We start from the raw sequence: 288,358 nt of genomic DNA on the forward strand, positions 1-288,358 counted from the left end.
GAAATTTGAAATTTTATGGTACATTTGATCTTTAATAATGGCAGTGATTTAATGTTCTACTAAAAGGCCATTATTGAGGTGGAGTGTCTATATACCTAGAGGAACAGTCTGGGTTTTTGTTACTGAGCAATACTACTATTTTTAGGTAAGAAAAGTTGCCTTTAGCAGCTTCCCAGTCTAGAGTTTCTTGATGGAGATGCTAATTTCCTAGAGAGAGAGCTCCAGGAACACAGCCTTTAAATATTGATGAAAACCAGGAGCTGTACCATCTCTGAAAAGAGACAGGCAAAGATGAAATTCAACATAAAAATACACTTAGCATCTTAGAACTCCAGGCTGCTCTGGGTCTGTGTGGGGTCAGGGCAGCTCACTGCCCATGTTCAGCTGTAAATACTGAGCACGCCAACACGTCGGTGCCATGCAAGGGCTGCAGGTGGACTAACACAGGTGACCCTCCAGCTCCTCATGCCTTCAGCCCCACCGCCAGGATGTTGTGATGAGAGAAGCTGCTCTGGCTCCCAGGCAAGAGGTGAAGAGTTTCTGAATGCCTCGGACACTTACGACCAGAACCTTCCCCGTGCAGGGTAGGTGCCTTTCCCCTAGGCAGCCACACAGACCGATGGGTTGGCAGCAGCATCGCTCCTGCCGTGGCTGTTGGAGGAGCGGGAGGCACGGCCGTGCTCCCGCGGCCACACACAGACCTCACTCACACGTGCCCGTCCCCGCTCAGCCCGGCCGCCGGGTCCGCCCCGCCGGCGCTGGGAGCTCCCAGGGGCGGGGGAGCTGCTCCCCAGCGCGCCCGCCCCCGCTGCCGCCGCCGCCCGGGGCTGGACGCCGAGGCATGAAGAGGAACCTCCCCAGCGGGCGGGCTGAGGCGGGTTCGGGCCCTCTGCGGCTGCGGACCGGCCGCCCCATGCGGACTCTGTCCCCCGCGGTCGCTCGCCGCCGCTGCCGCCCGCGCCGGGATGGAGGCGCAGGGCAGCCGCCGGCGGCACCTCCCCGTCCTGCTGCTCTGGGGTAAGTGGCTGGCGGGGCTGGCCGGGGGCGTCCCGGCAGCATGCGGTGGGGCTCGCCGCTACCGCCCCGGGACTGCTGCAGCGGGACCGGCTGGGCATCCTCGCGTGTGCGCGGTCCTCGAGGGCAGTGCTTCAAGCCGGGGCGTGGGGCTGAAGTTCGGGGAAGGTGGGAGCGCCCCCGCTGTGGCTAGAGCATCGCTTTGGGAGGGGGTCTCCGGGCGTCCCTTGCCGGCGTGTCGGGACGCAGCGGGGATCGCTTTCCCTCCGGGGCTCTCCATTCCGAGCACAGCGGCGGCTTCGCAGTGGGAGCATTCCGGGCGCGCAGCGGGGCCGGGCGCAGCGTCAGGGCCGCTGGTCCCCTTCAGCATCGCGCCGACATCGCCGAGGGGAGTCCTCGAACAGGGCGTCCAGGCCCCAGGGAAAACGATCTCAAACTTCTCGCCTTAGTCAGGCTTTTCGTCTTGGATCCCACTTGGGTTTTGGGGAGGTGTGTTTGGTTGTTGGAGAAGGTTTTTTTCTGCAGACTGAAGGACTCGTTCTGTTAGAGTAGTTGAGTTCCAAGCATGTAGTTATCAAGTGCAGGTATCCTTCAGATATTTCTCTTAGAGTGCCTCGGCTGCTAGAAAAACTATTTTATTGCTCCTTGTCAGGTAGATTGTTTTGGGGCTCTCAGATCTAATGTCTTGCAGTCATCTAAAGTTGCCAGAAGTCGGCTCTGATCATCTTCACTCAACACTAAACTAAGAGATACAGTTGATTCCCTGTGAGTCACACTAAAGGAACAAAAATTCAGGCCTGGTACCTTTAGAAGATGTATTTGAGGACTTCAGGACTTTGTGTGCTATTTTAGACCCCTTCCAAAGTACAAAGCTGGTAAACACTGCATGTATTTCTATGAAAAAACCCACAAACAAATAGACAGTATTGACAGTGTTCACTAGCATCATCCTTAGCTGGTCTGTCAAAAGAATGACATGTCACATGCACAAGTTTCTGATTCTCTGTGGCTTGAGGACTTCTAAAATCTTACCTTAGTTGCTCAGATTTCTGTTACTCCTCAGCTGAAAAGGAATAAAGAGATGGCCAACACTTGTCTTGATATGTGAAAAATGTATGCAATCTTGAACTTAGGGAACTAGGCAATAATCTTTTTGTATGGGGAGACTTTTTGATGTTATGGTGTTTTTTGCAAAGCAGAATTACCCACTGGAGATATATTTTCAGAGATTTACTAGAGTGAAGGACAGTGTCCCTGTGGCTCAGGAAGCTACAGAAGGACATTTTTCACCCGAGAGGCACAGATAAATCAATTGTGCTAGATATTTTTAACTGTGCTAGTTCCATTCCTAATAGAATAACACACACACAAAATATTTTAAGAATATCTGTTAACTGATAATACATTACTTTTGCTTGGAATTGGAAGGGTAGATATAATCAAGGACTAATGAAATGAGACTGATTTCCTAGTGGAAAAACCTTAAGAGTTCTAGGATGTGAAATCAAGGGTTTTTAATAAGAACAGCCTAAAGTGGTAGAAAACTAAATTTCTTTTTTGGGAATACAAATACAGTTTTAAGACTAGTTATTTAGAAAGAATTTTTACTTTAATTGAATGATCATTCATAATGGCTTCTCTTGATTAAGGAGAGAGCTGTGACCTCTGCCATTTAGGTGAAACCACCATTCCTCAGTGTTGAGCTCACTGAAGGCAGTGGAAAGCCTGTCTGGGTGGGGTGTTGGACTGTTCTGTAACCTCAGGCAACTACTTTCTGTATCTTTCTGCCTAGGATTCTTGACACATTATCTCTATGCATAACTACTTGTGGTGTTGTCCATCCTTAGTGAGGATGGCAAAAAATGCAGTGATTGTAGGAGAAGTTGGATTTGCTGAGTGTGGAGGGGAAACAATGCATCAGCTGAGGTACTTGGTACACAGGCATGCCATCAGTTCTATGAAGTGCAATGGCATCCAGAATGGGGCAGAGCTGGAAACACCAGCTGTCAGGTGAAATCTCTGATTTGCTCAGCAGAGCTGTAGATACTTAGAAGACACCTACTAACCTAAGAAATAATCTAAGAAATAGTGTTGTATTTACCATCATAACCAAACTCTCTTACTATACTTCTATGTATGGAAACTAGGTAAGAAGAAACGTAAGGGCTTGACCAGGACTTTTAGCAAAGTGTTTTTTTTACACAGGTCATTGTTTTGGAATCCCTGCCCAAACGTTTCTCCTTCATTCTTTATGTAAAACCTGCATTTCAGTAGTACTATTTGTATTTTGTTGCCGCAGGCCTCCAGCCGGGTAATAATTAGCATTGACTCCATGATTCGAGAAGGCTGATCAATCACTTTATTCTACTATATCATACTATATCATCTTATACTATACTAATTAAGAAACTCGTAACCCTTGCAGACAGTCTGGTACAGCTTTGACCTACTTGGTCTATCCATCCAAACATCATCTCCAGTGGCTGATTAAGAAATCACCCTTCTGTAAACAATCTCCATAACACATTCCACGCGTGCACAACAGGTGCAGCACATGGCGGTACGAATTGTTTCTCATTCTTTTCTCTGATCTTCTCACAGCCTTCCCCAGGAAAATGCCCGGGGCAGTATGTTGCTCACTGAGGTCAGAGAGCTGCTGTCACAGTATTTGAGTTAAAAGATGCTACCAGAGTAAAGCTGGGTATTTTTTGAATTCTATAGTAATCTTTCTCAATATATTTGTATAAACCCATATCAAGAGAGATGGTGTGACCCTTATCTAGAGCAGTTCTTGTATGCAGATTTCAAAGATAGTAGGTTTTTGCATTTCATAATGCTGTTTTCACAGAGGTTAGCCAAGTTTAGTGCTTTGGTCACAGGTGAGCAGCTGGACAGTTGGAAACAGCCTGGTCCCAATTACATTTTTACTTTCTGTTTTAAAGACTATACCTCATCTGCAAACAATAATGAAAAAGCTGTGTATAAAAGTCCAAATTCTCTAAGGTCCTGAGCTCCCCTTGTGTGAAACACGGCATATGTAAGTCCTAAAGAGTTTGGATTCCAATGATGGAAAAAAAAATCCAACAGGAAACAATTTTAGCAGGTTAAAGTTTGAAAACCAAATCAAGGGTTTTTTTCCCATTATTTTCTTATGGATATCATGCTGTTCTGCAGCTGCAAAGGGTGGAACAAAGAAACGGAATACCATTGTAGGAGTTCTGAATTTAATAGACTGAGGCAAGTGTGTGTGGGTAAAACAAATAAACCTTTGCAAAACGGAACGTCTTATTCTGAGACCAACCACAGAGTTCTAACTAAAACACTTCTCTACCAAAATGATGCTTCATATTCTAAAGATGTGATTTTCCACACTAGGCAAGCAGGAAGACAGGCAGCAGACCCCACCAACATCCATCCTGAAAGCCAAGCATCTGGTGCAAATGCAGCCTGTGTTTCAATTTGCTGTTGGATCCAGGCATTCTTCCCACCACCCTTCACCCTGTTTGTGTCTCCTAATTCTTTTATTTGGGCAGGTGTTGATCCTTTCCTAAGATCTACATGTGCAACAAGGGACAGGTTCACACCAGTTCCTTTGAGAGGGTGAATGGCAGGACTGTCCCTGTAATGTCAAATGGACTGCAGGTGGTAGCACAGAGCATTGAATGCTATCTCCAGCTCCAGCTTGGTCCCAGGCCTCAGGAGGAATGGCACTCCATTTTTGAAGGTAACTCCAGGCTTTTAAACCCTGATTTACTGCAATGAGATCCAATCCTGGAGACCATTTAGCTAATGTAAACTCTTGCTCCTAAATTAGTAAGATCTTGCTATCTACATCCTCATTAAGGTTTTAAATACCTTTGGCGTCTCAGGACTTTGCCTGTAGGTTTGTTTTGCCTATGAGGCAAATCACAAGAGACTATGAAGTGGAGATTGACTTCTACACTGAGATAGGCAGGTACTGCTATAGGTGCAGATATACACAAACTGCATGATTTGAAGGAAAGGGTCTTGAGCTGAGCTCAACAGGAGCTATGGGAGGTTTTGCCAGTTGAGTTGTGTTTAAGCATTGCACCACCAGTAGTTTTTTGTACCATTTGTGTTTCAGTTTCTCCCACCTGTCTACTGGTCACTGAGATGATTCATGGCTTGAGTTGCAGATGAATCAGTTTCCAGTTTGCCTTACCAAGGAAAAAAATGCAATGAGTTGTCTCTTACAAAACACCATTTGCTCCCATCTGTGTCTTGGCTATTGAAATTACTACTTGAGAGACGCTTGAAGAAAGCAAACTGTGCTTTCATTTGGGGCTCAGAGAGATTAATTTTCACAAGTATAATGAAACCTGTTTTAATTCACACCCTTTTAGTTTAGTAAAAGCTGTTACATGAACCATTTTATTTTGGAACAGAAATTTAGAAGTGTATTATTTTGTGTTTTATGGAAACAGCCTGTATTTTTTCTAAAATAAGAATCTCTTCACAGCCAGGCTTTCATTGAAATAAACTGGAAAATATAAATGGAAAAAAATCACATTATTTTAATGTGAATATATATGTAGAGCAACCTGAAAGCTGCTTGAAGGACTCTTATGTGAAAATGTGCAAGTAGTAGGAAAGAAAGGGGTAGCAAAATGGAATAGGAAAAAGGTGCCCTTTCAGAAGTTTTTAGTCTTAATCTCCCTTCATATGTTGGCTTCCTTGAAACCAGTCTGAAAAGAGGAGACAGCTTTTTTCCTTGCTAAAAACCTCAAAAGAAAATGCAGTGGCACTGTTAGAAATGGTTCAAAGGGTGGAGGGGATTCCTTGTTCTCTTCAAAGCAGCTTCACATGATCTACCATATTGTCTTGGATGAGTGGCATGCCTGCATAACAGCCCTTGGCCTCAGTTTTGTCTCCAGGAATTCAGAATTTTGCCTGTATGGAGACAGATTGATGGCCTTCTGCAGATGGGGTGTCACTTGCTCCCCTATGATCTGAGCCAGAGGGACTCACCTGAACAGGAAGATGTGGTTGGTGCTGCTGAGACCATAGCAGAGCACCAGGCTGATGAAAGCACATCTTGTTTGCATCTAACCAGGTTAAGCTGGGTGAGCAAAGGACTGTACTGAAGCACTTGGCCCTACAATAAAGCATCTGTCTTAAGATTTTCACACTCTAATAAATGTGACTAATTTGCCTTTATTTTGCAGAGCATTATCTGTGGTCAGTGTCAGAATAAGTAGTGTAATTAACATTACCCTGTAATGACTGTCACTTACTGTGTGAAATAATTTTGTTTCCAAAAGTCACAAGTGACAGATCACTTTTGCATCCTTTTGTGTCCAGAGAGATTCATCCTAGAGACTCTAATAGTTATAAAATATTATTTCATTGTTGTTATTGTGTCAAAATACATAGTTTGAGGTTTGACAGGGTGTGCAGCCTTTCTTCGGGTGGGCCTCCTGCCTTCAGCAGAAAGGGGAAGAAATTTCACAGCTGTAAAATGTTGTGAAGAGATGGGGCGATACTGGAACAGGAAATGGAGCCATATAGAACTCATTCAAGTGGTCATCAATAGGACACAAAGTTCAGGTTTCTTCTGAGACTTCAGCACTTGGACTTAAGCTTTGATCTGTAAGCTTCTCTCTTGTTCACGCTCTGTGACTGGAGAGTGTCCTCAGGGCTGTTTACCTGATGTGGCCAGGTAAAGGCCACGCGGCCGCTTGCAGTCGGTGTTGTCTGAGGAGCTGTGGCTGTCTCTGGGCTACCCAGGCACACATTCTGCAGCTTTGGGGTGGAGGTGGCCTTTGCTTGAAGGGGATCTCAGCCTTCACACCAGGGTTTTGCTGTCTGGTAGCCACAGGGAGGTGTGGAACAGATTTTCTCTTTATGCTTGTTTTTGGCAAGCGACTGCAAGCGTAATGCTGTCTCTCCACATCTCTTGAGTTTGTGAGCTGTTCCAGCTTTACTCCTTAAGGATCTCCATCTACCAAGAACATAACTAGTCCAATTTAATATTAAAAGAGGTTTCTTTAAATGTATTTAGCCATGTGTATTGTAAACTAACACTGATACACTGTGTTAGTTAGTAAACTAACGCTGATAAAGCATTAAGCTTATGTTTTCAAGAGAAACAGGAAAAATGAATTTTTCTTTTTCAGGGAAGAGATGCTTAAAACCTTTATTTCCATGGGGTTGTCAATTGTCATTCATTATGTGTGAAATTGCCTCTATTCCTCTTTCATTTTAGCTAGCGCATCAATATTTAGTTTTATTATAAGCTATGTCTGTATTTCACACAAAGTCAGAGTTTACTGTATCATGTTAAAAAATAATGTAAATCTCTTACTTTTGACAGTGGACCTAGGTAAATTTGCATTCAGGAATGGTAACCTTTGCAATTAGTAAATGTGGCTGCTGAACATAATTGCAGGGCTATGTTTGGGGTGGGAATTTTTTACCATGAAACACTTAGTGATGCACGATGAAGTAGAGATAATATTGCTGGAATAGCCATCGGTCCAGTTTCTATTTAACTGGCTCCAGTATAAACCAGAAACAGCAAAAAAGTCTGAGCATTGCAAAGTAAAAAAAGAAAATTAAGCTCCTCAAAATACTTGTTTTCTTTCTGTACTTCAAGATTTTTTTGGAAAGAAATGTTAGTGCGTTTTTCTTGGATTTAAATATTTTTAAAAATTGGGAGAGGAATCTCTCTCTGTGAAGTAATGTGACATCATAGACTTCTTATTTTTAGTGAGTTTTAGTTAAGGTGGGTTCTAACTCTTCTTTGTCTTACCTTCCTAATGGAGCAGTACAAAACGAGTGGAATGTGTACTGCAAGACCATGCTTGTTGCTATATGGCTCATGCTGTTCCATGCCAAATATGCCTGTGCAATATTTAGGTTTTATTTTCCTCCCAGCTACTTCATACTTTATCATGCAGTGATTCAGAAAACAAAAATTTATCAAAGCACTAAAAAGTGTCAGTAGGAACAATGTAAAATAAACATTTCTTGTAGGAAATGGGGGATTCTTGCAGTCTTTAAATGTACACTGGAAATCTTTATGAAGAGTATCTGTCTTGAAGTAGATGTTCTAGGCTTAGTCTATAAATTATTGTAAGACCTTCTTCACCTTGTTCTACAAAAGATCTGGAAGATGTGAGGGATTCCGTCTGGTGTCAGATCGTACCACTCCACAGCTGTATAAATAAATTAAGCTCTTTGTAACTTCATGAGTAAAAGTATTGTTGACACATTTGCAAAACTAGAGGGAAGGGAGTACTCATGTATTCTCCTTTCTAGTTATTTCTTGCATGATTTCAAAATCCTTAGGAGGATTTCCCTGAGGCTTTAGGTGAAAAAGTTTGTCTGTCATATGGGAGCAAAGCGAAAGAAAATCTCAACCTTAGAACATCTCTAAGACTGTGAAGGTAGGCAGATTTAGGTAAACTGTTTCAGGGGCCCACTGATAGTGTTGGAGCTAAGCAAACCCTGATCTATAGGTGAATATAGAGAATAACCAATATTGTGTAGTTGAATATGCTGTTGGCCAAGGCCGAGCCCATCAGTGGCAGTGGGAACACTTCTGGGATTACAAAGTTATGATTGGGAAAAAAACTGCTGCAGAACAGCAGATAAAAGCGTGGAGTGAGAACATGTGAGGGAAGCAACTCTGGGGAGTGCAAAAGGAGGGGGAGGAGGTATTGCAGGAGCCAGAGCTGAAGTTCCCCTGCAGCCTGTGCTGAAGACCAGGGTCAGGCAGCTGTGCCCCTGCAGCCCATGGAGGATCACACGGTAGCAGACATCCACCTACAACCCCTGGAGGCCCCATTCCCAAAGGAGGCTGTGACCTTGTGGGAAGTTTGCAGGCTCCTGGCAGGACCTGAGACCCAGCAGAAGGACCCACCCTGGAGCAGCTCATGAAGAACTGCAGCCTGTTGGGACGACTCATGTTGGAGAAGTTTGTGGAGGATTGTCTCCTGTGGAAGGGATACAGCACTGGGGAAGGGAAAGAGTATGAGGAGTTGTCCTGAGGAGGGAGGAGTGACAGAGACAATGCGTGATGAACTGGCTGCTGCCCTCATTTCCCATCCCCCTGCACTGCTCCAGGAGGAGGTAGAGAAATTAGAAGTGAAATTATGCTTGGGAAAAAGAGAGAGGTAGGGGGAAGGTATTTCAAGAATTGATTTTTATTTCTCATTAACATACTCTGATTTTAATTGGCAGTAATTAAATTTATTTTACCCTGTTGGGTCTCTTGCCCATGATGGTAGCTGTTAAATGATTTCTTCCTGTCCTTGACCCATGAGCATTTAATTATATTTTGTCTCCTCCTGTCCAGCTGAGGAGGGCTGTAATAGAGTGGCTTGATAGGCACCCGGTGGAATGATTTACTCCAGTAGATTGGCCTAAGTAATTTCCTATGTCAGAATCTGCTGCTTTGCAGTTTCCTATATACCTGTATACACCTATGAAAAATTACGATGTAGAGGGATCATGCTGCCATGCAAGGATCTCTTTTCAGTGTTTATTCCTTGGAGCGAGGGTTTTGTTGTGAAAAGCCACTCATACCTACTATGAGCAGGTACATGTACAGCAGTATAAGTAGACATGGGAAGCTCAGAAATTTTGTTAGTGTTTCATTGTTCTTAGGAGTTCTTCATGGCAGCATGTAATTTAAAAGATTCTGTGATCATGTAGGTGAGTATCCAGAGCTCTGGAACCCTGGTAGTCAAGCTAGACTGCTGAAGAGAAATAGCCTACATTTGGATGGTTAGGCCAACTTAATTTTTCATAGTTGGCATAGAATTGAAAGAAAACATGACTTCACTGGAATCATGTTGGATGTAATGCCTCAACATGGTAACATGTAACAGCATTAGGAATCTGTGAGAGGAGTACATGCAGCATCAAGAGAAGGGGGATGTGCAGGGTGGGAATTTTTGTCATCTGGTCAGAAAAGGAAAAAATAATTTTCCCAGGCCTTCTATGATTGTAGTATGTTGATTTAAATATTCTGCCTGTCAAGGGAAGAAGGAACTTAAAATGTCTTCAAGTATCCCATGGTTTTAAACACTTCCTCAGGAGGGAGTGTGCAGTGACCCTTGTCTGTGAAATCTTCATGGGTCATTTCCCCTTCCCAAAGTTATTAAAAAAAAAAAAAAAGGTTGCTTCTTTCTTTAAATAACTTTCTTCCCAAAGTTATTAAAAAAAAAAAAAAAAAGTGGACTTCTCTTTCAGGCTACCTCACTGGAGCAAACTGAAGTCTATTGGCCTTGAGGGACTGGTGTTTCACACTCTTTCACAGGTGGTTAGGTATGGAATAAAGTCTATATTGTGCTGACTTTTTTTCCTTATTATAGGGAAACCTTAAATCACATCACATTTTCTTCTTTGTTTTCCTGCCTTTTTGACTAATGATAGGCATCTGGATTGCAATAATGAGCAGCCATTAGATCAAATATGTGCATCCAGGTGATCACGTGATACAATGTCAAACTGTGTTCCTGGATGCAGATGACTAACTTCAGGGGCTGTCACAGAGAGATGACGTTCTTCAGTTGCTTTGGTCACATTTTCTGAGAGGAGATAGTGGTGAAATGGGTACTGGCACCAGACTGCTGCTGGCTCACACTGTAGTTATGACTGATGGCTGATTTCTGCTTGTGACCTTAGACAGACTTCTTACTAGCTCTGTCATTATTTCCACAGCTCATGTAAAATGGAGACCTCAGTACCTCACAAGGCTGTAGTTATAACACCTGAAGAAGTAGAGATGTTTAGGGGGTGAAAAAAGATTTTCCACTTCCATTTGTGAGAAGTGTATTTACCTGTAGTCATAAATCATGAAGAGCTATGGTCTCATTGTTCTAGATGTTACACACTTACGTGGCAACTACTGTATGCTGAGACTTACAAGACCAGGTCTTGCCAGCAGAGGTTTGATGAAACCAGGAGCACAAAGCCTTTGGCAGGCCCATAGATACATGGTGAATAACAGTCTTTGCCTTATGTCCTAGGTGACACACACAGAAGTTAATTCAGTGGATTTGGGTTTGTTGGGAATGTTGTGCTTGCCTCTGCTGGCTGTAGGCACCTCCTGATGTGTGTAATCATGTGGAGCTCTCTTCCTTCCACCTTATATCATAGAATAACCTGAATTGGAAGGGACTCGCAAGAATCATTGAAGCCAAACTCCTGGCCTTCCACACGACAGCCCCAAGAATCACACCATGTGCCTGAAGGTATTGTCCAAATGCTTTTTGAACTCCTTTAGGCTTGGTGCTGTGACCACTCCCTGGAGGAGCCTGTTTCAGTGCACATCCTCTAGGTAAAGAACCTTTTCCTAATAACCAGCCTAAACCTTCCCTAACACAGCTTCAGGTCATTCTCTCAAGTCCTGTCACTGGGCACCTCAGAAAAGACATCAGTGCCAGGCCTTCTGCTTCCACTTATGAGGAAGTTGTAGACCACAATGAGGTCTCTCCTCAGTCTCCTCCTCGCTGAACAAGCCAAGTGACCTAAGCAGCTCCTTGTATGGCTTCCCCCTTTCACCATCTGGACTTCAGTGAAGCCTTTGACACTGATTCCTATAACATGCTCCTGGAGAAGCTGGCACCCCACAGCTTGGACAGGTGCAGTCTTTGCTGGGTTAAGAACTGGCTGGATGTCTGGGCCAAGAGAGATGTGGTGAACGGTGTTGCAGCCAGTTGGTGTCTGGCTCTAGTGGGATTCCCCAGGGATCAGTGTTTCACCCAGTTTAATAGATTTATTGATGATCTGGATGAGGGGATCAACTCTACACTTAGTGAATTTATGGATGCCGCTGAGTTGGATGCAAATGTCAATCTGCTGGAGGATAGAAAGCCCTTGCAGAGGGATCTGGACAGGCTGGATCAATAGGTCTGAGGTTCAACAAGGCCAAGTGCCAGGTCCTACACTTTGGCCACAACAATCTCATGCAGAGCTGCAGGGTGGGGGCAGAGAGGTTGGAAACCTGTCTGGTGGAAAAGGACCTGGGGATGCTGGTCAGCAGCTGGACATGAGCCAGGCCATTCCATGGCCGAGAAGGCCAATGGAATCCTGGCCTATATTGGAAGTAGTGTGGCCAGCAGGAGTGAGTTTTGGGCCTCTCACTTCAAGAAGGACATTGAAGTGCTAGAATGAGTCCAGGGGACGGCAGGACTCATTCTAGCACTGAGCAGGAGCTGATGAAGGGTATAGAGGACTCCTGTGAGGAGTGGCTGAAGGAGCTGGAGTGTTTAGCCTGGAGAAGGGGAGGCTCAGGGGAGCCCTTATCACTCTCCACAACTGTCTGAAAGGAGGGTGTAGCCAGAGGGGGTTGGTCCCTTCTCCCAGGCAACTAGTGACAGGATGAGAGGACAGAGTCTTCAGCTGTGCCAGGGAGGTTTAGGTTAGAATTTCTGGATGTTAGGAAGAATTTTTTCACAGAAAGTGTGATTTGATATTGGAATGGGCTGCTCAGGGTGCCACTGTCCCTGGAAGAGTTTAGGGAAAGATTGGATGTGGCACTTACTGCTCTGGTGTAGTTGACAAGGTCACAGGTTGGACACAATAATCTCTGAGATCTTTTCCAATCTAGCTGATTCTGTGATCTTTTCAGCCCTCCTTTGGATGCTTTCTAATAGCTTAATGTATTGTTTATGTTGCGGTGCCCAAAGCTACACACAGGACTTGAGGTGAGGTCACAGCAGCACAGAGTAGAGTGGGACAGTCACCCCCAGGACCGGCTGATGATGCTGTGCTTGTTGCTAAATGTCATCTTTAAACTGTTTCTAATGCCACAGATTTCTTTTTAGTCTAAAAAAAATGTACTCCTCTTACCCTTTCTCAGTTTTGCTTTCTGGAAGGATGGATCTCGAGTTAAGGATCACATTTGTGTATTCTGCTTCTGTAAAAGTGTGAAAGAAGTTTACTTCAAGCAATTGCTTCTGCTCTTGGAGTATTTAGTGTATTCACTGTCTGAAGGTCAGTGGCTATAAAAAAAGTATTTTACATTTCAGTTACATACTGTTTCATTAAAAACGTAATGGGACAGAAAAGGCTTGAAGAAAACATTGTTACATTTCAGGTTGAGTCATGCAATTTCCAGCACAAATCAGATCTTAGTGTACAGCTGAGAAATCCCTTCACAAGTTAGTTATTGAACTGGTATGTTTAATTATTTATTTGATAAATTATTAATTATTAATAAAGAAAAAAAATTTATTAAAATACTCGTTATATATTTATTTAAATAGACCACACCAGTTTCAAAGTAGTAGAAAACCCATCCAACACTTCTGGAAGTAGACAGACTGTTCAGAAATTGTGCCTCATTCTTAATATACTGCCAGCAGTGATTTAAGAACTTCAAAAAACAATGTAAAGGACATTAATTTGTGTTGCTACGCTGAAAGATTTTCAGTTGAAGCATGAGTTCAGAATAATGGTCGCATTGCCTTGCAGTCACAGGAAACCTGGGGAACTCTGTACCAGCATGGATCGGAACAGTTGATACTCTCTGATGCATTCCCTGTTGATTTCTAGTGATGAAAAGGCTTCATTTGCTTCCTCTCATGCTTTTCTTGCTCTGCAGGATGAAGACTCTAATGTTCCAAATAGTTAACAGTCTGAAATTACCTTCGCAATTTAAAAACAATAATGTAGTGCCTCAAACTGTGATAAAGTAAGGATTGAGCTGCCCTTTTAGTTTTGTATATTACATTTCTATGGCTATTTATGCATCTTCCGTACCATTGACACAAGGGGATAAAATGAGCATTAAAAAGAGCTTCAGCATCAAAGCTGGAGATATTGCAAAGCTGAGTTCCATGTTATGCTAGCTCTCAAGAAAACTACTTGAACATGGAGACAGATCAGTGCAACTGATTTACCTTGCTCCTGCCGCTCCATATACTGAGACACATTTTTTTCTGGGCCAATTTTGAATGCAAGTGTAACACTTCTTTCGAGTACTATATTTATTGCAAGCTTCTGTTTATTCCTGGCATCCTTCCTTTGTGTTGAGTTCCTGTCATTGCCTGTCTCTGTGAACTTCAGTTGCCTCACTTCCTTGGTTGCTTTCACACTATGTGATGTTGTTCTTGTGTCCTGTTCCTCTCTCGCCATCCCATTCCTCTTATGAAGTGTCAAAAGGACAGTTGGTAGCTGAGAACAAAAGATGACCTTCTGAGCCTTGTATATTGTGCAGAGGGTTATTTAAAGAGTGACAGGTGATTTAGTTTTTGTACCAATACCATTATTTTTCCTTTCCTTCCACTTTTGTAGTGGCCTCTGGGGTTTCCCATCAAGTTGTAGGATTTCTTAGCCTTTGCAGAGTGTGTCGTGTTTTGTCTATGTACATTTGACTTGACCCCAATAGACGAGTTTTAGAAAAAGCTTTGGAAAGCAACCATGTGATGCTTGTGCTAGCTCATCTTATCCTTCTTCATTCAGACAGACTCTAGTGAAATGAATCTCTTAAAATTATGAATATCCAGGAAACAGATAATAAAGAAAACCTATGCCAGTTGTAACCAATTTTTTTAATGTAGTAGAATGCCTCTTGACATTGTGTGAGAGCACAGGAGAAGTAATTTCCATGGGTAATTTCTTTTGCATTAGATACCTTGAAGTGTCTGCATTCCTGCTAGAACACCTGTAATGGTATGGCTTGGGATTTGCATAAAAGATTGTTGAATTTAACATGATCTTTGGTCATACCTGTGCAACAGGTAGCTTTATTCAACATTAAAACACCTGGAGAAACATTAGGCTGCTGTAAGATTGACTTATTCAGTATTTCAAATCAGGTTTATAAGAAAATGTGAGTATTAAGATTTTATCAGTATGACATTGAGATTTTATCAGTATGACAAATATATATATATAAATATATATAAAATATTAATAATAGAATAATCATCTCTCACTTATGTTTCCAACAGATCATATGTGCATGATTGCAGAGCAGCAATTCCTGTCTCAAACTCTGGTTTTACTTGCTTTTGTGAACTGTATGTCAGGGCAGTTCTTGCACAGTTATGTGCTGCTATCAGTGAAACTTCAAGTTCTGCAGGGAGGCAGCTGTTTGGTTAGTACATAACTTCCAATAGAGATCTATCCTGATGTAGATAAATATTAGATGATGGTAATTGGCAGGATTGTCTTTAAAAAGAGATACAGAGGTAAGCTCTTGACATGAGGTATACTTTATAATAATAATGTATAATAATAATATAAAAATAATAATAATGTATAATAAGGACTTAAAGTCCTTATACTTTTTTTTTTGCTTATGAAAATTATGATTGAGAAAAATGAGGTTTTGAATAAACATCACAAATTTTGAAAAATATGCACTGTATTACACTGTTGTAATTGCTGGTTAAAAGGCATATAGAGTAGTTTTATCTGTTAAAATAAGAATTATTCTGAGAAAGTATGGGAGCCACTCAAAATATCTTACTATATGCTGTCAGTAACAGCTTCTTGAAGAAACATTCAGACAAGGGAAAATTGTAACATTTCACTCATATATTTACACAAGATTATCAGATTTGTTCTTAAAACATGTTTGAAGAAAGGTGGGGTAGGGAGAACACATAGCAATTCATATGCTGCTTCAGATTTATTGAAGTAGTTACAAGACAGACATTCAGTGCTTCTTTTAAGCCTCTGGGAAAAACACCAATGAATAGTAACAGTATAAAAGAAAAATAAACATTGAGCAATATTTTTCCGTTTCACAGAAAAAGCTTATATACTTGACAAAATTACAGGACAGTTACCCTCTCATGTATCCCAGTTGTGAATTTATGTATGGCTATGAATCTCATTTGAACTCCTTTTTTAGTGTGAGAATGACAAAAAAGGAGAAAAATCTCATCCTAGCCCTTCACTAGAACCTCTTATTATCTGCTCTCTACTCTCCTTTTACAAAAAGGAGAGCTGTAAAAAGAGAGTAGAGTAGATAATAAGAGGTTCTAGTGAAGGGCTAGGATGAGATTTTTCAAATACAATATGTTGAGGAAGGTTGTGTTTAAAAAAATAGGGTTTTTTTTCTCAGTTTTCTTATTTTCCATTACTCTCTCCTACTTTGTTTATCTTCTCATGTTCTTTCCAAAAGCCTTTCAAACATACTTTTCCTCATCCTTCATCTGATTATACTTGCTTCACCTTTTGCTCTGGCTCTAACCTGGTTGTTCCCTTCCCATCTGATTCAGCTGATGCTAAGGATGATCACACATGCTGCTACCACCTATGGAGAAAAAAATAAGCACTGCTTCAGGCAGCTACTACAGTTAAACTGAACCTCCTTTTATCTTCCTACGTGTTAGTTTTGGTGGGAGTGTATGCCAACTGTTTTATTTTGGGGTCTTGGTAACACCTTTCAACACTGACCCATTTTGCTCCTTCTATGAATCTTCTAATGAGAGACGTCATGACATCAGCCTTTCAAGAAAAAAGCTGAGCTTGCCCCATCTTAAAAGAGCTACTGGAAAGTTTCTGTGCAAACTATCAAGGTCAGCATGCTGTAGTCTCCTGATTAAATCTTTGTTGAGTATCTCAGAGCAAAGAAAATAGAGAAGTGGTGTGTGGTAATCTGAATGGCTGTTTTACCCTTCTCTGAAGGTATCTGGAATCTTTTGGTTGAGAATAGGTGAAAAACATCCTGTGTTATTTTGTTATGACCAGATCAAAAAATGCAAAAAGCACATTTTCTTGGGGGCAGGAGGATTTGTGAGCCCTGACGTGTAAGTCTTTATTCAGTATTTGGTTTTTCACAGCTTTCCTCACTGATGCTTGGGGCAGTCTGGTTCTTTCTAGTTGTAAACCCTCTCTTGTATTGCTGTGGTCTTGTGAGGATTACTGCAGCCATAACCATAAAAGATCTAGAGCACAGTGATACGAATTGATAGAATAAGAATTGGGGGTGCAGTCTGTGATCTGCCAGGGCGTACCTGGGATATCTATGCGTGCCCTACACTGTTTACCTAGAATGGGTGGGTTCGAATTCATTGTAAAGCACGTACTTTTAATGTGATCTTCACTCTTATGCGGTCAATAAGGCACATTTTGAAATCAAGATTCAATAAAAACAGGGAATCAAGTCTATTTATTAGTCCATCTGCTAATAGCCTGGAAAGAAAGTGTTCTATTTGTGAAAGAGATATAGTCATTAGGGTGTATTATGGAGTTTCATCCCTGTGTGTTTGGACGCATGACAATTTTCCGATGTGTGGATTCCTGCTCTTCACAGTACATTCTGGCTCATTAGTAACTAAGACAGAGATTAATGCTTTTCTGGAAGAAAAATATGTTCCTTAGAAGGATCTAAATTCTTCTGTTATGCATGTACAAAATAATTTTCAGTTAACTCAGTTGACAGCTTGGCACATCCCAGTGACCATGGTCCAGATTAATGATTGGTACTGATACTCTGCTTACGTATATCTTGATTTGTTTTACTGGGGTGCCATGTATTGTATAAACAGGGAGGCACCCATCTGTGTGAAATAATTAATTTAATTTCTGATGTGAGGTTAACACTATAAAGATTTGTCAGCAATTTTATTTTTCAGTGGGACATCAAAAGTAATTGAAGCCATGTTCCTCTTTGCTATTACAAAATCCTGGGTGTGGCTGGAACTCTGCAAACACAGTGGGCTTCTGTTAATTTAATCCATCTGGATATACTGAAAATCACTAATCAGAATGCTTCTTCTGTTGGTATAGTCTGTTTCCATTTTGTTTCTCTTCCAGTATACCTATTTTAGTCTAACTACTGCATGAGAAGCTTATAGGTTTTGATTGTAATGTTTTTCAAAATGTGTGACTTCACTGTGCAAAAGCTGGAGACTTAAACACATCAACATGCTTTTAAGGAGAAGAGTACACACTTAATTATGGTTGTGTTTGCTTAACAATGAAAGGATTTGTTTTTCTCTACATGTTAGAATGTGCAGTACACCTATGTTTTGAGTGTGTGTCTTATCTTGAACTTTTTCACCCAAGCTTCTTAAGAAGCTTGAAGTAAAAACTGCCCTGTCCCTAATCCTTAATATTAGAAACTAGAGGAAGGACTGGTATATACAGACCCATAACAAGTCTAACTCAGCCATTTAAAGGATAGATAAAAGAAATTTAAAAACATAATGTTCTCTAAATGTTCATTATTTCTTTCAGACATATTCTTTAAGAAAACAAACTAACATTTGAATAGGCATTTTGAATATTCTATTATAATGTAGTTATCCTCTACTTGGCTTTAATTACACTAATCCTTTTATAGAAGAGTGTGGAGGTATCTAACTCATCTATTTTTTTTTTCCCCTTCCTAGTTAATGGTCTAATGACGCTGGGATTTGCAGGTGAGTCTTACCTCAAAAATTCAAGCTTTTGTTTCTGTTTTGCTAATGGTTGACATTTGAGAAACACTTCCATCCCATCTCATCTCAATTAGTCAATTGTCATGCATTTTTTTACAACTGGTCTTATCCATTGGTTGTATGCAAGAGGGTGTTGTAGTGTTTTATAAAGGTCATTCTCAATATATTTACACAAGATTTTCAGAATTGTTCTTAAAACATGTTTGTTTTAAGGTGCAGCCTTATAGTGATGATTAATTTGCAGAATATCCATGATTTTGACCCCTTTTGGTCATGGATTTAGACAGAAACTCTTGTGTCATCAGATTGGGCTCAAATGCCTCTGATGGAGGTTTTTTTTTTCTATGACCCTGCAAAATATTGAAATTTTAAATACAGACAAGCAGAAATACCAATGGCATGGAAAATCCATTTAAACATCCTTCTGGAGTAAATTGTCAGCACACGTGACATAGTGGAAGAAAAAATTGAGCTGTGTTGGATTTGGTTATAAATCATATGATAGCTGGCTGTTTAGAATACCCTGCCAGAAAAAGCAGCTTTGCGTAATGTTTGTCAAAGCATCAGTGCAGGATTTAAGTTGTGAGCTGTGCAATTTTCGTATATGGTTTTGAATTCTGCACAGCTTTAGCATTCACCTGCAAGTCTGTCTGTGGAAAGTGTAACAGGTAACTGCTGCAGCTGCCCGATGAATCGACATGAACACTTAAGTAGGCAGGATCCATGTTATCATGTTAACTTCTCATGGATAAAATTATGCTGCCTTTGTGTGGTAATTTTCACCATTTTTATCACTGGTGAGTAATTGTAGTTCTGACTTTTTGCCAACATTGATAAAGGCTTCATGGCAGCTTTAAGAGCACTGACCAATATGATGAAGGAGCAAGAATTAGGTCCCAATGAGTGAGCCGTACACCTGGAGAGGTGTGCGGAAGTTGTGGACTTATGGTTTCAGATGCAGCACAGGCTGTCCTGTTGTGGGCCAGCTGCTCTTGGCGAGTATGTGAAAGCAAGGTGTTTATTTGGCCAGATGAGATTTGTCATACAGCATCATGGAGAGAGTGACCACCACCTAAGGAGTCAACTGTGATACCTGGAGTGAAATTGCAAGGTGCTCCTGCCCAGGCTCCAAAGGAGCCAGCTCCTTCCTGTGTGAAATGATGTTCACTCAAGCCTGTTTCACAATCACATGCCTCATTTCTAATGGAGATACTCAAGCTTCTGAGTGTCTGATGGCTGGGTTATGATGTGAAGCTTGAGGCCAGTCATCTTGCCTTAGAGTTTGCTGTTTTCTTTACTAGATGGTAACGAATGGGGCCATGAGGACTTCTCTTCTTACCAAGCAAAGTCCTGCCTGATTTTGACCTCAGTTGTCTTCAGGCAATGTGTTTGGCTGTTACCACACAAAATTAGAACCACCGGCTCTTTTCAGCAGTGATAGGATCCTACTTTCAAAGTAACTAATAGAAGCAAAAGAAATACCTCTTCTCCCTGGTGTACACATGTTCTCAGTGAAAATTTTTTTTAGGAGTAAATGGTCTGTTCTCCTTGGCTGTATTCTTAAAAAAAGCTGTTCCTCCAGAATTCTCAGGAGGATTCCCTGATATACCAGTTTGTTTTAGGGTTGCAGTTTTGTTCAGGTAAACACATTTCTAGAATTCGAGCTGCTGTGAAGGGAAAAAAAAAAATTCTGACTAATTTAATTTAGGCATTTGTATTAAAGATGTCAATATACATATATTTACAGGTAATTTTCAATGTTAATGCATTTTTTTATACATGGTCAAAATGGTGGCATCTATAGAGGTAAAGCAAGACGTTTAATGGCTTGATCAAAACAAAATGTTTCAGCCTTATCAAAATCAAACACGTTAGTCTGAAGAGAATTTTTTGAAAATTTCAATTTTATAACAAATATTAAAATATTATCTTTGTACTCCAGGCACGTGCTGGGTGAGAAAAACATTTGACTGATTAAATATACTGGAGTTGCCATTATAGGTTGAAAAAGGCTTGCTCAAGTCAAGGTTAACTCTTTCTTTGCAAGTAGCTATATGCTGCAATTTTAGCACTTGATAATTGCAGATTATTCATAGAATTATAGAATTGTTTATGTTGGACAAGACCTCTATGGTCATTGAGTCCAGCTGTTACTCCAACACTCTCAACTCCACCACTAAAATTTGTCCCTAAGTTCTGCATCTACACATCCTTTAAATACCTCCACAGGTGTGGCTCAACCACCTCCCTGGGTAGCCTAATCCACCCCTTTTGGTGAAGAAATTTTTCGTAATATCTAATCTAAACCTCCATTGGCACTTCAAGCTGATCTAATGCTTGTTACCTGGGAGTAGAGACCAAACCCTGCCTGGCTACAGCCTCCTTTCAGGAAGTTGTAGAGAGCAATCAGGTCTCCCCTGACCTCCTCTTCTCCGCACTTAACAATCCCAAGGTCCCCCAGCTGCTCCTCACAGAACTTGATCTCTAGACAATTCCTTTAGTGGCTATACTAAAGAAAAAGCTTTGATTGTGGAAATTTACACCCTTTAGCTGGTAAGACATACAAATATTTCCAATGTTAAAGTAATTTCACAGTAATATAGGTAGTTGAATGTGATGCATGTGTGTAAGCTTGAAAAGTGCTTTCTACACTGAAATGTGGGATTGGGACATCCAGTTAGCTTTTAACTAAAAATGCAAATGGATGGTAATGAGTTAATATGAGTAGTAGCTAAGTAAGATTAGAAAACTGATTAGGTAGGTTCCTCTATGCTAGATTTAAAAGGCAGTACTATATATGGTAACCTTTACTTTTTTATACAAAGTTATGTTTTTAACATATTTATGTAAATACGTGTTTTGTTTATTTTCTAAAAGTGCTTAGAAAATTAAATGTTAAGCCTATGAGAATGTAAGTGGCATATTGGACTGTGTGAACAAATTTGAGTGATGTGCTTGTGCTTCTATTTCAGTGTTTGTGGTTAAAGGTGCATCTGATGTTTCCTAGGTGCACGTCAACAGAGTGAGCTCTGCAATGAATCTCTCATGTTAGAAAAGTTGCCTGCCTGTGGAAAATCCTTTGAAGAGATGATGAAGAAAGTGGACTCAAAAAAGTGGTGCAACCTTACAGAATTTATCATGTAAGAGTTAGTTTTGGTATTAATATTTCTCCCCTAATGCATATAAAATATTTATGTTCCAGAATATAGAAAACCTTCTGTATTTTGTTGCCCCTTGCAGAGGGCTAAGCTGTCACTCTTAAGCCCTGCAGTGAGGCCATGTGCAGACAGAGACACCTGGCTCTTAACTCAAACAGTGTGCAAAATAGTCTACTTTAATGAAAGCTAACCAATGGGCTATTTAATACTAGCTGCTATTGCATTACCTCAGACAGTTGTGTTTACATTTAATCTATATTTCTGTGCCTTTTAAGCAAATGTTCTGTAACTAATCTCTTTTCTGTGAAACCACCAAAGCAATAATGCTTTTAGAATCATGCTGTTCTCTTTACAGGAATGCAGTTCCCTCTTCTGATTTCCTTTTCTTCAGTAAGATGACATTGTTTCAGTAATTCACCTCATGTGAAATTATCCAATTTTAAAGTGATTTGTCCTATTGAACCTGCTGTCATATACTTCTTTGCCTGCCAGCTAGCATGGAGAGAGCGAGCACCACCCATTCTGTTTGGATGTCTAAAATACTGCAAGACTGACAGTAGTGAGGGTGGCATTATTATTCTCTAATCTTTTTTTCTTGTTCCATAGTTATGGGAGGTATTTAAACATCTCTCTATAAAGCTGCACACTTAAAATTCTGATCTGGAAAAAGCTCACAGGGTTTGTGAAATTGGTGGCATTTTTGGCTTTGTGGAGCATCTGCTTCTTAAGACCATGTCCGCTCATGCATAATGCCTGATTATCGGAAGTGCTGAGTACCCTCTATACCAACTGAAATTAGAAGAAGCTGCAGGTGTTCAGCACTTCAGAAAACAAGCCTCAAGTGAACTAGACCTGGTATGGTATGAGCCAGCCTGAAGCAGAACACTTCCTGCATTTGAAGCTGTGCTGGTGTTGTTTCTGGAGTCGACTGTGGAGGCAGAGTAGCCCCAAGCCAGCTGTCACCACACCTGTTACAATGTCATTGAGCCCCAGATGTGTTCTGGTAGGATCATTGGTCTTGTGTCCTGTTTAGTGTTGTGTCATGTGATGCAGACTATAACTAGCTGATCACCAACAGACTGGACGGATAATGAAATGTTGGACTGCAGTGCTGTGTTGCATTAGTTCCCCATGACTCCCTTAGCACCAACACCTGTGTTGAAATGCCCCACCTGTTAATAATGTTTCATAATCTGGCATCATATTATCAATTTAGATGCTATTCCTTCTTAGAACATTTATTCACACACCTTGCTGACTTTAAAATCTTGCAATCTGTTAAAAGGTAGATTCTTAAATCTTATGGCACTGGAGTGAAAGATGCACTTCTGCAGCTCTCTCCAGCTGTGGGGAAGAGTAAGAGAAGGTTAGGTCTTCTAAACCAGCTTGCAGAAATTGCAGTCAAATCTGACAGAGAAGTGTATGTATACAAGATGTTTTATTTATTTATTTTTATTTATATTTATTTTCTATTTATAATTTTGCTCCATTTTATCTTCATTATAATTGTTTTAGAAAAACAAGATTTCTTTTATGATATGTTACTTGAATCAATAAGTGACCTCAACTAATGGGATTACTTGCAGCAGTGAAAAGTACCTATAGGAGCCAAAATACTAGACTGTACCTGTATTAATGCAGGTGAAAAAACGGGCAGCTTTTTGAGAGACTTCTGCTAAAATTTATTCAAGATTTTACATATTATGTGCAAGAATTTTTCAAGGTTCATAGGTGACTGAAGTCTCTGAGTTTTCCTGACTTTTAATTAGAGTTAAGAATCCACCTTGATTTTATCCTTTCCAGTTGTGCTCACTTTTTGGTGTCGTTTTCATTCCCTGTACAAGAAAATTTTTCTGAAGAAGTTGGTCAGTCTGAGGCTTTGCTCATTTTTCCTCAAAAGCAGTACCAGAAGAATTCAAGGCTCTTAAAGAAGAAAAATCTTTTACATTTTTAACATAATATATATTCTCTAAAAAACCTTTTTTTAGATGTTTCAAGTTCTACTTTAGAAGAGAGTAGCAGGAGGAATTTGTTTTCAAATTTATCTCTTGAATCAAGCATTAATCAAGCATTAGAAGTCTGATTACTAACTTATCATAAGGGTTCATTGCACTGAAGAGGCAGGAAATGTGCATCTACCTTTAAGATTTTTACTCTTTTGAGAATAGACCTTGTTGTTTGGTGTCATACATTCTATAAGAAACATATATAATCACAGAATGGCCTGGGTTTGAAGTGACTGTAAAGATCCTCTTGTTCCAACACCTCTGCTGTGAGCAGGGACACATAGAGGTTAATTTATTCCAGCTCACTGGAAGAACCCTGAGAGATGGGACAGAAATACTTTCTTTGGAGTAATCTGACAAATTAATAAAAAACTTATATATCTATCCATGGGCACTTAAAATTCAGATATTTAAACATGGTAATATTAGTTTGTGCTGATTTTACATGTAGCCTCCAGCAGTAACAGTCTGGATCAGATAGTGGATTAAAACTGTGAGTATTATGTAAAAGAAACTGTTTCTTCATGCAGTAATTTCTATATGGCACTTTTCACTTTGAAATAAATCTTTGTAACTTATATTAAAATGTAACAGTTAATGGAAATCTGCTAATTTTCTAAATTCCTTGTTTTGTGGAGGAGTTTTAGCTCTTCAGTGTAAATGGCTGTCCTTTGGTTATGGGATTGTAAATAGCAATTATCTGTAGTGCTTCACCATTTGGCTAAACATTTGTGAGAGAATTTGCAGTGACTCCAGTTTGCTGTTAACATAATTAACCTGTAAGATTTTCTGACATCTCTGACATTCTTAACAAACGTGTGTTCTTTAAAAAACAGCCTTTTCAATGATTTTGAACAGACAAGGCTTCTGTGTGTGGCAGCTGGTACTGCAAACCAATATGAGAGTTTTAGCCTCCACAGCTGATATTGATCTTGCTGGAAATGTAAGATGATCACATATAGACAGTAAATTCTCAGGTAAAGTTTTACAGAAGCACTGTTAGATTAAAGTTTTCCTATTAATTTTTGCATATTTCTGTGAGGATTCACAGTTAGTTAGGATACAAGTACTCTGGGTCAAATTGTCCAAAAGTATTTGAAAACCTAAATACAATGAGGGATTACAGTGAGATTTTAACATATTTTAAGTCATTTAGACATGGTGGATTTCAGTGGTTCTAGCTTGGACATCAGAATATGAAGGCTAACTACAAACAGCTTACAAAAAAGGTAAAACCTTCAATACACAGCCAGAGGTGTTCATTGATAGAAGAGAAGGAGTTTGCCTATTGCAGTTTTGCTGAGGCCTTTAGATTATTGAGAGAGAGCTCTGAAGATGAAAATACAACAAGGTTGTTTAAAAGACTCAAAATTATGGTACATGGGAGGTGAATAAGCAGAGACTAAAGTGTGGGTGAAAGCTATATGAGGAATTAACAAAAGCAAATATACTTTTCATTTGCCAGAAGACTGGAAATTGCAGGAAGGTTTTTATTTTTCATGTGTAGTATTTCTGTTATGCCTACTTATAGTAACATCTATGTTAATAGTGCTGCATTACATATAATAAGTATGTATTGTATTTCCTTATTGTCTTCTTAATATTTAGCAATTACAGCTGAATATGTAAAATCAACTACTGTCCACATGCCAAAATTCATTAACAGTCATACTTTTTTTTTGTGTGCTGTGATAAATCCTGGTGTAGGACTAGAGTTGAGAGGCCAGATATGACTAATTTCTGAAGCAAGTGGCCAGATGAAGACGGAAGTGCCCAGAGCTGTCTTACATGAACCTGAAAAAATGTTCCTTATTGTAATTGCTTAGATTACTTTCTATTCTTAACTCATGGAACAGTTTTTCAAATGCTTCTGACTGGATCCTGGAAACAATTTACCTAGAACAAACAGTCTCTAAACAAATCTGTATGTGTCTCTTAGGCCTAACCCCTATGGAAATGTGAGACCAAAATGTACTAAAGAAGATTTTCAGTGGCTTGTTAAGCTTTTGGCCTGCTCCCAAGTACGAGTTTTCTCTCTTCTGCATCACCATTTTCCAAGTACTTATGAGTGTAGTTACCAGCATTTCAGTAATTTTGAGGCCAGAGAGATGGCTGTGGCCATGTCTGCACTGTTGCATAATAGAGGCCACATAATCTGCCCAATAATCATTATTCTAAGCTCTGTAAGAGTGACTACACTATGGAAAGGCATCAACTCTTCATTTAAAAGATTACTACTGATCCATTACATCTATAAACAGATTGTGTCATCTGTTACAAGTGAGGCATTCTCTTATTTCAAGCCAATACTATTATTGCAGCTCTCATCCCACAGGTTGCTAGGGTTGCATACCTGCTACTTTGGGAGCTCCCAGTCAGTCATTCTGTGTTTACCAGCCACTGGGTTTAGAGTCCAAGGGTGAAATAGCAATTTGTGTTTTGGAAGAGAGTTCTATCAAAGTAGTGCATGTAACACAGGTCAGATCTGGATGTTGTGTTTGAGAAAAAGAATGGATTGTAACAAACTTCTTCCTCCAATCTCTGCATTTCTTTTCACAGCTATAGAAGTTCCTGATTTGCTGTGAGACAGTGGCTCTGTGACATTGCTTTACAGTACCTGGAAGATGTTAAAAGTCTCATTTTTCTGATGTTTTAAATTTCAGTTCATAGCAGAATAGAAGAGGGCAAATTTTTTCTTTAACTGTATGTCTGAAGCAGATTTGTTGCAGGTATGTGTGTACGTTATGAAATTCTCTGCTTTACTCTGTGCATGGTCCAAGGTCTGTGCCTACTGTAAATAACTATTCTTTTTTCTGTACAGCCTTAGTGTAGTTTTCCCACAACACTTCACATGAAATGTTAATTCTATAAACAGTTTCAGTCCCATTGAAGACGATGAGGGAGTCCACCCATGACCTATACAGATGCCAAGGATTTGAAAAAAGAATTAAGGAAAAAAATCTGTATGACTACATTTGATGTAATTTGGAAAACTAATTCTGTTGCGCAATTTTTAAGTCAGTGAGAGTTTTGCCTGTTACAATTTGGCCAAACTAAGCTAGCTGTAAAAGTGCCTGGTTTTCAAAGAAACTTAGTAGAATATTACATGAAAGAAAGCCAGATCACATTAAGATCAATGGGAAGGCAAACCCTGTAAGAAACATGTGCAGCCCAAAATGAAATGACAGGCCCACACTTCCTAAAGCTCGGAGCTAAGAACCTCTGCTGTGTATGTAAGAACCCTCCAAACTGAGTAATTTTCTTGGTTGGTTATCTAAGTTTTTTCATCTTCCCCACTGACTGCTGCACGAAGCCTGATCTAGACACCAATCAGCGATTGGATCCAGCTGCTAATGACAAAACTTCTACAGAAGAGGAATGTACTGTGAAAACCATAGAATTGCTGAATAGTTTGGGTTGGAAGGGACCTTAAAGATCATTTTGTTTCAAGCTGTGGACAGGGACATCTTCCACTACACCAGATTGCTCAAAGCGTCATCCAGCCTGTCCCTGAACACTTCCAGAGATGGAGTATTGTCCTGGTTCAGGGGAAATTTTAGAGAGAACCCCCAAAGAAGCTCCTTCTAGGAAAGCAGATTCAATTTGCCCCTCCCCCCCAACCAGTCCAGGAGAAAACAAATCCTTAGAGAAAAGTGGAAAAAAGCTGTTTATTAAACAATAAAACCTAAACAGTATTAAACAATAAAACCCCTCGCTGCTCCAAAAGAGATGACAAACTCAGAAAGTCCCCTCCCTGGGTTGCAGCTCAGCTCACTCAGTCTCTTATCAGTCCCTCTGGCACTGGAAATGCCACGGCCCAGGCCTGGCCCGGTGGGCCACAGGTGTGAGCTGCTGGTGCTCTTCTGGGTGTTCAGTCCATGCTGTAATCACAGAGCAGGTTTAAGCAGGTCCAAAGAAAAGGGAAAAAACAGAAAAATGCCCACAGTCCAAGGAACTTCTTTGCCTCAGCTAGCTAAAACTAGCTAAAACAAAGGAGAGCTCCATCCCACTGTCTTGTCCATCCACAGACAACACAGTCCAGGAGCAGGAATGTGGAGGAGTGAGTGCAGTGTCTGAAAACAAACTGCACGCTTCTTCTCTCCCCCCTTCACTCTCAGAACCAGTCTTAAAGGTGCAAAACTTATTATTCAGCATAAACAGATCAAGACGATTGGGGATAAAAGCATCATATAATCAACCTAGGACAAGCATCCACAGCTTTTCTGGGCAAGCTGTTTTAGACGATAATGAGTTTCTTTGTAATATCTAATCCAAACCTACTCTCTTTCTGTTTAAAGCTATTGCCCTTGTTTTGTCACTACTGTCCCTCTCGCCTCTCTTTAGTCCCCTTTACGTACTGCAAGGTGCTGTAAGGTCTTCACAAAGCCTCTTCTACAGACTTAGCAACCCTAAATATCTTAGCCTGTCTTCAGAGGAGAGGTGCTCCTTTTAATTTTCCTTTTTAAAAATGAGGGTTGTTTCGTCTTTTCCAATTGGAACTTCACCAAACTGCTGTGACTTCTCAAATGTGATGGATAATGACTTAGCCGCCTCCTCTGCCAGTTCATTCAGGACCTTCAAATGCCTCTCATCAGCTCCTGTGGACCTTCAGGTTCCTTACATATTTTTGAATCTGATCTTCTCCTACTGTGGGTAGTTCTTCATTCTCCAAATTCCTGCCTTGCCTTCTGCAAGTGACTGCAGCATTTGCCAGTGAAGACCAAGGCAAAAGAGTCATTAGAATACCTCAGCCTTCTCATTTCCTGGGTAACTACCTCTTCTGTTTCCTTCCAGGTAGGCTTGGCATATTTCCTTATATGAAATCTCAGTACAAATCCCTAGTGAAAATCTCAGACAAGCCACTGGGTTTGCTTTGCAGCTGAGGTGAGCCAGTGATTCGTGTGAACTAATATGTTCCCATGGTATTGGTCTCACAATTAGAAAGCCAACACCTTCGGTTCATTCTTATAAATATTATCAGAAAAGTCTTGAATCTGGATTTTTGCATGTGATTTTCTCACATGAAAGGCAACCTGGGGCTGCTGCAAACTGGATGTTTGAGTGACCAGCACATATAATTTTAGATCCAGAACAGTACTGATTAAAGGAAGTCCCACTTCCTCATTTGTGTCATGTTAGGAGGGGGTGCTCTGTATTTGTGTTGGGATTCATATGCCTGTAGACAGACAAGTACATTGGTTATGGTTCACCTTGAGCAAAGTCATGATGAAAATGCTGCAAATAACAAATGTGCTTGCACAACAAAAAGCCATTGTATTGCCTGGTTTCTGGATAATTTTCTGCAATTTTGTTGTCTAAAGTTCTGTATGTATCTGAAGAGTAATGTCTTCTTTTCCCCTGAAAATCTAACTGAGAAGGGGGACCGAAATCCCTTATTTAGCCAGCTGCAAGTCCTCCCAGATTTGTTAGTCCAGATTTTGTAGAAGAAAATACTGTTTGTCATCTCAGTGTTTCTGTGATGGAGTAAAAATTATGTTTCTGTTCTGAAGGTTGAGGAAACCTGCACTTTGTGTGGCCTCATGTCAGTGTAGCTGATTAAGCATTCAGTTGGGTATAGGAAAAGTACTGGTGTGGTAGATGCCAGCATTTGGTCTTCTTTGGTAGGATTGTCTTCCTTTGAGCTTCTCATACAGATACAGTTGCTGCTTTTTTTAAGCTATTGGTGAAATGAAGATGATACTGATATTTAATATTTTTTACCTGTGTATTTCTTTCACCTCTTTACCTATCAAAACTTACAGTAGTTTTGTACTAAAAAAGCCATCTAAAAACTCATGGCAGCAATGGCAAAACCAGGCTGGTAATTGTTATCTCAAGAACATATTATTTTTTTTCTGTGACTCATGCTTTTCTTTTCAAAACAAAAGCAAAGCAGCTAATAAATCAGGTGTGAGGAAGTAAAACAATGGAGAAGAACATCGTATTTGAGCACTTGTGTTGCCATCATGCTGGTAGGTGACAATAGCAATTTCTCATTGCAGAAATAATAATGCTTACCATCTATTATTTAAAACATTGGGAATGAAAGAAACCTAAAGTTTATAAAATCTCAGGTACAGGGCTGTGCTGAGAATGTGTACAATCAAGTGCTGTTTTGGGATCAGCCATCCTAGTTGCTGTGAGGTTAATGCAAAGACACGGTGGGTCCCCTAATGAGGCTATAAAAGAATATCTTCCATAGGATCTCGATTTCAGATCATACTTTCATGTGAAATGTATTTGCTTTATTTTGTATTGTATAGATAAGAATATGTCCTGATGAATAGAAATAAAGTGGTTAGTTTGAATTCAGACATCAGGGCTCGACATGAGACAGGAATACATCATTCCCATATAACTGCTTTTGTCCTGATAGATGCAGGGGCTGAAATATGGTTCTTTAGTGCATTATAGTTTTCGCCTTTGCTATAAAGGAGAGGCACAGTCGTTTTATATTATACATGGCTGTGAAAATAAAGTCTGTATTTGATAATTCCAGGTAAGGTATTGGAAAGGCTTTGAATACTCATTTCTAATACTTTTTCTCTCTTTAGTGGAGAATTACAGCAATGCTTTTCTAACACTGTTTTCTGTGGCTGTCTTACATGATGTAGAAGGGTGGTGAAAAACATTAATGAATGTTGAATGTTTTAGTGAATTACTCTGACTTCTGAATTTTAATGCTATATTAAGAACACTGACATTTCTAAATTCTGTGATGACCTGCAGACCACTTTGCTTATAAATTCCAAGTCATGATTTTGTTCTGCAGCACGTTATAGACATAGCTATGCTACAAACTAGCAAAGCCTTATCAGTTTTTATCTGATGAGATTTCTTGGGTTTTCATTTTAGACACTGAAAAATCTTGCTTTTTGCAAACAAAACCTTGCTTTGCAGAGCTCACTTGAAACCAGTAAATGGATTTATTGTAGAGGATAAAGAGAAATTTGCCAATATTTTGGGAGGCTGCTGAATTAAATACACTCACTACCAAGAACTCAGATTTGGTGAAGTAAAACTATATTATTGTTATTTATACCACAATGCATGTTGTAATCACAGTCTACAAAAGCCACCATTCAAGGATACCAGTGGAGTGGAATGGGGAGGAGAGAAAACAACTGGAATTTCTTATTCATCAGGGATAACTGTTTCTTTCTTTGTTAAACCACGGGAGACATTGGGTCTTCCATTAAAAAACATATAATGACTGTATCATGCCAGAATAATGTGACTTTTCAGCCCATTATCCATATTTTCAAGGTTTTTAAGGGCTCAAATCTTTCTGTTCTTCAATTTATCAATAATTTTGCAAATCTTTGTGGATGTTCCATTGGTATGAAAAAAACAGAAGGATCGTCTGAGCCTGCTGCTAAGTAGGAAGCATTATCAAGAGTTTTTAATGTCAGATTTCAGTTTTTCAAGAGCTTTTTTTCAGCAACTTTTAACACCTGTTACATTTATTTGTCCTGATTATTTTTTTTTTCAACAAGGGAGTAAAATCTAGCATTTTCCAAGAGGTCAGTGATATAAATGTCAGTATTTTCTTGAAGTTCTGAAAGAGTTTTCAATATTGAAGTCAATGTCACCTGAAGACCCCAGTAACAATATTTTAGCAAGGGTGCTGTGGGTCAAATTGATGTGTACTTCAGCAGATGCCTTGGACTAATGGTAGTGGCTTACACTCATAAGGTGACATCAGTATGTCAGTGCTGGTATTTCCAAGTCAACTAACAAATATTCAAGATATAAGAATATAATAATTCTAAGTCACTTGGAAAAAATAATGTAAGTAACTTAGAGGTGATGTTAGAAAGCAGTTCTGCTGTTAAATCTCAGGACTGTCAGCTGATATATCTTTCAATACCTTTCATGACCTTTTGAATTTTGTTGTGGTAAGATCAGTAATTTTTAGAGAAAATATACCGGACAGTAAATTTTTAGAGGCAGTTAAAATGAATATATAAATACATTATGAAAAGGAAAGTTAATACAAACTTTTCTGTTACTTCTGGTTTGCAAAACAATTTCTACATTCTTGTTTTCTAAATGCATCTAGCACGAAAATACAATAATGGAGATTAACTCAGCAGAGACAAAGAGACAAAAAAAAATAGATTTTCTTGCTCCAGGCTACATGTGGTATTAGTCATGTGGTTAACTGTTGACAACACAATAGGTATGAATTAATACTACTATGTTTTGTATTCAGTCTTGTTTCAATTACAGAAGTTTATTATGTAACAATACTTTAAAAAATGTATTTTACATGGTTAATTGCCAACTCTCTGGCATTTCTATTTATCTTTACAGAATAGTAGTAATTATGTATTGGAAAGTAGTTTCAAGACATGAAGTGCAGTCTTCTGCACTCTTAAGAAGATAAGTCACTTTCTTCAGCCTGTAGTGTAATCTACAAAAGGCAGACATATGTTGCTGGCTGCAGTGACGAACTTGAAGGCAATGTATGAGATGCCTGTAGTGCTTATAAAAATAATAGATATGGCAGCTTTGTAAAATTAAAAATTTTCTCTAAGTGCTGAGTATAGAAGGAGTGGAAATCAAAAGTTGTCAAGGCAATAGTGCATTGATGAACAACTATGAGCACAGCTCTTTGCAGCTCTCAAAAATTTATGTTTTGCATTTCTCTCAGATATACAAATATCTTTCATATATTTCACTGCTAAAATGTACCATTTCATATTAAGGTGTCATTATAAAATAAACATAGAAATATTCAAATGAGAATTCTGGCATCTAGAAGTGGGACTGGGAGTTATCTGCCTGTGGGACTGGGAGTTATCAGTGAGGTCCTGAGTCCAATTTTTATCTGCAGGAAGGTGGCTTAAGAAGCACAGTGATCTTAAGTTGGTTCTATGTTATGTATAACCATGTTGCACTGTAATCTATAATGGATTTTTGCTTCCTGTTACTGGGGAGCAACAGGAAGCAAAATATATGTCTAGGCTGATTCATAGTATGCAGGGGTAAGGTATTGGTATTACTACGTATAAAAAGTAGGTGCAAAAATGTAAGGTTCTTTCTGGTGTTGCCTGTTTCTGTGCAGGGAAACAGACTGTTTTTTAACCATTACTATGAAAATAAGTCATTGTTTTCATCAGCCAAAGAGGAATTGGATAAAGCCTCAGAAAATACCCTACTACTTGGTTACTCACAGTGCTTAAATAGTTTCAGACCCCATAACTGCTTTCTTACCACAAGGGTTTGTGACATTTCACTGGTGATGTGTGCCATGTTATATTGTTCTTCCTCAAACTGAGGTAGAGTTTAGCTGGTCCCAAGATAAAGTTAAATAAATTTAGCAGATCCAGGAGCTACGAAACTGCTACCTTTCCCAGGTGACAGTCTCAAGATGCTAGGTCCCTCTGCTTCTAATCTACCAGCAGTCTGGGTGAACATTATCCAAAATCCTCTGACATAATGTTTTCTGCAGCTGTTTAGGAGGTTGCTGGCTTACCCTTAAGCAACTCCAGGGAATGTTGCAACACTCAAATCTTTCATACCCAGTTGTGGATAAGGAGTAAGGCCCTTTGGGTCCACCATTTGCTTCTGTTGTGTGTATGAGATGTTGGAACAGTCTTGGGAAGCCACAAGGCACAAGAAGTAGTTACATAAGGAGAGGGAATGTCTTTTCCACCACAAGTAAGAGGGGAGGACATAAGAAAGGAAGAAACCCACATTCAATGGGAACATGCTGTGCTGTCAGAGTCATGCTAAATCATAATGATGTATTTGAATAGTAGATAAGCAGAACTTTCTATATTAGGCTTCTTCCCTAACAGTCTTTATGCCTAATTTTAAATCAATTTCTAATGTTCTTACCATTCCTCTGATTTTATGGTTACTTTTACATCAGTTTTGGTCTTGTTTGTGAGCTGTCCATGCCTAGATTGCGATTTCACATAATTCATTTATTATGCCAGACTGCAAAAAGGATTTATTCTTTAACTAGTCCAGTAGCTGACATAATCTGAAGCTTAAGATCTGTAATTAGTCAACTGATTTTTAACTCCCATTATTTGTGCTCTGCTTGAAGCAGAACACAACAGCCACTCTCCTCCCAAAGCAAGTGGCTTTTTTAATTACAGGAATTTTTAAAAGTTTATATAAAACCCATTTTCCATAAATAATCAGGAGAAGTGTACATTCTTTACATGCTCATAAAAATTATGTAAGGCTAGCTATGAAAAGTTCAACTTAGTTACAGATTATTTGTTGATTTTTTTTTTAATTAAAAAGAAAATTGTCATCTGTGGAGATCCTACAGTGGGTCTTCCTCAAAATGTAAGCCTGATTGACTGATGATTTCTGTTTCACAGCTGCATATTACCAGATATTTCTCTCCCCTCTTTCCACTTGAAAAAATAGTGCTGTGGTATTATAAAAGGCTTGTGCTACTTTGGACTAAGTGGAATCTAATAACAGCTTCCACTCAGCAGGTGACACTTTAATACTTTTTAATATCCTCATAAAAATGGAATATGAAGCAGTTATTTGTAGATGTAAGCTGGCATGAAAAAGAAGGGTCCTTCTGTTATTTCTTTCTCTCTGAGGTTTGTCAGTTGGTCAGAAAAATTATTATCTTCATGATTGCTTGTTTTGAGTGGACGCTCAACTGTGGAGCACAAGTCTGAATTCAAGCCACATTTTCTCTGCTCACCTGTCAGCTTGGTTCATCTAGATGGAAAGAAAAGCCTTGAGCTCTTGAAATGTGGCATGAGCTCAGAGCAATTCTGGACTAGCAACTTCCCTCCTGACTCTGGCTTCTCCCCAGGTGTTGGATGACTGGATTGAAGCTGGCTGAGCATTTAATTTTGGAAGCAGTGCTGGAATGATGGTTTTATCATGCAGTTGGAACATTCTGAGAAGAGTGGAGACAAATAAGCTGTTAATTGCAGCAAACTTTCCAAGGTGAATGAACAAAGTGACTGATGTATTTGGGAGAAAGCAGAAGCACCTCAGGAGGTGGCTGTCAGTGACTGACCCAAACACCTACTTGCACCGGGAGCACTTGTATTCACACTGACTGGAGTGAGGATTGTGCCAATCTGTGGTGACTCAGGTGGAAATGCTTTTGGGAAGGAGTTGAGCGAGATAGATACAAGGATAACATGCTTCTTGCATGTCTCTCCATCACTACAGTGGCAGATTTGAGTGTAATTCTCTAGTAGCTTGCTTTTTTTTAATGAGGCTTTTTTTTGCTAGGCACAACAGGTGTGGAACTCATCTGTCCAAAGTACTGGTTGTCATGGGCTCCCTTCCTTGGCAGGGGAAGCTTCAAAGAAGTTGTATTGTGCATCATGCCCTACAATTATTCCAGTCTTTGACCGACTGTAAAGGCAACATAGTTTTGAAGTATGCAGAAGTTTGATTTGAAATTGTACATGACATTCCTACTATTGTACATGTACAATATGTAATGTGCCTTCAAATTGTGTTATTGGCTTTTCATGGCTCTCATCTCTGTCATGCTTGGCCTTTGAAAGAGGATATGTGCCAGAAAATGCTAATGGTTTTCTTAATGACACTGAGGGGAGATGCATAGCTGCTAGGAAAGAAAAAAATCCCGACCTTAGTCAGGTATTGCCTTTGCCCTGTCATTCTGAAGTAATTTGAATTAAATAGAGAAAAAACTGACTATAATAGAGAGAAAGCAAATGAGGTAGCAGAGATTGTGCATCTGCCATTTTCAGCGCTGAGAAGTGTTTACTGGAGATCAGAAGATGGTCTTATAATTTGGAGCTGAATTTTGGAATGCTTCCTGCTTCCATTCACATGTTCTAGTACAAGGTTTAAAATTTTAACTGTAAAATTTCAAATATTGATGTACACAAAAACAGTGCTTGCCCCCAGAAACATGCTGTCTCCTTTGGTGAGAAGCCCAAAAAAAATGAAGGCTTTCACTAGTTGACCAACTTAACAAGAACTTTGAAACTTGATCCATAAAGAAGAGGTTTTAAAATTTGCATTTCTCTGACAGAATCACAAGCCTGATGTGTTTGACTGTAAGGACTAGATATGTAATGATTATATTCAGGCTATTAAGGGCATCTTCCACATATCATCAGTGATGGCTAGTTATGAGATACTGTGCTTATAAGAAGTTGGATATGTATGCCTAAGTGTTTGTGGGACTAGGATTTGCCTTCACTTACTCTTTTGACTTTTGTCTCTAACTCAAGGGAGTTATGGGATTGGCTTCTGAAGACATGATAAAGTAATGGCTTCAGAGACTACTTCTCCTCTTACTGGGTGTTCTCCAAAAATGGGCTGAGTGTACAATTAAGTAATCATTAAAATCTAGTCAGGAGTGGTGGAAAGTAAAGCCTGCTTGCCAGTTGAAGTTTTTGGCTTGGTAAAATTCTGGTGCTACTAAATATTTGATCTGAATAATGCAGTACCAAATGTCAGGCCACATTTACCTCCTTGTTCTACATTTGCTTAATGTAGTAGATTCTGCTTGTCCTAGGTTGACTATATGATGCTTTTATCCTCAATCGTCTTGTTCTGTTTATATTGAATAATAAGTTTTGCACCTTTAAGACTGGTTCTGAGAGTGAAGGGGGGAGAGAAGAAGCATGCAGTTTGTTTTCAGACACTGCACTCACTCCTCCACATTCCTGCTCCTGACTGTGTTGTCTGCGGATGGACAGACAGCGGGACAGAGCTCTCCTTTGCTTTTAGTTAGTTTAGCTATCTGAGGCAAAGAAGTTCCTTGGACTGTGGTTTTTCTTTTTCTTTGGACCTGCTTAAACCTGCTCTGGACTGAACACCCAAAGGAGCACCAGCAGCTCACACCTGTGGCCCACCAGGCCAGGCCTGGGCCGTGGCATTTCCAGTGCCAGAGGGACTGATAAGAGACTGAGTGAGCTGAGCTGCAACCCAGGGAGGGGACTTTCTGAGTTTGTCATCTCTTTTGGAGCAGCGAGGGGTTTTATTGTTTAATACTGTTTAGGTTTTATTGTTTAATAAACAGCTTTTTTCCACTTTTCTCCAAGGAAGTATTTTCTCCTGGACCAATCGGGGGAGGGGCCAATTGAATCTGTTTTCCTAGAGGAGCCTCTTTGGGGGTTCTCTCCCAAATTTGCTCTGAACCAGGACACTGCTGCTCATTAGAAATGGCTTTTAGGTGTATAAAGTAACTGCTTACATCTGTAGTTGCTCTTTATATTTAAATTTTCTGGCTTTATCTTTAGGGAATTAACAACAATTCAGTAATAGTTGTGCATTTCTGGGGTTTTAGTTCGGTTTATTTTGAACTTTCCAGACAGCTGTTGATGTGAAACTAAGGGTGGAGATCTTTAATTACTTCAAAGAATACCAGAATCTGTTTATTATTTCCAACCCAAGTGAGTAAATCTGTGACAATGTCTGTTATTTTGTGGCATGAGAGTAAACTTAAATTACTTTATAATTTTTTCATTAAACCCGTTTTTCCCCACCCCCATTAATTTCCTTCCTTGTGTTTTTGTAGCACATCATTTTCTTGAGGCTGAATTCTGTATTGGAACTGCACAACAGTAGATCTGATCTGATTAGGGAGGTAAAAATGTGACTGTGAGGATACTCATCTTGGCAGAAGATATATGATTAAAGGAATGGTGAGACACAGACACAAATTGTTTGGAGAGATGTTGATTGAGAAAATCTTGGAAATATTCCACCGTATTTACAGGCTCCTAACTCTCTATAAAATTAAAGATGTCCTTTTAACATGGTGGTGAAACCTCGGGAAATTATCATCTTAAGGTTTGGACCCTTATTTGAAGTTCATCCAGGCTGCTATGCCCTGAAGTTCTGTACAGTCTGGCTGCATCTCATGTCTATTCTCTATAAGAATAGACTTTTTATTTTTGTGAGGTTTTTTGCTACTTCCTGCCTCCCCTTCATCTGGAAATGCTGCAAGAAAAGCCTTTCTCATCATATGGTATTTCTTGTTAATATTTTTACATTTCAGAGTTTTGTATTCCAGTCTGGGTGGAGGTTACAAGGATGATAATTCAATTTAATATGTGATTGTGTATAAAGAAATTTTTGGCTTAATAATCTAGGAGAGCGCAAATAGTTTTAAAGCATCTTTATTAAAATACACCACATGACTTGTAGTGTCCTGGAACAGTGCCTCTAGATTGCTGTCTGGGATTGTAGAATAGCAGGAGTGAGTGTCCCTGGTGTATCTGTTACCTAGTTTGCATCAAGACTCAGTTATGGCTGAGAGATTTTTCGCTGTATTCTGAGTACTTAGTGGACTCAAAAGAACAAAAAATTACTCACAATGTATTATATATATCTTGTACTACCCTTCTATAATCATGTCAGGAAGCATGAAATGAAGTTATTTAAAATGGGGTAGTAGAGGTGTGGTGTTTTGCTTTTTAATCCTTGGCCTTCCTCATTAAGCAACTGCAATGCATTCCTGACTGCTCATGTGCTGAATGTCTCTGTGGTGGTCTGTCCATAAATGCTGGAGAGGTGGAAAGATTCTTCTATTGGAACTGACAGTGGTCTACTGGCTGCAGTCAGAAAATGCCCTCAAATGTTTAAGTAATATATATATTGTATCAACTTTTTGATAATTGTTTGTGATTCTTTGAAATAACAGTTTTGTATTGGAAAATGCTTATTTGTTAAAACTCTTAGTTAAACAATCTTTTTGTTTTCTTAGTCTCACAAAAATGTGGAGGGGGGGATTGTGGGACTTGTGTTTTTGTAAACCATTCATCTCTGCAGTTTTCCTGTGAAGGGATATTGAGGAAGAAAGAGCAAGAATTTACCACGTTCCTCCCTGGAAATGAGGGAAACCACAGATGAGAGTCAAGCCCCACTTAGACTGAGAAGTGCCCTGAGTGAGAGGCAACTGTGTACCCTAAGATAGATGAGATGTAATAAACCTAGCTCTCTGTTTAAATAGTTTCAGTGGACACTCCATGAAACACTGTCCCATTAAGGCAAATGTGTCCACTACCATTCCTCATAATAACTTCCTGTCCAGGTTCTTAGTTATAGGTAATATGTAAAAATATATTTTCTCATGGATAAAGTAAAAAATAAAGTACAGCCAGGTTTAAACAAAAAAACCTCAGTGACACAGTTGTTATTATCTGGTTTAGTGAAAACGTAAGGAACAGGAGAACGTTTGTGTGCTCTGAAAATGAGGCATTGTTCTAGAATATTGAAAATTATTTTTCATGACAAATGTGTTATAGTTCAGAGATTGCTCTGAAAGGAATTATTTTTTGTGTTCTCTGAAAGTATTTTCAATAATGTGCAGATTGATGAAGGAGTTGGTTCCTCAATAGAACCAACAGTTGTCCTGAGCATATCAGGGCAAAGCACATCTGTGAATTTTGCTGCTCAGACTGTGCTTAGATTTTGGGGTTTTTGTATTGGACTACTTAGTTGAAACTCTTATAATTTTTTGGCTCATTTGTCACAAAGCTTGTGACCTGGCTCCCTGTGAATATCCCTTTCCTGAGTACTACCTAGGTCCCTTGTAGCTAGCCTGAAAGAGATGAAAATGTGTCTCAGCACAAAGAATGTTCCCACACCCTCTTATAGTCTGAAAAGTGAAGGAGCTTGAGCTCCAGTGTGCTCTCCAGTTATTTCTTTGGGGAATAAGTAGAAACTATAATTTCTTGTTCCTTCCTTTCACAAGTTATGGAACTTGAATGCACTTCTCCTTGAAGTATCTCCAGAGGCCAGGACATCTTTTGTCATAGCCATTTTAATATACAGAATGGAAAGGTTTCCTATTCCTGCCTTTACAATTTGAATGCAGAGAATTACATAAGACATGAAAGGATTAGGCATAGGAGAGTTGAACTGAAATTAAGTATCTATTAACCCCCATCTCCCTCTTAAAAAATCCCAACTTGCAAACCAATTGATCAACTATGAAAACATCCATGCTGTAGTAATGAGGATGCAGGTGCTCCCTTCTGAGGCAGCTGTTCCACAGTGCTATGCAGAGAGGATCTTTATTTTTTTTGTATGAACTTTCTGTTGCAGTGCATAAACTCTAAATTACAAAACTACATAAATATTCAAGTGATTTCAGCTTTGCTGGCAGACATGCAATTTCCAAGTAGCTGAGATTTTCCTTTATCTACCTTCTCACAGTTGTGTGAACTAAGAGTTATAATGCAGGTAGTTTTCTTCCCCCCCTTTTTTATTCATGAGAGAAGGTTTTAAGGAAAAATTATAAGGTATTCCAACTATTACAATAACATTTTATTCTACTTTGGCCCTTAGGGATTCAGTATTTCAAATACAATTCATCTCCCAATTTATTTTTATCTGGCCTTTTGGCAACACTTAACCAACTTTTTCTAGCTATGTTGTATTTACAATCAAAAATCAGTGGAAGTATTTTTGTTTACACCATCTAACATTTAAAAAAAAAATCTACAGAATTCTTTGTAGAACACTGAATTTTCTATAGAATTTTAAACACAGAGGAAAAAAAAACATTACATCAACATCTTTGAGCTTAGGGTACTTCTATGCTGAAATCACCTGGATTTATTGTTGATTTTCTTATTGAGGCAGCTGTATCAGCAGCCATTGATGTCACAAAGGTGCCCATGAGAGCATGGCCCAGAGCAGGCTGGAGCAGAGTCCAGCATTCTGGAGTGTCTGTGCCAGGTGGAGCACTGACCTGTCTGGGCAGATGGATGCTCCTCCATCTCTGCATTGTAGCCTGCTGAACCTTGTAGCCTTGCCTTCAGACCTGTTGCTCTTCAGGTCCTCTGGGACTGCATCTCCCACATTCAACTAGACATCTCCAGCTCCTAATTTAGTCCAAGGACGTAAAGAATGGATGCCACCAGGTCACACAGAAAAATTACACTATTAAAATAGCAAACAGCTGATATTTGTATTTTATTTTTAGCTTATTTCCTGTTGTTTTCCTGTGGTTGCTGATGTCACAAAAGCTTCCTTTCTAGTCACTTTGCTTAAAATACACGTACATTGTGTGTATATGCATCTTCATGCTGGAGCTTAGTGTTAGATTGTCCAATGTGTTTGCTTATGATTGAAGCAATATTGGCTCAAACTCCATGAGAATGAGAACTACAAGGAACTTGCAGAAGGCTCTTTCTGTGATTCTTTTTCTTCTTCTGTGAACACAGCCCTGAGAATTTAGATGTTCAGCAGACTGTGCTCCCAATCTGTGTGGCTGTAGCGCAGCAGGCAGACATTTTCTCTGACAGACATACACTAGACAGTAGACTTCAGTCTTGGCCCAAACGCTGAATATCTCTTCTCCTTTAGTTTACAGCAAAGCATTGAGTCAACATTAGTCTCCTATAGGACTTAATGTCAGAACAAGTCAATCATCAGGAGTCCATATTGATATGGACTGTAAGGGAGAGTAGGGTCTTCAGATGCTATAATAGGATCTTGTCCCTGGAGGTGTCATGTGGGTTTTTGCTCTCTCCTTTCTATTTTTACTTCCCCTTTGAAATGAGTTTATTGAGTCACGCAGGACTAAAATAAATGCAACAGACAATAATTCGGCTTCCTTCTTTCTTGCCCTATTCATGCACTGACCAGACACTGTTCATAATTTCTGATCTCCTCCCCCATATCCATTCACTTCCTGAATTTCTTTGGCCTATAATAACACCACAAAACTCATTTAGGCTTATTTTTGCCTTTTTTTTCCCAAGGGGTAGCCAATTCTCATAAATATGTTATTCCTGGACAGGTAAATTTTAGCACATGCAGCATTGAAATCACATGTTAGATATTACAAGGAATTCCTAGCCTTTCATAAGCAAACATGTAATTAGAATTTATTTCTTTATTTATTCCCTGCTGGGCATTTGCTGGAGTTGGAAAGAAGAGGAATTTTGTCAAAAGCTAACTTTCTGTGTGTTTATTTTCCTATTATTTTCTTACATCAGAGTGCAACAGAACCAAAATTTTTACACCACTGCATGTTGTGGTTCAGTCCTAGTGCCACATCGTAATTTTCACAACAACATCATGTCTAGTGGCAGTTGAGGCATGAAATATCCGTACTTTGTTCAACATGTCCTATTCTTGGCACATTTGTGTGCATGTTTTTTAAAGAATTTGTAGATATCTCTAGTGAGGAAGTTCTGTTTGTACTTAAGTAGCATTAGGAGGTCCTGGCTGCAGTCGGGGTTTGATTATTGTTCATCTGGGATCTCAGAACTTCACATGAAATCTCTCAGTTGCATTAGTACATGTGAGTCAGTTCTCCTTCTGCCTCGCTGTGCCACAGCTTCCATTGGAGGTCCTAGAAAATCTACATGATAGACACACTCTTAGAGATTTCTTATGGCGCCCTCCGTACCTTTCTCCAAGTGTAATATGCATATACATTCTATTTCAACTTCTCTTATTTTTCTTCTACTCCCAGGTATTATGACAACTTTACCCAGTGCACAGAACGTGAAGCCAACAATGCAAGTTGCTTTTGGCCAAACCCCCTTGCAGAAGGCTTTATCACTGGAATTCATAAACAATTCTTTTCAAACTGTACTTCAGAAAAGGTTCACTGGGAAGATCCACCAGATGAAATTCTCATAACACTGATCTTGATCCCGGTCTTGTTGACATGTGCCATGATAACACTGGTAGTATGGTGCAGCAAAAGAAGTGATATCTTAGTGTAAGTTCTTCTTCTGGGCTTTCTTTTTCTTCATTTCTTTCTTCCCTAAACACTAAGAAAGGAAGACGAAGAGAGGAACATGGCATAAAGATTTCAGATCTGCTGAAACAGAACCAGTGAGATACTGAGATGCTCCTGTGAATGAAGAGCTGCCTGCTGCTGCTGTGTCACTGCTTCTGTCTTGACCATGAGTATTTGCTGGTGGAAAGCTCTACTTCCATCAAGCCTCATCAGCATGGAATTCACAGGCAGCTCCCAGAAACAGGAGGGTTTCCAGACAAATGGACCCCTTGTCTGCAAAAGGAGTAAAATTACTTTCCTGTGGGCAAAGGTGGCTGGTAAAATTTGCAAAGCTGTATGTGTGTAATACTTACTGCAGGGGAAGTGATATCTCTTGAAGTTTTGTGCAGGACACTCAAGGTTTTCATCTGTGAACTCTGTGACTTGGAGAGATCCCTGGCACAGGAACTGATTATGGATATAACCAGGTGGCAGCTTTTCTTAGAAGCTAGTCAAAATCATCATTATCAAAACTGGGAAGTATTGTTCTGGCAAAGAAATAACTTCTGTGTCCAGTGACTATCTGCACAGGGAAATTATCCTGCCACATTATAAAATAGTTCAGAAAATTCCTTTAAGCATGGCTGCTTGGAATCGTATGTCTTACAAACAAACTTTGGGAGGATATGTAAGTCCTACTTTACAGAGCCAGAAAATGTGAAAGGAAATTGGTTGATTATAAATACATTAAGGAGTAATGAAGAAACACCAGACTTTTCATACACCAGACTCTTTATTTTTCCTCTTTTATAATTATTATTCTTGATGACTTGTGTTCACTGTATACTCCCCACTCTCACTCCAATTTGTGCAAGTGATATACTACAAATAAAGGTGGCATGTTGATTGAGGTGCCTTTCAGAGTATTGTACATAAATAATTCTTTGTCCTGTGAAGAGTGTGGGAACTAAAGTATGAACATCAAAACTTGGAATAGTAGTAGGAGGAAAGAGAAAAATTCAACTCAGAAATCTTATTCTATAAAGTTATGTAACAGTTGAAATAAAGACCATATGCTCAAAACAAAAGAACTTCTCTGTGTTGCAAACCTTCTTTTCACATGCCTTTCAGTTCAATGCTCTTCTATGACTGTGCAATGTCTGTTACAAGTGACTTTTCATTTTTCCATACCTTATGCACACAAATAAAATACAGTTGAATGGCTGAGTAATTGTGTTTTACATATTTTATAGTTAGATTTTTTTCCTGTAAGGTTCTGACTCCATATTTGAGACTTAGGTCTATGATTATGAAAAGCATTTCCATGCTTGAATCAAATTAGAGGTGCTCAATTTACTAGATTATTAATCTACATACATTGTACAGATAAATAAATAACCCTTATAAGCTGTACTGGTTTGTTTTCACATCTGTTCACAAGGGTTGAAGGCACCAACTTGTTTATTCATTACTCTGATATTGGAATGATTCAATTTTGAAAGTGTTTCCTGCGTGTTTTTCCAAAGACTCTTCGTCATTCTCTAGGTGCTAGCAGAAGCTGCTCTTTGTAAAATAGAAGAATGAAATAATGTATTAAGCAATTCTGTTTAATTTTCTATTGAATTTTTATTTTCTGTATTAAAATGCATTGGACCACCAAAACTAGTGGTCAGTTAAGACACCCAACCCATTCATTTCATCCAAAATATTGTTTGGTTAAGCATTTTGTGTGGCCAAACCAAGCAATTTTATATTCTGCATGGAGTTTCATTTTAATTCTCATTTACTTAAACTTCAGCAAGCTTCAAGGCAAGTTTCAAAACTTTGTTTTGGAAACCACACAGTAAAAATTTTGGCTTTTAAAAAACCGCATTCATTTCAACCTAATTGTCATGTTTGGGGCAAATTCTGGACAGTTTCTGACTCATTTGGAATCATGTTCACCTAATGAACAGGTCGGCTGAGAGATATCAGTCAGCTTAATTCATAAGCCTAATTTATAAAATGGATTGGCCTGGGTACTAAGTGAGGAAGAAAGCATGATGAATTCTTACCACCAGATGTGTACTGTGGTCTTTAAAAGAATGCCATGTTTAAAATCTCTAGTTCAAAGAGTCTTTTAAAATATAAGATTCAAAGGAACAGAAATAGTAGATTTTGATTCATCTGCTGTAGAGTAGGGGTAGAGGATGCTGAAACTAGTCTGTGCTTTGGAGGTGAAAATTTAATCACTGTTGTGTGTCTTCCTCATCCAAGTGTGATCTTCTATTACTTTTTATATGGCTGCAGAAGGGCAGGGAAGTTGAAACAGTGCATGGGAAACAACACAGATTATTCAGTGTAGTCTCAGTGTTTTAAATCTGAGAAATGTTTATAGTGTTTTTAAGAAAAATGCAGCTGCAGTAGTTAGTTCTTAACAGTTGTGTCCATTAATAGAGACCCAGAATGATAATTGTTGAATCTTTTGACATAGGTTGTACTATGTGTTGATGAGAATTAGTGCATTTTAGGACCTTTTTATGTCTCCCCCAAGCCTATTTCCATTGGCAAGAAAATCACATCTGGTACCAAGAATCTGGCTCATTTATTAATTGCAAATTAATTTGATAGCACAACAGAGTCTCAGGAATAACAATATTTAAAAAGAAATAACTTGTTCAGAATCCTTCCTAGAACTGGAACTGTGGTTGATCCCCAGCAATATTAGGCCAAAAGAGAAGTGCCAGCTAGCTGACATTGCTAATTGCTGTGAGTTATGGGATTTTTTGCATTTAGTAGCAACTGTGGAAGTGCGTATTACCATGGGGTATAAGAGCTTCAGCAAAGAGTTAGCAGAAGAAGATGATGACTAGCAGGACCAAGGCAAAGGCAGAGGGGGCTGTCATCTCTTTCAAGAAAAATAGCAGGAGGCCAAAGGAGGAAGAGTTCCTTCAGGGCAAGGACAAAAATGGTCAAGTCCACAAAAAAATGTGGTACCTTCTTCCAGGATATGATCTCACCATAAGCAGGTTAGTAGCAAATGTCTCTTGGGGCATTGGTAGGGAATGGTGAGGAAATCCTGCATGCTGTCTGCATCTGTCCAGTGTTCATGCAGAGGGAATCAACAGCCTCTCATTTCTGGCATCCCCACAATTAAATGAATGTATGTGGTGTAAATTCCCTTCTACAGGGACTGAGATTCCAGATGAATTTACAGGAATGCTCAGCAGGTGTGCCCCTTTTTTGACTGGTGTAGGTGGTGTCTCTTCCTGCCTAAATGTCATTTGTGCATCCTGGCAGCAGATGTCCACCTGTTCCAATACATTGGCTGTTTTGGAAGCTGAAGCAAAGTATGAATTTTGCAAGGCAGCAAGATGTAATGCAGCAGTGCTGGACATTATTTTGCTTAAGCCTTGATCATCAAAACTATGAGGGTATTTCAGAAAATGAAAGGTCCTGAGCTGTATTTCCAAAGTCTGAGTTCCATGGGAGGAAAAGAAAACTTTGTATTTTTTTAACTCATGGGTCTGGAAGGATAAGGACAATTAGAGACTGTCATTGCTTCTGAATACAAGAATTATGGAGCTCCCTATGTGCTTTGACGGAAATACATGCAGTGGTGTCTTAATACTCAGAAGTGGACATAGAAAAAGCTATTGAATTTTAGTTAGAGTCTATGTTTCTGCTATTCTAACAGAATTTTGAATTAAGAAACTGAGATCCTCAAATAGCTCTGTGGATTTGATAAGAAAAGGAAATTTTCTGCACAGTAGGAAATCTGGGGAGCATTGAGGCTAGTACCTTGTCTTTGAACTCTCAGCAGAACATTTTGAAAGGATACAAATAGTAATGGTGAATAATAGGCATAATCTGTCACCACCAACTGTGCCAAAGCACTCAGGCAGTGGAGGCAGAGCCAGGTGGTCACAGGTGGTATAGAGATGCCGCCCTGCTTAGACCTGGCTGTGAGAGCCGACTCTGCTCGGAATTGTCTGGAGACACATCAACGCGGTGCCATACTCGGCTTTGAGAGATGTGCCTTCTTTGCCTTACGCAGAAACCATCCCTAACGTGATGGCCTGGCTGCTGGAGTGGAGACAGCTTCAAATGAGTTTGTAGAAGATGTGCCTTTGTAGAGTTTCCTGTGAGTGTGCATATACAGACAAGACTTCCAGGGTACTAGGGGTTTTTTTGGAACTTGCAGGGATGGCAGCAGCATAGTTGGAATTACTCCTTAAGGTTTGTCATTCTGATATAAGTTGAGTTCTGTCTAAATCCTTCATGGTGGGGTATTTTTTTCTTTACTAGTTTTCATATCTAGGGTGTAGATATCTGCATGAGAACAGGGTCTCATACTTTGTTTTCATCACGCTCTAAGGGAGACTCTTGGTTTTCATGAGATTCATGGTCAGAAATGCTCTCAAAGAACCATTAAATGGATCCTAGTGACAGTTTCACTGTAGCTTCAGCTACAATGTGGTAGACATCTAAATTATAGAGGATGTTAATCAGGCTCCCAGGTACCTTAGACCTCTGTTCTTCAGTGCCCCATCTGAGTAGGGAATAATTTCAGAAGGATGCTATGAGCATAAGAAGGTGAATGATCACAAGTTGCTCAAAGATTATTGAGTTGTAGAACCTACTTACAACAATCTAATGATTCAAAATGACAGCAATTAGAAAACCAATAGGAAATACAGGCAGGGAGAATTTTCGTGATTCAGTCAATTTGGCTAATTGTTTTTCTTGGTTATAATTTTTTATTTGCAGTTTTTCTTTTTTTAAATTAATGGGCTAGAAGGGGGAAATAAGGAGCCTGTGCCTGTTAAAGCAGAGCCCTAAGTTTCTGAAAAATGCCATTGTATTTCTCATCTATGATTAACATTAACATGGCTCTTCTGTCATCTTCATTCTCCTGCTGCTCAGAACAGCAGGAGAATGCAATTTTTGCCTGACAGTTTCAATACCGTTAAAGATTCAGAATGACAACAGTGGAAGCTTTTTAGCACATAGCTGCTTAAAAGTGAAATATGTTGAGTGACTTGGAAACTAACTGAACTATTCTTGGAGAGCACACCAGGGAGCTGCATAGGTGCAGAGAGAGTGAGTGGGAACACAGATAATTCCACTAACAAAAATCACTTTAAATCCTAGGAAATTATGGTACATTTAATTGCTCACCTCATAAAAACAACCTTAGTTTGTAATTCAAAAACAACTGGGGAAAACCTAATTATGTATGTAAATATGTACCTTATTTCTCCATACTCTTCAACAGGACTGTAACATAACTGCAAGAGAAATGTGCTCCTATTTTCCAGCTATATTTATACACAGCATGCAGATGGAGAGGATCCAGTGATCAGTCACCATATTGTTGACATTATGGAGACTGAGTGTGAGTGGTGTATCTGCTCAACATTTGATGCATAAAGTTCTCTATAAACCAGAAAATGTTATGTGGGTGCCTGTCACTGCAAAGAGGAGATTCCACTGGTTTATGTTCGTGAGAAACTGTTGGAGGCACATATAAGCACAGTGCCAAGCTTCATTAGAACCAAGACACTTGGGGAGACCAACTGATATCAGCCTTGGAGCATACCTGTGTCTGATCAGACTCCTGTAACACCAAAATATTCAGATTTTGATAGACAATAGTGGCCAATTGTTGTAAAAGCAAAGATGCATATTTTATGAGAATTGAACAAACAGGTTGTTTTGTTAGGAACTTGGATAGGAACTAAATTTGAAAGCAATTGCACATTCAGTCATTCTTATTTCAAATTACTGTAATGAGGCATGGATTTGAGTGAGCCTTAATGTTTAGCTAATTAAACTAAATATTCACTTATAGATAAAATAATGCATGCAAAGTTGCACTTTGATTTTTAAGTTGGTCTCTGTCCTTGGCATTAATTTTAACCTGAATGAAGAGAGAAGAGTAAGTAAAAAAAAATATATTTCTGAGATATAAAGAATTTTGCTAATTTATTAAAACAAATAAATTATTTGTTTTTATTGCTCTGGTTTAGTTTGCAATTTTGACTTTGTATAAAAGTACATTACTTTCTTTAAGGTCAGCATGGATACTTTTTCAAAGACATGAAGGTATTAATACAGACCACTGTTGCCTTGCTTTCTGTTTTATTTTTGATGAAAATACTGTCAGGGTCATATCTTAGCCAGCAGACCTGAAGGAATAGCCAAGCCAGATTATAAAGGAAACCTTCTTAACCCTAGTGGGGCACTGTAGTAGAGTGCTCCTTGGGGCTGTCTGGAGACACTCTGCAGACTGAAAAGCCTCACTTGGAAAGACTTGAGTTTGCTGTCTTTCGATAAAGGGAATAATTTTTAAGGACAACTATTAGTAATTGAGGTTACAGTTTATAGAAACTTTATAGGATCAGCATCTTAGAGACCTGTGCACTGGGATCCCCATGCTGGGATTTTGAATAAGTGCATTCCCATGAGTTTCAGTCTCTAAGGAGAGATATTTGCTTAGAGTATAACATTTTTGGGGTGGTTGCAATGAATTTTCCTGTCAGCAGGGAGTGAATCCCAGTTCTCTTGGACGCCTAATTTGTCCCAGTTTATTTTAAAGTGAAGAGCTCTGCCAGTAAATTTTACCCTTTTTAGGAATTATTCTAGGCATTAAAACTACGTTTTAAAACATTTGGAGAAACACCAGTATTTGACAATCACATTGGCAGAATATCTGCAGGCTACCTGTTTTTTTTCTGTCTTTCAAGGATTTGGATTTGCTAGCAAAAATGACATGATTTAGGAGAACTTTCTTTAGCAGATTAGCAGAACTAGTAGTCCTTTCTAATAACTAAAGCCTTAATACTCAACACAAAATACTCTCATAAATCTACTACATACGCTTTGATTTTCTTATGCTCTTTCCAAGAAAAGAAACCATTAAGCATAATTTCAGGACTTAAGATGTGGTAATTGATCACTGGATCCTCTCCATCTGCATGCTGTATATAATCTGAAATAATTATGAAATTATTTTATTTAAACATGAAGGAAAATGCTTCTGACTCTGTCTGCATACTTTGGTAGATTATAAGACTTAAAGACATGGTGTTTTGTGTAATATGCAGTATTGTCAATGTATACTCTAGGGTAACACTTTAGGAATACAAATCAAGGGCAGCAATAGGTCACAAATATTTCTAATACTGCAAAAGTGTACTAATTAAGCAGGAGGATTTTACTGAGGAAAAATCAACATTATGGTATTTGCTTACATGAAGGGTCCGATATGATAGTTTATGATGTTAGTTGAGGCTTTCATTAAAAAATGAAATCCAAACCCTAGTAATGAGCAGGAATACAGTTATATGAATGCTTGGAAAAGCAAAGACCTAGATCTGCATCAGCTACTGAAGTTTCCCAAATGTAAACAGTGTTTAATTTGAGTCTGTCAAATGCTTTTGCCCTGCTATGGATTGCTATGCTTAGTTGTTCTGGGTTCCAGAAGTTTTAAGAACATTAAGTTTAAGAGAAGAAACAATGCTAATCAATAAAATTTAAAAAACAGTGCAACTTTAGTAATGTGTGTATTCCAGAGACCAAAATGCATTCAATTCTACATTGAAAAACCCATATTGCTCATCAGTTTTTCTTTTTTCATCACTTTAGGCTCGCAAATATGAAAGTTTTGATTTCACTTGCTTAGAGATGGGTTAATTTTATGGGTCCAAACTCTATTTTACATTCTCTAATTGTATGGTATTTATAGAGTGTTATGAACATGCTAATTTTCTGCCAATGAACTTTATGGTAAATCAGAGTTGGATTCCCTTGCTCTCAGAGGAGTAACAAAAAAGGGTCAGCTCTCTTTTGGAGACACTAGATGTCCTTTGCAATTAGTATCACTCCAATTGCCACGATGAGAAGTTTCAGGGAGAAGTGTGGTAAGAAGTATAGCACTGCATCCTTTCTCTTAGGCTCAAATTCCTTTGAAGAGAAGAGAATTCAAAGAACAAGAACTTTCCTTTTGGACCACAGCATGTGCCTGTCTTAACAGTCTCCTTTAATAAGGTTAACCTTCACTTTAGCTCCATGGCTTTAAACAAATGTCAGTCAAGCATTATCTCCACCAGTGCGTGTCTTAATTCTCTTTCATTCTTAGTGCAGTCTCCAGAGTCTTAAAATTTTTTGCCCTTCAGAAATACACCAAGCAGTGTTCAAGTTTCCTTTAAAATCTTGCTGATATTTATAAATGTTATCAAATGGAAAATATTACCTATTCCCCTTTATCTTGACTTCTAGATAGGTTAGAAAGATGTATAGAAGGAGAAGTAAAAGGCAACAGACATATTGTCTTGAGTGAAAAATGACGAAGTTTCCAGATGATGTAAAACTTGACACATATTTTACAGTTCCTGTAACAAATGTGGTGTCAAAAATCATATAATCAATGTAAGTATTCATTTAAATTTTTATTGTATTTGTAAAATTAATTTATGCAGAAGTTACAGACAGTTTTCCCTTCTTTCTAAATTTCCCTAGTATATTAAAATACATTGTATATTGTACAGAGGTTTTGTAACAAGTCAGGACACGTAGGATGAATTTGTCGTACTCATATTCTGTTGTGCCCAAAGCTATTATTAAAATCAAAGTGTGCATAGAAGAAAGGCTAATGCACTAACCAATTGGACCACCCAGCTCATAGACAAAAATAGAGCATAATTCTCTGTTTTGAATATATGCTATTCGTGCTCATGGGAATACATAGTTGAAAGGAAAAATGTGGCTGTTGTTCTTCCTAATGTTTGTTATAAATGGAATGCACCATTTATTACCCTTCAGTAAAGTACTGTCCAAAGTAAAAGTCTTTGAATAAAGAAAAGAAAAATACAGTTCATGGAGTATTATTTTTGAAGCATTATTTCAGTGTTCAAGGATATAGGCAAGGGAATTGATGCCTGTCTGGTGGAATTTGAAAATGGCCAGACAATACAGTGTGATGAGCAACCAACAAAAGTTGGCTATGTTTTGCTCTTGTGCAGTGCACTTTATGGAGAATGAATCTGCTTCTTAGAGTAGATGGTTATGATTTGTAACTCATGCACTAGGTTTTCCAAGTTGTTTTATAAAGTATGACTTCTGGGAAGTATCACATTTCACTGTGATAGCTAGGCTAGAGAATATATATCCTTGATGAAAACCAAGTATGACATTAAGAGCAAAGTTTTCTCTAGAAGATTTTTCCTGACACCATAGCTTGCCAGCCAGGTCACATTCCAGGCATGTCCCTGCAGCCTGGTGAGTCCCTGCCATCACGTCCTGTTATGTGCCACAGGGATGAGGGTGCACTGCCTTGCCCTTGCTCCCTGACATCTGGACACCAGGGAAACACTGATTAACTTATTGTACACACTTTCATGCCCCAAAAGGACATGACATCATTCTTACAAGCTTGTGATAACCAACAACAGTGAGATGCTTCTGTCCCCTTCCATTCCATGAAATAAACCCCTACAAATCTGAGTGAAAGAATGCATTAGCAGCATGTAACATAAGAGCAGTCTCCAGGGCAAATGTCACAATGTTAATGGTAATAAGAGCGGTAGACCTAAATTGCCTGGTTAACCTGGGAGTGTTTTAATTGAACAGAAGCCAGAAGGCAAACTTGCGTGAAAGAGCAATATATTACATGCAATCCACCAGTCAGTACTCCTAAGGTAGACTATAATCCCTGATCTAGGAAGCTGTTTATTTTTGCTCAAATTTTAGTGTCTTTGATGGATTCAATTGCTTGTAAGCTTGTACATTTCCATGGTTTTTTCCTGACTTGTTCTTAAATGACTTCAGAATCTACTCATGCACCAGTGAAGTCATTGAGTTGGTCCGCTGACCTGCCTTTGGCTGGATCATGCCAGAACTATGACATGTATAGAGCAAAATTTGGATCCAGCTCTGAAACTGAAGAAAGAGTAATGCCAAAATAAGGTTTGACTTCGACTGATGTTGAATTTTTGATTTAAAATAACCCCAACTTGGTCTTTTGAGTGCCATCACAAATTCAGCCCCAGATATTGGGAGGAAATTTTGCCCTTTTTGGTGACTGAAGGGAATTAAAAGGCAAGGGAACATTTCCAGCTACAGAAGAACTTTCAACCAGATATCTTCTTCTTGCATTAGTCATCAGTTGTTGTGGAAATTATTAGTCTGTGTGTTGGTAGTCACTATGTAGACATTAGTCTGTTAAAAAGTTTTGGTTTTGAAGGAAAAAAATACATGAGATTTAAAAGTAATAGTAAAAAAAGGGCTGAAAAAATTAACTGAAACTGTATTGTCCCTTACAATATCTTGTCTTACAGCTTTACAGAATGTTACAGAAAATACACCTGTAATCTGTGTCAAACGTTTCCCATTTTCTTGAAAACTGAATACAAGTTCTTGTTAAATTCTCCCACTAAACATGATGCTTCTGAGACAACCACAGGCCTCACAAAATTGAAGATTGCTTGTCATGGTAAACCATATATTAGACCAGCAGCAGTAAATATGAGGCATGCTGCAAGCCACAGATTTCCTGGGGCCGATGATCAAGACAAAAAGTTAATGACTGCTGATAATGTCACCAGTGCATACTGTTCCTTAGGATCCTACCAAAGACTCTTCATATCAGAGCAATCATATCAGTTCTCCCAGGGTCATATGATCAGCTTCCTCAATTTTATTTCCACTCTCTGGGTGAAAAGAGTGCCTGAGAAAAAAAGAAAATAGAAATATTTATAGCTTTGTGTTGTGTGTTTCTCTCTTAAGAAACTGCAGGGTTCCTGGCTGCTGCAGTGGATTGGAAGTGTGCAGTAACTGCTCTCTATTTATAGTCCTTCTTTGAGACTGGGGTTAGATTGACAAGAAGTCAAGCATTTAACAAGGACAATGCAGTTCATAAGAAGCCTACATGATGGCATAGGGTCACTTTTACTGCAGCTACTTTATAATGTAATTCAGAAGAAAATTGAAAACTTTATTTCAATTGGCTTGTATTTTGGGGGAGGTTCCAAAGAAGAAGAAGAATCCCAGGCAAGTTCACTCTGACCGTATCATGCATAAGAGACTCCACTAATACTTAATGTGTCTTTCCTTGGTGTGGATTGTTTGCAATTATGTTTGAGTGCAAACCAGGCACTCTCCAGATTTCCCATGCATCAGTTTGTCCATGTGGACCCAGACAGAAGATTAGCTCGGTGGATATGCTTGACCCTTTATTCACTGTGGTGCCTGAAAACCAGTTTCCTTTAAGGTGTGTAATATAACTATTGAGTTCAGGGGAGTGATTTGATCCTTTCTCTATAAAGTACCATGCTTTGGATCTCTGTCAATGCAGTCAGTATCAAGGACATGAGGGGTGTGAGGGGTGGCACACAGGTTATAAACCCATTGCAAATGATTACAGTAGAGGAGCCTACCTCTTTCTATTGGCTTTATAGGTCTGGGCAGTGGGAGTCCTGCATCTGTACATATCTTATTAGAGCCACACAAATTTCTCTTGGATGCTCTGGGAAGATAACTGGTTATATACTGTATATATAACCAGTTATATATATATATATATATACTGTATATATCCCTGGTTATATACTCTTCCAAAATTATTACTTACATAAGGGAAAGAAAAGTGGCCACAGAACATTGATCATGCTTACCTGCTTTCACATCGTGTGTATAAACTGGCATGGCTACTGCAAAGCATGAACTACTATTATTTAGCTGAATACCATGGCCAAAAATTAGAGTAGTAGAGTCCTGCTGTGCTATATGTGTGTGTGTGCAACAATCTCATAGTTATGAATACTGGAGAATTTTGAGATGAACTAAGAAAATACGTTAATGAAACACAGCTCTAAGGGGATGAAAATTTGCATCAAAACCTCCTAAAATAATAAATTTATTATTTGTGTGCCTATGATAATTATTTTAAAATAAAGCAGAAGTAACTTACCACTTACCAAATACATAAGCAATATTACCAGACATGGTACAGTACAATGACACAGAAACATTTTTTTCTTTTGTTTTTGCTTTTGTTTTTGGTTGTTTTTTTTTTTTTTTTTCCTGGGGAATGTTAATTGGTGATCAAAAGATGAGAATTACATAGTCACAGTCTTTGGGAATTAGCCTTTATGAGTTATGAGGATGTCACAGATCAGTAAGCTTAGCTGAATGGATCAAAAGCACACAGTTGATTTGGCAGTAATTAGTCATAATTTGCTTGATTTTGTTCAAAACAAAGTTATTTTCAGTTAGAAGGAAGTATATTCATATTGTTGGTAGAAAAAAAATCTCCATTCATGTTCCTGCCCAAGTTTTTTTAAACCACTGATGACAGAGTGGTGCCAAAGAATACAGCATAGATTTTGAATGAAATGCGGTAGATACTGCAAAGAGTCTTCAGTTTTCCGATTAGCTTTTTCTATTAACTACATTTTCCCTGGTACGTAACATAGGCTCTGGAAATATTAAATAGGTTTAATAGGTACAAAATTCAAATATAGTGGGCTTCTTCACACAAAATATGATTAAACTGTAGAACTTATTGGCCCAGGAATTTGTTGAGATAGATAGCAGCAGCAAAAACCAAATTGTCTGACTGTATGGAAATCAGGAATATTAATGTTACCAAAGCATACAGGAGTCATTGGCAATTTTGGAGTCCAAGTAGGTTTCTGCCACAAAATCAAAATAAAAAAAAAAAAATGCAGAGAGTGACTTTGAAGTCAAAGCAAATGTGTGAATGCTTCTTGTAATTCATGTATAAATTTCAACTATCATTTGGTCTCTTTAATACGCAATATATTTGGGTTCTTTTTTCATTTGGTCTCTTTAATACACAATATATTTGGGTTCTTCAATAAATATATTGACTGCTGGAGATTGAGAAGGTATTTAAGAAGGAGAAGTACTAGCTTTCCTGAGTGTGACCTTGGAGAAGAGAGTAATAAACTGTCATTAAGTCTAGAGAAAAGTATCTGAAACTGATGTGAAATTTTCCCCTAAAGGAGCTCTTTTAGCTCATTGGCCATAGCAGATTTCTGTGAGGGTGAAAGGAAGGATTAGAAAAGGGGAAAAGAGTTCTTAACAAATACATCCTAAAACATTCCCCTGCTTTTCCCAAAGAAAAGCTACTGACAGTAAAAAAAAAAAAAAAAAATCTGGACACTCCAAGCCTCGTCTGGCTTGTGACTGTGAAGTAGCTTGCTGAGGTATTTTAGTGTAACTCTGCTTTGCCAGACATTTAATGTTTATTTTTACAGAACAAGCTAAATTCAAGAAACTTGTTTATTTTTACAAGTGAGCTAAATTCAAGAAACATTTTACATGCTTGCAGTGTATGTGGTGTGCCAGCAACCTTAGAATGGGAATGGGATGGCTCTGGTGACCAGTAGCTATTGCTCACTTAGATCTGTAAATCTGAAGTACTTTCTTCATTAAACAATATCCTTCATTCTCTGCAAACAAAATGTGTTTTTGTCTTTGAGAGGACTTGAAATTATATGTAAGGCAAGTTGGTTTAGATTGAATATAAGGAAGAGATTTTTTTGTGGTGAGGGTGGTGGAATCCTGGAACAGGTTGCCCAGAGGAATTGTGCATGCCCCATCATTGGAAGTTTTCAATGTCTAGTTGGATGGGGCTTATAGCAACTGGATTTAGTATGAGATAGTCCTTCACCTGGCAGGGGAATGAGACTAGATGATCTTTGATGGCCCCTTCCAACCCAAACCATCCTGTGTTTCTATGTTTCTATGTATTTTCTGGCTTAATTTTTTTTTTTTTTTTTTTTTTTTTTTTTTTTTTTTTTTTTTTGAATCAAGTAGTTTGATGATTTTGTATTTATGTTCCTGGACTGCAATGGTTTAAACAGACTCCCAGATTCCCCAAGATATTTATGCTGATACTCTGTTATGTGAGACAGTGTTTACAAAAGTAACATAGGACTTTAGAAGAGTGCAAACCCTGTAGGACTGTGGATCAGGTATTGAGTTTCCTTTTAAGCTTTTTACTTACCATTTTCAAAACTTTTCAGTAAGGCAACTGATTTTTTTTTTTTTTGGTCGTGAATTGTGAGGATTGTTTCTTTGCTGCCTGGTCACAGGCTTGCTTACGTAACCTAATCTACATGATCCTCATTTCCCATTAGATTAATACCTGCCTAAATTTCCTTGTGATTTTTCTTCTAAATCATGATGCAAATTATAGGGAAAACCAAGGTCAAAAATTGATTGCTACAGTGATTTTGTAAGCAGTTGCCATTTCATTGGCAACAAATAACCTGAAATTATCAAAGGCTAAGAGTTTGATTCATCACAATATGCCAGTTTTATTCTGCAGTAAATCCACTGATTTGACTGAGCAACTCCAAAATAAAGATTAGTGGTGATGAATTATGTTTGGGTTTTTAAAAAATTTTCAGAATATAAAAATTATATAGTAAATAAAGTTTGCTCTTCACAGAGTTGTTATGTGGAGAAACATGCTTTCTGTGAATGTAAATGTGCAAACCTGGCAGCAGTTAAAACATTAGAGTGTAGAGGGTTGGATTGAATGGCTCAGTTAATGATTTCTTTGCAGTACTGCTTTTGACGTTCCTGCATCTTTCAGGATCCCTTGGGAAAGAGGTGCATGGAGCAGAGCTAAGGGAAGGCATTATACTTTAATAAATTCAGAACTATATCTTGGGTATTCTTTGTTCTCATAAGCAAAGAGGGAACTTCCAGAATCAACTGATGTGATTTCTGATATCCTATTACCTTAAACTGGCCAACCTCTCAGAGTCTGGACACTCAGTACTTCCTAAAACCAGTATCCTTTAAGGCTAATGGTAGAAGAAAGCCCTCTGAACTTAGTTCTAGTGCCCTGTCCCCTGGGACATCTCCCCTTGGCTGTTCATTGTGTATGGTAATTAATTTTTCAACTCTGCAAATTTTTACCCTGTTGTACTACTTCCAATGCTTTCGTTCCCTCTTGGATGCAGATGTTCTTTATGTTCTAATTCAGCTTCCTCTTGTGAATTAGTTTTCAACTGGAAAACTAATTTTATTTTGCAAATAAACTTAGGACAATTGACTCTAACTGACTTTATGTGTCTAATAACTGAAACACTCTTTTGGCTTCTGCTTTGCTTACCCAAAGAACACACTGTCATTTTGTAGGCCTCTCTACTGAGGTGGTCCCCCAAATGAGGACAGCTGTGCTTTACTAGTTGGCTGTATGGATTCAGTTATTTAAGGAACATAAAAATTCCCTTGGAGTGTTAACAAACAGTGCTACATTATTAAAAGAAAAAAAAGTAATATGCTCATGGTTTTAACAAAACATTGTCTTCTTTGCCATAGGCATATATGAGGAAGAACGCTGTGATATGTCTTACCTCACCAATGTAGTCTTCTGACTTAAGTCAAGCTAATAGTGCCAGATAATTAATGACAAGTGGTGTGTACAGATAACAACAGTTATGATGACTTGGATGGACTATTCAATGGATATTTTCCATTGCTATACATAGAACTGCTAATAGCCACTTTCATGTTGCAAACTGTACAAGGAAAAATATTAGTATCTTGTGTCAAAAATTAAAAATGTAAGTCTGACAGGGCATACATCCCGTTCTTGTATTAATCTTTAGGCTACAATATGCCCCCTTCTGTTGCACACTGAAGATTTTTATAGGTTTGTTCATGTTCCAGTTCTTTCCAGTATTTTAGTTACCTGTTGAGAAACCCATACTTTGGCATTTTATACTTGTGTGTGGTGCATAATCCTGATATTCACAGTTTGCAGTCTGCAGCAGAACTGAATTTTGTCTTCCCTGGGAGGAGAGTTTAGGGTTGCAAGCCTTTTCCTGACAAGGACACAGACATCATCTGCTTCTACATCACTAAAGACATATAATCCAAAATTTATTTGGACTTTGGAAAAATCTATTTGGCTTGATGCAAACTGTGACTTTTTCTTGCATCAGATAAACCCTGGTAATGGGACTGAGACTATAGTATTCTGTGTACTGATGGGTTACTCTGTGTTACAGAATTGCTTGTTCTTGCACCAAAGCAAGGCAGTAGACTTTCTATAATAAGGGCATGTCATGTCTAACACTTTCTGAGATTAATTCTTTATCTGTATCTGCCTGATCTATTTTTTTTTCCCTTGGAAAGCTCATGAATGTATCTTTGTTACATAACTAGGATGGTGCTTGAATTATAACCATGAGTAATTGCATGGAAAAACATGCACTTGCTCTATGCCCCCCAAAGTAGGGGGGGCACAGAGCCCTACTGTCCTGTGCATAGTTAGTTTGCAAGAAATTGCAGACTAACTCTCCTGTGCATAGTTAGTCTGCAAGAAATTGCTTCAATAATCAAGAAAAGCTAATTGATGAACAAAGACAGGGCAGTGATATATACATTTCTTGAAATGTTGATTTAGGAGAGAAGAGCCCTTGTGTGGAAATTTTGGAGATATATTACAACAATTTCTTATTGAAGGTGAGCTTATGGTTTGAGAAATTATGAAGTTGAAGAGAATAGTGAAGAAAAGTGAAGATGTTATTGCCATTCTTATCACTGGTGGTACTAAACTGAAGTAAGTTTGGATATTCATGAGCAAAAGCATTTAAAGGACTTTGAATAAAGCAGATCTTTGCAGGGATCTGAGGTCTTCCACTTAAAATAATCCTGATATATTTTTGATGTAAGTGCTTGACAACGTAATTGGGATTTTAGCACATGACCTGGCTGACTACTGTAACTGGTGCAATGAATTCTCCAACAACAAAATACGATTTTTCTGAATCTGTGAAGTCAACAGTAGAGCAATCTTTGAAAAATATTCATCCCACATCTGGATTTTGGTTTATTAAATTAAACATTATTTGGTATGTCTGAAGGATATCACATTAATAAAAAAATACTGTATTTCTTTTGTAAAATAGTAATTAAAACATCCCTGGAAAGTAATGATTTTTTTGTGAATTAGAGTAAGATTTTGAATGAGTGTGAGAGAGAAACAAGAATGAAGAGAAAATCAATAATAACTTTGTTTGTTTTTTTTTTAGTTGTTCTTTTCATAAAATACCCCTCTGTGGACCACTTAGATCACATCTCATTGAAACATTTAGTTTCCATCTGCAAACTATAGTTTCCTATGGAATTTGTAATGGAAAAGCTGAATCCAAATGTAATTTGACTATATCACACTGTTCTCAGGGAGTTTACAGTATCTTTGCTTTGGAAACCATTCTCTTTTAGAAAATGCTACAGAACAGCTGTTTTATTTTTTCAGTTCATAGCTGGGCAGAAGTAGCTGTAAAATAAGCTTTAAATCCTGTACTTAAACTGCTGCATGGGGATAGCAAAACTGCTGTATAGATCAACTTTAATTTTGTCATTGAGTCTGCAAGCAACAACATTACATTCTGGAAAGGTTTTCAGTGGCTTGCTGAGTATATGGATCCGAGCATGATGTTTGGCTTTGGATTCTGTTCATTTTATGTGAAACTGGAGAGCCCAAGTGCAGTTCTTAGCCATCACATGGGGAGTGGAAATGCTGCACTTTTGTTGTTTGTGAATCACATCCCGGTTTTCCAGAAACAGGAAAATATTTCATTTTTTAAATTCACAGTCAAAAGCTGAATATAGGAATCATAAGTTTAGGGTAAGATCTGGCTTAAAGATTAGTTCTGTGAACAAATGAGTTATCTCAACTTCATCTGACTTTAGAAAAACATTCTACTACCTGGCATCTACTAAAGCACAGCATTTTACAGGGTAAAGTTGGGAAAAAGATCTAAAGCATTAGTATCAAGCAATTGCAGGATTAAAATGTATCTAAATGGATCAGTCAATAAAAATCATTGAGTTTTTTTACTTGAGTGATACTTAGGTGTTCTAGAATAATGTCTTTTTGCTTTCTCATTGTATTACTACATGACTATTAATCTTTCAGCAGGTCAGTCTAGAACTGATTACCTCTGTGGTTCCCTGAGGAGTAGATATTAAGTCAGAACAGATGAAGAGGCCACAGACATATGTACCTATATGTATATACCATGAATTCCTGTCTCTCTGCTTTAGAATAATTTTTTCTAATCAAAATCAAACAATTCAGCAACATAAAAGGAATGGGTAAAGTTTGGTTACATTGCAAATATATAGGTATAAGTGATGAAATTATCATAGTTAATACACATTCAAAGAATACTGCCATATTAGAGGAGCAGTGGAAACAGCCCAAGTTAAAAACAGCTACAGAAATCAAAATAAAACCCATTGGATTATAGAGGTAGTAAAGAACACAGTACATGCCATCACATTATGAAGTATAAGACCATATGGCAACAATGTAAAAGCAATGGAACAATATAGTAAAGAAGAAAGGTGAAGTATTGCAATTTACAGAAGCTTACAATGTCAATAAAATTAGAATTGGCTTAGTAGGTTGCAGGAAGATTATACAATAGTCTCACAATGATCCCGAATAGGACAGTTTCTACTTCAGATTTCCCTTATCTAAGGGACAAAAGTGTTTTTAAATAACTGAAGAACTTGATTGTATGAAAATACTTTATATTTACTGCATGATAAAGATGTTAATCTGGTTATGTAAATACAGAGTGGTGATCTCTGATCCCTCTGAACCTGAGTCTACTTGAGTTGTTTAGTTTTGTTCCCAAAAGGAGACATGCTCATACATTTGCCCATTGTCAACCTTCCAGACTTTCTGAATGCACTGAACTCCAGCACACAAACAGACAGTATTCTATAGTTATTTAGCCACTTTAGGGACTGCGGGGGTTGAACAACAAATGTTTATAACTGACCTATTAATCCCAGAGGTGCAGAACACTAGCACAGGAAAATTCTTATCTTTAGTGGTACAACAGCATTGCCGGAGTAACATTTCCAATGGGTTTTATTAAAATGGAAAGGACAGCTTAATGGTTGTAAGGAAACTTTTCAAAAACAGAAGAAAATTAATATTTCTTAGGTGAGTAACAAACTTAGGTGTTTTCTTTTAGCACTAAATTAGAAAAGAAATAAGGTCCCTATGTCAGTATGAAACTAATTCCAAAGGGATTAAGCCTTCAGCAAAATTGAATCATTTTAGTATCTTTAGTTCTACAGATAAGGATAGCAACACCCTGTTTGATTGAATCCCTGTTTGAAATACTCAGTTCTTCTGTACATCTGATAACCTGGTATCTTCAAAAAGCCAGACTTGCTGTTGGCACTGGAGCCTATGCTAGTTTATTACTAGGGAAGGTTTACATTCTAATTGAATTAGCAGGGAAGCAAAGAAACAAAAGAAACATTATATCAATATGTTATCTCCTTCATCAGACTCAAACAACTACTTTCTTCTTTAGTGCTCCCTCCAGTACAACCAATTTAGATAGAGCGTGCAGTACCTCCAAGACCATTGTTCTTTTGAACAAATGTTGCAAAGATAAACAATTGTCATGCTGTTGTTCTGTTTAAACAAGCATGCAAACAAGAACAAATTCTTCTCAACTAAATCAATATTTATATCATAGAGTGTATAAAATCATTCTTTATCAGACATCACTGGATATGGAATAATGTAATGATGTAATGACTACACTCCTGTTGCAATATGTTAGAGAGAATTATGGTTATTGCTTTTACTGCTGGAAGCAAAGCAATGCCACACACATATGTATTCTGTGTCTCTCTTTTTCTTTAAATACACAATCTCCTTGCAAAACAGGAGGTGAAATGTGAATGGGAGAACTAGTGAAAGAAACTACTTGTAGGCGAGAGGGTGTTTCCTTTTTACTGAAGGAAAAGTGCTGATCACTTTATTTACAGGAGGTGATCAGCAAAGAACAGTATACAAAAGACCAAATTTCATTTTGATAATTTGGTCCAGACCCTCAGAACAAGCTGACTTATTCTGAGTTAGGTGAAGAGCAGGCTGTATAAGAAGATTCAATTCACTTTCTTACAGTACAAACCCCTACACATCCAGCTACATCTCTAGAGGTTCCCATCCTGTTTCTTCCTAAGTAGCATGATTTAATATGGCTGCACTTGCAGTCCTTTTTGGTTTTTTTTCCTTTTTCCGATAGAACTGTGACAGCATAAAATTATTTTGCTGTAGGTGAAAACAGATTTTACAGGAAATGTGGAGGTTCCAGAATATCATTAGACTCTGTAGTGGCTCCAACCTGATAGAACTTTTGTGCTGTGCTGGAAATCAGATTAGCCTTCTTTTAGCAGTATATGGTGTCAGCTCCTTGTATCAAAACATATAGCACATTCAAAACAAGGCTATTTTGAGGCCTTATTATTTAGAATCTACATACATTGCTCACTGGAGAGAATGGAAGATTGTGATCTGATCTTAGATGGCTGTTATTACTTAAGATTAGTACAGAAATAAATTGGAATAGGATGACTCCTCTTTTCCTGAGTAGCAACTGATCCAAGTGTATGTTCTGTCTAAATTACATAGTCTCTCCTAATCAAAGAGTTGGCTAGATATGTTGCATTTATTGTTTATAGCTCCAAATTTCATCTTTAAAATTAGAAACAGTCTTCCTGCTCCTCCATGGCTGTATTCAACCGCTGCTGTAAATAATGCTTACTCTTTCAGTAGTGCATGAAGAGTGCTTCTTGGCAGCTCTGTGCACAAGTACAGCACTCCTGCTATTGCCATAGCCTGGGTATATGTGCTACAAAACACAATAAAATGTGTTGTTTTTCTTTTTGACATAGAAAATGTGTATAAATGACACATTTTTTTGACATTTCTTTTGACATAGAAAATGTGTATAAATGCGATCCAATTAAAGAAGAGCAATATGTTGTGGATTAATAGATTGATTTAGCCTATGGATGCCTTAATTTAGCCTTAATTTAGCCTTAATTCTCTGTGGTGAGTATTACCTGTTACTATGATTGTCAGCAAATATACGGGCATTAGTATAATCTGGCAATGAAAATAAATATAGATTCTCTCCTGTTTGCAGCTTGAAGCTTGGCTCGTGTGTTTGGTAAAATAAAATCATAGCCACATTAAAAGCTGTTTTTAATATGGAAACATAATTTTAAAATGCAAGGAATCTCGACTATTTACTTTGTGCTTTCCAGTTAGTACTTCTTGAACATTCATGTATTCCATTTAAGAACTGTGGTGACTATTAAAAGTAAAACAAATTCCTATTTTCAGTATCCATGTTTTAATTTCAGGATTTTACTTTTTAAAAAAGCTCAGCTTTATAACTGTAAATTCTGTTCTATTGTTAACTAAGACTTTCAAGTAACTACAACTGAACAGTTATCAAACAATCTGATTATGTACTTGGTCCTCAGTAACATGCTGATCAAGTTTTGAACCAAAAGTTTAGACCAGAGAGTATCCAGAGGTACCTTCCAACCAGGATGATGCACTGATTCTTTGCTTCTACTCATTTTAACTGTAAGCTTTCACTTAAATTCAGATATATGAAAATGGTGTAATTAGATTTTTTTAGGAAAAATCTGGAATTAAATTAATTGGTTAATTTTATCTTTCTTCAGGCTTTGTTTATAGTGCTATAAAAAAGAAAGATCATCAACAATGTAGGAAGGAAGGATTATTTAGGAAAAGAAAACTTAAACTTCTTAAATATAATTGAAGAAATTTGTGTTGGTACAAAATACCTATGAAACTAGTTCATGTGTAGTACGGTCACATTATACCTTTACCTACCTCTAAAATAGGTATTTTGTACATCTGAGAATTTTTGCAGATGCTTGACTCTTCTGTTACTTTGTAGAAATCACCTCCTTTCCTCTAGTAAGAAGACCTTTCACTAATATCTTCCTCCTTAGTCACATCTATGTATGTTATTCAAGGAACAATTTAATAAAGGCCAGAATTTCTGTAATTTTCTCTTATCTAGGAAGTGTTAGAATTGCATAAAATATGCCTTGCAATTGCTCACAAACCCAGAATCAGTCTTGTTAGATCAGTCTTGTTAGAAGAATGGAATTGAATCATTGACATAATTACAAAGTCTGTCTGAGAATTAGAGCACCATTTGCATCTGTACTGCATATTTCATGTTTGAAGTTCAGCTTTAACTCCCTCTTTATGGTCTTGGTCCAGTAAAATGTTTTCTCTCAGAAAATCCAGATCCAAAGGTAATGTGGTTATTTCCCTTTGAGAATATTTAACATCTGGCTTGGTTCAAATACTTAAACTGCCAAAAGTTAAAACTTCAAAACATAAAAGGGAAAGGTTATTTTAATTTTAATGTTTTCAGGACGTATTCACAGTTAGAGTCCTCAAAAATCATGTTCACTCATGGTCAACAAATCCTCAAGGATGGGGAGACGTATTTCAAAGGCACCTGACAGTCCCTGCAGGTGTGCTGGTGTAAGTCATTGCATCTATGGGTGTGGAGATATAACAGCAAATGTGGAAGAAAACTAAGGAGTTGCAAGGCTGGCTAAAATTCGTCTGCAGTGCTAGCAAAGACAAATATTTCAGAGCGAAGGCTGTTGGACTGCTATGAGACTGGGGCATGGGTGCTGTGATACACGTAAGGGAAAGGCCAGAGCTGAAATGGAAACCTGTCCAAACGTCCTGAAGAGCTGAATGCAGTGTTCTCACTACTATGGGGAGAAAAATTTAGTGTGGAGAAGTAACCACTGGTCTTGGAGTAGGAAGCGCTTAAGTCCAAAGTACCTTTTCTTTTAAATATGCACATTCTTTTGGAGCTTTGTAAACGGCAAAATGAGCAGAAAAGCCACATTGCAATTTTTCCCACCATATATAGAAGCTACCTGTCTCTCTAGCTGTACTTAATAGCAATTTACCTGAATACGAGCCCTGAGACAAATGTGAGTTATACTCATCAGATAAAATTTGCTTTACAATTACAGATTAATGCAAAATATTTTGTTTCTGTATCCATGATTGAGACCAGCAAGTATTTTATATTAGCTGAAAAATAATCCTTGCATCTATTTTAAACAGAAACTACTTGGAGAATTATTCTTGACATCATAGAATATCTGTAACTTTGAGATTCTAGGTAGCTGTTAGGACCACAGAGTATTAAGCTATGATGCTGCAGAATGTTAAGTACTGGTTCCTGTCTTAAAGATGTTACAATCTTAAGTAGGCAAAACCAGTGAGAGACAAAGACAGTTAAAGGACACAAAGAGCCTCAGAAGGAAAGTTCATAGTAATGATGAAGATAGAAAGAGCTTTTATTCTTTTGCAAAATATTGCAGTCTTATCACCTCAAATTGTTCTACCAACATTAAGCAACTTATGAAGAGGATATTTTTTCAGAAAGTGCAATTTATTTCTAAGTCTACAACTATGTCCAAATGAAACTTTCAACATGCATCTTTTTTGCAAATTCACAGCTTTCTGCCCATAGACTGTGTACCTTTCATTCCTAGTAGTCCTGAGCATTGGAATTGTGACTGACAAATGAGAGGATATGTTTCATATGAACACATCCTGCGCTTTATTTCTGGATGAAAACTAATGGAAGCCATTGATATCAGTAGCTGATAATGTGAAGAACAGGTACTTTGCTGATCATAATTTTGCTTTGCTGCTTAGTTTGTGCTTTGCTTCATAACCCAAGGACAGAGGGAAAGGTTTTAAACATGAACTGAACAATGTTTCCAATGCAGATCTTAGCTGATTCAAATTATTTACAAGGATTTACACCTGCTGATGACCTGTCCCAAATTGTGATGCTGAGTTTTCAACACCTGTTGTTTTGGCTAGTGCTTTGTCTGAGCGTGCTGGATTGCCTACAGTAGATTATAGTGGCTTTTCCACCTAACAGTGAAAGTCTTAGATTTTTTTACCTTGATAGATAAAAAGCTAAAAAATATTCTTATGAAATTTTTGTTAATTAGGTGTATAAGAGATTGCAGTCATAACAAGAGAGACCAAACTGGAGAACATCTTTGTAATCTTCAGGTTATACTAGAATTGTGTATTTACATATTTGGTTTTATGTAACTCAAAACACTTGCAATCCATGCTTCCTTCCAAGCAATTCACAGACAATAATACAAATAAAAGCTCAAAAATATGAAGCCTAGCAAATCCCAAAGCAAAGCATGATGTTTTACCTCATATCTACTGCTCCTTATAGAGATGTCTTTTTCAGAATTGTTTTGGAGTACACTGAGGAGGAAACATTATATTAGTTAAGAAGTAAGACTTTCCCTCACCAATGTCGGACTCCCTTTCCAAAAAAGTTTTCAATGTTCATTATTCTTATTATAAAAAGAATAGCAGTTTAACGTGGGACCTTATATACTTACAAAGTGAATAATGGATGTATTAAAAAATATGCTAAGGAAATAGCAGTGCATTACAGTATCAGCGCTGAACTGATTAACAAATTAATAACCTGGGGGTTTTGTGCTGTCTGTTGCTTACATATATGGGAACTCTTCTTTCTTCTCTGTAATGTAGTCTCAGGAAGGTTTGCAATGTTCATAAGGAGTAATTTGCTAATGATTAGGGATTGAGGGTGTTGGTGGGTCTCAAGTGTCTTGTACCTTTCCAATGTTACACCTTTCCTATTTCATCTGTTTCCATTTTGTTGCCTGCTTGGAATTTGAAGGATTCTCTTTGTTCAGTTGACTGTGTTTACATGATATTGACTCAAAGTTATGCATATAGTAAACTGACTTTGAAATAGCAAAAGAGGGAAATTATCTCGCTCTCTGTCCCTTTTCCACTGAACAGAATTTGAAAAACTAGATCCTCTGATCCAGACTTGCAATGTGATGGGACTTTCCATATCTGATAAAATCAAGTTGCTAGAGGCTTACAGAAAGGAACAAGTTCCACAGCTGGTGACTTAGCTAGTATATTTGCATGTACCTCTTTATTGCTTATGCAAAGTACATCAGTTCATCCCTTTACCAGGAGTTATAATTTCTCATAGTTTTTTTTTCTTCTTGTCTGCAGTACATAATATTTTAATCACTGAAGTGAATACACGGAGACCAAATATATCCATTATGTAACTCTTCAGAACAGTTTGTACTCTGTGCTGCTCTCTGATTCACTGAGCTACTAGGTAACCTCTGACATTTAGTACTTTTAGAAAAGAAAGGACAGAAATGATAAACAATCTGTGAGTTTCCAGTACCTAAAGGGAGCCAACAAGAAAGATGTAGAAAGACTACGAGACTATGCAGTAGACAGGACAAAAAGGTATGGCTTGAAGCTAAAAGAGAATAGGTTTAGATCAGATATTAAGAAAAAACTGTAAGTGGGAGGATGGTGAGGCACAGGTTGCCCAGAGAAGTTGCAGGTGACCCATCCCAGGCCAGGTTGGATGGGACTCTGAGCAGCCTTGTCTAGTGCATGGTATCCCTGCCCATGGCAGGGAGGTTGGAATGAAATGATTTTTAAGTCCCTTCCAACCCAAATCATTCTGTGATTCTATGGCTCCTCTATCTGGGCTTCAGATTTTTCTAAGACACAATTCTATATGCCATCTTGTCTGTGGAAGAATGTGCTCCATGTTTTTGAAATTACTTTCATGTGGCACTCATGTAAGTGGCCCCTTAAAATGTGCTAGAACTCTTATAAGTAAATTAAGTTGTGGGTGTTGCAGTTTTGTAACAATTTTCTTGAAACATAATCTTCTACCCCTTTGGTCATTTCTTTTAAGTTTCATTTTCTGCAAGCCTGTGCAGCAACTGACAAAACCAGCATATGTATATAGTACCCTTTCTTTGTTACCATTAGCATTTTCTCATTTGCAGTTTCTCATAGCATTCTCTATTTACATGCACAACTATTTATTGGTGATACACTGGTCTGGACAATCTGTGTTTCGGGACTTCATTATTTGGTACAATTCTTCTGCTTCTTTGACACTTTGTAACCTTCAGATATGTAGTTTTCCTAATATTTGTGTTACTTTTTTAGTGGATGGAGAGGGTTGGCATTCGGCATGAACAAGTTATTAATACACTTGCATTTGTATTTAATTTATCTTTAATTTTTTTATTTATGTAACTAGGTAAAGACTTCTGCAGTTTAGACTTGCTGATAACCATGGTTATTGATTGTCAGCATAGGTTCAGTGTGGGATTAGCTTATTTTTTAATTCCTTAGTATAAAAATCTGATGACTACTTTTTTTTTTGATAAGTACTAACAGTAGAGTTATTAAATGGTTAATGACTAAATTAAGACATTATAAATCCTGAAAAATTATAGCTATGCCACATACATGAGTAGCTGATGGTTACAAAAGAGTTTTCCTGTGTTTTTCTTGTGGGGAAGAATAAAACCTTACTGATGATATATTCCTCAATGCCAAGAGATAATGAATTTTTTTTCATACAGTTGAGCAGTTTTGTGTCAGTTATTCTGCTCCACAACTTCTCTTTTATAAAAAAAGTCTACTACATATGATGGTTTAGTTCATTGTTTGCTGTTGCATATAGGTAAAACCTTACAAAAGAAAGGCCTTGTAAAACCACGGCTGAGGCCTGTTACTTTGTCTAAGTAGAAAAGGACTATGGGAAGGCAAGGCATCTGAATTAGAGGTAAATCAACAAGTTCTATAACTGTCGCATGTTCACACCATGGTGTATGGTGGTTGGTTGAATTGTGTTTGTTATGATTTAGAGCTATGTAACTGATAAAGGCCTGAGTGCTTCAAAAGCCTGGTTTTGCAATAAAGGAGCTCTCCTTTGCACCTGCCTGGGGACTCTGTGTCACTACGGATCCTCACTCCCAGTTTGCCTTACCTCCTACCTGCTTCCTACACTAGTGGATTCTGTGTAGCCCTTCATCTGAATTTCAGCAAGAACTCGTTTTCCTCCATCTTTTTCATCTGCATTTAGAATCAGAAGAGGATTAGAGTGGAAAAATCAACAGTTCAATGTGGACTAATGTTGTCTTAGTGTGACAGTCCCAATTTGTGGCATACTATATATGCTATGCTATAAACATATGGTATGTTTATAACTTTAAACATAGCTTCATCAGATACATTCATTAATCATGGTGTTTTCCCTACTTTGGATATCAGATACTTAGTTTACAGAATTACTTGTTCTCAGATGACAAATATTGGCTATTAATTTCTGAACTTTTGGTTTCTATTCCATATTCTCAACTGAGAATAAGTTAATGATAACCACAGTTTGTAATAATCTTGATGTTCCATCCATAGACCTTGTGTGGATTTGAAGCGTGAATGCTGAAAATTGTGCTCCGTCCCCCAGCAAATAAACATGTGGCATTCAAAAATAAGACCCTCTTGTTATGAAAAAAGCATATTCAAAGCTGACATTGGAACAAACTGAAATCACCACATCAACACTGCAGCAATTAACACCTAGGATTTTCAGAAGTAGGTGGTATCACTGAGTATTGCATTTGTTTGGTGGATCCTGTGTAAGAACTTTGAAAAAAATAGTTCATCTTCTGTGGCTCAGTGCTAGGCAAATTAAAAGAAACTTGCTCTTAGAAATCCCAGCTTCACAAGTAGCCTAAGTAGCACTACTAATTGTATAATTTTCTGCCTTCAATACCTTTATTCTTTTGCATCTATATTCTTTAGATGTATTCCATTTATATGTCTCAGACTGATAAAAGAAAAATGTCTGCCAAATTTCCTTTTGCTTTTCTAGTAAAATGTTGGTCAAAACTAGATGAAATATGAGGAAAAGGAGGATAAAAATAGTTTCCAGCTTCTGGCATGAAGATTCAGATGCTGCAAAATCCATCACATATCCTGGATGAAAGCATATTATGGAGGCGAGGTATGACACATCCTGTATGAGGAACTTTTAAAATATCAAAGACTAGTAATTAATTGCTTTGGGAAGCTTTGAACAAGCTGTGCTAAAACCAGGCAGAAAGCTGTTTTCAACTGTTTGAAACTACTTATACACAAGACAGCTGGAAAAAAACGCTAGGACTCTGTTCATGATTGATCAAAGGCAGACACTTAGAACCAGGAAACAAATCTAAATTTGATGTTAGGTAAGTTTTGGGTATTAACGATTCAATTTAGTTAGAACTTAGCATATCTCTCTGAATAACCACAGAAAGCCATATGAAACTGGGCTGTAAAACAAGACTTCCTAAATGTCTAAGGTTTGTGATTGTACAGTCAATTACAGAATTTTAGTTGAAAATGGATTAGAACAAGAACTGATTGCACCTTCAAATAAATATTTTTTTAAAATAGTTTGAGCATTTGAATTCTGGGAACATGAAAGTGCTTTCCTGTGTATAAAGATCAGAAGTAAATTATGTTAACACATCACATTAGCTGTAGGGAAATATGCAGTGTTAGGGAATAACCAGCACAGAAGAAATTACCTTAATTTATGACTTTGAAAAGAAAGATTTATTGTCTTTTTAATAACACATATCTAAATACATAAATACATAAATCTAAATGCAAATGCTGACATCATTTACCTAAATAAGACTTACCCAAATGTTAATCCTTTCTTATAAGCTTTCCCAAAATGTAGATACAGTGATATCTTGAGGCAATAAATTTCACTTAATTAACATGCAGAGTGCAGTACCTTCTCCTTACATGTTGACTTCTACTATAAGTGTCTTGGCTCTGAACTGCATACGAGGGAGTGGTCCTCAGTGAATACTTTACCATCCCAATACTAGCTATTATATCTGCTCTGTCTGTTCTTATTTATCTCATCCTAAAACTGTAGTCTCTATTAGAGCCTTTAGTCTTTCCTCATATAAAGTCATTTTGTCCCTCTTACCATTTTTCTTACACATATCTGACTTTTCTCTTTCTACTATAAAATATATGAGTATGTTTGCAAAGCTGTTCTAGCCAGATACCACCTTTTTTTCTGAAGCTGACACAGGTAGATGCTACCTAGGCTATTGCACTGCAAGCAATCAATAATGGTCCCTTTTGTGGGTAGAAGGAAGCAGTTATGTGACACTTCCTCTGAGAGAGAGAATTCCAAAGTAGTGTCAGGAAAGTCACATTTCATCCTTATTGGTGTAGCTGGAGGTTTATATCTGAGCAGAAGATCTGCATGAAGTGTAGGTCCCCTCTTGAGAGCCTTTTTGGGAGAGAAGCATCTCATTGCCCTAGGAGAGTGAATTGTACATGATTCCTGTACCTCTTTGACTGATGCTATGTGTGCAGGAAGCATATGGACAGATCTAAATATCAATGAAGTTCCTCATGAAGGACCTAAATTGTACCTTTCCCACCGATGACTTGATATGTTGGGGAATTTTCAGAGAACTAGAATTAGTTGTATCTCAGCATCTACACAGAAGTATCCAGAAATAAAAGACCAGCAAAGCTTTTGTGGTTTCCAAATGAAGTAATGGAATGTCCCAAACAGGTTTTTATTAAAAATACTTAGAAGATGAGTGGTGCAAATCAATTCTTTCTTTTCTTTTAACTTAAGAAGACAATGAGTTTTTCTAGATGTTTTAAAGCTTATAGAAAACATCCAGTGTTCTCTACACACAGATGGCCCAGCACTAGAAGGGTAGCTAAAGTTACCATTGAGATTGTGTCAGTCAGTCACTCAGGGAGTGAGGTTCTCAGTAGCCTCCCCTGTGACCAACATTGTACCTATCCAAAGAAAAGGTTGCAGGAGCAGGATGAGGATAGGGAGAAATCCACATCAATTTTTAGAATGTAGCTAAGGTCTGAGTGCTTTGAATTGCATTAGTTTTATGTTGCTACCACTCTGCTGGCTTGAATAGAACTATTTCAAAACGTATAAATATAATCTCAGTGTATGTGCTTATTGGGAAGAGTAAACTTGCTGTATTTTTACACAGAAGTTGTTTGGCTAATCATGTTAGTGTTCTAGTGAAAATTATCATTGCCAGGCTGAAAAATAGTTTTCTAAACCAATGAATGATTAGTTCAATTACCTGAAATTCAAACATTTAGCATAAGCCTTAAGAATGAGATTTTTTTGGTCTTTTTAAATGTAGAATTTGGGGAAGAGAACTTAATTGAAATTAAGTGGTTTATTGATGTTGCCCGTTGATGATATTATTTGATTGCTATTTCTACAGATTCGGTATTATGGCCTTTTTAGATTCTTAATAATGAAACTCTGTCTTCTTGAAACTCAATGTCACCTAAAAGTAAAGCCAAGTCACTTACAAACTTTTTGATATGCAAGTGAGCAAATTACAGCCAAGTGATCCCTACATGTGTCCCTTAAAATTGCATGCAGGTTTCACCAAAAAATGGACATCATCCGAGTCATCAAGAAAAGTTACAGCAAAGACTATGAACGGAAAAACCAGGTCCTTAAACTAAGAAAGCCTCACCCCAGATTTAACAACTCAAGTTGAATATTGCCATCTTGTATGGACCAGTCACAATGGGAAATAAATTCCCTGCAATATTTGTTGCTTTGAAGCCAGCCTCATGAGCTACTTGTTTTGTTTCTGTGGATACAGGGATAAGAATACAAAGCTACAGCTTTGAGAACACTGATTTACCTTTTGAGGTTATAAACAATGGTGTCTTATTGTCCCCTCATCATAAGGGAGGGTACTTAATACTGACAAAAGGGGCTTCACCATTTTTACTACAACATCAAAGTATGGAAAAACTTGTGAAAAAAGTGAGAAAAAAGCTGAAATTTCTGCTGCTCTTCCGGGTTCCCCTGCAATAGGGGAATTCACTCCCTTGGGATTTACACTCCAGTAAGAATACTAACACACAACAAAGGCAATGTCGTGCCTACACTGTGTTTTGGGAACTGGAAGCTGTGGGGTTTCCCATGAAATTAAGGAAACAAAGCCTCTTTTTCCTCCAATAGTTTTTGGTTTTTTTGCGGGGGATGTGTGGGTGTGTGTGTGTGACAAACCCAACTGAAGCATGTAAAATTAAACACTGGAATATATGGACCTGAAAAAAGAGATATAAAACTGTTGCAAGGCTGTTATAAACAGCTGGTTCCTGAGTTCCCTAGGAAACTTGGTTTAATAGTAGGGCGGGTTTTGTCAATCAGCTACAGAGCCTCAGTAATGATGCAGTTTGAATGGAAACAGCAAAGGCCTAGCACATTTGAGTCATCTTGGGCCATGACCTCCCAGATGAGGTGCATGCACCATCATACCTGGGTGGCAGTGACTGAACAGCACTATCTAGTGGGACAAATGGGAGAACTATCTGGCCTTTTTTCCTCCAAAAACATAGAAAAGTGAGTATATCTGAATGGAAAATTGATTGCTTAACTCTCCATCCCAGCCTATTTTAGAAGTATTTTGGCAGAAAAGCAAAAGCAGATGGAAGTATGTATTGAATATCCAGCAAAAATATATTTTCTAGCTAGCCCTATCAGGAATATCAGTAGCTGCTTCACCTAACAAGGGTGTTGTAGATTTAAGGGGTTACTTTGTCAAAGAATGTTGGCCTTTCAGACTTAACCATTAAGCCTGTTACTTCTCATAGTCTGGAAAAAATAACTTCTTCTTTGAAGAAGTTAGTAAAGGGAATTTAGGTGGAGTAGACAGAAGACCAGAACTAACACTGAGTCAGATAAAATTGAAAGTTTCCTTGAGGTGTGGGTATTGCAAGCAGATAATGATTTCTGTTGAACAACACTCTCACTCAGTTGCAGAAATCAAGCCCTTATCCCTCTAACGCTGTTCAGCCTAGACCAGGCAGCTTAGACCCAGGCAGACAGAAGACTTAACAAAACCACTTGATGTGGCAAAGTTGTGGCTGGCAGGTTGGCCTCTGTAGGAATTCCATTTTGGACACACCTTTTCAAATGTTGTCAGGTGTGTTTCTCCTCTTCCCATCCCTCCCCATGGGTTTTCTATTCCCACTGTTTATTACTTTCTATACTGTACTGTTGACACAAGCTGCAAATTGCCTCCCTAACTGCACAGTTCCAGGACAATTTCTTTGATTTTCTCCATATACAAAATCAATCAGAAATGTCACTTGAGATCTCTATCAGGTTCTGCTCTCCAACTTAAAATGCATCAGGAAATAGCTTTATAGCTGTAGCTGACTGAAAAGTTCATGCATTTCTTCAGTTTTCTGGCTGCTTCTAGATTCTTCCCAGTTAGAACTGGGCAAATGCAATGAAAGTGTCATTTACCTAAGCAGTTCTTTAAAACTGGCTTCAACTTAGGACAGAAATAAATTAAATAAATATTTCTATATTACTCCTCATCTCTGGTATGTGTAGCTAAAAGCTTGCTTAATCAAACACCTTTTTTTCCCACATAACTCCAAACAACAGCACAGATGTTGTCTTAGTGTCCTGCTGGCTGAGTACCCTTGACAGACCTGGCTGTTGGCACACAGGAGTTGCTACCTCCTGGTAGCCTCCCTATTTATCTTCCAGATGCTGTGTGTTGTATTAAACTTTGCACAAGCAAAGTTTAAGGTATTAAAGTGTTCAATGTTATAGTAATAAAATAATTTAAAATGGTGTGGTTGCCAGATGGGATGCTTTGTAAAATTAATTTTGTTTTATCACAACAGTGAAGTGATAGAGGGGAAATTCCAGTGGGGGCTCATTAATGAAAATGTTTTTTCTGTCAGAGCTAAATATTTATTCAAATAGATATATGCTGTTGCAGGTAGCTGGACATAGCTTGTTCAAGGTTTCAGCTGAGACCTATTATGTCCTCTGGAACTACGGCAAAAACCCATTGCAGGAGACACCAGAGGCTGTGGCCAGGAAAATTACCATAATGAAAGCAATTAAGGATTACTCTGATGTGGTGGGGGATTTTTGTTTGTTTGTGGCTTTTTGTTGGGTTTTTTTGGTATGTGGGGTTTCTTGTTGTTTCTGGTGGAGGTTTTCTGTTATTGGGGATGGTTTCTTTGGTTTGGTTTGGTTTTGCAAAATTTTAGAGAAAAGCCACATTAGGCAGCTGAGTAAATATTTGGCTAACTGTAGAATCAGATTAGCAAGTCGTCTGATTTTTGTAATTGTTTGTATCAAGAAAATGTTTTAAATGGCATTGATACATACATAGAGGGAATACTGTCCTGCATATGGAAGAAGTGCATTTAGGTGTGATGGCAGATGACAAACACAGATGAAGTGACCAAATACATGATGCTTTTGGAGAGAGTATGGGATCAAATCAGGCATCACTTCTGAGTCGTTCCAAACCTCCACTTTGTCATTTCCTGGTTCTGTTCTCAAGTGAAAAGCTCTCACGGGAAGACTGATTCTTCCATTATTTCTGGAGACAGAGTTTTGCTGTCTGATTTTGAGGTTTCAACAAAGTATGGGAACCCCTCAGCCTCTCACACGTCCTACTTAGAACTCAGGTTCAAAAAGAACTTGAGTTTTAATTTAAGTATATATTTAGGATGAACTTTTCAAAAGATAACAAAGCCATAAATAGGGTTTGAGCTAACAAATCCCTTGGGTTCACAAAAAATCACACACTTGGGCTGTGGTCCTCTAAGCAATTAAATAAGCGGTTAAATCAATTTATTTGAATTATATCCTGGAAAATCTGCATTTCCATGTAAAATTAGGAACCCACTTATCTGGAAGCTTGGGGGTGGAATTCTCTAAGGACTTTTCTAGTCCAGGTGGACATGTTTTTGCAAATAACAATATTTGCACATTTGTTCTTTCTTTGAGTAATTTCTTTTCTGTAGGCTTCCGTCCTTGACATACTTCCATGTACTGGGCACCTTTATTGTATTCAATTATTTGCTTCCTGCTTTTTTTCATTTGAAAAATTACCTCAGTTCTGTGCAGTTTCTCTAAGGAGAAACATGGTGCTTTTCTGCTCATTAACAGTTTTTTATTGTTAGTTAAAGTATGGGTGTTTCCATCCTGTGTTCCAAATGAGCCAGACAATACAGTACCTAACTCACCATTCCCAGAGACTCTGGCAAGGGTGCGCTTGTTTGGTGGAGCTCTGCAGCAGTCAAAATATTTCTGACAGACAGTTTTTCTACAAATTATTCTACTGTTCCTCTAAAATAAATTTTCCATATCAACATGACAACATTATATTTAGGGAAAAAGCCCACCTTTCAGTTGTATCAAAATAATTTCTTTTTCTTTTTGTACTAAAATTACTTTCACACTTTTACAGATTACAACATCATGTAAAATAAGGAAAAATGAGAATAGAATGATTCAAGTATTTCTAGCCATATGAAGGATTTTTTTTCTGGAAACTTTTCAATATATTTTTTTGCTCCAAAATGAAAATTAATTCCTAAGTAGAAGTTTTTGTTTGAAATTAACTCATATGTGTGATGACATTGCTGTTAACTGTTTTGCCATATGAGAATTTCAAAATGGTACCCCATAGTTGAGGGCTTTCAGAATTATAGTATTATTTCAGGACTTCTGGTTTCTAAAAGTTCATATTAGCATATTTGAGGTGCTATTTTTAAATAACTGTGTGAAAAGAGTTGGCTGGTCTTCCTTTGTGAAGTGCAGGGCAGATAGTGATAAAAGGAAGAAAGGAGTAGAAAGGTATCGAGAATAAGCTTGAAAAGAAATAGATTTTAAGAAGGCTCTGGGATTGCTTTGATGAGAACTAGAGGAAGGAGCAACAGAGTAAGACTGTGGTCTTCAAGGTGGGAGGGGATTCCTTGTGCATTCAAGCTGATTAAAAATACCCAAGAGAATGTCTTCCATAGTGTGGTGGAAGTCACCTATTGGTTTATTGGGTTCCTCACATAAAAGAGGAGAGAGGAAAAACATGCCCAGCAAGAGTAAAGGATAGAATTTCCAGTTTTTGTTATTTTTAATACACCTAACTTAAAGATCTACTAATCTTATATGAATGTAAGAGAACCTAATAGTCCCAGAAATTAAAAAACTAACTGTTTCTAACTGGTGCTGCTGTTCCACTGAAAAAGCTTTTCTGGTCTTACTCTAGCCTATGAGTACAAATTCAGGCAAATGAGAACGTGACTACAGAATGTCAGCTAAACTCTATTTTAAAATCACATCTTCTAAGATTTTTCATGTGGTAGTTTAAAACGTGGGGTCTGCAACCCTGCAAATGCATACGGCACAGAATGGGCTGTTGTCACATAAAAATATTTCTTTTAAAAATAGCTCTTTTAAAGCTGGTGAAATCCCTTTAGATAAGATGCTTTCAAAGGAAAGCCTTTTTAATTTAGAAAGGAGACAGTCCCTCCTGTTTGTAGTGGACAAATAATCACGCAGTCAGACCTTGAATGCAATGCACATGTTTTATGGAGGTGACAGAAAGCTCCCTGCAGGGTCAGTATGGTGGGACCAGCCTCACTGAGGTTTGTGTGTACTTAGACCTAAGCAGCATGTGTGCCTGTAAATCCAGATTTTCAGCTGCAGGTCCAATAAGGAAACACTGGCAGTACAAATACATCCGGGATTAAAGGTCTTAATATACTTTATTTTTTGGAGTAAATTCGACAAAAAACTCTCTGAAAGGAGGAAGAAAGGAACTGGGGAACTGGGGAAATAGAAACAATGAGTTAAGAAATGTTCATAAGTGAACCTGTGGGAATGACTTGGGAAAGCCAGCGCAGAAAAGTATATGGTGCACTGCATAAGACTCAGTCATTTTTTCACTCCAGCTGACAATTAAGTACCATGCAGAAGCATGCTCACTCCCTGCCCTGGCAGGGAAGAAAATTGAAGGGTAAAAGGCTATACCTCATGGACTGAGCTAAGAACAGTTAAATAATTGAAACAAAATAAAACATAATAATAGCACTAATAATACTAATGGTAATAACAATAATAATGAAAAGGAGAGAAAAAGAGAAATAAAACTCTAGAGAAATAAGTGATGTACAATCAAGCTGCTCACCACACACTGACCGATACTCAGCTTGTCCTGCAGTAGTAATTAGCCCCACCTAGCCAACTCCCCCAGTTTAATCACTGTATATAATGTTCTGGAATATCCCTTTGACCAGTTTGGGTCAGCTATCCTGGCCATGCTCCCTTCCCAGGTTCTTGTGCAGCTCCTCACTGGCAGAGCACAGGAACCTGAAATGTCCTTGGTTCAGGGTAAACACTGCTGAGGAAGAACTGAGCCATCAGTGTATTATCAACATCAGTCTCACATTGAATCCAAAGCACAGCCCTGTAGCAGCTACTAAGAACAAAATTAACACTACCTCAATCAAAACAAGGACAGACACATGGAAGGTTACTCTTGCTTGCAGGCAGTCTGCTCCAGAGGGTGTGAGGCCACTCAAATCCAGTTCAATTCACAGTCCTCCGGTTCTGCAGGGTCATTGGTAAATCTGAAAGGATGAATATTTGTGGGAAGCAAATGAAAAGGAGTGAAGCAGGTAAGCTATATAAAGAGTGCTAGAATGAAAAGTTATATGGGAAGCACTGGGGGTAAAACTGCAAGGAGTGGATAGAGAGGGAAAAAGAAAGTTATGCTATGCAAAATTGTGTGGTTTGGAAAGGCAAGATATGAGGGAGGGTGGGAGCATTGCTGTTAGGTTTTCACTTTTCTTCTTTCCCAAACTGTCAGATCACTTTCTCTATGTCCCTTCTAAAAGTTCCTCACTTTGTGTTCTTCCCACAGGTCCTCAGGTCTTCCTTTCTTTAGTCTCCAGTTGACAGGCTCCTTTGGTACCTCCCTTCTAGCCTGTGTAAGAAGCAACAACATTTCCCACTTTCTTCTATGTTCCAGGAATACGTCCAGCTCTATGTTTATTGAACACATTTCTGTGCATGGAGCCTGATACTCTTTACACACACACACAGACACACACACAGAGGTATGCTATTTAGAAAGGCATGTTACCCATGGGCAAGACAAAGTCCCAGCATAGTTATCAGTCCTTGTTCTGAAAAGGTGGCAAGATACCACTGACTTTGTGAAGACATCTCAGCTGACACTACCAATGTACTTTGTAAAGAAGAGTGTAAAATCCCTGTGTTACATGCCGTCAATGACTAAAATTTTATTTCTTTCCTCAAGAAGTGAGGATGAGCCATTAATAGGAGTCACAGGCTTTGGGAGGAAGTGGCTCTGTATCACACTGGAGGATTTAAATATTGGATGATGTTTGTAGCTGCCAAGTTCTTGTGATTGAACTAATTTTTGTACAATATTTCATAGAATACCAGATTGGAAGAGGATGTCAGGGATCATCAGGTCCAACCTTTGTTCACAAAAGCATGGTCTAGACAAAATGGCCCAGCGTCCTGTCTAATGAAAGTTACTGTAAAAAGTATTTGCAGTAGACTGATGCCAGGCACCTTGGGGAGGCGTGTAACACTTCTGAGATAAGTGTATAACATACCAGAGTTCTGCAATATCTTTCCAAATGAGACACCGAGAACTGCTTCTGTGGGTAACTGAGTAGAATAGCATTAACTTTTTAATGATTAGAATGTAGATCAAAAAATGTTATTAATCCTGTATAAAGAGTGTTATTCATATATACATGGACAAAAAAAAAAAAACCAAAAACAAAGCAACAGGCAAAACAAGGTGAACTGGAAATCATATTAGGATTTTTTGTTTCTTCTTGAGATGTGCCTGACAAAGCAAGAGTTAAACAGCAAACAAAAATCTCTATTGTGAGTACTTCCCTTTTCATTTGCCTGGCTCCCTAGAAACTTCTGGGAATTAAAGCATTGCACTTGCAAATCCCTTTGTTAAATCAAAATGAGGAAAGACTGAAGACAGGGTGAACACTGCTGGTTTCAGTTTGATTACATTTCCTGAACTAACTGGCCGGTTTTCTTAGACATTTCCAATAGGATTGTGTGAACCTAGTCATATCAGAAGTGTTGTCTTGAGCAGAGAAAACTTTTGTTTCCCAAAAGGGATCCCTTAAAAGGGTGTGGTGCATTTTCTTACTGTTTGCATATGTATCCACAAAGGCTGACTTATTAGGTGTGTTAGAAATGAAACGATCTGCATGAATTATCTGTATGTTAGTTCCACTGCAGACCAGTAGGCATGTAATCAGACCTGCTACATGTCCAAAAAAGTATAACTCTGCATAGTACCAAATAATTTTACAAACCCTACAGGCTTGAGGGTGGATCAGGTTTCATCAGGAGAGTACAGCATGGCCAGAGTGGTCATAAAGCAGAAAAATTTAAGAGAGATCATAAGGAAAAAGCACTTGAACTTATAGAAAGGATCTTTAAATTCTGCTTTCATGTGACAAACTTTCCTTAAAATTATCATGTAAAAATAGCAGATGATAGGCTTGTTTGTATTGTATATATTTATGCAATTGTATGAAAAGATGTTGGAAAAGAAATTTATCCAAGAGCTGCTTCCTTTCTAGACAATTTCTAAAAACAATTTGTGGAGGGGAGGAAAGTAGAAAAATTTACATCTGCTTGTAATACCTCTGGAATATGACTACTGGTTTTTTGTTTCTCTTTCAGTTGTGAGCAACAGGTCTTTTTATTGTAAGTGAAAAGAAGCATTTTAGCTATTATTAGGTGTATTTGGGTGCCATTTCCATAATTCAGAAAGGCCCAGCAGTATTCTATCATGCACGTTTCCTCTGAGCATGTATCAAAATGAAAGGTTGATGATTGGAGAACTGATCTCAGTAGCAATAATGGAATATGCAATTACAGAAAAGAAGGAAAACATTAGTAGTTGTTACAGTAATCTGGAATGTTAGAAATATGTCTGCTGCACCACAAATACCTGGACAATTTGAAATAAATCTTTTAGACCTCAGTTACTCAGTTGCAAGTATATTCAATACCTTAGAAAACTATTGTCTTGATGGAGACTTTGGAACCCTGGTGATAGCAGCAATATAATGTTGATAGACATTTCTTACATTCTTTCTGTTCTGGAAGAGCAAGCCAACATACACATCAGTCGTGTATTCTAATTAACTCTAATTAAACTAAACAAAACCTAATTTTACTGCCTACTTGAGTATATCCAATCACACCCAATAGTCCACATCTCTCCATGGTTCTTGAAACCTTCAGTTCCAAATGGAAGCACAGCATCTGGAAGCTCTTACGACACATACAGCTGCAGCAATTTATATCTTGCATTCACTGGTTTTACTCATGACTAAAGCTGGTGTTTTTTAGAAATATTTTCTTCTGAGGTAATGTCAAAACAGAGAAAAGATGCAAACTTATTTAGCAAAATTGTGATATTCCTAATTAATGTTTTTATGTAGAATAACAGATTTTTTTTCATTGCATTACTGGTAGAGATTATTCAACTCTTACCAAATAAAAGTAGTTTCCTTACAGTGACAGTAAAAAAATTGTACACCTTACGTCTCCTGTCCTGCCACTTCTGTGTGAGCCTTTTCTTTTTTCTCTGCTGAATTCCATGCTGTACTGTACCAGCTTGCTTTGATTGCTTTGTCTTAGTTTTATTTTTGACTTGCTTTAGGAGATAGCTTCCAGCTTTCTCTAACGACAGTTATGGTGTCAGGCATAAGAGCATCTTCAATAGCTTTTTTATAGCTTGTTCAAAAAAGTTTTTTTTTTTCAATCAGTGGATTAGGAGAACAAAAGAATACAAATGATACAGTGAATAATGTGGTCAGAGACATAAGGCTTCAATCAGTTATAGATTTGATTCAAGGTTCTGACTGGTAAAGCTTCAGCTGGCAAAGCTGAGTGTTATCACCATTAAGGCCAGGATGGCTTAAGTTACTGAAGGAGCAAAATTAGGTTTTGCAGTGAATGAAAACATTACTTTTTCAGAGATTGCGGTCCCTAGGTAGCTCTGATTATTGGAATCAATCATCCAGCCTCAGAGAAAAGGGGTTTGATACAGATGCCTGAGAGCCAGCATCTGTTCTGCATCTTTCCCCAGTCTTGCCAAAAGGTGTCATTACCTCTGAGATACCCAGTTTATAGCTATCTTGGGAAGCAGAGAATAGCTCAGCTCTTCTTTCCTCCTGTCCAGAGACTCCCATGCCTGCATGGGGGTAATACAGACTATTTAGAAAGACAGCCTGGGAAAGTGAGGGAGGCGAATTTGCCTTTATGTGAGAGAGAAACTGGAGCACACAGAGCTCTGCCTGGCAATAGATGATGACCCACCTGAGAGCATATGAGAAAGGGAGAAAGAGCAGACCAGTGGAGGTGATGTAGTGGATGTCTGCTATGAGCTGCCTGACCAAGTATTTTGGTTTGAAAGCAAAACCAGTGAGGGACTCCAAGTCAGAAATACAATATATTAGGAAAAGGGAAAAAAACCCAAATACATGCAATAATACAAAAGAAAAACCACTGACAGAGTCAGAACACAACGTGACATCCCGCTAGTTAGGGTGGCGGTAGCAATCCAGATGAAATGGTCTTGTTGAAGTGGTGATCCTGTAGAAATGATCTGGTAGCTCTTGTCCTCTGGAAACCAGTGGGTAAGGGCAGCCTTTCCTCTGGGAACCCAGCGGAAAGACTGGTTGTGGTGTCTCAAAACCCAGGTTCTATCCAGGTGGGGATGCTTAGCTCCTCCTCACTGGCTAGAGCATCTCACAATGGGCTAATACTGTTCTGAGTCATGGGGTGGGACCATGATTATCCGTTAAACAGAAATGGCTCCTGGAGGGAGTTATCTCTGAGTCAGGAGGCAGGACCTTATACTCAATAACAAGGAGGATTTTGTTCAGGATGATAAGAAACTTGAAACTATGAAATAATGAAGTTCAGGATTCCGTAGGCAGGGAATAGAGCAGAAAGCAAAGTCACAGTGCTAGACTTCAGGAGAGCAGATTTTGACCTCTTCAAATGTCTGCTTAGAAGAGTCTCATGGGATGATGCCCTGGAGAGAAAAATGGCCCAAGATAGCTGGTTAATATTCAGGGATCACCTTCTCCAAACTTAAAGAGAAGTCCATCCTAGTGAGTAGAAGGTCAGGTGCAAATGGTGGGAAGTCTATGTGGATGAATAAGAAGATCCTGGCCAAACTTAAACACAAAAATGGCAGCATACAAAGGGTAAAACTGGGACAGGTAACCTAGAAGGAATACAGAGACACTATACAAGCATGCAGAGATATGATTAGCAAAGCTAAATCCCTACTGGGACTTAATCTGGTGAGATACATCAAAGACAACAAAAAGGGCTTCTCTAAGTACATAGGTGACGAAAGTAAGCCAGGGATCTTGCTGCTGACACAAGACTTGGAGGGGTGGCTACTACACCGGAGGGTCATGCTACCATTTGGAATGACCTCAGTGTGCTACAGAAATGGGCTGACAAAAACCTCATGAAATTCAACAAGGAGAAGTATAAAGTACTGCTGTATGAAAGCAACTACCCCAAGCACTAGGACCCATCCACCTGGAAAGGAGTGTGGCAGAGCAGGGCCCAGGAGGCCTTGCAAAGACCAAGTTGACCATATGCAAGAAATGTGCCCTTGCCACAATGAAGACTGCTGGTATCCTGGGCTGCATTAAGCAAAGTATTTCCAGCAGGTTTAGGGAAGTAATCCTTCCCCTCTACTCGGGTGAGGCCACACCTGGAGTGTTATGACCTGTTCTGAGGTACAGGAGTACAAGAGAGTCAAGAGAGTACAAGAAGTACAAGAGAGATGTGGACATGCTGGAGACAGTCTAGTGAAGTGTCATGAAAGTGATAAAGAGACAGGAGCATCTTTTGGATGAGAGAACTGAGACTGTTCAGCCTGGAGAAGAGAAGGCTCTGGGGGATCTCATCAATGACTATAGATATATGAATGGAGGGTGCAAAGAAGAGAGAGCTGCGCCCTTTGCAGTGGTTGCCCAGAGGCAGTGAATGAACTGAAACATGGGAGGTTCCATCTGAACATCAAGAAACACTTTTTCATTCTGAGGGTAACGGAAAACTATCACGGGTTGCTGAGAGAGTTGTTTGAGTGTCCCTCCCTTGAGATATTAAAAAGCCATCAAGTCATGGTCCTCTGCAATTGGGTCTCAGTGACCCTGGTTGATCAGGGGTACTGGGACTAGGTGACCTCTGAGGTCCCTTCCAACCTCAGTCATTCTGTGATTCTTCAACATGTTCAAAGGCATTGTTCTCCAGTATGCAAACAAAAAAGCATGAAATGGCGCTTCTGTAGAATTCTAGCTCTCAATAATTGTACTGCAGGATGCCACTTTTGTTTAAATGGGTAAAATAAAATGGGAAAATATTACTGCCAGGAATAAACAATGCCTGAATGCCTCTATAGTCCAATTAATATTGTGAATGTTCATTTGATTGCTTTTGAGGTAAATGAGTTGATAATTAAAAAAACAAAAAACCAAAAAAAAAAACCAAAACAACAAAAAAGAGAAAACCAAGCAACTTCAGGAAAAAAAAGGCACAAACACTTCAAAACTAATGACAGCTAGTCAGTAAGTTAAAATGAATCTCTCTGACGAACTATTGCAATTCAGAAGAGGAAAATGGGATTGAGTGATTAATCAGAAAGGGTCATGCTATAGAAACCATTCAGTTTTCAATCAAGCTAAGAGAATGGCAAAAAAGTTTTAAAATGCAGACAACAAGACATTTCAGAGGCAAAATCTTCATGTTCACTAAACTCTTGAGATATGCCGTCCATGGTTCTGCCATAATCTATCTACATTTGTTGAGTGATCCTATAATCTAGTAGGAAGATATTTCATCAACAAGTACTTTGATGTCAGTGATGGAAATGACAGTTAAGTTAATGAATGTTAATTCATATAGGTTCAGAAATCTACCTTCATTCACCAAGGTGGATGAATCCTACAACTATCTTGTGGGATAGTTTCTGTTCAGTAAAGTGAGTGGCACTACAGACACTTCCTGACACAAGACCAGTTTCTCCTCATTAGCCTAAACCTTAGCTTTGTTCCGAGCATTTGGGGTCATTTGGAGCAAAGCCTTGTTAAGATGCAGAAATATGTTATGTGAAGATCCTTGTATATGTCCCTCTGGCTGCAGTGGATACATTTTCTGTAGATATATTCAGGTGACAATGATAAAAATGTTGCACTTAGCCCAGAAATACATTCTCATTGCAAAATAACACGATACATTGGATTAGATAGCTTGATGCAAATGATTGCATCATTACAGCTTTAATTTATTTTTTAGCCATGGCATATATTTTAGAAAAAAAGCCTAGTATTTATTTTAAATGTTGAGTGATGGGTGACACAGAACAGACCACAGTAGCTTGCTGTCCTTGGTCATTAGATTTCTGGGAAAAAATGAAATTAAAATCTGAACTTGACAAGCATCCACCCACATGGCTTTTGTCAGTGCTGGGCTGCAGTGTCACACTGTCAAATCTGTGTTCCACTTACTGAGATTTAGGCTTCCATATGTTTTTCTTCTTCACTTAATGTGTTTCTGTGTCTTTCTCTACAAGGCAGGTTTCCCCAACCTATAAACATTCTTCTCCTTCCTCAGAGATGTTTTCTGTTTTAAAAACAATTTTGCAGTACTAATTATTTTTCAGAAGTAATAAAAGGAGCAGAAGTTCTCTGTCTCTACTCATTATTTTCCCTGTGTGTATCAAATATCCCTTTTTCAGCAACAATTTCACACTGATGATTTGTATTTAAATAATCAGTAAACATTACTCAAAATATGTAATGTTGCCAATGTAGAGGCCTCCTTTTAACTAAAAATTTCCTTTATCCTTCCTATACATGCATAAAATGTCATATATCCTTTTCAGAAAAAGGAATCTTTTCTTGACTGCATTCAATTTCCCAACTGGCTAGAGTCCTCTGGATGTACATCTGTCTCATCTGCTCCCTCTATATGTGTAATCAGTCTTCTTCAGTTTTTGTCTCATACAACCTGTATATCATTAGTTATGTAATTATTTTCTATATTCTTCTTAGTTATGAATTTTAATATAAAACTGCAGAGAGTCAATACACACAATACAGAATTCACTAGGTCACATGACTTGCTCAAGTAACTAGAGCAGCTTTTGTAGGTTTTTATCTCCCTTATATATCAGCATAATTTTTCCTGCCAGGCTCTTGAGCTCCTCTGATGATCAAAACCTGAAAATCAACAACAGTAATTCAGAGAATATGTCAGCATTTTTAAGCTCTTAGATGAGAGGTACTTGGACTTGTTGTCTGAAGAAAGCCTCCTTAAAGTAATCATGTAAAATCTGGTACTGTTGGAATACAAGTGACATTGCATGCTATGACTGGATCACAGAACACTCATTTCATGTGCACCTCCACCCTTTGTTTAACGTAATTGTCAATTCTGACACTTCCATCTAGTAATGTACCAAAAATGCCTCAATTTTTCTGAATACGCTTAGGCAAAACTAAGTTTCTTGAGTGGGATGGTCTATTTCTCATTTGCAGGCTATTTGTGTAGCTAGAGAAATTATTTTGAATGGTTCTCTAGGATTATTCCCATTTTAATATTTGAATTCTCTCTGCTGAGTCTCCCAGATCTTTCCTGCTTTCTGCAACTGGCCCTTTAAAGCCTGAAATACACTTAAATACATTTCACATGGTGAGTTTATGTATAACTCTCTGGTCTTTATTCTGTTTAAAATCAATAAATCAGATGAAGTTGTTAAAATATAAGAATTTATGATTTGTGGAACCAGATTAAACCAGTATGTCATATTAGTTAATCCCATTGATTTGATGTTATTTCAAAGTAAAGCAAGCCACCAACTAGCTCCCTGAACATCCTCCATGAATCCCTTAAACATAAACACATCTGAGTACTGACACAGCTTTAAAATTTCAAACAAGGGAAGCTCATTACACAACTGACATTTACAAACATACTTTAAACATCTCACTGAACAAGGGCTCAGACCAGCTGTGCAGTGGTATGCAAGGAAGCTTGATTCCTGACCATCACTGAAACACAGCTTGCCAAAAACAAAGGAAATAAACAGAGAAGATGGGAATATGTCTTGTCTGACAGGAGTAATAGGGGTTACTCTAGCACACGAAATAAAGGGGTGATCACAGAAGCAAATTTACTATAACATACAGAGTTTCACTGATAGAGATGGTGTGTAATGGTCTATCAGCACCATGAGGTGATATTAAGAATTTTGTTTTTAATATCTTTCACCACAAGGAACCATTCTACAGGAAGGTGAAGAGAGAAAATAAACTTTGTCTTAGTTGGCAAAACTCCCTATTGCATTTCTAGGACACAGAAGCTAGTCTTCTGACCTTTAAATATATTTCAGCAGCTTGATTTGACTCCTATGATTACTCTCTGCAGTCTTCATATTGAGGATGACAATGATTTTTTTGTTTGTTTGTTTGTTTGTTTTTGGGGTTTTTTTGGGTTTTTTTTTTGTTTTGTTTTGTTTTTTGGTTTTTGTTAGCTGTTTAGCTAGAAGTTCTGCTGGAAGTCTTTGAGGAAGTTTCCATTGTTTGTATTGTGACCAATTCTATTTCAATTATTTCTGAATGTGTTTCTGCCAAAATTATCTGCTCAGACCTCAAAGTTTGCTCTACTCTATTGGGATCTACTGACACTGACTCTTGATATCATTTCATGCTCATGTCTCTACAGCAGCATGGCTCCAAGGAAGGAGGTTTCAGTTAGAGTACAAATGTTGACCCAAGACAGGCTTGTCAAAGGTTTTATTCATATGAAACTGCTGAGCTGCTGAAGTCAATTTCCTGTAGGAAAAGGCTAGTTTCAACAACTGTTTGTTTACTGTTGAAATACAGGAAAAGACCATGCAGATAACTTTTATCTGAAGTTTTGGTTTAAACAGCCAGACTTAGCTTAACTGTTTATTTTTGTGAAATCGAAACACAGCATAACACTTAAGAGCTATTTCACTATTAGTATTTCTACTGAGATTTTGGGTTCCCATTCCAAATTGGGCCTAGAAGATTTTCATATTCCTGTGGGACAAAAAACCAGTTTTTCTCTCCCTTATCCAGTCATGTGCAATCACTGAAGGTTGGAGCAATTATTTGATGAAGCATATTAAAAGGAATGAATTTATATTGTTGACTTCTTAATGATTAAGTGGAGATATAAAAACTACTTGTAAGAATGATAGAGCCACAAATAAATGACTGAGGGGAGTTGGAGGACTCGTCATTAATAAGAATGGCGCAGGAAATTAAAACCAGCTTGATAATCAAGCTAAAGTTTCTTGGTGAGATGTTGTAACTCACTAGTAATTTTTTAGCAGTTTCACATGAAATCTCTTGCCTGTCAGAGACAGTAAACAGTCAAAGAGAATAGAATCTTCACATTTTTGAATCTCTTGATTGCATTTTCCTAACCCTTGTTCAGCTGCTTTCATCTTTCAGGGCACTCTTGAAATGCAGTGGCCCTTTCATGGCTGTTATGACATTTTTTCAAATTTAACGTTTCATTTCATACTGATGGATTCGTGTATTATCCACTGCCTTGCTGACACTGCTGAAGCCCAATCTGCTTGGGAAGTCTTTCCAAAGACTTTATAAGTTGCTGATTCTATTGTATCTATTGAACAGTTAAAACATTCTAGAAGTTAAATGAACAGAGATAATGGATAATTGGCACTTACAGCTGAAAGTGCTTTCTTTTGGAAAACTCCCTTATTTCGCCTGGAATTGTTAGTAGAATTGTGCAGACTAGTTCACTTGAAAAGACCTCTCCAGCTAAGTCACAACTGAGGATTCACAACTGCTAAGCAAGGCTGTGGAGAACAGAAGACCTTCACACTGAATTGTGTAGGGGGAGAGTGTGATGAAGTTTTTTTACAGTTCCAGGGAATCTCTGGCCACCTGACTGGTGCAGATTTATTTCAGGCTTTTGAAAAAGATGGGATATACAAATAAAAAGTCAAATTTTAAAAATATGGATCACCATATTTCTGTCTTTTTAAGCAAATATGGAGATCAGAGCTCAGATCTTCGTGCAGTGTCAGCTGAAATCATCACCTTCAGCAGGTGCTGCCTGACACTACCAAGGCATCAGATCTTCTAAAAAATGCAGCACAGAAAAGTGAAAAAAAGTGTGCAAAGCAAGCTGTCTTCTGAGGGAAAGAGCTCTTTTCTAAGAACTCTATTCTAAGATCAAAACCTGCAAAAATGACCAAGAAGATCAAAAGCAATAAAACCAGTGATCCCTGGAAGGAACAACTGAAGTTATTAGTCTTGAGTCTTTATAACACAAAACTTCTTATCGTAGCTTGGGAGCTTATGGGAAGATTTTTGGTCTGGTCTCAAACTCAAGTGATTGTCTTTGAACTCATTTCAGTTTTGGATTAGGCATCTGTTCATACAGATTTTAGCAGAAAAAAGTGCAAGATTTTATATCGCAGTTTCATATCTTAGATTGGTCAGATGCAGATAGATTAGTAACAACAGCAGCATCTGATTTACAATAACTTCATGGCATGTGACTTTAATAACTGGTCTTTTCAAGCTTCTTTAGGAAGTACAGGTATGGAAGAAAATCTAGAACAATGTCATGACATGACAAGAACTGAAGATGATCTGTGTTTGTCCAGGAATCCATTTTAAAGGGAAAATATATAGCAAATGGTACATTTTGGATTCTTAGACAAAATCTGAACTGGAACAACAGGAAGTCCTGTCAGTATTTATGCTGGGGATTAACTTGGAGCAGTCCCCAAATTGTAACACATCACTCCACACACCCCCACCCTTCTGAAAAAGACAACAGTGAATGTCCTTCACATGGAGCTGCTTATAACTTAGGCCATCTTATGAGGAAAAATGCAGTGGCAAATGGTGAAAACAATTTCACTTCATGACTTAATTGAAATACTGGGAGAAAAACTTTTGGAGTTTGTTCTCAGGAGTGGTGATGTTTTTCTGGAAGCTTCTCTCTGACCCCTACGAGAAATTATGCAAGCAACCATTTCCAAAAATTGTATTTCCAAGATTGTCTTCTTATACTTAGTGTTAGAGTTATAGTTCCTTATTTAAAAATTTGTATAAGCTTCAGAACATCCATATGTTAAATGCTATCCTGTTGTCATGGTTTGACGCCAGCACAATGCCAGTGCCCCCATGAAAATACATTCTCCCTGGTGTCTGCTGTGAGATGTGATTAGGAATAGAGCAAAGCAGGCTCCCACTTAGAAATAAAGAAGAAAAAACTTTATTAACCTACAACTATATGTAAAAAGAAACACACAGAAAGAATGAAAACCTTCCAAAAACATTTCCTCCTCCCCCCACCAAATTTCCAGTACATCCATCCCTCAGATCACCAACTCACAGTCTACCACCACCCTTCAGATAATCAATTCTCAGTTCATCAAGGAGTGAGGAGTCCCTCTTGTGCCATAGGCTTCCCCTGGAAACACAGTTGAGACCTCTTGTGTTTCCATGTCACACATGGCACCACCTGGAGATCATTTGCCATTGTGACATCTTCTTTCCATGCCCAATGCTCTCACCACTGCGCATGAACCAGAGCTGCTTCTTGGGTTTTCGTTTTAAGGACGCTTTGCCCAGTTCCAAAAAGAGCACAGTCTCTCACTTTCAGGACACCAGTCCCCCCCAAATTCACCCCCTGGGGCCGAGGGGTCTCGAGAACAGAGATCTTCTTCCCTGAAGATGGAGGGCACCACCACCCTCCTTACCTGTCGTCTCTGTTCACATAACATCACTGCACTCTCTTGGCTCCGAGCCATTGCCTCCCCGTAAATACAGTCTCTGTGTCACAGGAAAAATGGGTCCATCCATAGCTATACAAGAAAAGTCCAGCCAAAGGCCACTCCATCACCTCCTCCCACCTAAGATTCTTCTCCACTTCTCTCGTGGCCCATTTCCTCTTATCTCATCTCTATCTCTCTTCTCATTGAGCTCCAGGAGGATCAGCATTTGTAAGGTTTCCATCATCCAAGGAAAGGGTTAAAAATCTCAGGCTCTGCCTGTCCAGAACTCCCACCCTGCCCTGCTGGGCACCTTCTCGCTGCAAACCCCCCTTCTCCTTCTCGGCCAGCCATGCTATCAAATCTCTCTCTCTCTCTCCTGGGGTGGGGGGGTGGCTGCCTGAGGCCTCTCGGTGCTCCTTGGTGCTCCGGCCTACCTCACCCAACCGCATGGCTTGGCCTCCCCCGCCCAGCTGCAGCAGCCGGGCAGGGGAGGAGGTCTGAACATTTCACCCACCGGAACCTGAGAGAAAGTTTTCCTGGGAGTTCTCTGCTTTTAACCCCTGTGGTCTCAGAGGCTTATCCATGTCCTCAGTGGCCACACCAGGTGCCAATATTCAAATCTGAGCACCTATTGGTTTGACCACAGCATCCCAAAAAAACTCACTTCCTCTCAAACCACAACACTTGTACATTCCCAGACTGATTTATTTTATTTCGGACTTACTGACATGTCCCAGACTTTCATCTTTACCTGCATTACTTTTCTGAGAAGAGAAGAAGAATCAGTTACAGAAGGTTTTTGCAGAGATCAGAGATCAGGTCAACCATCATTGCTATGGTTATTGTTATCAGACAAATCACAAAAAGTGGTTATTTATTCCTATTTTGTACCTTAAAAATACACACAAAATGGAAATGTAAAGTGGATAAGGATGAAATAAACACAATTTAAAAAATGTATCTTAGTAAATTTTATTTTACTTATTATAAGTACAAGGAATGTTTACTTCCCAGATGTCAATGACTTGTCTGGCACACACTCTAGGGTATTGTACACCCCACTTCAGAGATCACTGTTCTAACCCCTAGCTCACAGGACTGTCATTTTTTCCCTTTTCTCATCCCAAAAGAAATTAAGGAGAATTTTCTCTTTTATTTTTAAATTTTCCTAAACTCTGAATTAATGATTCTTTTTCTATTACTGAAATTCTACATAATTTCTTGATTATGGCAGTAAATAAGAATAACCATATATATTAAAAGTGGAAGGAAACATTAATATTAACTTGAAATTAAAATACCGTAAGTTAGAAAATACCAAAATTGAGAAAACTATCAGGACTCAGACATGTCCTAAGGCCCTGCCAACCTTGCTGCAATCCCCATCCACATCCTCTTCCTAGTGGCCCAGGAACTTCACTTCAGCTCACACATTGACCTTTGGGCCCTGTGAAAAAATGAAAGTACTTTCTATTTTAATTAATGATTTATGTCATCTGTTGCAACTTACCCCCAATCAGAGTAGTCTATTTTCTGGAAAGAATCTATTGGAGGATTACAATGTGAAGCAGCAGACATTTTTACTATATTCTGTCATAAACTAAGGTCTGTTCAACAATTCAAGCAGGATCTCCATAATTTTTCTATTTTCAGGCTTGAGCATTCAGTAGACCTAATAGTAAAAGAGGATCTATGTAGCATCAAGGAAAATGTGTTATGGAACACTATATAAAAATGTTATGCAATTTCCTAAAGTCTTCTTTTCCTAAAGACTTCTCATATGAATAGAAAAAAAGACAAATCCTTATTTTCCTTCAGTTGTCCTGCTTTGATTTTCTCAAGCATCCAACAGGGAAATTTCTGTTCTTCCTATCTCCTGCTGATAGGGAAACTGAAAGATTTGGATTGTAAGGGATGTAACCAGCTCTGACCATAAATTATATGAATGTTATGTGATAGATTGGAAGACTAGAAACTTCTCTAGAAAATAATTTAGGAAACCCCAATACTTCTGCTGCTTGGACCTATACAGCTCAGTCATCAGAGAGCAATTATCACCCCTGCAAAATAATTTCTAAAACAGTAATATGGTGTTTCCTTAGGAGAAGCTTCTGCCTTCCCAAAAGAGCCTTGAGTCTCATTTGAGCTTTTGCAAGCTGCACGATCATTAGCTGTCACATTAACAGAAAACAATGGAAAACAGATGAATAGGCTCCCAAATAACTTTGCACCATGTTGGTGGCAAGAGACTGCATTGGGAGCTTCACATCAGTCTGAGGGACTATTTTTTCAGAGTGCAGCTGAGGACAGTAGTGCCAGCAGCTGTTAATGGCTTGCTGAGTAGTGCTGCTTGGGATCTGAGTCCCACGAGGAAAAGAGCACTCTTCCCACCTCTGACCTTCCTAATGCTGTTAATTTAATATAATCTCTCCTTGCTGTGCTTTGCCTTGTTGAGGGGAGACACAAATAGATCTCCCTGCACTCCTCCTGTCACCTTTTCTTTTTTTTTGTCTCTTAATTCCTTATTTCTGGCCAGTACAGTGAAATACTAATGACAACAACAATAATAAAACTCATGTGGATAGAGTATGCTCGACACAGAAAAATGTTCATCATGGTTATTGCGCTTGATAGAGCACTTCACAGATTCTTCTTGGTCCATTAAAAAAGTTTCCTGCAGAACTTCTACAGACTCTCTCTTCTGCCTGCATATAAATACAGCCCTTGGACCTGAATAAAACTAGTAATTGTTTTGCATAGTGTCTCCCATCCAACAGTGCCGACAGCCACAGTGCTTCAGCAGTTGGCAGAAATACCCTGCCTTGCTTAGGGGTGAGTTTCTGCCAACTTTCAGGCAGAAATGTCTTTGTATCTTTTAAAAAAACAAACCCTTGAGGGTTGAATTTTGAAAGCATGTTGAGTGCATGTTCCACTTAAATGTGTCTCAGTCTCATTAGGTGCTTTATGGGCATTCTTAATCATTTAAAAGGCTTTTGAAAACCTGACCATGCACAGTATAGAAGCTTCTACGAACTTTGAGAACAGAAGTAATGCAGTAGTTCAAATATGTTGTGGAATTTAGGTGATTACCAATATTTTCAAAGGCATACATATGCCTGAGTAGGCCCTGAAAATGCAGATCTAGGTTGTTAAATTACAGAAATACTTGAGAAGATTTACAGCAACTTTCTCTTTGATAATATTTCCTTCACTAAATGGCTGATAGATTAATAATAGTACTAGTGAATTAATTACTGAATAAAGCTAGATGCAATTCCATGAACAAAGTACAGAAATTGAACAAATGCAAATAAAATAGGCATACAAATATTTTGGCACATGAAACTTTGATTAAATTGGTCACAAGATCAAATTAACCTTATCTTGACATGAACAGATGCCATTATGCTTGGAATTGTTATTGAAGTTATGGAAGATTATATCTTGTCTCTGTTTGATTTTCAAATTTGTTTTCAGTTTTGAGCCTTCTAAGATGTTTACATGACTGGCTCATCTACGTGGTATTTTGAAATCTGTGATTACAAAATAAATAAAGTACAAACAAGTCATTATTGTATCTGCAAAGGGATGAGACTGCATACGTAGGAAAAGAACAATCAGGCCAGATGTGCTAACGCAAGTTCTGGCTCTAAATGCCTAATGAATGCCTTTCATCCAAGATATCTCCCTAGGAGCTGCCAGTGGTGCTATTACTGCACACATTTAAAAATTAGCCTTTTTTTCCACATAGTTAATAATTTATTGATAACAGGGCACTGATGTCAGTTTCCAGAAGTTCCAGTTGAATATTCCAAATGAATATTTCAAATTAGATAAGGATTTGGATATTTGCATGAAGATTTGAATGTTTCCAGCATCCCTTTTTTCCCTGCCTGTCATGGTTTGATGCTGGCGCAATGCCAGTGCCCTCATGAAAATATATTCTCCCTGGTGTCTGACCTCTTTCATGGACAGAACCCAAGAGAGCTTCCCCCTGGGAGTTCCCTGCTTTTAACCCCCTGTGTTCTCAGAGGTGCATCCATGTCCTCAGTGGCCACACCAGGTGCCAATATTCAAATCTGAGCACCTATTGGTTTGACCACAGCATCCCAAAAAACTCACTTCTTTTTCAAACCAGGACACTGCCATACACTGAGTTCTAAATCTGAACTGGTTACATGTCCTACATGTAACATCTTCCTAGGAAATGTGGAGATTTCCTGCAGGATGACAGTGATTGACTCCTGTGTTCCTTGGTGGTCTGGATGTGTTTGACTAGGTCTGAACCTGGACAGTGTTCAGTGCTGACAAATCCTGCAGGGCATGCTGCAACCCTGCTGCCATCTCATCACTCTGAGCAGTGGTATTTTGTCTTTGTTTCTTGAGTTTCAGTCCTTGATTGTTAGAGGTGTACAGGAAAAATTTTGACATACTGTACATTTCTGTATCTTAAACACTGGGCTGGACTATGAAGCTCATCCCTGGGCAGGCTGCTCTCCATTGCTTCTCCTGCTTCTTCTGTTACCAGTGTCTTCCACCTCAGCATGTGGACAGGCCAGAGAGCGGACTGACAAGAACATTTTGAAAGTCAGCAGTGACAGATGGCAAGTCCTATCCCTGGTACGAATGAGCACCTTTCAGTCACCTTACAGGCTGAAGACTGCCTATATAGGGAGCAGCTCTGTGGAAAGGACCCTGGTCTCCAGGCTGGAAGGAGCAGAGGAAATTTCCTGTCATGTGAGGCTGGGGAACCTGGGCTTGTACAGCCTGGAGAAGGCATAGCTTCATGGAATATGACAGCAGCCCGCTGGGGCTATGGGGATGTCAGGGAGTAGATACAGCCAGGCTGATCACAGTGCTGCAGGGCAGGAGAATGTGAAATAACAGGCATAAGTTGAAAGAAGAGAGCTTCACAGCTAAGGAAATTATTTTTCCCACAAGGAGAAACAGGCAGTGGAACAGGTTGCTCAGAGATGTTGCTTAATCTTTGTTCTTGGAGGTTTTCCAGATGCGAGTGGACAGAGCCTGGAGCAACCCAATCTGATCTCAGATGTGAGACTGCCGTGAGTAAAGAGATGGACATGAGACCTTTCCAACCTAAAATTCCCTGTGATCATATGATTGCCTGTTGTCATCTTGTTTTGGGCAGTGGATTCCTGCAATCAGTGTTAGAAAAAGAGAGGTGTTAAATTGTCATAAATTTAGGAATTATGGCAAGTTCAGAAAAGAGAAATGAAAGATTAAATACTGGGGTGTTGAAAGAGGGTGATAATGTTGGGGAATGAAGAAAAAAAGGAAGAAGGATAGGAACACATGATCAAGGAGAAAGTAAATGGAGATGGTAAGAACTGTGATGCAGAAATGAGTGATGTGTAGTGAGATGGGAAGCAGAGTAGTTCAGGAAGACATTGAAGGGAACAGGAAAATGCTAGACATTGTGAACACTTCATATTCATACTTCAGAGATGAGTGCTTCATTGTCAGTTTTTCTTGGAGCTTTTCTGTTCCTAAATATGTATAGTAAAAGTGCCCTATTAGTGCCACCAACAAAATTCAGAGCCTGTGTTAATTGACAATTTTGTCTATCCTTATGGAAAAACATCATTAGTGCTTTCATATTTTTCTCTCAGGGCTATGGGCCCAACTATTAGTAATGGGTGGCAATATCTCTGGCTCAGAAAGCCTGGATTAGTTCCCAGCTTTGTTGTTATCATGGCATTGTATTGTTTGGCAAAAGGATAAGGGCTTTTACAATACTTTATCTCTGAAAGCACAAAGCCTGGGAATGTGAAAAAGCAGACACTTTTAGTTTATTAGAAAAAGAAAAAAATTCTATATATTTTAAATATCACTGTTTCTATTAACATATTCACATTAAAACTATGGTACTGGATATTGCTTTGAGGAGCATCTAATATTAGCCTTAGCTTTGGGTTATTTGGGTGTCTGGATAAGTAAACCTGTCAGAAAAACTTTGTGGGAAGTTGCTTTTTCAAGGACCGGGTTTGGTTTCTGTCACTCTTTCCTACTGATGCTTATTCACATTATCAGTGAGGTTTCGTGGTGGTGTAAAGTACATTTTGTAATTGTGAAAAAAATCTGTCCTTTACTCAAATTACATTGATTTCTACTTTAAATATCACTGCCAATTTGAAAGTCTTTTAGGCTAAAATGAAAAATAGCTGTATTTTAAACTCTCCAGCTACTTTGTTTCTCTTCTCAGGAATGTTACCATATCACTATTTTCAGACCATTTTCAGTGGTCTTGACATCTGTCATTCATATTATTTCCTCATGATACATCACTGTTGTTAAGGAAAAGGAGCACTGAAAATGAAGAACAGATAAGACCTTGTGTAACAGCTGTTACCAACGACCCCTTAAGCAGACAAAAGAACCCACTTGAGGGTGATACAATATTTCTTTGACAATTTCAAAAGCATACCAAATTTTTCAATGGCTGATAGTGAAGATATCTTTCAGATATTTAGGAACAGAGATTTTTTTGTGATAAATTGTTTGGTTTCTGATTTGTGTGTAGGGGAGTTCTCTAGTTTGTTCCTCATATGATTTCTACTAAGTTAAAAAAGTCACAAACAAATGCATTATTCTTTTTTATTTCTGTTTAGCCTAATTTAACTTTTTAACATTGTCTCAAATGCTGAATTTTCTATTTGTAGTTGAGAAAAGTATCTTCCATCTTGAGAAAGACATCACCTACATCTGGTATTGAACATATACAATCTCATTTTTCTCCCTAACTTTGATAATCTGAAGGGGAAGTTAAAACATTCCTTTAAAGCTTTGTTTAAGATAATGCTCTATGGGACACTGTAGCCTGATAGGGATGGGGCCTTGGGAGACTCTGCTTGGATGGCAGCCAGGGATTGGCTGTGAGGGCGCTTTGGGTAGGGTGGACTGTGTGTTGTCTCCAGTCAAGGACTGCATCCCCTTCAAGCCTGTAGAGCCCAGTGCCCAAAGGCTTCTGTGAAATGGCCCACTGTGACCATGGTCACAAGGGTTTTCAGGATGAAGAAGAGACGAGAATGTTGACTCCATGATCAGAAGGCTTGATTTATTATTTTATGATATATGTTACATTAAGACTATACTAAAAAGAAATAGAAAGAAAAAGGTTTCTTCAGAAGCTAGCTAAGCTAAGAATAGAAAAGAATGAATAACAAAGATCTGTGTCTCAGACAGAGAGCAAGAGCCAGCTCTGCCATGAGTGGTCAGGAAATCCAAACATCCACAGGAGACAAATCCCAGGTCTACCTGTTGCATTCCACAGCAGCAGATAACCATTGTTTACTTTTGGTTGCTGCAACTGCAGCTTCTCACAAGGAAAAATCCTAAGAAAGGATTTTTCATGAAAGATGTCTGAGACAGCCCACATCTTCCATCCCTGCAGTGTTCACAAGCACTGCCCTTGCTCCCTCACACCTCCCTCACACCTCCCTCACCTCCTCACCTGCCAGTCCCTAGCTCCAGGCAGCTTCTGCTCCATGTTACCTCCCACCCAGCCCTGCTGAGCAAACATTTCTCTGACTTCTCCCAGGCCATCCATGGCTGTCAATTGTACTCTTCCTGGCTGTGCTGGCCATCCTGCCTGGGCCGAAGCACCGTCACCTGATACATGTGGCCACGGCCTAGTAAATGCAACAGCGCAAACAGTCTCTGCACCAGGAGACAAGGCTTCTGCAGGCTACTGAGCAGAGCAGGCCTGTGGAACAAGCTACACTCCTCTCTGTGTGGCAGCAGTGGACCATTTTGGACCATAAAAATGACACCAACAGTGTATGCCTGCCTACAAGTAGCATTCTTTCTTCATCCACTGTGTGCTACTGTCCATTCCCCTTTTACCTCTCTGCAGGTATGGAAGTCCTGGCAAAAAGCACCAACTATATGCAAGTGAATCCTCATTTTGCAGTAGCTCTAAAAGATCTACAGTTTATTCCACAGGCTGGATATATTTAAATATTTGTATATAGCCTAAATGATGGAGTCATTACCTTCCTATTTCTGATCAAAGTTGTGTGCATGGTCTGCAAGTCTCCATTTGCAGAGCTTTTCCACCACCACTGTTTTGTTTAATAAATCTCCAGATCAGGTGTGTTCTGTCCAGCCAAGTGATGTCTGATGGCTTCTTACAAGCTGTAATAACAGGACTGCTTAATCCCAACAGCTATATCAGAACACATCAGGTGTTATTCCAGTGCATTGAACTCATCTGGCACCAATAAATAAAACCCACAAGAATTTTTTTTTTTTTGAGAACTGTGTTTATAAGAAACAGTTTTTCATAAGCAATAGCAGCATTTTCCAAGATGTAAGTTTCCCATTTGGGCTAGAAATTGTCTTTGGGAAATATCACGTGATATACGTAGTGGACAATGAAAGCTGCAGTCTACTGTATTTTTGAGTTTGCGATGTTTGACACACTTCTCACAAGTATTATTCCTTGAAAAGAAGTATTCAGTTAAGCTATATAATTGAACCATGAGTAGACATTTGATCACTGCTGTCCATTTCTGGGTTCTCTGTTTACATTTCACCTGTCCCCTTTAGTAAGCTGGACAAGCACTTGTATGGACATAGAGAAAATATAAGTAAAATGGAGCAAGAAAAACAGAAAGAAATTTATTTTTCTGTTAGATCAGCAGCCTGTACAGTTGACCAGCCAATGATAACAGAACAATGAAGGGACTAGGGAAGAGCAAACAGATTCTGACAGGGAAGGTGTCACCTATCCAGGAACTCCTGTAAAAGAAATGCTCATCCGTCTTACATGCCCCACCCTCTCCTTCACTTAACATATCTGGCATATGCAAGAAACTGTAAATCAGTTCAGAATTACGGTGGAACAAGCATACAGGTTTTTATGAAGATCTGATGAGAAGAGTTGTTTGAATTGCAAGAGTGCTTTGTAAACTGTGATTACCACCCAGATTTTGGCTTGCTGGACCGGACTATATCATTGTGCCATTCATTTCTGCTAACACAAGTCAGTATTCTCTTAGCAATACTAACTCTTTAACAGAAAAACCCAAAACCAACAAAACAAAAAACAAGGGAAACCCCCCCCCCCGCAAAAACCAAAAAACGCAAAAACTCCAAAATACCCAAAAACCCCAAAAAAACCCAAAAACCTAAAAAAACAAAACAAAACCATAAACAAAATCGAAAACCCAAAACCCAAAACCAAACCAACCAACCCCCCCCAACACCTAAAAAACAAACCAAACCAAACCAAACCAAACCAAACCAAACCAAACCAATTAAAAAGAAGATATTTTATTTGCCCATTGAACAGCTCTGTAATGTATACTGTCCTTACATTTGTTTATCAACAGCTAAGAATTGAAGTAATATTTTGTTTTTCAGTGGCTTTGTGTGTGAATGATGACCAGACAAATTGTGAGCTGAGTGATGATGGCTCAAACATTTAGTCGAATAGTTTATGGGAACCTATTAGATAAAACCAGGGAAAATCTGCATATTTAGATTTTTTTAAAAATCAAAGATATACACATATACACCTATACATATATATATATTTAGGGAGAACGTTCAGGTTCTGCAAAACATGATACCTATTGAGACATTAATTTCATAGGAAGTATGCAGATTGTTTTTATAAGGCAAAGACAGTGAGATTTTTGTGAAACAAAAAGTAGTATCAACAAATCTAGGTAAAAAGACTGTAGATTTTCTCAACAAATTTGCTCATTAAAATTGGTAAGGGAAACAGTAAATCTGTGTTTTGATGATCAAAAGCAAGCCATATCCAGAGACTGCTCATTCCCTGCCTATGTGACTGCAGGAGTTTGTTAGGCTACTAGATTTTTCCTTTTCATCTTGCAGAAAATACTTCAGGGCATTGCTTCTCTTCTCAAGGCATGAAAGTCTACTGTCTTCAAGAACTCAAGAGCACTTTCTTGAATTAAGAACTATTTGAAGAATCAACTGAAGAAATATTTGAAGAACTATAGAGACTGGGGAAGGGAGGTGCAGAAAGGGAGGTAGAAAATATTTTTAAAATATGACTAATTTGAAGTGACTTTTTGGCAAATGCTGGACAAGCTGGGAAAGAGATGATGCTACACTGCAAAGGGATGGTGGCTAAAAAGAAAGAAAAAATAGGAGCAATAGGGAAACACAGCAAATACTTCTTTACTGTATGTAATTGCTCCAGGGGCACTGTTCTAACTCTCTGACCTCTACAAAACCTAGATATACTATTAGCCCATAGCAGAGGTTTTCCATGAGGCCCTCCTTGTTTCTACTGTTTCAAATGTAAAAGGTTTGATTTTAAGTGGAATATGTTTGCATTTTTTTTTTGGCATATTTTTTAGCAGTGGCTTGTTAACATTTCTTCAGTTTAAATGTCTATAAAGTATTAATAGCCCATTTGCTCAGGATGTATTTTGTTTTTACCTGAAGTTTTGCCAAGTTTTAGGAATGTAAATCTGTGCTAATGTGCTAATATGCTCAAACAAACTCTAGTCAAAATTCAACATCTAATTAGAAAAGATTTGAAGTTCTGAACTTCTTGTTCACTAGGACAGCAAGAAAACCCTTCAGTGCTCTCTTCAGAATCTCATTTGTACATACAGTGCAATAGGCTCTGCAGTGAGACCCAATGATCAGGGTAGATGGAGGGATGCTAACCAAAGGTCTAGCTATCCCAAAGGGGATGAGTATGGGATTGGCTGTTCTCTTTTTAACATGTACTAATATTTTAAATGAGGCATTTAAAATGAGGCATTTTCACAGTGGCTAAAAATTATTCTACTTAACTCCAGGGACCTAAATGGAACAACTTAATTGGAGTGCATTATTTCCCAATTTAAATGCTTCGTTTGGGCCTTGGGGAGAAAGACTTCACACAAAATCTCAAGGAAATTACTTAGTTTCAGTTTGCTGAAGTTTTCAGTATGTGGTATGAGCCACTCTTCCATTATGGTGGTGCTGAAGATTCTGAGTGGTTTTAAGATCTCAGATGTATCATGAGCCCAGACACAAATACATGTAACAGATAAAGAATGGGAAAGTTTCAGTTTGAAATTATGACATGAAAACTAATTCATAACATTATTATCTTGGTAATTTGAGGCCATATACATTACTGTTTAGAATAATCTAAGCAATCATCTCTTTTCTCTCATCTCTTGTTTTCTGTAAAAGTGCATATTCCTTCCCCCCATCTGTCTGGGCACTCTTCCCATCTGCAATCACCCCTAACTGTAGAAGCAGTGCTGAGTGACTGAAGAAGCAAACAATGTCTAAGGGACAGATTAGGTATATTTATATTTTAAGGGGGACATGTTTCTCCCTCATCTCACAGTATATTAATTTCCAACTTTATCCTTTATCCTATATACTCCCTATGTAACCCAAATATTAATGGAACAGCATCAACATGCTTTTTGCTTGGTCAGAGGAAATGGACCCTTTAATGTCATCCTTCAGCCTCTATTTTGTGTCTTTGACCTACATCCAGCTTAATGAAATTCTTCATGAAGTTTTCTCTTAGAGCTACCATCTGTCTGTCAAATTGTCTGAAAATGGCGTACAGTTTCAGATGTTTTCAGTGAAGCTGATGATTAATCAAAAGACTTGAAAACAATGTATTATAGTATTGACATAATAAAAGCATTTATGCATTTCAGACATAAAGAAGCCCAGTATTTATTGCACTGTAATTTTTTATTTTTTTACTAGCTTATAGAGACATAAATGCAACATTGAATCACTGGAGAATAGTAATCCTTCAAATAGAATTGAAGTGTTTCTTGAAAGAACCATTTGAACACTGGAAAGACACTATGCTTTCAAATTAAAAAATATTCACTCAAAAGTCAGAAATCTCACTATGTTCAACAACAAAAGTGAAGAAATCCTCACAATTAATTCTAAGGAACTAATGTTCACAGAAAGTCTATCTTTTCCAAATGAAATTCTGTCTTTCTTATGGCCTAAGTTATAGTTCATACTTAATTTTTAATCATACAGGTGATGAGAAACTCTCGAGGTCTGGTACAGAAATCATGGTAAGAAATTAACTTTTAAAATTTTTCTTGCCAATATTTCTATATGAAACACCTACTTACGTATATCTTGCAGATGCAAATGGAATATTTGATAACAAAATAGGTACCTGTATAGATATTTTGTAAACCTATGTGTATTTTGAACAATTGGATTCAGTGGTAACTTTTAAGCCTCTAGCTTGGAATAATCCTTAAAATGTGACTGGAAATTATTCCCGGATTCAATAGCAAGAAGAAATATGGGAAAACAAATTAATGAAGACCAATGTGCATGAACTTCCAGCTATCTAGTCAGTTTCAATAAAGATGCTTCTCTAAGTGATTTAAAATGTTGAAATTTTTTGTCTGGTCTACAAATCTCAAGATATAAGACTTGTGAGATTTTCAGGAATTTTATTGTGATGAAACTAAGAAGATAAAGGAAAGATGAGATTTGAGACCAAAGAAAGATCAGAACTTAAATTTTGCTATTGATTTTGTAAAAATAGGAAAACAGAGCAATAAATGAGTGCTACAAGACTATTTTGAAACTGATATTTTATGCCTTTGTCACAGCTGCTATGTGCGTCATGACGTTGTATTTGAGGTTCAGCCAAACTTCTGCTAAAAATCATGTGAAAGTTGCCTTTTTAAGGTTTCTTAACTGTTTTTGTTAAAAGGGTTGTTAGGGTTCACAAATGTTTTAAATTAACTTGGGTACACTTGGCTAAAAATCACATGAAATTCATTACTTTAAAAGTTTTGTTTGCAAAGCAAAAAAAAACCAAAAAAAAAACAACCAAAAAAAAATCCCAAAAAATCCTTTGGCTTTCTAGGCTGACTTTGTTCTTACTTTTTATTCACTGACCATCAATCTCCAGAAGGGAAGTGATATAGATTCAAACTCTAGATATTATTCTGGAATATCTGTGGAATGAAAGAGAGAGCTTTGGTACAAGTTTCTCTGTTTTTCTGTTGCTGATCCTGTATAGAACACATCTGGGTCTCTGCATGTAGGCCCATCTGTGAAGAACTGGACAGGATAATTACCTACCTGCCTGCTTTTAAGGTTCAGGAATCCAGGAGGTGGGGATATTGCAAATAAAAGCTTAAGACAGATGATTTTTATTTGTTAATTAAGCCCTGCTGATTTATACAAAAAGGAAAAGAAGGACCCAGAATTATTTCAGATGATAAGCAGACTGAGCAGCATGCAACTTGAAGATTTGTCCAGAGCCATAACTCATTACAATGAGAAAAAACCCCTTGGTTTCAGAATTCTTTGCTTTCCAGAGTTCCTCAAGAAACTCAGTATGTCGTCCCAGTGATATAAGGGTTTGCTGACTTGTCAGGATGTTTGGTCATGAGGATTATAAGACTGAATGCTAATGCTACATCTTATTCTCTTTCCATCATCTATAATTTCCCTAAGTTCAGAAGGTCTCCCAACTTCTTGCACAAAGCAATTAGCAGCTGTTGCCAAGCTCAGTTCCTCCTCTTCCATGTCCTCATCTCTTGTCAAAAGACAAAGAAGTAACATTAATAAAATAACTTTTAGCTGAATTCTTGGAAGCATTCTTTGAGGAAAAGCTGACCTTTACCACTCTATACTACCTTCACTTTTCCCTCTTTAAATCCTCTTTAAATCCACAAGTGTCTTGTGGCTTTTTCTCAGTACATTACTGAAGTAATTTCCATTCTTTCTGCCTACTGCAACCAAAGCATTTAAGCTTATGCTTCCTGATTTCTCCCCCTTTCCCCAGTAACTTTATTTATATGTATTTCTTTCACCAAGCATACAAAAGTTTTCCACTAGTTCTCAAACAGGCTTTGTTTTCTCCTCCTTCCAGGTGTCAGATTTGCTGTTCTCAAGGTAACCTGTTTCTCAAGGTTTGTAACAGGAAGATGTGGAAAACAGAACAAAACCTTTCATAATTTGGAGCTACACATACTTCAGGAAATTATTCTTTCTTCATGGAAAATTTAATTTTCTCTGAATTTTCAGTGGAAGCTTTAGCTGTCAATCATTTCAAGTCTCTCGGATTCTACTGAATATCTTTGCCACTTAACAGTTGAACTGATCTACTTATTCTGGAGTTGGACTGTTTATCACAGATGGTCAGATGATTGAACCAAATACAAAATCACTCTATTCATGGCAGTCCATATTGCTTACTAATTAGTACCTTTGCTTGCAATTTGCCCTCCATGGTTTTCTTTTTGCAGTCCTCATTTATCTTCTTTTTCTACAGTTGAATTTATCCATTAAATCTGCAGGGAATTACATTTGCTTATATCATGAAGAAATTAACTTTGTTGAATGGAGAAAAATGTGCCCTGATGTTTGTATTATGAAGAATGGTGTAATAAGTTTGGGTGAACTCTGAGTATCTTTAGAATCCACCTAGTAGAGGAAATGGGTGAAGAAAAACACAGCAATCATATTACCTTATGGAAGAACTGAAAGCAAAGTGATACTGTTAGTGGGGAAAAAGGTCCCAGTGACTGCATGCTCAGAATATTCTCTTAAAAATAAAGTTAATTTCTTAGATGGTATCACATGAAATTTTAATTAGTTGCATTGAATCAGAGTCTAAGGTGGATTATTCAGTGCACTGACAGACATTTTATGTTATAAATATGTTTAATCTAGAATTGGGTCTTTTCACTGGGTGTGCTGCTTGTTTTTCAGCTGAAATCTTTCATGGCAACTCTCTGCCTTAAATGACCTCCTTCTGACAGAGGAACAAGAAGAATTAACTCAATTGTTTCTTAAATTGAGATTGGACTAAAGCAAGCCTTGCTTTGTCATGTGGAAAAGGATAATAAATCTGAGAACTTTTAGCACCTAAGTTCACTAGAGTAGGAGTAGGAACTCGGACTTAGGCAAAAAAATCATATCATCCTGGTGTAGCTGTTAAAAATTTGACCAGTTTATTAAAAATCAGACAGAAATAAAAGTGCGGTGTTATGCCTGTGTGCAGCACGTTTTCCATCCTCCCATGGTGCTTCTGCAGCAATCATAAAGCAAATCTTTTCTTCAACACAACTTAATGTGCAGCTGCCCTGGGCTTTGGGGCCTGGGTAGTACTTCCCTTGTGAATCCTTTTTCCACTTGTTGGAGACCTGCTGACATAGTGGAACTGCTTCTCCATGCTGTCAGGGTTACTCATGGACAGAGATATGGACTATAAGAGGAGGTTAGAGGATCTCAGGAAGACATGGGAGAGTTTAAAATTGGAGAAAAAAAAAGAACACAGAGGAGGAACAATAGAGATGGAAGGGTTGAGGATAGAGAAGCTGATAAGATGACAAGACAGCAGGGGCCTCTGGGATAAGAACAAGAGACAAAAGTAGCTGGAAAATAAGGAGTAATTAAAAGGAGAGATGGAATAATCTGAGAGAGAGTGGAGATTTTTGGAGTCATCACAATGTTAGTATGTGGAAATGAAACCAAGAACTGCACATCCTAATAATTTCTTTGCTGGTTTTGCTGTGAGATCTCACAGCAAATTAAATACTTTATCCAACACGTGGGTCATCCACCACCTTTTGCACATAGATTGCAGAGAAAAAGCTGACATTTTAAGACATCTCAGGCCACTCTGAATGCCTCACAGTACTCATATTATTAGAGGAGATCTTTTACAGAACTGTCGGGTCTGAGAGCTTAGAACTCCTGAAGATGAGAAATGACAAATAGGGAATCTAGAGAATAAAGAGTTATCACCCAGTGATCCAGCTTGAAAGGGCATTGTGAAAGTAGCTAGCTTGGTGTTTGCTGCAAATTTGGGACAGTATCTCTGAACTGCTTTTAAAATGAGACTATTCTTACCCCTATCACCCATCTTCCTGGTTTTAGCAGTCCTATATATCAAACACATAACCAATTAGCAGAAACAGGTTTGTTTGCTCTTAGGGCAAGGAACAGTCTGTCTTGTAGGAAACTCTAAATATGGCAGCTTTTCACTTGAATTGAAAATATCTTGTAACTCAGTTGTCATTGAAAGTAACACTGAATATTTTTCTAATTGCGATAATGTGGTTTTTGTGTATTTATACACAACAGTATGAATGAAGTCTGACTCTTCAACAAGTGTCTGTATCATATCCTCCTTGCTGTTTTAGAGTTTGGGTACTACATTTCCACGTAAGAAATTTTGGTCATAGCTTTTAGTATTTAGTGTTATTTCTTCTTTTGTGTGTCATTAAAGTGGAATAGGAAGATGCGCTTTTGTATTTCTAGAATTAATGGTGTTGGAGAGGAAAATAGATGTTTTACAAGCATGGAACTGTTCCAGAGAGAATATATTCTGCTGTGTGCTAACAAACTGCTATTCATTACACATTGCATGGATGAAAGGATGAAGAGTAAAGTGCTTTTGAAGAACAGAAATAGCTTCCCCTCATAGAGGAGACTTACTTTCATGGCAGTGTTTGGAACAAAACAGTGTGCTGTGTCAGTACTATAGCTATAGATATTTTATAAACATACAAACACACATCTGCAAATGTAGATATTTATAGATTTGCACTCTCAATTTGCAAAATCTCCTGTGTAAAGCTCTGTTTGAAGTATAGCAGCCTCTTCTTGGATATGTAATATCATAAAAAAAATCGAAGATGTCATTTTACTTTTATATTTATTTTCTTTAGCTCAAACACAGTCAAGAAATTTAATAATGAGTATTTGTATGTACTGGTAGTCCTCTGCCCTTAACAATTTGCATGATTTTAGTCAGAGAAGAAGCTGCATGAAGGATGGGAATGTTAATCTACAAGTGTCTGATCACTATTAGGTTCATAATCCTTTGACAAGATAAGGAAATTCCTGATTGTTGAATAAATTATATCATACAAACCTTTGTTTTAAAAAAAATATTTGAATACTGTTAACATTTCTCAAGCTCATTGAGGAATATAAATTATCTAGTAGCGGTTTTGAGATAATATAACAAATCTCATTCTGTCTACCAAGCTCCTAAGTGGGCAACAATCTATTCACTGGTGAATATTTTCTTTTAAAAATGGCTTAATTATTAAAGGAATTATGCATTTGTATTTAACATTGAAGATACCTTTATGAAATTGTACATGATTTTTTGAAATAATGATGTCACTAAACCAAGAAGAAGTTTTATTAGTAACCAGTTAAGGATTTATAAGATTTTCCCCTTTACATCATAGGCTGGGTTTTCTCCATTTTGCCCATCACTGTAGCAAATTCAAAACATATTCATTGATATTTTCATGAAATGTATTTCCAGTTCTTTACCTAAAATCCCTTGTAGGACAACCCAGACTTTTAGCTGTTCAAACAAAACTTTTAGTCTGACACTTCTCTCTGTCCTGCACATTGAGACCAACCAAAATAAATTGACAACACATCATGGCCCTTAGGAGGTGCTATAAGTGAAGAGATTTTATTATATTTTTCATTTTGAAAATAAGACTTTTAAAAACATTTACAGTAACTGAATGGGATGTGCAACAGTAGCATGAAAAGCTGTGAAGCAGATTGAGGTTACTCTGTGTTTAGAAAGAACACAACAGACTGCAGATACTTCAAAAATCACCAAAACCAATTGGTTTTTGATAAGTATGTTTGTGATGTTCCTTTGTAAGGATATACACATCTACCTCTCCTCTCTTTCTCTCTTTTTTTTAGCTTTGCGTCCACCTGAGTAAATGAGTAAAACTGCTACCTTTTTAAGTAATAGTTCCTGGGTGCAGGTGTGGATCTGCCACTTTATTGAGGTCAGCATTAGAGGGTGCTGACCTTTGAAAAAAGGACAATTAATAGAGACACTATTGAGTATCAAATCAGGTTTCTTTCAGTTTCAGAGCTTTCATAGGCTCTCATCTTCAGAAGAACTATCGCTTTATGCTCTGTTTCCTTTCTTAAGAAGAAAATATCTGTTATACATTTTGTAAGGATAGTTTATTTCCTTAAGGTTGCAAGTATGCATTACATGTTCTTCCCCTTTTTCCTTTGGGAAGGACTTTTCTTTCTTGTGGAAGGTTTTGAATCCCAAACTAAGGTTTGAATGCCAGACTCCTCAGTCTGGACTTTGAAAGCTGTGACAGACACTTCCTCTGTCCTTGGTTATATGTTAGAAAGACCATGACAGATTTGTGGGTTACTTGGTTCTTTTGCACAGCGACTCCTTGCCTTTGGAATGGGATTACCAAAAAGACAGTGGATTAATAGCCACAGATTAAGATCACAGCTCAAGAGCAGACCCATTTGTTGGACTGCTGCTGGTGAGTGCTGGCTTTCACACTTCAGGGAGAAGTTGCTGAAACAAATTCTTGTCCTTGTTATGCCAACAGTTATCAAATGGAGCAGTTGACTGCTTTGTTGAGGAAAATGCAAAAGCATAGACATTATTCAAATATACATTTACAAAAAATAGGCATACTGTTTCAAACTGTTTCAATGCAGTGATTGTGTAATAGTAAAACAGATCTGCCCCAGAATGGCTAAATTCAGAACAGTCTTGTGTCTGAGAACACTAGGTTGCCTCTTGGTCACACCAAGCGGCAATAAAAATAGAAGTGAAACTACAAATGTGTCATTGGATTTAAAGCCTGTGTTATTCTGGGTTACATTTGAGAGAACTTTACTATTTAAGAATATTTATATAATACTCCCTCAGAAACAGAAAAAAAATCAGTGTTCTTGCCATGACAAATTTCAACTATAAATTCTGACTACATTTTTACAATGCAGTGTTTGGATAGCTGTCTTAAACAACAAAGCTGGTATATATATCAGGAACAGATGCTGACCTGGGATATATTGCAAAATGAATAAACAGTTTTATCATTCTCCTAAGGCTCTGAATGACCTTCCTAAGCAGAAAGATAAAGCAGGCTACCAAATACAAATCTTGTCAGGTTGAATGCATTTTAACTGACTCATAATGCTGGCTTAACTCTCTTATCTAAGCTGATTTATGTCCACAAAAAATGCAGAATAAAAGAGTATCAATGCAGACAAAAATAAGCATAAATGAAATAATTGAAAAAGAAGATAGAGTAAAATTAAAAAATGAAGATGTACAAAAAGAGGATTGCATTTCATCAAGTGAGCACTAAATTGGAATGGAACCTAGTAAATCCTATCTACAAGAGGTAGTGTATCATAAAGACAGTGGTTTGGAATTTACTGTGAAAACAGTGCTAGAAACAAATTTTGTTTCTAGCTTCCAAAATTCTGCTTTTGGAAGTTCATTCTTTCAGTTCAACAAAATTCACATTTGGCACATAACAAAATGCCTCTAGACTTCTTTAACAGCTTACTGTGCTCACTAAGTCTTTCAATCAATGAAAAGACAAATTTATTTTATGGCTGTTTTTGGATGTTGCTATGAATTATAGTCAGGTTTAAATATATTTCCCTTTCCTTATATAGATTTATGCTGAAAGTCTTTGTTTTTTCTCATTGAGGATGATTTTTATTCTCATGACTCTCATGACTAGCCTATCAAATAATGTCAGCAGCAGAGTACACAGAAATTACACTAGGAGTGTTACTAGTAATGGATTTCTTTAAAATTATTTCCTTGATTCCCAAACCTTTAATGATGGGGAGTGAAGCATACACTTGTACTGCCAGGAATAAGAGACCAAGACTTTAGAATGGTTTATCTGTACCTCTCTAGCAAGCAGTGACAGATTAGAACTACTTAGCTGTCTCACAGCTTTTACTCTTTTGCTGTCTTTTTTCAACGAGCTTAAAAGTACACAGACAAACTCATACTTCTTCACAATTCTCAACATCTGTGCCTGCAGAACTGCTTCAAAGAATGTTTAGTGGTTGGATGGGCAAGAACAAGATGAAACTATACCTGAGCAAGACAATTGTGTAAACAGAACTCTGGTTAGGGATCTGAGTTGTAACTCAGTGCAATGTGTTTTGGCTGAAAGGACATCTTGAAATAATTTATTTGACTCAGGAGTTCTCAGGAGCACTCAGGAATTCATATTGCACATCCATTTGCCCAAAGAGGAACTCCTGTTGTCTATCATAGAGACATACTATCACCACCAGGTGAATGACAGTCTTGACTTGACATCAAATTACATTTACTGAAAAACATTTTAAATAACCCTCTGTCACGAAATAAAATCATCTCCTCAACCTGATGATTACTTCAACTACTGCCTTCTTGGTATAAATGCTTTGCTGTCAGTGCAGTGAGAGGGTATGCTGCAGCCTGCTTTGTTATGGGATGTAGCAAAGCAGTGTAAAAGAAAGGCCTTTTGTTGGCCTTGCTGTGGCTACTGTGTGCCTGAACCAATAGGAATCACTGAAGGAAGAGGGGGATCATAACAGGCAAGGGTGGTATTGATTCCTAACATTGTATTTTACTGTGCTTTGCCCAAAAGATCAGAGTACCCTCTCTTTTGAAGGGTTTTCATATTGGTATTTCTAGTCTGAGAAACTGGAATTCCCTATTCCTCTTGGTGGGGTTTATTATTGGTGGAGAAACTGGAATTCCCTATTCCCTTCTTGGTGGGAAGAGGCAAGCAACTGAAAATAATGCCTTTGGCTGACCTGTAGTTTCTTCACTCTTGGCTAAATGCTTTTAAATTTGCAAGAGATAAGATATAAATAATTTATGTTTTATTCTTCTAGTAGAATTCAGGAGCAATGTATAGGATAGTATAAATGACACCTTTTTCCTTGTGATTGAGTCTTCTTAAGCTCTCTCTTTTTCAACATATATGGAAGAGATGACATTGATGTAATCCACAAATGCTGGGTAGGGATGCCAGGGAAAGAAGAGTTATGCACAGTAATGAGAAAGGGCTTTTTTAAATGTGATCCTGCATGTCCTGAGGAGTACTAGCCAAATTATTACCCTTGTTTGTTTGGGTCAGTGTTCCCATTTAACTGAAAGCATCTTCCAAAACGATGCTGCTTCTCACTGCCTGAAGGGTTGAATGTGAGTAAGAATGATCACTGAGAACACCTGGGTAAATAAAGAGGTTGAAGAGCACATTAGTTGCACCTTGTTATATTCATTTGGTACTCCTTTTGGGAAAGCACTGCCACTTGTCTTGATGTTATTGAAATCTGGATTTATAAATCCAGTGTAAATATCTTAACCAGGTGTGGTGCTAGAAGAAGCTCTATTTGTTATGTCTTTTTCTTTTTGTTTGCCTTGTGATAACATTCTCAAACATCTGAGATGTAAGAGTGCAGAATAATAAAGTATTAGGAAATGTAAAAAATATGAGAACTCCATAAATTATTGCAAAGATTATTCTTCCAGCACAAGCTGCTAAAAGGCTGAAGTAATGCAAACTTTTAAATTGTTTGAATTATGAAGAGATTGGGGAGAATGGGAAAGCATGATGTAGGAAGAGCTAAAGAACACATGAGTGTCAGGAAAGGCAGAGGCAGCAGGAGAAATGTCCCTTGTGATCATTGTATAGTGGGGGTATGCTTTGGATCACCAACCAGGTGGGCAAGAGGGGAAATACAGATGGCAGTGTTTGCAGTATGTCCTGATGCCTTTCTCTCCTAAAACACCCTGTGAAGCCTAGATTTGAAGGTTGGGATCAAGGAATAGTGATCTTTTTGGAATTTTTTGTAATTGTTGCTGCTTTGAAGTTTCTATGAAGAGTGTGTTTTTTCCTATTATTATTTCAATTTGATTTTCATAACCTTTTTGGAAGTCCAAGGAATGTGATAAGTTTTTCTAACAGATTTGCCAAATGTGTGCAAGGAGTTTCCTCTGAAATGCGGATAGCACTAAAGACTTCTCAGTTCAGAGTTCAACTGATAATTTATTCTCATCACTTTGTTCCTTCACATGTGTTAGCTCTGATGAAAGTTAACTAGAAGCAACAGTTGCGAAATACTCTAGCAATATTTATTCCTTTGTGTAAATGAACTTACATTCCTCATTTGTATAATTTTTACATCCTCTGTTTATTTAAGCGCTTAGGTTTTGTTGACATGTCTGTTCTTGGAAATGAATTCCTAAGCACCAGCCTACAGTAGCTCAACAGGCTCAACTCTGAACCAGCAATTTCCCTTGTCAGGAATGCTTATTCTTTCTGTTATGGTAATGTCTGCAAACTACCCACATTACACTGAAAAGTTAAATAGATGGAGGTCAGAAACAAGTTCAGCACTTCCAACAAATCAGTGAATGGACAGCTCAGGTATTGATAGGCTTCAGTATTTATTTTATACAGTTAAATATAGTTATAATAGAGGGCAGTGGGCAAGGAACAGTGCTGTAAAACATTATTTTTCTAGTATGTTCTCATAATATGTGATAATGACTAGTAACACCAATGAAGATGAGGTAATAAAAAACTTCTGTTTGCTTGTTTCACAAGCTTTGTTCTTTATTTGATATTTGTTGTGACTCCAAAGCACCTCAGAAATGACTGTTAGTACAATCTCTAAAAGCAAGAAAGTAACATCATAAGAAAAACCTCTGAGTGAGTGAACTTATTTTCTTTCTGTGTGTTGCTTTCTCCTTGGAGGGGAAGAGGGACAAACAAATGTGGCTTGCTATTCAGACTAAACAAAAAAATTAATATTTGCACTATTCAGAGATAGACTTTGGAAAAGACATTCCAAATGCTTAACAGCAGAGGTGAAGAAGCAGCTTTTTGCTTCTGAGAAGCCCATAAGTATTTCTGGAGAGGGACAAGTGCAAGAAGAAGGCATCTGACACTGATTTTTTACAAGAAGGAGTAGTTGAAGAATAATAAGCATAAAAAATTATTCTACATATTCTGATTCTCAGTTTGTTTGATAAGGACCCTTCCTATGTGCAAGTTGATTTAGACATCAACTACTTTAGTGATACCTAAAGAAAAGCCAAAGTCTCCCTGATGTTCACCTTACTGAATGCAGCAGCCTGGGATCTGAAATCAAGGAGCAGACCATTTTCACACTTACTACTTTAATGGAATTTTTGTATTTTTGAATATGGATGTGGGAGGTTAGACCTGAGAAACCATGTCTTGTTTCTTTGTGACTATGCTAGCTGGGAGATGGGGCTGGTATGAGACTTTGTGGTCCCCAAGAAGGCAGTCTTCCCACGAGGCTTTCTGAGAGCAAGAATTGTGGTGCTGTCAGAGCTAGGAATGATGCATGTCCAACTTGGATTTGAAGGATCCTGGTAGCTACTGCACACTACAGCACAAAAAAAGGTGTTTGTGTTACAGCTAAAGAGATGAAGACACCGTCTAAAGTGAAAAAGTAAGCCTTTCAGCTCCTGTTGAGAAACACATTTCTCTCTTTTGGAAAGCATTTGGAGGGAAAAAGAGCTGGAAATCCAACATATGTCTTTTGTTGCTATATAAAAAGAAGATAATTATAAAGGATTATTCATAGTAAATAAATAAATTTTCACTCTAAAATGCTGTGCTTCAGGAAAAACAAAACATTGATATCATTGAAGAGGAAGTCAGGGAAAAGTGTTTACTGGTGAATGAATGAGCATAAACAAGATTCTGCAATTTTCTCTGCACAATACTTGGAAATGCATTTAAAATTGAAAAACACTTTAGCAAATTAGGCTGATCATTGGAGCATCATCTGAGTGACTTTTAGTCTTGAACCAATTTAGTGAAACCCTTTAGACAGCTATGAAATGAAATTATAAGAGGAAGTATCCAACAGTATCAAAGACTTGCTTTCTTGATTAATTTGCAGAGCTTTATAAGATGAACAATTTTTCTGGTGTTAAATAAAATATGGGAACAGTACTTGATTCCTAGTTTCTGAAAATACACAGGAGTTAAAAATATACATACACCATGAGAAAATCTTTTATATATGTATATATATATATACACTGTAGGCAAGAAAGCACAATCAGGAATATAAGAAGAGATTTCCCTCCTTTTGTTGCAGTAAGCAGAGCTGATTGAAAATTTCTGTTTCAGTCAGAGTATCTGTTTCACTTGTTTGCCAGAAAGACAAATTGGCTGTGCATAAAAGGAATTTGCTTAGCACTCAATGGTGAATAGATTGAACTGTACATATATTCTGATTCCTAACCTCTTTTAAATGAGTAGCATCGGGGAGAACATTTGGCTGAAACATTCCAGTAATCTTTACTAATCCAGTGGGATGAAAGTTAGAGCCCTTTCAAGACTGCCTGCCAGCCTTGATGTGAGAGAGTATCTTTTTCTGAACAAGTCCTGTCTTGTGCAGCTCAGCTGGATCTGGAATGTATGTCCAGCTACAGTTTTTGCTTAATGCCCAGTTAACCACTTCTAAACTGCTGTATTTATTTGCCGTATTCCATCAATAGGCAAGACAAACACTTTCCAGGCACACTTAAGTCACTCCAGCTGTTGCACATTATTTTGATTGTTCATGTAACTCACAGCACTGCTTCTGCTCTTTGATAGTATGACAAAAACTTTGAAATCAGAAAAAAATCTACATACATTTTAGTATGTAACTAAAAGTGGCCATTTATTTATTCACATAATCAGTGTTTTGCCAAACATTTAGCGTTAAATCACATTTGTGTAACAAAAAACCCCATAAAATTCCTGATCTTCCATTTCATTTGTAAGGATATAAATTTAACAGTTTCTTTGCTTCTAAAGGAAATCAGTATAATAATCAATTTGGCTTTGATTCTATTGTGATTGAAAGATGTGTTTTAGTTTCGCTGGAAACAAAATTAAACATGAGATTGCTCAACTTTTTAATTTTTTTTAAAAGTAGAGCAATGAAATAACTAATAAAATTTTAAAGATAAGCCTAAAGTGGACTCGCTTTTACCTTAGGTTGCTGTAAGTTAAGAACAAAACAACTAGCTATAGTATCTGTGTTCCCCTAAATAATTTACTTGGAACTGATGCTAGAAATATAGATTTATTCATGGTCAATGGAAGTGGCATTCAATGTAACACTTAAAAACCTTTTTCCTTAAGTGAGATACTGAATTGATATCCAATATAATCAAAGTTATCATTTGTGAAATTTTAATTAGGTCACTATGAATTCAGAAAACAAATTGACCCTACCACTTTTTACAGATTAGGAGTTTAATGAATGAAAGGGAACAACAGCTTGATTTTTATGCTACCTGAGTTTTGACTTACTTTGATTTTAACAGTGACTGGTTAGGAAGATACCTTATTTTACTTTGTTCTTCATGGAATTATTTTATATGCACTTTCAATGACAACTCATTTCTAAGGGAATAGGAAACATGGAGACAGAAGCTAGTAGAAAAAAAACATGAAATTACTCCTAGGGCAAAGGAAGTTAACATTTTAGTTGCAAAGACAAATAGCTCCTTCCTCTGGGAATGTTTGCCTGCAGAGGACAGACTTTCGTTTAATAAAAATGTCTCTTCTTAATGTTGAGCTATGGCAATCCTGAAGCACAAGTAGCAGGGTCTGTACAGACCTGTGGTACCTAACAAGGCTAGACAGCTGTATATTTCTACAGTTGATATTAATGAAATGTCATGATAAAGTGACTGGGAGCAGATTGTTCCTTATCTCTAGGCAAGATGAAGTAGGATTAAAATCCCATCATTAGAGGTAAACATGGCTGGATTTTGCATGGTCTGCTGAGTTGACCTAAGGTGCAATGACCAATCTTCCACCCAGTTTCAGGTGTGCAGAAGAGATAAGAACAGAAAATAGCAACAGCTGGGCAAGTGGGAAGATGTGGGCAAGATGCAGATATGGTGAGGTACGTGAAGCAGCAGTACCATCTCTATGAATTACCTTTTTACAGATATTAAATTCATAACTTGGATCACCTCCTAACATTTCTAAACTGACCTAAGATCATCCATTGAAACTGTCTATGTAACATTATAGTTTAATTACAGTGTGGAAGAAACTCAAACCTAGTGGTCTTCTATGATGGAATGACTACATCAATGGGCAAAGGAAGAGCTGTGGATGATATTTATCTGGACTTCTGTAAAGCCTTCAGCAGAGTTTTCTATAATACCCCCCTCTCTAAATGGGAGAGAGACAGATTTGATGAGCGGACTGTGAGGTGGATAAGAAAGTTGTATGGTCACATCCAAAGGGTAGTGGTCAATGCCTCAGACTCCCAATGGACATCAGTGCCAGTAATGTCCCTCCGGGAGCCAAATTAGGACCAAAGTTATTTAGTATCTTCATTAATGGTATAGATAATGGAATTGAGTGTACCTTCAGCAAGTCTGAAGATGACACCAAGCTGAGTGGTGTGGTTGCCACACCTGAGGGATGTGATGCTATCCTGAGGGACCTGGACATGTTTCAGAAGTGGGCTCATAGGAACTGCACGAGGCTCTCTAAGAGCAAGTGCAAGGTGTTGCACCTGGGGCAAGCCCTGCAATAAGTACAGGCTGGGTGATGAGCAGAAAGCTGCAAGAGCAGCCCTGCCAAGAAGCATTTAGGGTTGCTGGCAGATGAAAAATGGAATATGAACCAGTAATACACACTCGCAGCCCAGAAAGCCAATCACATCCTGGGCTGCATCAAAAGCAGTGTGGGCAGCAGAGCAAGGAAGGTGATTCACCCACTCTGCTCTGGTGAGATCCCACCTGCAGTGTGCATCCAGCTCTGGATCCCCAAAACCAGCTATCCAGTATCTGAAGGGAGTCTACAAGAAAGATATAGAGGGACTTTTTAGAAGAGCATATAGTGGCTGGAAAAGGAGGAATGGCTCTAAACTTACAGAGAATAGCTTTGAATTACATATTAGGTAGAAATTCTTTGCTAAGAGGGTGGTGAGGCACTGGAACAGATTGCTTAGAGAAACTGTGGATGCGCCCCTGGTGGTCAAGGCTGGGCTGGATGGAGCTTTGAACAACCTGGTTTAGTTAAAGTTGTCCCTGCAATTGGCAGAGGGATTGGAACTAGATGATCTTTTAGATAACTTCCAACCCAGGCCATTCTATGATCCTATGATTTTATGTATAACTAGATAAAGAAAACAGTGAAATCTTCATTTTTTTCCAAAAGTCTGGAATATTTTTGCTATCTTACAGTAAAACAATATTTATTTTTAAGAGGCATCTGAGGTGATGATACTTTTTATGATACATTTACTTTTATGATACCTTTACCTTTATGATACCTTTTTATGATCCTTAAATTCAAACAAAACAACCAGTCTGGAATTTTTTTACAGTAAACTTGAAGATCCTGAGGCAGATTTCTTAGCTTCTTTAATTATTACAGGATACTACAGTATTAATTTCATGCTCAAAGTAGGATAGGAGAAGATGTGCAATGTGAGACATTGGCCATGACAGAGGTCTTAAAGAAAGAAGTCCATTACATGGACATAAAGGACTTTCATGGACAAAAAACCCCTATTTTTCCACTGGAAGGGAAGATTTTCATTACTATTTGACAGCACTGAGCAAACCAGATGCCAGCAACTTTTAAACTTAATTTCGAACATCTGATCTCTGTCAGAACACAGAACACATAGTTCCTGAAGTACATTGACAGCAGTGGGGTCACAGTCAGGGCCTGGCAGAGGAACTTTAGCAGTTCAGTGTTAACTTCCCTGCTAAATCTTTTTATTTTCCAAGTCTCATCTGCAAAGGAAGTAGTTTTTGTATTTTCCTTCCTGAAAATTGTGACAGTGTCTGCTTCTCTTCAGCCTACCACCTCCAGCTTACACCGCCAGATAATGACTGACTATCAGATCTGTCACTAAGACATGATCTATCTCTGGGAAATCTCATGGTACTTTCTAGTGATCAAATAGTACAGCAGAGATGTCAACAGAAACAGTGTTAATATCCAGGAACCTTTACTCTTTTGTTTTGTTTGAACTCTGACTGTGGGAAGCCATTTACTTTGTGTGGCTTTGGTCACAAGGGACTTGCTTTTTGGCCTGTCTTGGTACAGTTCTGAGAGTGGTCTGACTTCTCAGTCACTTCTCATGCCACATGGGCCAGATGTGCGATGCCTGAAATTTTCATCTGTACCTAATGATATTTAGCATCTTCTAAATTAAGAAATGAAAAAAAAAATACCATAAGGGGAGTGGAAATAATTTTCATGGTGTATAGCAAGGATACAGTTAATTATTAATGGTAATAGGGTTACCATTAATTTTGGAGGGCAAATAAGGGTCACTTTGGAAAACTCCTGATTTTTCAGTGCCTTTGGATGAAGTCTTTCACTGATTTTTGCTTTTTGATTGCACACTACTCTTAAAATACACATAAATGTATACATATATTACACAGGCCACATTAGACTCAGACCTAGAGGACAAAATATTAACCTAAGCATTCTTTATTCAAAGCTCCAGTAATACAGAAAACAAATAATGAATTGGAAAAAATAAATAATTGAAAATACAAAAAAAAAAACTTGGATACAATGACAATGAATTTATATTGGCTTAGCACCACTGTTTTTGGACACTTGACATTTTGTGAATAAAGTTGCTAACTCATTTATTCTGAGTTATCTGCTCCCATCAAACCACACACATCTTGCAGGAGAGAAAATGTGTCATCTACTGAAGTTCTTGCTGCTCACAGTCATTAAAATAACACTGTGCCACTGATGTTTCACTAGAGTGAAACTAGAGTGAAGGCTGATATTGGGTGAGTTCACCTACCAGGGAAGGTAAAATAGTAATCCCCACGAGGAAGGCAAAAGTGTAACTAATCTTTAAAACCTGCCAGTCTTTGCTCAAGAAATCCAGAATATTAAGAGTTTAGCTAATAGACACTGTCAACAACTGGTATTTCACTGAGAAATAGGCTATCATAAACTGTGCAACTACTGGTGTCTAAATGCCTGAAAATCTCCCACTCTGGCTTGTACAGGTGCCAGATGATTGAAAATCTGAATTTTCAGTGGTGTGAGAAAAGGTAATTGAAGCCTTTAGGGATTTTCTTTGTCTTGGGGAAGTGGGTAGGAAAAGAAAATGACAGCTTTTGTGGTTTAGAATCAAAATTTAGCTCCTATGAAGTCTCAAGCATTGCAGCCACAAGTGCTTTTTCACTGAAATGTGAAGCATTGATTTCCATATCAGCATTTCTAGATGATTTGTCATTGTAAAAGGTCACTTCCCTTCCTGCATTTTCTGTCCTCTCTATAGATTTTTACAGGGATGAAGAGAGGGACAGGGGTTTAGCATTTGCCTCCTTATGGTTCAAAGCAGCTTGTGGTATACAGCACTGGACTAAAGGATAAAGTCCTCAGGTTATGTGTTTTGCTTTTCGAAGACTGTGACCACAGAGAAAAGGATGCAGGTTCAAAAACAAGGCAGCTTTGTTTAGATATTTCTTGTTTTCTTTTTTCTGTCTCACTCTGTACCAGTGTGGCTGTTTAGCGTGGAAGTATGTCAGACAAACACAGGAATTTACATGGACACTCTTTTGTTCTCAAAATCAAAGCATATAAATAGGACACTTTAAATGTATTTTCTGTCAAGACAGATACAGAGTATGTTTATTTTGGGTCAGTAATGATAGCCTGTAGAGGGCAAACACTTTGAGAGCAATCTATTGGGCTGTGCTCTGATATTTTGTATTTAGTATAACCTTTAGTAGCTGGAATGTCAAGAGTCATTAAGAAAGAACCAAGCACTCAGAATTTGGCCAAACAATTTAAATCATGTATTCCTTATGGCATTAGGAATTCTTGCATTTAAGATGCTAAATAAAAGGAATTACAAAAAGGAGAAATATGAAAAAAGTATTTTGGTAAATAGCTTCCTCACATGAAAGTGCTTTAATAAGTGTCATTTGCTTGATTTATGAACACATTTGGATACAAAAATAATTAGGTCTATTAATAGATGTTAGGAAATAGATGTTAGGAAACACAAGAGCTAATTTTACAACTGTTTCCTGATATCAGTTACCTTGACATTGACACGTATTGCAACAATTTTACAGAGGTTTTTTGTTGCCATTAACATGAGGAAAATTTTCAAAAGTCACAGAGAAGGGAAGAGGGACAGAGAAATGAAATTTCTGTCTAGATAAATCTTTTACCTTTTATTTATGTACTGTCAGGTGTTTACTCTCCTGTCATGATGGAGTGGGATCAAGAATTGTGTAAGAATGGGATAAACATCAATGAAGTTTGAAAATGAAACAAAATCAAAGTAACCAGGAAAGCAGATGATCCAGGGTGAAGGTTTGGGTGAGAACCTGAAGATAAATGAGGAAAGAATGAAGGCAAAACAGAAAGGGTTGTGAAGCACAGGAGAGAGAGAAAAAGAGAAAGGAGCAATACATAGAAAACTCTAAGAAATCCTTTCATTACACTATGGATATAAATGCACAGAATGAGACAATCAGCTACATTAGGCTCAGCCCAAAGAAAGCATGGATATCAGTTTTATTGGAACACATACTCTACTGAGAGAGAATCAAAGACACTGAAATTCAGAAGTGCTAAGGAAATATCCAGGAGAGATGGATGGAGCACAAGAGGGATCTCACATAATTGGTTGTAAGAGAGTGCTCCAATGATGTGAACATCATAAGTGTTTGAAATGTTGTATGGTACAGCCATGTAAATACTGGGGATGTGTAGGAGGCTAGTGGGTTTTGCAACATGAAAGAAAACACATCAAACAGAGTTGATAAGCAGTTGGAGTTCTTACAGCTTGGTCTGCAGCCAGGACCCCTCCTTGTCCTTGAAAATGTGTAATGAGAAAAACTTGACCTCTGTGAATTGTGTACAAGGAACATCTGTTCTAAGGAGGTGCTGTTGAGTAGACAGCCTGCTTATGCTACAAATTGTTAGAGCTGTCTGCAATATTCCTCTCTCCATTTTTGAATCTTGATCTTAGTATATCAGATTGCCTCTGTAAAATTATTCTTGCCTTGGCTTTGTCACAGCAGTCCTAAATGAAGTCTCACTGGAGTTCTAAGGAACACTTATTTAGTAATTGCATTAAGTAAATTGAGAGTGTAGTAATACCTCTGTATTGTTCTTGTAGCATATGGAAAGTAAGAGCGAGGAAGATAGTGACATTTATGCATTTAAATCTCTCAAATGTGGTTCATAAACAAGGAAACCTCATGAGCAGAGCTTGCAAATGGAATAAATCAAGTTTCAGTATTTTCCATAAACTTTGATTGGAAAAGCTTGGTCAGTATTTGTTTCTTTGAGAGCAAAGGGAGTTGCTCTTTTCACCCAAGGACAGATTTCCTTAATCAGCCTCAGAAATGAGAGAAGAAGTGGAGGATGAGAGCCCTCTCTTCAGCAAAACTCTAGCCAACTCAAACATACTATTGTTTCCTCTTTTCATTGGCTTTGTGTCCTGCTTGTGTACTATCTTCCTGCAGTTACAGGATCAGTTGGAGCAGTGGTTTATATTCCCAGCTGCTGCCTGCTGAGAACATTTTTCCCATGCATACTCTTTATTTTATTTGTCCCAACTGTGCAGCATGGTCCTCCTGTCTTGCAAGGTAACTTGAAGAGCAAGTTCAAGAGGTATAGAAGAGCATAAAAATGAGTCCATCTTTCCTTCCAGGTCCCACCTAGGAGCTGCATGACTTTTGAGAGAAATACAGAATTCATCACCAGGGCTGGGGAGACACTTACTCAATCTCACCACTACACAGTTAATGGCATGGTTTTTTGAACAATACCTCATGCAACATATAATTTTTTAGGAAGAAACCTCTGAAATTTGATTCTCTTAAAAGAGGAGGTAGGCTTCCATTACTATGTGCTCTGCTTAGCAACACATGATATTTGCATTCATGCTTGTTTTGGCAGTACACAAAAAGATGTGCAAGTGCATATTTAAGGATCAAAACAAACACCACAACTTTAATTCTGGAGCAAGATTTTTTTTTTACTGAAAAAGCTTATAGTCATTTAATTCAATTTTATTGTTTTGTAACAAATTCAATGCTTTAAAGAAACAGCACTGAAAAACTTGGCAGATTTGTTAGGAAAAAAGTAGCAAAAAGTCAGTTTATGGAGGGATGATTCAAGTTCCCATTATTTTCAAATTTGAAAACAATTAAACTTTTCTTTATAGTTCTCCAAGTCACCCACTCTCATAAACTCAGAAATGTGATCTAAATGCAGCTGTGAAGCAGGAGGTATTTTTTGCTGATTTATTCAGGAATGCCACCATCCATTTCAGCACAGGAACATTAATTAGGGAGGCAAATTATAATAATGATAATAAGCAAAATAAAAGGAACAATCTATTTTAGTGATTTCAAGTTTATATAAGGAAGAATGGCAGGTGAAGAAGCTTCACAAATGAAGCATGAGGGAACCTCATCTTCATCACTGGAAGGCTTTTGCCCCTGAGATGTCAGTAGCAACACATGGTGATTGCTCCAGGGAATAATTTTCTGCCTAATAAGGTTTGGCCGAAGCTGGGGTGGCACGAGGCTTTGGATTCAATTCAGTTTCACAAAACCATGTTGACTTCTTTGGGATCTCAGTCTTTCTCCATTATAGGTCCTGCTGCTCTCCCTCTCCTCAGTCCCTTCTTCATCTCTTGTCTTTCTCTGCTCAGGCACATGTGATTTCTGTAGCATCTCCCTGCTGTTTCAGCAGAAGTACAGAGACAAGATTCGAAGGTGATGAGCAGAACAGATGTGGCTGCACTCCTCAGTCCCTGAGAGTTGTTAAAAATTTGGGTAGTGGTCTCCCAAATTCTTCTTTTGTCTCATGAGCATGTACATGTTGCCAGATGGAGGCAATGAAAAGAGTTTCTGTTCTCCTCTGGATGTTCTTCTGACAGCTTCAGCTAATAGAATAAATTGTATTTTCTTTTAGCGCATAAGATTTTGAATGAATGTGTAAATAGCTTTCAACAGTTGTCTGAGTTCCTGAGAAAGGAACTATTCAGTCTAAATACTGTCAGAAAGAGAAGTGCTTAGATTCAGAACCATCCCTGTGTTTAATTTGCAGTACATTCTCATGTCTCTTAAATTTCACATGATGTAGAAAAGATGATCAAAGACATTTAGTAGTTTCAGCACAGATACTCTGAGATGGTGGATTTAGCTAAATCAGCCATTTAACACCTGCTCTAGGCTTCAGTCTTGCTCTTGGCAGAGTATATATTGTGTTGTTTAAGGGTAATTGTGCTAGTAGGGCTGTCTGCCAGCTGGTTGAATTGCTTGTGCTATGGATGTTTTAGATGATGCTATTTCCACCTCTGGGGCACTGGTTAACTCAGGAGTAGAATCTTTGAAGACATGTACGTGCTGCCCTGTTGCTTGTATCTATATTAAAAGATTTCCTATTGGCTGCCTTGCTTGTGCAAGGCATGTGAAATGAACCAAGGATGTCTACGTGCATCCAGCATATAGAAGGTGTAAGAATTTTAAAAGCATGTGTCTATTTGTCCACAAAAGAAAAGAGGAAAATTAACCTTATTTTGGTTGGGGTTTTTTGTTTGGTGGAGTTGGGTTTGTTTGGTTTTTTTTTGTTTGTTTGTTTGTTTTTTTGTTGTTGTTGTTGGTTTTTGGTTGTTTCATTTTTCCTCAGAGCATTCTAGGTTGAAAAGGAAAATTATATATGCATGACTTAAAAGCTAGATATTTTGTGACCAAAAAAATACTACTTCTAGTCAAATAACCATCATTCATGTTCATGGGTGCATTCCCTAGAGCACTGTTTTAGTACAAGATAAAGTATATGAAAACATTACAGCATTTTTCAGTCATAATTATGACTTTGATAAAAATATCAAAATTTCTAATTATTTCAATGTACACTTCGCAATGTCTTTCCATTTCTAATGTGTAGGAATATTTTAAGATGTAGAAAGGAGGGCTATTTCAGAAAGTGAAAAGGAAAGGATGAATTTTAGTTTATTTTATCTAGTCAACAAACTATACAAAATTCAGGAAGGTAATGATTGCTAGGAATACATATGGTGACCTTACAGAAACTGATCTAATATTCTCCAGCTGTAAACCAGGTTATGCCAAGAGTAGGAACAAGTCAGTTCAACTTCCAGTGTCTGTAAAATAAAAATCTGGAAAATAATGATCCACTTTGATCTATCCTCTTATAGGCAGGATGTAGGTGTCATTAAAAATAAACCATTCTAAATACAGAAAGCTTATAAAGTTCAGTTTTGTCTCCCCATCCCCAAACAGTGTCCATAAAAACTCAGTCAAGGATGGACAAATTTCAGTAGGTACTGAAAGCAGGAGAAAGCACAGGAGGTAGACCCCAGAAAAAAGGACATGTACCTAGGACCAAAGTGCTGTGTTGTCTATGTGCAGGGAAAATACTGTTGTCTTGCAGGAGAAGACAATAAAATAATAATTCTCAAGGATGCCACACAACTGAAATCACCATGAGATTATGAAATTTTATATCTCCCATCTCACACTAGGCTGTGTGCTTGAGAATGCATAGCCACAGCTACAAGATAGATTTGGGGTTTTTACCTGAAATAGTAAAAGCCTATAATGACTGGCAATTTTCCTTTGCCGTAACAATTTATATAGCTTTATAGCCTTGCCTTCTGTGAGTTCTATGCTGTTTGAATCTTCCAACAGGTAGAAGCAAAAGTCAGTTGTGCTACAGAATGTCTGATGCCCAGCCTCATTTTGTTGTTCAGATGGTCAATACTTATAAGACAGAGGCCAGGTATCTCATTGTTGCTATTCACATGGGTCTAGTGATCCCCATTCTCTATAACATGGAGGAAAGCATTATAAATTAAATTGTTACAGTTTTATGATATTCTGTATCAGTGATCCCAAACAAAGCCTACTCTCAGTCTGCTTCAGTCCAAACTTCAAGGCTCCCTAAATTCCCAGTTTTTACCCTTTTGTTTCTGTGTCAGAACTGTGCATACTGATCCATTTTTATCTCTAACATTTACTGTGACTGACCTCTGCAGATATCCTCCTAGGTCATGTGCAGGATGCAACAATCATGAAAATAAACCATTCTAAACACAGGTCTATAAACTGTGCACTGGTAACAATTCCTTTTCAATTTATTTATGGATTATTTTCTTGAGTTATTGTACAAAGTTTCACCAATAGCAAAAAAATTCAAGTTATTAACCCTTTGCTGCAGAAGTGAAACTTTAAGCTGCCGGCATGGTAACATTGGTTTAAATGATGTCATTCTCTGCTGGAGATAAAGCTCTTACATCACAGCTAGCCCTTTGGTTTACTCTACTTTAAAAGCTAAATATGTAAACATTTGTTCAGGATGGATTTCTTGTGGCAAAAAGAGGTTCTGCTTTGTCTGAGATATTCTGTCTGAAAAGGAAGGATATTTTCTGGTCATGTTGGCAAGACTTTGGGGAATGCCATTTGTCTTCTCTGTCCTGTTGCCTGGGCAAATAAGGAGTTACAGGAAGGCAAGTTAAGTAACTTTCTAACTTGTGGATGTGATAGTTTCAAAACACAGATATCTCTCTTATCCGATGAAGCCATTTGCCAGATGCATTTTTTAGGATAAACTAAACTCTCAACAAGGACCACAGCTTGTTTTATTAAGTTCTATATAAATTTCCAGAATGAGATCTTAATCTATAAAGAACTGTTGAGTCAGATGATTTTTAGTCTAAATAAAAGGGAAAATGTTGTGGTAAATAAATGTCAAATCACAAAAATATAATTGGCCTTGCCAGGCCTAAAGTAAACTGTTTTTTTTTGCTAAATAAAAAAGTAGCATTATGCATAAGTCCCTTCCAGGGCATCGGCAAAAAGAGCCCGCTCTCTCAAAGACTCTGAGACAGACAGCTATGTTGTCACGCAGCATGACTTTGTGTAGGGACTAAGGTCCTACACATTTTCTTTTCCACTATTGCTGTCTTCACTGCTAGTGGCACTAAACACGAATAAAGTTTTCATGCCAAAAATGTTCTATTGTACTAGTAGTGAGTGTTACTTGATGTTAACCATGAGACTATGTTATGCAATCAAACTATTTAATAAATTAACTCTTGTCATGTATCTTTTTGCAAAATGGTAGAGGTTCTTAGTAACAAACCTGCCACCTGATTAAAGGAAAATGTTGCACAAAATGGCAGATAGAGCTGCTATCAGATCAAAAATGCTTAAATCCTCTGACTTTTAAGAAGTCAGCAGAAACTATTTGAACTTTATCATTGGAACCAATCTTTATCAGAAATACTTTGCTATTTTTTTAGCTTTAGTACCTAAAAACTCATGATTCAAATCCACCAAAGATAAATTCAATTATTTTTCATTTTCATAGAATCATAGAATATTCAGAGTTGGAAGGGACCCATGAGGCTCATTGAGTGTAACTCCTGTCCCTGCACATGATACCCCAAGAATCCCATCATGTGTTTTGAGAGGGTTGTCCAAACAGTTCTTGAACTCTGTCAGGCTTGGTGCTGTGACCACTTCTCTGGAAAGCCTGTTCCAGTGTCCAGCCACCCTCTGGGTGAAAACTTTCTCCTGACATCCCACCTAAATCTCCTCTGGCACAGCTTCACACCATTTCCTTGAGTCCTGTCACTGGTCGCCACAGAGAAGAGATCAGCACCTGCTTTCCCCTCACAAGGAAGTTGCAGACTCTGATGGGGTCTCCCCTCAGTCTCTTCTTCTCCAGGCTGAACAGACCAAGTCCCTTCAGCTGCTCCTCACACAGCTTCCCCTCAATGTCCTTCACTGTCTTCACAGATCTCCTTTGGACACTCTCTAACAGCTTTATATCTTTCTTACCTTGTGGTGCCTAAAACTGTCCCCAGGACTTGAGGTGAGGTAGCCCAAATGCAGAGCAGAGCAGGATGATCCCTTCTCTTGTCCAGGGGGTGATGCTGTGCCTGATGCACCACAGGACATGTCTGGCCCTCCTGGCTGCCAGGGCATTGCTGACTCACACTCAGCTTTCTGTCAACCAGGACCCCCAGGTCCCTTACTGCTGGGCTGCTCTCCAGCCTCTTGTTCCCCAGTTCATGCATACCTCCAGAGCTGCTCCATCCCAGGTGAGAATCCAGCACTTCCCTTGTTGAACTTCATAGAGCTGGTGATTGCCCATCTCTTTAATTTGTTGAGGTCTCTCTGCAGGGCTTCCTTGCCCTTGAGGGAGCTGACAACTCCTCCCAGTCTAGTGTCATTGGCAAACCTACTTAGTAATTTTGATTACTTTTAATTACTTTAGTAGTTTAATTTTATTTAATTACTAATTTAGTAGTCAAGCATGATATACAGGCACTCAGAACTTAAAATAAAGCAATCCTAACAATATAATCAATGGCTAATCTTTTTTTCCTGTAAAATGCTGCAGTAGTGTCTTTACCTATTCAATCCAGCATAATAATGATTAAATTAATATTAAATAAGTACCTCCACCATTGTACCAAAAGTCATGTCTTGTGTGCAAAAGTCTCCAGAAGGTCACAAATCTCTGGTTATCTCTATTGCAAGTTTTCTGTTTGCTGAGGAAAGTGGTGGCGAGAAAGTCTGAATCAATTAAATACCACTGAATAGAATGATAAAATTAATTCTTCCAGCTTGTAACTGAACTCAGATTTTTGTATTGCCTTTATTTAGTTGCTTTAGAAAATGGATTTTTTTTCTTTTTTTTAGACATTCCTGTCGCTATAGGACACAAAAGAACACACGCTCACACCGTTCTCAAGGTGAAAGAGAAAAAAGGGCCGTTTATTTTTCTGACTCCAACATTTATAGTTTTCCAAAAGTGACAGTGGATTGGAGGGTGACAGTGGCACCTCTCCAATGACACTGGTTAAACCAACAGTCCATCAACTCTCTCCTCCTCCATAAAGGAATGCAAAACAATGAGTTATTTACAGAAAGTGTGTGAGAAAATTCACTACAAGAATGTCAACATCAGAAGGCTTAGAAAATCTTAAAAACCCAGGGTGACACATTCCAAACTGTAGTGGGTAGATGTCTTAATAAATGTTTATACAATAGTAAAATTTTACCTTCATAATTTTTTCCTAATAACACTAGTGGAAATTCTGGCTGGAAATATATTCACTCACAGGAAGATTATAGATCTGGGCACTTAAAACCTCTGCATCATCTCCTTTGTAGGGATTACCTGAGATTTTCCACCTAAAATTTTTGGAACTACATTCCATTAGACTCTAAACCATTAAATATAACAACAGACCATGGAACACTACATCAGAGATGTTTCATGAAAGGTCATTTATTTCTGAGTCATCAAAATAGGTTAACAAAGATCATTTAAGCTTCCATTAAGTAGCAATTTCTTATTAAACTATATTTCAGAATGAATAATGTCCTCAATATTCCTAAACGTCCACAATGATTTTAGAAGGCTTATCTGTAATACACCACTGAAAATTCTACAAAAAATAAGCCTCTTTCTTTATTTACATAGCAGAAATTCTTCAGATAAGATTAATGAGCAAATTAAAATTTGGCAGAACTAATTATTTTGGAGTGGGATTTCACAATTAAGTATCAAAAAGTCAACAAGTCTAAAATGTCAAAAAGTCTAACAAATGTTAAAAGACTAACATTTACAAATTAAGTAAAGTACAAATTAGGTACCAACTCTATGTTTTTAATGCAAGCTAAAATATTGCTAAGCAGAATGTAGGTCCAAGGTGTTTGTTACATTCAGATTATTGTGCATCAGAATATCCTTGTGGTACATGTAGCTTGTAGAGAAGTTCCACCTCACAGAACAGCCCCCATGACACTTCAGGCTCTCTGCCTACTCTAAGAAAGGCTGTTGCTGATAAGTAGAAATGTACTACTCTGCAACTTGTCATGATTTTTCAATGGAGAAAAGATATTGAGGAATTATAATAATTAAATGTAATGAATGAGTGCAGAAATGCACTTTTGCAGCAACAAAAGGACAAGAGTGTCTGGGGCTGAGCTAAGATGGGTGCGGCCTGCGGGTCAAATGAGGTCATCCTCTTCCTGTGCTCTGCACTGGTGAGGCCACATGTAGAGTGCTCTGTCCAGTACTAGGCTCCCCAAAACGAGGAAGACATGGATGTCACTCTGGTTTTTTTAAATTTTCTAAGCCTTCTGATGTTGACATTCTTGTAGTGAACTTCCTCACACACTTTCTGTAAATAACTCATTGTTTTGCATTCCTTTATGGAGGAAGAGAAAGTTGATAGACTGTTGGTTTGTCCAGTGTCATTGGAGAGGTGGCACTGTCACCCTCCAATCCACTGTAACTCTTAGAAAACTATAAATGATGGAGTCTGAAAATAAACTTCCCTTTTTCTTAGCCTTGAGAGCAGTGTTGTGTGCTTGTGTTCTTTTGTGTCCTATAGCAACACATGGACATACTGGAGAGTCCAGTGAAGGGCCACAAAGATGATGAAGGGACTGTAGAACCTCCTCCTCTTGAAGAAGAATTTTAAAAAAGGCAAGTATAAACAGTGATACAAATTTTTACTTATAATAGGGTAAGGGTTAGGGTCAGGGTTAGGGTTAGGTTTACAATTCAGTTTAGGTGTCGGCATTGGTTTCGGTTTAGGACAACATTTCAGTTTAGGGTTAGTGTTAGGGCTAGGGGTTGCCTTAGGCTTAGGTTTAGGCTTAGTTTTAGGTTTAGGATTCAGTTTAGGGATTGGGTTTTGTTTAGATTTGGAATTACACTTAAGGTAAGGGTTAGGGTTAGGGTTTGGGTTAGGGTTAGGGTTTAGGATTGGTTTAGGGTTAGGGTTAGGTTCTGTCTTAGGCTTGAGCTTAGTTTTAGGCTTAGTTTTAAGTTTTGGTTTAGGATTCAGTTTAGGTGTTGGGTTTGGTTTAGGTTTAGGATTACATCTAGTATTTGGGTTAGGGTTTGAGCTTGGTTTATGGTTTGGGTTAGGATGCCGTTTAGGGGTTAGGCTTGGTTTAGGTTTAGGATTCAATTTAGGGGTTGTGTTTGATTTAGGTTAAGGATCATTTTTTAGGTTAGGGTTAGGATTAGGGTTAGGGTTTGGATTCGCTTTAGGTTAAGGTTTAGGATTCAGTGTTGAGGTTGGTTTTGGTTTAGGATTATGGTTACATTCAGGGTTAGGTTAGGGTTATCGTTAGTGTTGGGTTTTCAGTTTCGGTTACGGTTGTGTTAGGGTTAGGTTAGGGTTTGGATTAGAGTTAGGTTTAGGTTTAGAATTAGGGCTAGGATTAGGGCTAGGGTTTGTGTTAGGGTAAGTGTTAGGGTTAGGGCTAGGCTTAGGTTTAGGGTTGTGGTTTGGTTTCTAGTTACGTTTAGGTTTACAAAACAGTTTAGGCGTTGGCTGTGGTTTGGGGTTAGGGTAACGTTTCAGATTAGGGTTAGGGTTAGGGATTACCTTAGTTTTAGGTTTAGGGTTAGGCTTAGGTTTAGGATTAGGCTCAGATTTAGGCTTAGGCCTAGGCTTAGGTTTAGGATTCAGTTTAGGGACTGTGTTTGGTTTAGATTTGGGATTATATTTAAGGTTAGGGGTAGGGTTAGAGTTACAGTTCATCCTAGGGTTACAGTTTGGGTTAGACTTAGGTTTAGGATTCAGTTTTGGGGTTGTGTTTGGTTTCGGTTTAGGGTCATATTTTAGGTTAGCGTTAGGATTAGGGTTTGGGTTAGGTTTGGGTTATGTTTGGTCATAGGTTTAGACGTTGGTTTATTTTAAGGCGTTGGCTTAGGTTTAGGCTTCGGTTTAGGATTCAGTTTAAGTTTGCCTTTGGTTTAGAGTTGGGATTACGTTTAGGATCTGTGTAAAATTTGTGTTAGGTTTAGGGTTTAGGCTTAGGGTTAGGTTTAGTACTCAGGTTAAGGGTTGGGTTTGGTTTAGGTTTAGGATTATGTTTCGGGTTTGGGTTAGGGTTAGGCTTAGGTTAAGGTTTAGGATTCAGTTTAGGGGTTGTTTTAGGTTTATGGTTAGCGTTGTTAGTGTTACAGTTTGGGTTAGGGTTGGGTTATGGGTAGGGTTATGATTATGGCTAGGGTTAGGTTATCAAATCTCTTGTGAGATTTGCTTAGCATTAGCCTTAGCCTTAGGTTTAGGCTTAGGTTTAGGATTAGACTGAGGATTTAGGCTTTGGCCTAGGCTTGGGGTTAGGGTTTGGGCTAGTGTTAGGGTTAGGCTTCAGGAGAGGTTTAGGTTTAGGGTTAGGGTTAGGGCTAGGGTTAGGTTTATGGTTAGCGTTTGGTTTAAGGTTAGGGCTAGCTTTACGGTTTGGTTTAGGATTAGTCTTTGGGCTAGGGTTTTGGATTGGTTCAGGGTTATGTTTAGCCTTAGGGTTAGGGTTAGGGTTAGCATTACTGTTTGGCTATGGTTACGGTTTGGGTCAGGGTTTAGGTTTTCAATTCAGTTTAGGGTTGAGTTTGGTTTAGGGTTAGGATTACATTCAGGTTTAGTGTTAGGATTAGGGCTAGGGGTAGGGTTGTGTTACGGTTAGTGTCTATGTCTACGGTTCGGGCTATGGTTACTGTTTGGACTAGGGTTAGGGTTTGGGTTAGGCTTAGGTTTATGTTTTGGATTCAGTTTAGGGGTTGGCTTTGTGTTTGGGTTAGGTTTAGTGTTAGTGTTAGGGTTTTTTTTCTGTATTATTCTGTGAAATATTCTTATTAACTTTTATCAGGCAGATCAGATAATACTGGATGAACTCAAAGAAGCAGCTATGAAGCCATAGTTGCAGTGGTTGCACTGCAGTTCAATAACCCGTGTCAATCATCTGCTGTGTACCACAGTGTAGAATCACTGAATCTTTTGTTGTTTAGTGGAGCTTTTCTCATATGAATCTGAGAAAAATACACTCTTTTATATATCTGTTTTGCAGAAAATAGTAGAATTCCATTAATTTTATATTGTGAAAGAGTAGGCTGCTGGAATTAAAAGCATTGCTTATGTTTAAGGAGTGAGGAAACATAATAGAATGCAGGAGAGTTTGTGGAGAAGGATGCTGTTTTCTCAGGTTTTTTTTTTTTTTAATGTGGAAATGCTGTTACTACTATGTCCTTGTCCATTACCTGCAAAATTCTCTTCATTAACTTATTTGATTTCTATTTCTCTCAGAGTCCCATGGATATTTTTGAGACTAAAGTCTCTGTAGTGACTTTAGTCAAGCCCTACATATTGCAGTTAAAATATGTAGCCAAATCAGCACAAGGTATGCTGAACAATGCAAATGTACATTTATTCCCTATCTTGTTCTGCTGATGATCATCTATGAGGAGGCAAATGCACAGATGTAAAACCTGATACCTGGCATGGTATTGCTCACCTGTCATATTCCTTTAGAAATATTCAGTCTGAGAAAATGATTCAGCTATTGGGTAAATCAATGAAGAAAAATCTCTCTGACATTAGGACTTTGTAACAGCAGTCTATCATCCCTGCAATTATCTATTTGTATACTTGTTAAATCTGTTTAGTATCACCTTTTACAGATAATGGGTTTCCAAAAGTAGGCCTTTCAAATTAATTAACTAGATCTCTGAATATCTTGGCACATTAATGTTTCTGCACAGGTTTTGAAGGAGTCAAGGGAATTTTGCAGTGCAGAACATTATCTGATTTGAAAAGATATACTAAATTAAGAAAGCTGTCTTTGCCACTATGTATTACAGAGTCTAACTGTTCCTAGATATCTGAATGTAAAAATATCTACTCATTCCTTTCACGGTGGTAAATATCTACATCCTCACTGGTTTTCCACATACTGAAAAGATCATAAAGCTAGTTAGCACTTGCCTGCTTCCACCTAGCTAGCTCTTAGCAAATGCTTTGTGGTATATTTACTTTCTTGTGAGATTTGCTTAAAACCTTAAAAATGAAAGAAGATAATTTCTTTAGTTGATTCCCTCTCCCTTATTTCTTCCATGCATGTAAAGAACATATTGCAGTAATAAAGTAGAGTTTGAGGAGGAAGAAAAAAAAATCTTTAAAATAAATCAGTTAGCTCTACACAGATTGAAGTTTCTAAAAAAGAATTTCAAATTAAGAATCTGATGCATTTCTAGGAATTATTGTCTTTTTCCTCTTACTTGCATGCTGTAAGGAGTACCTTAGTTGTTGACTTCAAGACTAGAGCATGTCAGATGACATTCCTGTGGCATGTGGGACATGGAAGAGGTTACCTGCTGCTCTTTGTATATGGGAAAATGTCCTCCCATTTGTAATCTCCAAAAAAAAGAGAAGTGAATTCTACTCTTTTTAATGTTTCACAACTTTATAGCTCTCTTATAGGTCTGAATAAAAGGGAACAAGTATGTTTCACCAACTGCTGCAGGCCAGACGACTTTGAGTTGTAGCACTTTAGAAGAAAACTAATTCAGAACACTTCTTCATAATGCTTTTGCAACATTAACAAAAAGGTCCATGTACTTCAGTCTAGAGTAAAATTGAATTATTCAACTTTCTAAACAATATTTTCATGTCTCTGTAGAAGCTGACAACATATAACTTCCAGTAAACATAGTATCTGTGTTGTTCACATATTTAAGTGACTCTTTTCCTCCTCTTAGAGTAATTAAAAACATAGAATAGAATATTAAAATGGATTGGGTTGGAAGGGATCTTAAAGACCCTCTAGTTTCAATGGTCACCTACTTCTAGTGATGTGGGCAGACAGACTTTACACTAGACCAGGTTGTTCAGCACACAATTTAACCTGGTCTTGAACACTAACAGGGATGGGACTAACCACTAAAAATCCACTAACAGGGATTTTTCTCTGGAAAATGCATGCAGTGCCTTACCACCCTCACTGTAAAGAATTTCTTCCTAATATCTAATCTAAATCTACCTTCTCCAATTTAAAACCATTACTCCTTGTCCTGTCACTACACTTTCTGATAGAAAGTCCTTTCTCATTTTTCTTGTAGGTCCTCTTTAGGTACTGGAAAGTTATAAGGTCTCCCTGGAGTCATCTCTTCTCCAGGCTGAACAGCCCAAATTTCTCAGCCTATTTTCATAGGAGAGATGCTCAGCCTTTCTCTGGATTTGCCCAAAGAGGTCTGTGTCTTTCCTGTGCTGGGGACCTCAGAGCTGGATGCAGCATTCTGGGTGGGGTCTCACCAAAGCAGATAGAGGAGCAGAATCACCTCCCTAGACGTGCTGGCCACACTGCTTGTAATGCAGCCCAGAATGCAGTTGGATTTTTGGGCCGTAAGTGCGCATTTCTGGCTAATGTTCAATTTCTCATTCACCTGCTTTTCCAAGTCTGTCTCCACAGGGCTACTCTCAATTCCCTGAGTGCCCAGTCTGGGATTGCCCTGACACAGATGCAGGAGCTTACACCTGACCTTGTTGAACTTCATGAGGTTTCACAGGCCCACCTCTCAAGCCTGTCAAGGTCCTTTTAGATTGTATTCCTTCCTTCTGTAGTATCAACCAGACTACTCAGCTCAGTGTCACCAACAAACTTGCTGAGGGTGCACTCAATCCCACTGTCCATATCCCTGACAAAGACCTTAATACTGGTCCCAGTATGGACAATGAGGGACAGCACTCATTAATGCTTAACACCCAGATGTTGAGTCATTGACAGGAATTCTCTGAGCATGAGGATCTAGACAACTCCTTTTCCACTGAGTGCTCTAGCTGTCAGATCCTTGTTTCTCCATTTTAGAGCCAAGGATGTTGTGTGTGAAAGTATTGAATGCTCTGCACAAGTCCAGGTAGATTATATCAGTCCATCCTCTTGTCCATCAATACTGTAATCCCACCGTAGAAGGTCACAGAATTTGCTAGCCATGGCTTGCCCTTAGTGAAGGCATGTTGGCTGTCACCAATCTCTATTTTCCATGTGCCTTAGAGTAATTTCCAGGGGGATCTGCTCTGTGATCTTGCCTTACACTGACTGACCAGCATATAGTTCTCTGGGTAGGTTTGTGTGTTATATTTTTCTTTTCCAGTCAGTAGAAAGTTTAGCAGCCACCACGACTTTCATCTGATGCATGCATTGGTATATGATCTGATAGATATCTCTCTTTCTGAAAAAGCACAGAAAAATTCTTAGTTGAGATATTGGCAGTTGTACTGATTATTATTATTTAATATAGTGCTTGGGTCAAAATATTGTCAGCACAAAGCATTCAGGTCAGCATCCCTATTAGCTCTATTATGTAAGTAATCAGCATTACCCCTATTTTACAGAGAACAGTGCAGGAAGAATGGGGAGAAAGTTGGCTGACTCTAAAAGATCAGATTGGCATCTGTAAGGCAAAGTTAAAGTTAGGAAAGCTGGAACTCTGTATTGTATTTAGTTCAGTCCCACCATCCTGAAAAAAAAACAGTGTGTGCTTTTGGAATTAACTTCTCTTTGTCAGACCTCTCTTTTATACTAAAACTATACTTAAGGATGATGGTAATCTTTTTATCCATTTAGATTTTTCTTTTGTTCCACTACTTTTGTTTTTTCTCCTTGCAATGTAGGAAAAATACAGTTTCAATCCATGTAGCAATGAAAATTTTATACACAGAAGAACTGGATTATGTAGGAATCTCAGAAAATGTTTCTTCCTTTAAAACATTATGCAAAACAACATGTACTGTGTGTTCCACAATCACACAAATTTGAGTTTTGATTCTGAGCTTCTGCCAATGAAAATTGTATCTAGATAGATTAAACCTGGTAATCAACACTCAGAGTCATTAGCTCTGTTGGCTATTAGTGTATTATTAATTGTACATGTATACATGTAAATAATGTATATAATAAAAGTATTAAATGACTTCTAAGTGTAATTGATATTTCTGCATGTTATAAATAACAATAGATAATAATCTGTGGCAATTTAATCTTGTTTTAAAAATTAGCTGAATTATGAATACTTTATTAAAAATAAACAGCAAAGAATCTGGGCAATTATTTTTAGCATTTGTTAAATAAAAGATCCTGATGAAGCTTCTGCTGTTTCTCTGAGCTAGTTTTTGCCCTTGGGAAATGATTTCAAATGGCATGGGAATAATTAATCATTACAAACAGACTGAGAACAAGTGTGAAAAAGGTAAACAGGAAGGCAAACATACTATACTGAAAAGGTAGCACAGATGTTTTGGACTATGGTTAAAAAAAGAACAAGGCAAAGCTGAAGGGAAACTGGTGTTGCTAGTATGGTAAGCTAAAGATACGAGATCAGTCTCTACAAACAGCAAATTACTGTAACAAAGCATGAAGCCAGCCTGAAAAGTGTGGTCTCCTTAACTACCAAATGGAACAGGGATTAATTCTCACTGGAGAAAGCTCAAGTTAGGGATGACCACAGTAGCTCACCTGGGTCTTCCCAGCAGTCTGACTCATGTTTAAACTGTTCACAATGTCATCCTTACTTACTAACATTCTAGCTCATGTGAATCTCTCACTAAAAATTAGGGACCACAACCGGCTCCCTCTAGTAAATGACTTGTTTGAGGCCTGCGGGAAGTATTTAATCCAGTAATAGTGTAAGTTTCTGTTTCACTGCCCTACATCAATCACCTTAGTAGCAGCTTGGGTAGAAACGGAACCTATAGCTGTCACCAGTGATGAAATATGAGCCAGATGAGGAATGTGAGAAGCCTGGAAGAAAGTATCTACAGCTTACATTTACATCTCATATATATATGTGTGTATATTCATATATATGTGTGTGTGTATATGTACATATTTGTATAGTTCAGCAGTTTGTAGGCTTGTAGCTTGCCCTTAATAAACTAAGCTGGGTATCAGGAACCATTTAGCTGCATTTACACATCTACTGTTCTCTCTGAACTGTCTTGTTCAGAGGTAGATCAGGTTTCTCTGTGCCATATGGCAATATATTATGAAAATATATTCTTTAAGGTAAATAAAATTATGGTAGACATTTTTTCATCCATGGAAAAACAAGGGGGGAAAAAAAAGCAAAGATAAAATCAAAGATACACAAGGGAAAAAATTACAAGAGTAATACAATGGTTTGTCATCTAACAAATGATAACATGTACTGTGAATGGAGATAAAAATACTGGTTGCCAAAGATGAAGAGAAAAAGAGCAGGGAAGTGACAAAAGAGTTCTGGGGAACACCCACAGAATTAAGATAAAAGAATGAAAATTACTATCACAGAACAGTTTGAAAAGTGAGTCAAACCATAAAATATCAACCATTGGAGTAATGGGTGTAAGATACATTAGCAGTTTGCTGTAAATCTGTGATAAAGAGGTATCTGCAGGATGGAAAACAGCTGAATACTCAGAGAACAATAAGAGGATGAATCAGGGCCTTCACAGGTCACCTGAGGTAAGTTAATAATGAGAAGACCCAAAAAAGGAAATCACGCTGGAAAAGGTCTGTGCAATGTGATAGGCATGGATAGGATACTATGCAACAGGATATATCCCTATGTCAATACTTCAAGAAATGTAGAGAGAGGGAAAGATGATAGTAATTTAACAGAATGAAGGTTGAAATCACATGGAATTTTCTAACATGGGAATTGTCTCTCTTTTTTGACCTCAGAAGCCGCATGAATAATGAGATGTGGGAGGCAATAGTAGAAAGAAGGAAAAGAGAAACTTGTTGTAAAACCCAACAAAAAAGCACAGAGCAGATAAATTAAATAGGGGGGTAGATAAGAGTAGAAGGGAGGCAGAGATCTTTGTTATTGCACTCAGAGAAGGAAATAACAATTCTCTGTCTTTGTCATTCAAGAGCAAAAACTATGGTTGTTACAGGTGTGCAAAGAGCAAGCTGCAGGATTTCCTTAGTTGTGGGTGCCACAGATGTTCTGAACTTCTCATCCTCAGGCTCCTGTTTTTACTTCATCTGATTATCCTGCAACTTGATTGGAGCCAAATGAGAGGCTTCAGTAAGAGCTGACAAGTTTTTTTTTCTATTACATTACGTGGTTTCTCATTTGTGCCACACAGTATAGTGTGGAAATTTATAAATTACATACTTGTGACTGTGGCTTCTGTGGAGTGAATTGTTAAAAAACATGTTTCCAAGATTGATGTTCCCAGAATTGCAGACAATTATCAATGCCTATAGTCATGTGGGGAGGACTTGTCCCAGGGTATATTGTTTTCTTTTTATAGTCCCTGGTGACTTGTAATTCTTGATTTTTTTACTTCCAAACTCTTTGCTTTACCCAAACTCATGGGAAAGAAAGTGTGTTTTGTTGTGTTGGGAATTGAGATAAAGTGCACTAACTCCTGCCTTCCTCTGAAATTGGTTTATGCCATATTCCCTGCAGTATAAAGACATATATTTTTGTGCCACAATCATCTCCTTAGGAGAAGGCTCAAAGAAATTCTAGATTATTCTGCAGCAGGACTCTCTAAGGTGGGGTCTCTAGTGTGGCCCTCTCCAAGAGCCAGTGGAGTGATTGCTTGCGCCCCCTCTCAATGGAACTGTACTGCTGTACAACAGCTATTTGTGCCTCCAGGGAGTGGTCTTTTGAGGATGACTCACAGCTGAGAGAAAATTGTGTGGTATGTCAGTGCTCAGGTTTGATCCTAAATCACTGTGAAACTCCAGATGTAGGACTCTGGAACTGTAAGCTGAGTCTGCAACTTTGGAAGCTCTTTAGCAGTGATTTACAATGAAGTCCAGTTTGAATACAATCAAGCCGAGACTGAGAAATCCTAGCTGAGAAAGAAGCTGCATTTCTTAGGTAGACCCAAGCTGTTGCTTACTGCTTTTCAGCTGAGAGAGGAGCTCACTGCTGGTTCTCTGCTCACTTTGTGGCTGGGAAACTGTAGGCTTCAGCTGAAGAAAGGAAGAGATTCCATTCATAAATACCTTCTAGAATCAGGCTAGAAAGAGAACATATGTATGTCTGGACTCACATTTTTCTGAAGCCTGGGAGATGAGGCTTTGATTTCAGTGTTGAAGATACTTCTGACACCTGCACTGCTGGGCTCAGGCCAGTCCTCCAGTCTCTGTTGGCCAGTGGCACTACTGGCTGAGTGTTCTGTCAGGATAACAGCTGCCACAGGTGCTAAAACTTAGACCTCAAACTGTGTTCTTAAGGGTTTAAGGTTGTGCAAGGCCTGGACAGGTACTGAACACCAAGTAAGCATTATAGTGGCCATCTTGTCCTTGCTGCAGTGAATAGATGATTGAGAATTTGGTCATCAGTGAGTTTCAACTCCCATCTTCTGTGCTCTATGCTGAGAAGCTCAGATCCCCCATTATCTTCATAGTACCTAAATGACTGCTGTATCTGTTACGATTATCCAAATAGGTACATCCTCTATCCACACATACACAGTTTCTTTAAGCTACACAGGGTTTCCAAACTGACTTTCATGTTATTTCCCGTTTATAGGTGTATCTGAAGGCATTTTGCGTTGTTTCTAGTCCATGACAAAAAGTAGATCACCACCTGTGCATTTGAGTTGTTTCTTATGAGTATGTACATAACATATAGAAGGTCTGCTAAGAAAAGCTATGACACTGCATATATTTTTCATCTGCATCTCAGAGTTTGATTTATCAGTCCTTTGAAGTACTGGTGAGCCTTTTACAGTTCATGTAACAAATAACATATTATTGTTAGTTGGAGTTAATTTTTCAGTAATGTGTTACAAGCAACACATGAACTTTATCCCTTTTACTAAACTTTGCCTTTCAAGGCTATTTTTATTCTATTTGTATTGCAGTTTGATCAAGAGATGTGTTCTATCTTTATTTATTCTTAAAAACATGTTAGTATAATTTGTAGTGTCAGATTCCTTGAAGTTCTATTTCATCTGTTTATAAGGCTTTTTTTCCCTGTGGCTTACAGTACTGTTAAGCATTTGATTCTACACTTGAAGGATTGTAATTGCCAGCATAGTTGAGTTTCTCATTTGTGGTTGTATTCATAAAAAAGAATGGTACTAGATTATTTTTCCAATTTTCTAAACAATGCTTGGTTTTATTTTATTTTAATTGTTAATAAATTAGTTTTAGTTCAATTATACTCTGCTAATGAACAGTGGCATGGAGGTGGGAGGCAGGAATTTTGGCTTACATTACACCCTAGGGCCACATTAGTTTTTTATCATACAAAATTTAGCTCTTAATAGCCACAGTATTTACAGGTTCTTACTTAAATACATTTCATCCAGAACCCTTAAAATCTGACTCTCTCCATTATATATGCATTTAGTCTGTCTTATCTAATTCTTAGCACTCTGTCTGCTTTTTTAGTTCAATACCTGAGAAGATGCAGATTCATTTTCAGAGAGAGTAGATGTTTATTTTCAGGTGGAGCAAAGGCATTCCAAATAACTTCACTTTTTGGATCTCTCCTTAACTAACAAAAGAAAAAAAAAATCCACGCACTCAGGTGAGCTGTAAATGGTTCATTTTTCTCCATAAGCTTCATGGACCACAGGGATAATAGTATTTAAACTATTATTCTTCTGTATTAAACTGAGATTGGTCACAGTTGGTTTAGCTCAGCTGAGCCCAGTGAGCTTATAGGAAAGCAAGGTCTGGGCAATTTCCTGCCAGGGACTGACATGAAGATAACAGCAAATATGCCTGGGTGGAACAGCTTGTGCTGTATAATAAAGTCTTGTAAATTCAAGAGGAGAAGTTAGTAAGCACAAATGTCACTTTTTGAAGGGTGATCATAGTAGTCCTTCCCATTTCATGCTTTTTCTTTGACTTCTTGTTCAAAGCTAGGACTTAAATATTTCATGTTATTACTGATGGTATAAAGTTCTTGTTACGTTTAGAGAGTATTTCCAGTAAGAACTTAGTTGGCATTTTCTGCGGCAAAACTTCTATCAGAGATTTAATGAATCTTGACTAATTTAGCCAATTTTTGATTGAAAGTGTTAACAATTAAAAGTGATTTTCTAACATTATTATTAAATAATCCTATTTCTTATATAGAGTGATTATCCTCTATAAGGAAATAAATTTCACTTACCATTCATATTATTTATATAGCTTTTTAAAATCTTTAATAAGTTTTTCCTCGGATCACTTCAGTAATATAGGCACGCATACTTATGTTCTTACTCCTTCTTCTCTTTAAATGAATAAAGACAGACCGAATAACTGATTTAATTGTTGAAAGATGTAGATAGGTATCTGATAAAGTTTAGACTCATTTATGTGAGATAGACACCTAGCCCAATTAACTGTTTTCAAAGCTTCCAGCAAAAGTCACACAGAAACCATCTGTGCATCTGTGTTCTATTTGAATCACAAAATATGATCGTGACAATCTCCCTTTCTTACAAGAAATATCCTGCTTGTATTTCAGGGTTGACTCTTCGTATACTCTGTAAATGAGAAGTTGTTACTCTGGGTTTAGGCAGAGGCCTAATTGGAACCAAAGGGAGCTGCTCCTTGTCTAGTTCATGCCCAAGCCTGATCTGGGTTTAGAAATGGTATTCCTTGGCAAATGTCACTTGAGGAGCCCAGGCAAAAAGCATTCTTCTGAACAAGGTACAGCTGCTTCTCTCTCCTTCATTGACTCTTTTTTTCAAAACAATAGGAGGGAAGTAAAGGTCATACTTTTTGTAAAAATACTTGCAAATTAAAGGATGTGAGAGACTCAGGTTTAGTTCTCTCTATAACCTTCACACTTGCCTAGGGAGCAGGCTGTGCACCAAGACCCCAGCCTGGCTGCCAGGAGAACTTTGGCCCAAGGCTGCAGCTTTGCTTGGGAAAGAAGTGAGGGTTTGTCAGGCTTCAGAGGGTAAGTGATCATGAGAAGAAATGGAGTGTAAATTCTTCCTGACCCTTTTTGGTTTGATAGTAGCTGTGTCCCACAGTGGGTATCCATCCAAGGGAAGTATTACTATTATCCCCTTTCATTCAGCTGCATTTTTAGGTGAACTAAAATGACTTTTAAAGCAGAAACCAGGGGCACTTATCTTTAGCAGAGCTTTAGAGATTCCCTCACACCTAGATAGTATTGTTGAGCTAGTGCCAGGAGAGGACCAAATTAAACATATGGCCATGGAATGCATTTATATCTGCTAGTGGGACTAGGGATGTCTCCTCCTTGTACTCAGCACTGGTGAGCCTGCACCTTGAATCCTGTGCTCAGTTTTTGCCCCTCACTACAAGAAAGACATTGGGGTGCTGAAGCACATCCAGAGAAGGGAAAACAAATCTGATGAAGGATCTGCAGCAACAAGTTGGATGAGGAAGAGTTGAGGGAGCTGGAGGTGTTTAGCTTTTGAGAAAAGGAGGCTCAGGTACTTTATTGCTTTTTACAAGTGCCTAAAAGAGGGTGTAGCAAGGTAAGCAGGGGCAGAACAGGAAGAAATGGCTCTAAGTTGCACCAGGGGAGGTTTAGATTGCACATTAGGAAACATTTGTTCACTGAAAGCATTGTGAATACCTGGAGCAGACTATACGAGGAGTTGAGTCACCATCCCTGGAGATATTAAGGGTTGTGTCAATTTCGTGCTTTGGGACATGGTTTAGTGGTGGATTCAGCAGTGTTAGGTTAATGGTTGGACTCAATGACCTTAGAGGTCTTTTTCAACCTAAATGTTTCTATGATTTTATGGTTAGCTCTAGCAAGATTCCCACTCAGGTGAGGTTATTGTTATTCCTCTCTGAGGTATTCCTCTTTTTATTTTTAAGGTAGAATCTTCATCTCATTCAGGAATCCAGAATTGCTAGGTTAGCACCAGGCTGCAAAAATTCAGACCCCTACTGTTTACCTGATGTTATCTCAGGTACTATGGAGCAGCCTGTGTGGCCTATAGCCAGAGGGATACAGATGCCCAGGAAGTGTTATGTTACACATATTTGCCAGCCCGTGTGGGTGTCTGGGATGCTCTAAGCAGTGCCAAAAAGCACTGTATGCCTGGGAATAGGCAACCTGAATCTCTCCCACAAACATCTCTGCAAATCTGTCTTTTCTATGTCATGGTACAGGTTTGTGTAGAAAGTCCTCTGCAGAGCAAAAAGTTACTCTCCTGCTTTTTCTAAATTCCTTTTGCTTAGCCTTTGGATTATATTTATCCCTTGAGAAAGAGACATGGATGTGTTTGCTTCTCTTGGGGTATTGAGGTTTCACCCTGCAAGGATCTCCAGTTGCACAAGGACACAGGCAAGTCAGCAGAAATAAAGTATCAGTGCCCCAACTCAGCTGAATAGAGGCTTGTGCTTATTTCTTGAGTTTGTTCTCAAGTGCCAGATGGGTTGAGTGAGATTCAGATACATACTATATTGAACTGAAGATCTGCACAATTCGTCCACCAGAAAAGAAATATCCATATCAGTTTTTCTGCTTTGAAAAACCCTTTAGCTAAACTTAGGTATTTGGTTAAATTCATCAGATATTACCAATTTAAAATGTGATTTGGAAAATATCTTGGAGTTAATGAAGAGTGCATAGGGAATTACAAGGAGAAAAATCTGACCTTTGATATTTCACACAATATGAAAGCCGCCCACAATCAGTCAGATGAAAATATAAAGGGCATCAGTGCAGTATACCAAGGAACAGAACTTTTGACTTATGAATATTATGCAACCAAGAGACTTCCAGCTTTCCTAAGGAAATTGTAATAGTTGCAATTTTTTTACCTCCCAAGGTGTTTTAATAAGTTTCTTTGCTCTTTTTCTTCAAGGTACTATAACAGAGTGCACATGCTGAACTACATGATCTTCAGTCTATTCAGGATTAGGAATCTACAACAATTTTATTTTTTCTTTTTTTTTTCTTTTTTTCAGTATGATTGTGTCTAAAGATCTTGTAATGGCTGTGATTAATCTCTATCAACAAGAATCTTCTGAAGGGATTTGTTATGTCAGGCTGGAGAGATGCATTGATGAGCATACATAATGTATTTTCATGCTATGTATGAAAAATCTTTCTTTGCACAGTTTGCAATATTGTTTAAATGAAGAGTTATTTTCCTGCTGCTGCGACCACATCATTTTTACAGACATTTTCTGTTCTGAAAACAGTCTATGGCCCGTGTTTTCCTATACCTTTCTGCTTCATTGCAACAAGTTTGTGAGCAAGATCTCCAAGTTACTCCAATGAGAAGTATCTTGGAGATGTCCTTTGCATGTCTTCCTGAGCAAGAGTGTTTTTTTTACACTGAAGCCTGAAGTCTGTAGAGGCTTTGGCTCTCCTGTTTCACCCTTAAGGAGTTTTTTCCCTAGGACTGTTTTTAAAAACCTCACCTTCTTAGTCCATATAAAAACCATGATGATCTGCGCTTAGTGAAGTGGCACTTGTCCTCTTCTCCCAGTGAGATATTCCCCTTTGAATCTATACAAAGTAAATTCTGTGCACTATTTCATTGCTTATTTTCTCAGAAGAAAAAAGCCAAATATTCTACAGAACTTGCCTTCCTTTCCTTCCTAAGTGGTAAAATTGGTATCTGCTCTCCACTCTGTTTCTCAGACTTTTGAATTTGTGGGAGTAGTTTATTGTAGCTTTTCATTTCAGCCAAGAGGTATTTTATTCTGGTTGCATGTTGGGAATCTTTTCCCAAAATGGTTATAAATGTTTGAGGAGTACACGATTGCAATGCCAAAAATTTTGAAGGAATCTTAGTCTTATATATTTATGATTTATTTGATGAAAGACAGTCTAGGTTCAAAATATGCATTATGTGTATAATTTCTCTGTCTCTGAGCAAAGATTTTCTAGGCTCACTTGGGAGCTGGCCTCTTAGCTTACTTTAGTCCTTCCTGCTTTGGGAGTTGGGCAGCTGGGAAAGATCTGTCATGGAAATTTTGTAGCACTGAAAATTTTGGATTTAGTACAGAATCCAAAAGAATTTTTATCTCACATGGAGCTGCTTAGATCTGGGATTTACAGGTGAACTTTGGTCTTAATGTCTCATCTGCCCAGTGGGTGGGATTTTCAGAGTTTGCAGCTCTTGGACAGGACTCATACACTTCCTGCAACTATTTTCCTACATTGTCCCTTCTCAACAGCCTAAGCAGCTTCAGAATCCACAAAGCTTGGTAGCCCATTTGAGTTCATCAGTAAGTGCTTGACACTGATTGTAAAGAGCACATTTCACTTGAGAAAGAGAGCTGTATCTGAGAAGAACCACTGATGGATTTCAGATCTGGGTATAAAAAAATTCTTATATGTTGACTTTTTTGTCAAAATTTTCTATTATTTTCTCTCCCTCATCTCAGTTGAGGCCGCCACTCAGTAACAATTATTTTATTTATTCAGTATTTCTAAGCATGTGTTTTGAATGCTTATCCCTGACTCTTCTCACCCCATGAAAATAGAGATGTTCAAATTCATTAGCTGTAATTTTTTGTTTGCAATCATGTCTTAACTTTTCAGTTTTCCTGAAAAGCCAGTGATATACTACTCCTGTACTGCATTAGAGAAGGTATATTTGCAGACAAAACTTTCGGAAAACTAACCAGGCTGCTAGTTAAAAAATACTGGCTTTGTCAGGACTATAGTGTGGATCTCATCACTATGCAACTGCTGCGTAGTCTGTAAAAATGCACAGCTGATTTTTGATAGGATATACTGTGGTTAAGTAACTTCAAGAGCAAGTGGTACTCCACAAAAAAACCTGATCTTCGATGATGTGAGAGCACAAAATAGAGGTCCAGATGGGGAAAAGGATATTTGAAAGTGGCATTTTTCCAAGTTTGGTGGTTGCTATGGCTGTCCATTCTCCGTGCAAATCAAAACAATGAATAGTGCAGGCCTGCATAACTCCATTCTCAAGAGATTTGCTTTGAGTTATTGAGAAGCAGTCTGTACACTGCCTGCATTTGATCTGCCTATGCATCTCCTCTATTTATGCCACTAACAGTAAAGTTTCTGTCTATAATGATATGATGCAACAATTTAAGGCTGAGTTTTTTTTCTGCTGCTGAAGGTAAGAGATGGGTAGTTTGAGAAGCAATTGTGATGGTGAGAAGGGGAGAACATGCAGCTCTGTGGTACTCTGCCTCGGTGATGGTCATTTGCCTAATCTTATTGTAGCAGTAGTTTGTTCCTTGGTGGAGAAGGTTTTGGGGGTTTTTTGGAACAATATTCTCTTCCTAGGAAAAGACTTTGTTTTGATAACTGTTACTATTGCACTCCTATTAAAACAAACACTAAACCTTTTAATTTCCCTAGATTAAAAACTAAAATATTGTGATGATGGAGGAAGAAGACTCAATTTCAGTTCTCTAAAACAGAAGCAACTTCAAGATGATGAAAAATTTCACAAGAAATCATCTTCAAAGAGCCCTGATCTAGTCAACCTTCTCCCAGCAGCAAGGAGCCCATAAGCAGGACGACATTGTGCATCTCCTGTTTCCTGGCCTCTCTTGGATGTTATTCTGCAGATGCACTGGCTGCTGACCACCATGGGTGCTTCCCTATCAGGGAGGATGAGGATTTTCTCCCCCTGATTCTGCAGCTTCTGTCTTTTCAGAATAGCTGGTCCCAGAACTGAAAGGAAGAAAAGTAGATGAATACAACCATTTTTTGCTTGTTTTATAGGTCTGGGTTGAGAGTAGTTATGTGTGGTTCCTCACTCAGCTGTTAACTTGAAGAGAGTTGACAACCAGATAAAACATGGAACAGAATCTAGCTGAAAATATTCACAGTAACCTTGAGGATTTAATGAGAAAAGGAATGTCATGTTATCTATTCTTCTGTTTGTTGTAGTTCTTTTGATGCATTTTATTGCAACTACACTGGCATTATTAGGACAAATAAATATTGTTTATTTTAAAAAGTGCTTCTGGTTTTGTTTATTTTTTCTCCATCCCTCCTGCCATGTTAACAAATTAGCTACCCTGCTGCGAATGGATGAAAATAGCTCAATCTATCCATCTGAAAAGCAAATAAATTCTAAGAGGAAAGAGTAAGATTTTTACATACAAACCTAGAAGAACACAGTGAGATCTGCCTCTACTAATGCTTTTCACACAGGATTGGAAGTCAAGCTCCTCTTTATGGTGTCTCTTTCTTTGTAACATCATCACAAATTTTCTTTATATTTAGCAGCCTGTATTGTTTGATCAATTGAATATTACAAGCTCCAAGTTACCTTTTTTTAACATCCTAAATTCAAGCTACTGATCTTTAGTGTGTCACCTATATCTGTGCTTTCCAATTGTCATCCAGAAAATATTTCAAATTAAGTTCTCAAGTCAAGCGAAGCCAGCCTCTGCAAACTGTTGGGCTGCAAAAACTATAAACATTGTCCTGCCAAATTTCCAATAATTTATTGTTTTCCTGGTTAGATTGATACCTCCTCCTGTCTATCATAGGCATCTAGGCCTGCAAAACAGAAGTAATTTCTGAAGGCTCTGGTAATGTTAACAACCAAGACATATAGTGATGCTTAATGAATCCATAAAGGACTTGTGTTTTAACCCTAGCCAGTCACTAAGTACCATGCAGCTGCTAGTTCACTTCCTCTCTTCATTACTGGGTTGGGCAGGAGAATCAGAAAAAAGATGAAACATATGGATTGAGATAAGAGCTTAATAGTTGAGATAAAGTAAAATATAATACCACTGCTAATAATACTAACAGTAATAATAAACATCACTACCAATAATAATTGTAATGAAAAGCAGAAAGAGAAATAAAACTGAAGAGAAAGTAGTGATGCACACTACCACTGCTCACTGCCTAGTGATGGATGCCCAGCCAATCTCTCAGCAGCAATCAGCCCCTCCCAGTCAACGCCCCCCCAGTTTATGTGCTGGGCATGGCATTGTATGGTCTGGAATATCCATTTGGCCAGTTTGGGTCAGCTGTCCTGGCCATGCTCCCTCCCAGGTCCTTGTGCAGCTCCTCACTAGTAGAGCACAGGAACCTGAAAAGCCCCTGGCTCAGGCTGAACACTGCTGAGCGACAGCTGAGCTATCGGTGTGTTATCAACATCAGCCTCACACTGAATTCAAAACACAGCACTGTGGGATAGGATTGGGGTTAAGTGTTATTGGTTAGGGTTAGTAGGAAGAAAATTACCTCTATCCCAACTGTAACTATTGTATGTAACAGTGGCAGTCATATGACAGCTGTGCAAATAGGAGAAATATTTCTTTATGTAGACAATTACACGTCTTTTAGGTGCTATTGATGATAATTTAGATAAAGTTTAGGATAGAGGAAATAAATTTAGACTAAAAATTTCCATGTGGTTCCTGGAATCTCTTTGATGCCTTTCAGTAAATAAAGGAATACTGAAACAGAATATAAGAAATTCAAAATTAAATCTGTCCATAATACATATTTACTGAAAAACTTCAAAGCTTATGTACCTTTATGCAGAGGCTTTGTTCATCCCTTTGGCTAGTCCCTTTGACTAGTGTTGTTTTTTCTTAGAGTTTGTTTAGGAAGGCTTAACTTCAGTAGGGGAGAAGTAGAGAGAGATACACAGAAGTTTTTTCCTCAGGTGATCTTAATGCCTTGCTCCTATTCAGTTTCCAACAATTGGAAGACACAACTTGTAAATGTTTAGCAACCATATGGAAACAAGAATGCTTGAGGAAAAAACCTGGTACAGTTAGGGTAAAATTAATAAGATTGGGAAGAACCAAGTACCTTAGCAGAGATGAATGAAAGCTTGTCCTCCAGGTTGTTTTGTTATCTGCAGTGGCTGAAGCAACTCCGTCCACAGGAGGTAAGGAGGGATTGAAAATACCACTGCTCCTTCAGTGCATTTTTTTCATCTCAGGAGATTTTCCCTGCCATGTTACTGGTGTGAAGTCCCATGGGCTACTTTTTTCTGGTGTGAATTTTGTACCTGGAGTGATGCTTGTTTCTGCTGAACTTAGGCATTGGAAGGCACTGTGCTGTTGCGTGTGCCCTCAGTGGTGGCAGCAGCACTCCCTGGTGACTGAATTTAATAAAACTGCTGTTTCACAGACATTTATTTCAGAAGAGCTAATGCCTTGTAAAGACATAAAAGCCATGTGTGGCTGTTCCATGTTAACTTGCTTGAGCAGCACATTGTGATTTCCTGAATGGAGGTGATTCTTCAGCAACATTTGTCTGTGGTATTCTGCTAATGTGATTTTGCATTTCATTTCCCTGTGAAAAGCTGGATATTGCATAGAGATATTACTATTATTACGGTAATAGCAGTTGCATTTTGTTTCTAAAATGGATGCACACCAATTATGGGTGAAATATTCCTTTTGTGCTCTTTACTGCCCATGAGGAAGCTGTATCTTATAGTTATCATTTAGAGCAAGTGCTACAGCATCACAACTGATATTTTAGTGCCTTACACCTAGAGACAGGTGTAGACAGAGCTTTTTCTTTTTTTGCACTACTCTAGTGACTTGTTGATGTACCTCCCTGACATACTGAAAACATCCTCTGAGGCTCCAGCTAAGCTGGAAAAATACAAAAAATTGATGTCTCCTGTAGAGTGTATGAATGTATTTAAAGAGGGAAGAAAGATGAATTTACTTGTGAAGTCTAATCTATGCGTCCTTAACTCTTAAATCACTTATTGGTGTAAGTCTTAGCCAGAAACGGGCTGTAAATAGTATAATATATGTATTTATATCTGGTAGAGAAAAGGCAAGGTATTTTTTCTTCTTAGCAGAGAGGAGTATTTAATCTAGTTGTATTGTAGATTTGTACACTTCAGAAATTCCCCATTTATTGGGACTAAACATGCACACAACACCTATTTGTTTTATTGTTGTTGTTTAGAGGTAGGGTAACGTGTAGTTGTAAACATTTTTCAAGTCTTTAAATAAATGAGACCAAGGATTTTTTAACAGAGGTGTTTCTGAAAAACTTAGTTGTAGCATGCCATCCTTAATTTAATGTAACCCCACATATAAAGGACTATAAGACAGACATCAGTGTGTTATAGGAGTTTGCTATTCTGGTATTATCATGAGAAAGCTCAATGCTGCTTAGAAACCTCTAGATGCTTCAGTCATTGTAACCTTCTGAGGTCTTGCTTTTCCAGGCAATTTGTTAATAAATTAACTTACTAGTCTTTTGTGTCTGTTTTGTGTAGGAAAACATCACACTATAACTTCCTAGTCAGAGGTGTAACGATTTCACCTAATCCAAATTCCTTCCCAAATCAGTAATCATGACACTAATGACTGTTGTGGTTTGCATATTTGGTTTTGTACTCATTTGTTTTATTTATTTATTTAGTACTAATTTATTTTATTATTTATTTGTTTTATTTATCTATTTGGACTTGTCCAAACAGATAAATAAAACTCTTTAATATCATCTTGTCACTCTGGTTAGTAGTTTTCCTTTTCCTTAGATTTTTTTTTTTAATTATACTGGATAATTGACATTCCTACCGTTTCATTCTTTGGTGAGAGGTATAGAAAGTAAAAAAGTAAAGTATTTGTATTAATTTTTTTAATCTCCTTTGTTATGTTACCTGTAATTAAACATAGGCATGGGGATGAATCACTTGGCATTTCTCTTGTAAGTTCCCACACAGATGCTGCACCAAAATCCAAGAGTTTTGACTACAAGCTATAAAAAGATTGCTCATCCCACCCCAACCTTCTTATTGTCAGGGTTTAGTTCTGCTTCTCAGAAGGGAAATTGTTATTTCTTTCTACTTTAAAAAATATCTTTGACCATCAACTTGCTGATAACCAACTACATGCAGATGAATAGTTTCTTTTGAAAAACAGATAAGAAAAGCAAAATATTGCTGTTGGCTTATGTTCACTTTAGGGTGATCCAAGGCACCATTAGAATATTTTTAGAGTTGCTGAAGGAAAACTTTGAAGATTTTAATTATTAATTTCCAGCTATTGGTATCTGAGTTAAAATTCCTATTATTTGTAAGTTAAAATAATAACACTATAATGAACTTTTTCATAAAAGATTACAATTAATAAGATTATAATAAAGACTATAATTAAGACTATAATGAATTTTTTAAAGTATGTAAACTTTTTTTCTTAATAAGGCGTCCTATGATTCTGTGAACTTTGAGATTCATTTCAACTGTACATGTTCTGTTCTGCCTTAAGTTGTACACTTCAGCAGGTGCTTCAAATAGACTTAATTTAAATGTTTTCTGCACTTAAAACATTTCATTATGTAGTTTTTCATTATTATTAAACCATTTTGGTTTAATGCCTTCCATCATGATATAATTTTGTTGATACTCTGTCCTCCTCTTTAAAAGAAAAAAGTTGTGATTATGTTTTGATGCATTTGATCCAAAATAGGCATTTACTACTAAGTGTTTGGGTGGAAAAACTATGACATTGACTCTAGTTTCTAAGAAGTGAGACTTCTGGAATTCCTGTTTATAGGGATAATTTATGAACTTCATTGCTTCAGCTGAAATTTAGAGTGTCTGTTGAAAGATGTATTTTTAAGTTGCAGAAGGAAAGTTTTTTGGTATGAATTACTTGTTGAATGAAGTAATTTATTTGCTTCAAAAACCCAAACATGAATGAATGAATAAATATGTTGATTTATAATCACCTCTTCTTCTAAAGTGACTTGTTTGCTCATCCTAAAGCCTGTGAGTAATTTGATGTATTGTAAGCCGAGTACCAAAGTTACCACAAATTGTTCTTAAAATACATGCAGATGTCTCTGAGTTTTTTAGTACTGGGTAGTAGTAACTTGCCTTTTGGGGAGATTGTGTCTCCTAAAACACAGCTTTTCATTACTTTCTTAAAAAGTGAGAATTAAGCCTACTAGCAGATATGCGTGAGTAGACAAGTGAAAGAACTTCCTAAGGACACAACAAATGTCTTTGTAAAAGACAAGGTTAGATGCCTTGTTTATTTTGCCTGAAGATAGTGCTTGAGCAAAGGAATCATGACCCTCTTGATCATTGTCTATGAAGCACTTGTGAACACTCAAACTCTTAGCCACAGTGTTCATGCCCATCATGAGTATATTTTCTAAATAAACAGTGCCTAAGCATCGTATTACTCACTGCCTTTATTTTTAAATTCAGTCCTGAGGAAATGATAATTTCCCATCCCAAATATCATTTTATTTTTCTTCTAAAGTTCACCTTCAACTGTCTCTGGAGAAGTGATTTAATTTCATATTAATACGAAACAAGTGGAGCTATCTTGTTTAAGTGTGTCCCTGCAGGCAACCTCTACAGTTCCACTCCTCGTCCATTGGTCTCTGATGCCTTGGACTACAGTCAACTGCATGTTGTGACCATGTTAGAAGGATAGCACATAAGCATGCAGGACCCTTGTGCTTTCCTGCTCCAGCAGATATGCAGTCTGACTCCAAGTTGAGGCTCAAAACAACTAGTCTGTGGTAAAAGCCAAGCCTGGAGGATTTGTTTGTAGACTGGAATCAACTGCATATGAAAGAAACCCACGATGCGCTTTCTAAAAGCTGGTCTACTCTCTTCAGTTTACTTTATCTGAACTGTTATATTGAGATACAAAGAAAAGATTTTTAAACTTCTGAATGCCAAATTTATCAAATGACAGTGGGGATACTTCATGTAGGCTTTGCTTTTGCAAGACAGAATTTGCCTCCTGCCAATTCAGTGTCTTAAATTTAGTTTCCTTTAGTCATAAAAAAGTTATTCTTTGGACCTTTCGAAGGCCTGTCTGGGGCCTTCTTACCAATTCAACAGATTGTTCCTTTCTCTGCATGAACTGCAGCTTCAAGATCTATACTGTAACTCTGGACTTGTTGCACACCATCACCTCTTTGGCCATCTGTCTTACCAGCATACACAGGGGAAGGAATGCTTCTCCTCATTTTACTACCAGCCTCATCTAGTTTTCATAATGGATTTTAATAGTGTTGTGCACAAAATAAAAGTACCAAAATCAAACCCAAATGCTTTTCATCGCATTTCCTCCACCTTCTTTTGAGGAGTATATTTCTTTCCAGGCAAGCAGTTTATTAGCAATTTCTGCCCTGCAATCACTCCACATTTTGGTAATTTAAATTGCTCATGCAGACATTAAAAAATCTGAATAATGTTCCATAACTGGGATTTCTAGGGTTATGCAGTATAAGATGCAGTGTGTCAAAGGGAGCTGGAAACAAACAGTTCATAATATATGTATTTAAAACAATTCAAACACAATAGGAGTAAAGAGTACTCAAATGCAAAATTAAAACTGTGTATTCTAAGGTGTTCAACCACAATTCAGCTCACACAATGAGTTGAATGAATCTTGGCTGTGATTGACATTTTGCAGACACTTGACCTAAGATAATGCTTATCATTAACTAAGTCTTGAACATTTTCATCTCTTAAAGAGAAAGGTCTCCTTCCTTTCATCTTCTTTCACTTATCTTTGCAATATGTGCAGAACAATTCTTTCCCATTTCAAACTTGAGGTGATAGTAAGTGGTGAGATATCACCTTAAGGTTTTTTCTTCATTTTCCCCCAATAGTGTAGGTTAATTCTCAAACAGCCCACATTTCATATAACTTTTAAAAAAGTTTTTGCCTTTCTATAGCAAATCAGATGACTTAAGAACAAGCTTATCATGTTTCAGTTTGAACGATGTCAAAGTGGGCTGGAACAAATCAATACCAGGATACAAATAACAGTCTTTCCTGCAATATGGCAATAATAAAGCAATATGAAATTATCCTACCTTAACCATTTAAAAAAACATAAATAAAAAGAACAAATATTGCTTCAGTGTTCATTAGCAGTCAGTGCAAACAGGACTTCTTTTGGTTTAAAATGTTTTTTTGTTTTGGTTTTTTGTTTGTTTGTTTGTTTGTTTGTTTGTTTTTAATAATTAGGCACATACCCAGTAAGAATCTTCTGTCTGAATGTCTGTCTAATAACTCTTACACTTTAGGAAATTGTTGATTTTTGAACTACTTTTTCATTCTAACTTCATTTGGAGTAGAAGTATGTATTGTCCAATAAAGAATTCCCTGAAACAAAACAAATTTTTGAGACTGAATCGTTAGAGGATTCTTGAACCAAGATGATACCAAGGTGCTGGTAATATTCAAAATACACTAACTCAAGCTATTGAATGAAAATGTAAATTATTTATAATTTATATGAGGAGGAAAAGAAATACAAACAGAATAAACTAAAAATGGAACCTCTAATTGCTGTACAAACTCATGCATCATCCACTACACTTTAGTGTTGTATTGTCACTAGACTTGAACAGGAACTTTTCAATGAAACTGGAACATTATGTGGGAAATTAATTCTGTTGCAGCTAATGGGTGGCTTCTTAGCCTCAGGGTAATATTCCAATCTCAAAGGGAAGAGTGAGACTTGTCCCAGAATTGACAGTACTCTTGTACTCATTTCCTGCAGATGTGGAATAACTAGCTTGAAGTGTAGGATTTGGGCACGGCAATGCTAGCCTTATATGAATGTCATAGCTTATTTATCAGTCACTGTTTTAGAGCACAGTGCTTTTCTGAGACCAGATCCAGTGCTACATTCTGTTTGACAATGGTGGACATCTAGAGAAATAACGAAACAGGCAGATGCTGATGATAGATACATTCTCAGGTCCAATGATTTCCTGAGAAGCACTCCACATGTGTGTGCAAAGATCTCAATTTCATCCATTCTTTTATTTGTTATCTTTGCCTTTTGTTTAAAAATTGAAGAGATGTTAAGTTTCACTGTTGGAAAGGGAGAGATTCAAAATACTGTTTTTCTGCCCACAGAAATGGCTTCCTGCCAAACACTGATTAACATTGTATTGTAGACTGATGAAAATAATGAAGGCAGAAGAAGTCCACTTCACATAATTGCTCCAAGGGTAATCCCTATGAATATTCTGAGCTTAGAAAGACTAGTGAAAATGTTCAGTTTGGGATTCTGTTTATAATAAATGCTTGAGCAACATAACTCATAGATGGTGTAGGCTATATAGTGATGTAAGAATTGTAACATTTTCTTATACAGCTGCAGGATGTTTGTTACTCAAAATGTCCACTGATTGTTAGTTTTCAAAATATGGTTGAAGACATGCACATTGATCAGCTAGTGCTTTTGTACACTTGAAATACAGCTATTTTATTAACTAAAGCTACTGCCAAAAGCTGTCCCAAAATGAAGGAAACAAAGCAAACTTAATGGATTCTTATGTCACAGCCTGAAGGAAATATACTCAGCACACAAGGAGCTGTGATGCTGCAATAAAACACTGGTTAGGATCTTAAAGACAACAACAGTAAAAAAGGTCATAATATCAGGCGGTTTCTCTATATTAGTAAGGTGAAAGGAATTGGGACTCCTTAGTCATCCAACTTAAACAGGACTCTACAAAGAATATGTGGAAAGAATTTTTCTTTCCTGCAATTGATGATATTGGGAAATGTATATTCAACCACATGGATTTTGTGCAGAAAAGAAGGCATTTCAATGAGTTTCCTGCCTTAACATTAAAAGTGCTATTTTTTAACAAAAAAGGGAATGGCTTTTTTTTTTTTTCAAAGAAAAAAATTAATGAAAAAATTAAAAATGTTTTCAAGATACTTTTCTATTTTTTCTATTACTGTCTGTTAACTTTTTTGCTTGAAATTTCAGTGAAGTCAGAGGCAGTGATGGAACAGGTTGGTGGCCGAAATATCATAGAGCTGTCTAATTATGTTAAGAGAAGTGTAATCCTCTAACTAGCTTTACACATACCAAAACCAATTAATATTAATGAAGAGTAAAAATTCACTTGCAACATAACACATCTAATTTTTATTGTGCATGATCTATGAAAGTTGAATGTAGGGAGCACTTATACTATAGAAGTACCTCTGATTAAGAAAAAGTGAGAAATATTAGCTATAGGCTAAAAAGAAGAAAAAACTTCCTAGTAATCCTCATATTTATCAATGGGGGAGAAAGGCACATTTCTATTTTAATACATTACATTAAAGCAGGACTTTTTTCTTTTTAAGACTTATACACATAAAAGAAATAAAAACAACCTCCACCCTAAGCCTGAATTCTCACATTCAGACTTCCATACATGGAACTCTAATTCCAGGTAGATGAAAGACTCAGCAGTAAATCAAAAATCAAATTCCAATCCATGAGAGCTGGAAAAATTAGCTAAATTCTCCAGTCCCCAGTATTTCTACTTGTGCTCATTTGCAGTGAGCACATGAAGTGGATGAAGAGAGAATGTTTCAAGAAAGAAAGAAAGCAACAGAACAATGGAAATACATGAATATAATAATCAATTTCAAAATTGGTAACAACTGTTCCACCCACTGCTGTTAGAAGTCTTTCATGTTTTTCCTTCTTGTTTTTGGCTGGGTATTTTTGCCTTTGTAATGAGGTAAGAGTTAGGCTAGCCAGTTGTTTCAACATCTTTGTGTGGACTCATTAGAACTCTGTGATTAAGAGGCATGAGGACTTTCTCAGCAAGTCTCTTTCAGAACTTGCTCTCTTTCACAAAGCCTCATGCAGACACCTCATACATTAAGGTTTCATTTGTGTGTCCTCTGCATGGGCAACCAGCCTGCAGTGATCTGGAGTTCCTGCACTCTGGCACTTACGTTTTGGATTCTGTTAAATCAGGATTACAAAATCTAGAACCTGCAAGTTTACATGTGCCTGCCCCTTCTCTTTTTAGAGCTACCTGAAGCTGGCTTCCCAGCATTTACCGCACTAAGCTAGTCTATGAGCAGGACCCAGACCTTCTTGCCTTCACTCCACACCTCAGCCCTAAAGTGATACTGGCCCATAGATACCATGAACTCAGGGAGTGAAAGCCCCCCCACTCAATTTATAGATGATGAGGTTTAGGAATGGTATTCTCCAATTTAATGCTATCACTAAAACCACATGCTGCTTGGTGCCCCTCCCCTTTGTGGCAGCTGGAGAGGAGAACTGGAGGCACAGAAGACCAAGATCATGGGTTGAGATGAGAACAATTTACTTGAAACAGCAATGAGATAAGAAGCAACAATAACAATGACATATACAGCAACAATACTAATGACAGATGGTACAAGAAGGAAGCTGTTTATCTGGAAACCCCCCTGACAACAGGCAATATTGGATGGCTCCTTCTTCCACTATGGGACTAGAAGGGACCCCTTCTCCTGCTCCTGCTGATGATACAAGTTGGTATAGAATAACCTCTTGGTCCTAGCCATGTTGCCTCTCTACAAAAATTAACTCGTTCCTGGCTGGAACCTGACAATAGGCTTTCTTCTTGAGGTGATATAAAATGGCCAGCTGGTGGTGTGAAATAAAGGGAACATCTTGAGCACTGCTGATTGCTAAAATGATGATAATTATGGTGTGAGCAGAGGACTGCCAGATTAGATCCAGACAGATGGCAGGTGGTGATGGTGAAGTAGACATACAAAAACCGGGACAGAAAAAATCTTGAACTAGTACAAATGTTCTGACTGTTCCACTTGAACTTTTCTTTATTTTTTGGATGACAAACACACTACATAGTGTCATTCTTTTTACTTGGTAGCCAATTCTTATTGTGAGCAGTTTTTGCCAGGCAACTAGAAAATACTTGATAAGCCTGTTTCTGCTTGGAAATTTCAGAGGTCTGCAGAATTGCAATGTTTCTTTGAATCTCTTGGATATATAGTTGCCCTTCCCTGACAGAATGTCCCAGCACTAGTTTGCAACTTGCATGGTATTTTTGACATCATCAATCAGTCCTAGTGCTTGTGTGCTGTGACTGCAGAAAAACACCAGTCTACATGCTGTAATGTCTGAGACTCTTACGGCTGGAAGGACAGAGAGTACACCTGTGATATGATTGTCCTGATAATTTCCTTTGTTCTATGCAGGTGGAGGAGCATTGATAAGTACTCTGAAATCTCTAAGCCTCTCTGATAGACTTGCCTTGTTGCTTAACTCTCCTATATTGTATCATGCAGTGGGAATGCATGAGAAATCATTAATTAATCCCATCATAAGAAATTTTTAATGCTCTCATCTGGCACTATCTGACAGCTTGCTGGCGTAGTTTCCTGGAGGTAAAATGTTTTTTGCTCACATTTATGAGTAAAAGATTTTTGCTGACCTTTGACTCCTGTCCCAAGAAACGGCAAAACATTTCAGAGGTTTTCTTGGTGAATTCAGCAATGGAAGAGAAGGAAAGGTTACTTTCCTAGTTCAATGGTAAAGACAGTTTCTGTGATAAATGGGTGTTCAATTTCAAAAGGCTGGAGCTTTGCAGCTCTTTCTGGCTACTGATGGATCATATACTTTTGAGTGTAACTCCGTGTTCTTTCTTGGATACATCCTCCCTGAGAACTAAGTGCCCTTGTTTTACAGTGTTACTCTAAACTTAGTGTCATTCACTCTGTCATTAATTTTCTGTGATGTTGCAACAGACTTGGTGGAAAATGTTAGTTTTCAGGAGGAAGGCAGGCTTCCATTAATTTAAAACTGCATAGTCAATTTTTCATATCTATACTTCAAATTATGGAAATAGTTACCCTAGATTATTTTAAAATTATTTAATATAAGTTTTTCCCAAGCCTTAAACACAGAAAATTTGTCTGTCCTTCATTATTGAATTGTGGAGTTCTGGTAGCAAAGGGACTGAAATAGCTTTAATGAAACAGAACAGAATGAAACTTGGGGAATGTAAAAAACTGCTGCCCATTGCTTGAGGTTACTAGGAGGAACTGCAGGTGGCTTTCATTTAGTAAAGTGAGTCATTTGTTCCTAATCATAACTAATAAAAATTAACAGATGAATGAAGTATTTTCAGGAACATGTAATGTGTTAGTGAGATAGAGTTTGAAAGAAAATCCTCATTGCTCCTACTTTGTCTAGTTGTACTAACATTCGTAGAAGTAATAACAAAATTTTCATTTTTCAAATGCTGGTATTTATTTTATATACAATTATAATGACAGACAGTGAGATGCTCTTGGCTTTCCACCAGTGAACATGATTTTGAGAAGCCTCTGAATTTTTTAAGGGAGTGAAAAATTTCCCTTTGACATATGCTGGATTTGGATAAAATAATTTAGTCTGGAATAAAGAATGTTGTTTGGTTTATCAGAAATGGATGCATGTCTTCCTGCTTGGAAGCAATGAAATTTTCTTGTTACATAAGTAGAAGATTGGTGTTATGTAAGTAGAAGATTGGAGCTGGAATAGATTTCTCAATGCCTAGGCTTAGAGTCTCAGATAATGTAGAAGAGTTTAATTAGGTCACTGCAACCATGGTTTGGGAAGCTTCAGGACCCAGTGCTGCTTAAACTAGATCTCTTTGAAACATGGGTGTTTTTATGCAATTGTGAGAGTATTTAAACAATAAAATTTTAAATTAGAGTTCTCATGATCTCTTGGCATAAGAACAAATTGTGGAGAGAGGCAATATCCCTTATCATACAAAACTCATATGCTTAAAAAAACCCCAACAAACAGAATAACATTCAAACTGAATTTCTTAAATTCATTCTGAGGCTCCAAAAATTATCTATTTTACTATATTTGTCATTCTTATAGAATTCTTGTCTTATACAAGTACTGTATACTGTACATACAAGTACTGTAATACTGTTTTAAATTTATGCTGTTTAAATATCATATATGAAACTGTACGTTAATGTCACAAATAATGTGTTTTTTGAAACTATCTAGAGAATTAAACAATTAGTGAGGAATATTTGAACCATGAATCATTTTAATTAGGCTACAAAATTAGAGATTATACTGAACGGAAAATAGTAAAGGTAGACTACAACTTCAGCATCGTGCACATAATCTGAATTTATGACTAGTCCTTGAAAGATTTAGACCAAATTTTGGGATTGATAAAAAATGATGGAGCTGTGGAGCATAAGTAGAAAATGTGGCATGAGTTGTGTTGAAGAAGGCTGCTTTTTATCATGCTCTGATAAAATAGCTGTGTTGCTTTTTTTCAGACTTAAAAATGTGATGGACCCAATATCTCTAGAACTCACTGCTGAGGAATATGCCCAGTGCAGGCATATTCCTCAGTCAATGAGCAGCTGCAGTGCAAGTTGCAGGTTGTGCCCGAGGTGGGGGGAAATGGCTGGAGCCCCCAGCAATGAGCCGTGACCTGGCACCAACCCTTTGCCTAACAAAGGGCACAGGGACTTGTGAGGCTGGATAACCAGTCACCCAGAGACTCTGTAGAACCCAAATAAACAAGGAGAAGATCCCAGGCCGAAAATCACTATTGGAACATAAGGACATGAAGGGCATGAAGTGTGTGTGAGGATCATGTGCTCAGACTGTAAGGGTACAAAAGTCTGGAGGCACCCAGCCTGATTTGTAATCATATTGCTGTACCACAGTTAAATTCCTGAAAGGAACCAGATCTCTATGACTCTGCTACAGGAAATCTGGGACTGAACCAGTGAGGAAAACTTGTCTGACTATGTGTAGTGGGAACCAAGCAGGGCACTAGAGCTGCTCACTGGAGCTGCCTGATGCAGAGGTGCTTGGGTTCCAGCAGTAAACCTGGGGTGGTGTGGGTGGGACTCCAAGAATGGCTCCCCAGTGGTCATTCAGGCAAGTTTCCCTAGCATCACTAAAGTCTAAGTGGTATGGTGCCACAAGACAGATCAGTAACTGACTTGGTTACAGTGAAGTTTTCTATTACAGCTATAATCTTACTAATTTGAGTGTGCATCTGGATGATACTGAAGTTTTAGTAGCGTCAGTCCCACCACTCTCCCATTGTTAGGGAAACTTCCCTGTCCTACCATCCAGGAGCCACTCCTGCACCATCTAAGCTGGGACTGAGGCCCCTTCACAGCTACACATCCCACACTCACTCTGTCAGACCAGGTTTCCTCACTGGCTAACTCCACGTTTCCCTTATCAGTCTCAGACATCCTGATCCTTAAAACAATTAAATCTTGGAGCAATAACAAAATAACAGCTCAAGCTGTGTGTCTCTGAGGAGGGACCCCACACAAAGGAACTCCTGGGCTTTTATACCCTCTAAAATTCTGAAGTCATCAGTGCCTGCTGTATCTGGCCTCCTGGCTGGGCAACAGGTTCCCAGGCCCTCTGTTATGCAAAGGGTTGGAAGGTCATGGCCACTTGCCTCAGGCTTAGGCTCCTGCCTCTCCAGAGCTCAACCTGCAGCTCACACAGCAGCTGCACACTGAGCTACAGGCACTGAATGTATTCTGTGACACCTTTGGCATAGATTTGATGTTTAGCCTGTCAGCTCAGCACTATGAGAAGCAAACTTTATACAGTTGTCCAAAACCAGAAAGGAAAAAAAATGTGAATTTATTAATGATGCTGGCTTATCCAGTACATACCCTACTATTTGGCAGCTTCTTGTTCCTGCAGAACACCTTGCTAAATCAAGATCTTACAAATACATCTGTAGGTTAATAGCCTTTCTGCTTCCTGGATGCTTGCTGAGAGAAGTGTCTTAAAAATGTATGGAAGGCAGTTTTCAGAGTCCTGTTGCTGATCTAATGCATTTTTCTTTTGAAATATGAAAAGTAGAAATAATTTCTTCCAGGTTTCTCATCAAAGAGCGCAATGTTTTTGAGCAGGTTGTCCTTTTGACTGCAGCTGAAGGATGATTTCATGTATTATGTAGGAAAATATTTCGGTTCAATCAACCACTTGAAAATCTTAATGCAACTTATTTTTTTACACTTTTCTTTTCTTTTTAAATTTTGCTTTATTTTGTTAGTACTTCACATTTTCCACTTACTCATGAGGTGTCTCAGGGCTGTCCTAAAATATCTAGCAGTGCTGCTGCATACATGTTATTACATTCTACTTCTATTCTATTATTAATACATAGTAATTGTACATGATCTGTTAAAATTCATAGAACTAGGCTTCTGCTGAAAATATTTTTTCTGCTTTTATGAATTTTTAACATTTGTGCATCAAATACCTCATGGTGTATGTAGTAATGACTTTAAAAATGTTACATGCATGAGAAACTGTACATGTATCTGTTCTTAGAACATTTCTCATTTGTATGGAACAGAAAAATACTTATTTAATTTGAAAAGAATCTCTTATCCTAGTGTAGAAGTACTCAGTAGAACATCTTGGTCCTTATATACAGATAAAATAAAATAAATATTTAAACAAAAAGTGTAAAGAATAAAAGTGTAGTGCATTACCTCTGCTAGTTTTTTTTTTGGCTTTATTTGTTTTTTTTTCCTTGTTTTCCCTTCTGAAGTAAAATGAAGGACAACCTTTTCTGCTGTGCAAAGCTGTTTAAAGTCACTAGTTGCTTGAATAACATACATAAGTTTTATACTAGTACATAAAATTTAAGTAACGTGAGCACTTCTCAGTCATGACGTTGTTCTGGGAGGTAAAGTGAGTTACCATTTGAGGAGGAGCACAAGAAGGCAGGGATGGTGTAGGCAGTAAGCAGGAAAAAGCTTCAGTCTCTGGGTAAAGAAAGGAACAAGCAGTGGTTTAAAGACCACTCCACCAGAGTGGAGACCAGTGAGGTGATAAAGCGGCAAGAGGAAAGAGCACTATGAGCAGTTTTGGGAACTGCTGCTCTAAGCTGTGGACCCTGTAAATCAAACTGTGTCAAGGCCCTGAGCTGTCACAGAATTGAGGTTGGAATCTAGGTTGGAACAGACCTTTGAGATCATCTAGTCCAACCTGTGACCTAACACCTCCTCATCAACCAAACCACAGCACTGAGTGGCATGTCCAGTCTTGTTCTAAACATGTCCAGGGATGATGACTCCACCACCTCCCTGGGCAGACTCCAGTGTCCCATCACTCTTCCAGAGAAGGATTTTTTCCTGATGTCTAACCTAAACTTCCCCGGGCATAGCTTAAGACTGTGTCCTCTCATTCTGTCAGTTGTTGCCTGGGAGAAGAGAGTGACCCCCGCCTGTCCACAGTCACATTTCAAGTAATTGTAGAGAGTGATCAGATCTCCCCGAGCCTCTTTTTTTCTGGCTAAAGAACCCCATATGTATTATTATGCTGATTTTAGAATTGCAGGCAAGAGTGTAAAAAGATGGTGTTTCAGACATGCTGTCTCTAGGACAACATCAGATTATGTGCTATTTTTAATAATGGTAAGTGGGACCATATATTTGTAATCCAGGATCTAAAATTAGCTGCAAATTTATGGAGTAGAGGGTATCCTTGTTTGTGAAGTTTATAAAGTTTATAAGACTTGGGGAGCAGATAATGAATGTTCTGAGCCTGAACAGAGAAAATGGCTTATGACTAACAAGTAGAAAGAGCACCTTCAGTTAAGATTTAGAGGTGATAATAAGCCTTGAAACTACTCAAAGCTTCATTCTAAATAGGAATTTTAATCTGAAATGACATGGCTGAAAAGTGTTTACTCCAAGAAAAAAATTGGGATTATCTCTGAACCATGTCATGTTTTATTATATGGTTTTGTTTCAGGAGCTCTTCATTTGCATAACAAAGTGGGATCTCAAGGAGCTGTAGCATTTGTGAATTTTACTATGACAAAAATAGTAGCAAATTACTGCAGCAGAACACAGTTAAAAGGTTAGAGGAGGGCAGATAAATGTGTCTGCAAAACTCTGCCTGTGGGTTTTTGCTTCACCTGAGGCATGTCATCGCTTTCTCCAAAAAGGGGCATTAATTTTTTTCCTGTTTTTTCAAAGTAGGGCATTAGATATATATTAATTATATTCACGTAATTTTACAAAATCACAGTGAATTATGCTCTTTTCACTCTGAGAAAAGGCAAGGAATATTTGTTTTATTTTGTTGTATGCTGAAATTTCTTGGAAGTTATCTGCAGTAGTGAATCATAGAATCATAAAATATCCTGAGTTGGAAGGGAAACACAGGAATCGTTGATGTCCACTCTGTTGCCTCCACAGCAAAACCCCAAGATTATCACCATGTGCCTGAGGACATTGTCCAAATAAGTCATCCTTCAGAAAAACTGAGGAGCCTTGATTATGGCTGTGAATGCATGCCTACTGCTAGCAGTAAAACCTCACCTGATGCATTCTAGCAAGTATTTGCTTTTCTCATGACTACTTTTTTCTGGTAGCTTATACTTTACCTTGGCTAATCAATAAATGCAAATCCATGTCCTCTGCAGTTATTTCCTGAATGTTACTGTTTGTAAGACTCTTTATACTAATCTCTTGATAAGAAGGTTTGCATTTCATAAAATTGAACATTCAGTATGCCTTACTCATCTCCTCCAAGTCCTTTAATTCTTATACTGCTCTCGTCTTTTTCTGTGTTATCAGTGATTTCTCACTTGCATATAATTAGTACTTGCCCTTTATTTTGGCAGAGCTGTTAGGGAAAATGGTAGGTAACATTCATCTCAAAACGAGCTATTGAATTATTCAGCTGATGTGATTTTCTCCAGTTTGATACTTTTCCTTCTAGTACATTATTTACTTATAGAACGTTTGTAATTTATTTTTCCTAGAATCCCTTTTGTGATTCTGGTATTTTTTGTTTTTACTAGTAAGACCCCATGCTGTGGAGAAACAATGACTTCACCATAGGTGACTTTTTTCACTTGCCTAGAAAGCATATTCTCCTATACTAGCATTCTCCCAGGATTTTAACCTGAGAGTAATCCTCTCAAACCATCACTTCCATTTTACTTCACCAAAGTTTTAACTTTTAAACCTTGCAGAGATCTGAGACTTGTGGGTTTGTCTTGAAACACAGAAAGCTCCGGCTTTACAGAGTGCTTTAATAAAAGTAGCTGTATTTCTAAATCTTAATACAGCTTAAGAATTTGTTTTTCATCTTGGCAGCATTCCCACTGCTAGGACTTAAAATTTCTAAAATTGCTGATGCTTCTGTAAAAATAATAAAAAAAAAATTCTAAATGTCCCAGATATGGTGAAAAATATTTGGAAATAAGGTCAGAAATTCAAACAGCTTGTAAAAGTTGAGCTGCATTTAGATTTTCACTACCACTGTTTCCTTTTTAAAAAAGGATGCCATGATTATCAGGATTAACAAACAATGACACAGTGTTTAAAAGAAAAAACACTTTTTCTCCTCCAGAAAACGAGCAACTTGTTTTGCTCAGTACTATTCTATCTCAGGTCTTTACCTGATTGTATTCTCTTGCTGCTTGTATATCACTAGCTGCAAACTTTTCTTAGGCTGATTTGTGCTGCTCCATTGACCATTTCTTGACATTTTCTTCCCTGTGATGAAATGTCAACCAAGAGAAATTCACAGTGGGTGTTACCAAAGAAGCTTCTCCTGAAACAGCAATGCTAAATATCATAATGTAATGGATTTTTAGCTAGACTTATTAACCTATGGTGCAGTAATATGATAATATTCTAGTTCTGTATTATATTTATCTTTGGATTTTCTACTTTGACATCCTAAGAGCCTCTGACAGTATTTCAGTGCCAGATTTATGAGAAAAATAGGCCAAAGAATACCTGCTTTTGGTATCTTTATCCACAGATTTTCATTAATGAAGGTAAATGCAAGTATGGATTGCATTTTAATACTGGGTTTTGTCTTTTGATACTGAAGGGCTCAAGGGCTGAGGGGGTGTGCTGGGGCTGCTGGAATTGGCTGTGCGTGGCTTGGGGCAACCTGAGCCTCTTCTCTCACTGAGGCAGCAAGTCCTCTGTTCTTGATGTGCTCTCTCTGTCCTGTGAATTTACCCAGAGTCATTCTGCTGGCCTCAGCACCCTGAGGAGGGCTGCAGGTAACAGGAAGACCTTAATTACAGGATTTGTATACCACAGTAATGTTGGAGCTTGCAAAGACATTTATCTGTCTTAAAAGGTCAACAAAGATTTCTTTTGTAGGTGTATCTAGTTTCTAGACTATCATGTTTTATTTTGTTTAACTTATATATGAATTTCTGTTCTGTAATTAATTATTTCTGTCACAGATAATCCTTTATCAGCAGTTTCTGGTCACTTTAGAATGAGACACCATGTATGCCACCTACTTGTTGATCCAGTGAAATACCAGGAGAACATTATTATACCTGTCATAACTATACATGTTTTTCCACCAAGCTTGCATGGCTTACTAATTCCTTCCAAGAATTAAAAACAGCATTTTAACACAGAGACTTTCTGAAGACAGGGATAGTTTGCAGATTCTGTTTCTATCTTCCATAAATTAATTTGTGCTTTTAGGCTGAAGTTTAAAATAAGGTCCTCCTGTCAGCAGAAGTACTGGGGTTTGAATGTCACTGATAGCAGTCTTAGAGTGATGGATATTAAAAATCCAGAAAATATTTTCCATGCATGGAAATGCTGCTCCTTACCTGGCATCTAAAATCTTTCTACAAAATATACCTTTATGCATATGTAGTATAGAGGCTGTCCCAAGTAGCATCTTCAGAAGTATCTATAACCCATACTTCCCTTTCCCTCTGGCAAATAGTACATACGATGTCTGTCCTATTGTACAAATAAAATTTGCAATAACTGTGATTTCTCTGACTTGTCAGAGCATTAAATTGCATGGATGTTTGCAGCCAAATTGGGTTATAAGAACAAACTACACTGTGGTAATTCACTTGTGGGGAATTTTGGAAGGAATTTGAGATGGGACCTCAGATGCGGTGTATTTTTCTTATCTTCTACATAGGTAGGAAGTGGCTCACATTGTTACAGCATGATTCAGAAGTTCACAAGACCTTTAGTTACTCCTTTTAAGGAGTTATTGACCAATAAAAAACTGCTAACAAAGATATTTATGTTTTTGACCTAATCCTTAAATATTTCGTCTTATGCACTAATGCTACAGTGTAAGCTTTCTTAGCCAATCATATTATGACACACAAACTTTCAGTAAACTCCTTGCTTAGCTCTGTAGCTACTTTTACTTTTTCTATATCTTAAAACTCTAAAACTCTAAACTTTCCTTTACTTAGCTGAACATGTCTCTGCTTTAAACTATAAATCCACAATCTCACTTCTAGCACCTAAGTTTGGAAGCCTTTTCCAAGGTCTCAGATCAAACCCTGTGTTTAATTCTAAGCTTTGGCTTACAGGCCCAAAGTTCTGAGAGCTCCTTGCATTTCAGGTTCCAACGCACACTCTTTTGCTTTTGGGTACAACAAATAATATGACAACTTACCTGTGTCATTTTCCTATATGCTCATTTAACCAACAGAAGGGAAATTTTTGTAGCTTGGTGTGTTTAAAATTTATCACCAGCTCCAACTATCAACACTTGTGTCTAGGAAAAACTGTTTTCTTACATACAGAAAGGCGAAGGTAAAAGAACAGGGCATGTGACTTTTCTCAGAAGCAGAGAGGAAAATTGTAACAATCTTATGTGCAGTTAATTGTGGAGAGACTATACAACCATAACTATTGAATTCTGGATGTTGCTTAAAGGGCTGCCTGGAAGTGCCTGAAAAAACCCCAAACCCTATCAGCTATAAATTAGGGTCAATATTAAAGGCAAGCCTGGGTATAGTTTGAGATCAGTTTTATGTGTGGATGAACCAAGATTTGGTATCTGCTCTCAGATACTTCCCTTTGCTTCACACACTCAAATAGATACGCTTGGCTTTTACTTCAGATTCATGGTTACGGACCCTGAAACTCTGGCCAAAGTCTAAACAAACGAGTAACCACAATTATATCTCTCCTTGTCTTCTTTTTTAACTGCACTATAGGATTGTAGCTATAGTAGTTTCAGAATATATATTCAACATATCTGAAAGTCTGGCTCATTTAATACTTATCAAGCAGACAGACCAAAAATGCATTTTTTTTGCCACTTCCCACAAATTTGTCTTTTCCTTCCTAATTTTTTTTTATTCAGCAGATGGAATATTTCATACTATATAGCTCCTAACAGCAGTTTAGTTTCGAACCTCTGAAGTCCCTAATGAACTTGCAACAGCACTTTTACACATTGTAGTAAAAGTTTCTACTCCTCAAACATTTGGAAGATGCCATTTTTTCTGTTCAATTGAGTTGCAGGACCATGTTCAATTTGCTGCATTGCTGCAGGCAGACAGACAATTACTGATTTCTCTTGTCAAGAGAATGTTGGGTAATCTCTACTCTCCCTTGAGCTAACAGACCTGCCTTCCCATGCAGCCAACTGGGAGAAAGCAGAGCCAACCTCTCTCTCCCTGCAATGTTGGCTCTGGCTCCCTCATGCAAACTGCATAACATCCTGTCTTGTCATAACCCCCAGCTCACTGCTTTTTTTTTATACACTGGAAAGAAAATCTACCACAAAGACTTATTATGACCTAAAAAAATGTTGTCCTGGACAGGCAATTTTTCCTATTAAAGAATAAGACAATGATGCATTCTAACACTATTTCAGAATTGAAAGAGTTGAGTCTTAGAGATTTGCATAGTCATTTTACTCCTGTATATTAACAAAATTAAAAGGAAAAAAATCCTTTATAAAATTTCTGGTCAAATCCTATTCTGATTGAGTGATCTCTCTTCCCTCACTGTGAGCTGTATTGTTTTTCAGAGTATAACTCACAGTGAATAATGTGAATTATTAGTCCCTGTAAAGATAGTTTAATTGGGTGTAAATTTAGCATTAATTCAGGTTACCATTTATACTGTTGACCTCAGCATGGTGGAAAAGCTGGAGAACAGCTTTGCAGAGAAGGACTTGTGTGCTGTGGTGGGGTCTTGAGTTGACTGTGAGCCAGTACTATGCACTAAGAGCAAAGATGGCCTTACAGATTGTCATTGATATTGTGATTATCTTTCTCAGGGAGAAGAATTTTTGGAGAATAGTGTGGTAGATGAAGAAGGTGTCTTGATCTGTAGATCCTGTAATCCTTTTAATCTATATTAGCACTGTATAGCAAATAAGTATTTTTTGCATCTTGCTTTCAGCAATACTGTTAAGGTTATAGATCATGCAAAAAATTAAGGTTCATATATAAGCATTAATTTTCAGTTGATTCAAATATATAGTAGAAGTGTCTTATTATCTCTGTCTTTACCCAAGCCTATTGAATTTTTCTCCAAGGAGTTTTGAACTAGAGCAGTTTGACTTAGCTTTCCTGGCACTTTTTTCTAAGTGTAAAGAAAAGCAAGGCTGCCTGCCTTTTGCATTTAGGTCTGGAACTATTTTGGTTTATGCTTTTACAACACCTGACTCTAAAAAACTTGCTGTCATGAAACAGATTAAAGAATCATAGTGTCAGATGACATGCTATCCTGGATCTTGACTCTTATTTATTTTTAAACAAATTTTAATTTTTAAAACACTGCACTAAAACTTTCTGACAAGTCTATAATATGATTAAGATTCCTTAAATTGTTCAGGCTTTAGTAGAAAGTATTGGGAACCACTGTTTTTTTTAATTGTCTTATTTTCTGACATGTTATGACAAGTTAAAAATGTCAAGGTAAATTTTCCAGTTTATCATATCCAGTTTCTTTTTTAGAAGCTGTACCTCATGCTGCCAATTTCCTTGTGCATTTGAAATTTGCACATGCAGCAGTTTGGAAACTGAGGTGCAGCAGCCTGAAAGCAATGGTGAATAAAGTCTTCTTCTTAGAATGCCTTCTTTGCATTCTCTGCCATTCAATAACACATCAAATGATCCTTTTGACAAGAATTTTATGAGACTGAAATGAAAAATGGCTATGATATGTGATTAACCTGAGGGTCAACTTAAATGAGAACTACTTTTTGCTTAGGTATTTGGAACATGAAAACATCATAAATTTGTTTTTACAGAGTCCTTACAAAATGAGATATTCATAATAGATGAATGAGCCTTACTCAGTATGCTTCCTCTCTGCTGCTTTCCAAGTTCCTAAAATCAATCCTAATGGATGCATTAAAATTAGCTGCTACAACTTTGCTTTGAATAAAATATAGATAGGCAATTTTATTTTGCACTTTCTTGAGGATATTGGCAAATTGTAATTATGAAAGGAAATATATTTAATACATGCTTTTTATCAAAACCTAAGGTAAATGGACAAGGTTTTAAGTTTACTCTAAGTTAAATCTTGGCCAAATAACTTTTTGTTAAAGAATCAAATCCTAAAGTACTTATCCTCATCAGAGAGTAAATTAGGAAGGAAAGTGCACCTAGGTCTTCTTGAACCCTAAGCAGGCTGCTTTATCTTCCCCTGAGATTAATGAAAAAAAATAAGACAACCTGATGTTATGGTAATGTAGTATGATAAAAGCCCCAGATGTATTCATTCTGATCTTATAGCATGGAAACTAAAACAGATTAATTTAGAAGAATTCAGGTGCCTCTCTAATTTAGTGTGTGGCATGTAAGGGTAAGATGTTAGCAAGAAGGCTTACTATTATCCAGTCAAGAAAAGTTTTAGCTAACTAAGAGTGTTGATTAGGTCATTATTTAGGAATAAAATAATGAACTGTCTCAGGTGAGTGGTGAGAGGAATATAAAGTGAAAAAATGAAAGAACATAATTAGAAGTTGTGCTAGGAATATATGAATTAAAGTTTTATTAAAGTTTTCCTGATAAAAGAAGAGTTGTTTCTGTGGAACTTCAGGGATGCTGTCTAAATCCTGCATTACAAATGCATAAACCCCTGGGGTTTGTTTATTTATCTGAAATGTAAGGAGTCCTCCACAAGTCAGACTATGTTGAGTATGTTGCCCTTATATTTAAGTGCTTATCAGAAGACTAGTGGTGTAGGATGAAACAGGAGAAAGTGCAGGAGGGTGAAGGGGAAGTGTTAAGGTCATAAAAATGTAGAGGGCATTATGTAGGTAATGGAGGAATTTTTTGCAAACATGTCTTCAAATGCATATGGCAGGTTGGAATTTGGTAGTAAGGTTGTAATTGGATGATGCCGATGATGTCTGCAACATAAAACCAGAAATGTGGTGGACTCTGGAGGTCTTTCTCTATTGGAATTGCTGGAAGTAGTGATGACAGCTTATGCCTTGGCTTAGATTGCTAGGGCAATAATTATTTTGAAATGAGAAAATTATTTTTAATGTATTTTAAAATAATGTTGATTATTTTTAATGTAAGGTGTTTTTCAAATTAATTTCCCTTTTTCTGATTGTACTGTTAAATTGAAAGTTTCTAAACTTGGCACACACAGGCACTAGTTTAATAATTATAATTACCTAGTTTTGCATAATAATTGAGATCACTGTAAACCTTGAGTATTTTCAGAACTATGATGATTTCCCTGTAGAATTTCAGACACTTTTTGGTTTCTCTTCTGATGATGTCAAAGGCTGGGGTAAAACAAAATTCCATTCTAGAGAAAGATGAACATGAAAGAGTTCAAATCATTAAATTTTCTTTCTTAGTACTCCTTTGTCTCTTTTGCAGATACAACGTTTTTGGGTTTTTTTTCTTCAGATGATTGGCATTTCAGCACAGTAATATTTCTATGTGCAAAGGAGAATCTGCATCTCTGTTCCTGTCAATAATCATCTCAGCTAAAAGATGACACAAGTCATAAACAGGTGCACGTACAGAGGATTTTAAAATGTAACATAGAACACGCAAATGTATTGTTTATGTACAATTCTTTGAAGATGGAATGATGACTGAATGACGAAGAAAACTTTATGCAAGTTTCTCTGTTTCATTCTGAAATCCTAATGGGAGATTCTATTAAAATTGCTACAGTACATATTTAGTTGTCATGCTGAGCTTTCTTAGTTGAAACAATTTTCTCTTGTATTCATCATTTGGAAGTGAACAGCTCCCATCAGACTTTCTCAGCTGGAAACTGAACAGTAGTGCAAACTCAATCACACCTTCAACTTTTTTCTTTGAACTAGTACACAGACCCATGGGAAAAGGTGAGAATGGAAAAAAATAGTTCATTTTTTGAAAGACAACTGGATTTCTAAACTCCTGTTTTATGCCATGCTCTTGTTGCACTGAATCACTCATCTAATGAACAGAGGCAACTGTGAAAGCACTAGTATCACTGCTGAGTCAGTCTCAGGAATAAACTCAGAACTTCTGTAGGAGAGTGAATCTGACTCTCTTAAAATGGGACCCTGTGTTGCTAACTGTGCACAGCTGCAGAGGCCACACTCCCCATGGTACTGCTGGGTGCCTGAGTTGACATCTGCTTAGTGCAGGATATGGACTCTTGCCCTGTTGAGGCACCACCCCATTGATAGTATCCTGGGTGAAAAGATGGTGCTCACATCATGAGCTGCCAGTGCCTTTTATCCATAGGGTGGAAAAGCTGGGTACATTCTGACAGCAGCTTGCAGGGCAGTGCTGCCAAGGCTTACAGGACCTGCAGAGGAATGGGCTTATTCCTCTGTGCTGGTCAGTGGCAGGCCTGGATGTGCCACTGCCACAAGGCTCCGCGCTGGTCCCAGTGGATGGAGACATGTCAATATCAGACCCTGGTGTGGGTGATGGTTGGCTGTAGTCCATTCCACACCAATCATGGCACTTGGACTTCAGTGGGAATTTTGCATCAACATCATGAGATCATGTTATAATGTCTTGCGTGACAGCAATTTGGGCCAACATTTTATGGATTTTGGCTGAGGTGGATGGGCCATCTTCACTTAACCCGTAAGAGGTCAATTATACCTGAGAAATATGCAGGTGCTCTAGTAGTGCACCTGCATTAGAGATTTGATTGCTCTCAAAAGAAAGAGCTGCTTTCTATTGTTAATTTGTCTTGCATCTTTTCCTGGAGTCTTCAGTTATGCCTTTGGCCTGGTCACTTTGGCACTTTATGTGGTTTCCCTCCTGCTGGAGGAGGAAAAAGAAAACCAAGGAAAACCTGGAAACCAAAACGGACGTTTTATTTCATGGCACATTTGTAGCTGCCCACATCAGGCTGGACAGAGAGCCCTCCAGCAGTATGCTGGAGATGTGCTGCTGTTGTGCTGCAGTGTGCTGCTGAGGCCACTGGGTATCTGCCCAGGGACAACAATTTATGCACCATTAGGGTGCTAGGATCAGCAATTTAGCACCATACACCAATGTATGCTGGGTGCCACCCAGCTTGAAATCAGCTTGGCAGTATTGACCAACTAACACCAGAGCCAATTGTGCCGTTACAGCAAAAAAAGTCTAATGGTATCTTGGGCTAATGTTATCCTGGGCTAATGGTATCCTTCTGTCCCTCAGCAGGCTGAGGGATCCAATCCTTCCCCTCTCCTCAGCCCTGGTGAGGCCAAACATGGAGTGTATTCTGGGCCCCCAGTACAAGAAACACATGGACATAGTGGAGAAAGTCCAGTGAAGAGTCACAAAGGTGATGAAGGGACTGGAGCATTTCTCCAATGGGCAAGGACTGAAAGAGCTGGGACCATTCAGCCTGGAGAAGTGAATGTTTGGTGCTGGTGGGATGGATCTTATCAGTGTGTATAAAACAGAAGTAAAAAGAGGGAGCCATGCTCTCTTTGGTGATTCCTAGTGACAGGACAAGAGGTGAGCTGCACTAACTGAAAAACAAATGGTTCATTCCATCCAAACCATAGCCGCATACAAGTAACTACAAAATTAACTCTATCTCTGCCAACACCAGCATACCCTTGGAGTATGTGGAGTTTCCCTTTTTTGTGATATTTAAAAGCCATCTGGACATGTTCCTGGGCCACCAGGTCTAAGTGGTCCTTCTCAAGCAAAGGGGTTGGACCAGATGGCCTCCAGAGGCCCCTTTCAACCTCAGTCATTCTGTGATTTCGCTATCAGCTGAGACACACTGTGAAGGTATATCCTTTTCTCATTGCCCCACACTGGTTTATAATGTAGCTACACCTTTAGAAAACTTGAGCCTCATTGATTTGCTAGTCTGCTCAACGTTGATGCAACTTGTTCTTCTGATTGTGCAATAACTACAGTGAATAGTAATTATTGACTGAATACAGGAGGAGGATAAATGTAATAAACTTGTATAGACTGTGTGACAGGAAAATGCTGTCAAAATTTCTAGCAGAATATGTTTAATGGCATAGGAGAACCAAGAATCTAAGTCTCTAAGTCACTGTATTAACATGTGCATCTAATTTTTACAGGTCAGGATTATGTGTTTATAAGCAAATCCAGTTGTGAGGGATTAATATGATATTAAATAGAGGTAAATTTTAGCTCTTCTGCAGAAATTAGAAGTCTGGTCTCCCTACTAAGGAGAATTTTATGAATAAAGATTTATGAAATTTAGGTCCATGGTTCATAATATACATTAGAATATTGTGAAGCCCAAGAGAGAGAACTTTTGGAACACTCTCTTCCTTGTTGCCTGCATAGCTGTCCATTTACAGAACCTTTGTGAAAGCTTCTGAAAAAGAAAAATATTGAAGAAAAATAGTACAAAGAATTTTAACCAAGGAAAAAAGTTCACTGTAACCTCATCTTAAATGTTTGCCATACAAGGACAAAAGTAATACCATTATTGCAACTTTTATGAGACGCTAATCCCATTGCCTGGTGGGACAGACTACTCCACACAGCTTACTGCGTTATGACCTCACAAAACATGACAATATTGCATATTCTTATGCAGTACCTAGAGCTCTGCCATGCATTACAATCGTCTACAGAGGCCAAGAAATGTGATGCCACTTTCAAGGCCTGAATATTATGCTAAATTGAATAGATTTCAGGAAATTGCAATGTTTCAAGTGTCTGGGTTGAGGTTGTAAAATGTGAAATTTATTTTTTAAAAGCTCTAAAATTGTTACATTTTCAGAATGTTGATATTATAATAGAGAAGAAAGTGGTGGGGAGGGCTCTGACAGTAGCTGTTTTTTCCCCTTAGATCATGCTGCTGCTCTGGGCACAGAAGAATTTCAAGTGAATGTATATATTCATCCATTTACTCTGGTTTTCTGCATTGGCATTTTGCATGAAATCAGTGTTCTAGATCTTTGAGACTGCTTCCACAAGAACTTAAACCCATGATCAGCACATCTGACCAGAGATTGGTAAATGTGTTATGAGAAAGACTGGTAAGCGTTTTATGACAAAGCCTGACACTGGCTTTTCTCCTGCACCAGAACAGTGAAGTGAGCATCTTCTATGGGAATAGCTGGAAGTGAACACTCTCTGGCCAGGCAGTCAGACCTTTGGTGCAGTTTCTACTGGTCTATGTGCCACAATCAGCTTAGAAACATTCTGTGAAACTAAATCATAATAAATTTTTAATGTTCCAGTCAAATCAGAGCATTCCTGCTGGTTCAAGCAGTGTGTAGGTTTAGCTGCTGGGAAGGAGCACCAAGGGCTGTGCAAAGCTGTTCAAGCCAGGAGGAAAATTGGCCCTGACAATTTAGGAGTAGTAAACTCCATGTGTCAAGCAATAAAAATGTATTAATGATGCCCCTTTGTGGGATATGGGGTTATAATTGTTAAAATGGTTATGGCTTATGCTCACCAGAAGGCCCTGTTGGAAAGGCACAGCTGCTGGCTGCATGGCTGGGAGTTGGTTGGGGGTGAGAGGTACTTAGGAGTGAGGAGACAGTCAGTTGAAAGTGAGATTGTGATTGGCTGGAGGAACACGCGGACAGCGCATGAGCAGGAAGCTGATTGATGCCAGGACGCGTTGACAGCAGCACTGCAGCTGAGCAGCCAATGGGTGCCCACTTTCTGTTAAGTTCTGTTTAGCCTCAGCTTGGTTTCAGTTATGTCAGGTAGAGAATAAAGGTGTAAAAAAGGGGTGATTTCTGTAATAAAGGGATCTCCTTTGGATGCACAAGGGGGTAAGGGGGTCTGTGTCACTTTGTTCCCCACACCCCTTGACATGAATTACTTCAAAATAATCTTTAGGAGAGCAGCAAGTATGTGTACCGCATTAGATGTTACCTGTAAAGCATCTAGTATGCCTTCTAGAAGCCTTATTTGTCAGAATCACAGCTTCATATGTTTCCTATCCAAACAGGACAAAATTTGTAGGACTTCTATCACATGGCAAAGCTCTGATTGTGCACAGTCTGATGCACATTTAAGAAATTGCATTTACTATTATGTGATAAAATACTACCTAAGAGATGTTAGTTTAACAAGTAGCCTTTGCAAGGCTATGGTAAATGAGAAAGCATGATCACTGAAAGAAATTATCAATTTGTCTTATGATTTAGATTTTGGCTATTAGAAAGCATGACTGAAACTGCCTACATCATGAAGCCAAAATCCTAGTGATCACAGTGATTCTGAAAGGTGTGAGTTAAGAATTTTAATTGGAGCCTCCCTGTAGCTGCTCAAATTGCTTGAAATTAAGAAGTATAAATATGCTTGCTATTTTATTTTCTCATCAATGAATATTTTGAATATGTGACACATGGTATCTCATTTGTTCTCATAATGATGCATTTGTTTGGTTTTTTGGGTTTTTTTTACAAGTCCACACGTTTGATCAAACCTCAGAAACAGCCTCCCAGCTTCATCCTTTCCAAATCTCTATGACAATAAAGTTTAAAAGATGAGCATTTATGGGCAATATTCATGCCATAATTACAGACTCTCTGCAGTGTCATTCTGTGAAAGTGACTTGATGGCCAAAAGGTTGATGAGAAATAATTATCTAATTTTGGTTGTTGCCACGTGCTTCTATATTTGTTACCCTAGCTATGTTGAAATTATTTTCTGGTTTCTTTTACTATTTTAAGATACTTGCAAAAGATAACTGTGACTATAATTCTGTTGTTAGACAGGAGTTGTTTGGCTTATATAGAAGATGGGCCTCTTTGTAAGGGCAAATGAGGTGTGGAATAGCTGATAAGAATATGTTAAACTCCAGTCTGCTCTTGTCAAATGTGAAACATGTGCCCTGGAAAGCAAGATGACATAAGGAATCCTAAGGATGGTGCACTGATGAAAGATTACGTTTTATCTTGTATTTTACATTGTGCTGTGTTTTATAATACACAGTTATCAGAAAAAAAATGCAGTTTTCATTTTGCATTGCTTGAAAAAATCATTCTGAGATGAACTGGAAACAGAATTATTTCTTTTAAATTATATCCAGATTTTCATGTTCTACTGCCGAAGGAGCTTGTCTGAAATATGTGTGTGCATGCTTTATTTCTTGCATTGTTTAAAAAAATTAGTATCTTATCTAGTGTAAGAAAAACTAGAAAACAGAAGAATAACCAAGCTGGAATTGAGGAGGTTTTTTAGGTAGGCAATAAAATACAGGATTTGGTTTAATGAAGCTGCCTCTCCCAGTGCAGGTAAAAAAATCAACCTTTCATTGTATTTTGGTACAAAATCACCAAATATTGGCAAGGACAGTGAAGATACTTTTCTGATGATTGCACCAGATGAGCTGAATTTGAGGATCTTGAAAGACTTTACAGCCTGACAGAGATTCATAACAGAGCATATATCTATTTACTTGTATCTTGTAGCTTTGAATCTTGGTGAATACCTATGGGATTTGGAAGTAATTGCTCTATTCATACATTTTGTGCTTTGGGCCAGTACTTACAGTATTCCATATACAGGGTATTGAAATGACTCTTCAGGATTTGTGTTTTGATTTTTTTACATTTCAGCAAAGAAAATATCTTAATGCTTAATTTATGTATGTCTTTCTTTTACAGCCTGTATAACTGTCCCATAAACCAAGCAGCTGTGAACAACTAAGGAATTTATTGTTTAAGTGAATTTATAGTAGTGTAGGATTAACATGCTTATCTCATACATATTTCTGCCTGCTTTTAAAAGCTATTGTGAACTGTGAAACAGTAAGCAGATTTCACTTCTTTTTTTTCCCCATTGAGGGCTGACCAAAACATCTATAATGATATCTGTAATGTTAATTTGTGTAACAATTTGTTCGATCTTGCCTGAGCCAGCTTTCAAGACTGATTCTACTTACCCCATAAAAGTAATAGGAATGGAAGTTTCTTTCTGTTTCTCCCTTCCAAATGCGTTTTTAATTTTTTTCAATGTCTTCCATAAGCATTGGAGTTGAACTTAATGGGCAGTAATCTATTAATCAGTGTTGCTCTGTTGGCTTTGAAACAGAGGTCAAGACATTGTGAGTGTGAGATTGCTGCATTTTTAATGAATGTTGGACCTTTAGTGGTAATCTCCTTCAATGGCCACAGCTGTCAGTGGCTAGTTTTGATTATGATTCCTCTGTAAGGCAACTTTTTATTTTTAAAGAATGTGAAACAATAAAAACTTATCTCAAAGGAGTTTTGTTTTGCATTAAAAAGTGTCCACATTAGGGAAGAACCCCTCCCTTTATTTATTTATGGTCATTTACACCAAGGGGGAACACTGGAGGAACCTTGACAAGATCTCACCTCAGACCGAGAAATCCTGTGTAGAAGTGTGACATTCTTCAGAAAACTTATGAGAAATAGCACATTAGCATAAGATCCTAAGATACAATTAATCACTGTGATACAGGAAGATTTATTTATTTTTTAACTGTGCTTTGAGTTAAGCTGCTCTTTTAATGCAGATGAAAAGAATCAAGAATAAAGCCTGCAAAAGAAAAAATGCATACAAAGCTGTCAACTGAACCCCGGGTTTCTTTGGTAGGACAGGTATATAAACAAATATATAACTCTTTTGTACAAGGAGTCATCAGGATGTGACATTTATGGGTTACGGTAATTTTGAATAAGGTGTGATTAAATAATAATTTTGAATAAGGTGTGATACTTAGTGGTTGAATATCTTCTCACTGGTCAAGCTGATTTGAGAGAATGACAGTTGTAATTGGAGAATGCAACCTTGAGATCTCTTGACAGTCAGCTGTGAATTGATAGTGACAGCAAGTCCAAAGTTATTGTTATTGCATGCTAAAATGTTCCCTTTAGGCATACAGCAGGCCACATTTCTTTGTTAACTTCTGTTCTCAGACATAAACTCACTTAGAAAAGGTTACCAAGAAATAAAATAGTGCTTGGAGTTGTTTATACATGTTAATGTGGGTTTGAGCTGGGGATATATATGGCAAGATCAATCCTGCAGTTCTTCTGTATACTGAACTTCAATTAATGGCATGCAATGTGCTTTGGGGAGTAGAGGGCAGTAATCTCAAGATAAATCACTTCTGAAGAACAGGGAAATGAATGTGTGCCATGATGCTTTGTGTTGGTCCTGGCTGATTCTGGGGTCTTCTGTGGATGGAGGTCATTAAATCTGTCAAATTAAAGCAAAAGAACTGTACACTGATGTCTCAGTCTGGTTCATATCAGAATAACTATACAATAACTATACTCTGGTTAGACAGTAAATTCAATGTGCAAAATTAGTAAAGTTCTGAATTGTCTCATCCTTTGACAACCACACAGTCAGCTTTGAAATTCCAGATCTGTTTCTCACGTGAAAAGATCTTTACACTAAGAATTTTATCTGAGATGACTCAGTTAAAATATGGATACCTTGTGCTTTTTAAAGCATTCTCACATCTCCTTCTCTCATGAGTAGGAAGTTCTAATGCAGTTGCGTAGCTCTAATCTTATATTTTAGTCCAGAAAAGCTGAAATGGCACAGGATGTCTGCAAAAGTTAGAATTTTCCCCACCACCTGAAGAGACCAGAATCTCCTCAGGAGTTGAGCAGCCTGGAGAGGACAGTGGAAGAGGATAAGCTAAGGCACCATGTCTGGAGACTATTCATTTTCCCACAGTTTTCAACTACCACTGGTAGAGAAGCATCCCTTTGGCTGTAGTTAGAGATCTTTTTGTTTGATTTTATTCTCCTTTCTATAATAGGGACCACAGGAATAAAAATCTCTGTTCAGTATGACTTAGAACCCTTTATCCTACTTTTATTTGGTTATGTGCATAGGAAACAAAAGTGTTAAAACTTTTTTCAAACTTCCTTTGAAAACAATTTTCCAATGATCAGTGTAGAAGAACACATAGCTACAGCATTTTTTCTGAAAAAGCTTGATTCAATTTTTCACAACTCATATTTCTGATGAAAAGTCTACGCAATTTAACAGTCTTCAAATCTCTGCTTTATTGCCCATTCTTTATAAAAGCAAAATAATGACACTTAGTAGCTAATTTGATGATCACACAAGAATTTATCTTTGAGGCATTTTTTCCCTCTTAAGAAGTTACAAGTAATTTTTTTTTTGTGAAATAGTTAGCATGAGCATACCTTAACTGCAGGTACAATGAGAAAAATAGCTCAAACCCTTGACTTCTGCTTTTCATGTGTACATTCCCAGTGTGACTTCTGGTTCTTGGCAAACATAAAAGATTTTTACAGAAAATACCTTTCTCATGATTGAACAATGTATTCCTGAGTTTTGAAGAGGCATAAAAATTACTTTTTTTTCTGTGTGTGACTTCTGAACTGTTCATCCAAGCCTGATTATACAGAGTTGTCTCTGCATACTGATTTATTAAAATGAGCACTAAACTAAGTTTCTTTGCCTGACAGATTGCTCTTTCTGGTTTACTAAGATATGTGACACTTTTGTCAAGATTATAGTAAGCATAGTAAACTTTCCCATGCAAAATATAAACAGTATAACTTTAGATGGAAAAAGCAGACAGCTTATGAAGACAAAATAAGGAAATATGAACTGTAGTTGCATAATATTTTCTTGACTAATAGACGCATCCCACGTTCTAGTAGTATTCAGACCTGTAAGAAAGGAAATTCTAGGATTTAGAGTTTTACAAAGGACATATTGTCCATCACTGTTTATAGACCCGAAGTAGAGTTTTCAGCCTGTCTCAGAATTGTTGTGCTGGTACAGAACACTTGGGAAAGCATCACCTGTGTTCAGCATCTTCAGTACAGAGAATGACAAGATTTATTTATTATGTGTGTGAATTTTAAATGCAGTTTTAATTAGTAACTGCATTTTTGGTGTCTCTAAGCATGCTTACAATGGCAGAGGCCATCACTAGATGGCTGGAGATGTACCCTGTGCCTCATGCCATGCCTGTAGCAGCATCCTGGGCCTTGAAAAGCAAGTCCTGTGGAGAAATGACACCCCAGAATGAAGCGAGTAGGACAAGGGGACTCATTTCAAAAATAACCTCACAGACACCTGAGCCACAGAGCACAGTATTGAGTGGGTGTATCATATTCTGTACCATGCACCAGCCTCTGGGAAAACTGAACATTACAGTGCACTGTGAAAAAACAGACTAAAAGCAATGGGTGGTGGGACCTTCAAACATTGGGATATAGTGAAGGCCACTGGGCTAGTTTAACACTAGAACTCTACCAACTGAGCTGGCCCTGCCCAATCAAATCCTCCATGTACTGTAGAAGGGGATAAAGTCCCCATGGTGAGCATGAGAAATATGTAGGGGCGACAGTTTGAATTAGTCCTGCCTCAAGCAAAGGCAAACACATCCATGGGGTTGTTTTTGTTCAAGGACCTGTGTGCACTTGGTGAGCAAAGCAGAGGGACAGAGAAACATGATGTATACCTCAAAGGGAATTTGATTTTGGGGTGAGAACAGTCAGTAATATGAAATTGTATAATGTTGGCTGCTGAATGACTGCCAGTGTATGTCATAACTGCCTTGAACAGTGAGAATGGACTGCTCCAGATACACCAGTCATGAGGTCCTGATGAAGCTTGCAACCACCCATCAGCCCAACAGCACACCAGCCCCTCTGCCCTAGCAGACACCTAGAACAGTTGGAAGTCACAGTCATGAACTGAGTGAACTCAGCAGACAACTTGGAAGGAAGGCCATTGATTATGGAAAAGATGTTTATTGCTCGTCTGTGTATATATATATAGGATCTGGGCATGATATGGATGATATAGAATAAGGGGTGGATAATGTGCTGGTCCCAGCCACAACAGAAAATTATTTCTGCAGTAAGCAGAGGAAGTGGCATGGCCATGACCTGGAGGTTATTGTACACCACCTCTCATCATTGCTGGGGACAGGGGGAAGGGAGTCTCTTCCAGGAAGAAGAGGTTCCTTCTAACTGGGAAAGCATGGTGGAGGGAGTGTTCTGGTGGCACTGATTCTGAGCCTGTGGAAGGGATTGGGTAATGCCCATTCCATTCCCAGAGGGAGCAGTCAGGATGGCGTGACTGCTGTTGGGTTGAGCTCTGCAGGGAGCACGTTGTATGAGAATCACTCCCACTTTTGCTAATAATATTGTTGCCATTACTATTTGTTTTCTTATGTCATTCCAGTAAATTGTTCTTATCTCAGCCTGTGACCTTTACCCTTTTTTACCTCCATTTTTTCCCTCACAGGGGAGAATGAGGAGAGGGAGAGTGGCATATGGTTTGGAGTCTCAGTGGGAGCACTAAATTGGGGAGTACTAGTCCTAAACCTTGACATACATGAAATAATATGTGTAGTTTCACTTTTTAAAATTTCAAATGGATGTATTTAGTACAGTGTAACAAGACAAATCAGTTTTAAGATGCTGTCTGTGAAAATCATGAAAAAATGTTATGATTGTCTCTTATGACCTGTTGCAGGGACTGTGAATGACAGTACTTTTTATCTTGTCTGTCTGATCAGTGAATTTTGAAACAGTTTTCTGTTTTGCTTCTTCAGGCCAAGCACAAGACTAACCTTGTCAAATAGGACAGTCTTGACACTATCTGCTTATGATTAAAAAGAAATGTTTGTACAAAATAAACCAAAATAGAGAAAGTGTTTTGTCATTCCTAATGGCACTGTCAGATTGGGAGGAAACTGGGAATATTTTTCCAAAACTGGAAAAGTATGATGTTTCACTACTGTTTCTATGGAAACTGGTGCTAGTACAGTGTGTACTTTTTGTTCTTCATTTCTTATGCCTAATGTACAGCAGTTGCTCATAACAGGACTCTTACACATAATATCAGCATACCAGAGAAATTTGAAAGCCCCTTATTTGTTATCTTCCTTTTTTCTGAACTGTGATGCAGACATGTCAAGACTACTGCTGGTTGTCTGAACTTGCACACAGGCAGTGTGGTTGCACACTGCTGTTTCAAAGAGATGTCAGTGGGCAGAAATTACCTTTGGAGCACTGATTCTGAAGATACCCACTGTGATAATAGTCAATTACATGTTCATTGTTTATTTAAATTGAGTTTTGGTATTGCAGAGACAGCATGGCTATTGCAGAATGACACAAAGCTGTGAAAACTGAGTGAACAGACCAGACAACCAACCTTCCCCAGGAAAACCTGGGATGGATGGAAGGACACAGTGTTATGAGAATACTTTGCAGTATACATTTGGGAAAAGAAGAGGACAAAATGTTGCATCAGTAGTTCTGCTGAAATAAACTTAAGTAGTACAGAACCACTAGTTACATCTGGAACTGATGAAACATGATGTCCTGTGCTGTTATCTCTCATGTAGTTCAGATGTGTGCTGCTGAAATAGTCGGTTTACTGGAGTCATCAGCAGGAAGGTATCATTATTTCAGAAATGGAGACACTCATATCCTTTCCAGAAGCGAAAGGACTTTGTCAACCCTCTTGTCACCTCAGGATTATGAGGGGTTGGACCCTTAGCATTGGGAAAAAAACCAAAACAGGTGCTATGTTATAACATATAGTTGCTGATAATGATTACACTTTGCTTGCTAGTGAGGAAATAGTTTCCTGAGTCCAGAAACACAGAACTGGACCTGCCTAAAGAGGAGTGTGCAGTTAATTCTTGATTTGAATAAACAATAAATATGTAATTAATTATTATCACACTGGGTATCTTGAGAACCAGTGCTTCAAAGGTGACTTCTTCCCATTGACATCTCTTTAAAATAGCAGCGTGCAACCACACTGCCTATGTGCTAGTTCAGACAACCAGCAGTCTTGACATGAAGAAATTATAAGCATCTGGAAGACATCTCTATATAACTGGCTAATTTTGATTCAGAATCCTAACAATCTTACCTCTAGTCAAGTCTGATAATAAATACTGTAGCATGCAGAGAACCTCAAATTGCACTAAGATTAATATCAGAGCAAGAAATCATGGCTATACTAGCATTACACAGAAAGTATACCCTATCCTCTTTCTCAATCATGTGCTTTTAAATCCCTCATGAGGAAGAGACCTGGAGGCCCTTCCAAATGGAGGGCCTGAAGGCCCAAAAAACTGTCCTGATAAGCTGCATAGTAGTGGCTGTGAGGGTTAGGTCTGTAGTGTGTTCTGCTGGGCTTGGCATCTACTGTTTAGAAAGAGTGGTTGCATAGAGACTTCCAAAGTAGTTTTTTTACAGTTGCACAGTCAGAAAAGTTGTTGCCTTTTTTAATTTTTATTTTTCCTGCTGATGTGGGTGGGTGACCTCTAAGATAGTGTGGTGGGTTCAGTGCTGGCTAAACGCCAGTGCACCCACTAGAATATGCCCACTCATTTCCTGCTGTGAGATAGAATTAGGAGGAAGACAAAGCAGGCTCAAAACTTTAAAAGGGTAGAAAAAAAACTTTATTAACAGTAACTAAAAGAAAGAATAATAATAATAGAATAAAACCTTTAGAACACTCCTCCTCCACCCCTACAACCTTTTCTTTCCCACTAACAAAGTACAGAAAAAAATCAGTCAGTTTATCACTTCTGGAATAGTCTTTCTCCACTTCACTTAGGGAGAGAAGTCCCTCTTGTCGATTTGGAGACTTCTCCAACTGTGGAGACTTCTCCACAAGAAAACAGTTTTCTCATGGTTTTTAATTTCCACTAATAACAGCTGCCTGGGTATCTGCAATCATGAAGTCCCTCCCATGTCTTGCAGCTTTCTCACAGCAGTGTTTAGGGGCCATGTCAGCTTATGGGGTACTGTTTTAAGGATGAGCTGTTCAAGACCAATCTCTGAGATCATCTTCATCTCTGAGAACAGAGGTCTTCTTTCGCTGGGGAAAAGGGTCTTCTCTCTTTCTCTGTTCAAGCTTTTCATGGGATTACAGCTACTTCAGCATTTGCTTACTTTACCATAGAGGCTTTTGCTGATATCTACAATTTGAACACTTCATCCTCCCATAATTTCAATGAGTTAAAGGGGAAAAGAGTCTGATGTATCAATTATATTCTTCTCCATAGCTTTATAAGAGGATTTCAAAACTAAAGGCATCTCCCCATCCCTCCCATCTGGGACTTGACATTTTTACTGACCTTGGTCTTTATGTTCCTCTATGTGCCTTCACTCTGTCTTTTTCTCTCACTTGAGGGAGGATTGAAGGTCTACAAGTCTTATCTGTGCACTGAAAAAGAAAGTATCTCGCTCGGGCCTGCAGATGGTCACACGATCCTTGCTGGGTGCTGGCCAATGCAGTCACGATGGATTTCAGGCTGCACTGGGAGCTGGTCAGTATCTCAGGGGTCCCAGAGTCTCCTGCTGTGCCAGGACAGTCCCTTGGTAGCTTGTGGCTGGAGCTGTTTTACGATGGAGATTTCTTCAGCAGCTGTGCTGGGTGCTTTGTCAGGATCAGTCATAGGGCTGCATGTGCGGGCTGCAGGGCCGCTTCCAGGTTTGTTTTGGTGACCACGCTGGTGGAGGGCCAGGATCTCAGCAGCCAGGCTAGGACTCTGGGGCCAATTGCCTCCCCTCCCTTTTCCTGGCAGCCACTGAGACCTGACCTGGCCAGGACGGGACCGGTGCTCCCCAGAAAGGGGCCCAGCCCCATGCCGGGGATCACCCGGCCCAGCCCGGCCAAGGGGGAGGCTGGGCCAGCCTTGTTACCTGCTCAAGGCCAGAAGGAAAAGAGAGCGTTTCCCAGCGTTTCTTTGTTTTTAATATATGTGTTCACAGAGGTGTGCTCAGCTTTCTAGTGGTTTAACAAAGTGTCAATATTCAAAATGAGTCACTGATTGGTTTTGTCAGACACAGAGGAAACTCTCAGCAGCTCCTCCCCCAAAAAATCACTTCTTTGGTGGCTCCAATGCAAAACCAGCGCAGATAGTAAGACAGGTATGAAGTATTTCTGTTTTGTCTGTTTGTTTGTTTTGGATAGGGTGTGAACCATTTGGAATTTTTTATTAAAAGGGATTTCAGGAGAGTTTATGAAATGCGATCATTTTTCTAGTTGTTGCACATAATTTATGTATAAGCTGCACACAGTTTTCTAGGTTATCTATGCAAGATAAAATGTAGTCTATGATATATAAAAACTGAACAAAGGATTGCTCAATAGAACACGTCTTGTGTCCCTGCATCTTGAATTCAGGGATAATTTGAATTTGAAGGACTTAGCATCTCTAGGTCTTTACAGTATATTTGTATTTACGTTCATATTCACTCCCAGGACAAGACAACAGTGCTGTTTCCTCTTGTATTTTGCTTTGTTAAGAATTTTGTAAAACTTGTTATTGTCACAATGTGGTTCTTGCTTTGTCACCACAGCAGCAGGCTTATCTCTATTAAGCAACTAGCATAGATTTGGATTAGGTACAGTGAATTGATCTGATGGAAATAAAACAGCCAGAACTGAAATGGAAGAAATTTTTAACTATCTTCTACCAATATACTGGAAGATCTTCTCTGATGTTCTACAAATGTAATACCTTTCCTGCTCACCAGCCTTGCAGAGACCTCCCAAAAAAGCTGATCTACCTTATCCATCCCAGAGATGAAGATGCTTCCCGGAGGGCCAAGCTGAGCACTTGCTCAAGTCTTAGTATACTAAGTTCAGCATCTTTTGTATGGGATCGTTGAAATATGAAACAGCCTATACTGAAACTAGGACTTCAGAACTTCTCTTTGATAAAAATCAAAACAGAACAATATATTTTAAACAGTTTTTAATCTGTAGTGGTGTTTTGGCATCTTAATTCTTAATTGTTCTATTGATGTCAGTAATTTTATGTTTTCAGAAGTAAGTTTGTTATTAGGATATTTGTTTGCATCTAATTACTGTTTAATTACAGTTTTATTATCTTTCATAGAGTGTTTTGTCTCTCTTGTATACTTTTATATTCCCTGTCTAAGGCACATCCTTGGTTATCAAAGTATGTCTCAAAGCAGTAGAAGGACATTTTCATTAAATTGGACCAGTTATGATCTTGAAGATACAGCCCTACTGAGCCTTTAATTAACGATGCAGTTGTTGCTACCACTGTCACTTTGCTGCTCCCTTGTACATATAATTCTCTTGGAAAAAGTTTGGTGATTCTTTTGAAAAATGTCTGAGGCAATAAGTAGGGGAAAGTTCACTGCTACAGAGCATGTTTTAGACAGCTGGGTAGACTCAAAACTAAGATATTATAATGTGCAAAATTAAATGTAGCAATGCTAATAGTATGGTCTGTACAGTAAAGCTAAAAAGTTATATTAAAATATTGTAAGATACTGAGGCAAAAGTATGCAGAAGAAAACCCTTTTTCTTTGTGAAGCTAATATGTCATTGCTACTAAGGTTTTGAATTTTTGAGGGCATATAATTTCCAATATTTTTTCTCTCTTCAAGAGTTCCTTTACATTCTAATATCTCTTCTGTGGAATGGTATCTGTTGCACTGAATTTTCTAGTTATATGATAACTAACTGTAGGTCTTCCCTGTATTTTAAAATTGAATATTTTTGATTGTCCCAACCATCTTTTACTGAACTCTTATAAAAAAGAATTAGAATTTTAAAAAGTGAAACACTTAAGAAAAATAGAAAATATCTGTATTTTAGGTTCTGAGCAAGCTAAAGAGGCTTGAATAAATATTCAATTTTTGTTTGTTTGTTTAAAAAAATTAACTCTTCAGATATGTACCTGGAGAAATGTAAATTTATTTATCTAGCTTTTGATTAAAAAATTAATGAGTACTGGGGAAATGAGCATATTCTTTCTCATTCAGGACTGTTATTTGAGACATGCAAAATGCTCAAGGAATTGATACTCATTTGTTGATCATAACAATGATTTTGGTCCTTATTTTTGCCAAATTTAGCTCTTTTTCCAAAAAGAATAAACCTTTTATCCAAACACAAAAATGAGTAAGCTGCAGGCACTTTTTGAATTGAAGGTAGTTCCTCCTGACCTGTAGGATTCTGTAAACAGTTCTGAACCTCTTCAAATATTTTATAACCTACTTGTTTTTTCATGAATCTGAACCCTGTTAAGGTCCAAAGTATCTGCTTTATGATTTATTTGTTGATTCAGCAAAGGAATTGTAATTTCATGCAAGTTCTGAAAAGCTGGTGGCTGAATAAAACACACATATAATCTTCAGATCTGTCAAAGCCTGTCCTAAAACAACTTCTTGTGGAAAGCATATTGGAAATAAAATATGAAAGAGAATGTTGTCCTCATCCTGAAGAGGGATGATATCTGGTTGGGATTGCACAATTGGCTCTATTAAGTAATAAACTCTCAGATTTGTCATATCTGACTTTTATCTGTAAGCTTCCTCTGCTTCAGACTTGCGATGCAATGTGTGCAGGGAGCTCAAAATTCTCCAGACAAATACTCATCTCATGGGCATCAATACCAAAACCAAATCATTTCAGTGGGATTTCTTACTTACTTACCTTACTTACTTACCTCCTTCCTTACTTACCTTAAGCAAGAGTGTGTAAAGTACATCGATGTCTGTGAATAGTAATTTTTTGGAACATTTTAGGATTCTAGTACCCATACTGCATGGTAGTATGCATTGAGTACATGTAGGGCAGGGTTGCTACTCAAAGGAACCTCAACATGGTTGAAGACTGGCCTGTGGGAAACTTCATCAAGTCCAAAAATGGCTCAAATAAAATCCTAAAGCTGTTATGGAAAAACCCTGTGCAGTGGAACAAGTTGGGGACCATCTGGCTGGAAAGTAACTCTCAGGGGAAAAAGACACAGGGCTGTAGTGGTCAAGTTGAATGTAAGCTAGTAGTGTTGCCTGACAGCAGAAAAAGACAACAGTGGATGTTACTAATAGAATAGCCAGAAGGTCCAAGGAAGTGATTCTTCCCATCTGTTTGGCACTGGCGACACCACATCTGGAGCACTGTGTCTAGTTTCTGACTCCCCATGCTAGACAGACAGTGACATACTGGAGGAAGTCCAGCATAAACGGGGGCGGGGGGACACAGTACATAAGGAGAAACTGAGACAACTGGATTAGATCAGACTTGAAGGGAGATTTAATTTCTGACATCAACTCCTGCTAGGAGAGAATACAGTAGACAAACTATTATTGAAGGTGCACAGTGGCTGGGGAGAGGCAACAGATGCAAGGTGGAACATTGGAAAGCATATTTAGATATTAAGAAAATGCTTTTCTAACATGAGCGTGATCAGCTGCTAGAGCAGATTTCCCAGAGTGATTGCAAAATTTCCTGCTTTGGGAAAATTCCAGCTGACTTGGATAACGTCCTTCATAACAGATCGAAGTTGGCCTTGCTCTAAGTGAGGAACTTGACTAGATCATATTAAATTGCATTGTGATGCTACAGGATGTTCTATGGGATTTTATATGAAACAAATTATTTTGTATTGCTGCTCTACTTTGTAAGCTGGTAAGTGAAATTAGGAAAACCATAATATTGATAAGAGTACACTTTTCTCTGTATCTATCATTGTTTGCCAGTGATGCAATTTTCAGCCTAAGGGTAAGAATGGGTTAATTTTAAGTTTTTTTGACTGACAGGTGTCATGCAGGTTGGTATTATATATACACATGTAAATTTTTTTTCTAGTCAAACAGTTTAAGTATAGGCAAGTATCAGACTTTTTTATTATTTGTGAAAAAATATGAATTTTGACTTAGTATCTTTCTATTTCTTGAAGATTAGAATGATAGGAGATGCTATCAACTGTGATTATCATATTTTAAAATGTGTCATAGAATCATAAAATGGTTTGAGCTAGAATTGACATCAGAGATCACCTAGTCCCAACCTTCTTGCCATGAGCAGGGAAACCTTCCACTAAACTAGGTTGCTTAAAGATCCATCCAACCTGACCTGAAACACATCCAGGGATGGAGCTGAACAAACTGTTCCAGTGTCACATCACCCTCACAGCAAAGAATTTCTTCCTGGTACCTAATCTAAAGATTTTCTTTTCCATTTTGAAGCATTCCTCCTTTACATGTTCTTGTAAACGGTCCCTACCCAGCTCTCTTGGCAGCCCCTTTAGGTACTGGAAGTACTGTAAGGTCTCCCACCAGACTTCTCATCTTCAAGCCGACAACCCCAACACTACCAGGTGCTCCAGCCCTCTGATCATCTCTGCAGCCCTTCTCTGGCATTGCTGCAACAGGTCCATGTGCAGGAGATCCCAAAGCTGGATGAAGCACTTCAGACAGGATCTCACAAGAGCAGAGTAGAGAGAGTGAGTGCACATTACCTGATCATATTGCTTGTTCATCAACACCCCTAAGTCTGTTCTCAGTCCACTATGCAGTAATAATTCCTTTCAACCAAGATACTGATATGAAATTACTGCAACGAAATTGAAACTTTCAATTTTCTAGGTGCTTGTAATCACCTTTACTCAAAGTAGCAACTGAAAGGTTTTGTTTTCTACTCAAGCACAATTAATATTATCAAAAACTCAGAATCCTATTGAAAGAAAACCCAGCACAAGATGATGTAATGAAATGGTTCTTGCCAGTTTGTAAGTATGCACTTGGAGTCATTAAGTAAACAACATTTCTCATTCTGTATTTTGTTCAGGTTTTCATTATTGTTTTCAGTGAACTTTAAATGTCTCCATTTTGTTTATATTCTGAACAAAGACATCTAGGAACACCTGCTTTAAACAATAGAAAGAATATCCTCTGCAAAACAGCTGCCTCTAACATCCTCCCTGGTCAAATTAATCTTCAACAGAAACAATGTACTTATACATCACTTTTGCATGATTTACATTGACTGGTGCCTAGCTTAAAAATCAGAATCTTAAAAGTAGGATGCTTTGAAATGTGCAGTTGTTTGGAAATGTTGGTATCTCCATAAAATTTTAATTTGTTAGTTTTGATTCCCATAATGCATGGTGTCAAAAATCAATGTTTTCCATGCTGAAACACTATTATTATTATTATTATTATTATTATTATTATTATTATTATTATTATTATTATTATTATTATATTTAGTATCTTACTCTCTCTAAAATCCTAGTCTGTCAGTTTTTTCTTCTATTTTGTTTTCAAAGTAAAAATTTATTTTCTAACCACTGTTTCACTAAGGACAATACTGTAATATATGGTAGAGATACTTCATACTATAAAGATAGATATATGTGTGTATAAAATATTGTGAAGGTCCAAAGTTATGCCTTTGACCACTCTGGCTGGGAGCAGAGTTCTATTCTCATTGTAACCAGTTCCCGGACAGCATTAAGATAATATCAGGTCTGTTATCATATGAATGGGACAGTCCAGGACCATCATAGATGGTTTCCCCAGGCATCTGCACCTGGGAGATAGCATCTAGACCTTCCTGGACCATGATTAATGGAATGTCTCAAGAAACTCACAAGACCTGCATCTGGGTATGATTACATCTGCGGTACTCAGGAACTGGTATCACCCTCCTACATGTGAATACAGCTTCTGCCTGGATACTCAGACATTTGTCTGAGTCTCCGGATTCGTCTTTGTCTCTTCCTGCACATGTATGGATCCCACTCTACATGTGAAGAGACACAAAGAAACATGTGGTCATCTCTGCCTCAGTCAGAATAAACTGTATATAAGCTAGCCACTAGAAGCACGCGGGGTGAACTCCTGGAGAAACGCTGGCACTTTGTCAGTGGACCCTAGTTCACCCAGCGCCTGCACCCGTGGCTGACGCTGTCTTGGCTGTGGTGGTTCTTTTTCCAAATTCTATTTTTTGTTATCGATCTAATAAATTTTTGTTAAATATTTCATAAATTTGGCTACTGATTTGATAATTTATAACAATACAAAAAATTTCGGTGATTTAATTATCTTTAAAATGTTCAAATCTACATTTTAGACCCTACAAAATATATGCTGAGTCAGTCCTTGCTGGCAGGTGTAACTCATGAGGAATTTGACACACAAACTGAAGCTAGGCCACAAAGCTGAACACTTTTGCTGAGACCAGTGCTGAACCTGCTCAGGTTCTGGGCTTCAAACTATGTTTATATCACACTGCTAGATGGTTCAGACTGCAGGTCTGCAGTCTACCAACAGTGCCCATGATAGCTCCGAAGTTGGAAGTGGTGTCTGAATTTAAGAAAAGTTGCAGGACATAAATTGTATTCGAATTGGGAGTTGCAAACAGCTCTGTAGTGTCTATGGAGCAGTTATCTAGTTTTCAAACTAGTTTATCTTTCACCTGTGGAATAAAGAGTTTGATTTAAAGAAAACAGCAGGAGTCTTCCATGAAGTTTTGTTCATAGGTAGGGTTAGACTCTTTATTTATTTATTGTCTGGAGGTTGTCTGATTGAGACTTCAGTTTGCTATTTTGAATTTAACCAAAAAAAAGATATTTTGGAGGGGTGTAATGGTTGTGTAGAGTCTTTCTTACTTTTAAAATCAGGACAGAAATATAACGTTTTCATTGAAATGTCAGGAAAACCTGTTCTTAGCTAAATGACTGCCAGTTCCTGACATCATTTTCCCCTCAATGTACCTCAAATATATGAGTTTATGTACCTCAGGTACACAGCATGAAGCATGATCTATTTGTCATATAATTAATTTAGAGCCTCAAATTAAATCTTCTGTTTATTTATTCTCTTTCTAAGACTGAATTTATTTTAAAAATAGGATTTTAAAAAGACAAGATTCTGCTCTAAGCCTCAGGTTTTCCATTTGTGTAATTTTTCATTATAGTAATTTTTTTCTTTTGTATTTGAACACCAATTTTTAAATGCTCAGCAGTAACACAAGTAAAATATACACACTTTCTATTTCAGTTTGAGTTTTGCTGTAAACTTAAACTCAAGACATTTGCTACAGAACTATCCTGCACTTTAAACTGTTAGCAGAAGAAATCATTACTTGTAAGAAAAGAAAACTTTAAGATACTAGTATGTCTGGTGTTTGTTGGGATCTGTCAGTTGTGCCTTAAAGAATGTGTGTGTTTATATGCGCATTGAGTATATGGAAGACATGGTTTTCTCAAGTACCATGTATGTTGTGATTAGTACTTCCAGTATTTAACCAGAAAAATTAGTTTTGACAGCCTTGACATAATGCAGACCTTCAGAATAGAAGGTCATGATGAGATTCTCCAAACATTTGCGTGTCAACATAGGACATTGCTGAGACAAACTGAACAGTGTGTGGCTTCTGTGTATTTTGTTTGTGTGTTTGATATCCAGTATTATGTTAACATTGACTGTTTTCTTTGGTTGGGGAAAAATTATAATGTAAGCTGTTTTGTTTATGTGATATTTCTCAAGTAGCACTTATGCACTTATGAAGCAGAGCTTTGTGAAATTCCTCACCTTTGAATGCATATGAAAGTGCACTGCCTGGGCTTGCAGCAAGGTAGGAAGTGTTCTTTGGGAAAATGACACTTCAAATGGGATCTGTTAGCATTTAAAAAGTCAGGAAAATAAGGAAGAGTCTCAGATTGAGAATGGCTAGAGAATCACAGAATCGTGATGGCTTGTTCAAAATTCAGAGATGCTTGAAGAAATGTTATACAATGTCAGCCTAAAACTGATGAGGAAAAAATGGGCTTTCTGGCTATTCAGAGTTGTTCTGTCCACAAGGTCCATCCATCGAAATAATTCTAGTTCATTAACAATTTTTAACAGGCAAGCTTGATGGGAATCGTGGGAATCCCTGAACTACAAATAGGAGCAGAAAGAGCTGTGTTCTCACTGAGAACAGTAAGGAAACCTGATATTATCAAGTAAATTTAATTCAGATTGTTGGTAAAGTTTAAAAGGTTTGTAACTATAATAAGTCAAATGGATGTTATATTTAATCCAGAAGTCAAAATTTAGCCCATAAATTGGATTTGATATTTTACAGATATTAACTACTTTTCAGTTTTGAAACTTGCCAACTTAGAATAATAGAGGATCTGAAGAATGATTTTACACATTATAATTAATGGTCAAAATCCTACAAAGGCCAGTGTGGGACTTAATTAACCCACTCTTGCCGGATGGTAATAGAAGATTTAAATACTCATTGACAATATACCATGCCAAGCAAACAAGATTTTGTTTGTTGTGTTTGAAAGAAATACAGAAATTGATACCCTCTCCTGAGCACTTAATGTCACATCATATGATACTGAAATAGCACTGCAATCAGTTGATTAGGAACAGGTTAAATGGATTTACAGTTAACATATTTTCTTGACAATAAATTGTATATAGGGGTGGTTAAATTTTCCAGAGACAGAAAGGCCAGAAAATACTGAGAAATTACTTCTGTACCTGGGTGTTTTTACAGAATATTCTGATTGTGACATTTCATCGATTTAGCCTATTTGAAAAAAAAAAAAGTTTTACTTGAATGGACAGAAAAGAATGAAGATTGTGTGTAAAGGGTAAAAATCCATGTAGTGTAGTCCAGATGCACTAGAATTGTCTTCAGGCAGTGAGTAAAACACAACAACACAATGCTGTAGGGAAGGAGAGCAGTGGTTCTAATAAGGGGGCTATTGAATAGGAACAAGAAGGTATGTTATCTCTGTAGATGTAGGTCTCAAGGTCTCACCATAATGGATCTCAGGAAGCTAAAAGGCAAAAAATACTTCAGTGTGAAAAGGGGTCTGGAAAAAATGCCTGGATCAATTTGGCATGTGACAAATAGTTCTTATAGCCCAATTTATTTTGGTCAAGAAGAAAAAATAATACATATTTGGACCTGTGTACACAAGAGATTTTTGAACTTAAGTGAACTTTAATTTTACAGAAAAGGCTTGACAAGGTCTTGACATATTCCCAAAGAGAAAAAAAAACCCCACAACAATACCAAAACAAAACCATCCACACTGGAAGATGAGTCAATGTTTAATCCCAAGGGTGAGGAGGAACTTGAAGTAGAACTGTATGTGTGAAGCAGCTTAGAATCTACTACATTGTTATGGGTTTGGGTTTTTTAATCTAAAATAAAACCATTAAAATCAAATAATAGATATTTTAATTTCTATTAAAAAGGAGATGAACCTTTCATGGTGTCTTTGCTTGAAAACTATGAAATGTTGGCAAACAAAAGGCTTGCACTAAAATTATTTTTTCCTCAGCTGTTAGCCAGCTCCCTTCAATTATCTGCAATCATTGTTTTGAGGCAGTAGATTACTGCACAGACCTAAGCACTGGATTTGGTTAACTTTGGTCTTAGCCCTTGAAAAATATTTGACATCATAAAATATGTTGGAGAATATTGGTCCTTTTAATCCTTAGGTTTTGTTGCCTAGTTCAGCCAACCGTATTTTTCCTTTTTGAATTTTTTTTTTCCAGAAGGGAAAAAATGAATGAATGTCACATTGTTTTAGGAAATTAGTTCCAGAAAGCATTTCTTGAAAAGAAATTGGTTTTAAAGTAAACAATATCCTTCCCCCAGGATTTTATTTTCATGTATATTTTAAGATTAAATATATTCTTCGGTCTTATGGGTTTTTTTCAAAGAAAACAAATTGGCTCTCATTTTACATTTCAATACTGTTAAGAGAAATTTCACAGTAAGAACATGAACCTTAATTGAATCACTAAACTCTCTGTCTTTCTGTCAATAAGGTAGAGACTAAACCCCATGTTTTCATAGCTGTGATGAAAGCATGCTTTCTTTTTTATTTCTTTTTTTTTCTTTTTTTTTGGTGGAATTTTTAATGGCAAGTTTTATATCAACTCTGTTACTCAAGTCTAGAATATTCCATGTTGAGTGTGCTAAGGCCTAGACATGACCCACATGTGGCTTTTGAGAGTCATGAGGCTGGTGAGCAGCTAAGCACTCCTCAAAACCATGGTAACATTAGACTGCTGGTGAAATAACTACTTGAGAGGAAAAGCAAGCCATCAGTGCCCAATTCCCAATTCATTTGAACATTTTTACTCTCTAGTTTGACTCCCTGAGTTTTCCCTGAGGTTTCTCTGAGTCTTTTCACATGCAACATTTGACTGTTCTGTCCTTTCTGCCTCAAAGCCATATTCTAAAATGCTAATACATCATGTAGATCCTATCCACGGTATAAGAGGATAGAAAACTCTCATACTGGAGAGTGGGGTTTGTTAATAAAATCAATGAAAGAAACTTTTCAAATATTTTTCTTTCTTCTTGGGTGAATATATTAGCATCCTGTGGACTTTCTCAAGCTCTCTATTACCTCATTAGATAGTCAGCCACCACGCAGCAGACTATAAACCTACATCTGTGAAAGGAAATTTTCCAGTGTTTCAGAAGAAGATTATTATAAGAATAAACAAATAAATAAAGATTATTTTAAGAATAAACACATTGTTGCAAAGTCCACATATTTACTGAGCTGCTGAGTTCCTATTCAGGAGAACAGACAGATGGTTTCTGTGCAGAAACAAAATACAGTTCTTTGTGATATCAGCAGAGGATGTCGGATAATGTTTCAAGAGCATATTAAGATCTGATAGTTTTGTCAAGTGATGAAAATTGCAGATGATTCCTGAAAGGCTACAGCTTTGATCATGATTGTGAACCAAAACTAATGGAACTTTATTCTGAGAGAAAATAATTTGGCAAAGGAATACACAGCCAGATCAAAGGAGGGAGGAAAGTTGTCCACAAACAAACAGAAAATGCAAAATGCAAACAGCCCCAAATATTTTGAATCACAAGTTCAATCAACTGTATGATGACTTCTGTACCTGGGAGTTCATAACTAAGTGTTTTTAAGAATCAGTTCTATAACATGAGAATTGATAGCAATTAGAAGTTAAGTGGATTTTTCTCTTCAGGATTAGTTCTGGCTTCAGTGCATACATTAAGGCATGCAATTTGGAAGCAGCTCTGACTGTGTCTGGCACGTAGCCATATGCCACAGCTATTTGAGACATGACTATTGGTACCCTGTGTGCAAACCTGAGTTTGCAGTACATAATCCTTTGATAGAATTAAGCAAAACCTAATTCTGTGGATCATGTGTGGAAATAAAAAGGTTAATAGTGAAGATTTTTATTCTTTGAATCTGCTTGTCTGTATTGTACAGGTTCCAGTATGACTAATACTCATATTGGTAATGTATTGCATCAGTAATACATTAGTCTCTCATAAATCTTGCTGCTTGAATGGAGGCTATTCTTATTATTTTTCTCTGGTCACATCCTGCCTGAGCAACTTTCATCTTTCTTGGCCTATAAGACATGATTTTGAGTGCCAGTTGTCCCTATAACAGATTTTGAGCAGTTTCCATATTCATTGTAATAGAATCATTGTGGCCATCCTGTGGCTGCAGGTTTCTTAAGTCTTGTATCAGGACAAACATTGAGAGAGAGTTGTTTACCAGTGAAATTCTTAGATTTTGCCCTTTAGCCAGATTTTTTTAATGAGAGTATTTTAAATATTTATTTAAAGTTTATTTGAATATTTATTTAAAGGAGATGTTTAAATATCTGTTGGGGTACCTCCTATGAATTTTAGTTCAAAATGTATTTGCCTTCAATTTGAGAATTTTTATGATGAGGATATATGTGAAATTAATTCTCTTCTCTCTGATTGGTGAATGGGGGACTGTTGGGTTCTTTTAGTAATCCTTGAGATTATGCTAGGTAGTTCTCATCACTTAGATGAAGCTGGCATGATAGTACAGAACAACTGCAAACCTGCCCTTGTAAGTGCTGAACATTTGGGCTTGTTCTGTTCAGCCTGCAGAAAGGCTGGTTCATTGCACAGCACCTATGGTGATTACCCTCAGAGGCAATGGCCCAGACTCTTGTCTTCTCTAAGTTTATTCTTCTGCAGTTCATCTTTCTGCTTAGTATTACTCGGTAATTATTACTTACATAACCCACAAAGATTGTGTGGTGCATGAAAACAGCTGACCACCACCAGCTCACCAAAGCAGCATGGATTTTTGCTTTGCACTTCAAGCACTGGGACCATATTTTTGAGCCAAGATTGATGGCAGCAAAATTTGTGACCCATTCTGAAAACTCCTGGTTGAAAGTCTTTCCTGACTTTGGGAAAAGAGGATAATTGCATGAGTTTAAGCACATTGGTGGTAGTGCTGTGTTTCTCATAAATACTGTGTGAGTAAGTAGTATGGTGAGTTGATCTCCAAAGGCCAGCATCTTGCTATGGGAAATTACATCTTATAATTATGACCAATTTAGTATTTGTATGTAGGTCACTGGGTGCCAATATCCCTTCTACCTTGCTTGCTGCTTTCCCCAGAACACATGACTGTATAGACCAGCCAAGAGTGTGTAACTTCAAAGTCAGGGTCAGTAGCACACGCCAGGTTCTATAGTGCCATATCCCAGGTTGCGGATGCGCAGCGTAGGAGTTCGGTGGCTGAGGACTGGTGTTTCAACTGCTGTGAGTGGGCAGATCTCCACTGGACTGGTGGAGCTTTGATAATTAACACCAGTTGATGCTCAGCTACAAGGACTCAAGTGTTACAGTTTGCATGTCCCTAACTAGTCATGTTGATAGAATGTGCATTTCCATTATGTTCACTAATCTGATTTGTAATTTGTATTTCCCAAATGTGCGGACTTTTGGATGAAATCATGTTCTTATGTCTTGGACTCAAACATATTCTTTAGTTTTTTCCCAGAAGTAACAGTGTTACTTGGGGTTTCTTTTTGCTTTGTTTGTTTCTTTTTTTTTTTTCCCAAGAGAATGAAAGGTCAGAGGAAAAAGAGCAAGAGGAAGAGAATTTATGGGTTTTTGTGCCTGGAACCAAATGGCAGTATGTTTATGTTGAATAGCCTTTGCTCAGAGATATGTTTCACTGCAATGCTTTCAGCCTTCTGTTTGTGTGGTCTGAGTTCAGAGAGATGATTTGCTTCTGTTTCCCAGAAGACTAAGGACAAGCTGAAGATGGAAAATGTCAAAGGAAGAAACACACTGAGACAGGGAAAGAATACAAAAATACTGTGAGTAATTGTGCTGGAGACTGTACAGAAATAGCTCCAGCTTGGTTGGAAAACAAATTTGGCCAGTGAAGCTCAGAGGAAAACTCCCAATACAAATTAAACACTTGTTTATGCTCATTGTAAATTCTGGCCCCAAGGTACAAAAGAAGGTATATTTGAAGCTCAGCACAAATTTATTCAGATTTATTTAAGGATCTGGACTCGGTGCATTTATACTAAGAAGAACCTATTGCAGGCCCACTGCCTACTATTAAATTATGAGAAGGGCCCTGGTATGTCTTTAGCTTGCATCAAATCATCGGTATGGTTCTTGAAAGCTGCAAGGCAAAATCCAGGCCAGATTGGGAGTATTTGTTGCACCTTGTCTGATGTAATTCTATCAGTTGTCCATTCCGCCTTATACCCACACTGGACATGCTGTTGGCCATGATGGAAAAATACACACTAATAAGAGATGTATCTTGGTTATTTTCCTCTTTACTTGAACACGTACTCGTCTTAGAGTGGCCTTACAGTGGGCTATATTGTGCAGGGAGGCAAATGGTTCATTTAAAGTTAGAAATTCTTGTTGAAAGGGAGCTCTGGAGGTCACCTAGTCCAGCTTCCGTATCAAAGGAGGATTGCTGCCACCTGTGGCATTGTCCCTCTTGAAAACCTTTAAGCATTTCAAGAGCTGCGGGGAGGAAGGGATGCTGCTGAATCAGCTTAAATTTATAGCAAGGTGCCCTGGCCTTATGAGGTGCCACAGTGGTATGGCAAATTAGTGCTGGGACAAATTTAAGGAACTAAACCTAACCTATGTAAAACCTATGACAGAAAACAGAATGTTTGGTGTCACTGGAGTAATCATTCCAGCCAGGAAATATGACATTAAAAATGTTTCTGCATAGGAATTAATTTGATTTTATTGAAGACACTCAAAGTTTATTTTTTTGAATGTAAGTAGGTAGGAAAACACAGCTTTCATACTCACTTGCATCAGTCTGATGTATGACTTAGGATGGAGCACTGAGAAGACAGTTTAATTTCAGTGAATTGTTAGAATAAAAATCCTACTATTTGAATTGCAACAAAAAAAAAAGAAGTCCTGGGTGCAAACTGATAGATATTTGTAGGACTCCTTCAGAGACAACAAAACTAGGATATGAATACCCTTGACATCCCCCAGCTCTGTGTAGTTCCACACTGAAATGAGTTCTCACCTCAGCAGTATCTTAGATACATGAAGTTATTTCGAATTTTGACTTTAGCTTCAACTCTGGGAATAGGAAGAGAAATCAGATTCTGTTTTCCTTTCTCTCTCTTCAACATCTGTGGAGAAGATGCATTTATTTTGAAATGAGACGATCAATTATTTTCCTCTACCTGATACAGCTTCACATGAGCATACTAGTGCAATGTATTCTGGTTGTGTATTCATGGGGCTTTTCAGTGGTTATAGTCATGTGGCTGTAGTGGGACCCAAACAAGAAAGAAGCAAAATGGGGACTTACAGAGATGGCCTGTTCCAATATCAGATGAAGGAAGAGATAACAAACTAAAGGAACGTGTGTTATTTAGTCTGGCAAGTCTATGAAGAAAGGATGTGACAGCTGGGTGTTAATATATCTGGGAACCAACCAACAGGAGGAGGAAAATTCAAGCAAGAGAGTGATCATGAGGAAAAATGGTTACAAACTAAACATTGATAATGGGAGAGGAAAAGTGGGTATAAAGGAAACATTGATAATTATAGTTTGGGAACAGAATAATGAGATTCTGAATTTCCTAAGAGGGCACTAGAGGCAAGAAATCAAATACTTCTGAAGGATGTAAAGATAGGGAGATATACTGAATAGGTAGGGGAAATGTTGCATATGAAGGGGCAATGTACATAAGGAGAATTTTAGCTTTTTCCATTTCTGCTTGATTTAGGGATTAAACAACTAGCACACCAACTCAGTGAATACCAAGTTGTGAAATTGTCCACACACCTCCCTGCTCTCAGATGGGTAGCTGCAGCCAACTTAAACATGAACAATCATTCATGAGGGTATTTTGAATACAATAAAAATGGTAATTTTTTGTCTAGACTTAAGGTGCTGAAGCTTTACCTAAAGCTGGACTTGTAAACTTTAATCTCTGTAAGAAAACTTCCTTTAAACTGATGCCAAGGTGTTCTTTATTGAACAACCTATGTTTTTGTTATTTTGTATAAAGTAAATTTTTAATAGATAATGGATGTAACTTTGATAGATTAACTGTAGACTCAGACATGTATAAAATTTAGGAGCCATCTTGAACTCATTTTAAATCTAGACCTTGTTTATGAATGGGCTTGACTGCAGACATAAGACATTGGATTTTTTGGCTTAGTTAGAAGACCTAAATTCACATACAGGTTCCACAGTAAAAGGCAGTAATCTTGTTCTGAGATAATTTTAAATTATGGAAACTCTAAAGCTGGTCTTAAATGCCTCAGCTCAAACTTTTCAACATTTTTTTTTCCAATCCTAATTAGTTTCTGTGGCTTAAAGTGTTTTTTATCTTTCTCTGAGAGCATCTAGGAAATCTTTATCATTGTAATGAGACCTCTGCAGGTACTGAATCACTGCTGTAATTGTTTAAAAGTTATTCTGCATCTATAGATGCATAGACCTAGAATGGAACAACAAAGAGAATGTCAAAATGATTGAGTAGGGGAATAGTTAAAAAAGGTGACTGCAAAGATGTTGTCCATGCATTTTAATAAAAATGACAGCCATACTGAGGGCATATGCTTCTCTGCGACGAGCAGTATGAAGCACAAGAAGTTTGAAGCACAAGAGTCTTAAGTCACAAAGCAGGAAAAAAAAAAGGAACTTCAAAAGGCCTTATGTATGAGAATGACTGATTTTGGTGGACAACATAGTCAGGAAAAATGTGCCAGTAACTTTTGTGCTTATCAGGATAAATTTTATGTAAAAAAAAATGAAACATAGTTACAGAATAAATAAGTTACAAGATAGATATCAAAAAGAAAGAAGCACAACTTAGGTAAGAGTAAGAAGGCAAGATGGGAATAAATATTGCTTAACTAATTTATTACCTCACTTCTAAGCTACTAATTCACTAGCAAAAGTCAGGCAAAATGAAACTGACTCAATATGTAAAAGAATTCCACTAGGCAAGTTGAATGTTTTATTCAAACTGTTCACCATAAAAATCAGCACAAGCATGCAACTTTATGATGCTGACAGTCCTTCTGTGTGTTTTACATATGCAATTCAAAGCCTTCTCTGGATTAACATACCTGTAGTCTGAGCATTTGCCACAAGTAGTAACTCAAATTTGATGAGTGAACAAGTTTATGTGATTTTTTTCAATAGTTTTTGAAATAGAAAACATAATGAAATATATTCCCTATTACACATAAGTGACTCAGAAGATAAATAGCATTTATATCTATCTTATAATTTTAAATTGATATGAATTTTTCTTGCAAGTTTTTTGATGGTTTTGTTGACATCTTCAAATCAACACTGGATGCTTTCTGGGGCCAAGTTTTAGGTAAGTAAGTTCATGAATTGATTGGGCTAAATATAAATATAATATGATGAAATTATATTATGAAATTGTGTGACCTGTGATCATTCACAAGAATATAAAACAAAATTATGTAGATGCCTTCTATTTATAAGAGGTGGAAATTTAAAATCTTTTTGGAACACTTTATTTAAAAATTTATTCTGTGGAAATCTGTATTAAACATTACTGCTTTAAACAAAAATTTGACTCTTCCCCTGCAGGGTTCTAAACCAGACTAAAAGCCATAACAATGCACTCGTGTAACATTAAAGGCGGTAGAATTTCTTCTCTAATGCACTCCAGTGGTCAACTATTTTCCTGGTTTATGTATCAATGAATTTGTCTCTGCAAGAAACAACCTTATATTTTCCATCTTGAAATAATACTTTTATGATCATTCAGGAAGACTTCAATTTAAGAGTTTCTAGTCTTTGAGTTTTGGACCAGCTGTAGTTGTGGTTTTCCAATCAGAAACTATTTCAGTAGGCCTTGGAGTGACCATATTTGGACACCCTGAAAGTTCTGTTATCCAATGTTTTCTTGTATCTGGCTTCAGATTTACAGAAGTGTCATTTGGAAATGGTAGGCTCAGGACATTTCTCATTGCTGGAAATGAAAATTGTCCTTGCAACACCTGGTAGGTCACTCTGGATGAGCAAGGCTCGCTTGTTGCACCAGGACCTCCTTGGATACTTTATAAAGATCTAAACAGCAAAACATCTCTGAGCAGCCTTCAGAGTTGGTTTCTACTTCTTTTGTTTGACAGTAGCCTTTCAGAGAACTAATAAGGAGCACTTGAAGCAACAATTTCAGTTAGCTTAGAAACTTTCCATCACTGCTGTTTGTTCTTTCATTACTCACTTTAAAATCGTATTAATGACAGAAAGAAACATGAAAAATGGAGCCATTATTTTTCACACACTATGAAAATATAGGCAACCAGGAATCATCAAACAATTTCTCTCTAATCTACAGGAGAGCCCAAATGAGTATACAAGAGTATAATGATATGATAATCGTTTTGCATGCTATCAAACTACTCAAACACTAACAGTTTAAAAGCACAGTGCAAAATCAACATCAAATCTGAAGATTATGCTGTCTTGTTTGAATAGTTTGTTGGGAAGGTGGACTGAGAGAGAATTAAAAATTCTAGTTGGTAAGTAATGAGATTATATAATGAGATATATAAATAAAAGTGTCTGATGTTCACCAGTAGTAGACCCACAGTTTGAGAGCTTTTTATTTTGAATAGCAATATGAAAAACTTACATTTCATATAATAAATTTTTTCTGTGGTATTGAAGATATATGAGCTTAAAAATCAGTGGAAGTCAAAATGTGCTTTCTTGAGAGTTCTTAATATTTAATAGTACACAAAAGCAAAAGTTATTATGTCACTCCAAAAATTTGATAATTCACCTATATTTTTAGTACTATAGATCTGATGTTTATACTCCATTTTGTAAAGGACATTGTATGCCTTAGGACTATTTTACAAGAAATGTAAAAATGGAGTAGAAATTGAACTCTGTAAAATAAATAATAATAATATGTATAAGATCATGGAATGGTGCCATTTGACAGCACAAAATCTAGGGGTATCAAATGAATTATTCAGATACTGAACTTAGAAAAGGTACAGTGACCTTTCCCACAGCAGATGGGCAAGATGGCATTTGAAAATTCAATTATTTTGAAAAATTATTCAATTCATTTAAGTATGATTTTTTTAAAAATCAAAGATAGACTTCGGGAATGAGTGAACTGTATGGCTTTGGTGATTTATTTCACTCCACTGACTAGAAAGTAAACCTATGTATGTGCCTGAAATTAATTCTTGGTACCCATTTGAGCTGCCATTTGGTAGACAACTGTACTGGAAAAGAAAAAATCTGAATCTGCTTAGCTCTTGCATTGTTTCTCATAGCTACTACTTCACGGCACACCCAGAGACAAATATTAAACTACCCTCACTTTCTATTGACATAAGCCAGCCTGTCCTTATTTTCTGTTCTTTAAGTTGCAGGGAACAGAAGATCACATCTTTGATCAGGTGTTTTCTTGCAAGAAGTTCTGAAAATTATGAGATATCAATTTTTAACTTTCAGTTTCTCAGGTTTTACACTGAATGCTTGTTGAGAGAGACTTTGGAGTTACTAATTATTTACACTTAAACAAGATGCGGAAGTTTTCCTGGCACCAGATCGGCAATTCTGAAAAAGAAAACCTCTCCTTTGACACTGTTGATTACACTGCACTATTACACTGCACAAACCAAAGCTGAGAGCTTTATCTTGAAATATCCAGAGATCTTGCCTTTCCTCTGCAGTCTAGCTGGAGCTGAGAACTGAACAGCATTTCCATTGAAAACATAAAGCAAGAATATATGAAAGAATACCTTCATTATCAGATAATTAGTTAATTACTAATTACTAGACAGGTTGCTGTGGTCCTGTATGATAATGCATATTGGTTCCATTATAGTAGATTGCTTAACTGTATTGGTCTTAAAAATTGTACGTCTCTTGGATTTTCTTTAAATATATTGTCCATAAAAAAATGAGACATATTTTCAGGTTGCTGACAGTATAGGGTGTGGACACTAAGGACAAATTCTTATTGCATATGGGACTGCAAAAGACAATGAATGCAAATCAATATTGCAGTAGTGACTGTCAGTGTTGTCTGTAGTAGAGAACTGTGTTTATCTATTTCTCAGCTGTTTCCATCTGTTTTGTTTAGTTTTAACTGTGTTTATCTAGTTTAAACTATATTTTGTATGCCCTTAAGGGAAGAGAAAACCATCAACTTTCTAGCATCAGTTACAATATATTTGGAAATTTGAAAATTATTCTATTACGACAGACATCAATGTCAATTTATTGAAAATCAAAATCTGTAATCCTTAAGTACTCAAGCAAGAAAACCCTCTTTATTCATCTTTACATTTGTCTTGGTACAAATGTGTGTAGCATTTTTTTCCTTACAATTCCTCATCTGTAGAATTGAACTCATCTATTTCTTTGTTGGATTATATATTGCAGTTATGGAATGGGGTGGTTGCAAAATTAAAATTTTTGATTTCAGAGACATGCGTCTCTACAAATCTAACAAGCTGTGACTTACAAAAATCAAAATTTATTCAATATTAGCATCCAAAACTTCAGTTTAATCTGACACAACACATTTCACTCTCATATGGAATCACACAGAATAATCTAAAAAAATGGAGAATATCTGTAAGAATAAGATGTGATGCTGTTTGTCCTCTGAATGTCTGATTTTACTGCCTTAACAGGATTTATGACTCAATACAACAATTGAAGCAGAGGGTATAAAGGCTTGATATATTAGGCAATTTCTTTGCCTGCTCTGGGGGAAAAATTTCCATTCTAGATTTACAGATATATGTTGTTTATTTCAATTAGTCAAATAAATGGAGACTAACTGAAAGCACAGATTGTAACTCTGCTCATATAATCTAAAATCAATTTCTTAATAAAAGTACTATTTCACTGTTATGCAAAGAGTCTTTATATAACAAAGTTTTCACCAATATATGCTTTTCTGGGATACTAAAGCTTGCTGTTTATCAGCACAGTTTTTTGATTTCAGGTCAATAATTTTGAATGATGGCAACCAATCCACTGAACACAAAACCCAGTGCAGTGATCCATGACATCTGTCAGAATCATTAGACCTCACCTAATTTATTGTAACAGTTCCTTTACTGTGGAGGTGTAAAACTGGTGTGCAACTCTCTGCAAATTACCTGGAAGTACCTGGGAGAATAATGGGGAAGATCATGCTGAGAACTACTGAAAGACTTTTAAAGAACAGTGAAGTCATCAGACAGACAATGTGAGTTCACAAAGGGAAATTCCTATTTAACTAATTTGATCCTTCAGTAAAGTCATGTTTCTGATGGTTGCTGAATGTAGTTTTTCTGGGTTTTAATAAGGCTTTTGGAACTGTCCTTCTTCACAGCATCCTTTGGGACAAGTTGTCCAGCTGTGACATGAGCAACTTGATGGTGTTAGGACGTCAGAAGGAATTTCTTCAGGCAAAGGTTGTTAAACATTGAAGTAGATTTCCCAGGGAGGTGGTAGAGTCCCTATCACTGTAGGTGTTCAAGAAATTACTGGATGTGGAACTTAGTACCATGATATAGTTGACCAGGTGGTGATAAATCAAAGATTAGACTCAGTGATCTCAGAGGTCTTTTTCAAGATAAATAATTTTGTGATTCTGTGAAGAGCTGGCTAGAGGACAGAGCTCCAGGGTTATAGTGAATGGGGCAACCTCTGGCTGGTGGCCAGTCACCAGTGGCATTCATCAAGGATGAATTCTAGGGCCAGTTCTATTTAAAATATTTATCAGTGATCTGGGTGCAGGAGTTGAATGCACCATTGCCAAGTTTGCTAATGATACCAAACTGCAAGTTGCTGTTGACTCTTGAGGGACAAGAGGCTTATAGAGGGATATTTGTATCTTGAAGCACTTGGCAATCATCAACAGCACAAAACTGAAAATGACCAGCTGCTGATTTTATCATCTGGGTCAGATTAATAGTGGGAACAAATCTAAACTGTAAGAGCAGTATCTGGACAGCAGCCCTGCAGAAGTGGTCTGGGGGTTCTGGCTGACAGGAGGCTCAAAACAAGACAGTGTGCCTGGGCAACCCAGAGGGCAAACTGCATCCTGGAGTGCATCAAACACAGCTTCACCAGCTGGGAAAAAGGTGTGATTATTCTGCTTTATTAACAATTGTTGTGGCATCACTTTGTGTGGTTCTGGGCACTACCATTTAAAAGGGACGTGAAGATACTTAAATGCATCCAAAGAAAGGCGACAAAGCTGGTGAAGTGAGTGGAAGGCATATCCTGTGAGGAGTGGTTGAGGACACTGGGCTTGTTTAGTGTGTAAGAAAAGGAGGCTGAGAGACAACCTCGCTGCTCCCTGCATCTTCCTGAAGAGAGGAGGTGGAGAAGCCAGTGATGATTTCTTCTCCCTGGTCACAGTGCCAGGACGTGTGGGAATGGCTCAAAGATGTATCTGTTAGGGGAAGTTTGGGCTTAACATGAGGAAACTGTTATTTACCAATGGTCATCAAACCCAGGAACAACCTTCCTGGAGAAGTGGTCAATGCCCCAAGCCTGTCAGGGTTAAAGAGGTATTTGAGCAACAACCTTAAGCTGTGCTTTAAGTTTTGATCAGCCTGGAAGTGGTTCTGCAGTTGGGGTCAAAGGTCATTGTAGGTCCCTTTCAATTCAATTCTTCTGTTCTAAGATTTCTCCATCTTAGATATGAAAAAATGTACATAAATAAGTATATTTTCCTAATTAATAATAAACAGTGATGAATAAAATGGCATACGTGCTGCATTGTTCAAGTGCCAAGAGAAACAAATAGGTGGCCTACTGTAAGCAGTACCAGCACAAACAATTTATCACAACCAGCAAGAACATGGAGAAATTTAATGTAGGGTCTTAAGCATGGAACATTTGTGAAGTACTTCATGGTTATTTTTTAAACTAAAGATTCCCATGTACAATAAAACTGAACTTTCTTGGAGGTAGTAAAAGTGAAAGCCCTTCTTCCTAATTAGAAACTACATGTAGTTTATTTGGTTTTGCCTTATATGTTGTGGTTGCAGGGCCACAAATCCCAGAAATTAATCTCACTGTAAAAAATGAGCAGCTAAATATAATTCTTAGGCTCTTTTTATGGTTATTGTTTTTTCTTGGTCATTCACTTGTTGCTAAATTGGTGCAATATCTTGTGAGTTTTTAGCAGTGGTTTGTGGTTTAGAATATTGTCCTATGAAGTGAACTTTACATTTAAAATGTAAGTGAGAAGCTTAACTTTCCTTCCTCTTTACTTGTGGCCCATTTTCTGCAGTTACTTTTACAATTTGTAGGCATTGCATAGTTTTGTGTAATATATCTGAGCCAAGTGCAAAAGCCTAATCTTTTTAATATACTGTCATGTAGAGAATACTGTTATCTAATCAGACATTAAAGATGATGGGAAAATTTTATCCATCAGGAGAAACCATTGTTTATAAGTGAAAAATATTCTGTGGAATTCATTTAAGCAGTACAATTTGCTATTTGTGCAGAACTTTGGTAAAAAATCATACAGAAGGAATTAAATTCGCTGTCTTGCCTATATTCCAATTTTCCTACATGCTGGCACCTAAAAAAGTGGTAAGAAAAGATAAAGAACAGTACAGAATGGCTGCATGTGTTCTGGTACTGAACAGGAATTTAGAATGAAATCAAGACCCTCCAAAAGTTTTGGCACAATTGAGAAATGAATTATTACACTTTGGATGTTGAAAGTATAGAATTACATTTACAGGTCAGGTCAGAAAGAAAAATTATTTTTAACTTGTTTCTTCTCTTCTGTATGACTGTCCTAACAATCAGATTAAAAGATCAGTTTTCCTGCATTGTTAAATGCACATGTGAAATTACTCAGACTTCAGCTAGAGGGGCTTAATTCTGTCATGTTTTTCTATCTGAAATTTACAGTCACTCAGAACTATTAAGTTTTTACTTGTGTATTAAAACTAGTAGCATTAAATGCAAAAAAATCTTTATCCCCCAGCCCCCCAAAAAATTAATTTGAAGTTAACTATTGCATTTCTCACTTGACTGAATTTGGTAAGTGGATCTGAGAAAAATTGCTATGTGCTACTTTGTCTTGTATGGTGACACATGAAACTGAATCTGAGTAGAATTGAGAGTAGGAGAGACATGGTTTGGATCTATATTCTCCCTTTGTGGTTGTTTCTGTAGGTTCAGACCAGCAATTAGCTGTTGCAATCATGGTTTTTCAACTGTATTTGGAGTCACTGAAATGTGTCTTAACATATCACATACACTCTTAGCAGTACTGTTGTGACTTGCCCATAATAGTAATTCCAAAACATCTTTGAATATGACTACTTCTGTTGTCTCTATACAGCACAGCATCTCTAAAGAACTGGTTTATGGCACCATAGAGGCTCACCTATTTCTAAGGCCTGGTGATCAATTTGAGAACCAGTTTGAGGAGTTTGGCCTTTCTGCCAACGATTTGTAAAGTGTATTTAGCTTTGTCAGGAATTTATAGTGTTAGAGTTGCAAAACAGACTGGTTTTTTTGTGATGATTGTGTAACTACTTGATTCTCCTGGTGATCAAATAGCTATAGCCAGTGCTATCTTCTGAATTTCAACACAGAGGTGCTGAGAACATGATCTAAGCAGCTGACAGTGGTATCAGTGAAATGAATTAGTGAGGGATTTTGTTCTTTCCAGGGTGGACAGATCATGTAGCATTTTTGGATACTCCCTGTGACAAAAATGGAAATTTCACTTGTCAGAATATTGACATGGTTTTTCATTTGTTTTAGTGTAAAACTTCACATTACTGTAGAGGTTCTAACACAAAAGTTATGTTTTTGTATTACAGTCCCAACTCTTGGGACTGTAATACAAATTATATTTTGAGGTTGAAGAGGTTCCTGGACTCTGTATGAGACCAGAAAAGTAGTGTAGCATTTACTCCATCCAAGTAATGTTTAGAGACCCAGACTATGAATTGGACAGAGCAGAAATGTTTTTGCTTATTTTTCTTACTTGTATAACTATCCATATTTTAAGACCAAAGGAAAACACAATTAGATGTGGTCTATATTGGTTATTTATGAAGGAGTTAAAAACTTTGAGAGAAAGAACTTACTTTGCTATTTAATAGCTGGCAAGATGAGAGACAAAATTTGTTTCCAAATGATAGTATTACATGGTTATAATGCAGAAATGAGGAAATTGGATTAGAACCTGCATCCTCCTTAATACAGCCTGGTTCTAAAGAGGGAGAGGAAACTGTGTAGTGGTGTGGCTTTCTGATGCTTCCGTGAAACTTGAGGTTATCCTTTAATTAAAGGTTCCTTTTGGAATTGTTGGTTTGGATAACTTTTGTTTGAGACCGCTACTACATTAAGATTTAAATTGTTTTCCACTAAGTATTTATTCCTTCTTCCAACTTTTAGTCCTTGGATTCCAAAAGCCATATTGGAAGTTGGCTGGTAAAATACATCTTTTTATGTTTCATGGAAGAAGCTGACCTAGTAAATCAGGTCTATTCTGGTGAAAGGTTGGCTGTCTCATTTATGTTCTTTCTAAATTTTGTTTAATGCAAGTCCTTGATTTTCTTATAACTGATCAAAATTGAAGTGGAAGAAGCACTTTGAATTTTACAGTAGGATAAAATGGGCATTAGTGCCAAATCTCTCAATTACCATAGTGTCAAAACTCAGCTCTAAGTCTGAATATAAATTTTAGTTGAAAAGATGACTAATACTTTATATCTGAAGTAATTATATCAAGTTGATATAAAAGCAAAAACCAGTGGGACTCTAGCAATACATACCATCAGGGCACCATGTTGCTTATTCATTATTGCATTTACTCCAGAGCTCTCCCAACTGGAATTATGTTGGTTCCTTTCTCAGTTATAGGGCATAGGCATCCTACTTGACTGTGAGGCACTGAACTGTTATCCAAAAATTTATAAAATTGAAAATCTTTATTGTGTTGTTTTGTACAGTCTATGATCAACTCACTCTTTGTGCTTGTTCATAACTACAAGTTAGTTGAGGAAAAAACTTTTACAATTGAGTTTTCATGTGTAGTCCATGGTAAGTGCTACTTCCAAAATTGGTGTTCATTTATACTTAATCTTGTTCTTATTTGGCTGGATTTGCATAATAGTATTAATATGAGAGAGGTGCAGAACTGATTATTGGTGAGCTGTAAAAATTTCTTAATCACAGTGTTCACTTGAATGCCCTTCCAAGAGCACACACAAATAAAAGGCATAAGGACAGAACATAAAAAAACCTACTAATGTTATTTTTCTTCCACTTAATCTACTTATTCCTAGGAGTTCTTAATTATGCCAAAGAAAGTGATCTATACTTCCATCTGAATTCAATTAATTCAGCAATTAATCAGGAATGCTGTATCTTAATGAAGCTCACCCACACTGTGGCTTTCCACTCACTGCAGTTCTCATGTTAAACTCAGTAATTAGCACAACAATACAGGTTTATGGTTGGTTTTTTGCAAGATGTTCCCTCGAGGATCTCCTTGTAAATGAGCTCTATGGGTCAAAGATTTTCTGTGGTGTAAATATACTAGAAAAGTCAGGAGGAGTAGAATGTTGCCCACACATATGATATCTGCATCATGAACTGGATGGAATGAGAAACAGAATTTTAAAAGTAATGCCTCCTTTGGGGCAGTGTGTGAAGGGACAAGCAAAATATATTTGAAACTTAAGGCCATGTTGAGGTGGGTTGACCCTGGCTGGATGTCAGGCACCCACCAAAGCCACTTAATTACTCCCCTCCACAGGTGGACAGAAGAGAGAAAATATAATTAAAGGTTCATGTGTTCATGTGTTGAGATGAGGACAGGGAGAGGTAATTCACTGATTATTGCCATGGGAAAAACAAAGCTGACTTGGGGAAACTAATTGAATTTATTTTATAAATAGTAAGCAGATAATGAGAAATAAAACAAATCTTAAAAAACACCTGCCTGGCACCTCTCCCTCCTTCCCAGGCTCTGTCTCCTCACCACAGTGGCATAGGGAGACATGGAACAGGGATTATTGCCAGTTCATCACAGTTCCTGCTGCTGCTCGGGGATAGGAGTCCTTCCCCTGCTCCAGTGTGGGATTCATGAAGACAGCCTCCGTGAACTTCTCTACCATGAGTCCTTCCCACCAGATGTGAACTTCTTTAACTGCTCCAGTGTGCATCCTTCTCCATGGGGTGCAGTCTGTCAGGCACAACTTGCTCCAGCATGAGGCCTCCACAAGGTTACAGGTCCTACCAGGAAACCTGCTCTAGTATGAGCTCCTCTCTTCAAAGATATGCAGGTCCCTGCCAGGAGCCTGTTCCAGCACGGGCCTGTCACAGGTTCACAGCCTCCTCTCAGGCATCCATCTGCTCCAGCGTGGGTCTCCTCCATGGGCTCAGGTTGACCTCTGCATCCCTGTGATCCTCCATGGGCTGCAAAGGGACAGCTGCTTCACCACGGTCCTTGCCATGGACTGCACAGGAATCTCAGCTCCCTTGCACCAAAGCAACTCCGCTCCCTCCTTCTCTACTGACCTTGTTGTCTGCAGAATTGTTCCTCTCATGTGTTCTCACCCAGCTCTTCTTTGGCCACAATTTTATCTGTGCAAAAAAATTTTTTCCTTCTTAAGTACGTTATCACAGAGGTGTTACTGCCATTCCTGGTTAGCCCAGCCTTCGCGAACAGCGGGTTTCTCTTGGAGCTGGCTGATGTTGGCTTTCAGACATGGGGGAAACTTTTAGCAGTTTCTCACAGAAGCCACTACTGTAACCTCCCCGCTACCAAAACCTGGCCACACAAACCCAATACACGTTAATAAATGAAATGTAAATAATAATGCAAATAAATGAATGTAAAGAACTGATGGCAGCTGCTAAATTCTATCAAAGTGTTATTGCATCTGAACATCTAGAACTTCTATGTTTTTACAAGTGGAAGAAAATAGCACTGCCAATGCATTTAGCCAAAGTCAGCACACCGTGAGAAGAAATGAAATTCAAGGTTTCTTGCTTGTAAGGCAGTAGTATTCAGCTTTGTAACAATATGGTGTCCAGAATACAGCTCAGTTGACATGGCTGGAGGGCCCTTGAGCTCTTGGTAAAATGGAGTGTTTAGTGGAGGGATTAAATTGTCATGGAGAACAAAGAACTGAGCTTCCTCATAGCGTGAAAAATGAAGAAATTTAAATGAAATAACTGTATTCCTGTTTTCTTCTTCACTCCTCGAGTGGAGTTCATTAGTTCATTACAATCAAGCCCCATTGTGAACTGCAGGGTTTGCACTGAGTTTCTGATTTGCTGTGCTCTCATTTGGGAGGTTTAGTCTTCCTTCTTATTATCATTAATATTAATCATATAGGATAAAATGGCAGACCTTAGACATGGGCAAGTGGCTTGGAAAGAGAAATTCCAGGTTTTTTGAATTCAGGTGTTATGATCTTTGGTTTTGGACCTCACTTTTCTGCCAGAGGTTGATACAAAGAGCAGAGAGACAGTATGTCATTCCATCTGGGTACCCCAGTTTTAGACAGCTGGAAGAAAAACCCAGACAACCAAGAATGAATTAAAAGAGCTGTCTGGTGTTGTGCAGGAGAGCCTTGGTGATGGTCTTTTTCCTTTCCCCTTGCATTGATAACTTCATGCAGCAGTGTCTTGTGAACAGCAACAACATCCTGACATTTACCAAGTTACCTCTGATCATTCATCTGCCCAGATCCCTCATGTAGGTGCTGGTTATGGTTACCCTTAAGTGGCCCAAGATATCACTTGCAATCCTTGAATTGTCTTGCTTTTCCTTCAGACAGAAAATAATGATACCCACCAGAGTATGACTTTGGGGGTGTAGGAGAAAGAGCAGAGTGTGATGTTTTGAGGAGATTTTCTGTTGTGCTATGCTGCTTTTGTACTATCCCTCATAGTGATTGAGAATGGGGTCTGGGTGCTTTGGTTAAGCCACGTGATGAAAATTCAACACAAATATTAGCAGCAGCAGAATGTTTGGAGCAAAATCTTAGATGCTTATGAATGTTACCTCAAGAAAGCAACTGACACAATTGATTAAAACAGACACTAAAACTTGCAAGTTATAAACTGCAGCTATCTTTTTTTGTCCAAAGACAAAAACATTTTACCCAAAGACAAAAAAAAAAAAAAAAAGGCTTAGCATCACACAAATAAAGGCAAAGCTGATTTACTTCTTCTGGCTTTGCGTTGCAGAGTTGAATTTAGAGGAGCTGTAATTTCTGTATGTCAAGCCTTGTAGCTATGCACATAATTACTGCCAGAATTGGAATAACCTCATTTCTGATCCACTTGTGCAAATATATACAAATATTATAACCACAAAAATGTTTTTTGTTCAAAAATAAAAGAAGACACTACATCTGACTATGGTACAATGGGACTGATTTATACATGTTAATGTCCACACACCATCAAAACACTGGGACGGTTATCAAATAACCTTAAGTTCCTGGATCAAATCAGTATAAAGATTATTTGAATTGTTCTTCTGTATTGTAGAATGTACATTTATAATGCTTCAGAATCATTAAAAAACATGCAGTGTTGTATTCAAGTAGGAAAAAGTTCATGCTTATCTATCTTGTAATTAAAGGCACATGATAAAGATTTTTTTTTTTAAATGAGGGTAATATCCTGGAACTGATGATTTCTAGAGGGCTAAAGGTTTTGCTGCTCATATGCAATGCATGGACAACTAGAGTGTTTATGATTTAACAGGAAGTTCTTGTGATTATATGGCTATATAACATTAAAGAGAATTTAAAAAAGAAGTAAAATCTATTTTCTTTTAAAGATGATTTACCAAGCCACTAAGGAGACTGAATTTGAGAGATTTTTGTACTTGTAAGCCAAAATGTTGTTATTATTAGCTTTAATTTTAATACTCACAATTGTACTGCCAAAGTATTTTAGACTTAACTCTTGGATATGCATACAAAAACCTCTAGCTTCCTAACTCTTTCTGATGATGTGTTCCTGGACTGTGGAAAATACAGGCAGAGGAGGCTTCTCCTTAAGGAAATCTAATAAACTGAATTCTGACAGAAAATGTAAGACAGGTGATGGACTCAGGGACAACAGTTTTTAGGTGATAGTGATTCAAATATTCAGTATCTGAGCTGAAAGAGTGGACTTGCAATGATTGTTTACTAGCATGTAATATACTCTTAAATCATATCCCAGCTTATTGGGGAAACACTTAACAATAAATTAGACTATGATGGTGCTGGTATTGCGAGTTATATTTGAAATAATAAGAAATCTGGTCTTTTTGAGTAGGCACAAGAAAAGAAAGCAAGAAAATAAATCTTAAGGCGGGCATCTTAAGGAGGGCACTTCTTCCCACAATAGCATTCCTAGAAAAATCCCATTAGTATAGAATATATTGTACTAAACCAACAAATAAATATTTCTTCCTCTGGGAGGAAATAGCAAGAGGCATGCTAAAGACTTTCAAGGTTTCAAGGTTTTAATTTTTTTTCCTGTTAACTTTCCAGGAAAGTCAAAGACGCAGAAATAGAAGCCACTGTAGAACTATTGTGAACCTTCTATTTGCATTTAATCACTATCACTCTCCCAGTGGCCATGTGAGTGTTTTGCCAATGGTATAAACTATCTGGAACAAATTTCTCCCCAGCTAAAATCGAACATAGGCATTGTGACAAGTTTTCTTCAACATTCAAAACACATGGTCTCACATGGTCCGCTTAATCTCATCCCTTGTGACTACCTTTGTTTCCTTTGATTTTTGGTTGGTGGTTTTAGGGGGGGGGGGGGGGGGGGTTGGTGTTTTTTTTTTTTTTTGTGACTAGATTAAAGTGTCTCTGAAACAATTATCTTTCTTTTCCACCTCCTCTCCCTCATCCTGTATTTGGAATGAGCTCTCAGCTCTTTTGACAACATGACAAACAAAGTGTACAATACTTGCTTTAAATGGTTCTTCTAAAAACTGTTTATCACACCAGTGAGTTGAGAGCTCAGAAGAAGGCACTGGAGTAGATGGTACAAATTCATAGGCTGTTGATCCACGTCCCTCTGGGTGGAAAAAGGCCAAGATGGTTACAAACATCAGTGGACCATGGGAAGACCTGTGATAAGAAGAAGATTTAAATTTTATCTTTATTATGTTTGGGAGCATGGGGTTTCTTCTGATTTTGATAGATGTGATCATACAGTTATAGTCTGAACCCTTTATTTATTGTTACGTAGCATGAGAGAAAAGCAGAGTATACAAGACTATACAGCGGACTACTACAGCTCATTATTCAGTTCCAGCATATTACTAGTGATAGCAGTTTGAGTGATTGATCATTTTGCTCAACAAATATGTCCCCATGTCTTATTTTAATTTGTATAACATGCTAATTAATTTATCTAACTTTTGCAAGAGAAAGTGGATTTTTTTTCTGTTTTGGGTTTTGCAAACTGTTTTTTTTTTTTTGTCCTGGTTTGAAAAGGAAGTGAGTTTTTTGGGATGCTGTGGTCAAACCAATAGCTGCTCAGATTTGAATATTGGCACCTGGTGTGGCCACTGAGGACATGGATACACCTCTGAGAACACAGGGGGTTAAAAGCAGGGAACTCCCAGAGGGAAGCTCTCTTGGGTTCTGTCCAGTCCATAAAGGAGGTCAGAGCTCCCCTGCCCGGCTGCGGGCTGGGCGGGGCAGGGGAAGCCATGCGGCCAGGTGGGGTAGGCCGGGCCTTGGACAGAGAAGGGAGGTGAAGGCCCCTGCAGGATGGAAGGGTGGAGGAGCACTGAGAGGCATCGGGCAGCAACCCCCCCCACCCCCACCCCCCCCCCCCCCCACCAGGGCGGAGAGAGAGAGAGCGCTGGTGTCTGTGCTTGTGCCACCTTGAAATTTGATAGCACGTCCCAGCCGAGAAGGAGAAGGGGGGTTTGCAGCGAGAAGGTGCCCGGCAGGGCAGCCATAGGAGTTCTGGACAGGCAGAGCCTGAGATTTTTAACCCTTTCCTTGGATGATGGAAACCTTACAAATGGTGATCCTCTTGGAGTTGAATGAGAAGAGAGATAGAGATGAGATAAGAGGAAATGGGCCACGAGAGAAGTGGAGAAGAATCTTGGTGGGAGGGATGATGGAGTGGCCTTTGGCTGGACTTTTCTTGTATAGCCATGGACAGAACCATTTTTCCTGTGACACAGAGACTGCATTTTGGGGAGGCAATGGCTTGGAGCCAAGAGAGTGCAGTGATGTTATGTGAAGGAGTGCGTGAACAGAGACGACGGGTGAGGAGGGCGGTGGTGCCCTCCATCTTCAGGGAAGAAGAAGATCTCTGTTCTCAAGACCCCTCGGCCCCAGGGGGGTGAAATCTGGGGGGGATTGGTGTCCCAAAAGTGAGAGACTGTGCTTTTTGGAACTGGGCAAAGCATCCTTAAAAGGGGAACCCTAGAAGCAGCTCTGGTTCATGCGCAGTGGTGAGAGCACTGGGCATGGAAGGAAATGTCAGGATGGCAAATGATCTCCAGGCAGTGCCACGTGTGACATGGAAACACAAGAGGTCTCAACTGTCTTTCCAGGGGAAGAAGGACTTCTCACTCCTTGATGAACTGAGAATTGATTATCTAAAGGGAGGTGATGGACTGAGAGCTGATGATCTAGAGGGGTGGATGTATTGGAAATTTGTTGGGGGGAGGAGAAATTTTTTTGGAAGGTTTTCATTCTGAGTTCTGTGTGTGTTTCTCTTTATATATAGTTGCAGGTTAATAAAGTTTTTTTCTTCTTTATTCCTAAGTTAGAGCCTGCTTTGCTCTATTCCTGGTCACATCTCACAGCAAACAGGAGGGAGCATATATTTTCATGGGGGCACTGGCAGTGTGCCAGGTCAAACCGTAACACTGAAAAAGTTAATTGTCCACTAGCCAAAAGGCACTCTTTGAGAATGTCAAAGAAAACAATATTTTCACTAACCACCCATTTGATTTGTATACATGAATTTAATGTCTGCCTATAATGATCAGCTCTTTTTTTTAGCAAGACAAAAGACAAAACATTCTTACATTGCTTAGAAAGAGTATTTTGATTTTGCTTGTCCCTCAGTTTTCCGTTGGAGATTTTTTTGATGGGTTCTATTCAAAGCCAAGAAAAGAGGAAAAGAAAAGAGGAAGGGAAAAAGAAAAGGAAAAGAGGAAGGAAAAAAAAAAAAGACAGGAAAAGAGGAAAGGAAAAGAGACTGTCAATTTTCACTGTCGCAGAACCACAGAAGATTATATGTTATTAAAAAGAATGAAATATTACAAAGTACATATGAATCACAGCTATGGCAACACAACACTTGCCTCTTTGTTCTTTTCCAAATTGATAACTAGCTCTGTGACCTTCTTGTAACAGTCACCATTTCCTTCAAACAACAAGACTGTCATCCCCAAAAAGGAGGTACTTTCTTGGTGACTTCTCCCCAGACCTGGAACTTTAGTCCTTAAATACCAAGCTGCCTGTATTGCCTGCCTCAGGAGAGAACTATTCAAAGTCAAATTTTATCATTTCAGGCCATTGTTCAGAAATTATAATAAAGCTGAATTAGCCTTTCTGAAACATAGTTTTCTGTAATCTTACCTGAAAATATAGTTGGACTGTGTTAATCTTATTGATAGAACAGGAGAAGAAATACATGTTCCTTCATATGGAAGGCTCAGGAATTGTTTTGTTTATACTCTGTCTTCTATAATGTTGTGCTTTAGCTTTAAAGAACAAAGAGCCACACCTAAGATATTTTCTAGTACTAAAGTTGTCCAAAATTAGGTTACAGTGTTTATAGGATTACAAAGACTGTATGATTGGACAGGTTTTCACATAACCTAAAGCAGTTTGGATATATTCAAACAGCAATGTGCATATGGTGTATTTCCCTTATCATAATAATCCATCTCAGACTAGACCTTTCATTTCCATCCACACAAGAAGGGGAAGGTGGTACTTAAATGTTTTGTGCTTGAGGCACAGGAGGCAGCTCACAGAAAAGTGAGTGGCTGTTGCAGTTGAGCCAGCCAGACACACAAGGCAACACTGTATCACCAGAAGACTTCAAGCATCAGCACTTTATGGTTCTTCAGTACAACTTTTTATACCCTTCATCTTACATGGCTTACACCTGTGCACCCTTTGTACCCCTTTGTCATTGGCCAGTGCACCTCAGCACTCCATGTCTCATTACTTTCAATGCTGATCAGCTGTCCTGAACAGTTGCAGCCCATTAGGGATGAGGCTCGGCCCCAGCCCCCACTCCCAATTACCGCAAACTGTGCCTACAAGTCTTTTTAGAATCATGAAAGATTAGACATCCTCCTCTAGAGCATCCGCAAAACTTCACAAAAATAATAAAAATAACACATTATGTTTGGCCTGCAGAAGAATCTTAGAAATGCCTATCTGTCAATTTATGTGTAAATTTGATGTTTCTTGAAATGTTGTTCATTGTTTTCTAACAGGAATTTGCATAATCTTATAGCAGGGAAGATACATCATGGGTATTTCTCAAGAGATATGATAACATTTTCATCCCATTCATGTATTTTTTGAATAGAATGGGTATTACAGTACTCTAGTTGCACAGTAACTAAACCATCATTTTAAATTCTTCCAGCATGGACATGTATTTCCTAAGCACCAATGTCTTTCTGCACAGGTAGTTGGATAGTTCAGAAAATATAATTGGAACATTTTTTGTCATTACTTGACTTGAAAAGTAAAGACTTGTTTGTTTGTAGTATTTTCCTACGTGCTGTGTGTTTTTGTGTGTAAACAATAGCTCCTGCATAGAGAGGTAGCAATCATTTTAATAAACATTAGTGAGAACTAGGTTATTGACTGTTTGCTGTGAGAATTAATGTGCATCATAGGCATGATTATACTTACTGTTTTGTGTAGAGACAAAATTTTCCTTTTATCTTCACAGTATAACATTGCTTTGCATTAAATGACATTTATAGCACTATCTAATCTGTCAGACTAAGCACATTGACACTACCGTCACTGGTAGAATCTCTCCTCTTGTACTGTATGTTGATTATTTGGAACACTGTGTATGTTCTAATACTTAGGCTGGGAGATTGGATTGCTGGATTTTGTTATTGCTGCTGTCTTTGAGTGTTGGCAGTGTGAAATAAATTGTAATAATATATTTGAATCTTAATTTTTATTCTTGATTATCTTATGTGTTGGGTGTTTTAGTGAATTTTGAGTCATAATTAATATTTTAGTATGTTAATATCTTAAAACACTTGATCACTCAGAGGAATTCAGAAAACACATAAGTCCATAAGTGTACTGTGCAATGCATTCTACTGTTATCCCTAGTAAAAGAATATCTGACTTGTGAGAAACACAAGCCAAGTTATAAGCCAGTGTGGAGGGGCACTGACTTGTTGTATTTGCAATCTCGTGTCATATCATGCATTGCATGGAAGAGCAAAATAAAAGGCTGTTACATTTTCCAAGTGGAAAACACCAGGACATGTGCTCGTTGCAAGTTTCCAATTATTTTTTAAATCTTGGCAATTCTTGGAACTTGAATACTTCAGCCTTCTGAAGCTTTACCTAAAGGCAATTAATATGTATTATTACTTTTTCTCCATACTTCAAAAGAAATGGGTTGGCATTTGTAGCTTTTATACTCTGTCATCTTTCAGTAGAAATTAATAAATTTAATGTCTTGGTGTTTATATTCTTCCTGTTTATGTTCTTGCTGGTGAGAAATCAAGACACACCTCAATGTTTTTTAATACATGCTCTTCATTTAAAATACAAGTATGTGGATGAACAAAATCAAAAATATCTAGCAGGGAGTTTGGAGGGTTGTGTTGGGTTTTTTCTTCATATATTAAATGACGTTTGACCAAAATGCTGCATTTCATCTAGATTTCCTGAAGAGATGTTTAAAGAAAAAAACCCAACATTTCCCATCTCACTTTCATATTTAGTACACAACTATAGCACAAGATTGTACATCTTATTTGCATGTTTTAGGGTTCTTGAGCATTAAGCAATATTTTGCATGTATTAATGCAATATTTACTGTGATCATATACCCAACTAAATTTCAAACTCCATAACTTAATTAATTTTTCTCCTCAGTCCAATTTTCTTATTATTGATGTTGAAATGTTGTTTTCTTCAGATTCAATAATTTGCAGAAGGATCTCTGAGTACATGGATTCATAAAATAAAATTTTGCATTCATTTAATAATGAATATTCATAATTTCAGCTACGACTCCTACTGCTAAAATGTTGCAGTTGGGGTCTATTACTATGTCATTAGACATTTTTAAAGTGATCTGGTCTTTTCCCAAAGAGAAATATTTTGGAAAAGCATGGGTAAATCAACTTCAACTTTTTTAAACTTAAAGTAATGTGAAATTACACTGTTTTCTCCATCTGATAGAATCAATAAATGTTGATTTATTAATGTTCACATTAATGCTGATATAGTTGAAAGGGGAGCTAGAAAGTGAATTTCTACAATTAAGTGAGTCCATAGGATTTGCAACACAAGACTAAAAAAGAAAAACTTCTACAATTGAGCATATTGAATTAGATTCACCACAATAAGCCTGATGTTCCTGAGTGTACGGCCTGAATTCAGCAACAACTCTTTCTACAGTCTTGGGAAATAATTTTAGTGGAGTCTGAATAGCTTACTTTTATAGAAACTTCTAGAAAAAAGAGATTTTTTTTTTCTTTTCAAACTGATTATTAGAATCAGAAGATCTAGGAGAACAAAAGAACTAAAAAACCTGACATTTAAATGCCTCCTTTGAATATAATATGCTGATCTTCCACCCTGTATGTTTAATTAGTTTTTTTACTCGTTTTGAAGAATAATCTACAACTTGGTTAATTTTCTTGCATTCCTAATGTAGGCAATAAATTTGAAGGTAATGAACAAAGAATGCTGATGTATAGCAGCTTTGGATTTACTCTTGGCTATCATTATAATATCAGTCATTCATGTACTTACTACTCTTTCTTTGTTTCTTCTGGGCTTAGAGCTACTTGCCCTGACTGCAGCATGACTCTTCAAAGGTAGATCTCGACTTCTCCCTTTCATGGAAGAATATTCTTCAGACAAAACCAGACATATAAACACATTTTTGTACTCCCAACTCATCAAATATCAGTATTTCAAATATTTATCTTTCTAAATATTGTGTGTGTGTCAGAACAGTAATATATGTACACATTACTATCTTGTGGCCTAGATAGGAAAAAATCTTTGAAAAATCTTTTTACTTTTGTAAGGAGTTAAATAATGTGTCAAAGTCACATATAATCCTGTAATAGAAAGCATGTCAATTTATACTTTTGCATTTGTACCTAAATAATACAGTGGAAAGGATATTTTCTTACTTCCCTTTTTCCTGCTATTAATAAAAAATTAACATTTCTCTTCTCCATATTTTTCCCAGAAGTATTTTGATTTCAATATATCTCTAAGGAGTTTAAGTACTGGTGGTTTTTTGAGGATTTTTAAAAATCTATTTATAAATCTGGTTCCGGGCAATACATAAATGCTGTGTAATGTCCAAATGGAGAAAAGTTTATTGGTTTAGGTTAATATAACCATTCTATAATTAATTATCCCTGGAAAATTGGAAGCCATCATAGTAAGATTTTTCTTTATATTCTTTAATAAACATGACTAGGATTTTTATCAATATTTTTATAGATGGTATTTGAAAATCTTACTTTTCTAATAGCAGCTTGCTGCTTAACCATATTGCATTTAAAATGTACAGGCAGTAAAATAATTTTTATTAACACACGCCTACACCTATCTTTAATTCTTTAAGTAATGGAATTCTTTATATTACTTTTTAAGACCAAGAAAAAGAAACAGGTCATATTGTGACATGCTGTGGCTCCTGGTAAGGTTGTCATAAAAAAACACCAGACAAGATTAGCCACTCTGCTCTCTTACAAAACAAGCTAACAAAAATGTTATCTGCAGCTGTGAAATGCTTTGATGATTTAATTGAGAAAATTTTAATATTTCATTTAAGGGAGTGAAAAAGTCTGGCACTTTCCCTTCCTGTGAAAAATTGCCCATGGAGTGCAAGTAGAGATGAATCAGTATAACTTACTGCACTGTATGGAATTCATCAACTACAATTTGCTCTTAACTCACTGGCAATGCTTATGCTACGTGAAGTGTTTGGGAAACTGGCCAAAGCCAGAGAAATAATCCCCCCTCACTTACCAAGAGCATATACATATCCAGTCCTTACCTTGCACATAAAGGAGTGGTATCCAGATTGCCCGTGCATGTGTGTTTACATCTGTTAGAACTTGTAAACACAAATGTCTTGAATCAGGCTTAAGAAAAATATCTGGGCTTTGGGTGGGGTAGCTTTGTTTTCAGAGTTTTTAGGGGTTTGGTTGCTTTAAAAAAAAAAAAATTAAATAGAACCTTGGATGTGTGCCACAGCTTTAACCAAGACAGATTTAAATGTTCTGTTAATTGATAAGTTTCCAGAGGTGGGTCTCACATTCACATCATATTTTCTGTAGTGCAACCTTGCTAAGGTTGGAGTTTTGCTCATTAAAAAAAAAAAAAAAAAAATCTCCTTACATTGGTGCCAGGGAACTGAAGTAGGCTTTGAAGTCTTAGATATATTTGCAGAATAGGGACACTAGGGCAACAACAGGTTTTTTCTTTCCTACAGAGCCTCTCTAAACCATCTCAATTCCTTTGTAAAGAGATCCTTCACAGCACAAAGTGGTCTTTTACTCTTTCTGCTCATGCAGCTTGACTTATATCCTGAGAAGCGATCTGGCAGGCAGGGAATAGGTTTGTGAATGTGCAGGAGGGGCCTGCAGGAACAAGGATCCTCAGCTGCCTTCACAGTCCCCATGGTTTCAACACCTGATGCCCTCTGATGTTAGGCTCCTGTTTCACATCCATGGTGTGATATTCTGGCCTTCCTCCTGCTTTAGGACCCATCATGGACAGCACTGGGATCAGGGTGAAGAAGAGACCTGAGGCTTCATTAGGGGGAGGTCCTATAGGGCTGGCTCTTGGAAAGAGGTGTGGGGCATGAATCCCAAGTCCATTGGCAAAATTGGGTGTGATTTATACTGACTAAAGGAGTTTTGGAGATGAACTCTTGGGTTTAAAATGTTGCATATCCCTTGAGACAAGCAAATGGTTATGTGCCAAACAGGTGTAATAATGTTACAAAAACTTGGTGCCAATTTACACAGTGGATTATGCATATGCTATACCTACACACCGACATACCTGCATGCATGTCTGGTGCTGATCTGCCACATTTCTGTGAGACAGTGAGGAACATTGTGTGATCTGCTGCTCTACAGCCTGGGGATGCCAGAGCATGAGAAAATCTGCAGAATTGCCCATGATGCCTGTTATGCTATGCATTTTGGAAGTCAACTCTTGTAATAAAATTTGACTCGTCCTTGAACATCTTTAGCATTTTTGAACCTCAATGTATTGAGCTGTAGAACACAGATAGAGGTCACTATCTGTGACCTTCTATCTCCTAAGAAGCAGAGTTTATTTTTCTATAGATTAATATTTTGAAGTGGTAAAATGCATTTAGAAGTGAGGAGTATACTACTTAAATTAATACTACTAAATAATTGTTAATGCCAAAAGTACAGAAGTTCAGAATCACAACTTTTAATTGCTATTGCAGACTTAATTAACACATAGCAAATGCAGCCTAAAAAACCCCCTATCACTCTCTATAGAAGCACTGCAAGGATTGTACACAAAAATGTGATACCAGTTAATCAAATGCAATGTAGGGAAACCCCAGTTAAAAAATTCCACACAAAAATTCTTAATTTTAAGAATTAATTAATTTCATGTTCTGCTTTCACTTAAACATCTGCAGTTCTGCTGTTTTCAATAATACTGTTCAATTTTAAATCAGAGGATTTTTTTATTAGTCTTATTTTTGGTTGATGCAGTCTTCATAGGTTATGGTTTATAATTTTCTGGTTTCTGGATTTGCAAATTCTGGAGGAAAAATCTCTTTTAGATAGGAAAACATGGTGTCTGTGGTGCCCTGTCTATCTGGATAATATCCCACAAACCCAGCTTCTATACTTAAGTCCTGTGTAGCCTCTTAAGGAAAAAAAAAGATGTTGGAAGTAAAGACTGTCCACTGTTTTTTGAGAAAATAGCCATCAGTAATAGTCAGTTTGGGTTAAAAACAGAGCTGAAGTTCCTCAGAGTTCCCCAGAGTAACTCAACTGCTGTTAATTTACATCAGGAGTTAGGTTTGGAGCCAGCAGTCAGTGGTCATCTCTTAGCCTAGGTAGGAGGCATAGAAATAGCTGAGACACCAGGGGAGTCAGTGAAGAACTCTACAAAGGCATGCAGTAAATACCAGATGGTATATTATGAATGTTGAAGAGCAAATTAAATTGGGATAATTTTTTCATCACATCTTATTATGGGGAAATAATTTCAAAGGCCGCTGCTGTCTTTGGAGAAATGCACTAATTTTAGATCCTGAATGTTTTTCCCTTGAACTATGAGCAGTTGGCCCTCAGTGGCAGAGGAAATGGTAAAGGGCAGACGCCAAAGCTGCTGGAAAACAGCTGATGTCTGATTTTTCTGAGCAAAAGTACAGCTGCAAAATGCTTAAAATTGCAGTGTGTTACACACAGAGTGATTTGAGCCAGATCCTCAAGATGCAAATCAGTCTGTATCTGTTACTGAAGTGCTGTTCCTCTGTTTAACAACAGCCATTGTACAATGTCAGGGAAAAAATAGTCAAAATACTTGGCTATTATTTGCTTTTTTTTCCACCCAAAAATCAAGATTACAAGTCTTCATTAGTTTTACATGAACTGTCAGAGTCTCATTGCCACTACTCTCAACTCCCACTGCTGTGCCCACAAAAAGAAGTAAACATGTTCATACTGTCTCATTTTAAATGATCTTCCTGGATTTTTTTGGCACTTTGTACGATACTCTCAACCATTGCACTTGGTGTTGCAAAAATGTCAGATAATTTATAAGTGCTCATCTTCCCGAGAGGTCACCTGGATGTAAAAAAAAAAAAAAAAAAATCATCTGAATGTAAAAAATAAAAATTTAGAATTTTATAATGTAGTGTAATAGACACATACATTCCATGGAGTCAAGAAAATAAGCAGAAAAAAGAATAGTAGCAATGCAAAAAAAAATTAGCTCAAGATTTAAATTGTTCACTGATTAGTGTTCAGCTGTTGAAGCTGCTGCAGCCAGTGATGATAATTAACTTCTAGGACAAAGGAACACAGGTTTTTAATGCAGGACAGGAAATCAGTGATGCAATGACATCTGTGAGCATATTTGAGAATAGAAATTTGCTAGTGAATGACTTCTATATTCCTAGATCTCTAGGAAGAACTAGATAGAGAATTCTCTGATGAGTCTCTTTCATACTGTAATTTATTCTTAATGCTTTAGAATCAACTTCCCATCTTGTAATTAAATATTCATCAGGAAAGGATTCTTGGCTCTAGAGTAGAAACTGTTCAAAATCAGAGAAAAGGATCCTTAGGTTGGTTAATTTTCCTAGGTTTGTCTCTTTTCCCTGTTTTCAAAATTGTCTCACTATAGAATGGATTTTTTTTCTTTTAATAGTAATCTCCAAGTTTCAAAATGTGAAAACAGCTTCTTGGCCAACTGTTCTTAAGAAAGACTAAATCAGATGAGATCTGTGAAACTGGAAGAAATCATGTTATATCTTGGTTCTTTGGATGTAAGTGCAGGTTTTAGACACCAGTCTGATTTTTTGAGATAAAATTAATTCATTTGCAATAACAGCAAATACATAAATACAGATTTCAGAAAACTGTAATCTCAGAGAAATGAACCTATGTTAAATCAACATCAGCCACAAGTTTGAAAATATGGCAGGCTGCTTCCAGCCATGTGCAGTCACTGGAGGTTACCAGTGTGCGTTCCATCTTGATGCAATGGTGCCAACATCTTTTGAAAAATACAAACAAAAGGGAATATTTATTAAGCAAGTGTTATAGATTAAAGTATTAAATATTAAATAAATATAAATATCCAATATTAAAATATTGGATACTATAAATAAAAATATAAAAATAAATATCCAATATTAAAATCAAGTGTTACCCTCACCTCCATGGGGGAGGAGAAGCAAATTGCCCCAAGGAAAACAGTAACTCCTCTTTGATATAAAATCATGTCTTTCAATTTGAGGTCACAATTACTTTGTTGATGTTTAAAGCTGTGAAAAACTGAAGTGTTATATATGAAAACTCTCCAAGAGTTAGTCTTTTCATGCTGAATGATCATAAATTCACAATTCTAGCTGTTTTTCTCCTGGAGTAGGATTCAGACGGGATTTATTAACTCTCTGTGCTGGCTCTTTCTCTCCATCTTTTAAGACACAGTGACAACCTCAGTCCCCATATATGCATTTATATACAAAGGGGTCAAAATGTAATTTTTAACAACAGCCAATGGAGAATACCATCTCCCTTAGAAAATAATAATAAAAAATAATTATCAGGTTTAAAAAACACTATCCATCTATTCAGGAAAAATACTATTCATATGTATTTGAATCATTAATTAATATATTAGATTGCAACAATATGAAGAATGACAATGTGAATAGAACTATGAAGAGGAAAAGTTAAAACATTTTCTAATATAGACAGTTAAGACAAGAGTACTCTTTCTACTGACTCTCTTTTATATTATTTTAAATTAATTATTTTTATTATTTAATTATTAATTTTCCATTAAAGTCTATATTTACATATTTCACCTTTTTGTGAGGTTTATCTCTTCTTGGGAAGCAGAAGTAAACTTTAAAATAAACCAAGCTGAATGAAATAAGAAAAAAGTTGAAATCTGCTATGTGAGTGATAAGGCATATCACAGAGTAAAATTCCTTTCTCTTTCTCTCCTTTTTTGCCTAGTTTTCCACACTATGATCTAGATGTGCTCTGTTTATGACAAATAATTTGTCAACACTCTCTTGCAATTTTCTGTGTGAAAAATTAAGCCATACTGCTATGGCAAACTGCTTTGCTGCCTCTGCAGCTGCCAGCTTTTCTGTCTTTTTGCTCTTCTTAACAACAAAATACATTTAAAGGTTTTTTTTTTTTGTTCAAGTGGTTGTGCCAGAATGTTTTTAGTGATCTTTGTTTACATTTGACATCTTTTATAATAGCATAGCCTGAGTTTTTCCCACAGACTTTAATAAATGTTGACTTTTTTGAACACAGTGCTAATTTATGCAATACAATATCTCTGGGTATTTCTCAAGGTGATTTTTAATCTAAACAAGCTTCTCTGTGTAACCTTGGCTTTTTGTCACACCTGAGAAGTATGGATGGTGTGTGGGGGAGAAGAGGCTGCACAGGCTGCTTCCACTGCCAAGAATTTATTTCAGACAATGACCTGAAAAATATCTGCTGCACAGATGACAATAAGCACTCTGGCAATTATTAACGTGCCTCAAGTCTTGTCTTTTCTCATTCCATAAAAGACAAAATGTTTTCTATATAGGATGTGTCAGGACTCACTGGCAACATTGCAGTCACTGATGTACTGAACATCAGACTAGGGAATTAATTTATCCAAATAATTAGCTCATTTCTCTTCATTGCTTTTGTTTCAGACCATTGGACATCAAATGCTAGTCAGTACCATGTTCACAATGAATGCATGGAAAAAATTGTCCTTAAATTTCAAATGGTTAATGTTATGATAGCTATTCTACCTGCCTGGATATAGGTAGATTTTCCTAGATTTTCAAGATTTTTCAAGATTTTTCTTGATGTTACTTCTGCGCTATGTGTGCTGAGAAATTAAAGTTCTATGGCTTTAAAGATGTTTCCTCAATCTAGTATTTGTGTATGTAAACTTGATCTCAGAGGGGAAGGGTTTTTTTTTTTGCAGTTCACAAAGTCCAGATTTTTTTCTGAAGGGAAGATTCTACAGTGCTTTTCGCCTGAATTTTCCACTTTGGCCTTTCCCAAATGAGGAGACATCTCTTTTCATTTTCACCATGCAGCTCTGCCATATCAGTGATTTCCCCAGCACCTGGAACTGCATTGGCAATGGGAAACTCTCAGGTCTTGTGCTGTGGTTGTTTGTGAGAATGCGAACACAAAATTTTCAGAGAGGCTAAGGAGAACATCTACAAAGAAGCCTCTAGAACCCCGCCACAGGAGCTGGCCTATTCTCATGTTTCAAAGTTCTTCCTTAAATACCCTTTGAATTTCTCAAAAGAAGAGGTAAATGGATACCTACTTTCATGTGGCAAGCCTTTCATTCTGCCACCATAATGGCTTTCTAGTTTGCTTTCATTAAAGCTACTTCCTCAAATTTCAAGTGTAAACGATGGCCTGGAACAGTACTGTCTCTAGGCAGGAAAAACCTCAAGTATCAGTACTAGGCAAAGAAGACTAAGGCTAATGGAGGACATCTGTTTAAATTTGATGGTGAATTGCTGGTGAAAATCTAAGAATATTTTATTTAGCCTCTTCTTTTGTGTGTCAGATGAATGAAATTGAGGCTGTAAATTGAAAAAAAAGAGGAAAAAAGTAGTTTTTTTACCAGCCCAGATTAGACTATTTCTAGGCATATATCAAAAGAAAATGGAAATCAAAGGAAGCATCCCCAGTTCATTCCTTACATACAGTATGACCTAGATTCTTTGCAGCAAAAGTACATTTGGAAGGAATATTTTTGTTTTGACATCTATCCCCACCTAGTGTCTGTGACCATTATTTCAAAGTAATTAATCTCAATTTTCTCCTTCTGATTGCTTTAATCTCCTCTTTCTCCATCAGAGCACAGAAAAAAATAATCTGCATTTTGCATAGCAGTGACTTTCCTCTGCTGATAAATATAGCCTTTTTAAAGGAACTGTTGTCTTTTTGACTTCTGTGGGAAATACTCCTTTTTCTCTACCCTACAGGAATTAACAGATCTGTCTACTGAAAAAAAAAAAAAAAGAATCTCTATGAATGAAATCAATTAATGTTAGGCAAATTTTGCTCTCAGCCTCTTGCAACTTCTAATACTATGAACCTTGAGTAATGTACAACTACATAACTCAAGGTTTATAGTATTAGAAGTTGCAAGAAGCTGAGGATAGAATTTGCCGATATGAAAACCTATGTTCAGTGGGTTTCACATCAGTATTTTGTATTTGTAAATTTATTAGCAAATGAACTGGCATCAAATATTTTCATCTCCTAGTATTTTTCCTTTTGATTCTTAAATGTTTGTAAAAGTAATATGTTTCAACTGCACTCCAACTAGCGTTTATCTGTTCTTACATTATCAGGCAGTACGAATATTGTCTCTCTGTTGCAGAGGATGAAAAATTTTCCTTTGACTTTATATGTTGTCAATGACCTTAATGAAATTAAAATTATAATCAAAGAAGAAGTAATTTACCTTTTTTACACTGTAAATATTCACAAGTCAGGGAACAAAAACTGACAACATTTTTTAGCCCCAATGACCTCAAATGTAACACATGAAAAAAAAAGGAAAAAGAAAGAGATTTGTAATATCTGCAGTAAACCAAATTACCTGAAAGAGACGTATTCTTTCATTTTTTGTAAGCTTACTTGAAAAGAGAATGAAATTGACATAATTATTAATAAATATGAGTAAGTAATGAAGGGAAAGCTAATAAGAACATTTTGGCTTCCAAATGTGTGTACCAGTATAGAAGCAGAAAGTGTTCTGGTCTGTTATTTTCTCTCAGGAATGCTGTAGTATCTGAGGTGCTCTGGGTCACTCTGCCTGACTCCAGCTAGCATCCAGAAGGGGAAAAGGACACAGACCTGTCAGTGTTACCATTTAAATAGGCAATTATAGACCTAATGACAGATTCACATGGTGATGAGTTCTTCAGCAACCTCAGCAATGATTTTCCTTTAAGTAGTTCTGAGAAGACTGACAAATTTCCAGTAAAATCTCAGTATGTTGGGTTATTTTAATGAGAGAGACAATATTTATTCGGGGGAGAAAAATGTTGTAACACAGACTCTGACTTGTTCAACTTTCATCATACAATGAGATAGGTGATGTAAGAGATTTGAAGATTTCCTCACACATGCAATTTATCTAACTTTAAGAAAAGACCTTATTAAAATCAGTAACTCGAAGAATTATGTGGCAGCTATAACAGAACTGGTTTTCTTTGATACCACTCTTACATTGAAACCTCTTCAATTCAACTCCAAGATGGTGCAGAAAAGGATTAGAATTGTGTTTTCCCAGTTAGCATTTTAAGTTCTTCCACCTAAAATTTGGACAGAGTACCAGATACCTTTTTTGCTAAAGCTAAAAGTTGAGAATATGTAACTTTTTTCAAAACTTCAAATGTAGCAAAGATCTAAGCTAAAGCAGACATATTATACAAAATTTAGACATCCATAAAATCTCATTCCATTATGCACTCAGTAACATATGGAAAATTGAAAGGGACATAAGTTGCATTAATAGAAACAAAGTAATTTTAAAAATTAGAATTATAAAAGTAAAATTAAAAATTAGACCTATGGCTTGCACAACCTTTCTGTATAATGCAAGAGCAAGGGGCTTATGAGGAAGAGTTGCAATTAGAGTGTATTTTTGGTGTAAATGAAACTGATAGAGTAGCACTCCAAATCTAATATAGCAATGTATTACAGGATGAACATTTTCAGTAGAAATGATGTCTCATGCTTTAGGCATTATGCAGCTATCATGTATTTTTAGATTTTCAGAATGAAATATTCTAGTGGTCACTAATTAAGTAATTCCAAATTGCCTTCTGAAAGGTTAATGTATTGCTCCTGGTATTGTTTGTCAACTTGAATGTTGAAGAATGAGATATATATGAGAGCAGGGTATTTTAGTTATCTGAATATTGGCAAATCGTGTGAGTTGTCCACCTATACAATCCAGATTGATATGCAGGATTAAAGGATTATATGTTTAATATTTCTACTAGAAAAATAAAAAAAAGAAGAAATATTCCCTGGCAGCTAAGAATGAAACAAAAATATGACACTATATATGAATTATATATTATGTACTGGGAGGTTAATTTAAGTATTTTGTATTATTTTCATTGTGCTCATAATAATTAAATGATAGGTTAAATAGTAGGTGTAAATGAACAGATACATAATGATAAATCAAAGATCATAAAATATACATGCTATGGGAGAAATACAGCATATCTGTATCTACGGGCAAAAAACCACTCTGCTAGATCATTCAGCTTGACAGAACAATTCAGGACTGATACAAGCCTTCCCCAAATATTGTGGAATATAATGTATTACATCTTTTTGGTCTAATTTTAGCATTCTAAGAAATATGTATGGTGGCCTTTCATGTCCTCTTGCACCTACATTTGTATTGCAGGAAAGGTGAAAGCTGAAAGGCAGGACAAAGGAAGTTCCTCTTTGGATGAAGGATCATTGCTACTGCAGCAACACCAGCCCTTGCTGCAGCTTTGCTTGACTCAGTTCACATGTCTGCAAGAGTGAGTTCCTGCAGGGACTGATGTACATAAAGCCACCCAAGACATTATGGACTGAGCTCAGGGTATTATCACATATGAGTCAGTTATCACCATTCACCCCAGTGCTTAGGAGAAACAAATTATCTTGTGCTACAGCTGACTCTAACATGCGCAATAAGAAGGGTTGCAATTTTCTTTTCTTTCTGGTCATTAAAAGCAAAATTTTCATCTACTAAATAATTGAATTTGAACAATAGAATAACAAACAAAGAAAATATAAACTGAATAATTGCACATGACTTTAGAGTGGCTCAAGACTTTTTTGCTATTCTTTAATTTTTTTTCCCAGCAGGAGATATTTTTATTATTTAATAAGTTTTTTTGAGGTTGTTTTATACCTATTATAGCTAAGTGGAAGCAAACTGCAATACCTCCCTCTAGTATCTGTTTCTTCATTTTTGCAAAATTGCAAAATTAATTGCTTCCATTTTATTGCTGATTGCTGTTGCTTTATATATGATGGTTACTCTGCAATCAATAGGAATTCTGTCACCAACCACTTTTGAAATGTTCTTAAGCTGTGGCATGTTCTAGAGCTTTATGAATACTACAATGCCCCAGTGCTTGGTGAAAATACTAAGTGCAATTAATATGCTTAGATGTTTAGAGATTTTTTTAATGTTTAATTTGTGTGTACATGTGATCCCAAATGAATGGTTTTGGCTTGGACAAAATTTTGCTTCTGTGGTGTGTCTGGAAATATCACTAAATATAGAAGGCATAAAACAGAGCAATAATTAAATGTCTGGGCTACTGAAGGTTACTACCCACTAGCTTGTTCCCCAACCAGAACGATGTCAAATTAATCTCCAGAATGTGACCATGTTTACATTAATCAGTGGTACTCATGAAACCTGTTCACTGTACTGCATTTTACATGACTAAATTTGCAAACATTTAGGCATATCACAAAACACAGCTAGTTATGTTGATCAAAGACTAAGGAATTAAAATTTTGTCCCTTCCTTCTCTAAATATCCTGGCTTTGTTCATTGTAACTCATGACTTAATAATATCCAACATTGCTTTGGACAAAATGGCATGTATTTTTCATATTATGATTCATTTGTTGTGTGTTGTACCTTGTCACATGCAATATAACCATGTGATTTCAAAATACAAAGGAACAGAGTACAACTGCTAGCCTGCCAAACAGCACTTTAGGTAAAAAAGTCCATAAATATTACTTCATCGAGGGCATTTATTTTCTCTCTCTGTAATTATGCTTTAGCACTTAAAACATACACTGTTACATCTCCGAGGTCAATTTATGCAAGTTGAGTACTTAAAGAAGGAGTTTAAGTTAGTACTTAAAGAAGGAGTTTCAAATATATCACTGTTTAGGTGTATATCTAGGTATATATAGTCAGGAATATGACAACACTAACAGTCTCTCTCCCATCACAGAGTGAACTAGCAAATTGTGATTAAAATTTGGAACTTAGAATAAGTCAACTGGATTGATGAAAAATAAAGGATTAAGTCTGAGGGACTTTTTATGTGTGTGTTTGATGAGGTCTGATTTTAATTAGATTGATAGTAACATCACATAATTATGCTGTATATAGTTAGCATAAAAAAGACCCCTGAGCAGAAACTGGCACAAGAACAATGACTTTTGCTAATGAGGAAAGAAAAATGGATACCATTTGATGTTTGTGTAATTTAACAGAATACCACGTAACTATCAAGTATCAAGCTGTTTTCAAACAAGTTTTCATTAAATGTGCTATGCCCACACACATTCTTGTATGAACATTTTCCACTAGTCATCTTCATATTATATTTCTTAGATAGAAATTTCTCCAAAATTGAATTCACTCACTGAAATAATAACTTCTCATATAAAATGAAAAAATAAAACCAAAAGACCTGACAAACATCTGTTTAACCTCTTTCAATTTTGAAAATAATAAATTAAATTTCCCAGGGAGATAAATTAATCCACAGGAAATATATAGTTCAAAAAGTAAGTTGTGAAAGTACTCTTCTGGTTAGCAACACAGCATATTTTTTGCCAATTTCTTTATGCTGAATGAGATTATTTCAAAACTTCCTAATGAATCAGGGTCCAACATCAGCTGTATAAATTTTGTTACATAAAAACCATTCATATTTTTTTTATAAAGCAAAGAGATTTTGAATAATGTGGAGGAAATGTATTACAATTACAAAGCTGTTTCAGTGTGTTTAGCTGATATGTAACCCACATGTTTCACTTATGAAAGTTTTTTTAATGTGGTTTCTAGAATACGGATCTCTTCATAAGGGAGACTCAGATGTGGTTGAATTCCACAATTGATATCTAGTCTGTTTGTCAAGCTTTCTTTGGCTGCTCTAGCCACATTCAAATTTAATTAATTACCTCATTTGACAAACTTAACTTAAAAGTTTTTTAGTGAGGCATCTGGGCATTCTATGCACAATTTAAAAATTAAAAAAAAACAGGAAAGGAAAACTGCTTCAAAGAATGCTTGGAAGCCTGACTCAAGCTTGGGTGCAAAGCAATGCTTCCCAGACGAACTGACTGTGCATTTCTTGACTGCATATGGAGTCTAAGTTGGAAACATCCAACTTTGCAAGCAAAGCTCAGTTCTGTTAATTTCCAGTATCACATTCTGCTCTTATGTTCTAGTATGTCTCTAACTGAAATCTATATTTAGATTAAATATATACTAATAGTAAGTGTCTTTAAAAATTCATTAGACATATGTAGTGCTTTAAGATTTCAGGTAGGCTTGATTCTGTTATTGTTTAAATGCACATAAAGGTGTTCTCTGCATTAGAATATTACTAACAAAAGTTAATCAGGTAGCTCAGATGTGGGCTCACTGGGAAGCTCCCTATGGGTTTGTCTCATAGCTTGTTCCGCTGCAGTGAACAGGGGGACCACGCAGTGGTGGGCCTAGAAATGTAGAAGGCACAAGAGTTTCCCCACTTCCCCTCATACACACTGGTCTGTCCTGTAAGAACAAATCCCTTCCAGATACCACCTTTCATTCCTCTTTAGCTTCTAGAAATTTGTCCCTGTTCTACTGAAGAAAAAAGAAATCCCACATGTTGCAGAGATCTGGTCATACAAAATATAAGCAGATGTATTTGGAACACTGTTAACATATTTGGGAAAGGTTTCTTGCTGTGTAAAACCAGTTTCAGTCCTCAGATCTAGACAGATGAGCCAGTTGTGTTCAGTGTCTTGTCAGCACTTGGTTGCAAAGTAGCCCATGGCATTAAATGAACACTTTGATAGCAATAATTCGCTATATTTCTAGCCATCTAAAAGTAAAATGTCAAGCCTAAAGGCTGGATGTCAAGAATTCTTCAGTCATCATTGAAGGGAAAATGAAACAAGTCATGGAAGAGGTCACCCTGAAATATATGTTAAAATACATGTATGGCAGGAAGGTGATTAGCAACAGCCTACGTGGCATCACTAAATACAAATCATGCTTGATTAACCCAGTGACCTTCTGTGATGAAACAACTACATCAGTCAACAAGGGAAGTGCTTGGATGCCCTCTACCCAGACTTCTCTAAGTCTTTTGATATGGTGTCCCATAACATTCTTGTTATTATATCAGGAAAATATAGGTTTGGTGGATGGACCATTCAGTGGATAAAAAATTGGTTGGATGGCTACAACCAAAGAGGAGTAGTCAATGGGTCAGTGTCCAAGTGGAAAAACAATAATGGGTGGCATCCCTCAAGACCCTATAAATACTATTACTAATACTAATACTATTTAGTATTTTTGTCAACAGCATAGACAGTGGGATTGCCAGCTCAGCAAGTTTGCAGGCAACACCAGCTGGGTGGTGTTCTTGATACTCTGGAGGGGAGGATGACATCCAGAGGGACTTTGCCAGGCCGGTTCCATATATCATGAAGTTAAGCAAGGAGAAGCTGCAGCTAGACCAGGACAAACCTCAGTATCAATACAGGTGTGATATTTGTTGATGAATAGATTGAGAGCAGCCCTGTAGAGAAGTATTTGAGGATGTTGGTGAATGGTAAATTGGACACGATCTGGCAGTGTGCACTTGTAGCCCAGAAAGCCAACTATATCCCTGGCTGCGTCAAAAAGAACTGTGGCCAGCAGGTTGAAGGATGTGGCTCTCTCCCTCTGCTCTCATGAGACACCACCTGCTTCCATCTCTGGGACCCTATAAGAACATGGACTTTTGGAATTAATCCAGAGGAGGGCCATGAAGATGATCAGGGATCTGGAGCACTGGTTTTTGAAGATCCCTTCCAACCCAGACAATTGGAGGACCCTGTGATTCTAAAATGTGTCTGTGCACACAGTGATGTATCTCTTCTAAGTCTTTCATTTTAGAAGAGAAATGCACTGTCAAGGTGCCTTTCTTCCCTGACCGTACAGCAGATCTAGAAGAACTAACTTAGACTAAATTATTTAGTTGGATGTTGAATAGTGGGTTTTTTTTATCTGATGTCCTAATTTTTGGCAGTTTAATCAATTATGTAAATTAGAGACTTTGGGCTCTTTATCTTCACTTGTTCCAGATTTTATACTAGTTAACTGTCTAGACCCTTTTAATATCTCCTCTGCAGCACAGAAAAGCAATAAATTGTGACATTTTATTTGTTTGGAGAGACTAAGAAATTGGTTTAAAGCAGATAAATATGATGGTATATTTTTGTGAACATGCATAAAACAAATGTTTCTGGTGGTGTATTGAACAGGAATCTTCATAAATCATAGCTTGTTAAAGTCACCCATAAGAATGGAGTTTTAAGGAATTAAGAGCCATGGAGATGAAATTTAAAGGGGAGCTGAATCTTATGGAAGACGTCTTTAATACCTTCTATTTAGACTTTCAATTTGCATAAACAAGAGCTGCTGAATCAAAGAGACTTTGAGAAAGCCTTGTGAAGCACAGGCAGACCACTTGATTTGTGAGTACTGGGAACTCCTCTGAGTATTCCAGTGATTAAATTAAGATATTGCCTTGCCGTTAAACAACAAAATCCTTATTCTGTTCAGTAACACACACTAAAAGAAATAATGCATTTTAAATAAAGATTTTCCTTCAGAGTAATAGCAATAGAGAAAATGTAAGAAGAAAAAACCAAAAACCCAAACCCACATTTGAAGTAATCTTTAAATATTTTGGAATAATTTGTTAGTTTTTATTCAACATTTGGTTTATCATGCTTTCAGATTTACCACTTTGGAAAAAAAAAGGCAAAGTTAGCTTCTTGTAACTATTTCTCTGGTGTAAGACTGGCATCCGGTGGTAACCTTCATGCAGAAGATAAACCTCAGGAAACATCCGTCTTTCTTGTTTTGGTTATCTTACAGGTGATAGGATCTACAGGGTTTAGTTCATTATTTGTAGATGTAGCAACATGCTCCTGTATAGAAATCACAAATGCTTGTGTTGTGTCCAATATGGAGCAGATTTCCTTCTTCAGATTCAGTTTATAAAGACATTTCTTTAAGTAAATAGAGTGAAATTAAATTGATTAGTGATTTTGCACTGCAGTTCTAGAGTGCTATCTTGGCCTTAGTCAGGATGTAATTTTTCACTGAAAATATCTTGTCAGCAAGTGCAATAGTGCTTGAAAATGCCAACAGATTTTCATTGTGTGATTTGACATTTTCAGAGTGCCCATGCACAGTAATTAAGCCTAATGGATACCACTTGGTTCCAGGTGAAGTTAATCTCACCTGACTATATTATGTCTCAAAACCAGATGCAGAATATTGCAATTTAAAAATGTGTATTTTTCTCTGTTGACTGTCAACTTCCTGGCAATACAGCCTGGGCTGTACATCTCAAATGGAGAATCTCACATTGGTAGACACATGGGCAGGAAAGCTGTCCTAGGAACATATTTTTGAAACCTGTCTGACTCTGGGCGTGTGATGTCTGGTGGGAATCAAGTGGGGACCCATGGGCTCACTGGAGCTGCCCACTGCAAAATGGCTTGGGTCCCATCAGTGAAATTTTTAGGTGGCATGATTTTGATTTGCAGAGTGGCTCCTAAATGGTCGGACAACGCTTGGTTAATGTTGGAAAGACTGAAGTCTTTATAGGGAAAACCAGCCTTCAGGAGTCTTAGACTCCTGAGGGTGTAAGCACATGGTAGGGAATACCATTCAGCAGTGCAGCTCCTTACTTTGCAAAGAATACTTTCAATTGTATGTGATTTCATTTATGTGTTCTTTTTGCAAGCCATAAGCAAAACTAAATGTTTGAGTTTCTACGCTCTATTACTTGAGTTGTTGAAGTGTGTTTATATTAAATTACAAGGCTGGCATAAACTGTATTGTGAACATTTTGAATACCCACCTCCAGCCTTCTCCCTCTATCTCAGGACGGAAGTGTTCCTTTTCCCATTTATTTTAATGAAATGTGTAGCGGTTAATTAAAATAACACAATTAAATGTAACATTTTTTAAAATTTGTTTTTTGTTCCCTGTAGAACTGAGTAATTGACTTATACCTAAACGCTAGCTTCTTTGCAATCATCTTCTTGCTTAACCTGCAATGGGACTGACTTTCAGATTTTTCCTAGATTTACTTACTCCCCTCATTTTTGAATTTATCCAGCTTTAACACTGAGGCAGTATCTTATGCATAGACATGATTTATTAATCTGTAGGAACAAAAGCCTCATGCATAAATGTGCACGTACCATCAATGTCAATAAAGTCATGGCCAGGTGAATATTAGTGATCATTTTACATCTGATTACTAAATACTAAATGATCTGTATATAGATCTAATCTGTAACTAAATGATTAGTATCATTTTACATATGCTAGTTATCATCTCTCAGTCAGCATTTTGATGCAGTCTTATTGGATCCTATAGGTGGCCATGCTTACAGTCCTGCTCTGTTAAATGTAAAGGAAAACTAGATTAATTTTACCCTCCTTCAACACAGATAACGTATTTCTTTTGAAGAAGAGGTAAAACCTTAAGTGCATGGTAATGAGTGAGTGAAGGATAATGAGGTAAGGCCAAGATCCTTTAAACTTGTCTCAATATTAGATAAAGTCTAGGAACATAGACCTGTCAAAAATGAAACGCTTGACAAAACTTCTGGTGAATGAAGTAAAATTGGAGCCCTGTGGCTCCAGGCAAGTGGTGGCTCTGAGAAGACTGGTCATGAGCTCAGAGAGAGGGAAATGTCTGTCACTGGGGCAATGCATTACTTTATAATAGCTATTAAAGGCATTATGTCCAGACTTACGAGGTTTTCAACGGGTACACAAATTAAAATTGTACAAAAATATCTTCAACTAAAAAATTGTACAAAAATATCTTCAACTATAAAACCCCCTATGGCAAGCCCCACCAACACAACCAACCCTATCCCAAGACCATAACCAACAACACCTCAATTACCACAGGCTTCTGGATAGGGGTCCATCACCAGTGACACTGAATAAACAAACACTACCAACATCCCCTCTAAATAAACCATAATGAGCACCAAAGACACAAAGGAGACCTCTAAACTTACTAGTCAACCACACCCTGCAACCGCCACTACAACCAGCCCCAGCACCCCGTAGTAAGGGGAGGGGTTAGATGCAACTGCCAACCCCCCTAGAACAAAACACAACCCTAAAAATAAAACAAATTCTATCATAAATTCCTACCTGGCCTTTCTCCGAGATTTGTGGCCTGAAAAGCCATTGTTACAAAATTTAACTACAGGAACCTACAGCTATGCCTTTCCTTCCCCTCCACCCCCTTCCCCCCCCAGCATGTTTTCTTCATGCTTTCAGGGTAGGTATAACAATGCATCACACTCTGCCCCATCAGACAGCCCATGAAACATAGGATAATCCACATCACATGTCATGCCCTTCCATCAAAAACAGTCTCAAAGACTTGAGTGCATGCATGTGCCCCTGCTAGTTTCATTCATAAAGGACAGGACATCAGTTAAATACCCTTCATAAACTTTCCTTTTGCCAAGATCTCCCTCCTCCTGACCTTCCTCCCAAACCCTGCCCCTCCTACTTTGATCTCCCTGTAAACAATATACAACAAAGACCAAATTGCCTCTTGTCAGAGGAAGAAGGTAAAAGTGAGGCTAAAGCAAAAAATATAATAAAAGCTGCCTGTGAGATCAAAATAGGTGCCTGGCTCTGAGATAAGAAGCTATCTCTTCAGTGTAGCTGTGTAGGCTCCCCTCTTCCATAGTGAAAGTGCTTTAGGTGTTTTAATCTAAGCGATGAGAACATACAGATTTTATTTTGTGTGCTACCCCCGAAGTTGCTAATGCCACATGCAAACTGCAATGCATGTTTCCAAAGTAAATAATTATAATAATAACTGCTTGTTTGACTGCTTTAAAAATAATGGTTGGTTTATTTCTTAAATTTGAAAACATTTAAAGAGATTTTTGCTTCCTGTTGCAAATTTTTTCTTCCTTCACAGAGTGGCTGTATATCATTGATTCAAGACTGGTCTTGGAAGCCTCTGCTATAGAGAGTCTTAAAGGATGAGCTGTGCCCAGGAATTTCCTCCTGTGTTACTAAGCTATGTCCTGAAACAAATGCTTAATATCTTCTTTTCTTAGAGAAGGCAGAGAGGGAGAGAGACCAACTGTATGTTACGTGGCTGATGGCTGAAGGTGTTTTAGATCATACTCCTGCAGTAAAGACCTTGATGTCTGGTAGGATCTTATTTTAAGAGTTTATGTGGATCTAGAGTCCAGTTCCTTTTCCTTGCTGTGTTTCTGTCTTGGTAGTAAAGTACTGAGATGAAAGAATAAAACCAAAGGATCCAGGATAAGAAGGGCTATTTACAGATATGCGAAAGGCTGATATTCTTACTGCAAATTACACTAGCATTAGAAGAGCTTAATTTCTGATCTGACAAAGGGCAGCTGGGAGAAAATCAGGGAAAGGGCTTATGATAGTTTCAGGCAGATTTCCAGAGTTGCAGTGGAAAGCATTTATGGGATGAGAGAGAGGGCAGGCAAGGCTGTGGAAAAAAAGGGTACAGTGGCACTCCAATGGAGTCCAAGCCAGAAGACTTCATCTCTTTGTATGCATGACATTTAAAAATTGCCCAACAAAAATGTGGTGATTTGGAGATAAATCCGTATCACCAAACCCTGCTGTGTGTTCTGAGTTGGCAAGGGAGTCCCTAAGATCACTAGGCATATCTTTGCCTCAGAAATACATGAGAATGTAAATATTGTAACTGAAGGATTTTTACACTCCACTACCCAAAGCTTCAGTATTAATAAATTGTATTAAAATTGTTTTTCACAGATACCTTTGGAAATAATCAAGTGACATCAATCTCTGGATAATTTTACAGGCTGGAAAATGTGTCTCAAATTAATATTTGTCCAATGTGATCTGCTGGTCACATTTGGATGTGCCCTGTAGGTTCTATTTCTACAGTTCTTAAACATCTGACTCATTCAAAGTGAGAATATCAGCAATAATAACTATGAACATAGTTTAAACATGGGCAATAGAATAAAATTCATAGTGTATATGTTTTCATGTAAAATGTAATGTTTCTACTCAGGAGGCTGAACCTGGTATTTTTGTAGCTAATATCTATTTCACTCCTGAGAGACTTTAATATATCTTAGCATGTGTCAAAAATAAAACATACCAGAATTAGGCTGAAAGAAAAAAAGGGCTCATTAAAATCTCAGTCAGGGCTTCTCCTACCTTAAGTCACTGAAGTGAAATTTTACATGTTGTAGGAAAGGAAAGGTTTAAGACATAGACTTTTCTGAAAGAAATCAACGTGTTATTTCACAGTCTAATCAGCCTCTACTGTTCATTGTAACCTTTTAATAAGCTGTAAAAACTCATTGAAATAATTTTAATACATACTGTTCTCTTTTAAACTTAAAGGAGAGACTGACTTGCATTACATATTTTTCAATTTCAGTTTCAATTTTACCAAATTAAACTATATAAAAAGCAAAAAATAGGATACAGATTTTCTTTTCCTCACCAAAGCATAGTTTTGAAAAAAGCCATATTTTGCAAAATAGAGTTTTTCCTTACAAATTATGTTTCCCCATTACTGCTCCTCACAGATCCAATGTTAAATATTCATTCAATCTGATTTTTTCAGTGTTTTCAAAATAACACCTCAGATACAATTTTTTTCACTTTTAAATTTATAGGTGCTTTCTTACGTATTTTCTGTTTGTTTTTTTTTTTTTTTCCTTGGTGTCGATGGTTTTTGAGATGAGATGTATACATATGCTCACTTATATTTACTTGGGTATCTGGAGATTTTCCACTACTTAAATTGCCACTTATTCAGTATAAATTTTATGGCTGATTTTGTAGCAGTATTTAATTCAATGCATTGCTTGTCAAAGAAGGTAGAGACTTGTGATTTAGTGTTAGGCCAGCTTACATCACATCTTAGCATTTTATGTCATCATCTCTGAAAAGATAATGCTAGAATCACACTTTGCTGTGCAAATCTGCTAGCTTTCTTTGTGTTCTTTGAGTTCAAGAGTTCAAGAACTCTTTCTGGAGTTCTTTGTAAATAATTCATATTCATTTTTGTAACAATCTGTGAAGTATATTGAAATTCACAGGTTGTTTTGGTTTTGGCAGAAGAGATAACACTGCCTAAATGCCTGCTCACTTGTATGCAGAGTTCTGCATGACTGAAGAATACCTAATTTTTGAAAGTTTTGATATCTCTTGAAATGCTACCTTTGGAACAGTAGGCCAGTATATTTGCAGGGTGCCTTCAAAGCTGGCATGGAGGGTCTCACAAGTCCAAGGTCCTTAGGGTAGTTAAATCCCAAATAATGTTTATAGGGGAAAAGCAAGTAGTTCAGTGCTGCTGGTCTCATTTCTATCTTTGCAAGTCTTTCTTAACTAAGCAAATGAAAGCCTCAGTCTTGTGTCTTTGGTTATAGGTACGCCTTGCAACTCTTCTGGTTCTCCATCACTTCTGAATTTTAGTTTAAATGCACAAACTGAAGCACATTGCTGCTGTTTTGCCACCACCAGCAGGCTAAAAAAGGATTTCTCTGCATGTAGGATGGTTGCCCTAATGAAGCAACATGATATAACTGGTTTATTAGTCTATGCACTTACAGATATCCTTTCTAAAGGAAATGCTTCATATCCAATTATTAATGGAGGAGCACTGAAAATGCCAGAGGAAACTTAACACTTCTCCAGTTTTCTTGATGTTTCTTACATGACCTTCTTGTATACAATCCTCTGTCTCTGATGATTTACATCCCCTTAAAATAAGGCTTTTAAAAAATAAGTTATCAAATAACCTGTAACCTTATCTAACCTTTAGAAAATCAAACACAGTGAAGGAAGAGATTTGACCAAAGAACTACTAAAGTTTAGGGAAAGGCTGAGGCTGCCAGTCAGTGGTCTGTTCTGAAACCTGAAACACAGTGTCATTTTACTGCTCTCACACAGTTATCACGGTTGAATGAAGCAGAATTTCTTTACATATAGATAACAAAGTATGCATATAGAAATATGATATTGTACTGTGCACTCAGTGTATGCAGGTCTTTGGAAAACATACATTTGTACTTTCTTTAACATGTGAAACTCAAATTTCAAGCTTTAGTATTTGCCTATGAACTTTGTGGGAGGTAGGTTCTTTTAATATGGATAAAATGTAAAATTATGAAATGAATATAAAAATTGGGAGAGAGGACAATTTAGAGAAACACCAAATTTCTGATATAATTTGTATATACATCTGTTTATCCTTATTGAACTACAAAAAAAAAAAAACACATAAAAAGCTAATGGTGGCGCCACACATTCTTTTATCTTTCAGTAATGGACTGCTTAAAAACTGAAATGAAACCAGATTATTCATTTACACAATTGCCTTTGAAATTAAAAACTAAAACAATTAGAATTCCTGGACTGGTGAAACAAATGGAGGAAATGCTGTAAGTGAACTTCAGTAGAAGCAAGATGGGATATTATACTGAGGATCTTCCTTGTGCTGTCTTCCCTTTTTGGTCATATGCTTTTGAAAGTAATATTTTGGTTTGACTGGAACTTCCAATATGGCTACTTTCAGTTTCCATAATTTCAATTAATTTTCTCATATATATATTTCTCAGCATACACCCAGCTGTAAGCACTGCAGTAACCCCATGGGAATGTGTCCTGTAAGTTTAAGCATGGTGAAGTTTTCAGAGGATCAAGATGGCACTTAGACAATAAGTAACTTAGAAATTTAAATGGAGCATTCAGAATGCAAAAGGGAAAAATATGAAACTCAGCATCTCTTATTAAGTGTTTTTGAGGCTGAAAAACCAGCTGTGATATTAATATATATTTTAATTTGAAGATTTAGTCGTAAGGTCATGGAAACCTTTCATATTATTGCCCAGACTGATGTATATAAACTGTTGAGACAAAAGATTAATTATTTGCAGGACAGGTCTCAAGTTACTGAAAACTGAGATAAGCTGAATTCAAATATGTTTCATTGCATTTTAAAGTGTAGAGAAGCATCACTATAAGCAGAACTAAGTTCTCTTATTTTTCTCTATATAGCTATAAATCAAAAATGTGATTTTATCAATTTATAAATTAGGACCTTCATTAATCATTTGTAGTTTTTTATACATGCAAGCTATATCTGTCCTTTCATGTGACACAGAATGAAGATCCCTGTCACATGCAATTGGTGTATGTGGAAGACAAATGCAAAATTATCTCTCCTCAGTGGAGAGTGAATGTTTACAATGTTTAATATAGTAAAATTTTATTTTCCCCATGAGTTGTTCAATAACCCATAGCTAAATCTTGTCTCATTCTTCACTTTTGACAGGTTGAAATCCCAAAGTTTGGGGTTTTTTTTGATGAAGTTTAAATTTTTTTTCAGCAGAAGCCACATCTGTGAACAGGAATGTTCACCAAGTGAACTGATGCTTATCGAGGGAAGAGATGAGATTCTTATCAATGCAGGCACAAGGAGCTGACAGGAACCTGAAGTCCAGTTCTGGTTGAACACTGGTAACAGCAATAGAGCTTTAATAAAGTAGGATCCATAGAACATTCCATCTTCACATCCTCACACAATGCAGCTACAGAATGCTTAAAATCAAGCAGATAGAAAGAATAGCAACCCTTGAAATATGCCAGAGAAATAGAACAAGGAAGGTCAGATTTCAATAGGATAGCAAGGAAATTGGAGACTCTGGATATGAATTGTGGTCAACACTGGGATCATAAGCCTGATCTATCAATTAAGTCTCTGATGGATCTACCATTTAAAATCTTTTCTCTGTCTGTGAATGATCTCCACAGAAAAGTCTCTTCAAACCTCCATAATTCTCAAAATTATGCATTGAAGGGAGATTGTAAGGAGGAATCCTTTCTGAATGCTGCAGGAAACTGAAAAGCACAGGATTAACATAGTCCAAATATGGTGCAAATGAGCAGTGATTCAGTTTTGTCTTGGATCTCCTGAGCAATACCCAGATAAAGTGTCTTTAAAAGGAAAAGGCAAGTCCTACATTTGATACAGATCTGGCAAAAAGCAATCTTATGTGATTCAGAAGAATATTACTGGAACCACACTGTTTCAAAATGTTTTGCTTAAAGTTAATTAAATTGTAACATTTGAAGTGAAGCCTTTGGTGATGCAGAAAATTTGTTGCCCCTTGGAATGTGCTCCTGCAAAAAATAATTACTTCAGAATCTTTTTGCCCCTAAAGTAATCAAATAAGCCAGTTCTTATGAGGCTGAGTTATATTAGAGGACTTTTTGGACCCAATATTTGGCACCATCTATTAAAATTATCTTGGAAGCATATTCTATATCAAGGTGTGTTTTCCTCCCTTTAGCAGCTTTATTCTGGTGTCTATGTTAATAATTCTCTGAGGCAAATCTCTCAGGACGTGTGATGCAAAACATCATGCTCAAGATTTCTTTCCATCTCTGTATTCTCTGCACACCTTGTTTAAAATGAGATACATTGCTAGGTCCTGGAAGAAATGGGAGAATTACCATTTCTTTTCCTGAAGGCTGAGATTAAAAATCTAAATCACTGCTTGTATTCTAGTATAATCACATAAATGTTGTAAAGTGTTTTGCTGTTTGGGTTTTGAACTTTTTTTTTCCTTTCAACTATGTTTCATTTTTAAACTTGAGCCTTGGGAATAAAAATATTAAATGAAGTTTTGAACATTTTTCTATGAATATCCAGGTTCTCATATTTATTGTATGAAACACCATTCTGCACAAGGTTGGTACATTGCAGTACCAGTCCAGTTTAACAAGTGTCAGGAAACCATCTCCTTTTTACCCTACCATTCAATTTCATCTATTAGATTAAACAACACACCCAGTGGGGTGTGCTGAAAGTGTTTTGAAATGCTTTGCTGGCTCTGTGTCCACAAGATGTCAGTGTGGATTTTTAATTCACTTCTACTCTTACTGTCTGTCTTATATTGTTGAAAAAATCATGACAAACTCTGGCAACCCCTCAGCAGACATTTCCTTTGAAGCTGAAAGGAGTATTCATCACGTAAAAATCCCATTATTGGCCTGAGTCTCATCTCTGCTGTTTAAAGGGATCAGGCTGGTGTTTCTAATCTTTCCTTGGAGGAGAAGTACTAAACTTTGGATGTGTGTATTGAGCACAGCGACTAGTGAAACTAGTCTGACTGCTGGCACCAACAGGGCTGGTGGGACTGAGCAGTAGAAGACAGTTGCTGAGTTCTGCAGCGGAAAAAAGGTGTTAATGGCACAGAGATGTAAAATCTTGCTAAAATCACTCAGATACAAAGCTTGCTAGGCTGATGCATAGTGATTTTAGTTTTTTTTTAACATGAATGTATATTTCTGCATTGGCTTGAATTGCATCCTCTAGTTGGTACCATGCAGTTGATTTTAACTGGTTATCTCAGCCTAACAAGTATTGTTTAGGAATAGGTTCTGCATATTCATTTCCTTCTGTTTAAAACCTGTTAAGCTTGGTGATTTTAGTTCAGGTTGTTTACTGTGTCTTGCTATTTATACATCCCTGTAGCAAAGGAAAAAGCTAGCCAAATTTGGTAAGCTTTCAGTGCCCGAATAGCTGCTGCTTAAATCCCACTGAATTTCATCTGAGTTGCCAGCTTTTGCTGAGGAGAATTCGATTGACCTTAATACTACGGATATGTGGCACATAAGAGGCATTTAATCAACTCTCACACACCACTGCTTTGAAAGCTGCTTGAAAACTCTGAAGAGATCTTGATAAACATTTTATTAGAATGTATTTTTAATCAATTGTATACTTCATGCAGCCACATACTGGAGCTATTTACATTTCTTTTCTTTAGATAAATGAACTAAAGTGAACTGTGGTTAGTAGACTACTTAATATTTTCTAAGTGAGACTTGAAGAAAAACAATGGCTTTGAATCCAAATTAAGGCAAATCTACAGAAAACATTTTCTAGCTCTATCCACAAAAAGAATGTGATTGATGTGCCTTGCATGGCAGATCCTGTTTTTATTTCCAATATGTCTCTCAAGGTAAGGCACACAGCAGGGAATCCGCATTTATCAAATCCAAAGCTCTTTTTTTTTAGGCAATTACAAAGAAGTTTAAAAATGTATCCTCTACCTATCATAAGGAGTATCAGGAGTTTTTTTCATTGAGAAAGTACATTAAAAAATTTCAAAACCGTCTGGTTGCAAATGTAAGTATATATATAGATTGTGTTTCATAAGACCCATTCTTCTTGTACTCTTGCATGGCATCCAGATGAACTGATACTTTAGTCTGGTTTTTTTTATCATACTTTTCTATGTAATTGCTTTACTGCTTATCTTTAAATATAGCTTAGGTGTGAGAGCTGTGAGAATCTGAAGAAACACTGTGTGCTTCCCTTTTTTATTACACTGTGAAAAGTGAGTGTTACTTAAAATAAGATGATGAGGTATTAGATCTCACATATTTTGGGGGAGGGGGAGAAATTCTTTCTTAATTTTGAGATAGTACATTACTGCTCACAATTATAATTTGAGTCTTTGAAGTTTGATGATTCTCCAGTTATTTGTTATGCCCCTGGCATGTTTTGAATATTTGTGTTACAGAAGCCTTCTCTCATAGTCCCTTTTGTCAGGGACCTTAGGAGCAGGTAAGAGGGAAATATTGGGAAATATTGGGAATATTTTTCAAAATTTGGGAACATATTCAGATGTTCTTGTGGCTCCCACTAACACAAATGAAAAAAAAATTGTCTGGGATCTTAACCTATGAAAGCATATTTTCTTTCATGGAAACCTTAGAGAAAAAAATGCCTAGCGTATAATATAATTCTTGTCAGTGTTATGCTTACTCAGTCTTTGCTACACATTCAGTCTTTGGTACAGAACACTTGTTTTTTGCCATTTTGAAACAAGAACACAATTCCTGAAAGACATGATTTCCTGAGAATATCTTCTTGATGGCACCTTCTCACATAGGTAAGTTTGGTACCTTTGGCAGGTGTTTGTATATATCCTACCTTTGTCTCTTTGTCTCTAGGGTTTTTAGTGTATGATAGCAAATAGGATTCTCCCATCAGTAAAATCATTGTAATTTTCAGATGTAAAGAACAACAGCAGTTCAGAGAAACAGACTTCAGCTTCAACAGCAAATGGGAATATTATTTTAAGTTGCTGCAATCAGCAGTAGCCAACTGGGCTACCATGTGCTGATAGATATTAGCAGGAGCTAAAGGACTCCACACCTTTAACCTCATTAGAGTACACTATGATAATAATATGATAATTCAGTGAAATTGGACCTTTTTCCTGGTTAAAGGAATTGCTGAAGGCAGCTAATGCCTTGCTGGCTACTTCTTCAGGTCTGAGCTTACAGACCAGAAGTGGAAGAAGCTTTGATGACCACTTTAGGGGCAAAATGACACCTCCTTTTGATAAGTATGGAAGCAAAAATAAAAATACTATTCTGACTGATAAACCCCTGTATGCATGCAACCATTTTTTGTGATGGTAATAGGACCATGTTTGAGAATATTTTCCATCTGATCTCTTAAGGAAAAGAAGATAAGACTTCTGTCACTCCCTTAATTCACCCTAAAAATATGAAGCCTTTGGGAAATTTAAAAAATTTGAAAGATGTGAAAAATACCTCCAAGATAATTAATTACCTCAAAGCTCCACAAAAGATGTGAGGAGAAAGATTTGAATCACTTCCTCTCTTGGAGAAGGAGGCAAGTATTATCTTATGGAAGGGCAGCACAAGAATTTCAGGATGTTCCTGGAGATCATTGCTGCTAAATTCCTGACACATGTGACCAAGAAGTTGAGAAGTAGTGCAGGAGATGCTGTGATGTATCTTATTCTTGCAAAAAAAAAAAAAAAAAAAAGAACTGACCAAGGATGTGAAGCCTGAAGAAAGTCCTGGCTGCAGAGACTATGATTTCAGGAGTGGAGTTCAGGACCCATAGGTGAAGTATTAAGGCAAAACCCAGGATCGCAAACTTTGACTTCAAGGGAGAAGCCTTTGGTCTTTTCAGGGACCTACTTGGAAGTATGCCATGGGAGACAATCCTGGAGGAAAAAAGGAGTTTCAGAAAGCTTGTAGGTTTTCAAGGATAGCCTTTACTAAATTAAAAAATTGTCCAACCTCACTTGCAGTAGAATGGCAGAAGACCTGTGTAGCTGAGCAAATAGGTCCTAACTAAACTCAGACTGAAGAAGAAACACACAGGTTGAAGTTGCTTCAGGTAAATGTGCGGAGAGGAAATACAGAAACATTGTTCAAGTGTGAAAAATAGTGTGAAGATAGCCAAAAAACATCTGGAATTGAATCTGGAGGGGAGCAGCACGCCATAGGATGTGCTTGAACAAGTACACAGACAGCAAAAAGCACACTAGGGAAAACATGGCTTCTGCACTGAACTCAATGGGAATCCTACTGACAGAGTATATGGAGAAGACTGTGGTACTCAAGGCTATCTTTGCCTCAGTCTCTACCAGCAGGATTTTTCTTCAGGAATACTAGGCACTTGCAACAATATGACAGCCTGGGTAAAAGAAAATTAAGCTATGGAAAATTTAAAAAAACTGGACATTTGGGACACATATATTATGTACCTATAGTTATGAAGAGTGCTGGTCAATGTCATTTTCATTTGTCTTTGAAAGGTCATGGCAATCAGGAAAGGTTTCTGAGGGCTTGAAGAAACTAAATATGACTCCTATCTTGAAGAAGACCGAGGAGGATCTGAGGAACTACAGGCTGGTCAATCCCCTTTTTCCAGGGAGTGTTAGAGCAAATACACCTAAAAACCTTTTGCAAATTTATAAAGAACAAGAAGGTGAGTGGGCATAGTTGTTGTGGCTTTAGTGAAAGGGTGCTTGAACAACTCAAGCCTCTTTTATGAGGAAATGACTACCTAGGTGAATGAGGGAAGAGGACTGGATATTGTTTATCCTGACTTTAGCAAGGCTTTTGACACTGCATCCCATAACATACTCATAGACAAAGCATTGTCTAGGTAAGTAAGCAGAGAGGTGGAGAGAAAAATGGACTCAAAGGGTTGTGACAAGCTGTCTGGAGGCAGGTCAATAGTAGTGTACCCCAGGGTTATTAAGGGCTTAAGCTGTTTTAACATTTTCATTAATGACCTCTCCCATGGTTGATGGGAGACACAGCATCCTGAACAAGTTTATAAGTTGTTTTCAGAGTGGGGGGATGCATCAGGTAACACTACGATATGCCACTGGTTGTGTTGCCATCCAGAGGAACCACAGCAGGCTGAAGTAATGGTCCAGTGGTAACCTCATGAAGTTCAAGAACAGGCAATGCAAAGCTCTGTATCTGAGGCAGAATAGTTTCAGATTGCCACACACTGGGGGCTGACATGCTGCAAGGCAGCCTTACAGCAAAGGCCCACTGTGTCTCAGTGAATGTCAGGTTTAAAATCCGCCAGTAACATGCCCTTGCACCAATGAAGGTCAGTGGTCTCTTGGGCTTTAAAAACTGCTGCTAGCAGGTTATCCTGGTTTAGGTCAAATTTGGGAGAGAACTTTTTAAAAGTTTTTTTTAGAAAAGCAGATTTAATTTGGCTTTTTTAAAAATTGGTTCAGGAAAAATACTTTTTTGGAGAAAATCAGAAAAAAAATTGTTTATTAAACAATAAAACTTAAAAAATATTAAATAATAAAACTTTTTGTCTCTTTAGAAGAGATGATAAACTTAGAAAAAGTCTTCTTTTTGGGTTGTAGCTTGTATTACTTAGTTTATATTAGTCTTTTTGGTGTTGGAAATGCCGTGGCCTAGGCCTGACCCAGTGGGCTACAGGTGTGAGCTGTCAGTGCTCTTCTGGGTGCTCAGTCCAGAGCAGGTTTAAACAGGTCCAAAGAAAAGGGAGAAAAACCCTACAGTCCAGGGAACTTTGCCTCAGCTAGCTAAAACTAACTAAAACAAAGGAGAGCTCTGTCCCGCTGTCTGTCCATCTGCAGACAACAACAGTTTAGGAGCAGGAATGTGGAGGAGTGAGTGCAGTGTCTGAAAATAAACTGTGCACTTCTCTCCCCCCTTCACTCTCTGGAACAAATCTTAAAGGTGCAAAACTTATTGTCCAGCATAAACAGAACAGACGATTGGGGATAAAAGCATCATATAGTCAACCTAGGACATTGGCCAAAGAAGACTATTCTTCCCCATTACTCAGCTCAGGTGAGATCACATCTAAGTCACTGTACCTAATTCTGGGCTTCACAGTACCAGAGATACATGGACTTAAAGGACTAAGTTGACTGAAGTGCCACAAAAATTATTAAAGGACTGGAATATCTGAAATATGAGGAGAGACTGAGAGAACTGGGACTTTTCAGCCTGGAGAGGAGAAGGCTTAAGGGGTATTTTATCAGTGTGGATTGGTATCTCGTGAGAGGAAGTAAAGAAGGCAGAGACAGGGTCTTTTTGGTAGTATCCAGTGGATGGGAAGAGGCAATGTGCACAGATGAATTGCAAAAAATTCCATTCAAACCTAAGGGGAAAATGTACTGTGTGATTTGTCAGGCACTGGGACATGTGGTTCACAGAGGTTACAGAATTCCCTGTGTGGATCTCATCATACAGATTTTTAAAGAGAGTTCATATCTGTCTTAAGAAATAAATCCTGCTTAAGAAGTAAGAGAATAATTTGCACACAGCGTTTAGGATAGTATTTTCTCTCCATTAGCAGACAATTCACTTACTACTAGTCTTAGAAGCTATTTTGATTGGATCAAAGCTTTTTTTTTTAAAGTTGATACATCTGGGCAGTTTCATTTTGAAATGAGTTTTAAAAGTGATTTTTGTATATTTTAGATGTGGATTGCTTTGGAGAGGACTAGCATCATGTTTGACATTTAAAAGCCAGATCTCTACTGTTTCTTAACCAAGTTGTGGTATGTAATATCTTCTGAATACATAAAGGCTGCAGGATCCAAGAAATCTTGTCTTTTCAGGCCTGCCTTTTTGCAGGTCAGTTTTTGAATTACAGTAATGAAATTACACATGATTTTGTTACACTGAAATTTTAATACAATCTCATAGAATTATACATGTTTCTTGGTGTTGTACTCAGTCAGTTGATGTTATGATGGGAATATGGTCTCATCTGATAGAACAGTGGAAGATGTTCTTGTCATTACAGTGCTGCCAGGAGATATAAAAATTTGTGGTTAATTATGGTGGTTTCTTAGGCTTCCTGTATGATCATTAGCAAGTTGTTTTGGATGAAAAATTACTGCAAATAATGTCAAAGCTGAAGTTGTACCAACTGCTTCTAGATCATTTCCCCTGCTAATTACTGTGATTTTCTTCTCAAGTGGGGGCAGAAATTCTTTCGTACTCTTGTCTGTTTTCCTGAATATTCCAGTTATAAGATGCTTGGCATGTGGGTTGACAAGTAGTGCATGTTTTTATATTTGTGCTCAATAGCACCACTGGAATTTTAATAGCAATAACTAAACATAAAAAATTATCCTAACAACTTGACAAGGGCAGTTTGGAATGGCATATTCAGCAATAATACTCAATAATAACTATACATCTTTCCTCTAATCTAGTTATTAAGATACTCTGCCTGTACAGTAAATGCATTAGTAAGGATTTAATTAGTTTATTGAAAGGTATGACAAAAGACTTTTGAAGCACTTTTACCTTGCTCTAAATGTCACAATAGCAATAGGGAAAAAAAAATAAGAAGAAAGAAAAAGGTTCTCATTCAATCCAATCTATGTAGCTTTGGTACCCACTTAAAAAAACCAGTATGACTGTTGGGAGGGTTTATATAAATCAATACAAATGAAAACAGGTTCCATAAAATATCCTTCAAGCAACTGGTTAATTCTTGTTATTCCCTGTTGTCTGGGTCAGGAGTTTAATCAGACTTCTCAAGAGACCACTATAGTATGTGTCTCTGAAAATCAGAATGGCATTGACAGTATGTTATTGGAATGATAATATACCTATAGCTGCTGCAAATGACTATTTAATATCCAAAGATTGGCCTGGTTTCTGAGGGATCAATGAGAAGCAGTTTATCTTTTGTCATAGGGGAAATGATGATTATGCCTTAATCTTATTATGCCTCTCAAGAAAAATCAAATGAAGCCTTATTATAGCAATAGAGTTACACAGTGATAGAGTAGTTTAAAGTTTTGTTTGCATGTCCATTTTAAATCTTTTATCCCAAGGAAGTACATAACCCAGCATTGGCTCTGAACTCAAGCTTTGCACAGTGATCTTATCACTATGGGAGTTTATTTCTAACTACATCTACAATGAAAAAAATTTAGTATTTGAATGTTTATATTCAGCAGAATATAAGTTTATGAGTGACAGATATTTAAGTTTAAGTTTCAGTTTATTAAAAATAGAAAAGTAAAAGCTCTATTTCTCTTTCTACACTGAATGAGGAGAAGATACCTTCAGGGTAGCTGAACTCAGAACACCTTTGAGAAACATAAAAAGGAGGGCTAATCCTGGTCTGATTGAAGCCTGCTAAAGGTTTTCCATTGACCTTACACGAGTAGAGATTCATGCTCTCTATAAAACAGAATTTCTTTTCCACTTTCATTCTGGCTAAGAACTTTCCTCATGATTTGTGCCTGTTATTGTTTGTGTCGGTTGTGTTAAGTTTTAGTTTAATTTAATTTACTCGTAGAGGATGTATTGCATTGTAAGATACAAGTAGAATCTTGTACTATCCCACTGAATTCACTAGAAAATGTTCTGTTGAACTTAATATCCAGAAAAAACTGGTGTTCTTACATTAAAATCAAGATATGAGCAGAGAGGGGGAAAAAATCCACTAGAATTTTTCAGTGTTTTGAAACTTTCTAATAGTTTTGGTCATCACTGCTGATCCAAATCAGATGGTACTTTAAAAATACCAGGACAGCATCAAGCTGCTACTTATCCTAAATCTGATATTTCTCAGGGGAAAAAAACCCCATACTAGACACATGGTCACATGAAAAAATGAAAAAAGTTGAAATAACTTGAAACCGCATCAAATAAATTTGATATTTTCCAAACACATTTGGCAACAATTTAAAGAAGGTTGTTGGTTAAAAGAGAGTTATAGAATGAGCATATTGAAATGAGTTCCTGAAAAAAATTCTAGCTACAAATTAAAAATACAAAGTATTTTTTATCAGAGGTGGCTTTTAAATCAATAAAATTCAAGTTCATAGTTTGTTTTTTTTTTACAATAACAACCAAGTAATAGAGAAAACCAAGAAAATAATAATAGCTATATAAGGAAAAGCCATTTGAACATCTACTATTTACCTCACTAAGACATCTTTATCATATTTGACAGGGAGTTTCTAACCGATCCTTAATAATCTCTGGCTTAAACACCTTGAAACTGGACAAGAATTAAATGCTATCCTTATACTTATCACTGTCCTTACTCTGTAGCATATTTTGTAATATATTATTGATTAGTTCTTATTCAGCTTCCAATTAAAAATAATATCTTCCTTTCTCTCTGAAAAACTCTCACCTGTCTCTTTTTTACCTGACTGTTTTCAATAAAATAGGTTCTTTATTTTAAGAATATGAAGACATTTTTTTGCACAACTTTTATTTTTGCTGTTTATGAATGAAATTTTATAACCCTGTCATTCAGGTCCCTGACAGTACTTCTTAGCTTAGCATCCATTCACTTTTAACAAAGACAGTGTCTTTCTCATCATCAAAGTTTTCAACAGATATACTAAGGCATGCCAGGTTTAGGGATTTATAGTGTAATAGAGACTAGTAATCATTATAAGTAAGGTTTTGCAACCACTTTTGTACTCTTTTGTAAGCTCTATAATACTCCGTTATTTTGTTCATGCAAAGTACTATGAATCAGTTAAGAGCCATAATGGTAGGCAAGATGCTTGAGTTACATTACTTTTCCTATCACAGGAGGAATGATAAATATTGTACTTGACAAAGTCATATAAATTTGCTGCTCATCATTTTGCAATCCATAAGATGGCTACAGACTTTTGATTTGTTCTAGTTCTTTCTCTGGAAGTGGAAATTGACAAGTCTGTTATTGTAGTGTAAAAACTCCATATTTTTTGTTCTTCTGACCTTTTTCCCATAGATTCTCAAGAATATGTAGTAGCATTGCCTTTTTCACATAATTCTACTTTAAAGAAATATGGACAACCGGGAAAGTAAGAATGTTTTCATGTTTATGTTTTTAATCCCTTTTGAAAGTCTTATTGAAGAAGTGTATTGAAACAGGTCTATATTTTATTTGGGGAGATTTCACACTATTGCTGCTCATCCTTGCAATCTTTGTTCATTGTTACAATTTCATCAAGGCTTATAGGTCCCTGAAGACTGGAACACCAAGGAAATATGACTGACAAATTTGTTTCTCCTCCCACAGAATTTACAATGTAAGTTGATCTACTCCTACCGACACTGATGGATAAATGAGTCCATGACACCCATATATGAGTATTGGCTTTGTGATCTATGCCTGTGTCATGGTGTCCTAGGTTGACTTTATGATGCTTTTATCCTCAATCATCTGTTCTGTTTATGCTGAATAATAAGTTTTGCACCTTTAAGACTTGTTCCAGAGAGTGAAAGGGGAGAGAAAAAGTGTGCAGTTTGTTTTCAGATACTGCAATCACTCCTCCACATTCCTGCTGCTGGACTATGTTGTCTGCGGATGAACAGACAGCGAGACAGAGCTCTCATTTGCTTTTAGCTAGTTTAGCTATCTGAGGCAAAGAAGTTCCCTGGACTGTGGGGTTTTTTTTCATTTTTCCCTTTTCTTTGGACCTGTTTAAACCTGCTCTGGACTGAACACCCAGAGGAGCACCGGCAGCTCGCACCTGTGGCCCACCAGGCTGGGCCTGGGCTGCAGCATTTCCAGTGCCAGAGGGACTGATAAGAGACTGAGTGAGCTGAGAGGCAACCCAGGGAGGGGACTTTCTGAGTTTGTCATCTCTTTTAGAGCAGCAAGGGGTTTTATTGATTCTTATTGTTTAGGTTTTATTGTTTAAGAAACAGATTTTTTCTACTTTTCTCCAAGGAAGTATTTTCTTGCGGACCGGTTGAGGGGAGGGGCCAATTGAATCTGCTTTCCTAGAGGAGCCCCTTTGGGGGTTCTCTCCAAAATTTGCCCTGAACCAGGACACATAGTTACAAGTTGTAAGGCAAAATCAGAATGAATTTGTGGAGTAGCTTGTCTCGTAGATCTGACATCCACATTATGTGTATTTTAAAGATTTGATTTCACATTAACTCAAATATGGCCCTAATGACTAAGCATGTCCGGTCATTGGCATGATAAGATGCACTCTGGTTTGGTTTCATCTGGAATCAGTTTAATTCACACTCTCTGGGCTTCCGTTGTCATATGAAACAAAGCGCAGTAAGGGGGAATTAGGTGATTTCCTTCTACAATGTAGTCCTTATTCACACTAAAACACCATGCATTTTCTAAGGATACGCCTGTAATTTTGGATAATGAACTGTCTGGTATCCACTTATACATTAGTCTTGTATTTGAAGTATACTGTGGAGGTCACTTTTGTGGGAGCATGTAGATTCTGCATCTCCCTTCAAAGCAATGAAGCAGCCATACAGTCTCTTCCTATGCTTCTGACTTACTTTGCCAAAATCCACTGTGTTACAGATAAATCTGAGGAGTCTACAGTGTGACAAAAAGTTAAACACTTTCAAGAACCATACATTTTTTTGTAATCCTTGTAATTGCTAAATGTTAAATAGTCATGCTGTGTATGATAAATGGGGACTATGCTAAAGAGAATGTGTGTATGTACATGATCAGACACATATTTGAATTGTTCTTTTCCTTTGTTTACTGAGTCTTTACATATGCCTTGTAGCAGTAGAGTAACAAATAAGGGAAGATCATGGTAATAGTTAAACTGTTTATCTATTTAAACATCTTCAAATTAATTGGTGGGATTGTTTACATCTTGGAAGGGTGTTGTATGTAATGTGCAAGCAGGTTTGAGGATTTTTTTATGGTAGTTTCCTGACAAGGATTCCATGCCTTCAGTACATGCTATGGTATCAGTGACAGGAAGGATGCATTGTGGAGCTTATGTTTTTCTTTCTTGCTTGGCAGGTTTCTCAAGGGCTTTGGGATTTTTTTGGTTGTAAAAGCTATTGCAGCTATATGGCAAGAGAGGAGTAGCTCCAATTTCTAAAGACCACGTCAATATAGCTATTATTTAGGTCACACATAATGAGGCCTCACTATGCGTGAAGGAGACAGAGAGAGAGCTGTGCCAGGGACTGTAACTTGCCACATGTGCGTCTGCCTGTTCCTCCAAGCCTTGCAGTGATGTCATGTGGTGGGGCTCCATGACACCGAGTGAAAACATGGGTGGAGGTTTCAGATATCTGTCCATTCACAGACTTAAGCTCTGTTCCTCTCAGAAAAGTTGCAGGCTGCATTCATCCTGGATGAACTGTATGTGCCATTTCTGCCTGCCCCAGTCTGCTGTGTAGATGCTTCTCCCAAATGAGTACATTCTCTAAGGAAGTGCCATCTGTTTTTTCTTCCCACTCTATTGAAACACCATTAAGAAAGACCTATCTTCTCTCTTGTTCAGAGAAGAGAATGTTCAGCCCTATTCTTTTGAATAATGATATTTTACAATTCACTCACAATACATTGTGCAAACAAATACAGCAGGTCCATCACCTGGCACATCCCACAAAGACAGTATGTGATAAGGTCTTCATGTGCTGATTTTCACGTTTCTTTCTTGTACATGCAAAATCTTTGGTGCAAAATCAGGTGTTATGGATTTTCAGGTGTTATGGATTTTCACCATCCAACCTGTAGGAAGGAAACAAGGAAACTCGTAGCCCAGGAAAAAGACAGGAAAGAAATGCTTGTGCAGACCTTAAAAGAAAGAAGTAAGAGTGGCTATTTCATCTGTGCTTGACTTAAAACAGCATATCCTAATTAATAATAATTTATTATTTTTCAATGTAGAGCCATTGTCCAAATTTTGAAAGAGAAAAATCTTTGTTAAACTCAATGAAGATGGCTTAAAAAGGAATTATTTCAACATTTGTCGTTTGTATATTTCACTATTCTCTTTGCAATATTTTGGAGAGAGAGGCAGGAAGGAAAGAAGGCTTTATGCTATGTTAAAAAATACTTGCCCAGCCAGTTAGCATTCCTTTAAACTGAAATGAAAAAGAATGACTCTGCTTTACATCCTTTCTGAATAATAACAATATCCAGCCACTCTTTAATATTAAGCAAAACTAGCACCATCATTTCTACAGTGGTTTTAAATGGACTGCAGCAGTTCACCACTGATTGCAGTAAGGTTACAGTATTTTAATAAGGAGTGTTCTTTGTAATTCAGTAAAATCTGAAAAGACTTAAAGAAAGATTGAGAACAGCATCTCTTCTGGCCTGTGTTACTCCTGCTTTTGCAAGGTGCATAAACAAAAAGTCTGTCTTTAGACCACCATTGGTTTTTTACAGCATTTTACTTTTTATCTTCAGCTCTTATTATATTGTATAAACCTCTTGTCTTCATCTCTTGCACTAAACCCCACTAACTACTTATAATTATGTACATCTTCCTAGTTGTTTCTCAGGCAGTGATTGTGGTATGAGGTGGCCTGGGAAAATAAGTTGATTTTCTCTGATTCTTTTGATCTGCTTCACAAACCCTTTTTGTACCTTTAATTTACATGTACACTGAACTTAAATAGTAATGTCAGGACCTTATGAATTAAAGCAATATGCACATGAAATTTCATTTGTATAGCTCCACATGGGACTTTGTATATTCACTATGTATTCAATTTAGTTGATGGGGAAGAAATAATCATCATGGTCTAAAAATACAGGACGTTCAACCTAGGTAAAAGATGAGTTTGATGCTCTAGGTGAAACATCTGCTGTTGGCAATATGGGCAAGGTATACACACACAGAGGGGTTATCACTCCATCCATCCTTTCATCCATCCATCCATCCATCCATCCATCCATCCATCCATCCATCCACTTCCTCTGATATGTGTCCTATTTTATTTTTACTGGATGTTAGGTGGCTTGTGGAACCCATCTGGTGAGGTTCAAAGTCACCAAGCCTTCATAGCCACTTCAGCAGAGAATACTTAAGTAATACAGCAACACAGCACAGCCACGTTTTCTGATGCTTTTCCACCATTCTGTTTTTTTCATTATTAATATTGTCAAATACAATGAGATGTAGGATAATCCTAAGATGAAGCAATGGGATTTTAAAATTTTTATATATTCGTATAAATCAAAGCTGGTTGTGGAACCGTAGTGATACTTTTTAGCATCATTCCTGTGAGTGTCTCCTTAGGTACTCACTGCTACCTACTGTTGAGCTCCTTCAGACCCTTGGGGAGTCGGTCAGTTTTAGGATGGGATTTTATCATGTCCCAAGGAAAATGTATTTTCATTAGATTATTGCTACTTTTATCTGAATGGCTTTGACATCACTTATTGACTACTAGGATGCTAAAGCACCTCAGAGAATTCAGTTGATGTGTTTGTGAGGTTTTGTAAGAATAAGATAAAAAGGAGGGGAAATGAAAAATGAGTTAAGGTGTATTCTTAGGTTCTTTGTTTCCTTAATCAATGAAAAAGATTGCTTTGAATTATAATTCCTTCCCTGGTGCCTCATTTGAAAACTTGATGCAGTTGTTCTCCAATTTTTCTGATTTTCCATTTCATTACTGAGTTGGGTATAAGCTGCATTCATTGAACATTACTTACTGGTCCGAAAGACAGAAGGATTTTGTCCATAAAATCCAGATTATATGCTTTGAAGTTGCTTTGAACTAGTTTAAATTATCAGTGCTACTTTACAATTAAGAAAATTATATTAGACAGGGTTGTGATAAACATTTTTAAATTTGTGAAGTTTTTTAATAACAAAATCCAGTATCAGCCAAAGGGCATATGTCTTACCGCTAGCTGTCAAGGGAATCAAAGCAGGCTCTATTTCTAATTAAGAGATCTCATTTAGATGAGTGAACAAAGGGGGACAATTTCATTCTGGAGAGTCATGAATGTACAGAGGAATGGATGCTTAGTGAAGAGGTAGATACTCTGCATCAATGAGGTTTAGTTAAGCATTTTTAAAAATTCCCTCAAAAAATTAAGAATAATTTTTTAGATATGTGTCTCCAGTAGCTTTTCTTATGTTTTGCTGTTTTTCCTAAAGCATTAGAGAGGCAATATTGAAAGATACCAACCCTTTAAAGGTCTGCTGAGTAGATGCTGACACAAGAATGTTGCTTCTTGATTGAAGTCCTGTTGGTTATTTAGGAAATATTTAGCTTAAAATACCAAGATTATTGAATCTTAAGAGCTGATAAAGTAGAAAGATATTACTTAATCTTTACTTTTCCTGATATAAGTTGCTTTTAGATCTTTCTTTCTCACAATTTAAAAATGAATGAAAGCACTGAAAAATCAACTTACTTTTTAGAGACAAGATTGTGATTCTCTAATTCATGCTGGTGAGAATTTTCTTCAGCAAAAATGCTAAAAATGTATTCATCAGACAAAGGAATTATTTATTAGTCATTATAATGTTGTTGAGATGTGAAAAAAGTAATTCATGGTGTACTAATACTCACAGAACTGCCCAGAGATAACTAGTTAGCTCATTTCACTCAAAAGTGTGGCAAAGTTGTCGACTGCTCTATCTATCTGTGTTTAGTTGATTAGTGTTCTGTATCATGCTGGAACAGCTCAAAATCATAGGAAATATGCAGCACAGTTTCAAAAAAATTACTATATAAGATTTTTACTGAATTTTTACCAAAACAATCAAAAAAGTAGAATTTATTACAACTGAATATTTCACCACAGATCAGTACAATTAGATTGGCAGACAGAATGCTTAGTCTTATGTGTTTTCTATGTGTGATCCCTTACAAGACCTTCATATTGCTTTTTTCAACTCTGTCAATTAGTAATTGTTGAACATGATGTTGGGTCTCAGTGGATCTTTCTTATCTTATTTATCAAATTGCCATACATGGATTTATTCAGACAAGATGGGGATACTCCATATTTTTGTGGGTGAAATTTTAGAGTCAGATACTTTACACTGCTTCTACCCATTTTAAAAGCCTTTCAGCCAGTGCAGATTCCCTGGAGAGCGGAAGGGGCTGAGCAAATATATCAATTTGCTGGTCTTATTCCATCACATATTTTCTGCACTGATACTGGTGCTCCTCACAGTTTTTCAGCTTTAAAATGAAGGTGTTCCTCAGGGATTTTAGGGATGGAGATTGAGCTCCAGTGAATATTGACTGCTATTGGCTGCAGCTGGACATTGTCTAAATTGTATGAACAATCATCACATTTTATTCTTAAACGTTATCTTTGAAAACTACTCAGCTGTTTTAAAATCTCTTTGGGGACATTACTATGCAATGGAGGTGCCATCTGTCATCCTGAGACCAGTCTGCAAATGCAATGCCATCATTGTGTTCCTGTCAAAATTAGAGCACATAATATGTTGATGAGATAACTGCCTTTAATGCCACCTGCTTCCAATTTGAAGGTAACAGATTCCAGACCTAAATTAGGATTCCAACACAGAAATTGGATTCTCAGTTCTCTTGTCTCCTGTATTGCTTTCTCTTCTGCCCCTCATGAAAAAGACACAAACACAAACAATTCAACAGTTGCCAGTTTCATAAATGGTGTGAGCTACTTAATTTCTAGCTCTGTGGAGGTTTAGAAAGGCATGAAATGGTGGAGGCAACTATTGAACCTATATGCCTATATGAGGCACTCTCTAAGATTGCTCGTGGTTTGGAGGGAAAGACCTCTCCAAAAGATGATTCAGCCCATCTAAAATTCAAATTACCAGAATATCACATCTTACCACCAATTGCAGAGGAAACTAAGGAATATTTATGATTTAAATGCCAGAGCCTAGGTGGAGCAAATTCAGATTGGAGTGTCTAGCCCATGTAGGGAGAGAGAAGCTTATTCTGTGACCTTTACAACTATGATGTCACGTTTTGGAACAGTCTTTCTGCATCACTCTTTCCTCCCTTTTATATCTGTGAAAATTTAAAATGAACTGTTTTTATAACAGCAAGTAGAAGATAATAAATTCATGAACCAATAGCAAAACTTTATCTGTTTTTACAAAATCAAAGCTCATGTTAATTTGGTCTCAGTTGGTGTTTCAGGGAAAGATCCTTGAGTGATTAGCAGAAGTTTTTTTCAGATGATACTGCTGTAAGGAATTTGCTTTTCACATTTAGAATCAGTAATATATGTGAATGCACAGCAGATGCAACAGGTCAGTTTTATGTATTCCTAGCACAAAATGCTAAAATTGTTTGACTATAGGTGGCTGTTTCTGATCAGTACTTTGCTTCTATACCCATTTTGTGTTGATTCTGTAGATTCTTTAGATTAAGACCTCTCTAGATCCTAGAGATGTTGCGAGGCATCCCATGGAACAGTGATGGTAACATTGGTAAATTAATAGATAGCCATAGATCAACACAGAAGGAAGTGTTTCCCCCTTTGGATTTACACATATAAAGAGAGGGGAAAATTCATTGCAATGATTCAAAAAGATCCTTAGAAATCCAAAATTATTTCCTTTGTGAGACGGCTTCCTTACTCCTGTCTGGTGTCTTCCAAGCCAGCTCTGATTTAAAAATTATGGGATTGTCTTTAAGAGTCATGGACGACAAGCAAATAAATTTGATATTAGAACAATACTTTCTTTTTTAGTCTTGGCATCATGCTCTGTGCAATAAATGCATTTGCTCTCCATTGTGGCCAAAGTGTAGTCTTTTCAGATCTGTCTGTGTTCTGCCATGAAGAACCTCAGTGAAAAATGTATGGTGATTCCATAACTTTTGAGCACGAAGTTGGAAGTTTAGACAAGGTCCAACTTTCTGTAAATAACACTGCATTTTTCTGAAATATTTTGCCCCTTGAAGCATCTTCAACCAGACATTCAACCTTTCTCAAAGAAAGTTTTCTTAAAGATTTGAGAAGGAAAATATGCCTGGAAAGAAACATAAGCTACAGTTAAAATTATTCTATTTTTGAAGTGCAATAGATATCTCCTATATGAACTGTGTTGGTGAGCCACCAGTAATTTGATGAAGGTATGGAAATTGTCAGCACATTCCTTCTTCCTGTTTCTAGGGAAACAACTCTGTGGGTATCTATCTTCACAGTGTCTCTATTCCTTTGCAAATTAATTTGATGATGCAAGTATAATGGAATATTTTGTATTTTGTTAGCTATATCATCATTAAAAATATCACATCAAAACAGGACAGGTAAACAGAATTAAACTAAATATGTCAATTTATCTTCATTATTTTGGGGGGATTTCACAACTAAAACATTCCTATTTTAGTTACAAGCAAATTTGATTCTATGTTTGATTTTATTCAAATCCAGGGAAATAATCTATGTTTATCCCACATATTTAATTCCAAACTTTGTTTGATATTTGCCCATGGGACACTGAAGAAAAGTATAAAAACTTGTGTATAATGTCAGAAATTGCTTGCAAAGATGCTTCTGCTGTAGGTATATGTAACTTGGAATGTGGAAAGAAAATGTTTTATCATGTTGTACTTTTCCGTAGCACTACCTTATTAGCAAAAAAAAGTGTTTACATTTACATACATAAAAAAATAAGACACCACCTTTTAAATGTGAAAAGATATTCCAGCACTCTCCAAAGAGTCAGGGAGCCCATTCTAACCAATACAATGGCAGGAATGTTGTGCAAAAATATGACATGTATTGATGTAATGCCAACAGAGATTTTAGAGTCTTCAAAAATATTTCTCTCTACAATTGTGGTTATGGTCTTTCAATGTACTTTAAGATGCATGCTTGTTTGTACATAATTTTCGTTGCATACAATTTTCTACAATGTAAAAAATCAATCCAAGATTATGCTTTCTCCATTACATGTTGCCGATGAGATTTCTTCATGGTTCTTCGGAAGACTTGGCACCTTAAACTGAATAAAATTTTTTTTACTACTTGAGTTCAGTATAAAGAGTTTATCACTAGCTAGTAGAAATAATCTATAGGGACCAACAGTAAATGGCACACTTTGCCAGTGGTTTCAGAGAGATCTGCGGATAGAAGGAGGAATTTATGATTTTTTTTTTTTGTGCACTGAAGAGGGAATAATGATTTATATATATATATATTTAAGGATAGAATTTGTTCTGATATTTCTTGCCAAGGGCTTTTCTGCCTCAGTCTTTCCTCTGTCCTGCTACTGGCCTCCTCATCCCATCTACCTTTCAAAGTCAACTTTGTAGGCTTGGTGTATTCTTATTCTTCTTCTTAATTGTCATTCAGGGATTTGGTAATTTTCCTCCTTTTCTTTTAAAACCTCAGTTGCTTGTAACTGGCTTCCTGCAGTATCATTTGTCTTGCCCTCTTAGTGTCTGACCCCTGGCAGCAGTAACTTCCCTCCTGTCCTTTTACTAGTAGCTTCCTCTTCATAAATTCACATCTCTATTCCCTTATTTTTCTTTTTTTACCACCAGCCTGTCTGTACAACATGGTTCATCCTCTTCTAGTGTCAGAAATACATGGCTTCCTTCTGTGGATCTGGCTGGGTACCAGAGGAGGTAATTCTTTTGCAGCCAGAAGCAGTCAGGTGCAGTCATCACAGAGAAAGGCCCAGACTTCCCTCAGCAGTAATCATACTGTTATGATGAGTCAGGGGAAGTTTTGTATAGATATCAGGGAAAAGGTTTTTCATCCCAGAGCATGGTTGGGCACTAGAACCGGCTCCCCAGGAAAGTGGTGACAGCACAAAACATGACAGAGTTCAGGGAGCTTTTGGACAGTGCTCTCAGGCAAACAGTTTGACTCTTGGGGTGTCCTGCACCTGGCCACAAGCTGGACTTGATGATCCTGATGATTGCCTTCCATCAGCATATTCAGTGATTCTACATTTTCTTTCCCCCTATATAATCTTTACAGTCCTCCCTATGTTCCCCCCAATATTTTCTTTTCTTGTGATAAAGTCCTCTCTCCTGATGCTTCAAAATTTGAATTTTGATTATGTATTCTACTGTCATTATTTACAGAGGGAAATATCTGACTACTCGCTGAAATTATGAAGACTCCTTCTAAAGGTGAGCTATCCAGTAGCAGGAAAATAATTGTAGACACTTAAATAATTCCTTTTTTGACCACTGCTTCAGGTAATAAATGAAGATGAGAATCATTCTTGGTAAGAAGCAAGGGAGGTTAGAGAAACTAAAACTTTTAAGAAATGCTATAAAAAGCTAAAATCCCTTTTCTAATCACTGGTAAAGAGCTTGTTGAATGCTTTTCTCAATGATGAATTACTTTTTTTTTTCACATCCCAACAACATTGACTAATAAATAGTTCCTTTGTCTGATGCTCTTTCACCCTGAGAAAGGGTAAAAAAGAGTCCTCTGTGCCGTGACTGAATCTTATTACAGAATGAGAAAACACGGCAGAAAATCTTGGGGCCAGGAATTGGAACAGGATAAGTTTTGTTCAGAAGGTATAAAAATCACAGAAAAAATAACAACTGAATTTTTACCACTGAGTAGCATTGAGTTTCCAAAATATTGGAGTTACATTTATAATTTTATATTTTATTTTTGCAATTGTATGTTTTAATAAAGTGAACAGCTGGGTGCTATTGCTTTTAGTTTCTGACAGATGCCAAATGAGGTCAGTTACAGAGTTCGAGTTGATTCATGAAGGGTGAGCACTAGAACTAAGTCCTCTGTACAGTGCACTTAGATTAAAAGGCCATATGCAACTTTAAGAGGATTTGATCTGCTTCACAGTAGGAGCTGCTGTCTTAATTGTCCACAGGTCAGACAGGCAGCATGATTAATGTGCAACAAAAAGTTTGCAAACAGTATGCTGGTGGTAGGGTATTGTTTGTGTGGTTAGTTGGGTTTTCCATTTGTGATGGGGTTTTTATCATAAGTAGTATTATTTTTTTAACTACTAGTATATGGAATTGCCTGACTTGGGATTTCACAAGTTGCTGAAATCAAACTTGTCATAGAGAAATCTCCAGTGAGATCTTTACCAATAATCATCAAAATGCATGGGTTTTCCTATCAATATGAAGATTTTATTGTTTCTTTTTGAGGAAGAGTGGTAATTCAAGAAGAAGAGAAAGGGGTTCTTTTCCATGGTTATATTTGAAGAAATATTATCTTCAAACATTCTTTTGTTTTGGTAGAACCAACTGAGATGAGATAATTCTAATAATAAATGCTAGGATCTGACCCCTTGGGATCTAGACCAACAACGACCCAAAACTCTTTTTTTCTCTGTGGACAATAATTCCTTTCTTATATGGAAATGTTTTGGAAGAGACAACCAAGTGACTTGTTATTTCTTCTTATTCTAGTAGGAGAAACAGGAGAAAATGTCATAGGTATGCCATTAACTGGAAAAAGAATTGTCCTACAGCCTCTTTTTGTCTTTGCACTTAGAATCCTCTTCCCTGCCTCCAGAATGTAGTGAGTACCAAAAAGTAAAATATGTGATAAAAAATACTACTTTTAGTAGTCTTGAGTCATGACAATATTTTTCTGTAAGCTAAATTAAGTCATCTCAGTTTCAGAATTAATTTCTGAGGGATTTTTTTTCATTACAATCCTGAATGGAAATTGTCTGTCTCCACTGCCAGAAGGTATGACCAAATATATTTAAGGTGTGAGACACAAACTTCGCAAAGACTATGGATGGAATACATGTAGGAGTAGGAAATACATATGAATATATATTGATGTCTATGTCTATATATGATGTGTATGTCTATCTCCTTTCTTTCCACTTCTGTTCAAAGCTACTCTTCACTGAATGCTCTTTGGGATCACTCTGAACCAAGGATTGTGACCCTCAAAGTCTCGGCCGCACCCTTCATCTGCTGGCTGATGTTGAACAAGTAATTTCTTTATGCCTCACTGTATAAAATAAAGAGGGCAATTCTGTCATTCAGTGTAAAATGTTTAGGGCCTAGACAGAAAAACTAATTGCAAGAGAGATGCTGGCATTGCTTTTATGCTTCTGATAAGACCATCATGCTCCTTTAATTACACAGTAGATCTTTCTCATTCTCTAAGGGGTTTTACTTAATCTGCTCTGGTCAGATCTGTAAGACTTCACAATGTTACAGTCCCTTCTCATCTAATATATCTCAGAGAACCTTGGAAATTGTTGGACAGTTATAATGGTGGTGATGAGAGCTGGAAAAGTGCTGCTTCTGTAGATGAGTATGAGTTCTTTGAAAGTAACCACATGCAAAAGTCTATAAAAATGCAGGCTCAGAGCCAGTGGAACTAGGCTCTCAGCAGATATAGATGTGTGTAATCCTACTTAAAGCAAGCTGTGCCAGAGCCTGCTGAAATGGTTTATTGAATGAAAAAGATATATAGCTGGATATAGAGAGCACCACTCTCCCTTTTTCCAGTAATATCAAACTTATATTTCTTTTTTTATCCTTTACACAAATTCTTGTGCTTTTGAACTGTACATGTTATGGCCCTGAGAAAGTCTGCAAGGCTAACTGTCTCTGCATAAGCAGCCTTTAAGTTTACTGGTTTTCCTTTTAATTTTTTATTCTCACACTGATTCATATTAATGAATCATTAATTTATGCTGTGGCATAAGCCAGTTAGCAACTACAGAAGAATTATTATAAGAAAAGTAGCTATCTCAGTATGTTCGCTTGTGACCATTGGTGGCAAATATGATTGAAATTTCCATTTCTGGCATCTGCTCATACTACTATCTGTTGCAGTAAAAACACATCCATTTGATGCTCAGGAACTGCACTTCACAAAATGGGAGCATTTTTACTTGATTGCTACTGTTAATGACTAATAGTCATTAACAAGGAAGTTTGAGAAAAGCATTACTTGCAAGAGAGTTTGGTTTGCCTTTGTGTGCTGTTTGGTTAAACATGACATTGATATTTTAAGACTTGTTGGGAAAGGCTTGTCTCTTCTTGTCACTGTCTTAATTTTTTTTTCCTTGTGCTAATTTTGCTTTTTTGCCCCCATTTAATGCCATCCTGCTGCTTCACCTAATGATTCAAACTAACAACATTGCAAAAGAACTTTCTTAGCTAATTTACATCAACATATTTTTCAAATTTCAAAGGTTATACAGGCAAGATACCTAGAATTCATTAATGATTCAAGTCAATTGATTATGGGGCCGAAAATCTTGTGGGGAGACAATACTAGTTGATTCATTGAAGTGCAATATAAGTTGGAAAAGGAGCATCTTTTTCTAGGTGAAATTTTTGTACTTGGTTAGATATTTATTTATTTAAATATTTATTTATGGGAGGGAAGTGTTGCCACCGCTTGGGGGCGTGGCGTCCCAGGTTGAGGATGGCTCGGTGGCAGCACTTTTGCCACACGGACCAAGCACACAATCTTCCCACATTTCCCCACCCTTTTATGACCAGCTAAAAACATAGAAAATGCTGAGGTTAAAACTGACAAGTGGGAAACGTGTAACTGGCAAAATGCACTGAACCTGAACAATGTAACACAACCACAACAAACTTGTAACTGTAAATGTTTAACAAACGAAAAGCTAACTATCTCTAACTGGGTTTTTCTAAAAAACAACACGAACTTGTTCAAAATATAAGGCGATCAGTCATGGGGGCTGACTGAACCATGACTTTGGATATCTTCACAGGACCTCCTCAGTTTTCTGGTTGACACCACAGCACCGAATTATCCTCCCAGAGTCTGCGACCTGTTTGACCTTAAACCTAGAGAGGTGTGGAGAACTCATGTCCCGACTCATGTTTCTCCAAAACTCCCTTTGAACCTTTTGACGCAGAAAAACCCTGGGTTGATAGGCATTCCATTCAAGTGGAGCCAGAACCTGGCCAGAGTTTGAACTCTGCTTGATGGATACCACTTAAAACAAGACTTTCAAAAACAACATTTATATGAACCATGACTGATAACATTTTTGTTGAGCTTTTTCCCCCAGTCCTTCTCTGCGCCCGCCTCTCCTTTAGTTCGGTCACTGTGTTTTTCACGATTCCGGTATGGTCTGCCATCAGGCTGCTTGATGATTCGTCACAGCATTTAGGAAGCGGGGTGTATGGGCCGCAGGGGCATCTGAGGATTCAGTCCTGCAAAATAAACTTTACAAATTTCATTAGGTTTTGCCCTGAAGGTCCAGTTTGACCGACTTAAGCAGGAACCATTTCATTTTACTATTTTTTCTTAATGGCTGCGTACCCTCGCCCTGTGAGTACCAGTCTCCAACCCGTTTCCCGTTCTCCTAGCTCATTTTTAATTATGACTTTTGGACCTTCCTCTAGTGCCCAGGTGGACAAGTGTCACGATGTTAAGGTGTTCTTCTGGCCAGAAAGATCTGTTCACTGTATGGTTTGCTAAACAGTAGGCTGCTGCAGCAATTTGTGAAGAAAGGTACTTCAGAAGAGGATCAACTTGAAGGAGCTCTCTGCAAGATACCTTGCAAAGTTCTCTGTCCTCATACAGATTCCATGTCTCTGAATATACTGAAGGAGGAACTGGTTGATGGTTGGGGCTGTTAGGTCAAAACCCAGCACTTTGAGAAGCAAGTGTTCCATTCTTAGCAGCTTTGTGTAGGTATCATCTGTTATATAGACAAATTCATCCACATCTGGTGGGTAGATCTCTTCATACTTCACAGCCAGAAAAATTGCTGCTGTTCCCACAAGCTGTAACTTCCCTCTGAGAGCAGACATGCAGGAAAGAAACATGTCCAGGAAGTTTGCTGCCAAGTACAAAGTCTCTGTCCGAAGTTTATACTCTTCCCCTACCTCCTCCAGCCAGTCTACCAGGATAGCATGCATTCCTGTTATGATATCTGGCTGCTTCTTCATGTAGTAAATCTTACTTCTGCCTCTCAGAGATACTGATGAATGTCTTCTGCATACTCTCCCACAGCCAGAGTTACAACATCTTCCACTACCATAGGAGAGCCTGAACTCAGATGCAGCAGCTGATGAATACTGGATGTCATTGCACTGGTATCCAGTTCACGGTGGCTTAATTCCAGCTCTTCAGACACTTGGCAGCTGTAGTTCTCTTTATCTTCTGAATCATCTATGTAGATAGCAAAACCTTGCTTTGACGCAGCACTGATGATGCAGTTGGGCACTTCATCTTTTCTAGATGAAGTGATGGTGTTTTCAAAACCAGAGAAGCGCTTGATAACAGCAGCATCCTGGCTGCCGGCCCGCTGCTGCTGCTGCCCATTCTCCGTCAGCACCCCCAGCGTGGCCCGGCCGCTGCTGCTGTGGAGGGGCCGTGGGTCGCCATGGTGACCCCCCCCCCCCCCCCCCCCCCCCCTTCCCCGGGCTCATCACCCTGCGGTGCATAAGGCGGAGGCCCCGTCCAGGCTCCCTCGGACTCCGAGCCAAGGGCGGTGCCTCGTGCCTCCGAGTTAATGGCTGCAGTCCTTGCTGCCGAGCTAACAGCTGCACCTCGTGCTTCCTCTAGCAGCCCATCCCAAAATGACCGCTTTTTTCCCACAGTCGGGATGCCTGGGCTCGGGAGCCGCGAAGAGCGCTACTGCAGCTGCAAATCCCCACACTCAGCAGACTCACAATCATTCGCACCTGCCGGGGCCCCTCCTGCAAGCAGTCCTGGGTGGCCTTCCACTTTCCCCGCTCCTGACGAACTTGCTGAACCTGTTTCAGAGCCTGCATGACCCTGCCCCATAATTTTAGATTTTGCCCCGAGCCTGAGGACATAGCCTCCTCTGCTAGGGCCCCGGTACAATCATCCCACACTTCCAGGTGGAGAATATCCTCCGGCTGCCTGATTACCCCAACACGCAGGAGCCTCGACACTGCGAGAATAAAGTCTCCCAGTCTCTCTCCACAATCTATGCCCCACTGTCTGTGAATTTTAAAAATGACCTTGGCAAGGGGCTCCATCCTCTCCTTTGCTGGATTTCAACGCGAGACCTCCTCTTTCGCCAGCTTCTGGTACGAGACTTCCTCTTTCGCTGATTCTCGATGCGAGACCTCCTCTTTTGCCGATTCGCAACGCGAGACCTTCTCTTTTGCCGGCTGCAGCGCGAGACTTCCTCTTTCACCAATTCCCGGTGTGAGACTTCCTCTTTCGCTGCCCCTGGCGTGAGCCTTCCTCTTTTGCCAGCTTCTGGCGCGAGCCTTCCTCCTTCACTGATTCTCAGCGCAAGACTCCCCTCTTGCCGGTCCTCTGGGAGTGTCCTTCCTGCCGGAGACAGTCCCACTGCTCCGGCTGCCATTCACTCGCCCAGGAGATTCCCGCTTCCCAGATCGTTCCCAGGTTTCGGCACCACTTGTTGCCACTGCTTGGGGGTGTGGCATCCCGGGTCGAGGATGGCTTGGTGGCAGCAATTTTGCCACACGGACCAAGCACACGCATACACCAATGTGGTGGATGGTGAAATGGCGTTTTTTAATGGTTGAACTGGGTCATTTATAGCAGGGGTTAACGGTAAAGTAACGGTAAAAGGGGAGGGGTTCCGCCTGAGCGTAACATCGCAATATTTTGAGCGTAACATCGCGATATCTTCCCATAGGGAAGAATGTCCCATGTTTTGTAAAAAACATGTTCCCACATTATTCTTAATTTTATGCTTACACATTTGTAAAATACTAGATTGTTTTCTTTGCAGTATTGAACAGTAACACACTGACAAAGTTATTCCTGCTAACGTGGAAGCAAATAGAGAATATGCTGATAAAAGTGATTTGGAAGTGAGGTATGGGTAAGCATGTCAGTAGAACTAGATGTTGGCAAGAGAAGTATGAGGGAGATCTGGAACAATGAATTGAAGTATTTGGGGCTTGGACAGCTGCAATTAGCAAGAGACATTGGATATGGCTTAAAAACAATTTTTGAAAAAACAGTTTATTTATCATAAGTTACTACAATCACAAGTTAGGGTAAGATATTTGCAGTAGAAAACTAGTTGGCTCACACTTCTCTGAATTTGATATTGAACCTATGGCTTGTTTTTTTGGTCACATCAAGGAGAATTATATCAAGACTGATGATCCTTAGCACCATTATGTGACATACAAAGAATAGAAACATGTTTGTACATATAACTATATAAATACTAAAAATACAAATATATCCCTGTCTTAGGTCAGTGAGAGAAAAATTGGAAAGATATTCTAGAGTAGTTATTTTAAACACTTCAGGAATCATTGCTTCTGAAACTATTATCTCAAAACACATCATAGTCATAGAGTCATACCACCATTATGCTTATAAAAGGCCTTTAATATCACCATCTCCAACAGTTAACCCAGCACCGACATCTTCAGCACTAAACTATGTCCCCAAGTATCATATTCACATATTTTGAAAATATTTTGGGGATGATAATTTCACCACTTCTCTAGTCAGTCTGTTCCAATGCCTCAACATGCCTTAAGAGAATAAATTTTTCCTAAGATTTAATCTAAACCTCCTCTTGTGCAACTGAGTCCATTTCCTCTTGTCTCACCACTTTTTACCTGGGAGAAGAGGTTGAATGCTGACTTTCTTCCATCTCCTTTCAGGCAGTGAAGCAGAGAGAAATCAGATCTCCCCTAAGTTCCCCCAGCTGACCGGCCTGCAGTTGCCTGCCACATCTTCCTTCCAGGTCTTCCTGTAGATGGGTGTCACATTTGCTGACCTCCAGGCTACTGGGACCTCCCCAGTCAGCCAAGAGTGCTGATAAATGCGTGAAAGTGGCTTGGTGAGCTCGTCTGTCAGGTCCTTCAGTACCCTTGTGTGGACTCCATCCAGCCCTGCAGATCTGTGCATGTCTGAGTGGTGTAGCAGGTCAGTACATCAGCCTTTTGCTCATCCTTCATTACTACTTTTCCCCACACTTTCATTAAAGGGTGGACATTCTCCTTTGTCTTTCTCTGTTGCTAATATATTTATAAAAACTTTTCCTCTTTTTTTTTCTTTTTTTTTTTTTTTTTTCCTTTTTGCAGCAGTAACAAGATTAGGTTCTAATTGGGCTTTGGCCCTGCTAGTTTTCTCCTTGCATAGCTCACAAGATCCTTGTAGTCCTCCTGAGAGATCTCTCCCTTCTTTCAAAAGTGATACATTCTCTAGTCAAAATTCTCTGTTCAGCCTGGTTGGTCGTCCCTATCAGGTGGTTTTTGGACACATGGGGATGGCCTGTTCCTGCATATTTTAGATTTCCTTCTGGAAGCATGTCCAGCCTTCTGGGACTCCTTTGCCCTACCAAACTGCCTCCCAAGGGACTGTCTTGGCCAATGTTCCAGAAAGGCAAATGTCTACCCTCCAGCAGTCCCAGGTGGCAGCTCTGCTCTTCCCCCTCCTTTTCTGCTCCCTGGAGCAGAAAACTCTATAATTTTTGTGATTGCTGTGCCTAAGATGGCCTCCACCCATCAGATAATCAGATCACACACTGGTCCTTCTTTGTTTACAAACAGCAGGTTCAGAGGGACATCTTCCTTAGCCAGCTCCCTTATCATCTATGTCAAGAAGTTATCTTCCACACTCTAGGAACCTCATGGAACTGTTTCCTTTCTGCCATGTTGTTTTTCTAGTAGACATCTGGTAAGCTGGAACAAGGGCTTGCAAATATGAGACTTCTCCCAGCCATTTATGGAACATCTGTCTCTTCTTCATAGTTAAGTGGTCTATAACACAGTTACACCAGGATATTTGTGCTGTTGGTCTTATCCCTGAATTTTATCAGTAAATATCACCATCAAGCTCCAGAAAATTAGGCACTCACTAACATACAGGGCTACTCCACCACCTCCTCTTCCTTCCCAATCCCTTCTGAAAAGTTTACAGCCATCCATTGCAGCACTTTAGCTGTGCAAGTAAAACCACCACATCTCCATGATGGCAATTATGCATATCTTTTCTGCTGCACCATAGCTTTTAGCTCCTCCTGTTTGCTGCCTGTGGTGGGTGCGTGGTGTAGGTGCTCTTCAGCTGAGTTATCAATCCTGGCACTTTTTTTTTGGTGAAGAAGCTCTAATTCCTGCATGACAATACTCCAGTGTGTCTGTGGTTTCTAATATCAAATACTAAAAAAATATATATATCCCTGTCTTACGTCTGTGAGAGAAAAATTGGAAAGAAATTCTAGAGCAGTTATTTTAACCATTTCAGGAACCATTACTACTGAAACTATTATCTCAAAACATATCATAGTCATAGAGTCGTACCACCATTATGCTTATAAAAGGCCTTTAATATCATCATCTCCTGCATCCTTGCTGCCCCACAGACCTCCATTGCCCGCATCTACTGAGCAGACTGAAGTAGGTTGCTTGCACACTGTCCCTCAAACAGGGACATCCCACAAATGGGTTTATCTCTTATGATCTTGTTTTTATCCTCCTCCCCCTTCAAGTCTAGTTTAAAGCTCTCTTAGTGAGTCCTGTGAACTCCTGAGCAAATATCCCTTTTTGTCCCTTTGGGACAGGTACATCACCTGTTGCCAGCAGGCTCAGTGTCATGTAAAAAAAAAAATGTGATCACCTTTTGCTCAACCTTCTCATATTTTATAAGAATATTTTTGTATTCTAATTTAGTCATTAAGAACAAAAGTGTGTTTTGTGATAATAGAAGAATGCAGTAAAGAATTTGCAATGTCTCAGCATTCATGGCTCATCTGTCAGAAAATGTGAGATTTACACCGTATTTAATTTGGGGAACTATGCATGTCTATGCATTAGGTTCTATACATTTACCTTGTTCATTCTGTTCTATTTAGTTGTAATGCAGAATTTTTTTATCAGGTCATCTAGCTCTGATAAAAATGACATAAAAGAGAAATTGTCAAATCATCCTGTGTGTTCTTGGAGAGATTTATTCCTGCTCTACATGTTCTAGCACTCTGAACTAAAATTATGGATGATGGCTCAACATATCAGTACTGCTAAGAATGAGATTTTTTCTGTCACCTCTTGATGACCCCTTAGTCTACTTATTTAATCTTATAGCAGCTTAACATAGTTTTGGTTTAGGCAACTTCTAGCATAGATCAGATTAAAAAAATGATAGCATAATGCACTAAAATTTACTTCATCCATTGGCAAAAAATTGCAGTAAGTATAGTGAATATAGACCAGCAAAAAATAGAGCAACTATGTCTCATAAGACTATGACAGATGAATATGAATATCAAAAGCTTATTAAGGATATAGAAAGATTTTTTTAAAAGGCTAAACCCAAGTCCAAAGGAAAAAGTGTTTTCTATTCTGAAAAGTGACTATTATAAAACTAGGCTGATGTATGGATTTTAATGGCATTAAATAGCACTAATAAATCAATTTTGGAATTATTTTCATATTTTGGGGTGTAAAGAGCATTCCAAATCATATTATCCTAGGTTATTTGCATAACAGTTATTAGTGTTTTCTCTGAAGAGCACAATAACAGAACTCTGAGACAACTGTTATGTTGCAACCCTCCAGTATGAGGGTTTTCGCATGTTAAAACCTTCTATGCGCTCTCCAAATTGAGAGGAGCATTTTTCAACCACCAAACTCTTTTCTATTTATGTCCCTTTTAAGCTCTTTAACCTGCTACTGCCTTAATTCCAACCAATAAAAATAATCTTGATTGATGTGACCAATTTTAATTTGGTGAGAGGGGAGGGCAGGGAAAGCGAGCGATTTCTAGATAATCTGCAAACTCACTGTAGCAAATTGTCAGTTACTGTGACAAGAAAAAAAGAAGAAATACTGCAGTGTGATCTCACTCAAGGCACTTGTTCACCTTTATCTAGGAAGAAAACAGATTAAGGGTAATAAATGTTTTTCCTAGTCAGGTAGGTTAAATGATGTACCCCCAGATATGCACTTCCTTATTGACTCTAAATTATCAAGAGAAGGACCAGTTTCATATATCAGAAAAAACAGCAGAAAGCTGAATCTAATAACTATGATTTAAATAAAAATACCTCTCTGCAGTGGGATGGCACTTATTTTAATTTGTTCAGAGCTTTAAACCTTTAACTGCTCAAGTCTCTGCTGACTCCTGCTTAAAGTAAGCTAGTGATTTTGATTTCCTTAGAGCTGGAGACTTCTACCAGACCTTGTTTAAAAACATAATCCTATTTTGAAATTAGAACTAAATCTGAAAAGCTCTGACATGTTTTCAAAAGCTTTTCTATGTGTTCTACTTTAAACTTCAACTTTATCAGGGAGACTGGGAGGGAGAAATAAAGAAAATTTTAAAAGGAAGAAATCACTAAATTGCCTTTATCTTTTTGGTTTAACCAATCAGTTTTAGTTTCAATATGTATTAACATATTCAAAGACAACTATATTGTATAAATATGTGTGTTTGAGAGGCAAAATTCAGCTAAAAATTAATTGTGAAGAAATTGGAAGTATAATTGCATATAGATACAGAACTGCTTTATCAGGGATTTAAACATGAGTAAAATCAATTTTTGAAGCGTTAAAATTACTCTTCATGCTAGAGACTTAACTAATTGACACTCTGAATGATTTTAGAATGATAAAAACATATAATAACTTAAGGGTATGCAGGCAACATAAAAAGAAGATGCTTATTCACAGCATACATGCATTTTTATTTTCCCTCCCTTCTCACATAATGACAATAATATTAGTGATTCCTATGAATCATGTCTGCATGAAATTGGGGCCTGGGAGTCCAGTTATGGAGAAGAATCTAGTAGTTGCTCCACACATGAAGCCTTTCTGACTCCCAAAGGGGTTACTTTGCCTCATTATCTCCAGTGCAAGTCAGTGGAAGCACACCAGTTGAAACTTGGCTTTGTATGATGCCAGACACTGCGTAATTATAGAATCATAGAATCACAGAACAGCCCAGGTGGGATAGAACCCCAAAAGATCATGTGGTCCAACATTTCAAGGGAAAGGGAACTTAGCTTAGAGGCTTATTTACCATCTTTCATTTCCCAGCCTAATTCTTGATGTTCTGCATTGCATCTTGGTGCAGTCATGACTCCTGCTAGCTATTATTCAAAGGATTGATAATAGCAGGATGGAAAACTACAGCAACAGGATGCAAAACAGCAAGATGCCACAGAGAATTGAAATATGTTTTTAATGATTAATTTAAAGAGAAGAATCAAGTGAGTTTAATGGGAGATGCATGTTTTTAACATCTGGTACTTCAAATATCCATTTCAGCCATATGTATGTGAAAAAATGTAGAGGCAAAGATTTCCTTTAGAGAATCAAACCATTCAAGCTAAATGGGAGTGCAAGGCATGTTTTCTTTTAACGGAAAAACCTTGTCTGGCAACTTGATGTTGCCTATCAAAGAATAAATACAATGAAAATCTAGCAATTATGAATAGTGTTTGGAAATTTAACATGGAATATTTATCTTTCAGAATATTAACATACCTACAAAGATTAAGAGAACATGATGGTGGCACACAAATCACAGAATAACTACTGAACACAGAAGGGAAGAAGAAACTAAAAATTAAAAGGCCATATTGATAATCAGATTTACACTATTGAAACTATTCTCAGGGCCAGGATCTTCCAATAGGGATCTGACTAAATAATTGGAATAGCACAAATTTTTTGGAAAAGAATTTAAAAAAAAATTATTTTGGTAATGTGAAAAAATTACTTTTATTGTAGTTATAAATGTTTTAAAAAGTTGTCATTTGAATAATTTTTACTTGCATTCATAATATTGTTTTAAAATATAAAAATATTCAAATAAATTTATTTTGAATGGGTAATCATTCTTACAATATTTCACAAAATCTTTAATCTTATGAGGAGAAGCATAAATTAAAAGAAATTTAAGCAAAAATGTCTTCATATTATGAATTTTCCAAAGGACATTCAGATGAAGAGAAAATCTTTAATTCTTGGCTCTCACATATTGACAGTGCTCCCACTCACAAGTTCAGCTGGTATATTGAAGGAATACATTTGATCTCCTCAGTAGTTTGCTCTTCATGGAGATTGACAATGAAATATGTGCTACATTCAGGGATGATCAGAGCAACAGTGACTTTGTTATCAACAGCTGCAAGATGTACCAATTAAGCATGCCTGCTACCATAACCTAAGTGTCGTAGAAGAGCTTAAACCTTCTTCTTAATTCTAGTGCTTTCCTGATGTTTCTTGATGCTATGCTGCTTTTTGAGGAAGGTAAGATATATTACTATTGTCTTCTTTTCACTCCTCCATCTCACCAGTCACTTGTAATGGTCTCTCAGATGCTATGTAGATTAATTTATTTCTTCTATACTATTCAGGCTTTATTGGATCTGCCATAGACTGTTGACTGCCAGTTTGCCATTCTCTCCTACTTGTTATGGTTTTAAGAATATCCTTGCATTCATTTTTATAATTCTTTTGTCTTCCATCATGTATTATATTTTATGTGAAAGTACAGGTTTGATACCAGTATTCCCTTGTATCCTTCCTCTGTACTTCCTAGGTGGGTTGCATCACTTAGGATATGACTGCTTTGTGGTTTTTGGTTTAAGGAACAGATGCAGATGCAGACCTAGGTAAGACCTAGGCAGAGCAGTAAGTTTTTGTAAAGATACAGAAATTCAAAAGCTATTTTTCTTCATGTACATTTCCTTCTACATATTTTCTTCATTCTTCATGTATTGTGAGGGTACCCAGATGATCTTGAGATATATTGTTAGGAATGAAGCTCTAGAAAATCCTCTTATTTGGTTTATAAACAAATTGACCCTAGATTGATTCTATATACTCAGTTTTTCAACATCACAAGTTCCATTTTCTGCTGAAAATTTCTATTATGATGATTTTTTTTTCTATGTGAAAAAGTAGAAGAGTTGTGGATATTCATTAACATTTTGGCTGGATAATTCATTAAGAGAGTGTTATATAGGAAGGAAATGAATGCAAAATCTAACAATCTCCTTCTACCTCTGACTCCTCTGGGTCCTTAGTGAAGGAATCTCAAATTAATCTATTTTGCTTCCCAATTACTGCTTTTCATTTTGCTTATCCTATTGTATCTTAAGTTACTGCAACTTCCAAACTAATACTACTGGTGTAGGACTACAAACTTTATAGGTGATAGATTTATCCTCCCTTGGTTAATATGTTGCTGCTCAGTGGCACACCACTGAAGAACAGAGGTTTTTAGGCTTTCAGAAAAGCTGAAGTGGTAGGACTGTTTTGTTCAGTTACACTTTGCTATTTCTAGCACTTCTTTGGTAAATATGTCTCTATCTGAGCAATAATGCTAGGTTTCAACAGAGTGATTGGTGACCCTTGTGATAAAAATAAAACCACCTTACTTTGAAGACATAACAGCAGATTATTTCTAGCTGAACAAAATGATCTGTGAAGCTGCTATAATGCCTGATGCCAACGTGGAACGCCAAGAATTTAAAAGAGTCTATCTCATAACCACCATGAATATTCATCCCCTGGGATTAGTCAGGCATGCAACACAATATGTTATGAAATTACTTTTGTGAGCTAAAATGGGTATTAGTGATGAATTTGCCTCAAGGATACATGTTTTCATCAAGATTTACTGTGAAAGCCATCTAAATGATCAGATTTGAAATACCAGAGTCAAATATCTTTTACATGCATAACTTGTGTGTCAGTGTTCCCAGACAAACACCAAGGCAAAAATCAAGTTCTATTTTTAATATATTTTGAAAGATGTGGTTTTCAAGGAGTTTTGCTCTTTTTTGCTTCTCTGCTGTCTTTTATTAGTTGAGATTTTTCTTCATTTTCCCATTGTAAGCATACAAATGAATTGTTTTACTGTCTTTACACAAGGTTTCCAATTGTTGTCCTATTCCTATAGTTGATTGTTCTCTGATTTGTCTTTACACACCGTTTCCAATTGTTGTCCTATTCTTATAGTTGATTGTTCTCTGACTACCTCCTTGGACTCTCTAGAAAATCTCTATGGCCTTTCCCTATTTATAAACTTGCCTCCACCTAGCCTTCTTTCATGAACTGGAATATTTATAAATATAAATACATATTCATGAGGGTATATTTGGATGGAGAAGTGTGAAGGTAACTGTGAAAGCATGTGAAAATATTAGACTTACAAGAAATCCCTAAAACACAGTGAGACTAACCTTTTCGATATAAAGCAGAATCCTGCTCAATCCCAGCACTGCTGGGGGCCCAAGTCAATCAATTAATCTAATATGAATGACAGTATGTTATTGCAATAAAGAATTAGTTTTTGTTTTAATAGAGCGTATATGTTCAGATTTGTCAAGGTAGGTTTTTAAAATATCTTTTTTTTTTTTTTCCTGAGGTTTGATGCGTTTTTACAGGTAGAAAATATATGCAGTGCAAAAGTCACCTTCTTCATAGATTTGACGTTCAGGTGATGTATAGAAAATATTTCTCTCATTATTTTAGAAAATAAATGGTGATACCATAGTAAGATTCTCCTTCTGTAACAAAAAATTTCTTGTTAAAAATGCCTGTGCAGTTGGTTCTTCAAAAGTTCTGGAGGGAAAGAAAAAAATCCAACCTTTTTTACCTCTGCCATAAAGGATGACATAATATATGTTCTTGAATACATTCAGCACACAGAAAAGCTGTGAGAAAGCTGTTAGCAGTAATGGACTGCACAAAGTTTGTTGAAAATGACAGTTTGTGTAGATTTCCTTGCAAAAATTTGCTACTTTGCTTGTAAATAATGGTAAAATAATTATTTCTTTTATTGCAGGATTTGCCCTTACAGACTTGTTCAAAAGAATTAGTCAGCCATTTTACTTTCTGTTAACCTCTGCAAGGCATACAAAAGATCAAAAACTATTACCTGAAATACTCCTGAATATACTGTATTTATCTCAAGATTTAGTTTATTTCTGAAACTAGAGAAATTTTTCTGCAGTAAATGCAGAAACTAGCAACAATTATTCCTGTCACTTAAATTAATCACTATTTTCTTTATCCTGTAATACTGAAATGGTAAAATGCTTTGATTTCCTATCCCACAGAAACCTTAATGTAGACCCAAAGAGGTAGAGGTCCACAGAGATATTGATTTTAGCATAACCATGCAATGTAAAGAAATGTGGTATGAGAGCTGAAGACTTGAAAGGCAGACATACAAGCTGAAGGGCAGAGATGAAGTTATAAGAAATGAGACATAGGCTGACATCATGAACTTTATGGCTATAAACAAGTCTCCAGTAGTCTGTGAAAGAAATGCAGACTTGGAGCTGAGCAAAATCAGTTTCAAGGGTACCAAACAGAACAGAATGGAGGCATTTAAAAGACATAAAATGCATAACGAATTGGAAATTTGTGTGTGATGTGAGCTTACAAATTAAAAAAGAAGTGCAAGGTGTAAGAGCATGCTGCCAAACATTTCAAAGCAACCCTAAGTAGACTCTATGTTGAGGAATAAGAAGCCATCAGCATCCCCAGCAAAGGACTTTACATGCTGTCAACTTGAGGAACCCTTCACCTGCTCAGACAGACCAAAACAGCACTTTCAACTCTGATCAGACCAGTGCCCTTGACTTTGCAAGCAGAAAACAGGGAAGTCTTTGCTATGTTCAGATTATTAATTTTAGTGGCATTAAATAAAAGGACAAACACTAAATGTGGATATGAAACTATGATTGAAAATTTTAATAATTTTAATGAATAGTGATATTGTTAATTATTGTTCTCATGGTTTGATGCTGGCCAAATATCAGGCACCCACTAAAGTTGCTCACTCACCCTCCCCTGCCACAGCTGGACAGAGGAGAGAAAAATTTAAATGAGGGGTTCATGAGTTGAGATAAGGACCTGGAGAAAACACTCCAAGGGCAAAACAGGCTCAACTTAAAGGTACAAAATGAGTTACTTACTACAAAATTGGAGAAGGATAATGAGAACTAAAAATAGGAAGCTTTTAAATAATAATAAGCTTTTAAAACCACCTTTTCTTCCCCCAACCCCTCCCTCCTTCCCACCAGCAGCACAGGGAGACAGGGCATGGGGGTTTTGGTCAGTTCGTCACCTGAGTTCTTCTGCTGCTGTGGGAGAGGGGTCCTTCCCTTGCTACATTGTGAGCTCCTGTCTTGTAGGAGGCAGTTCTCCATAAACTTCTCCAGTGTGGGTTCTCTCTCATGAGCAGCAGTCCTCCCAAAACTGCTGCAATGTGGGTCACTCTTCAACAGGGTGTAGTCGTCCAAGGACAGGCTGCTCCAGCCTGGAAACAAGGGTCCTCTCTCCACCGGGTCCCCCACTGGATCACAGCCTCCCCAGGAAGTGTGGGCACCTCCCCCACAGGCTGTGAGTATCTCTGTATCGCCTGTGGATCCCCATGGGCTTCGGGGACACAGCTGCTTCACCATGATCATCAATCACCATGGCCTCCAGAGGAATCTTGGCCCCAGGGCCTGAAGCACCTCCTCCCCCTCCTTCTTCACTGACATTGGTGTCTCCATGTTGTGTCCTTCACATGTTCTTACCACCTTCTCTTCTCTGACTAGAAAAAAACTGTGCCCTGCTTTGTTTTGATTTTCTTCTTAAATGTGTTATCACAGAGGTATTACCAACATCTCTAATCGACCCATCAGGGATCGACTCTGCTGGACAACGTGGAAGCTTCTAACAGCTTCTCACAGAAGTCACCTCTGTGACTCCTGCTACCAAAACCAGGCTGTGCAAAGCCAACACAACTGACTATATTCACTTCCTGCAATAACTAGACCTGCAATACTGCTATTACCATCAGTACTAATAATTTCATTGGACTGCTAAGATTGCAAATACACTAGCAATAAGTTCTTGCCTTTATATATGAGGTATGTTTCTTTTTCATTCATAGGAAGATTCTGAATGTAGGAAAAACACACACACCTTTTCCTTTGTCATCTTTGATCTTTTTCATCTGATGGTGAGTGCATTCCACATAGAACAATCCTGGTGCAAGACTTAAAACCATTGTTCTCCCTAAAATGTTAATCACTTATTTCATATTGTATGACTAATTATACAGATGGATCACCAGCTGTACCAAGTAATCTGCCTTGGTTCAGCCAAAGACAACATTATAAATTATATTCTTGGTAGCTGTCTCTCCTTTTATTAAGAGAAAATGTGGATGGACAATTTAAATTGAGAATGAGAGAAAACAAGTGGCTCCTGAGAGCTTAATTTATTTAATGAAAGAAAGAAAATCAAAATAAAGTGAGCCAGGCCCATCTAGTGTAGACCTAGAAATGTACAAGACTCCCTTAAAGTAATGTTTTCTGTTTCTTCAGACAAAATTATATATCAGAGGATCTTTTATGTGTATATTTTTGTGAAATAGAGAGGAACACCAATGAAGAAAGATAGTCCCCTGGCATCTTGATTAAGGCCTTTAATTAGGAATCCAGTTTGCAATATCAAGTAAGTGATTGAATAGGGATGGAGAAGGCGTGGATGCAAATATTCTCAGGTAAATAATATTTATATATGGAGCTTTATATCCCATCAGTGGCATTAAAGCTGCTGTGCTAGTGTTGCATTATTTTAGAAACAGAGACATGTGACATTCATACCCAATAAATCAGACATTTGATCTAGATGCCTCTTCATTTCATTCCACATTTATTATTTCCTCTTTACAATTGATGAGTCTTAAGTAGGTCGGGTTTCTGAGGAAGCCAGCTGCAGGACTCTGTACACTCTGATTTACTTAAATTAATAATCTTTATATAGCAAGCTCACTAAGGCATTCTTGCATGAAGCAGGAAAAAAGATTAAAAAAAGGAAGTTGTTAAACTAAAGAAGAGGGTATCAGAGGTCAGGTCATACAGAGAATTGTGCAGGATCTGTGAATAAGCAGACTCCTCACTGCTTTCTGCCATGGCTTTCATAATTATGAATTGTAATACGGTATCTGCTGCGTTTACAGCCACAGGTATCTGTAGCCATGATTCATCCTTCAATTTGTGTTGATTAGTTTCTCACCAATTTCATTATATTTACTTCTGTGTTAAATACAATCTTAACTAATTGTACTCTTCCTAAATAAATTCTAAATCATAGAAATTTCTCAGTCTACAAAAGCATCAGTGACAATTTAGAAGCAGTCAGCTATCCTTTTCACAAAATGTCTGGAGATGGCCTGAGAAAAACTGTGATAATTGGTTAGTTTCAGTGATATTTTCCTTGACTTTGCAGACTTTCCACTTCAGGTTTACTAGTAACTTACTAACTCCGTCACTCATCATTTTCCTAAATGCATGCCTATATCATCATGGTATGTATCTTAAGCTTTTCCTCACTGAAAACTTTTTTCCAAGCTTTTCTGCATTGATGGATACTCTCCCTACAGTGAGCTTATTCCATTGCTTCATTGTGTGCACTGTTATAAACTGTCTTCATAATATCAGAACATCTTGCACTTTAACTCACCATACTCATATAAACATAGAAAAATGACACTTTTCTCTGTTGCTTTGGAGGAGAGGGCTAAAAGAACTACAGTTCCTTAATGCATGAATTCAAGAACTTATCAGACCTCTTCTAGGCTAAACAGTTTCAGTTTCCTAGCATTTTCTCATACACAGCCATTCCTGTCAAACACAGCTGTTCCTGTTCACTCTAGACTCATTATGGTTGATGTACATATTTTCTGAGTCACGAGATCCATAGAACTACAGAACTGTCACAAAAACTTGTGCTATGTGTTCTGCAGAGGATGTGCTATATGTCCTGCAGACGACAGACTCTTGTCCTTAGTGAATTGTGGTACATTTTTTCCCATACAGTTTTTCTAACATGGTAAGATTTGAGTCTTTTCCTCATTCCTATTGAGCAGCTAGTCCATGACCCCTGGCACCATGACCCTTGTATGGGAGGTTGATTTTTTTTTTTTTGTGGTTGAAAATCCTTGGGTTTTAGACTCATACAGATCCAGAAAAGAGCTTTAACCTGCAGTGATTATGTATACATTAATTCTTTCATAAATTTGTAGCAGCACAACTTTATCTAGAAATTTGTGAGATTTCAAGGGGAGTCTTCCCTTTTCATGGGGAAGGGTGGGTCAGGTAATTCCCTGACACATTATTAATGAAACATAATTTTGTTATTGATTCCAATATTAGAATTGTAACTCAAATTACTCCATTTGTTGGAGGGAAATTTGAGACAAATTTATGTTTTAACATGTTTAAAATCAGATCTCAGAGCTATGTGAAAATGAATTGTTGTTTTTGCATATTAGTATGATTGATAGAATAAAGCTAGCCTGATTAATCATTTTTAATAGTTGCCATTTCCAGATGTTTAGCTATTTCCAATCCCAAATAAAACTCAGACCAACAAAGCATAACAGCTCTCTCAATACACTCCTGAGGCTCTGCCTTCTCTGTACTGCACCCACTTTTTCTCAACACTTTGATCTAGTGTGTCCAGATCCCTTATCCACTAATGGATCACGTTGCCATAGAATAAGCTCAAGCTGGTCAAGCAGGACCTGTCTTTCCCAAACCCACGCCAGCAGGGCCTGATGGCCTGACTGTTCTGCAAGTGTCTTTTGATGGCACTCAAGATGATCTGTTCTGTAACCTTCACTGGCACCCAGGTCAGGCTGACCGGCCTGCAGTTGCCTGCCACATCTTCCTTCCAGGCCTTCCTGTAGATGGGTGTCACATTTGCTGACCTCCAGGCTACTGGGACCTCCCCAGTCAGCCAAGAGTGCTGATAAATGCGTGAAAGTGGCTTGGTGAGCTCTTCTGTCAGGTCCTTCAGTACCCTTGTGTGGACTCCATCCAGCCCTGCAGATCTGTGCATGTCTGAGTGGTGTAGCAGGTCAATGACCATTTGCCCTTGGATATTGGTTCCTCATTTTGCTCCCTGTTCCTGTCTTCTGGCTCAGGAGACTGGATGCCCTGAGGACAACTGGTCTTGCTGTGAAAGGCTGAGGCAATGAAGGCATTAAGTACATCAGCCTTTTGCTCATCCTTCATTACTACTTTTCCCCACACTTCCATTAAAGGGTGGACATTTTCCTTTGCCTTTTCTTGTTGCTGATATATTTATAATTTTTTTTTTTTTTTAGCAGCAGTTTTCTCTTTTCATAGCTCACAGATCTTTGTAGTCCTCCTGGCTTCTCTTTTCTCCTTCTTTCCCTGAGTTCTAGTCAAATTCATCTGTTCAGCCTGGCTGGTCTTCTTCTCTGACAGCTCATCTTTCAGCAAGTGGGGACAGCCTTTTAGATTTCCTTCTGGAAGCATGACTAGCTTTCCTGGACTCCTTTGTCCATCTGGATTGCCTCTTGGATGTTCAGACAAGAGATTTTTCCAAAATAAGTTTTTATTACACAATTTTACTATTTCATCTCTTTCTGTGTTAATGTAAAATTAAATTGCAATTGCACACGCAGCCAAGCATACAGTGTATAAACTGGTCTTCTTCTTAGGCAACTCTCCATCTGCATCACTTTCTGGGGATGCCACTCTTCATACAAAGCAAATATAATGTGCCCCTGCTCCTGATCTGGGCAAATCAGCCAGATGGTAGAGCGGCCTGGGACAATACAGGGGCCTATGCAGAATTCAGCTATGCAGAATTGCAAATGTCCAAGAAAGCCTTCTTTTCTTTTTCTTTTTTTTTTTTTTTTAATGCATTATCTAGCCTTTAGCATAAACATGATGGATTTTGAGCTACAAACATGTTAGAGTCTTAACTGAATTTTGTTTTTCTGTATTTCATACAGATCAGTGTATCACATTAGTAACAAAAATATCCCACAACCAACCTTGATTTAGTTTCCAGTGAAATATCAGTATTCAATTCCAGATGAAAGGAAACTTCATGTTTGTTTATGCAAAATTTTTACTCTCCACAAAAAAAGGACAACTGGAAGGTTAAAAAGTTTAACACATTTTCTTTTACAAAGTTACCAAGCTTCTAGCTTTAGTCGACC

The 288,358-nt window shown here is 37.6% G+C and overlaps 1 protein-coding gene and 1 pseudogene across 8 annotated transcripts; one reads left to right on the plus strand and one right to left on the minus strand.

Annotated features, from left to right (window-relative positions):
- Positions 1-458: 458 nt before the first annotated feature.
- RAMP3 (receptor activity modifying protein 3) lies at positions 459-147,274 on the plus strand. Of its 8 annotated transcripts, XR_011679610.1 has the most exons (5): positions 635-1,017; positions 18,339-18,368; positions 21,394-21,526; positions 129,977-130,071; positions 146,665-147,274. XR_011679610.1 is itself a non-coding variant. In XM_071429860.1 (4 exons), the coding sequence occupies exons 1-4, from the start codon at positions 545-547 to the stop codon at positions 42,219-42,221; spliced, it is 459 nt and encodes a 152-aa protein (XP_071285961.1). In that variant the 5' UTR covers positions 459-544; the 3' UTR covers positions 42,222-49,750. The 8 variants fall into 8 exon arrangements, 7 of the variants coding, with proteins under 7 accessions (XP_071285961.1, XP_071285959.1, XP_071285963.1 ...); XM_071429860.1 differs by lacking the exons at positions 635-1,017; positions 129,977-130,071; positions 146,665-147,274 and adding exons at positions 459-584; positions 41,966-49,750; XM_071429863.1 differs by lacking the exons at positions 129,977-130,071; positions 146,665-147,274 and adding an exon at positions 34,349-41,955 and having other exon boundaries at positions 631-1,017.
- Positions 147,275-270,763: 123,489 nt separating this feature from the next.
- On the minus strand, positions 270,764-272,169 carry LOC139591360 (cyclin-A1 pseudogene; annotated as a pseudogene).
- Positions 272,170-288,358: the final 16,189 nt, after the last annotated feature.

Source organism: Agelaius tricolor, unplaced genomic scaffold, assembly GCF_023055355.1.
Source record: "Agelaius tricolor isolate 1412-34295 unplaced genomic scaffold, bAgeTri1.0.p SCAF_6, whole genome shotgun sequence".
NCBI lineage: Eukaryota > Metazoa > Chordata > Aves > Passeriformes > Icteridae > Agelaius > Agelaius tricolor.

What these genes read in the sequence shown, in the direction of transcription:
- RAMP3 (XM_071429858.1), top strand. Translation starts at nt 620, where the DNA reads ATGGGTTGGCAGCAGCATCGCTCCTGCCGTGGCTGTTGGAGGAGCGGG. An exon ending in CCCCGTCCTGCTGCTCTGGG is followed by an intron (nt 1,018 to 41,965) that starts GTAAGTGGCTGG and finishes TTCTACTCCCAG; the next exon opens with GTATTATGACAACTTTACCC.